The sequence below is a fragment of the Trichosurus vulpecula genome, chromosome 3 (genome assembly GCF_011100635.1).
Source record: "Trichosurus vulpecula isolate mTriVul1 chromosome 3, mTriVul1.pri, whole genome shotgun sequence".
In the NCBI taxonomy this organism is placed as follows: Eukaryota; Metazoa; Chordata; class Mammalia; order Diprotodontia; family Phalangeridae; genus Trichosurus; species Trichosurus vulpecula.
The window spans coordinates 147,531,960-147,810,067 of NC_050575.1; the positions used below are offsets into that span (position 1 = coordinate 147,531,960).

At 40.5% G+C, this 278,108-nt stretch overlaps 3 protein-coding genes and 1 pseudogene across 4 annotated transcripts; 3 read left to right on the forward strand and 1 right to left on the reverse strand.

Moving 5' to 3' along the window:
- The first annotated feature begins 13,435 nt into the window (after window positions 1-13,435).
- TENT4B (terminal nucleotidyltransferase 4B) lies at window positions 13,436-65,939 on the forward strand. Of its 2 annotated transcripts, none has more exons than XM_036749294.1 (12): window positions 13,436-14,189; window positions 41,503-41,626; window positions 44,855-44,901; window positions 53,271-53,391; window positions 54,804-54,911; window positions 56,799-56,927; window positions 58,214-58,427; window positions 59,408-59,534; window positions 59,620-59,723; window positions 59,822-60,009; window positions 62,058-62,222; window positions 64,120-65,939. In XM_036749294.1, the coding sequence occupies exons 1-12, from the start codon at window positions 13,441-13,443 to the stop codon at window positions 64,294-64,296; spliced, it is 2,253 nt and encodes a 750-aa protein (XP_036605189.1). In that variant the 5' UTR covers window positions 13,436-13,440; the 3' UTR covers window positions 64,297-65,939. The 2 variants fall into 2 exon arrangements, with proteins under 2 accessions (XP_036605189.1, XP_036605190.1); XM_036749295.1 differs by having other exon boundaries at window positions 13,759-14,189; window positions 59,963-60,009.
- A 31,942-nt stretch (window positions 65,940-97,881) lies between these two features.
- Window positions 97,882-191,717, forward strand: ADCY7 (adenylate cyclase 7). Its single transcript, XM_036752594.1, has 26 exons — window positions 97,882-97,952; window positions 134,073-134,605; window positions 137,738-137,941; window positions 139,800-139,964; window positions 142,720-142,869; window positions 144,279-144,427; window positions 149,564-149,675; window positions 149,869-149,996; window positions 151,033-151,191; window positions 152,053-152,185; window positions 171,059-171,247; window positions 172,655-172,689; window positions 173,993-174,076; window positions 176,174-176,249; window positions 177,152-177,249; window positions 177,951-178,035; window positions 178,896-179,030; window positions 179,992-180,078; window positions 182,969-183,192; window positions 183,826-183,919; window positions 184,324-184,479; window positions 185,809-185,955; window positions 187,347-187,454; window positions 188,930-189,044; window positions 189,608-189,732; window positions 190,690-191,717. Exons 2-26 carry the CDS (start codon window positions 134,435-134,437, stop codon window positions 190,834-190,836), a joined length of 3,276 nt encoding a protein of 1,091 aa, XP_036608489.1. The 5' UTR covers window positions 97,882-97,952; window positions 134,073-134,434; the 3' UTR covers window positions 190,837-191,717.
- A 5,722-nt stretch (window positions 191,718-197,439) lies between these two features.
- BRD7 (bromodomain containing 7) lies at window positions 197,440-242,860 on the reverse strand. The gene is made up of 17 exons (XM_036751570.1): window positions 242,652-242,860; window positions 241,190-241,398; window positions 225,374-225,503; window positions 224,927-224,984; window positions 222,882-223,026; window positions 219,432-219,542; window positions 214,146-214,330; window positions 213,117-213,240; window positions 212,466-212,541; window positions 206,050-206,157; window positions 205,582-205,717; window positions 201,896-202,007; window positions 200,030-200,086; window positions 199,246-199,360; window positions 198,597-198,740; window positions 198,246-198,389; window positions 197,440-197,681 (listed from the first exon to the last, which is right to left on the reverse strand). The coding sequence occupies exons 1-17, from the start codon at window positions 242,698-242,700 to the stop codon at window positions 197,626-197,628; spliced, it is 1,959 nt and encodes a 652-aa protein (XP_036607465.1). The 5' UTR covers window positions 242,701-242,860; the 3' UTR covers window positions 197,440-197,625.
- Window positions 208,104-208,652, forward strand: LOC118841193 (annotated as a pseudogene).
- Window positions 242,861-278,108: the final 35,248 nt, after the last annotated feature.

Consider the following 278,108-nt stretch of genomic DNA (forward strand, 5'->3'; position numbering starts at 1 on the left):
TAGTCTGATTGCTTTCCAATGTAAAGAACTGAATTATCTCCAGGACTCCAGAATAACTCTATCACATCATATTCTTCTCATACAAAATGCCTGTTTCTGCTTGAAAAAATAAGGAAATTACATGAGTAACTCATTTGCTCTACTTCACTTTACCTTTGAAAAACTTGGGCTTTGGCTGACTTGACTTATCTAGACCAATTTAAATTAGCCCACTATGCCAGTTTCTTTAACAGAGAGTGACAGCTTGGATTTCAAGTTCAAACCATGTTCAGATTGTTTTGTGGGAATTTTCTTGGTGAAGATGTGAAGAATCTCAGGGGGTAGATGTTTCTTAAAGGTCTTGGAAGAGGGGATGATGAATATGGAGGGAGAAGAGATTCAAATTTAATAGTCTTTGGAATGCAAATTCATGATTTAATCAGATATTCCACCCCCTGTGTCTTTTAAAGAGGAGAGAAAAAAATACAGATAAGTTGTGGATCAAGAGTCATAATATTTTTAGAGTTGGCAGAGAGCATAGAGATCACCTAGTTCAACTTTCACATTCCATGGGAGGAAATGTAGGCTCAATGACTTGCCCAAGGTCATACAGTGATTTAGTGGTATAAAATTGAGACAAGAAAGCAGGTTTCTGCCTAATTCCATTTTCTTTCTTTCTTTGGCCTTAACATGCTTTTTGGCTTTATGTGTCACAAATTAAATTAGATTTAACTCCTCCTTGAAAAATTGGCTTCAGCTGTAGGTATATTGAATGAATAAGCTGTATGAATTTTGAAATTGTTTCCATATTTCTAGGTGCCATGGGTTGCCATGGCCAAAGAATTTGCCACCAAGTATCTTTCTGAATTGTTCAGGAAAGAAGAGAACAAAACAATGCCATGAAAGAAATGTACAGTCAAAAAAGTTGGTCAAATGGTGAGTAAGAGATATAACCAATGACTGACACATGTACACCTTTTGTATCTAAGCCATATTTAAGGGAAATGGAGGAAAGGCCTCAGGACATTGGATCCCTTTCCCTGTACCATGGCGAACTTATTAAAGAACATGGATAAGAGTTACATAGGATAGGAAGATATGGATGGATTGAGATATGCATTATTGTTGGAAATATCTGCATTGATAAGATCACAGATCCATTTGATTATGTATTAGAGAAAAGAGAGGCAAATGAGCCAGATCAAGTATTTGTTTCCCTGTACAACTTGTAAAAGATTTCATGACATTAAAAGATAAATTGGATTTAGTAATAAGGTCTCAGGACTGTTTAGTTTCTCTTCCCCCTTTTCACCTCATTTTTGAGTACATTTCTCTTTTTAAAGTTACATTTTTTAAAAATTGCCAAGCATTTATTTTTTCCTCCCTCCCATCTCCCCCTCTGTTGGAAAAAGAAAACTCTTGTAATAAATAAGTATAATCAAGCACAATGAATTAATTCCTATCTTTACCCTGCCCCAAAATATTTCTCTTATTCTACATAGGATGAGACCTCTCTGTCAGGAGAATGGGTAGCATTCTTTATTACTGGTCCTCTGGAATTACAGTTGATCTTTATATTTAACTAAGCTTTTAAGTCTTTCAAAATTATTCATTTTTACATTGTGGATATTATAGTATAAATTGTTCTCCTGGTTCTACCCACTTTACTTTGTATCAGCCTAGTTTTTTTTTTTAATTTTCTCTTTGATCATTTCTTATAGCACAAGTATTCTGTTAAATTCATATACTGTAACTTGTTCAACCACTTCCAAATTGTTTGGCACCCCGTGATTTTCAGGTCTTTGCCACTACAAAAAGGGCTGCCTATCTTTTGTACCTAGAAGCCCTTTTCTTCTTTCTTTGATTTCGTTGATGTATACATCTAGTAATAGTATTGCTGAACCAAAGGGCATACATAGTTTAGTAACTTTTTAGGCATTTCTCTTTTTCTTTCATCGATGGTATCCATGAGGTCAGGAGCATAACACTGGCTCCTAAAAGTCAAACAAAAATAATGCTATCAGGGAGATCTTATCACAGACTACATTAATTCAGATTTTATAACACAAGATACTGTATAAGCAGAGAATATTACATTTCTCAGTAGATACATAGTGGCAGAACAACTTCACAGAGTAAGAATAGAGGAATAGAATGCTTAGGTTTTCGAAGTTTCTGTGACATTTGTGTATGAGGGATAGACAGGGTTTTATGTCTCATCCGTAGGATACAAGACTGGATGCTTAGGTAAAAATTGGATAAAATGTTCAGGCTCATTAGGTTCGTGAACCTCCAGGTTTTGTACATTTTTGCTGACACCAATTAATCAAAATTGCCTGCTTTTAACATGCTTAAAAAAAAAAAAGGGCCATCTTGAATCTTGGAGGGCTCAAGCCAGGTTGACATTTGATTTCCATTGGTGATTCCCTAATTTAGAGTAAGCCCTAGGATTGGGACTATCTGCTAAACGGTAAGAAATCTGTGGCATCATGTTAGCCATGTCTACTCTGCAGATAGGTAAGTTTGGTAATTCTTTGGAAGTTTTAACTATTATCGATGCCCATTAAAACCAGAAACAAGTTGAAGTAGTTGTCAATCTTGAAAACCACCGCATGAAACCACCATGTGAAACCAGTATAGTACTATATGTAACACAATCAGATATCCAAACTTGCCCAAAGGATGACAGAAGAGTTCAATGAGAGATTTTCCCAAGTGAGTTCGAAAGAAATAATAACTCTTTGGATCAGGAAATAGGTTTCCACAACACTTCTAATAAGCTTTCTTGATAATATTTGAGAATTTAATTCAGTTCTACAACTATGGGCCTATGGGCCAGACACTGCTAGGTGCTTGGAATGCAGGGACAAAATTAAAGTCACAGCCCTCAAAGAGTCTAAATTCTATTGTGAGGAGGGAGGGGGAGCAGGTAGGAAACAACATGTATACAGATAAATACAAAATATGTACAAAACAAATACAAAGCAATTCGGAGGGTTGGAGCAGCAACTGAGAGGTAAGAGGTGGTACTTGACTGAGTCCTGAGCTAAGGGTTCTAAGATGTGGAGGTGAGGAGGGAACATTCCATGTGTCAGGGGCATCTTTTGCAAAGGCACAGAGGCAAGAGATGGGATGTTACATATGAAGAACATTAAGTAGTCCAGTTTAGCTGAAAAATAGAGCCCATAAGAGGGAAGTAATATGTAACCAGTCTGGACAGATTGGCTGGAGCCAGATTGTGAAGGACTTTAAATGCCAAACAGAGAAGTTTGCAGTTATCCTAGGGGTAACTAAGAGTCTTTGAAGCTTTCCCTAGCTACCCAAGATCCACATTCCATGCATGAGGAAATAAAACAATGTAATTTATCCTTTAATAGGAAATGGGGAAATGTTACAAATAGAGCACAAGACCAAAATTATTGATAACTTGAGTGGACGCAGCACAAACTAAAACGCTTATTGTACCATTATAAATTATTTCTATTGTTTATTCATTATCAGGATGTGATTTAATAAAATATTCTCAAAGATTGATTGAATAACAATAATATAAAATATTTGCAGGCAATTTCTTTTCTGTTTTCTTCAAGTTAATTGATCATTGTAAATATATTTAAACTTGACTCACTGTTGTGTAACTTGCCTTCTTTACATTCCGATATTGAATTATCCTGCAGAATCTATTTCTGTATAAATCATTCCAGCTAAGAGACTGTCAGCTTTACATTTTTACCATGAGTACTCGAATACTGTACTCAGAATGAATAGGACCATATATTATGGAAGAAAATGCCCAAGTACTATGATATCTTTGTTTTTTGGCTCACCGACTTGTACATTTAATTCAGATGAGATTTAAGAACATAATAAATGTCAGTTCTTTGCAGCAGCAAAATGAAAATGCTGAGCAATCCCTAAAAGTGATCATTTTAGTCAGAGCTGTATATCTCTTTGGACACCGAAGCAGACTTCTTTCTGAATCAAAATTGTTTTATTTGGGGGTAGTTATGGAAATTGTTTATGACATTTCTAAATGGTGATAGAATACTTATGGAATACTTTGACAGTTAACCACAAAAAGCTATATATCGGTGAGAGAATATAATGAGTGAAAACAAAGACTGGGGAAGAGGAAAGGAAGGGAATGAGGAAAGTAAGTCTTTTAGGCCCTGTATAATTCAGATTTTTAGGTTTTGCCCTTTTCTCCCCAACTAGACTGTGAGTTTATGGAGTACAGGAAAGTCTGTCCTGTAGTCTATATATCCTTTAGAAATAAGATGTACCCTAAGTTGGAAGGTTTAGAATAATATTTCTTGAATGAATTAAAAAGTAGTTGTAAGCACTTAATACGGTTTAAGCACAGTGTTAAGTTCTGGAGATGCAAATATGAAACAGATATAGTACTTGCCTTTAAGGAACTTACATTCTAATTCATGGAATATCTATTAAGCTCCTATTATGTGCCAGGAATTGAGCTAAATGCTGGGGATACAAATAAAAGGAAGCTATATATTCTCTACCCTCAAGAAACTTACATTCTAATGGGGGGATACACCACCTATAGGAGTGCTTGAAGAGGGGAAAGGATTAAGGGAAGTCAGTTGGTGGGAGGAATAAGTGGAAGTAGAGGGGAAGGAGGAAAGTACCAAACCTGGGGTGAGGACGAGGATTCTGGAGAGAATTCAGGTGAGAATGAGAGAAAGTATGGCTGGAGTTATTTGTAAAATGGTGGTCCTGGGGAAGAAGCATTAGTGAGAAGCGGCAAGGGGCCTAGGGTGGAGTATGTGGCAATGTGGCAAGGAAGGAGAAGGAGGAGTCTGCAGAGAGTGTAGATCTGCATGGTTATGGACAGGGAAGGGTGTTTTGTTTTGTAATGTCACAGGTATGTTAGTTTAGGAAGGAAAGAAGGAAGGAAACAAGCATTTATTAAATGCCTACCAAGTACCAGACAGGGGCGGGGGTGGGGGGTTGGGGGACTGGGGGTTGGGGGTGGGGAACTCGAGCCTCGAGGCTGAAGGTTCCCTACCCCTGTGCTAAGCACTGTGCTAATCCCTTTATAAATATCATCTCATTTGATCTCGGCAACAACACTGTGACGTACTTACTATTATCACTCCCATTTTATAGGTGAGGAAACTGAATCAGACAGAGATTAAGTGACTTGCCCAGTATCACACAGCTACTAAGTGTCTAAGGCTGGACTTTCCTGACACAAAGTCCAGCTCTCCATCCATTTCACCAACTCGCTGCCTTAGGAGAGTTGATTGACAAACTCCTTCCAGGGGCAGCTAGGTGGTACAGTAGATAGAATGCTAGACTTGGAATCAGGAATCTTCATGAGGTCAAATCCAGCCTCAGACACTTACTAGTTGTGTAACCCTGGGCAAGCTACTTAACCCTATTTACCCAGTTCCTCATCTGTAAAATGAGCTGGAGAAGGAAGGAATTGGCAAACCACTCCAGTATCCTTGCCAAGAAAACCCCAAATGGGGTCATGAAGAGTTGGACACAACTGAAATAATATCTGAATAACAATTCTAAGAGCAAGGTCAAAAATTTATTTGATTATGGTTCCAGAGGGGTGGCAAGGATAGAGAGGTAGCCTGGGAACAAAGAGAACTGCAGCTCAAGTCCCACCTCTGACACACACTTGCTGAGTGACTCCAGACAAATCATTTTATCCCTCAATGCTCTAGACAACTTTCCAAAACTATAAATTGCAGAGAAGGTGCCAATCTGCATTGTTAGAGGAAGTTTCCTTATCTGGAAATTCCCTTTCCCTATGAAATCATAGGTCTAGTTCCAATCCCTAGTCTGCCCAGAACCAGAAGGGGGTGAAGGAAGGTATACTTGCAGCAAGTCAGATGGCTAGGGGATGGCATGGCAGGGATTTCAACTGAAGCATGGTAGACATGGGCTAAAGAATTGTGGGCCAAATGAGACATTCACCCTGGACAGCCTAGATTAAGTCAGGAGTTCCAGATGTGAAAGAATGAATTAAACAATTAATTAATAAACATTTATTAAATTTATTAAATGCAATAGGCACTGTACTAAGCCAGGTATACAAAAGTAGGCAGAAGATAGTTCCTGACGTCATGGAACTTACAATCTAATGGGGAATATGACATGTAAACATATACAAAGCAAGCTTTATATGGGATAAATAGGAAATAATTAACAAAGGGAAGATACTAGAATTAAGAAGGGTTGGTTGTGGGGTAGGTAGGTGGTTAAGCAAACAGAGCACTGGCCCTGGAGTCAGGAGGACCTGAGTTCAAATCTAACCTTGGACACTTGACCCTCACTAACTGTGTGGTGTGTGGCCCTGGGCAAGTCACTTAACCCCAATTAATTAGTTGCCTCAAAAAAAAAAGAGGGGTTGGTTGGGAAAGACTTCCTGCAGAAGATGGATTTTAGTTGGGTCTAAAAGGAGTCAGGGAGGTCAGTAGACCGAGCAGAGGAGGGAGAGCATTCCAGGCATAAGGGACAGCTAGTGAAAATTGCTGGAGCCTAGAGATAAGTGTGTTGTTCCTGGAACAGCCAGGGGCCAGTGTCACTGGACTGAAAAGTATGTGCTAGAGAACAAGACTGGAAAGGTAGGAGAGGGATAGAAGGGCTTTGGAATGCCAAACCAAGCATTTTGTATTTATCTGGTCCAGAAGACAATAGGAAGCTACTGGAGTTTATTGGGGGTGGGGGTGGGGGTGGGGGTGGGAGTGATATGATCAGACCTGCACTTTAGGTCTGGCTGAATGGAGAATGAATTGGAGTGGGGAGAGATTTGAAGCAGGCAGACCCACCAGCAGGCTAATGCAATAATCCAGATGTGAGGAGATGAGGGCCTCCACCAGAATGGTGGCAGTGTCTGAGGAGAGAAAGGGGCATATTTGAGGGATGTTGCAAAGGTAAGATTAACAGACCTTAGCAATGGATTGGATATGGAGGGTGGAGGAGGTGAGAGACAATGAGGAATCCAGGATAACTCCTAGATTGCAAGCTTAAGGGTTTGGCAGGAGGGTTCGACCCTCTACAGTAATAGAGAAAGTAGGAGTAGGAGAAGGTTGGGGAAAAGATAATGAATTCCATTTTGGACATATTAAGTTTAAGAGGACTACAGGACATCCAGTTCAAGATGTCTGAAAAGCAGTTAGAGATTCAAGATTGGAAGGCAACAGAGAGATTGGGACAGGAAAGATATATTTGAGAATCATCAGCATAGAGGTGGTTATTGAATCCATGGGAGCTAATGATATCACCAAGTGAAGTAGTAAGGAGGGAAAAGAGAAAGGAAAATAGGACAGAACCCTGAAGGATATTAAGGTTAGGGGAGTATGATCTGGGGAAGGATCCAGCAAAGGAAACTGAGAAGGAGAGAGTAGTATCTGGAAAACCTACAGAGAACAGATAATCAAGGAGGAGAGAGCGATCAACTGTTTCAAAGGCTGCAGAGAAGTCAAGGAGAATAAGGATTGAGAAAAGGCCATTAGACTGACAACTAAGAGATCATTAGTAACTTTGGAGAGAGCAATTTTGGCAGAATGATAAGATGGGAAGCCAGACTGTAAGGAGTTAAGAAGAGAGTGAAGAGAAAAAGTGGAGGCGCCTATTGTAGTCTTCTAAAATAAGTTCAAAATCCTATGTCGATTTAAAAAAAAATCACACAGCTTCTTGATCTAGTTGAGGCAGATTTTATGAGAGGAAAACAAATTATCATCCAGTAATAAATAATCAGAGTGATTCATGTTCAAGACAGCTCAAATTTTACCTTGTGTAAGAGGCATTTCCTAGTTAACCCTGTTGTTTCTGCCTTCCCTCTAGGATTTTTATATCTTATGTACATAGTTGATTGTCTGTTTTCCCCATTAGAAGGTGAACTCCATGAGGACAGGGACTGTCATTGCCTTTTTCTGTATCCCCAGCTCTTAGCACAGTGCCTGACAATAAATGTTTGTCGATTGATTGGTTCAATATTGCCCTCTCTGCAAAAAAGCTCTTAGCTGTCCTTTGTGAGAGCAAGTCAGCAGACTCCAATTATAGCCACGGGTACTTACTGCAGGGTACTGAAGGTACCTTGAAGGAAATACTGTGTAGGACTGGAAGATAGTCTCATTGTATGCTGTCCCAGTAAAACCATGTGTGAAGTATTATATTCAGGTCTAGATGCCACATTTTAAGAATGACATTGATAAGCTGATGTGTCCAGAAGAAGGTGACCTTGGGGTGTGGGTGGGGAAAGGGACACAGATGTGATAGCTCTACAAGTATTTGAAGAATTGTCATGTGGAAGAGGTTGACTTTGTTGTGCCTGGCTCCTTAGGACTGAATTAGGAGCCGACAGTGGAAGTTACAGAGAGGCATATTTAGGCTCAATATTAAAGGAAAACTTCCTAACAATTAAAGCCATCTAAAAGCAGGACAGCACTGCCTTTGGAATTAGTGGGCTTTCCGCCACTCAAGGATCCCAAGTGAATGACCATTTTGGTGGAGAGGGATCATGTTGTAGGGTTATGTGAGTTAGGAAAGTTAGAGTTGTTTAGGGATATTTACTTGATTTGAACCAGTAGAATTATAGAATGATTCAAATGATGAATGAATGAAAAACATTTATTAAGAATTTACTATAGTGCTAAGCACAATGGGAGCTCTAGGGATAGGGATACAAATACCTGCCCTCAAGGAACTTCCAAACTACTGGGATAAACAACAACCCACATTAGGGGATTAGCTGGAAAGTTAGGGAGATGGTGAAAGTTATTGAGAGGGTGATGATTGTCACACCCCATCCAGGAATAATGGCAGAATTTATCTGATTATAGTTTTTGGTTCTAGAACTGGAGAAGGCAGTGACTAGTGGAGGGGGGCTGTCAACAATGGCCCTCGGGTTGAAGTTTCTGCAGTATATGGACTCTGGTAGGGGTGGTAGTACAGTGTACAGTAGTGCAGGAAGGCTGTCTAAAAATCTAAAGAGATACATATTCCAAAAGGCAAGTAATAGAGAAGCCTAGGAGCCTAGCAAATTGTTCTTAGACGAAATGTTTCCTTCTAGTTTGTATGAACAAATGGATATTTTAATGTGGCAATCTATATTGCCATTATAGGACCCGTACTTTTTGGTCTAGAGTTTCAATAGTTTATCAGAGGCAAAAACATAAACATACACACATACGAAACAAATATGAAATGCATTTGCAGGGTGGGGTAGAGGAAGGGAATCATCAGCTAGAGCAGGAATTATTAACCTTTTTTGGAAAAGTCTTGGACCTCTTTGACAGTCTCTTGAAGTAGATGGAACCCTTCTCAGAATAATGTTTTTAAATCCATACAATATATAAGATTATAAAGGAAACAGATTATATTGAGTTATCAAAATTTAGAAAAAAAACCAATTTCATGAACCTTGCCAAGTTAAGAACCCCTGAGCTAGAGGCATGAGGACAAGTTTCACGTAGAAAGGAAACAAAGGATCGATTCTAAGGGATAGAGTTGAAAAGGCAGTGCATTCCCGGTAGGAGAAAGGCAGCAGTGCAAAGTTATGGAGACCAAAGATGGAGAGTCCTGCGTGAGGAACAGCAGAAAAACCACTTTGGCTGGGAAATGGATTGAAGAGGACTAGTGCATAAAGCATGTGGGAAAGGTAAGTTTCATTCAGGGCTTTAAGAGGCTGAGAAACTTATGATTGGATCACAGAGGCAATACTGAGCCATTGGAATTATTTGAGTAGAAAAGTGACATCAGGCCTGAACTTTAGGAAAATCACTTTGGTATAATACCTATATGTTATATTTCAAAATTTCACCGGTTTTTCAGGAAGAAAATTATAAAAAATTACTAATTAGTTTTATTTCTGTATTTCTAGCAATTTTATAAATTTCATTTTATAGCAATTTTCACCACAGGAAAATGTTTGAAAGTATTTATTTGTGTGAACACTCCACTGTTTCCAAAATGAAACAACATTCTGGGTTTTCATATTTTCCCTATTTCTTGCAGTGTTATGCTTTTGATAAGAAAGAAATAGCAGCAACTGTCTGGTTGATAAGTAAAGGAGATTTTCATTATTTGCCAAAAAACTTTCCAGGATATTTGGTTCCCAAAATAGAAGTTAAAAGTCAGTTTTCAGTGACTTGGTTTGGACTTTGAACCTGCCTAGTATTTTTTTGAACCTGCCCACATTTTCTCATTCACTCCCTCTTTTTTTCCTTGATGATTTTTTAACACTTTTTAACACTTAGTCTTTGTTACTACTAGTAGGAGGCACAGAAAGAAATGTAATAATTGCTTTAGGAAACCACTGATGCCAACATTATTTCCTGATTTTCTGATCTTTGTGGTTCAGAGGTTTTTATGAGTGTTTGTTTAAAGTTGACAGAGTGCTACAGCTGCCACCTCTGCTTTCCTTTCCTCAATTGACTTTTAAATAACAGTAAGTCGGACATCATCCAGAAAACAGCTCTGGCTCTGCCTGCATGGACAAGAACTCCCGTCTAAAGATATTCTGAAGGGCAGTGTTTTACTTGTGCACTGCCTCTGTTTTCTTTTAAGGACAGGAGTAGTTAGCCGGGGCAATAGAATGAACATGGAACATCCCTGAAATGATAAGTCTTTGGTAAACTGATGATACTTTGCCCCCTGGTTAACTGGGCAGGACAGAGCACGTGGTGTCGAAGGCAGTGCAGCTGGTACAGGGATGAACACCCTTGCTCTTGGTTTGCTTTACCTTCTACACCACTGATCCTCCCAGAGTCCAAGCTTTTTCATTTGGTTTACTAAACTTTACTTTGTACATTTAAGAAGTACAAAAAGCTTGTCACAGTTGAGTCTGTGGGTAAGCCATCTTGATCTTAGAAAAACAGTTCAGAGTATGTTGGGCCAGATTGGTTTGCAAATACAAAGCTTATTCTCCGTTTGTCTAGGAATGCAACACAATAGCCAAGCCTGACATTTTTTTTTTCTTGTACTAATAAGCATAGAAGAAGAAAAAGTGAAAGGAAAATTTTTGTTTTTGTTTTTGCTTAAAAGTTATCAGATATTTCTAGTTGCCTTCACAAATAAAGTGTGGTTTTCAAGCATGAAAAAAAAAGTTAACAGAGAAAAATTCTGATCTAGCAAGAGCCATTCTGGTAACATAAATAGCCACATAGTAAGGCAAAAGGTTCCATTACCATTAGATTTATACTTTGGCTTTCTTTATATGAAGGATGGTTTAGGAATGCTTGAAAAGGCTTTCAATGTCTGGTACGATTTGGGCCCAAGACTTATATTATGGGATTTAAAGCTGAGAAAGCCCTTTAGAGACCCAACCTCTTAATTTTATAGGTGAAGTGATACCCAGAATGGTAAAATGATTTGCCCAAGGATCTGCAGGTAGAAACCCCCAAAGCTGAGTTTTAACTCTAGGTCTTCTGACTCAAATGCCTGAGGTCTTTTCACTGGTTGTGTCCATGATTGAACTGGCCTATGAAATAGACACATTTTCTTGATATTTTCTGTTAGGAATTTGGAGGTACCTGGAGGTTTATTAGTAGTAAGAGGGCACTGGAAGTCTTTTCATAATGGTTGCTCCTCTTTGTGGGAACATAGGGTAGGGTATAATTGCTATTTTGGATGAGGAAGATCTAGGTAAAAATTCTGCCTCTGATACTTACCAGCAAGGTGACCACAGGCAAATCAACTAAACTCTGTGAGCCCCAATTTCCTCAACCATAAAATGGGACTGATGATGCTCATAATATCTACCTTACAGGGCTGCTCTGATGCTCAAGTGAGATAGTGTGAAGTCCTATGTCAACTTTAAAGTGCTGCATCCCTCCAAACTGAATTCTTAACTTTTGGCTGGAAAGGGGCAATATAGATCCACATCCGTGTGCTGTGTGTGAAAGAGAAGGGAGGTGACGGATATAGTAGAGAGGACTAGATAGAAGGTAAAGAGGAAGGTCATTGAATTTTAAGATTTAGGGCTGGAAGGGACCTTAGAGTATCAATTATTCCAATCCCTTAATTTTACAGATGAGGAAATAGATGATCAGACAGACAGTAGCAAGTTGGGAGCTGCACGGGGATCCTTGTATCTTCCAGTCCCAAACGCCTCCACGCCTTTTTTTTTTTCATAACGAGGCTGATTAATTTTAGAAAGGGCACCAGGGCTGCAACACTGAGATGTCACGATCCTGAAGGACCTGGGGTAAATCCGGATGAGTGAGGCTAAGAGGAATCCAGGCGGAGGTAAGGAGGATGGTGGGGAAAGGTGTAATTAGTGTGAAATTAGTGTGGAGGGTGCGTGTGCCTGTGTGTGTGCGTGCGTGTAAAGGATGAGGTCGAAACCGTGCCCCTGCCTGAGGGGTGGGGACCACACACTTAGAGGAGCCCGATTTAGAGTTGGAAGTGCTTAGACATCATTCTGGTACAATCCCTTTCATTTTGCAGATGAGGAAACTACGACTTATGATGATCCCGTTTCCACAGGAGGATCTGGCCTGGGTGTGTGGGGTAAAAGTGACCGGCCATCCTACCAGGGCCCCCCCAAACTCCAAGATCCCAGGTGGCAGGATCGAGGGGCGGTTGTGGGGGTGTGGGAAGAGAATGGACGGGGCAGTTGGCGGCCAGCCCACGCGCTAGGATCTGAACCCTCTCCCTTCCTCTCTCTCCGCCCCACTCCTTTCGCTCTGTGACGCAGGGAGCGGCCTCCCCCGCGGGAGGGGCTGGGGGGAGGGTAAGAAGGGGAGGAGGGAGGCGGGACCCAGCGAGGGGAGGGGGGAGGGGGGTGTGAAGGAGGGAGGAAGGGGAGGGAGGGGGCGGGGAGGAGCGACTAGGGGGGCGGAGCCAGGGGCGGCTGAGGCCCCGCCCCGGGCCGAGCGAGGACGCTACGGAGCAGGCGCGTTGCTGCCCCTCGCCTTCTCCAGAGCTACTGCCGCCGCGGCCGCCGCCATTTGCACTGGGACCCCGGTGACAGGGGGTTGGCGGAGGGGAGGGAGGGGGGGGTGGGTCGGCGGCCACAGAAGAAGAGGAAGCGGCGGCAGAGGAGGAGGGGACAGAGGAAGGAGAGGCGGCGAAGGGGACGACGAAGACGGCTCAGGAAACGAAACCAACGCCGCCAGTGCCGCCGTCACCACCGCCGCCACCGCCACCGCCACCAGCAGCAGCAGCAGTAGCAGCAGCACCGGCACCAGCAGCAGGGGCGGCGGCGGCACCACAGCGATTGCTGCCGCCCGGGAAAACGCCGGGAGGAGCGGCGGTGAGGAGAGGCCGGGGCGGCTCGCAGGCCCCCGTGGGCGTCTCGCCGGCCAGAGTGTGCGCCTGAGGAGGAGGAGGAGGAGGAGAGGAGGGAGAAGGGGGCGGGGGGGTCTCGGCGAGGGGCCGGAGCCGCCAGGGGCGGCGGCGGCGGCGGCTGCTGCTGCTGCTGGGGGGCAGGGGGCGGCGGCGGCGGCTGCGGGCGGGGCGGGGGAGAGTGGCCGCCGTTTGATGGATCCGAGGATCGCCTGGTTTCAGCCAGAGCAGCTCGGACCCTCCAACAGTTTGTGGATGCAGATTTGGGAGACGACCCAGGGGCTCAGGAACCTCTACTTCAACCACCACTGTCACAGCAGCGCCACGAGCAGTAGCAGCAGCAGCAGCAGCAGCGGCAGCGGGAGCAGCAGCAGCAGCGGGAGCAGCAGCAGCAGCGGCAGCAGCAGCGGGAGCGGCACCAGCAGCAGCAGCGGCAGCAGCAGCCACACGGGCAGCCCCAGCGGCCCCGCCGCCGCCTCCGCCGCCGCCACCGCCGCCGCCCCAGCCGGCCCCGCCACGGCCCCCGCCGGCGGTAGCAGCAGCAGCAGCGGCGGCTCCCCAGCCGAGGGCATGTACCGCCCCGGGGAGCGGCTCCTGGGCGGCCACGCGCTGGCCCCCGAACAGCGGGACTTCCTGCCCTTAGAGACGACCAACAACAACAACAACCACCACCAGCCCGGGGCCTGGAGCCGGAGGGCCGGAGCCTCCGCCGCGGAGACCGCCGACCCCGGCGCGGGCAACAGCAACAAGCGGAAAAGGGACAACAAGGCCAGCACTTACGGACTCAACTACAGCCTGCTGAGCCCCAGCACGGCCCCGGCCTCCACCGCCGGGGTCGGGGCAGGCGGAGGGGGCGGTGGTAGGTTGGCTGGAACAGCGGGAACTGGAGGGTTGTACAGTGGTACCCCTTGGAAGAGGAGGAACTACAACCAGGGAGTCGTGGGGTGAGTGTTTGCACTTCGCTACGGGGGCTTCACGTCATGGCACTCACACGGAGAGGGGGGTGGGGTGGGCGCTGGGACAGCAGCGGAGGCTTCACACCGCCTTTGCTGGGTGCACTTGGTTTCCACGGGATATTGGACGGAGGTGGTTCCCCTCCCCACCCACCTCCTCACCCCCTCCACAATTGTCCAGTTGCCTCTGCCATCACACAGGAAGATGAGGTCACCTGTCACGGACATCTCAACCCTTATTTTGTCATTTGATAACCAAGTGCCTTGGGGGGAGTAGTTCCTTCACAAAAGTTTTTAAAATGGAAGATTATCCCCTGTCTCCCCATTGGAAACATGACAGGCTATTCAGGCAGTGGCCTGTGACTCACCCTTGTCGGTTCTCTCTTCTCTTCCTGCTTTTCTTTTCTTTTCTTTTTAAATACCTACCTGTATCTGGCCTCCTTGTTCTACACGAAGGAATACAAGGCAAAAAGTCTGTACGGTTCTGCTTTGCAGAAGCTCCAGGCCCTAAAGAACTTTCCAGGAGTTCGATGTGTAGCACCGTCTTCCTAGGCTAGGTGCCATAATAATGTGATCTGTACCATGATGGCTGTGAAGATAGTGTAGGCTCCGCTAATGCTTTCCTTTCCAGAGGGGATTAACTTTATGCTAATTAGTTCAATGTTGCACCACCAGTGACTCTGTTTAAAGTTCAGCTGTTACAAAATGGAATCTTACCTGACCCCTAGTGAATTATGTACATAAGCACAGATTCATTCCAGCCAGAGGTGTCTTTTTGGATGTGCTTCTGTGCTGGAATGTCACAGGATTTTCTTTCTTCCAAGGTAGCTTTTGGACTATTTCCATTGTTTAGTTAAAGGTGTTTCAAACTGTTTCTCCGTCTGCAAATTCTCTGTTTTGTATGTATATGCTAGAATGAGCAGCTGGAACAGAATAAGTTACTGAGTATGGAATCTTCCCTTTTGATCACACATTAAATTTTAGTCCTTAATAGTGATCATGGAAAGGATGGCCTCTGTGACTTCTTGGAGTCTCTGTAAAATGATTTGGTGGCTTCCATCTGGTTCTGCTAGGCAGGTGTCTCCTTTATGCCACTATTTTATCATTAATACTCTTTTGAGAAGGGCTGTTGAACATTTTATATTTTGAATAGGTATACACTTCAAACTTACCCTTTGATTTTGTGAGAGGAGTCTTTTAAGGTTAGAGACTAGGCCTAATGATAAGCATGTGTTATTAAAAGTTACTAGGGCGCTATCCATGGTGATCTTAACGTCTAGGTTAATAGGTCCAGGCTGAAATGGACACTTGGAGCATTTTCAAATGTGAGAATAACTCCCTGACTTAACAAGAAAATTGGTTAGTAAGGGCTTCTGGTAATTTAAGCGATCCAACTGAAATAATCATTGTCAACCAAACTTAAAAATAAATACTATAATTTTAATTTTTGGAAACCTCTGTGTGTTTATGTGACTTAGAAAATAAAGCAAGTTGTAAACATTGGCAGCTTGCTAATGATACATTATGAATGATGAATTGTTATTTTACTATTAAAACTATAAGATTTATTGATTTTTTTAATCTGTATTTAGCAAATATAATGGTGACAAATCTCAAACTTTAATCTTTCCACATGTAAAGGTCTTATAGAAAAAAGAAAAAAAATCCTGGCTTAAATAATTTGCCCTTTCAAGCATGACGTATGGATATGAGAGATTTCCATTTCTTCTTGGAATAGTTTATTTAAAAATAAATGCAGGTTGAGATTTAATACCTATCTTTCCAAATTTCGGTTTACTTCTGAGGGTGCCAGCAGTTAAGCAGATTTTTAAAATTTGAGTTTTGTATGGGTCTTCCAGCTTTTACAGAGTCTTTTGAGCAGTTCCTACAGTGTTATTGTAAGAACATTTGTAGGGATGAAAACCCTTGTTTCATTTGATTTGTGGATCATATTTCTTTTCTCTTTGGGATAGGTTATCATTTCATATACTTAAAAAACTCAACTCAAGTAACTGGAGTTTTATCACTTTCATTGCAAATTTATATATATATGATTCTTAGATTAAATGCAATGAAACTCATAAGCAGCAAATGTTTATTGTATGGCACTATTAGGTGATAGGGATACAAAGAAGAGGGCAGCTAAGTGGTGCAGTGGGTAGAGTGCTGGGCTTGGAATCAGGAGAACCTGAGTTCAATCCAGCCTAAGATACTTACTAATTGTGTGACCCTGGTCACAAGTCACTTAACCCGGTTTGCCACAGTTCCTCATCTGTAAAATGAGCTGGAGAAGGAAATGGCAAAACCATTCCAAATGTCTTTTCCAAGAAAATCCCAAATGGGGTCATGAAGGGTCAGATATGACTGAAATGACTCAACAACAAAAATACAAAGGTGTATAACATGAGTCTGTCTCCATGAATTTACAGTTTAGTTAGGTAGAGAAGACAAATAAAAGTTAAACAACATAAGATAATGCTATATGTCTTGTACTATGGAGGCATTGTGGTATGGAAACTCATCATACTAAAGCAATGAATCTTAGAATTGTAAAGGGACTTCAGAGGTCATCTAGTTCAGTCGCTTGACTCATTAAGGAATCTCTTCTTCAAGATTTATAATCCATGGTCATCTGGGCAAAATCACTTTTACCATTATGGGTCTAGTCTTTAAAATATTATCTCCAAGGACTCCTCTATGATTGTGTCTTTCATCTGTTTTTTTTCTTTCTGATGTAGCCTAATTATTTTTTTCATTGCTCCTACAATAGGACCTGCATTTTCCTGTCTCCAAGCCTTTGCTCTTATGACCAATGTCTGAAGTACCTCCTTGCCTTTTTTTTGTCTAAGTCCTATGTTTTCAAGCCACAACTCGAGTTCTACTTCTAAAAAGGCAATGTTTACTTGATTGCTCCTTCCTCTGAATTTCTGTAATACTTGTCTGCACCCCTCATTTCATTCTTAGTCATTAAAGGCTTTTGAGGAGCTGGGCAACTGACATGTAGCAAAACTGTTTTAGGAAGATCAATCTATCAGCAAGAGGATGAGAGACTACTGACTGGAGCAAGGTCAGTTTGGAGACTATTGGGTGTGAGGCAATAAGGGCTTGAATTTGGGGTGATGGTAGTAGGAATGAAAATGAAAAGGCAAATGTCATATTGGTAAGATCTAATGATTGGATGTTGAAGGAAGGGGGACTCTAAAAGTTCCGAGCCTTTGATGGGGGAGTGACATTGGTAGAGATGAAGGAGTCAAAGGTGGAAGTAGGAGTTGAAGAGGCACAGAGACAGCTAGCATTTTGGATTTTTTTTTTTCTATATTATGATAAAAGACAGACTATGTAAATGGGGGACACAATCTGATCTGTAGTATGTGTTTTCCAATATAATCTTCGCCTTGAATCCCCAGTACCTTCTCAACAACTCCATCTGATAGGTGGATAGAACATCCAGGTGGCATTGTTGAGAAGGCACTGGGAATTCAAGGCTTAGCCATATCACAGAGCACACTACAGATCAGACTACACACCTTGTTTACATAGTATCGTTTTACCATGATATAGAATACTTAAGATACATCTCTTTTTTTATTCTATGATACCAGTCTCATGATGGGGTTTTTACCATAATGACAGAACCCTATAATTAGGATTGGTGCAATAGGCTGTTTTATCTCAAAAATGACCAGGCAAATAAATGCATAGGTTTATACTAAAAGTCTGAAAAAATTCAGAAGCCTGAATTTAAAGTTTTCACTTACCTCTGGTATGTAAGGCTGAAAATAGATTGCATTCCTAGCACTTCTTCATAGTCTGCTGTGTTCAGATTATTGACTCTCATTGCATGTGTACATTATTATATCGTAATGTGCCAAAGCCTTGTGAAAATTTTGTGAACCAATAGAGTTTTGGGTTTGTTTTTTTTTAGCTCATCATCAAGTCTTCACTAAACAATTTGATTCTTGGATTCTTTAAAATTAATAATTAATATTTCAGTACCAAAATATGCTAGGTACTAAATTAAGCAAAATGATTTATGTCATAACTTCCTTCTTTAATCTAAGAGCTGTTTTATTATTGAGCATACGTAATTTCCCCATTAGAGCCACAAAGCTATTTCGGTGTGTGAATCGCACACACATTTTTCAAGTTTTAGTTGGTGAAAAGTGAAAGGGAACAGTGAGCCAGAAGAGTAATAGGCTCAGCACTGGGATGACCCTGAAAAGCTTTGGTGTGTAGTTCAGGGAGATGAATATGGAGAAGAGGTACTGGAAAATAGACTGGTTGTGGATAAATTGTGGCCTGTCTGCTTTGAGATGTCGTAGATCTTTCCATTATCCATTTCTGTACAGTGTGGTGTTCTTGGGTGTCTGGTCTCTTAACTTTTATCATTAAAACTGTTACCAAAGTAAATATTAGGATTAGGACCCCAGAAGTTTATGCCATACATGCCAATTTGTATCTACTGTGCTGAGACACTACAGGAAGAGTTCTCTCAAATTTGATTGTCTCTGACTAGCAAACGTTAGGATATTTGATTGAATGGAGAATTTAGATTAGTAGGAATGCTAGACTATTGAGGGATTTTTTAAAATATGCAAATACAATTCAAATTTGTTATATAAGGCAAATTTAATTTACTGTGAAGTGCTGTTGAGTATGTTGTTATCAGGCCATATATAGCATTTGGGTAAGAGAATGTTTCAGGGTCAGCTTGTCAGGGACAAGTAACATTGATCACTTTTGTATATAATTTTTGAAGTGGTAGATTGCCCATAAATATAGGTTGGTGGGCATTTTGGGGTAAGAGTAACTGGCAGTGCAAAGAACACTTGCTAGCAATTCTGGTCATCTTATTACTTACTGGCTTAATGTTTCTTTCTTTACCCATTTTTCCTGAGCCAGCTGGAAAGCTAAACCAGCTTCAGAAAGACATAGCTGCGCAGAGAAGATTCTCCTTACCCACAGAGACATTTATTAGTTGCACATAGCTCCTGTACTGCATCAGAATGTCATTAAATCTATCACACTATGATAAGGTACACTGAACCACATTATCAATGAAACATATGACAGTTGAGGGTAACCTTGAGATAGACTATTCAGTAACTCAGGACCAATCCTAGCAAAAGACATATTTTTAAAAAAAAATAGGTTATGTATGGACTTTAGACAATTTTGGGGGGTCTAAAATGAATATATTATACTAAGGATTTTGTCTACATGTCAGAAAAAAATTTTACAAATACTTGGGGATACTTACATTGGCTACTGGTTCCTATCTAGGCCTTATCAGGGGCTTCAAATCTGTATAGGAAACTTCTTTTTTTTTTCCATGAAGGTGTTATTTGCCTTGGTGTAGGGAGAATCTGTCTACAGCGATGAACTCAAAGATCCACCTGATTACTAGAGATTTCGTGGCCCTCTGATTTTACCTTTTTCAATTATGCCTTGTTCTTCTAAAGAAGACCTATTTATTAGAGGAGGCATGTCTTTATCAGCTTCCTAATGATGTAGAAATCCCCGTATTTTGGGCATCAGGATTGCTTATGGACATACTAAAATTTAAAAATCTTAGCAGGAACATTGAGAACAAAGTTATAACAACTTTAAATTTTAAATTATTTTTGAATTATTTGTGCTGTTTTGAGGCATTATTTTTTATTTTTATATTTTCATTACTGATTTTGCTTTTAAAATAAAGCCAGGTGTACTTTTTTCATTTACATACTGCTTATTTTTTAAACAAGATGTAATTTAAAAAAAATTTTGTTTATTTTCAGTTTACAACATTCAGTTCCACAAGTTTTTGAGTTTTAAATTTTTCCCCCTCCCTCCCCTTCCCCCTTCCCCAAGACAGCATGTAATCTGATATGGCTGTACATATACATTCATATTAAACATATTTTCATATTAATCATGTTGTAAAGAAGAATTATAACCAATGAAATGAACCACTAAAAAGAAGAAACAAAACAAAACAAAGAAAAGAGAGCAAATAGTAGCTTCGATCTGCATTCAGATTCTGTAATTCTTTCTCTGCATGTGGATAGCATTTTCCATCATGAGCCTTTTGGATTTGTCTTAGAACCTCATATTGCTGAAAAGAGCCAAAAAGCTTAATTTTTAAAGCTTTGTTTAATCCTAAGAATAAGTAATTTCTGGATAGATAACTTCATTGTAAAATTGAGTGATTTCTATTTTTTTATTTTAAATTTATTTATTTAACATATTTAGTTTTCAGCATTGATTTTCACAAGAGTTTGAATTACAAATTTTCTCCCCATTTCTACCCTCCCCCCCCACTCCAAGATGACATATATTCTGGTTGCCCTGTTCCCCAGTCAGCCCTCCCTTCTGTCACCCCACTCCCCTCCCATCCCCTTTTCCCTTCCTTTCTTGTACGGAAAGATAAATTTCTACGCCCCATTGCCTGTGTATCTTATTTTCTAATTGTATGCAAAAACTTTTTTTTTGTTTTTGAACATCTGTTTTTAAAACTTTGAGTTCCAAATTCTCTCCCCTCTTCCCTCCCCCCCCCCCAAGAAGTCAAGCAATTCAACATAGGCCACATGTGTATCATTATGTGTAACCCTTCCACAATACTCATGTTGTGAAAGACTAACTATATTTTGCTCCTTCCCAACCCATTCCCCTTTATTGAATTTTCTCCCTTGACCCTGTCCCCCCTTCCAAAGTGTTTGTTTTTGATTACCTCCACCCCCATCTGCCCTCCCCTCCATCATCCCCCCCTTTTTTTTATCTTCTTCCCTCTTCTTTCCTGTGGGGTAAGATACCCAATTGAGTATGTATGGTATTCCCTCCTCAGGCCAAATCTGATGAGAGCAAGATTCACTCATTCCCCCCTCACCTGCCCTCTCCCCTCCTCCCACAGAACTGCTTCCTCTTGCCACCTTTATGCAAGATAATCCACCCCATTCTATCTCTCCCTATCTCCCTCTCTCAATATATTCCTCTCTCATCCATTAATTTGATTTTATTTCTTTTAGATATCTTCCCTTCATCTTCAACTCACCCTGTGTCCTCTCTCTCTCTCTCTCTCTCTCTCTTTCTCTCTTTATATATATATATACACATACATATATACATACATAAACATTCACTTACATATATATATAAAAATATATATATATACATAAACATATATATATATGCATATTCCCTTCAGCTACCCTAATACTGAGGTCTCATGAATCATACACGTCATCTTTCTATGTAGGAATGTAAACAAAACAGTTCAACTTTAGTAAGTTCCTTGCAATTTCTTTTTCTTGTTCTTTTTCTTGATTACCTTTTCATGCTTCTCTTGATTCTTGTGTTTGAAAGTCAAATTTTCTATTTAGCTCTGGTCTTTTCACTGAGAAAGCTTGAAAGTCCTCTATTTTATTGAAAGTCCATATTTTGCCTTGGAGCATGATACTCAGTTTTGCTGGGTAGGTGATTCTAGGTTTTAATCCTAGCTCCATTGACCTCCGGAATATCGTATTCCAAGCCCTTCGATCTCTTAATGTAGAAGCTGCCCGATCTTGGATTATTCTGATTGTGTTTCCAGAATACTCAAATTGTTTCTTTCTGGCTGCTTGCAATGTTTCCTCCTTGATCTGGGAGCTCTGGAATTTGGTGACAGTATTCCTAGGAGATTTCTTTTTGGGATCTATTTGAGGAGGCGATTGATGGATTCTTTCAATTTCTATTTTGCCCTGTGGCTCTAGAATATCAGGGCAGTTTTCCTTGAAAATTTCTTGAAAGATGATGTCTAGGCTCTTTTTTTCATCATGGCTTTCAGGTAGTCCAATAATTTTTAAATTATCTCTCCTGGATCTATTTTCCAGGTCAGTGGTTTTTCCAATGAGATATTTCACATTGTCTTCCATTCTGTTTTATAATATCTTGATTTCTCATCAAGTCACTAGCTTCCACTTGCTCCAATCTAATTTTTAAGGTAGTATTTTCTGCAGTAGTCCGTTGGACCTCCTTTTCCATTTGGCTACTTCTGCCTTTCAAGGCATTCTTCTCCTCATTGGCTTTTTGGAGCTCTTTTGCCATTTGAGTTAGTCTATTTTTTAAGGTGTTGTTTTCTTCAGTGTATTTTTCAGTATTTTTTTGGGTCTCCTTTAGCAAGTCATTGACTTGTTTTTCATGGTTTTCTTGCATCCTTCTCATTTCTCTTTCCAATTTTTCCTCTACTTTTCTAACTTGCTTTTCCAAATCCTTTTTGAGCTCTTCCATGGCCTGGGACCAGTTCATGTTTTTCTTGGAGGCTTTTGGTGTAGGCTCTTGCACTTTGTTGACTTCTTTAGGCTGTATGTTTTGGCCTTCTTTGTCACCAAAGAAAGAATCCAAAGTCTGAGACTGAATCTGGGTACGTTTTCTCTGTCTGGCCATATTCCCGACGAACTAACTTGACCCTTGAGTTTTTCAGCGGGGTATGACTGCTTGTAGACTAAAGAGTTCTATGTTCCACATTTGGGGGGGATGTGCCAGCTCTGCCATACCAGCACTCCTCCTTCCCCAAGAACCCCCAACCCGGACTGGGCTTAGCTCTTCAGCAGGCTGTGCACTCCTGCTCTGATCTGCCACTTAATTCCTCCCACCAGGTGGGCCTGGGGCCAGAAGCAACTGCCCCGAGGGCAGTGGCCGAACTGGGAACTCCTGCCACTCCCACAGCTTTTCCCACTAACCTTCTCCGCTGTCTTTGGTGTTTGTGGGTTGAGAAGTCCGGTAACTGCCACAGCTCACTGATTCAGGGCGCTAGGGCCCGCCCCGCCCGGCTCCTGGTCTGGTTGGTCCTCGCTGCTCACTCTGGGCTCTGCTCTGCTCCATTCCCAGTTCCCAGCTCCGTGTGGGATAGACCTCACCCAGAGACCATCCAGGCTCTCCTGGGCTGGAGCCCTGCTTCTCTCTGCTGTTTTGTGGATTCTGCAGTTCTAGAATTGGTTCAGAGCCATTTTTTATAGGTTTTTGGAGGGACTCTGCAGGGAGCTCAGGCTAGTCCCTGCTTTCCAGCCGCCATCTTGGCTCTGCCCCCCCAAGTGATTTCTATTTTGGGGAGGTATGTTGAAAGCATTTTGTTTGCTCCTGACCAAATTATAGTTAAGAAGTCTTAGAGCTGAATGATGCCTTTAGAATGTGTATTCTTCTTACCTATCCCAGAATAAAATGTATAATGTAGTTAGATTTGTTGAATGACAGAGAATTAGGGCTTATTTTTATTTGTTTAAAAACTTGTGGTATGTTTGGCTCTCCCAAATATACTTATTTATTAGCATTATGAAAAATTATCAGGTTCCACCAAAACACATTTAGTAATTCCTAATGACATAGTTTGTGTGTTTTTTAAATAAATTACTTCCTTATAACTTGGTCTTATTAGTGTCAATTGAATTTGAGTGTCCACCACCCCTGAGTTTATTAGTTACCTAATAACTGCACTTTCCCTGTGCTTGTTCTGCATTTCTTATTCTCTATATCTTCTGGTCTGTTTGTATTAAAATCAGCACTTTTTTGGATGCCTGCTATTCCCAAAATGTTGCGCTTGGTGCTGTGGGAGATAGAATAAACATAACATTCCCAGACTTAAAGAGTAATGTAATCTCGTTGGAGTGGTCAAAGATGTGAACAGTTAAATAGCAATAAAAGATTTAAATAGTAGTTAAGGACAATAAATAGTAGAGCTATCACAAGATATTATTAAATGCCAGATAAATTGCATTGCAATCGTGATGCCTGTCTTCTACTCAAAAAACTTATTAGTGCTCTGTTGTCTATTGGTACTGACATTCAAGCCTCTCCACAGGTTGCCTCAAACCTACCTGTTCAACCTTTTCTCATACTGTTCCCACTTCATGTGGTGTTTCCCTCCTCTCCCCAAAATTATTGTCCTATCCTCTCCTATCCTCCAGATTTCGCTTACACAACATCCCCATATCTGGAATGTATTCCAGTCTCCTTTCCCTTTACCCCTTGTCCCTTTCTGTCAGAACTAGTTGATTTCTTGGCTGAATCAAGTACTGCTTTGTCTGTGAAGACTTCTCTAACTTGCCCCTTTTCTCTCCTGAAACTTCTCGTAGATGACCCCTTTGCACTTATCTCATTCTTAGTTGAATCATAGTTACTTGTGTACTTGTTCTTTCCCCATTAGATTATAAGCTCCTTGAGAGCAGGGCCTAAGTCATATTTGTCTTTGTTTGTAATAGGTATTAATTTTCTCTTTTGTGGTAAATTTAGAGGAGAAATGATAATTTCTGCCTGGATAATCTAGACTGGGCAAGAAAGGGGAGAGTTTGAGCTTGGTATTATTCAGTATAAGATTTGATTAGGTGGAAAGGAGGTGCTATTCTTGTTTGTGATTTTTATTTGGTCCTATATAGTACTAGCATAGAATCTTCTGTAAAAACCCAGGCAGGAAGAAGTGGAAACAGAGAGGATCAAATACTGTGCTGCAACTAGTAACATATTTTACAAAGCCCCTTAAGAGCGTTTTCTTTCTGTCAACCTTTTGGAACAGGTAGTATCAGAGCCTAGATTCAACCCCATGCTGAATGCAAGTTCAGTACTCTTTCTATTACACCAGTGCTTGGCATAGTGCCTGGTACACAGTAAGTGCTTAATAGATGTCTGACTGGTACATATGATTTCCGTATTATTTGAATCATCTCAAAGGAATTTTGAGATTTCTGAAATACTTTAAGTCCTAGAAGGAAAAGAATGTCATATAATTTTTGGTTAATGTCATCATCAAACTATCCTTAGTCTGGGAGAAAGGTGGGAATTCTTTCATTTTTGGGGTTTAAATATCAGGAAATAGGCTCAGAATTCTTTTGGGAACAGTTATTTCTACTTTCTTGGGGGTACTTTTTCAGTTTTGGATTTGGAAAATTTCATTGATAGGTTGTGATTACCCATTGTAATTACCATGTTTGGGTTTCATAGTGGCAAATAGATCCTTGCTCACTTCTGTCATTTTTTCTGTTTCTGAACCCTTTTCACCAGGTTAAGATTACCTTTCCCTATTATGTTTATCCAGGGGGTTATCTCTGCTTTGAAAATTAAAGCCTTTCAAAATAAAGAGAAAATGTAAAAATTACTTCAGTTCAAATAGTCAGAAAGGCAGTGTATTTGCTTTTGTGAAATAAAACTGAGATTATATATCTCCTAATCTTATCTCCTCCATTTGAATTCTAAATCATAATTATTACTACCCTTAGGCTAATTAACCTGTATACCCCTAAAAGGGCCATTCATTCCTCCAGTTTGTCTACTGTAAGTAAATAACTTGCTTCAGAGGTGGGAAATGCATTATCATTTTATTTTGGGTTTTTCAGTTTTTTTTTCCTTTAAGATAATTGCTTTTTAGCTAATAGTATAGTGTAGAGGTGTCAAATATATGGCCCTGCAATACTCCTGAGTACAGCTGGAACCAGTTTAAAAAGGTAATTGGGAAATTTTAACAATAAAAATACAATAGAACATAGATAATGTTAATATGGGATTTTTTAAGTGAATACATGGACCACAGGGATCCTTATGTACCATTTGTATTTGAGTTTGACAACACTGCTGTAATGTCTATAAATATGTGTGTGAATATATATTAGAATTAGATGAAGTTCTTTCATATACGTTGTGGTCCTAAAAGTGTATGGCTTTGATCATAATAGTGCTGGCAAGGGAAGAGGGCAATATGTGAAAAAAAAAAGATAATTTTTATAAAATTAATTACTTAGGATCATATGATATAGAGCTAGAAGGACCCCCATAATTCATTTATTCCCATCTAACTCCTTTTACAAATAAGGAAACTGAAGCCCGTAGAGGTGGGCCCACTTACTGCCTCTGCCAGACTAATAGTAGAGCTAAGATTCAAACCTAAGTCTTTTGACTGACTCCAGTGCCCTTTTCAATATACGTTTTCTCTGTCTTTTAAGGAGTTGGACAACTGATTAAGTTTTTACTTGTTTTTAACTCTGATAGAATTGAATATTATGTAGAATTTGGAGTTATATGAAAAGATTTCAGTGATTTACTTTAAATCACAATATAAAACTACAGACATAATGAACCTTATGCTTGCAAAATTGCTGGGTATTTATAACCATTAGTTTTACTGTCAAAGGCCATTTTGTGTGAGTAATATTAATGAGTTACATTATAAAATCATAGAATTTTAGAGTTAGAGTGGCCTTAGGACATTTTATCTATCTCCATTCCTCTCCTTTTAGAGTTGAATCAAACAACTTATCTAAAGTCACATTCCTACTTAGTGGCAGAACTTGGGGCTAGAACCTGGCTGGGTCTTCTGACTCTTGAGTTCAGAATTCTTTCCTCTGTTAGGCTTCTTTCTCTTTGATAATTTAAATAATTAAATTGTTGCTATTTTATAAATTTTACATTATGCCTACTTAGTCAAAAAGCATTTATTATATGCCTACTGTGTTCTGGGCACAGGGGATACAAAGTAAAAAAATCTAACAATTCCTACCGTCAGTGCTTTCGTTCTTTCCTGAGACAGACAGCCTATATGAATATAAGTAGATAATTTTTGGGTGGCAGCACTAGCACCTGGCAGGTTAGGAAAAGATCTCATATAGGAGGTGATGCTTCAGCATTTAAAGGGAATTAGATAATCTAAGAAGTGGAGGTGGAAGACTTAGTGCATTGCAGGCTCTATAAAGTTCTGGAGACTGGAGTGTTATGTGTAAGAAATAGCAAGAAAGGAAGTGACTGAATCATAGAGTGTGTGAAGAAGGGAGTAATGTGTAATAAGATTAGAAAGGTAGGTTGGAATCAGGTTGTGAAAGGCTTTTAATGTCAGAGGAATTTATATTTGATCTTAGAAGTAATGTAACAAGGAACCACTGGATTTTATTGAGAAGGAGAATACCATGGTTAGATTAGGATTTTAAGAATATTACTTTGGCAGCTATATGAAGGGAAGAGAGGCATTGCAGAGGAGAGAGATTTGAGGTGGGGAAAGTGGTATAGATCTGTGGTGTCAAATTCAACTAGAAATGGATTCCTTTGGGACAGCATATTGACTTAGAAAATCACAAATTAACTATCTGCTTTGGTGTTATATTTTTGTTTATTTGTTAAACATTTCCCAATTATATTTTAATCTGTTTGGGGCCTCATTTGGGAGTGTTGCTGGCCACAAGGGCCTGCAGGCCATGAATTTGACATTTGTGATATAGATAATAGGATCATAGATTTACATCTGGAAAGGACCTTAGAGATAACCTGGTCCAACTCCTTAATTTTAAAGATGAGGAAACTGAAATTCAAAGAGATTAAGTACACTGGGGTCACCCACCTACAAAGTGTTGAGGTAGGACTTGAACCACTGTTCTGGGTACCTTTGTCCATGAGTCTGGGTGGAACCACTCTGTACATATACCCGTGGATGTTTTCTTTTAAGTGCAGTTTCTTGCCCCTAGGAGTACAGCTTTTATCTGCCCAATGGTATGGAAAGCAGGGGGGAGATATTTAGCTTGATGAAATGGTACATAGAATTAAATAAAATAGTGTGTCTGGAAGTCCTTTTCTCTTTTCACTTGGACACAAGCTCAGTCATTCATTTTAAATAAACTTGTTTTCTTTTATGATTTAAATTAGTTATGGTTTAAATTAGTTTAATCTGTGTTTTTACAGTGAAAAAATGTAGATATCTTTTGCAGGGATTAGGGAGGAATTTTTGAGATTTGCCTGGCTTCATTGAACTGAATAGCCTAGCTACTCAGTGTAAGTAAAAAAAATAGAGTAGTGTAACTTAAGCCAAAATTTTTTTAATGCCAAAAGAATTTTGAAAAGGCTTTTGAGAAAAACACAACACCGCCCCCCCCCCCACTTCCCTATCCCCCCAAAACCCAACCCAAGCCAGAAAATTATTGATGAAAAATTGTAATAGGTAATGGTAAACATATTTAAAAGGTTATAATATCTTTCTAGTGAAGAGGAAGCCTATGTTTTAGGGGTATCTCTTTGTTTTTTGGCACTATAAAGTTTCAGCAAAAGATTTTAATTCTGTGGGTGTTTTTATAATGGAAGATTTGCTTTGTAATTTCAATTTGAAGTTTTATCAGTGTATTTGAGTTATCCTATTGACCACTTGCTTTATACTTATGACATATGGAAGGTGTATCATTGTAATGGTTAGAAGGTTTTAAGTTTCGTGTTTTGCTTTCATGAGAACATACACTGGGTGTTTCATGAGAACACACAATTAGATTCTAGAGTCGAGTGCCAGAATTTTAACATTAATTAAGATAAACTTTTTTTTTCCTGACATCAGCTTAATTTCACTAGACTAGACTTGTCTCACGAATTGAAGATGACAGAATCCCCAAAATACTTTTTATGGTTATAGATCTTTAGTGAAAAACATGCTTCTTGAACATTCCATTAAATAATAAAAAAATGTCCAAAAGGAAAACTTAAGGATGAATAACATCTGTTCTTGGTCATGGGAGTTTATAGGAAAAATTGCCTTTTTCAGTGTTCTCTGGCTGTTTTGAAGACCATCCCAAGAAACTAATAGTGTCCTAAAGGCAGCAGTGCAAACTACAGATTCTGTTGTAAGATATGCAGGAGGCATTTCTGGCTCCAAGATTGGATTGTTCTCACATTAAAAAGAGTCATCAATGTCTTAGAATCAATGATCAGTCTATTCGTTTACTTTGGAGCACAGTGAGCAAGGCTCTAATTTCTCATTATGTAAGCATGTCATTTTGATCTTTGTTTAATTCACAAAGGTTAAGGGAATCATTTTTATTTAGACCCAGGGAATCCTTTTACCTCTTGGTAATATAGTGAACCTAAATCTGTACCCAAAGTTAAGAAATAAGAAAGTATTTGGTAACAGCTTTTTAAAAAATGAATTTTATTGATGCCTTTTTATATTTATATCATAGTAATTTCTGGAAATATCTCCCTTCTCTTCAAAATTTAAAAAAAAAATTTCCCTGAACTCCAAATCAAGCACTTACAGTTAAACAGTTAAGCCAAAACAATTTACATAGTGATCATAACAGTGTACATAAAATGTTACATGATTTCGTCTCCTACTTTAGTTAGAGTAGTATGGCATCTTCCATTCACTAGGAGTTCCTTATATCAAGCACTTGTACTTGCTCCCTTTGCTGTCTCTACCATTTCTATAATACATATTTTTGGGACACTTAACTATTGTTTTAGTAGACTAACTAATTAACTTTATGAATAGCTCTACTTCCCTTGGAAATGTAGGCATGATTCTCTACCTAGTGTAGCATCTCATTTTTTAAGACTGAAGGTTTTGGACACCTGAAAAGTATTTTTCTACTTTCTGATAGTCAGTGCTTATTTTTAGCTCCTATTTCCTCACCCCCTTTTCCAATGAACTCAACCAAAACAAAAGCTGGTATTCTTAATCTTAGATAGTGGAAAATGTGTTCAAAAACAATTATACTGCCAAAAATCTCTCAAATTGGCTTTTACTTTGGTTTTGTTTACATAGCACATATGACCTGGAGCAATTTGTCTTCTTATTGAGAAGTTCCTGAGTGTCCCTATTTAAGTATGATTAAATTCTTCTGCCTCTGCCAGTAAATTCCAAAAACATTGAAAAAGAGTTGTATTAGGAGAGGTAGACAGTATGAAAAATGAACTCTGTTCCTTTTCATTGTAAAGTTATAAAAATATTTTAATGGCATTTATAAACTTTATTTTGCACAGACTTAACAAATATGAACACATGAAACAGTAAAATCCCAAATAAAACTATAACATCAAACACTTTCTATTTTGATAAAAGTAAAAAATGCACTTAAAAAAATAACTCATTTGCTCTGGATTTTCTTCTGATTACTTTTCCATCTGTGAACTTGGAGAGAGTTTTCTTGCTGATATTTTTTATGTGGTTGTAGCCACATGTATGTTCTGATTCTGCATTCTATGCCCAGTATCACTTTGCCCTTTCATATTTCTTCACATTAAGTTTGTCTCCTGCTGTTCCTCCCTACTCCACACAACAAAAAGCCATTACGTTGATATACCACAATTTACGTGGTCATTTGTCAACTGTTGTATGAATAGGTTGCTTCCATTTCTCCTCCTCTTAAAAATAAAGCAGCTGTGAATATTGTGTACAGATAGGTTTATTTTTCCCTTTAACAATATGGAGTAATCTACTTATTATCTCAGTGACCTAGGTAACTAAGTTGCAAAGCAGTTGCTGATCTGCTACCCTTACCCCTTAAAAACATGTACCCCTCAGATTTTTTCTGTCTAAAGTTGGATTTTACTGTAATGTACCTGGATCTGTCTGTAGAGATACTTTGTTTAAACATTATTAATTTACAGATACTGGAGATCTAGACTAGTCTTATGACATTTCTGGTTTGAAAAAAATCCTAAGCAGTGTTAATGTTGTATCTTAAATGAAGTCGAAACTGCTTTTCAATTTAAAAACAAGCCAATAAATGCTTATTAAAGGCCTATGCAGTGCAGAGACTATAATATAGGTGCTTTAACACGGGATGTTTTTCTTAATAATCTAGTAGTGTTCTGAATTTGAGCTGTTTGAAAAATGAACCATGTTTCATTTAAGCAAAAGTTCCATTCATTGTTTTCAGACTAATAGTTTTTATGTCTGGCTTTCTCGTCCCCAAATGCTACTGTAATTGTATATTTGAAGCCTATTGATGACTTCAGCATTTGATGATATTGACTAAACATTCTTTCATGAAACTCCTCTCTTTTCCTTTGGCTTTCATGATTAGAGTCTTTAGAAAATTTAAAAGGGACCTTAAAGTGTCATCTAGTTCAAACTCCTCATCATAAGGAAGAAGAAAGCTGAGACCCAGAAGAGTTAAGAAGCAACTTGCTCAGTGTTACATAGGGCCATCAGGATTAAACCCAGGTCTTCTGACTCCAAATCAAATACTCTTTCTGCTGTACTTCTCTTTTTATCTATTTTATTGTTTCCTTTAATGCCTCTTCTTCCTTCTCCTGTCTCTTAAATAGACAGTTTCTATTGCTTATTCTCTGGCCGTCTTCTCCTTTTCTCTCCCCTAGTTATCATTGAGGTAGTATGGCATAGTGGATAAAGGGCATCAGAAAAACCTGGGTTCAAATTCTGACTGCAACATACTTTTAGATGCATGGCCATGATGTCCTAGGCAACTGTGGACAGATGAGTTGCTAAACTGAATTGGTAGAAAGGAGTTCACTATACTGCAGAAATCATGGATCCAGGTGCCACCATTCCACCTACCCCCTCCCCCCCAGCAAAAAAAAAAAAGAGTAATAATATAGTCATGCTCTTTTAGAACTGGAAGGGTCCTAAAAGGTCATCTAGCACTATCTCACATTTTAGAGTGAGGAAATTGAGGCCCCAAGTGCTGGAAACACTCTGGCCCAAGGTTTTGAGAGACAGTGTGTTGTGGTGAATTGAGCCCAGAATTTGGAGCCAGGAAAACCTGGATTTGATCCTACCTGAGATATTTAGCAGCTTTGTTATCCTGGGCAAGTTACTTAACTCTATGGGCCTGTTTCCTCTTTATAATAAGGATAGAGATAGTGCCTGTCTCATAGGATTGTTGTGAGGAGTGATATTGATATTTATCTATCTCATTTCTCATACACACATTTGAACGTGTATGTGTGTGTATATGCATATATATATATGTATATATAAAAATGGTGTTTTGCAAACTTTAAAGTGATATATAAATTTTAGGTATCACCAAATTACGTTCTAATTTATTTTTATTTCATTTTTTTAATGAATATTCATTTGTTTTTAAGTTGTATAAAACCTAAACTTAACTATCAACAGAGCAATAAATATGCAAAAACGAGGGATAAAATTTTGTCCTAAACCCTTCACTTTAAAAAAATTTATTTATCTTTAGTTTACAGTATTCAGTTCCACAAGCTTTTTGAGTTTTAAATTTTCTCCCCCCCACCCCAAGATGGCTTGCAATCTGATATAGGCTCTACATATACATTCACATTAAACATTTTCACATTAGTCATGTTGGAAAGAAGAATTATAAACAATGGAATGAACCACGAGAAAGAAAAAACAAAACAAAAAAGAGAGAGCAAATAGTATGCTTCAATCTGCATTCAGACTCTGATTCTTTCTGTGGATGTGGATAGCATTTTCCATCATGAGCCTTTTGGAGTTGTCTTAGAACTTTGCATTGCTGAGAAGAGTGAAGTCTTATCAAATTAGTGTGGCTGTAACTGTACAGTGTTCTCCTAGTTCTGCTCCCCTAACTCAGCATCAGTTCGTTTAAGTCTTTCCAGGTTTTTCTGAAGTCTGCCTGCTCATCTTTTTTTTTTTTTTTTTTTATAGCACAATAGTATTCCATTATATTCATATACCACAACTTGTTCAGCCATTCCCCAGTTGATGGACATCCCCTCAATTTCCAGTTCTTGGCCACCACAAAAAGAGCTGCTATAAATATTTTTAAAGTACATGTGGGTTCTTTTCCCATTTGTATCATCTCTTTGGTATATGGCCCTAGAAGTGTAAACCCTTCACTTTTAACAAGGTGTAAATGAATGATCCAACAAATAAGCAGAGGTTGTGTCATATAGTGGAAAGAAGCACCGGCCCTGGCAGAGGATCTGTGTTGAAATTCCACATCAAACACTTCCTGAATGACTTTGGAACAGTCATTTTAGCTCCCTGAGCCTCATCTGTAAAATGAGAGAATTGGACTAGATGGCCCCTAAGGCTTCTGTTTTCATTCTTGAGCAGCACTTCATCTCCACCTGCTTATTTAGATCTTTTCACCTGAATGAGCCTTTTGTTTGTCTCAACTTGTCTAAAACATAGCTCATTATTCTCACTACCCTCTTCAAACAGAACAACTCATGAGCTCACTTTTTTCTTTTAGTCACATCTTTCTCCCAGTCTTCCAAGCTCAAAACTTGGAATCCTTGAGTAGCCTTCTCTTCTTCCGCAGTCAACTAAATTATTGCAGTAGTCTCTGAAAATTTTTCCAATCTTGTTTCACTCTACCCCCATAGGAACCCTCTCTCTCCAGCCAGATTTGGTGGTGTGGGAGATACTATTTCTGTTCTTAGGTTTGTAGCTTAGCTGGAGAATTACAAGTAACACACATAATATAATTATGAAGTGTTTAACTATATACCTTCTCTGTTACAGAGTAGAAACAACAAATTAGAAAAGAGTAGTAACCAGAGCTTGAGAGTTAGACTCAAAAACTAAAAGTTGACAGTTGCATGTTACCTTCTTCCATCAGAAAAAAAATCAAGTTGTGCTCAGTACTCTCTGTATAAGAAGACATAGCAGTATAGAATAAGTTTTAGCAAGATTTCATTAAAATGGTTAAAGGAAAAGTTTGATAGTTGGAAGGGGAGCATACTGAAGCACCAATGATTTGAAAATTTTATTTTAGAACATCTTATTTCCCCTTGATGTTGGATAAATGGCTATTACTATTACATATTTCTTAACAGTTTTAAAGTAACCTATAGTCTTTCCCAGTTTTAAAAAATTCATTCAGCTAAATGTATTGTCAGAGAACTTTGGTTTGTCTAGTTTGTACTTGAGTGTGTTTATATTAGAATTAGAGGATCATAGAGTTTAGGGTTGAGAGGACTATTTTTGATGATTAACATTCTGTCTATTTTTTAAGGGAAGAGTATATGTAAGCACCCTAAGTATTTCTGCTATCTATGCTACTAATAAGTAAATTTCTATTGATGAAATAAAGTTAAATAAAAGAAGCTTGGATTTATATTGATAAAGTGTTTAGACACATTATATAAAAACTTGAGTTTGCAAGCCACCCAGAGGTTATTTCTGAATAGAAGAATTTTTTAAAAGAAGTCTCCTTTGATCCTCTGAATCATGTCAGGTAAGTGCTATAGCTGTTATTCCCATTTTCCTGATGAGTACATTGAGGCTGAGGGAGAGTTAAATGACTGATACAACTAGTAAAGGCTGGATTTGAACCTAGGTCTTCTTGACTCCCAAGTTCAGTACTCTGTCAATAATGTCAAATATATGTGTGTGCCTGTGTACATATACACATGTTTGTACCAGTACTCACATAGACATATGTACACATACATGTACATACATATATAGACATTATATATATATGTTAATAGACTGAAAGACTTACTGTTGTAATTAATTGTTTAGTTGTGGCCTTCCTACTAATTTAAATAGTTGTCAACATGTGACTAATTCCACTACTATCATCCCAAACTGTACCCTTCTCCCTCAACCCTTGGATATATAACAAAACAGAAGGAGGCAGCCTGGTATTGGAGACAGACTCTTGGGCTTGGAGTCAGACAGGACCTGGGTTCAAATACTGCCCTGACATTTACCACCTTTTTTTTTAACCCTCTGATCATAACCTTTTTAAGTTTCAGGCAACTCACTAAGGCTTAGTTGTAGACAAGCATTAAAGGTACATATAAATGATAAATAATTGACTCAAAACAAACCTGAAGGAATGACCAGATTATAGGTCTAAATGAATATTTTAAATCCTTAGTGGAAAAATTATAGTATAGGAGCCAAAGTACTTTTCTCATGTCAGTCTTCAAATGAATAAAACCCCTTTAGTGTTATACATTTTATATGTGTCCCAATGTGACTCTGTTCATATACTTTATTACAATTTTTCATTTCCATCTTGGTAGAAAAGACTTTTTTTTTTTAACCATATTTAGTTTGACAAAAACTATGTGAATATTGGGTAGGGGATTTATCATCAGATAAAGCTTTACATGAAATTTCTCTATTAAAAAATAACTCATGTTCCCAAGGTGTGTTGAAGAAAGGGGGTAGAAAAGCAAGGTGTGCAGTATTTATTGTTTTATCTCTTCTAGAAATTTTGCTTTGGGGTGATGGCCAGGTGAAGAAAGGGAGAGTTGAAGAAAAGAAATGGGATGGGGAGAGAATTTAGAAAGTTTTTTTTTAAAAAACAAAAAGCAAAAAAATCTTCCTAAAACCAGAATTCCAATTAGCAAACTTTGTGCTTACAAAGCTATAGCCTAAAAACTGAGCTGTTATAGGTGGACAACTGTCAAGTGGATAAAAAAACAAGTATAACTTTGCTTTTCCAGAACAGAACGTAATGGAATGGAAAACAAAACTTTCAGAATGGATATTCTAAAACAAGCATCTATTCATTGTATTTATTTACTCTTCCCCACAAATTTCCAATAAAGAGACAAAATGTCCTACTCTAAAATTCCAAATTGTTAATGAAAGTTTGAAAAATTTTCAAAAATGTTTACAAAAGGCACTTTTTTTCATTTACATGATTCTACTGTAACTCTTATTTTTCCTTTCAAGTTAATTTAGATTTAGGAGCTACCATCTAATATCTCTTTTCCTTCTCAGAAGCTGATCGAACATTTTTGGAAAAGCCACAAAACCAAGCTGCCTGGGTTCACTACTTATTTATGTTCTCTAATCTCAGCTGAGCCCTCATGGTTGCTACATGGCAATCCTTTTGTTTTTTTTCTAATTGGCTCTTCTAAACCTCTCTCTTCAGGCTTCCTAAACCACCTCCTTTCTTCCCCTTCACTTCTCCCCCTTCACTGAGAAAAGAAAATGTCCATCTCAAAAACCCTTTAATCATTGCCCATCTTCTTTGCCTTTGCGCCAGTCTCTGATGGAAGAATTGACCCTTTTCCTTGAGGTCAACCAACCTCTACAGATAGGCTTTTGATCTCATTTTCTCCTGTCTTTTCTGGGAATTTGACCCCCTGTATCATTCCTGTTTTTCACTTTCAGTCTTTCCTTATCCACTGGCCCTGTTTCCTGTGCCCTGCAAATATGTCCTAGGTCTCCCTTATTTAAAAATTTTTCATCTGACTGTGTCATTTCCTTAAGCTATCATCTTATATCTCTTCTTCTTATATGTATTTGTATGTATAGACTTAACCAGAACCAAAAAAGAGAACACAGAGCCACTTACTGATACAACTGAGTCTATAATAGCTCTCCCAAGTGAATTATGTAAAAAGTAGATATACGACCGATTTTAAGTTCTAATTTAGTATTACTTTAGACTCCTACAACTTGTTCATAGTACATATATGTGTGTATGTATGATGTACACATTTTTTTTATGGTCTGCATAGCATTTTTATACTTTTCTGTAATATTAAAATACATTATATAAGATGGCCAAATTTCAAAAATTCTTTAACTTATAAGTTTACTATGTGTGTGTGTATATGTATATGTGTGTGCTCCGCTCGAGAGAGAGAGAGAGAGAAAGAGAGAGGAAAAAGGGTGGGGTGGGGGGAAAAAGAGGGGGAAGAGAAAGAGATCCATATTCCTAGCCAACTTCTAGAAAGAGTTGTCTGTGCTTCTTGCTTCCATTTCTTCACCTCCTACTCTTTTCTCAGTTCCTTGTGGTTCCTTTTTACTCCATCATTTGACTGAGATTGCTCTTTCCAAGGTCATTGCTGCTCTCTTAGCTGTTAAATGTGGTGGATTTTTCTTAATCTTCCTCTCCAAACACCTCAGTCCCCACATCCAGTTATTTGACATATCTTATATTCCTTCCACAATATTTTTTGCAAGCGTCCATCCCTATCCACTCACATGGACTCCACCCTAGTTCATAACTTCTTTACTTCCTTCCTAGAATATTGCAAAAGCTCCATAATTTGTCTTCCTACCTCTGATCTCTCTTCTCCAGTCCATGCTCTATACAGATGCCAAACTGGTATTCCCAAAATAGAGATCTGAACATGCCACTTCTCCTCCCCCAACACACTTAATGGCTGTCTTTGCCTCTGTAGAATAAGACTAGAAAAATCGATGGGAGTCAGGTTGCAGATGGCTTTAAATACCAGGCTAGAGATGATCACAGGATGTTGCCTTTCACATGATCTCTATCCCAATCAGATTGGTGTGCCAGCTGTGCCATCTACTCTGGGTCTCATCACCTGCTTCCATGCCTTTTTACAAGTGGTCCCCCATGTCTGGATAGACTCTCTTTTCATCTGTTTTGTAGAATTCCTAGCTTCCTTCAAAACAAAGCTCAGGTGCAAAAAGGCCATTCCATGCTCTGTAGTTATTAACATTTTTACTGCCCAGAAATGACTTTCTGTTTCTTTGAATATATGTCGTTATTTCTTGTGGCCTTATTTTATCTTATAGATAAAACAAAGTCCTTGGGATAGCTAGGTGGCACAGTGAATAGGGTACCAGGCTTGGTGTCAGGAAGATTTGAGTTAAAAATCCAGCCTCAGACACTTACTAGCTATGTGACCCTGGGCAAGTCACTTAACCCTGTTTGCTTCAGTTTCCTCATCTGTAAAATGAGCTAGAAGGAAATGTCAGACCACACAAGAAAGGCAAACCACTCCAGTGTCTTTGCCAAAAAAAACCCAAATGGGTTTGTGAAGGGTCAGACATGACTAAAAAGACTGAAGAACAACAAAGGTCACATTTTTGGATCTATGTCTACAGTGCCTTGCACAAAACAGGCACTTTATTGCTTGTTGAATTCAGTTACATTGAATTTAATTTGAATAATTCCTTTTTACCTACAATTTGACATTTTTAAATGAATGCCTCTCTGAATTTGGATGATAACATATATACATAGTAACTTGTTATATGGAAATTTTGAGATTTGTTCCTGTATAATCAATCTTAGAGCTATAGAAAAATATAGAAATCTTATGCAGAACATAAAAATAGATGTGTGTTATTATACACAATATACTATTAGTAGATTAAGTCTAAAATAATACAACTAGGACCTAAAAGCTCTAATTGCACCTGTTATATATGGAATTCATTTTAGGAGAGGGCTTTTATAGATTTATTTATATTGATTATTTTGATCCACTAAGTGGAATCCATGTATTATTCTTTGTTGGTGGTGTGGTCGAGATATGTATATACACACAGAAGCACATGTGTGCACATGTAGGCATGTATGTGTAAATAGATTTTTATTGTTCAGTCATTCAGTCACATCCAACTCTTCATGACCCCATGGACCATGGCACTCCAGGCCCTTCTAACATTCACTATTTCTCGAAGTCTGTCCAAGTTCATGTTCATTGTTTCTTTGACACTGTCTATCCATCTCATCATCTGCTATCCCCTTTTCCTTTGGCCCTGAATCTTTCCCAACATCAGGGTCTTTTCCAGTGAGTCATATCTTCTTACTATATGGCCAAAATATTTAAGCTTCAGCTTCAGTATTTGACCTTCCATTGAGTAGCCTTAATTCTTTAAGTATTGACTGATTTGATCTCCTTGCTGTCCAAGGCACTCTCAGAAGTCTTCTCCAGCACCACAGTTCTACATGTGTTATTTACGTATAAAAGCTTTTTATGTATAAAACAACTTAATCCATTACTGACAGAATTTTCCACTGATGTTGTACTAAAACTGCCACTTAGATGGAACTGCCTTTCACTGTTGCCACTCACTTCCTGTGAATATAGTGTTCTTCAAGTTACTGAATTATGGTTTGGCATTTTACATACGCATGGAGGGCATTTTAATCATTGATTCCCTTAATTGAAGGGCAGATGTTACATGCCTTCAGGCTTATCTTGAGAAAGTCTTTGTAGCCCCAGTAAGAGGATCTTTGCATCACCTTCTTGCATATCCAATAGAATTCTTTGTATTACAGAGATAGCTGCAGAAATTTATTTGGGGGATTGCTATCTTCCAATCACAAAGTATGTATAACCTTGACAAATGGCTGCTCTTATGTGCTATTTGACTGGTACTACATTTCTGGAGCACTGCTGCATGTCTAAGTTTATCTTTACTCTTTGGTGTATTGTTTTGTGTGGGCAAGTTACGTGAAACTCATGCATCTCCAGAGTGTGCAAAAAGTAGGAAAATGCTATTCTTCCTTCTCTCCAGGTAGAGAAAGTATGGCTGTTGAGAGCCATTTCTATAGGTTTTTTTTTTTTTAAATAATTAACCTTGGGACAACTTGCTGAATGTACTATATGTGAACTTTAACTTTTTCTTGCTGGCCATAGTAAAATTATCCTGAGCAGAATTGCTTATTCTCTTACTGCTTATCAATTGTAGCAATGTGAGGCTTAATAGTTTTCTGATTTTTTTCATACAAATGTTTCTTTGTTGATATATCTCCCTTTAATGTAGTTTCCCTTCTCAAGTATGTTCATTTTCTATTTTAGAATTCTCTTTTGTCCATTGGCTGTATTATTTAGGTATCAGTAATCCCATGTCCAACTGCTTCTGCCATATTTAGCTATTAAAAAGGATGTATGTGTTTTTGTGTACAATCTGAAAAAAAGTATACTAATAAAAAGACTATATTTTGGTTACTTTTACATAACTTAGAACAAACTACTAAAGTATTATTTTAAATGTCTAAAATTTTAGTGAGGAAATACTCAGATATTTGTTTATTGGTTAGAATCAGATTTAGGACATAGAAAATTAAGGTCTCTTCGATAATTGAATAATTTCGGATGTTTCCAATTAAATTCCTTTAATTATCCAAAATAAGCTTACTGTGAAAATTCTTTGGTCGTGGGGAGCTTCCATTAGAACATAATTGCTGTTTGTCAAATACTCTTTATGCTAATTCATTGTATGCTCTCAGTAGATACTTGTTTATTTGATTGGGGTAGAAAGTAACTTTGTGCTAGCAAAACTTCAGTTTCCATAGAGAAAACTCAACCCTTGGACAGAAAAAAAGTATTAATCATGCCATTGGCAGGGGCCTTAGAAGTTATTTGGTTCAACTCAGACCAGCCACATTATTTCCATCTACGTATTACATTTCCAACAAATCCACCCTTTATTTAAATGTCTTTAGTGGCAGGGAATTCCCATTTCATGTTTAGACAGCTCTGTTAGGAACTTCTTCCATATATTGAACTAAAATTTGCCTTCTTATAACTTCTCCATATTCAATTCTGGAGTTCCTAGGGATAAATTTATCTCTTTTACATGATAGTCCTTCAGAATTTGAAGACATTAATTATGATCACACTAAATTTTTTCTTTTACCAGTTTCTTCAACCAAGCTGGCCAACACAAAGTAGAACACAACTAAGATGTGTTTTGGTCTAGATGTTATTAATGTAGCCCAAGGTCATGTTAATGTTTTGGCAACCAGGTTATAGTGATGAGTCCTGGTGAGTGTATAGGTATAGGTATTACTATGCATTTAAAAAAATCTACCCAGAATCTACCTGATATTTTCTAGAAATACTAGTGTTTCTTTAACTACTCTTAAGATAGACTTTCATCTATACTCTGATGAGAAACCTAATGATTTAATGGCTAGTATCGGTGGGTAAATTAATGACTGAGACAAGATGAGGATGAGCTCCATTTTATTTTACTGTGCTGTTTTATATCTCCAAATCATCTTATTTTTCCTTGCCTTTTTTAATTGTATGTTCTTTTAGTTTCCTTGTAAGCTCTTCTTCTTTCTGCCTCCTCTCCCTGTCCCCCAAATAAATTAAAGAGAGACCAGACTGTAAATAAAATATTTAGAGAGGATAATATGTATCATAAGACAACATGTCTTACCGATTTCATCTTTTTTCCTAAAAAAGAAATCTTTGTCCAATCTCTTCATTATTGTCTACCTTTTCCCTACTAGTCATGCAATATTGGAATCATTTTTGACAATTTCTCCTTTTTACTCCACATGCTTATCACCAAATTTTGCCATTTTTTTTTTCAATGCTATGATCATTCTCAGTTACTCAGGCTCAGAATCTTAGGGTTATCCTTATCTCTTCCTTCTCCTGTCATATCATTATACACTGAACATTGTATACCTGTTTTTCTATTCCCTCTTTCAGTTCACACTCCTCTTCCTCTGTCCACTCATTCATTTATTCCTTCAGAGTTTATTGATCATCTCTTGTATTTAAGGCATTATCTTGTCAACAAAGAATAATACAGAGATGAATATAATAAGTCATTTTGTCTTGCCCTGTAGGAACTTAAAATATAGTACATGCTACCACATGTATGTGTGTGTGTGACATGTATTCAGTATTTCTCTTGATGATAATACATTGCCATTAAGACTTAAGACTTCGTGGTAATTATTTAAAGAAACAAAATTTTCATTTTGACAGGTTTGATTTTAGTTTCTTAATTCTTGTCCCTTAGTTTGGGTATTAAAGTTAAGATAAAAATCTATCATGAGCTTTTGTTGTCAGCAAAGTTAGTTAATAAGATTGAATATGGGCATCATTCACTTAAAATAGCAATTTCTTGGTAAGACAACTCTGTTAATTTTTCTTTTTTTTCCCTCAGTCTTCATGAAGAAATCAGTGATTTTTATGAGTACATGTCTCCTAGACCTGAGGAAGAGAAAATGCGAATGGAAGTGGTGAATAGGATAGAAAATGTTATTAAGGAGCTTTGGCCCAGTGCTGATGTGAGTAATAGTCTAGAATTCTGTAGTACCTGTAAACAAAATTTCTGTTCTCTTTGTTTTTAAAGATAAATAATATCTCTGTCCATCGCTATTTTAGAATAGATATTTTATAACTTATATGGAAATCCACATACAGAAATGTGTGCTCATTTAGCTTTGTTTGCTTGTTAACATTTAATCAGTCTAACAGTTTCCTACTGTCTTTAGAATTTTAATTTTAAAATAATTTTCATTGAGAAACTTGTCTGTCATTTATTTTTATCTTCAAGCTGTTAAACAGTAACTTCCAAGAGGAAAACTGTATTTAAGAAGTCATTAATAGAAAAAAAGCATTTTATACTTGAATATAATTTCTTTTTGCAGTACTTTATTAAATTATTTCTATAATTCTGAATACATATAGACAGTGAACAAATGTAATTGATATTGGGAATTCATCTGAATTAAAGTGTTCCTTAAAAGCTCTCTATCTTGTGCTGTTTGAGGATAGTTCTAGTTCTTTCTCTAGGAAGATTTTAGTTTTTTCCTCCAAAAATACAAAACTATTTTCTTCTCCCCCAGATTTTGACCATTTTTACTTCTTGATAGTATTTTTGGTTAGTAAAAATGTTAACTCTTCTCTTTCATTAAATACCTTTCAAGGCTATATTCCTTAGTTAAGTGCATGTGAAAAAGTAATTTACTGAATGACTGCAGAGATTTCACATCAATGGTTTTTTTCTCCTTTCACCATGTAATATCAACTCCACATCTTTAAACCCTCAAATTCCGACCTCCCATCTACAAAAAAAAGCAAAAACTATGGAAACTTTTTCTCAGGCTATAATAGAAATAATAAAACTGAACATGTAAAAACAAGAAAGCATCACTTTACTTGAATTTGCATTTTTGTGCTAGTTAAGGATTTTAAAAAAGAACTTTGCTTCTTTTTTTTTTCTCCCCTGGTTTTTAAGAAAAAAAGGAACATTTTATTATATTACCCTTCTTACTTTATTATATTACCTTGCTGACCAATTTGAAAATTCCACCAACTCTGTGTCTGTTTTCCAACATTCTATCAAGTCCTAATCTCAGTGTTTAGAATTAAGTTTTGTTTACTCTTCATGATGATGACTATGATACATTGCACAACTCTATAGTGTCTCCTAAATTAAAAAAGACAATTAGGAGACTAGGCTCTTAGGAATGGAAGGGAACTTAGAGCTGAAATTGGCATGGTACGTAGAAATAGCAGTAGATTCTCAAGCCAAAGGAGATATGGATTCAGATCCTACCTCTCTGACATTTACTACTTCTGTGACCTCAGTGAGAAAAGTAAAGTGAGAAAGTGCACTAGAAGGCCTCTGAGGTCTATTCTATCTCTTGATCTCACAATGGTGTCAGTGGATGGAGCACCGGGCCTAGAGTCAGGAAATTCTGAATTCAAATCTGGCCTCAGACACTTATTAGCTGTGTGAACTTGGGTAAGTCACTTAATCTCTATTTGCCTCAGTTTCCTCAAATGTAAAATGAGGATAATAATAGCACCTATCTCCCAGGATTGTTGTGAGAATCAAATAAGAATATTTGTAAAAAGTGCTTGTAAAAAGTGCCTGGTAGGTGCTATATAAATGTGTACTCCTTTTCTCTTCCCCCATCTGCTCATTTTGTATATAAGGAAACAGAGACCCAGCGAGGCAAAGTCAATTTTTCTGAGGTAGCAATTAATATCAAAGCCAGGACTAGAATCCAAGGCTCTTGGCTTCTGTCTCTGGGATCTTTCTACCACCGTAAATTGTTTTTGATGTTATGTATTATGTTATAGTCTAATTCTTTTAAAAATTATGATCTGTGTATGATAAATCTCTATTAGCTAGGGCATTCAATTAACTAAAACATCTTAATCCCCAACAATGCCAATAATGGAGAGATCAATAATAACAAAATAAGGGTTATTTTATGTCTTTATATAATCTAGGAATTCTTATAAGGGAACAGTTTGAAGTTGTAAGAATTGTTTAGCCAGATGCTTAGTGTTCATTTCTCTCTGTAGTTGTGGAATGTTGCTTAATTTGGACACCTTTTCATAATTCAATGGATGACATTTTAATCAGGAAATAAGAAAATGCATTTTTAACAGGTAGCAGCTAGTATTCTAATTCTTTAGTATATTCATCTTATGCTTCTCTTCTGAGCTTGGGGCAACTCTCAGTGAAGCTGAAAGCTCCCGAGGTCTCAGTTGCACAGGTTCTAACACTAATAGTAGCTGCAAGTTGTGTGGCTGAGAATTGGGTCAGTATATTCAAGTTGTAGTCTGGGCTATTTCAGCCAGTTGGGCAGGAGTATAGTAATAATATAATTATAATGCAGAAATTTTTTTTATCACATCTCTACTTAAACATAATGTGCTTACCCTTTTTTTATTACTTCTCCATCTTATTTAATTCATTAAAAAAAATCTATTTTATTGTTTGTTTTTTTCTAACCTCTTTCCTACCCCTATTCACAAATATCGATCCCTTTGTAATGAAGAGAAACAGTTTAAGCAAAAAGAACCCAAAAAAGTGCCTATGTCTAACAATAAATTTAATACCAGAGTAGTAACTACTTGATTTTTGGAAGAGAAAAAGTAACATTTTGAAGACTAATGTATTCTCCTATTAAGCTTTTCTATTCATGTCATATGAATGAAACTTACATGCTAAATCCAATTTCCTTGGATTATAATGGGAACTTTGAAAAAGTTAAATGTCATTAACAGGATTTATAAAATATCCTGGTGACTCACTTAAATCTTATTTTATGTAGGTACATAATAATAGTTGACATTTACATAGTGCTTTAAGGTATGCAAAGAGCTTTATATACATAATTTCATCCTTTCAACAACCCCATGAGATAAATAGGTACTATTATACCTATCTTATAAATGAGGAAGATGAGATCCAGTATGTTTGTGATATGCCTAAGATTGTATAGGTAGTAAGCATCAGAGGTAGGATTTGAACATGTCTTCTGATTTTAGAATTAGTTCTCTTTTTGATATATCCTGCTGCCTCCCTAATTAAGATCCAAAACCAGATTTCTTCTGACAACATATATGCTATAAGATATATCTAGGTATGGTATTTAAAGCAGCTTTTACATGCTAAGATGTACCAGTTGAATAGTGAAAATCATTATTTTACATCAACTTTAGTAGGCTTCCAATGATACTTTATAATTAATCAATTAATTTCTATTTTTCAGGTCCAGATATTTGGAAGTTTTAAAACTGGATTATATTTACCTACCAGGTTTGTAAATGTTCTGAGTATTATAATATAAAATATTTTACAAGTGATTGCCCTTTTTGTTTTTTTCTCTGTACAAATTCATGTATCAAAAAGTAAATAAATGTTTTTGGTGATGACTCCCAAATACATACATATATATCTCACCCTAATCTTTTAAAATTTTCTTTTTTATCATGAAATGAAAATAGTTAGCAAATACAAACATTTCAATATACAAAGAACAAAAGAATTCTTGAATATTGAATTTAACAACGCAACAGCCAAATTGCCCCATTTTTCCCCTTCTGAACTTTTATCTGTTTTGTGTGTTTTAAAAATGTTTATTAATTCTTTTTATGGCATCTGTTTCACTAATACCTATTAACTTCTTGTCTTCTCTTAAATAGAAATCATCCTCTATTGCAACAAATAAGTATAATAAATTAAAACACATCAACTCATTGGCCATGTCTGAAAATTTATGTTTCATTTTAGTCCTCTGCTAACACATGAGAGGCATACCTCATCATCAGTGTTCTGAAGTCATGATTGGTTACTTTAATCAAAATTTCTGAAGCCTTTAAAAGTTGTTTTCCTTTAGTACTCTTGGGGTTATCCTGTAAGTTGTCCTGATGCCACTGCCACTCTGTATCAGTTTATACAAATCTTCTTAGTTTCTTTGAACCTTTCATATTTGCTTTTGGCAGCACATAAATTATCCATCAGATTCATGTACCATAGTTTGTTCAACATTTCCTAATTAATGTATACTCCTTTTGTTTCAAGTTCTTTGTTATATCAGAAAGTATTTCTTTTTAATATATAAGTCCTTTCCTTCTGTCTTTGACTTCTCTGTAACCTCAGTCTCTCCTGAACTATAGTCCCACGTGCCAAGATCAATGAATTTCAAAGTTGCCTATTAGACATCTAAAACTGGATATCCTGTAGACATCTAAACTCAACATGACTAAAACTGAATTCCTTATCTTTCTTCCTAAACCCTCCTCTCCCCAAACTTCCCAATTATTGTTGAGAATATTGCCATCCTTTCAGTCCACCAGTCTCAAAACCTAGGTGTCATCCTTGATTATTAACACTTTCTCACCTCCCATATCCAGTGTGTTTCCAGGGCTTGTCAATTTTACCTTTGTAACATCTCTTGAATGTTCTCCCTTCTCTAACACTGCTGCCATGCTGGTGTAGGCCCTCATCTCCTCATTCCTGGACTATTGCAATAGCCTGCTGGCAGTTTGCCTGCCACATGTCTCTCCTCATTCTAGTCTATCCTTCACTCAGCTGTCAAAGTCATTTTCTTAAAGTTCAAGTCCAATTATATGACACATTCTTACTTCCCCCACGCCCCCTGAATAAACTCCAATGGCTCTTTTTCACCTCCAGGATCAAATAGAAAGTCCTCTACTGTATTTGGTTTTCAAAGCCCTTCATAACTTACCCTGCCCTTACCTTTCCAGTCTTCTTACTCCTTATACTCCGCTTCCCCACATATCTTTTGACCCAGTGACACTGGCCTCTCTACTGTTCCTCACACAAGATATTCCGTCTCCCAACACCAGGCATTTTCTGTGGCTGTCCCAATGCATGGAATGCTGTCTTTCCTCATCTTCTGGCTTCTCTGGCTTTCTTCAAGTCCAAGTTAAAGTCCCACCATCTATAGGAAGTCTTTCTCAATCCCTCTTAATTCTTGTGCTTTCTTTATGTTGACTTTATTTCCTATTGTGTATGTAGCTTTTTTGCACACAATTATTTGGTTATTGTCTCCTTTATTAGGCTGTGAGCTCCTTGAAAACAGACTATCTTTTGCTTTTCTTTGTCTCTCTAGCACTTAGTACAGTGTCTGATACATAGTAGGTGCTTACTAAATGTTTATTGATTGACTGACCGCAGCAGCTAATGAGTCAAATCTGTACCTGAAAAAGAGCATTACTACAACAAGTGGTCACCCAAACTGCTCCCTTTTGAGCCAATCCAGTCTACTTTCAGAATGTAATTCTTAAGAAGTTTTTCCTGATATCAAGCCTGTAGCCAGAATGGCCTTTGTTCCGAACGGTTCCGAACCTTTCAGACATGTTTATGATCCTCTTTGAGATTATAAACTCTGCCCTCCTATTACAAAGCCTAAATTTGGTTTTCTGTAACTTCTGCCCATTGCTACTCATTCTGTCCTGTGGGGCCAAATAGAATGAATATAATTTCTCTTCAACATGAGTGCTCTTCAGATATTTAAAGGCAGATATTATATGTCCCCTGAATCTTCTCTAGGCTGAACATTCCCATTTCATTCAAATGATTGTCATATGTCAGGATTCAAGGCCTTCATCATCCTGGTTGCCCTCCTTTGAATGCCTGGAAAAATACCTCTAAGTATAGACTAAAATCACATTAGCTTTTTTGACTGCCATGTCCCATTCCAGACTAATATTGAAGTTGCATTCCAGCAGAACTTCCAGATAATTTTTAAGACAAAGTGCTGTTTAAACATTCTTCCCCAGTATTATTCTTGTGGAGTTGATTTTTTGAATCCAAGTGTAAGACTCTACATTCATCCCTAGTAAGTTTCATTTTTACTAGATTCAGTCCAATGTTCTAAACTGTCAAGTTTTTTTATTTATCTTGACTTTGCCACTGTATTACTTTAGCTATCCCTCCCAGTGTCATAGCATGTATACATTTGATAAGCATGCCATGTATGTCCTTATTTAAGTCATGGTAAAAGTGCTGAATAGCACAAAGCCAAGAACAGAACCCTGGAGCAGTGGAGACTTCCTTCTGTTGACATTAAACCAATTAACAACTATACTTGGATTCACAACTGGTTGAGTGGCTAGTTCTTCTGTCATCTAACCCAGCGGTGTCAAACTCAAGTAAAAAGGCTTCTGAATCATGCTTAAGGATCCCTGTGGGCCACATAGTGACTTAGAAAACCACATTAACATTATATGAATGTTCTATTGTATTTTTGTTTATTTGTTAAATATTTCTCAGTTACATTTTAATTTGGTTCTGTCCCACTCTGGAGGGTTGTGCATATTTGATATCTCTGATCTAACCCACATTTCCCAATTTTTTTTAACAATAATAGTATGAGTTACTTTATCCAATTCTGTTCTTGATGAAATCATTCTGGTTCTTTGTGATCACTACTTCCTTTTCTAGATGTTCAGTAACTATATCCTTAATACCACTTTGTAGAATTTTGCCAGGAATCAAAGTTAAGCTTACCTACCATATATTTTCCACTGTTTCCCCACCTTTTTCAGATATTGAGATACTCTTTTCCAGTCCCTTCAGTCCCTTAGTATCTCTCCTATTCTCTGCTATCTTTCAGATATTACTGATAGTGGCTCAGCAGTCACATCTACCAGTTTTTCCAGTACCAAGAGTGAAATTCATTTTGGCCAGGTGATTTGAATTCATTAAGGGCAGCTAGGTGCTATTTTATTATCTATTTGTATTAAATATCGATTTCCTATTAGCCATTTTAGTTTTCTCCTTTACAGTCCAAAGACCTTTCTTCTTGGCAGACAAAACAGAAAGCTCTGCTTTCTCTCTGTTGTAAGTCACTGTCCTATTTACCCTGAGCAGTGGTCTTATCCCTTCTTTGATCTTCCTCTTCCCCCCTCCCAAAGTAACTACCAACAAAGCAACAACTCCCCCCCCACCCCCCGTTTTTTTTTTTTTGGTTGTTCTTGTTGTTGTCGTCCTTAGCTTTCCCTATCAGCCTCATCTAATATTGTGCTTTAGGATTCCAGACAGTGTTTTTGTAGTACTGTGTCACATTTTTATATTCGTCCTTTGTGTTACTCTAGCTTCTGTGTTCTAGGTGTATTTTTTTAAATTTTAAAGTTTGAAATTAGTTGAAAAATTCTCTATGCATCTGAAGTTGTCTCTTTAAGACATAGGTGCCAAACCCACGATTGCTGCCCCAGGCCAGAAGCAGATTAAAATATAATTGGGAAATATTTAACAAAATAAATAAAAGTACAGTAGAATATAGCCAATGTTAATATGTACAGGGATTCATATGTATGTTTAATGGCCCTGTTTATGTTTGAGTTTGACACCACTATCTTAAGACAACTCCAGTTTTTCCTCCTAGTTCAAGTTGTTTCCTTTATATTTTGAGAATTTTATTCTTGAGATATTCCCGTCCCCCCTGAGCTAACTTCCTCAGTTTGTGGTATCCTGTCCATCTTTCCTTTGAATCCTTTGGAATCTGCTTTCTAGAAATTTAGGAAGCATGTCAAACGATGCCTGCATTTTTCTTTCTTTCAAACTCTATGAGGTCACTTTTTCATTTTTCATTATTTTAACCCAAGAAATCAGTCAACAAACAAGTCCACCATCATTTATTGAGTGCTTACTATGTCTAGCACTGTACTAAGAGCTGGAAGTATAAATACAAGAAGGAAGGACCATCCTTGTCCTCAAGGAGCTTACATTCTAATGGGGGTGGGGTGGGGAGAAAACACTTAAAAAACAGGGCATAGAGGGTAAAGAGGGGAAGAGGTACCTGGTACCTGAAGTTATTAAATAAAATGAGGAAGTTATTAGCTGCTCAGCTTTTAGAAGCATGAGAGCTCTAGCAGATGTCTGCATAATTGGAATTCCCCTTCAGAACTACATAAATCTTCTGTACCTTGTTTTCCAAATTTGTCATACATTTCCTTCTTCTAGGTGTACTGCAGTATATACCAATGACAAAATACTTGTTTCTCCCCCTTCTAATCTTTAGCCCAGTGCACTCTGCCATGCTTCTACTCTCTGGTTATTCATTGCTACTCTACTCCATCTTCTACTCTCCCCAACACACTTATCCTCCTCGTTCCTATCCTATTTCTTTTGTATAAGGTATACCCATCCAGCACAGGTAACTAGGTGGCACAGTGGATAGAGAGTGATGGGTATGGAGTCAGGAAGACTCATCTTTCTCAGTTCAAATCTGACCTCATACACTCACTCACTAGCTGTTGACCCTGGGTAAGTCATTTAACCCTGTTTGCCTCAGTGTCCTCATCTGAAAAATGAAGTGGAGAAGGAAATGGCAAATCACCCCAGGATCTTTGCCAGGAAAACCCCAAATGCTGGCATGAGGAGTCAGACACAACTGAAGAAACAACTGAGTAACAGCTGAATCCAGAGCCATATTCCAGCCACAGGTTTCAGTCTGAACCTCAGCAACACTTACGGGATCAAATTTGCCTGCTTCTATTAGGACCACTGGTTAACTTTGCTTGGCGCCTTAATGTCATGCATTTTTGCATATAGACTTTTGAGGCCTTATGTTTTGGATGTGGCTTCTGTGATCTTCTGCTCTCTCAACTGCTCTTCTTCCTCCTTTGTAGATACTTTCTATTATCTAGTTTGGTGAGTAGGGAGTTCTTTCCCTCCTACCTCCTATTCCTAATGCAGCCTTTTCAATCTAAAGTCCTTTTGATTAGATTTACAAGACACAAGGCAAGTCCATCTTTACTTTAGTTTTCTCTGTACTTCATCACAGGCCAGTAGTCTTTCATTTCTGTATTTTAAACTTGGATCCAGCTATCCAAATCTTATTCTCATTTACTGTATTTTTAGTCAGCTGTTCACTTCCCAAATCATTTTTTCTAGTTCGCATTCCTGATTTTCAGTGGGTACTAGTGATGAAAAATTCTCCCTGTGCTCCTATATTCTTCAGATTCTTGCCTGAGATTTTCTAACCTTTGGCAGTGCTGTCTATGTTTCTTTTAGCAGTATCACTGTGCCCATATGAACCACTAGAAATGGATAATAGTCATCCATTTTAACAAATCTTAGGAGATTCTTTTACACTTTTCCTCTGTGCCCTGAGGAAAGTGCCAGACATTATCAAATTGCTGCTTCAGCATTCAGGAGCAGGTGACTCACCAACCACCACTATTCTTTTCTTCTTATTCTTAATGGATGACTTCCCACCTGATTTCCATCATATTCCTTGGAGCAGAGCTGCTGCTTCTTTCTCAGAGCATCCAGTTCTAGAAGGAGCCTCAAATTTACTTTTAGCTACAAGTGTATGGTGGCCTTTTTTTAAAATGTAACTTTTATTTCACTTTTAAAAATTTTGTTGTTGTTCAGTCATTTCAGTCATGTCTAACTCTTTGTGACCCCATTTGGGGTTTTCTTGGGAAAGCTACTGGAGTGGTTTATCATTTCCTTCTCCAGCTCATTTCCCAGATGAACTGAGGCAAACAGTATTAAATGTCTTGCCCAGGAGCGTACAGCTAGTTAGAGTCTGAGGCCTGATTTGAGCTCAGGAAGATTAGTCTCCCTGACTCCAGGCCTGATACCCTACCCATTGTGCCACCTAGTGGCCCCGTTTTTAAATTTACAAGCATTCATTTTTGCCTCTTCTCACTTCACTGTCCCTACATTTTTAAAAAGAAAACCAGAACCTTAGTCAGCTTTAGTCAAGCAAAACAAATTCCTTCATTGGCCATGTCTGGAATGTTTTATTCTGCATCTTGAGTTCATCTCATCTCTGACAGGAAGTGAGTAGGTAGCATTCTTCATCATTGGTCCTCTGGAATACTGCTTGGTCATTACATTTGATTGGAGTTACTCCCTATTGTCTGTAAAATAACATACAAATTTCTTACCCCAGCATAGAAAGTTTTTTGCTATATGGTTCAAATCTACCTTTTTGGTTATATGTCATATGTATTTACCTTTATGTAGTTAATATTCCATCCAGACTAGCTGTTTCCCATGTATTTGTACAAATGCCTCCATGCTATGAATTCACTTTTCCTCATCTTTACTTCTCAGATGCCTAGGGGAATTAACTAAGGTGGCACTGCCTCTGTGAAGTCTTGCCTGACCACCTGCCTCAGTTGTTAATGTTTTCTTCCTTCTCCAATTAGTTTTTGTTTTCCTATCTGTATTCATGTTGAATCTCTAGTAGAATGTAAGCTTCTTAAGTGAAGAAACTTGGGTTTTGTTTGTTTCTTTTTGTCTTTGAATTTTATTCCCAATGTTTAGCATAATGTCTAACATATATAGTAAGGTGCATGATAAATATTGTTAAATTTATGTGGAGAAGGAAGTATTTCACATTCGTCTTTTAGCTTGTGTCTTAGATTATATCCCAGTCCATTGCTCATAGTAGATGTTTAATAAGAATTGGTCAGATTGAGTTAAATTATATTAAAGTAGAAAATAATTTCATTATCATCTTTCTAAAAACTAATGAGATAGTTATTGTATAAGAAAATTTTGAATAAGAAGAGAATGAAAACGTAAATAGCATTAATTTTTAGCAACTGGCATGCCAACTGGAAAGTACTAAAGTGAATAACTTCCTATAAAATTCAAAAAAATGATAATAGATTTGTTGAGAAGCTAGTGGAATTAAAAAATAATATTCTTGCTTATACTGCAGAACTAAATATTCTTTGGGGTAAGTGATCTTGTGTGTTACTAGGGCTCTACTCCAGCAGCTACTATTTCTAGGACTGAGGAATTCCCTGCTCCCATGCTTTAAAACCTTACTCTTCCAGGGAGCATGAGTGACTTCAATTTCACAATCTTTTATCATGTGTACAAAGCACTTTGTTAGGCACTAGGAATATAAAGAGAAAAAGGAAGCTGTCCCAGGCTTCCATGAGTTTCCTCGATCCTTTCTTTGATGCGATAGTTTTCCCAGGGCCCTGATTTATATTTGCAGTCTCCTAAACAAAGACCACAGCAGTTCATAGGCTGTTAGCATAAAGGTGTTAGTCAGGATTGTTGTCTTGAGATGGGAGTACTTGCTGCTACTGTACCTGGAAAGGAGGGAGTAGAAGACAGACTGCTCAGTCCTTCCAATTTTCCTACCTGACACTAACTTTTTTACCCCTAAAGGGTGAGAGTGAAGGACAAAGCCACTTCATCTCACTTTTCTTTTTTCTTGGTTTTTTTTTCCTATGGTAGTATGCAATGTGAAATACTGTCTGTGTTCTGCAAAATTGGACCTTTGCTAATTTTTTTTTTTGTGTAGAATCTAAGTGAGATCTTTGCTAAACTAACTTTAAAAGGAAGTTTATGAGACTAGGCTTTTTGAAAGGCTAATGTTATTGTCCCTTTCTACCTTAATTCTTTAAAGAACATCCCAGTCAGTCTCAATTTCTGTAAAAATGGTTTTGAGAAAAAAAGCATTAAAGTCAACTCATAGTCCCCTAAAAACAAACAAACATACAAACAAAAAACCTGGTTCTTACCAAATAGTTGACTGGACTTAATTTTGAGTATGGTTTTATTAGTTTTCTGTGTCTTCTTGGAATTTTAAATTATTTAAATTGGGATAATTTATAGTCTGAACGCTTGAATGTGAATTAAAACAGATTTCTTTCCTTCAATATTTTATCTCACCTGTTTAGTGACATTGATCTTGTGGTATTTGGGAAATGGGAGAATTTACCCCTGTGGACCCTAGAAGAAGCTCTTCGAAAACATAAGGTTGCAGATGAGGATTCTGTGAAAGTACTCGACAAAGCAACTGTGAGTCCTCCCTCAATGGCTCTACTTCTCTGGACCCTCTGAGGCTTGACAGCACTCCTGATCCTCAGAGTATAGGCCCTCAAGGCAACAATTCCCGTAGCAATACTAAAGCGTTTTAATAGTGAATACAGTAAATGTCTGTAGTTACTAACTATTAATAGTCCTTTGAGGTTCTCAGTAATTTTTAGGTATATACAAGGATCTTGAGACCAAAACTTTTGAGAACTGCTCAAATTAATTCAAGATGCTAGTATATAAACTAATGTATTTCACATTGTTTTTGAAAAGTTGTATATAAATTGAAGTTTTATAAACCAAATTGTATTGTAAATGCACTTCTGTGTTTACTTAAAGCAAAAACCTCAAATGACAATTTTATAATTCTATATAAATATAATGATATAAATACAAAATACGTTATCTCCATTAGAAAGTTGGGTTTTCTTAAAGCAAGACACTTGTAATTTTTCTTTTGGGGGAGATCAGTAGAGATTAGTAAGTGGCTCTAGACAAATTTTCTGCCCTAAATGTTGTATAGCTGATGGGACAAAAAAGAGTCAGTTTAAAGATTCCCACAAAGTGGGAATCTTTAAACTATATAATATTTGGAAATAAGCTTTCATTCTCAGATTTTTTTTTTCATCTTCCACTTTTCATTAGTGAAATTCTCATTTATTTTCGTAGACTTCTTGCTCTAGGTTGTCTTTTAAGTTGTTACTTTGATATAGTATTCAGTTTCCCACGTGGTAGAAATGAGCTTTTAAAAATGGTTTCGATATGACCCTTCTGATTCCAATGAAAATGTCCAACATGTTTTCTTACAGGAATCATCTCAGTAATATGAAAAATAAAAAAGTTCCTTGCCCATACTGGGCACATAAAAATATTTGACAATGAATCAGAAACATAATGGTCTCAAGATGGGAATTTTATCAAAGGCTCCTATCATGTATCTATGTTTTAAGGGATGAATTACTGTAAGAATTAAAATTCCATCTTCTATGGGAAGCCTTTTCCAACTCCTCTAATTTCTGTTTACTTCCTATTTATCCTGTATATGGCTTATTTTTCCATATTTGTTTGTTTGCTGTCTCCCTCCTTAAACTGTGAGTTCCATGAGGGCAAGGGCACAGTCTTTTTGCCTTTTTGTGTCTTTGGTGCTTAACATGGTACCTGGCACATAGCAGGTGCTTAGTGTTTATTGACTAACAAAGGATTGAAATATAAGTTTGAGGAAAAAGTATTACTTGGGTTAAGTACCTAGTATATATAATCTGTAAACTATGAAATAAGATAACTTTTAACTAGAAATTTTGTCCGTGTGTTCAATCTTCTAACTTTTAACTCCACCCTCCTGTTTTTCTTCTCTACTACAAGTTCAACTATTTAATTACATATTTATGTCTCTCCAGGTACCAATTATTAAGCTAACAGATTCTTTCACTGAAGTAAAAGTTGATATCAGCTTTAATGTACAGAACGGAGTGAAAGCCGCCCAACTTATCAAAGATTTTACCAAGGTTAGAGAACATCATTGGTAATATGTGTTCAGAAAATTACTTTTGATTTGAATGTAGCTTATAGTAAAAATGTGTCAAATGTAATTTTTTAAAGGGATTCCATTATGGTATTCATCAGAAATAATTTTGTTACCTATTTATGTTAAATGCTGAAATTGTTAAGGAGATCTTGGTGCCAAACTGTCCTAGTTTCATAGTTTATTCTCCAGAATAGTTTTTTTCTTTGACATTAAAGTTCTTATCATCTCTCCTGTGGACAATTGCAATAAATTCCAACGTCTTTCTTCTCTGGTCAGTCCTTTTATGGCTCCACAGGTCTGGGTATGCCATTCCCCTTCTCAAGGAGTTTCATTGGCTCCCTATTACTTCTATGATAAAAGCCCTAAACAATTTATTTTCAACTATCTTTTCAAACTTATTTCACATTACTTCTCCTCATACCCTCTACATTCTTTGCAAAGGAGCCTACTTGCTTGTTCCTCTTATAAGAGATTCCATCTCCTGTATTCTGTGCTTCTGCACAAGCTGTTCATCCTTGGAGACCTTCTGTGACAGTCCCTGTCCCCAGACAATGCTATCTTTTCACTAAAATTAACTTATGTTTATTTTGTTTATATTTTATATTTACTTTTGTATAAGTTGATGCTCCCTGAGGAATAGACAAATGTTTTTCAAGGGCAGACTTTTGTTTTTCCTTTGCATTTCATTATTTAACAAATAATAAGTGCCTAAATAGATGCTTGTTAAATGAATGAATAAATTACTAATTAATTCCTCCACCTTGATTCTTTTTTGATTTGGAAAATGAGTTGGAAGGGGCCTCAAAGGAGTTATGTGCTCTGTTCCCTTCAGGAAAGCAGATGCTTACACCATTCCTTTTGGATGGTATCCATTTATTATATATGACTTTTTATAATTTACAAAGGGGTGTATTTATTGGGTATTTCCATTTTACAAACAAAGACAATGAATGACAGAGAAATCGATTTTTGCCTACAGTAACAATATGTCATATCTAGTACTGGAACCCAGGACTTATCACACTAAATTCCATGTCCTTTCTTATCTAGTAACTTATTCCAGAATTTAATTCCCAAGCCATAAGACATTTATTCATATATTTCAACTTTTTTTTTTCTTGTGATAGTCTTGAGCCCATTTTTTTGGAGAAGAATTTATCAGTTTCCTCTTCTTAGCTTCTGTGTATTTTATGTGCTTCATGACATTTAAGTTAAACCTTTGGGCTTTTCTTCTTTATTAGACTTCAACAGTTCTTTTTTTAAAAAAATTCTTTCTATTTATCTTTTATGTTTCTGCAGCTTGTTTCTGCAGTTCAGGGTGGCTAAAATCTGGATTTGCCTGTACAACAGGATTGTTTTAAAGTTTTACTATATCATAATTTTAAAAATCACCTCTTTGCATTTGGGATTATGTGATTGACTGTAGCTGAAGTGAAGCAGTTACTTGAAATCCTCCCAATTCAGAGTTTTAGAATGCTTGGAAATTTACTCTTCTTGTGTTGTTTATGTTTTACTAAAAGTATATCATCAAGTAGTGATGTTGTCAAATAAAGAGTTACCAAATAGAAAGCACTTAACTTGTCTTCTCTATAGTATATATTGAAATATCTCCATCTTTTAAAACTGTGACTAAAGAGAAAATCTTGGTTATACCTAATTTTATTTGAAGATGTAAAGTAAAATTCTTTGCACACATCATTTCACCAAATTTTGTCATGGGTAGTGCTGAGCACGGTGCATTCCTACAGTAGGCACTGTTACAGGTAACTATTTGAGTGATTGAGCCTACTTTGTTCTAGGTAATTCTCAGAGTTCTTAAGGTTTTTATAGGAATTAATCAAAATATAACTTTGTTTCTTTTTTTCAGAAATATCCTGTATTACCTTACCTGGTTTTAGTATTGAAACAGTTCTTATTACAGAGAGATCTTAATGAAGTGTTCACAGGTGGAATTGGTTCTTATAGTCTCTTTTTAATGGCAGTCAGTTTTCTTCAGGTAAGTGATATGGAACATACTATATCAATATACATTATAATTTCATAGATACATTGAAAAAAAATTAAGCTCTAGTTATTGTTAAGCCACTTCAGATGGCATAAGACTTATCTTTAAGAAGAACATTAAAATGTACAGATATTTTAATAAATCATAGGTACCAGGTAATACTTAGAAAGATTCTCTTATAAGTTTTCTGTTTTTGGTCCTATATCAATTTCTATGTATTTGATAATTTTCATTGGACCGTTTTGCCACCCATAAAGATGGTCTGATTTTTATAAATTTAGTAATATGTACATGCCAATTATATGAATCTCCATAAAATTTAGGTTCTTTTTTTATGGTTACATAATTTTTTACTACTATTGGAGCATATTCTAGCCACAAAGTAATGTACAAGTCTTTCTAATTATATAAGACTTAGGTATTTGAGCTAGGACACTCCAGCCAATAAGAATAAATATTGGAAAACTTTTTTTGTGTTTAGGATATGAACTAATATGATCCTAGTTCTGTGTTTCTAGTAACACCACTAGTACATGACAACTGCACACCATTAATGTACTATTGTAATCTGACTTTGTTGTATTTATGGTTCCAGCTCTTTTAGAATAAGTTCCTTGCCCTCATGGCTGCCATAACACTCAGCAGCCAAATCTCCGCTCCTACAGTATGACACCTGTGGTTACTGCAGTGCTTAGTGTAACCTTAGTGTGCAGTGTTGTCTTTGTAGTTAATGTATGGACTCTGTTTAGAGATTCTATCAAATTCAAATTATCTTAATACTTCTTGAGTTTGAGCCTCAACCCAAATTGGACTCAGCCTGCAGAATATGGCTTGTACACTTGTGTCTCCATGCCTCTGCTTATGCAGTTTCTGAAATATCTTGCATCCTTCTCTTTGCTTTTAAAGCCCAAATTAAATATCATTTCTTATGTGAAGAATTCTCTGATTCCCCTTGTTGGTAACAAATAGCATCATCCCCCGATTTCATATAGCATTTTGTTCTACATTTTTTATTGTGTACTTATCATGGCATATTATTCTATCTGTGTGTATATGTTATATTCCCATTAGACTATAAACTCTATGAGGACAGGGTCCTTTATGAGGGTATGAGACTGTGTCTTACATAATTTTTGTATCTTCCTCAACAACTAATACAGTACCTTGTGGTACTTAATAAGTATTCTTTTAAAATTCCATAAATAGAGGTAGTATTTCTTGTTTCTTAGACTCCAAGGAAGAATCAATAAAATTTGTTCTTTTTCCTCTCTATCCAGTTGCATCCCAGGGAAGATGCTTGCATACCCAATACCAACTATGGTGTTCTCTTAATAGAATTTTTTGAGTTGTATGGACGTCACTTCAATTATCTCAAGACTGGCATCCGGATAAAGGATGGTGGTTCATATGTGGCCAAAGATGAAGTGCAGAAAAATATGTTGGATGGCTACCGGCCATCAATGCTATATATTGAAGACCCCTTACAGCCAGGTATTAAAGTTAGTTTAGATCTATGGGAACCCATAAAAAATGGGTTGTCCAGTCAGTTCATTGTAACTTGAAATAGCTTACCTTTTGAGGCAGACCAAGAGAATAACTTCCATGTGAGTTTGGAGAATATCCTAAATTCACCTTTGTCAGTCAAAAAAAAAGCATTCATTATGTGATCATGTTCCTTATGTGGTACATTTGGTAATCTTTTTTGTGAGCCTTACATGTCTTCTGTTGCATCTAACAAGATAGTTTGAAGATAGTTAATGACGATGAGGATTTCAGGTATATAGCCGAATTAACTGTAATTAATGGATTGAGGGAGTTAATTTTGTTCTCTCATACCATTGTTTTTGTTTGATCTGTTTTTGCATTTTTTAATTTAGCATTATCTTGAAAAGTACCAACAAAATACCTTTTCCCTTAGATTTTCAGTATTATATTTGTTTATATCCAGTTTTTTTATTGGTCATCATTTGAAAAGTTTACAGTCATTCTTTCTTAGATACTTTGACAATGAGTGAGGGGGAGTACTCCTCCCTAGTAAAGTTTAAAAGAGGTAGATACAGTTCAGGAAACTTCACTAATCATCTAGAATTCTATTAAGGCTACATACCTGTAGACATTTCTCTTTTTGATTTAGTTCTGTTTCCCTTTGGGAAAATGGGGAAGAAACTTAGAAACTAGAAATTCTAACAGTGTTAGAACTTTGAGGGAAGCTGTGGCTCAGCTCCTTTTGGCTTGTGTTTGTTTTTTACATATGATATAATCTTTTTTGGCAAAGCTACCTTTGAGTCAGCTGAAGATACTTTAAAAATAAGTACTAGATGTATGATAGATGTATTCAGAGATTTGGTATGGAATCATTTGTAGATGGGGGTAGCCAAAATTTTGTATGAGGTTCTTGCACTGGTGAAATATAATTTCAAATCAAATAGATGGTACACTTTGTTACATTTGTGTATGCATTTATTTTTAAGGTAATGATGTTGGAAGGAGTTCATATGGTGCCATGCAAGTGAAACAGGCTTTTGATTATGCATATGTTGTTTTGAGTCATGCAGTATCACCAATAGCGAAGTACTATCCCAACAACGAAACCGAAAGGTAAAAGTGTCATTAAGATCAGTGGTTCAAATTGAGTCATTAGTTCTGTGTTTTTATACTCTTTTTCTTTTTTAAACATTTGCAGCATATTAGGCAGAATAATTAGAGTGACAGATGAAGTGGCTACCTATAGAGATTGGATATCAAAGCAGTGGGGTTTGCAGAATAGACCTGAACCTTCATGCAATGGTAAGATTTTCCTGTGTCTATTTACTCTTACATGGACTCTTATACATTGTGCATTTTTATGGGAAGAAACGTTTTCCAATTTCTTACCACTCTTTCAGGAAACGGTGTTACCTTGATAGTAGATAATCAGCAGTTAGATAAGTGTAACAATAATCTATCTGAAGAGAATGAATCCCTGGGAAAATGTAGAAGTAAAACTTCGGAATCTCTTAGTAAACACTCTTCAAACTCTTCATCAGGTCCAGTGTCTTCCTCTTCTGCCACGCAGTCCAGTTCTAGTGATGTTGTAAGTATTTAAAAATAAATCTGTTTTGCTATTAGAAGCTCTGTTGAACTAACTGTATCTGAAAATCTAAAGTTAATTTGTCTTTTGATTACTGAATAATATCTAGGTAATTATTAAATTACTTTGTTGATTAGTTATTGGTGTTCCACTTATTTAATGGTTTTCTTTACGACCATTAAGTTTGAACTCATTTAAGTGAGCTATAAACTTTTACCAGTTAACGTGTATTTGAACTTTACAAATGATATAAAAACACTACCAATAAGTAATGCAAAATGAATGAAATTTCCATTGATTAAAAAATTAGCAAGTCAGCAAATGATACAGTTTATGTATATATAAATCTGCATACTCAAGATCCCTTTGAAATTCTGTGAAACACAGAAGTCTCAGGGTGAAGTCAGAGATGCTTTTGAGAGAAAGTAGAGCAACCACAAAACAGAAGAATTAGGGATTGTGTAAACCTGTGACTGCCAACAGGGGTGAGAGTTGTAGGGCTTAAAGGGAAGACAGGAAGGAAAAAGAAGGAAAAAAGAGTAGAACTGAGCTGCACAGAAATCAGGTGCATACATTGAGACAGTAGTATGGGGCCCATATACATACACACTAATAAGTCTGAATAACTGAGATTTTTTTCTAATTATAAAAACAATTTTTAACATTTGTTTTTAAAAATTCTGAGTTCCAAATTCTTTTCCCCCTCACCTCCCCTTCATCCTCATTGAGAAGACAAGCAATTTGATATAGATTATATATGTGCAGTCATGCAAAATGTGTTTCATTTTAGTCATGTTGTGAAAGAAAACAGATTAAAAAAAAACCATGAAAAAAAGAAAGTAAAAAATACTATGCTTTGAACAGCGTTCAGACTCCATCAGTTCCTATTCGGGAGGTGGATAGTATTTTTCATCAGAAGTTCTTTGGAATTGTCTTTGATCTTTGTATTGCTGAGAATAGATAAAGTCATTCACAGTTGATCATCATACGATATTGCGGTTACTGTGTATAGTGTTCTCGTTCTTCTCACTTCACTTTGTATCAGTTCATGTAAGTCTTTGCAGGTTTTTCTGAAAGCATCCTGCTCATCATTTCTTATAGCACAATAGTATTTGATCACAATCATCACAACTTGTTCGGCCGTTCCCCAGTTGATGGACATCCCCTCAAGTTCCAATTCTTTGCCACCACAAAATGAGCTGCTATTAATATTTTTGTACATATAGGTCTCTTTTCTTTTTCTTTGATCTCTTTGGGATAGAAACCTAGTAGTAGTATTGCTGGGCCAAAGGGTGTGCACAGTTTTATAGCTGTTTGGGCATCAACTGAAAATTTTTAATCATTTAAGGAGCCTTAGCAATTATCTAATTCAACCCCATTATTTTATATATAATAAATCTAGGTCCAAAGATAAGAAACTCATCTTAAGTCATACTGATTGTTAGTGATAGAGCCAGAAATAGAACTCAAGTCTTCTGAGAGGCAGGCAGCATGGTATAATGACTGTACTTTGAGTCAGGAACACTGGATTTAAATCCTGCCTCTGATGCTAACCCTATGACCATATATGAGTCACTTAGCCTTGATAAGCTTTAGTTTTCCAATGTTAAATGAGGAGGCTGGATTAGATAAATAGCCTGTAAGGTTTCTTCTAGCTTTAAATCTTTGATGCTGTCATCCTAATTTTTAGTCCAGTAAACAACATACTGTTGTTACTATAAATGAAAATACTGACTTTTGAAGCTCCACTTGAGAGAAGCAATAGAAGCTAAGTATTGAATAGGGTTTTAATCGTATTTGAAAATGAATAGGAGCCCCTTTAGTTACTTACTAAGTAGTTAAATTTAGAGGCAAAAATTAATTCTTTAAAAAAAAAAAAACCACAACCAAAACCTTATCAGTTCTAGGAATTTTTTAGATCTCTTTAACTTCTAAAAGGATTAATTTAGTCAAAAGGACATTTGTTGTTGAGGTAATTATTTTATTATTTTCTCTTGATACTGAACGTTTTAACTATTGCCTATTCTGACCAGTGTGTGATCTGTGTTAAGGATTCTGATGCAACGCCTTGCAAAACATCTAAGCAGCTGATTTGTCGTCAGTCTGCTGTGAACAGAGTGGGATCACAAGAAGTATCTTTGGAATCCTCCCAGTCAGGAGGGAAAATACAAAACAACCAAGCTCCTAATTCAGCCAATAGCACTAACAAATCTCAGGTGTGTGAAAGTTCTATTCTAGTCATTATTCATCTTTAATGCAGAATATTTTGAAGAAGTAGTTTAATGTTAAATATGAAAAGTATGAATTATTTAAATAGCCTATTTAGAGAAAATTATTAGCCAGGGAATACATTTATTTTGTCAATATAGAAAATTCCATAGTACCTTAATAAGGGTCATTTCTGTAGAAAGGCTAACATAATGCTTCAGAGTAATGCTAATGACCATAAGCATTTTCTGCATGGTTCTGTAACATGGTTTATATAAAACCTCTTGGATACTTTGGAGTTTTATGTGTTGTTGATATGAAGCACTCTATTTGAGTGCTGAGCTCTGAATTGAACAAACTATTGTTAGCCAAGAGTGGTTGAGTAATGTTACCTTTGATTTTATATACATACATATATATATATATATATATATATATACACACACACACACACACACATACATACACATATATGTATACATATAATATGTGCATTCATAGCTTAGCTATACAGTTGTACTTCAGTCAAGTCTTTTAGTTGTCTAAAAATTGCTGTGTGTCCATGAATAGTGAATCAAAATAAAAAAAAAGTCGTTTTCTATAGAGAGTAACATGACAACAAGGAGAGACTATTGTCAGCAAGAAACAACAGCTGACAAATGAAATAGCAAACTATAAAAGAAGTAAAAGCACAGAAGTGCTTTTTTCAACATCTAAAAGTATCACTGTGTTACAGTACAATAAAAGTTATTCTTAATTTCCCAGATTCATTTAAAAAATGAATATTATTCAAAGTCTACTTTGTCAAAGAAGACAGGGATCATATTTTAGAAAGTGTCATAAAAATTATTTAAAAGAATTCTGGCCAGGCTGGGTGGCATCTGTAATCCCTGCTGCTGGGGAAGGCTGAGGCTGGTGAGTTGACTGAGCTTGAGAGTTCTGAGATAACTTAGCTAAGTCTGATGCCAATATGGTGAACTGTTGGGAGTGGTCAGAAGGCTGCCTAAGGATGTACCCACCCAGGTCAAAAATGAAACAGGTGAAAGGTCTGATGCTTATCTGCTGTGGGATTGAGTCTGTGTGTGCTATACTAGGTGAAATAGGGAGCATAATCTCCAAAAATGTGTGTGTGTGTGTGTGTGTGTGTGTGTGTGTGTGTGTGTGTGTGTAAAATAACTTAATTTTGGACATTGTCAGATAAATGAGATATGATAGAAAATTTTTAAAGTTTGGTCAACTCTTAACTTTTTGTTTTTGTTGATGCTTTTTATTTTTACCTAATATTCATTTCTGAATGCAATCCTTCCTCAGCATCCTCCCAACTAGAGAATGTTTCCTTGTGTAACTATATCTTAAAAGATAGAAGAGAAAAAAGCAGTTCAGCAGAATTAGTCAAAACATTGGCCCTATGTGACAGGACAAGTATATGCAGTATTCTATATTCCATTCTCTGTTGCTTCCCTGCCCTGCACCTTACATACTCACACGCAATGAAGGGTACACAATATAATTTAAATCCCATATTTGTTTTCTTCTGCTGTTGTCTTGTGGTCCTCTAGTGTTAACATGTGGTCAGAGAGGAATTTTAATATAAGTGTAAGTGGAACATTATTAGGAAGGTACATCTGTGTCTATAGGCCTTGAATTAATTTGTTATTTGCCTGAAGTGCTTCTCTAGTGAAGGTTGGATATTAAAATTTTAAATACATCAAATTAATGTAATATTAAGTGATCACTATTATGGCATCTTATGATCAGGTTTAACTCTTTCTGAAGACTTATCAGCTCTTAAGATTTTTTTTTATATTGATGACAATCATTACTATTATTTAAACATGGATTGCTGTTTAGGACTATTTTCTGTTTAATGTATAATATTGATGATTTTTTTTCTCCTTTCTGCAGCATGGATCAGCAAGGTTATTTCGTTCTTCCAGCAAAGGCTTCCAAGGTACAACTCAAACAAGCCATGGCACCTTGATGACAAACAAACAGCATCAAGGCAAATCAAATAATCAGTATTACCATGGCAAAAAGAGGAAACACAAGAGGGACGCAGCCTTTTCAGACCTTTGTAGATAGTTACCAATTTTATGATTGACTGTTCTTCTGTGTGCAATGATCTCATGCTACAGGATAGTTTGATAGCAACTCCTGGGATTCATTCAGGAGCTTCAGACTGTTCAGACGTTGATTAGCAACTGCATTTTTTTCCCAGCTCGCCACGGAATGGATCATGAAGACTGACAACTACAAAAACAAAAAGCAAACTAAAAGGAAAAAAAAAGGCTGCTCATTTGATAAGTCATATGCTATACAACAGGGTCATTTTAAGATTTAAAAGCTTGAATGTAAAATAAATATATATCCCATCAGCTTTATGCTGAATTGTAGGGGTAGTATTCAGTGTGTGTAGGGGGTGGTATAAACAAAAACTAAAAGTTTAAAAGGAGGGGGGAAGGAGAAAAAATGTATTTTGTGGGAAAACCAGATTTAAAAGGTGAAAGTGATTTGTGCATGATTTTTTTTATTATTTTTGCATATATTTACCATTTTATTGTGTGTATATATAGAAGACCATATTATAGGAAATTGACATTTGTAATAGTGGATTTGTTAATACTTTTTACATAACATTACTGTTTAAATTGTAAACAGAATTTTCTCAGGATTAGTTTGAAAAATAATCTGAATTGTCATCTTAACATCCATATGTAGGAATGTGATTAGTTCTGTTACTCAGAATTTGTTTTCCTCAGCATTGAAATGAATTAATAGAACACTTGTGACCTGCTGCAAAAGTTTTTCCTCTAAAAAGAAAAGATTTATGGTGGCAAATGAAGTTTATTTTATTTTGTAAAATGTGTACTATGTATTTTTGTGTAAAACACTGAAAAAACTATAGTCATCTCTGATAATTAACTCACAACTGTTTTCTATAGTGCCATTGTCTTTGGCAATGGGCAACTACACTACTTTGTTTTTCTTTGCAGTCTTTTTTTTCTTCCTAAAAAGGAAAAAAAAAGCCACCTGAATGTTGTCCATTCTTGTTGCAGTAAAAAGAAAAAAAAAAAAACCTCAGCTCGAGTTCTACAAACATTTGCATGCCAGCTTCTTTAACCTTCGTGCTCGCGTGTACTTGTTTTTCTCATTCTTCTTTTTTAAATTCATGCTAAACTTCTGTGGGAGAGAATAACTGTTTAAGCTTTAATGAAATCATACTTATAAAACTATTTTCTTATACTCCACTTTATGCTTTTGGTATTGTTAATCTTTAAAAATTAAATGGTCTTTGATAAAGGACATATTTCGTATTGCTTTATTAAGACCAAACACTTCTTGTCATCCCATTCTTTATCCTGCCCTTTCACTGAATTGTTACCTTTAATTAAAACTTTTTTAAACATTGGCTTGTTTTAATCATACTGTAAATTTAGGTTGTGGTCAGTTGAATGCCTTAGGTGCAAATGAGATGTAAAATTCTGTTATTCACCACATGTTGAATTTGAAACTGAGCTGGGGAAAATTGAACATAATAGAATGTTAAATGGCATTTGTGCAAATGCTTCTTTGGAAGGAAAAAGCGCTTCTGTGTTCATCATCATTGTGTATGGCTCTATTAAATGAAGCCATTCCTGAGATGAGGAGCTTTTATATGCATATATATGTATATGTATTCATATTACATGTGTGTATATATATATACATATATACACACACATATATATATATACACATATATACATATATATATATATATAGGCTTTTAAAATTTTCTTTTATATACAGTTACAAAATACCAGACCAACCAGACAGTAATGGACGTTATTAGTGCAACAACTTTTTAAATAAAATAATGCTAAAATATGACCAAAACCAATGTCATCACTGAAATCAATATTTCAATATGTTAGTCTTTTACTTCAAAAAGGAAAAATATGTTCCAAAAGATGGAAACTCATAACACTTACCTTGTATAAATAATATAAGCATTTTAAATATGATGTTAATTTGACAATGTTTTAAATTTTAGATTCACATTTTGTTCAGATCAACTAATTTTTATCAACAAGATGTTGAGCTTTTGTTTATAGAAACTAGTTCAAGTCATACCACATTATGCATAATCACAGTATTTATTTTGTTTTTTTAGATTATCGTGAATGTGTAGACTTTTGTTTACTGCTTAGGGAGAAATTATTTATAAAATTATATAATCCAGTATTAGCTGCTATTAGCAAACTGTTTCAGATATATAAAACTTGCAAAGATCTGTGTTGCATTGGCCACACTGACTTGTTTTGTTGTTGTTGTTTTGTTTTTGTGTTTTAAAGAATCACCCTCATTGTTGAAAGCAAATGTACTCTTAGGGTGCAGGTATTAGTGTTTCAATAAGCATGTGATTATTTTAAGGTGGTGGTAGCGGGAAGATAATCTTGATTCCATTGGGAATCTTAGGTTTGCCTCAATTTATGGTTTTCATAAATTTATTGGAAAAATCGCTTTTCCTGGACTGCTCAAGTTTCTTTTTGGTAAACAGTATCTTTCTAAAAGACAAAAAAAAAAAGCATGAAGGAAAATTGAGGTGTGTGTTACATTTCCTCAAATGACCAGCATTGTATTCATAAATACTGTATATCTTGCAAATCTTTATTTAAATAGGACAGTTGAACTGTTCATTTTTCAATCTGAAGTAAAATACTTTCAAGAACTTTTAGTTTGCCTGCTCATTTGTCTTGTACATTTCATCTCTGTATTTGACTCCCGTCTAATTCCTTTTGAGTTTCAATATTTTGTGACTGAAAAAATAAATGTTTCATCTAAATATTGTAGTTCATCAGCATCCTTGAAACATTTTCCTTTGCAGTATTGTAGAACTGAATATTTACAAATTATTCCTGTTTATGTCAAAGTTTATTTTTGTTGGTTGTGTTTGTGCTTCATATGTGTCTAGCTGCTTTTAAAATTTTAATAGAAATGAGATAATGGTTCTTTGAAGTGCTGAAGCATCAAGAATTATAAATATAGATTCTGAATGATTATATTTTGATATTACTTAAAGGCTGTTTATACACTTTTTAAAAATCAGTAAAAGTGTCAATATTTGCAAAGGATGAAGAGACCAGGTGTTCTGCTTTGGAGAAATATATATCGCATTTGGTTTCTGTCATAGTGTTGGAGCTGTGAAACCTACCGGTTTTATGTCTAGCTGTCTTCGAACCCTTCCAAAGGGCTGAATGTCTATTTGTGCCTCTTTGATTTGCTTTCTATTTGCTTGCCCCCTTTGAGCTTCCCCCTGAGATTTAGGCTGTCGTTTGCTCGGGCTCTACTTTTACTTAACTGAGTCTTCACAGTTCATAAAACAAAGCATGGGCAAGGAAGGTTTTCTTTTTTTCTCTTTCCTCTGGGGTTTTGTAGCACAATGGGTTTTCTTCCCACCTCTACCCCAAACCCTCCCCCCAGCCCCACTAATGGTAAGTGTTTATACTTCCCTAACCTATGAACTAGCATTTGGGTTATCAAATTAATGTGACCTGTAAATAGCAGAACCATAGTGCTGTGATTTGTTCTTTGCAAGAGCCTTTATAACTAGGATGACCAGGGTAATTTTATTGAGGTTGTGTTGAAATGTTCAGAAACCACCATTAATAGGTTTCTGTAAGTTTTGTTGGAATTTTTGTTATTTATGATGATATCCTGTTAATTGCTTTAAATTTGATTCACAGTTGGAAACTTATGGTTGCCTTCAATTATAGCATCTATTGGTTTTTTAATCACTTTGATATTAACAAATAAGGGGGGAAATTCAGTTATTAACTAGGGAGTATTCCTAGGGAAATGGATATTTCGGAACTAAATTTTAGAAAATTAGTGGCAGACTTTTTCTTTTAATAATTTCAGATTTCCAAACTGATAAATAATAAAAATGTTAAAGCAACAACCAGAAAAACTTGCCATTTCCTCTCATTGACCAGATCTGTAAACTGTGTATGAGTGGAAAGCGCTGTTTTCCTGATTGATTTATATAATAAATACAGTGTTAGGATTTTATGAATGGCTGGTGCAAGTTTAATTGAGTAGGAAGAAGTCAAATTAAATTTTTGCTTTGCACTTTTTGTCAAGTGAAGTAATTGATTTAATGAAACATTTCAGTAATAATGTAGCATAAATATTGAAACAAGTATTTGTATGATAAGTGTTTCGTTGAAAATACTGTGTTTGCTTTTCCTCAGGTTCTAAACCTTTACTTTGAGATTTAGATCACTCTTCAGTCTGACAGAAATGGAAGTTTTGTGGAAAATAAATGTTAAAAATTGTAATATGCCGTTTGATTTAACATATAACCAAGGAACAAGCCAGATTTCACTGTGAAAGTTACTTACATGGTTAACAAACTTTGTTTCTCTATGATGTCTTTTTTTCTTATTAATAGTATTAAATGTCTTTAATACTGTTGTCTGAGCTAGGTCTTAGAAGCTTTCAACTTACCTTCAAACCTCAAACAACAGATTAACTGAATTTTTCTTCCATCAGAGAGAGTGATCCAAGTATAGGTCAAAACTGTTATTAGCTAGAAAGCCTTATTTTTATAGGCTGGTCTGGATAAAAGACCTATGGCCTAATATCAAATACTAAAAATTCTTTTAGTGATGTCTGATACTTTGTTTCCCTTGCTCTCCTTTTTAAAGCATTTTGGCTTTTAAGGTTTGTACTTTAAAGTGCGTGCCTTAGTATTGCTTAAAACGGCCCGTGGTCCAATACCTCTGACCTAGAGCTATAGGAAGAACTAAAATGCTAGTGACAGTCTTCTTGCTGTTGTTGTTTCAGCAAGCGTGGGCTTGTCTGTAATTGCTAAGAGAAGTTGTAGCTGTATGAATGAGTCCCAAACAGGTACTTTACTGGGGGTAGTGTGAAAACTAGGTGTCCTTTTAATTTGTGTATCCAAGTCAAAGTTTCTATTTCAAGTGATTATCTGTGTATCTGTATTCATCTCAAGACCTAAAATGTCAAATAAAATCCTTGCAGATCCATAGCCTTTGCTACTTTTTGTTGAATCCGTTTCCATGTGGTATGACATAAGGGGTTGGGGGGAGGCGATTACTAGATGGCTGGATGAAATTTTTAAAGAGTAGTTCTATTCATGTTTGCTTTATTCCTTTATCCTAAACATACTATAAGTCTTTGTGGATAGTTACAAATAATAAAGTATAGGGGGTGGTAGTATAAGGCAAAGTTGCTCACAAAATGGAAAGAGAGGACTTCACTAGGAGAAAATACCCCTGAAGATAGCAGTTTTATTAAATTTTTACTATTTAGGAATGAGTCTTACATGAAATTTAGGAATTAGGTAAGCATTTTGGTACCCTTGGGGAGAGCTAATGACGTGACAGTCTTAGTCTAGTACCTTTAAAGGAGAGGGAGCTTATTATCTCCCAAATTCTTTAGGTTGAAAATTAAGTTCACCTTATTTTGGAATTTCCATGTAACGGTAAGGGTTCAATTACTTTTAGATCTTTGTCATAGTTTCCCTCTTCACTTAGTTGCCTTAAATCACTTTGTCTTTAACTTCTGACCTTGGGATTTAAAATTCAGAACTGCTTTTTCATTTATAATTTTTGTATACATTAAGTTTGGAGGCCCTTTAAAATTGTAAGTCTTACGCTCCTGACGCTGAGAATATCGGCTACAAAATTCGGCCTTGTTTGAGATGAAATGCCAGAGGTACAAGAACAAAGTGTTCAAATTCATAGCTGTCTTCTGGGGTCAGAATTGGTGAAGGAACATCCAGAGAATCCTATCATAGTTGAATATTTCATTGAATGTACACAAACTTGGCAAGTTTGGATTTTAATCAGTACTTTTTGCTTCTTCTCTGATTAGTGTTGCCTTCAGTTATAAGAAATGCAGACTCCTGTGAAGTGTTGGAGGTTTGAATCATCCTGAAAGCTTCGAAGTTTTATCTAGTTACAACTGCAGCGAGACACTGAGGAATCCACCGCAGCAAGAGATTTAATACAAATGATTTACTAAAGTTCAACATTTCCTGAGGTCATTTAATTGGGCAGCAATTATGAATATTATGAAAGAATTACACATCTTGTCTGGAAACTTTTTAAAGCTAACTACAGTTTCTTCAAAGATGCAAATTGTTTACCTTGAGAATTTTATAAATTGCATTTCTATGCAAATTTGTCCTCAGTGATACCACCCATTTTCTTATTTATAATCTGTGATCCAATAAAGGCTCTGTGCTTTCATTCAGTTTTCAAGCATCTGTTATGAACCTTCGTGTAACATTTGATAGCTTTTCCCCCCTAATTTTCCCCTTGTCTATTCTACAAATCGCAGTATTCTGTAATGATTATACTTATGTGAAGAAAGATTATGATTTGCTTGGGATTTATAAGTTAACATCATCTCTATAACATTTTCAGCCTTTTTTTAAAAAATAGAACTTTAGGATACTAGTAGTCTGCTCTCACCGCTGTTTAAGTCTACAGAAATTGGGATTTGTATATGCAATAAGCTACCAGCGCTTTGCGCAGAATCAGTAGTAACTAAGAACCATAGCCAATGCCCCCAAATTAGTTATTAATGAGCTAACAACTTGATCTCTGCTTTAAAATACAGGATTATGATAACTTTCAATATTGACTTTGAATGTTCATAAAAAAACTAACACTTTTAACACAGAAGTAGCTAAATCAAGCTGACCAAGATGATTTTCCTCAATGGCATGTATAAGTTCCAAATGAGCAGTTATGAATGATAAAATCCTTGATTATTCAACCTAATGGACAGGAACAGTAAATATACCCCAAGTTAAACTACATGCCGACTTTAATATGCTACTTGTTGAGGGTGGAGCAGACCAGATTCTTTTTCAGGACTAAGATAAACTTTGAGACCCCTTCCAACTATGAGATTTTGTGAACATATATATAAAACTTTATGCTTAAATCTGGTCTCTTTGGCTTTGATTGATTTGGCAGACCAAGAGACCTTAACTAGATAGTGAAGAGAAAATGGATCAAAACAAGATATTCACATATGACCAAAAGTTAAGTATAAAGTATTGTTCCAATGCATTTATCTACTGGAGGTCAGAGTTCAACAAGTTTAAGGCTTTTTTTTTTTCCTGAGTCTTTCTTGGTGGTTTTTTTTTTTTATTATTATTTAGACAAACTTGTTTGAACTAATAGGCTACTTTTAAAAGTTGTTGGATTTGCTTTTGTATCATTTGATGTTGGGTTATAGGTATAATACACTGCTAACGCTAGCAATATTTCTAAAACTTTCTGAAACTCATATTCCCTATAAAGTTGTTAATACTTTTATTACCACTATTGATTTCTAGGGACTCTGTGTGTGTGTGTGTGTGTATGTGTGTATAAATCAGAAGAAAGGGTACTCTAAATGATGGAGAAGTCACTTGGTTTATTTTGCATTTCATGGTGCCTGTACATTCCTTTTGCATGATTGTAATGAAATCATTACTGTCATTACTGAGATATCCCAGAAGTATATCACACTGAACCTCCCCAAAATAGAGTGCCTAATCTTCTCCTTGAAATTGCCCCTCTTCCTGATTTCTCGACTTTTGTTGAAAAGGTCACCAGTTCAGTCAACCAGTATTAAAACCTCAGTCATCCTCAACTCTTTATATCCAGTTAGTTGCCTAGTCTTTTGTCAGTTCTCTCTACAAAATCTCTTCTTTCTAACTCATCTTGCCAATACCTTAGTTCAAAGGCCACATAATTGTGCTCCCTGCTTTCATTCTCCTTTCTTTAATCTGTCACAGAGCTACCAAAACCATCTGTCTAAAGTATGGGTCTGACATCGCAACTGCCATGTTGAGAAACCTTCCATATTTCCCTTTAGCTACCAGGATAAAATACCAACGTCCCACCCTGGCATTTGAAATCTTCAGTCCTGCTTCATTTCACATTGCTCCCTTTCCTGCACTCTATGTACCAGCCATTCTGGACTATTTGCTGCTCCTAAGCATTCCATCTCTTGTTTCTATGCCTTTGCATAGGGTGGAAGCAATTCCTCCTCCTGTCTCTTTGAAACCTTAGATCCTCTCAAGGCTTAGCTCAGGTATCACTTACATGAAGCCTTTCCTGATTTGCCTAGTACTTAGGGCTCTCTCGTTTCTCAAATTATCTTGTATTTATTTATCTCTTTGCAAGTTGTATCCCTCCAGAAGAATGTGAGCTCGAAAGTAGGGACTAGTTTTCATTTTTGTATTTTGTACTCTCAGTGCCTTGCACTTTCAGTGGATCCGTGATGTCATTAATATGGGTATTTTCTCCAGTGACACAGATGGCAACCTACTCACGTCTGCCCATGCTATTACTCTTGTCCATATCCTCCCATAAGTTTGTTTTAGGGGATCCATCCTGCAAGCTCTGGGCCTTCCTTGAACTCTTGAAATCATAAGAATACCAATGATACATGCAGGTTGTCATAGAATTATATAATTTTGGAATTGAAAGGGATCCTAGGAGCTATCTAGTCCCAATATTGAAAAAAGAATTTCACTGCAACATACTCAACAGGTGGTCATCCAGTATTTGCTTGAAGACCTCCAATGAGGGGGAGAGGGAGTGGAGATTCACTTACTCGAAAAGTGGTCCAGACCATATTTGCATAGCTCTAATTCTTAAGAACATGTTCCTCACACCAAACCTAATTGCTTCTGCAACATTCATTGTTGCTCCTGTTTTTGCCATCTGGAGATGAACAGAGCAAGTCTAATCCTACATGACAGCTCTTCAGATTATTAAGGATGGTTATCATTCAAATGAGTTACATGCATTCTAGTTCCAAACAAAAAAAAATCGTAATAGTCTTTGAGAATTGACAGATAGCTTCTTTAACAGAAACTTTCTAAAACTTTGCTATAAATCTTAAAAACATCGCTATTTAGGAAAAGTTTAAAAAACTGACCCTTATCATCTGAAAAATCCTTCATGACATGAGTGAAATAATTCAGCTTTAAAACGTAATTGGCTTCAGTTTGCCTACATCTCTTTAATATATTGTGCAGAATGGTGATTACTTCTTTTGTTAGTATTCTACATAGATCCATATTCCAAATCCCTATATTGCTTTTACAATTTCAAAGAATCAGAGTGGTGTAGTGGGAAAGTCCATTGGACTGGTTTATAATCAAGGACAATCACTAAAATAGCTGTGTGACCATAAGCAATTATATAACTTCTCTGAACTCTTTTATCCATCTGTAAAGTGAGAATTATAATATTAGCATTAACTACCTCACAGGGTCATTGTGATGAAAATCTTTTGTAAACCCTGAAGCTTTCTAGAAATGTGAGTTTATTATCAGTCAAGAAACAGTCATTAAATGCTACTTTGTGCTAAAGTCATCACTGGGAATATCCCTACAAGGATGAACTTAAAGGTCCAATTTAAAAAAATGTCAGGGACCTTGCTAGGCACATTCAATGCAAAACCAAAAGTCTCTGTCCTCAAAGAGCCTCCATTCTTTTTTTGGTGGGGGTGGGAATTACATACACACAAAATAAATACAAAGCAATTTTGGATTTGTTTAAAAAAATATATTGTTTTAAAAAAAATTTATATCCAGTTTTGTATTCTTTCCCTCCAGCCTCTCCCTGACTCATTGAGAAGGCAAGCAATGTGACACCCATTATACATGTACAGTCATTCAAAACTTATTTCCATATTAACCATGTTGCAAAAAAAGCAAGAAAAATAAGACTTAAAAATATCCTTCAAACTGCATTCATGGTTTATCAGTTCTCTCTCTGAAGCTGGATAGCATTTTTCATCATGGGATTGTTGTGGGCCATTTTATTGATCAGACTAGCTAAGTCTTTCATAGTAGATCATTACAATATTGCTGTTATTATGTACAATGTTCTACTTCTGTTCACTTTGCATCAGCTTATGTAAGTCCTTCCAAGGCTTTACAAAACCCCTTCATCAATTCTTACAGCAACACAATAGTATTCCATCATAATCACATACCATAACAAAGTAATTTTGGAGAGTTGGCATCAGCATCCAGGGGGATCAAGAGAGGCCTCATGGAGGAGAAAGCACTGAAACTGAGTTTTGAAGGAAGCTAGAGATTTTCAAGAAGCAAAAATGAGAGAATGAATTCCAGGGATGTGACAAAGGGATAAGGCATGAAAAAGATTGAGGATAAGTGGCAACAAATAGGCTAGGTTGGTTGGAACATAGCTTAAAGGGGGGAAACATGTAATAAGCCTTGGAAAGCCTGGCGCCAGATTGTGATGGGTTTTAAATGCTAAACAGAAGGAGTCTACATTTCGTTCTATAGGCAAGAAGGTGCCACTGGAGCTTTTTGTATAAGTGAGTGAAATATACCTCTTCTTAAGAAATATCCCCATTTTAAAAAAATAGTATTTTATTTTTTCCAATTATGTATAAAGATAGTTTTCACCATTCATTTTTTGCAAGATTTTGAGTTCCAAACTTTTCTCCCTTCCTCTCTCTTTACTCCCTCCTCCCCAAGACAGCAAGCAATCTGATATAGGTTATACATACACAATCCTGTTAAACATATTTCCACGTTAGTCAGATTGTGAAAGAAGAATCAGAACAAAAGGGGAAAATCACAAGAAAGAAAAAACAACAAAAAAAGAAAATGTATGCTTCTATCTGCATTCAGATTCCATAGTTCTTTCTCTATATGTGGGTAGCATTTTTCATCATGAGTCTTTGGGAGTTGTCTTAGAACCTTGCATTGCTGAGAAGAGCTAAGTCTATCATAGCTGATCACACAATGTTGCTGTTACCATGCACCATGTTCTCCTGGTTCTGCTCACTTCACTCAGAATCATGTAAGTCTTTCCAGGTTTTCCCGAAGTCTGCCTGCTCATCATTTCTTATAGCACAATAGTATTCCATTCCATTCATATACCACAACTTGTTTAGCCATTCCCCAAATGATGGGCATCCCCTCAATTTCCAATTCTTTGCCTCCGCAAAAAAGCTGCAATGAATATTTTTGTACAGGTGGGTCCTTTCCCATTTTTTATGATCTCTAGTAGTGGTATTACTGGGTCCAAGGGTATGCATAGTTTTATAGCCCTTTTGGCATAGTTCCAAATTGCTCTCCAGAATGGTTGGATCAGTTCACAACCCCACCAACAATGCATTAGTGTCCCAATTTTCCCACAGCTTCTCCAGTATTTATCATTAGGAATATCCCTTTAGCAACCATGTAGAGGAAAGAGACTGAGTACTTTGAAAACATTCAGGAGGTAGTTCTTAGAAGAGAATAGACAAAATAATCAGCAAAATATCTTCTTTCCTCTGTGTTAAAATCTCAAGTGGGTTTATGAGACCATAGATTTAGCGTGTAGGCCTCTTAAAGGTCATCTAGTCCCAACTCATTTTAAAGAGGAGGAAACTGAGGCCTAGAAAAAAACGTTTTGTCCAAGATCTTATAGGTAGTGTTGACAAACAGAATTTAAACCCAAGTCCTCAAACTCCTGAACTAGTGTTCTTTCCACTTGTGTTTATAAGAAATCCATTTTGAAAGGTCCAATAAGTAGTGATATGTAATGGAAGCTCAGGAGAGAGATTCTATTGCTCAGGTTGTCATCTGTCTAAATGTGCATCTAGAATGCATGGAAGCTAATGAGATCACAGAGAAAGGAAAAAGAAAAGAGGGCCCAGGATAAAGCTTAGGAGTTAAGGGGCATGGATGAGGACCAGCCAAGAGACTACATGACTAGGCAAATAGAAGGGAAACTAAGAGAAAGCACTGTCACAAAATCCAAGAAAGAATATTTTGGAGTACAAGATGATGACCGGTGTCAAATAATGAATAGAGGAAAATGATAACTGAGAAGAAGCCATTAGATTTGGCAACTAAGAGATCACGGCTAACCTTGGAAAGAGAAGTCTCAGTTAAGTGAAGAAGCTAGATGCCAGGCAGCAAAGGATTGGGACTCAACTGAGAAGAGTAAATGGAGGGAAGGAGTAGGACAACTTTTTCTTGGAGGTTACCTTGGAAACAGAGGGAAAATATAGACAAGATTATTGCAATTATTATCATTCTAAATAAAAATTGAGTTATTCTAATATTCCAGAGGCTCTTATAGTGAATATTTTTCAGCTGAAACATCCATAAAAGGAATAAAATCTTGCTAGGTTGAAGACTCCTTTGCCCTATTCCCTCTCCCAGCCCTGATGTAAGGGTTAATGCAAAAGTAATAATTTGATCTGTAATTAACAACATTATGCTTAGACATGACATATGCTTATAAAATCTGTCATTTATCATGCCATTTTATGAGGCGTGTCATTTAGAAACTAGTGAAAGGCTGTTCAGTCATAGTATTGCTTTCCTTCATCAAGGGATTCCTTTAGTTTTTAACATGCCTTCTAGAGTCCTACTTTTCCAATGGTCTACTTGATGATGTGGGAAAAAAGCTGAAATGATGGAAGCATAGTGACCACACCCCACAGAAGCAATAATAGGCATGTTATTTCCTTTGCCCTCTCTCACCCTACCTTGTTCTCCCTAGATCGGATGAAGGGGTGTTTACAAACTGTCTTCAGGTTTGCCTTGCTATTTTCTACTCTGGACAGCAGAGGTCAGCAGAGCAATCCTTATAATCCAAATGACACTCTAAACAAAGTAGCGCAGGACAGAAACCTCCAACCTGAGTGACGTTTCCAGTGTTCTGTGGCGTTTTTCATTGAACTTGTTGGACTCAATAAACAGAGTCACCAGGTACCAGTCACTTACCAGAGTCTATAATATTGCTATATGCTTCAAGATGGTGAATTGGACAGAGTCTCTTTGCTTTTTCTGAATCCTGAAAGAGGTTAGGCATCCCACCAGTGTCTAGGTCTAGCATTAATAATAACCCTATTTTACAGTTGTGGCCTCATCTCGTCTTTAGACTAGACTAAAATAATCTGTGATATCCTTTTAAAGTATTTTTCAATGATCATAGATAGGGAGGGTCTCCCTGCCTCCTCTCCCCACTCATTCACCTCCAATTCATCAGTAAAGCAAATCTGATTTTTAATCTCCAGGAACTGATCATCCCTCAACATTATTCTGAAGTAGATCTTTGCACCTATGCTTTCAGAACATAAGTGTATTGCTTAAGAAGTGAGGAGAGGCAGGTTTCTTTTTGCAGTTTCTCCCCTGACTCCTGGGACAGCTAGGTGGCACTGTGGGCAGAGTGGCAGCCCTGGAGTCAGGAGGACCTGAATTCAAATGTGACCTCAGACACTTCCTAGCTGTGTGACCCTAGGCAAGTCACTTAACCCTGTTCACCTCAGTTTCTTCATCTGTAAAATGAGCTGGAGAAGGAAATGGCAAAGCACTCCAGTATCTTTGTCAAGAAAACCCCAAATGGGGTCCCGGAAGAGTTGAATACGACTGAACAATAACATATTTTCCAGTAAGGGATGGAAGTTTCCTCGATTCATGGGATTGGGATAGGGACATGGATTGTACCTGTTATTTCACTGGTATGAGGAAGTCCCAGGTGAGGAAAACTCCTTCTACCAATGCTGGTCATCACCTTCTCTGCAAATTATATAGTCTTAGAGAGTTGACTAATGCTACCCACCTTCAGTGAGAGAGGAGATGAATTCAGAATGTAGATATCTATCTATCTATCTATTGGAACATGGCTGTTGCACATTTTTTACTTGATTATTAATATTTTAATGGGTTTTGTTATTCTTGTTACTCAGTAGGTATAAGGGAGGAGGTGAGAGGAAGAGAATGAGGATCTGAAAATAAAATGAAATTGAATTTTACAGAAGAGTTCCTTTGAGCTCTGAGAGGTCGAATCACTTGCCTAGGACCGCACAACCAGTACATATGCTGAAGCAGAACCAAAACCCTGGTTTTGAGGCTAGTTCTTTACTATCATGCTCCCTCTCATGTCCTCCTGCTCCCTGATTTCTCTTGCAGTAGTGTAGAAGCTCAAATGAGATAATTTATGACATATTAAAGTGGATACATGAAATAGCTACATAAATTGAGATGCAGATACATAGTGCCTTTTTAGATTCACCATATGAATGAATATTGTTTATATATTGTACATATGTATATGTGTGTATATTTATCTAAAGATGTATTAGGTGGTACAGAGGATAGTGTGCTAGGCTTAGAGTCAAGAAAACTTGAATTCAAATCCTGAATTAGATGCTTACTATGTTACCCTGAGTTAGTCACTTAGCATCTCTGCTCCATTTCTCCAGCTGTAAATGGAGAGGTTTGGACTCTGTTAGCTCTAAGGGTCCCTTCCAGCTCGAAATCCACTATGAGTACATATACATGCAATTTTCCCAAGAGTTTTTTTTTTTTTTTGGTGTTCTGACAAGGTTTTAAGAGTTGTGACTCAACGACTTCCTTTCTCACCTGGCTAGAGTTGCCCCAAGAAAGAAAGGACTAAATTGTCAGATTTATGGAGAATGGAAGAATTTATGACCAAACAAGAGAGAGAGAACATTATGAAATGCAAAATGGATAATTTTGATTACATTAAATTAAAAAGTTTTTGCACAAACAAAGCTAGTGCAACCAAGATTAGGAGGGAAACAGAAAACTGGGAAAGAATTTTTACAACTAGTATCTCTGATAAAGGCCTCATTTCTAAAATATAGAGAGAGCTGAGTCAAATTTATAAGAATACAGGTCATTCCCCAATTGATAAGTGGTCAAAGCATATGAACAGGCAGTTTTCAGACGAAGAAATTAAAGCTATCTATAGATATATGAAAAAATGCTCTAAATCGCTTTGGATTAGAGAAATGCAAATCAAACAACTTTGAGGTACCACATCACACCTATCAGATTGGCTAACACAACAAAACAGGGAAATGATAAATGCTAGAGAAGATGCACTAATGCATTGTTGGTGGATTTGTGAACTGATGGAACCATTCTGGAGAGCAATTTGGAACTATGCCCAAAGGGCATACCCTTTGAGCCAGCAATACCACTTCTATGTCTGTATCCCAAAGAGATTGTGCAAATGGGAAAAGGACCCACACACACAAAAATATTTATGGCAACTCTTTTTGTGGTGGCAAAGAATTGGAAATTGAGGGGATGCCCATCATTTGGAGAATGGCTGAACAAGATGTGGTATATGAATGTAATGGAATACTGTTGTGCTATAAGAAATGATGAGCAGGCAGACTTCGAGAAAACCTGGAAAGACATATATGAACTGATGCTGAATGAAATGAGCAGAACCAGAACATTATATGCAGTAACAGCCACATTGTGTGATTGACTAACTTTGATAGACTTGGCTCTTCTCAGCAATGCTAGGATCTATGATGACTCCAAAAGACTCATGATGGAAAATGCTGTCCACATCCAAAAAAAGAACCTATGAAGTCTGAATGCAGATCGAAGCATATTATTTGCTCTCTCTTTTTGTGTTGCTTGTTTGTTTCTGCTTTCTTGTGATTTCTCCCATTGGTTCTAATTCTTCTTCACAACATGACTAATGTGAAAATAGGTTTAATGTGAATGTATATATAGAGCCTGTATCAAATTGCATGCCGTCTTGGGGTGGGGAAAGGGGAGAGATGGGGAGAAAATTTGGAACTCAAAATGTTGTAGAAGTAATTGCTGAAAACTATATACATACATACATATATATATATATATATATATATATATATATATATATATATTTTAAGGAAAGCACTAAATTTCTAAAGTCAAGTCTGGCTGGAGGCTTTGCCTTAGTATTCTGTTCCCAAAGAAATTACATCTCCTTTAAGAGTCAGTTTAGTTCTTCCCAGATACCACACATATATCAGAGACACCCCATGAATAATGGTGAGATGAAAGAGGGCATTGCTATGTTTTTTGGGTTTGTTTTCAAACTGTTTAATTCACCAAGCTAAGTTGCCAAGTGTTTTGTGGGGCACGTTGTGTAGACCAAAGTTATCCATTTTATCATCTATATTTTTGTCAAGGGAGAGTTTTGCTGGACTTTCAAATCTGATCATTCCTTTTATGAAGCCAACACTTTGATGGATCTGTGATTTTCATGGGTTTCAGGTGCTCGAAATCCTCCTCCTCCCCATCACCAAAGATAGAAGCTTTCACTTATCTTCTCCACTTGTCATTTTTATCCACGACTTTTTGTACTTCCTCCTGATCCACCCAAGTTTATGAAGTTGCCATGTAAGATACATTCACATTTCATTTTTAGTGGCCCTAGACCAAAGGATTTTATTTTCTGTATCTCTTAAATTTAATCGAGCTTTTGAAACAAAACGTTGGACTTTATTAGTAAGTCATTATCTTGGTGGGAGGGGGACGGGTGAGGAAAGCTCACCAGGCGGACGTCTCACCTGGTGAAAGACTCCCAGTCCAAATCTGAGGGCGTGGTTGTAGGGGAGATTGTGTTGGGAATCAGGCACACTTTGGTGCCCTGGGAAGAGGTAACACTGTTCTCTCCGCATTGTACTTTTTAGTGAGTATAGTTCCGACGTTCTATACACTACTTGTTTTCTGCTATGCCCCAAAGTACTTAAGACATGTACTTTCTCCTCTCTTACAACGTGTGTGAACGCGTGTGTGTATGAGTGTGTGCGCGCGCCCGCGCGCTCCAGTGCACTCTCTACAATCTTTGGGAACCCCCAAGATTCCGGACCGCGGAGGTTTCTAAGCCGCCACTAGCGAGGAGCCGCCTAGGGCCGACCGCCCACGAGTCTTCCCCGCCCCACTCGCGTTCAGAGGAGGGGATGGGCCACGCCATCCCGCAGCAGCCGGTTTTGTGGCTCGAGACCTTTTGGCCTCCACCCCTCTGGCCCCACAGCTTGGCGTGAGCTGGGATAGCCCAGGCAGAAGGGTTTCCGCCCCCGCGTCCCCCCGCAGTAGCTCTGGGGAGAAAGCGCTCCCTCCCGCCGCGCGCTTTCCTCCCCGCGGCTCCCGTCCGACTGAGACCGAAGCAGCTCCTCGGCGCCGAACCGAGCCAGGGTGAACCCGGGACGCGGTGGCTGCGACAGGTGAGTTCGGCGAGCCCCGCTGGGGCCCCGGGAGGGAGCGGGCAACTTTGGGATCCGGAGCTGAGCCTAGCCTAGGATCTGATAGCAGGCAGGACAGACCAGCTGTCTCTCTCGCCCCTTCAGCCCTGCTGTGATATCAGTCTCCATTCCAACTGTGATACCCCCTTACCTACTTCCTTCCGTATTCTTTGGTTCCTCTGTTGCCTCTCAGTCCTCCCGTAGCACCCAGATCCTTCTGCCCTCGAGCTCTCTTCTTCCTACAGTCCTCAGGGCGACCGGGGGCAGGAAGCGAATATATGGTGCGTATATATGTGAATATATGGACCCAGGCTGAGGTAGCATTGTATCCTTCCTATCCAGGAAAATGGATGGAATTGGTGCGTGGGTTGCCGGGGGAAGGTTAAGTTCATCACTTTTGGGGAACTTCCAAGGAGGGAAGCTCCCCAAGGTCGGCCAAAAGGGCGGGAAAGGAATGAGGTCCCTGGTTTGGAATCCGAGGATAGACCGTGAAATGAGAAGTAATCGAGGAAGGAGGAGACAAAATGAGACACGCGGTCTAGCTTTCCCTCTTTCTTGGGCTCCATCCCAGGGACCCTTTTCCCTTCGCAAAATGAGGAAAGCTCACCAGCTGGACTTCTCACCTGGTGAAAGCGCCCAGCCCAAGTCTGAGGGCGGGGTTTTAGGGGAGATTGTGAATTGTGAATCAGGCACAGCCCGGTGCCCTGGGAAGAGAAGCTGGCTGCAGGTTCAGGGGAACTCAGTTTCAATCGCAGTTCCTGCTGCAAAATTGCTCTATGACTGCGCAAATCCATTCTCCTCCAGTTTCTTCATGAACGGAATGAGAAATTTGGCTTAACTGATTTCCAAGGGCCTTTTCAGTTCTGAAAAACGGCATTGACCTGAGGTGTGGTGTTAAGAGGAGTGGAGGAACTAAAAGGAAATGTCCTGGATAGGAGTCAAGAGACTTGGCTTTTGGGGGACTTTTTTGAGGGGATTTGTTCTGTGAAGTTTGGATTCCGTCAAAAGGCTGCACTTGAGGGCCACATGTGTGCTGGAGGCTGCAGGTTCCCCACCCCTGCACCTACACCTTGAATGAATCTAATCAATAAAGACCTCTGATAAGAGCTTTCTTATTGTCTTGGCCTTATGCCTAGTCTGACCATGATTCACTCTTTGTTTCACTGCTGTTTCACTTGCTAATGTGCACATGACTTCGTATGTCACTTGCACAGCATCATCGATCCAGAGAAGGCCCCTTACATCTTACTCCTTTTAACTCCTGAGCCATCTAGCCTAGTCTGAGGGGAGGAACTGTAACTAGTTCAGAACTCTACCAAGAGGATGGGCTCAGCAAAGAGTGGTTGACTGATTAGAGGTAACCTCTAGTGACTGCCTTTTTGGAGATGAGCCAGCATTTCAGGTTGGAATTTCCTCAGAGATGGCTCGAGTTTTTATTTATTAAGCACTTATTATGTGCCAGACCCTGTGTTAAGCAGTGGGATAAAATACAAGCAAACCAGATGGTTCCTATCCATAAGAAGCTTGCGTTCCAATGGAGGGGAGAGCACACGTAAAGAGGAGTTGGAAATGGTGGGGAGGAGACCAGAAACAGGGCAAGACAGTCGGTATGAGAAGGAGAAGCCTACCCTGTGAGCTGGGGAAGAATAGCTGGGGCCCTTCCTGAAGGGTCTGGTTGAGGGGGTCATTAATCAGGAGAACAAGGCCTCAGCAAGGTGGGAAAGTGGATGGCTCAGAGGGGTGTCTATGGGACTTAGACTCTAGGACTTAAATTCTGGTCACTTCGAACCATCAAAGGGGAAGCAGGGGCTTGAACTTTGTAAACTTGGCCTAGTGGTTTTAAGCCCTAGAGATCTCCTGGATGTACGGAGGCACAGATCTTTTTTTTTTTCCTTCATCTTTTCCTGTCCTGGACCATCTCCATTGTAGTCCTGAAAGGCAAGGGAAAAACTAGAATTTTGTTTTTCAGTTGTGTCTGACTCTTCTGTGACCCCATTTGGGGTTTTCTTGGCAAAGATACTGTGGTGGTTTGCTGTTTCCTTCTCCAGCTCATTTAACAGATGAGGAGCTGAAGCAAACAGGGTTAAGTGACTTGTCCAGGGTCACACAGCTAGTAAATGTCTGAGGTTGGATTTGAACTCAGGTTCTTTTAACTCCAAGGCCATCGGTCTCCATCAGGAGGAAAATGAGTCTCAGGGAAGTTTAGTTCAATAAAACAATAGTTTATTAAGCCTCCAATATATATTCTAGGCACTGTGCTAGGTGCTGGGGATACAAATTTCTTTTTAAAAGCTCTGCCCTCAAGGAGCTTACATTCTGTAAATAATTTACCCCAGATCACATAGATAACAAATAATGGCTGAGCCCAGATTTGAATGAGCCCAGCTCAGTTCCCTGACTCCAAATCCAGGGCTCTTTCTGTGGTGCCATCCATTTCTTTCAAGACTCAACTCAAGTCTGACCTTCTACAGGAAGCCTTTCCCAATGCCTCTGAAGAGGTTTGGGGTGGAGGGGTGCTCAACACCCCAAAGTACCGACGCACCGGGTCCTGCCGAAAGAATTTGACTCAAGCTTTCTCAGCCAAGGGAAAAGACAAAGTTTATTAAGAGTTAGCCAAATAGGCCTGCCCCAAGAGATCCCACCCCTTGTGACACCTGTAATGAAAGCGGGCCAGATCAATCTGAGCTAGATTGGATCTGACCACCTTCATGGAGGCAAGGTGGAGATTATGTACACAAAGATTGTGGGAGGGATTGAGGGGTGGTCTGGGGTGACCAGAGGAGGGGTTTAGGGAGGGACTTGAGGAGGAGTCTAAGGAGGAGCTTGATGGGACTGAGATGAGGTCAGACTCCAGGGTGGGAAATAGCTGAAGGCTACGTGGAGACATATAGACAACCGAGGGCTGGGGTGACAGAGCTAGGGTATAGATATTTTGATCAGGATTAAGTGTGGGGAAACAGCTGGACAATAGAGGGCTAGGCTAGGCTAGGCAGAGACTTGGGCCCAATGATAATGCAAGGCCCATGGCCTTAGGGGAAGGCCAGATCTAGTTGGAAGACTCAAGGAGAGTTCAATGGGGCTCCTAGAGACTGTATTCCAGGTTCGAGGGGGTTCCCAGAGATTGTGCCCTCATCACCTCTGCTACCCAGTTGCTAGTGAACTCCCTCTCAATAACAGCAAACATCAGTTAAGCAGCTATTCGCAGCACACAAGTTAATGGAGGACTCTGGTAAGACTTTTCTTCCCAGTCTATGTTTCTCTTCTCTGAACTCCCACAGCATCAGGCAGCCTATGAGTTATAGATGTCTTGTTATTTCGAGGACATCTTGTCTCCCCAGCCAGATGGTGAGCCCCAGTAGGGACAGGATCTAGCCCTTATTCATCTTTGCTGACTTTCAATGCACCTGGCACAGGCCTGAGCACAACAGACCTTTCACAGAATTACTGGATATTAAGTCAATAATCAACATCAGTAGTAATAAATCCAGTTCTTGGGAGCAGAGACTCACGTCTGCCATCTTGTATAACCTGGATGCTCCAGACTTTGAATGAGTGACCAAAGTCAAGTTCAAACTGTTAGATTCTTGAACAAAAATAAACTTTTTTCCTTCCCTAGATGTAAATTTCCTTGCCTCAGACCACACAAAAATTCATTTCTGAAGGAGATTCACATCATCAAATTTTGATATAACAGTTTTGTTTAGCCAGAGAGTGGTCGTATCTGTCTTTATCTGAGGCTGAGAGGGAGGTGAGCATGATATCTGATCTCAGAGAGAGTATCCTTGGCTTCTGGTGCAGAGAGCCCTAGGCAGGGTTGGTAACTGAGATGGGCTTAAGTAAATTTTTTTTCTCTTGGCTCCAGGCCAGGAAATATTGGCAATAAAAATATCAGAAGTCTCCAGTCACTCGTCTAGCTTCTGTTCAGAAGCCAAAGATAATTCCCAACCCCGCCCCCAAGCTGAGATTATTGGGCTGATTTCAAAATGGGAGGAGTTGAACTTGTGGGCTCAGGATGAAGGTGGTGGGATTTCCTTCTCTGAAGACCTTTATGGTAACAATAACTACTCAGATTTCTACAGGTACTTCAGAGTTTTTAAAGGGCTCCCCACATTGGATGGCTATTACAAGTATTTACAGCCTCATTTTACAAATAAGGAACATAACTCGAGAACGTGAAGAACTTGCTAAAGACCTTAGAAGTAGTATGAGAGCCAAGTCTCCTGCCTCCCAAATCCTATACTCTTCCTACTATATCAATATGGCTCTTTGGGGCAAAAGTCAATACGCTATCTTTTATTAAACGCTTAGCATGTGCTAAGCACTGGATGGGGCTAGATTTAAACCACTGAGGTGAAGGGGAGTAGGAGATAGTATTTTCCCAATTTAGCATTATGGTAGACTCAATCAGTCCGGAACCTCCCCAGCCTAGCAGAGTTCCTCCTCACTTATGTATAGCTCTCAGGCCAAAGCTTTCTCTGGTTTTATTTTAAATCAAATTTCACTTGAGCATAAGGGGAAATGACTAGCCAATGGGAGTACAGTCCTTGGAGCGTGCCCAGTATACTGGTATCAACCCACCAGAAGCCTCCTGTACCTCCTCCCACCCCTTACTTGGGTAAAGATGGTTATATCAGTAGTTGGGTACAGCACATGGTAGGATGGCCCTGAGCAGGAATGATCCTAATTGAATGCAGAAGAAAGTAAAGTTGTTTTTTGCTTTTCTGAGGCATCTGGAGAACACAGGCCCTCTTTTGGAGATGTAGAAACATTCCTCAGTCCTTGAAAAAAAGTTACATTGATTTCCCACTTTGCTCAAGGCTCTCCCTGGGTAGACTTCAACTTGGTAGAAACATGTGTCAGTTTTCTGATTGTGACTCTTTCTTTTGACTCAAACTTGTCATTGTGTTTGTCCTTCGTTTTCGAAGAGGACCATGACATCAGGGAAATGATGACATGACTTGCAGTTGACTTGGATTTGAGCAGGGAAGGGCTGTGCAGAGTCTTTGTCTTTGGGACTAGGGGATCAGGCACCTTTTCACATCCCAGGCCACAACCACAGTTTGATTAAGTGAACGTTTACTGAGTACCTGGTGAGTACAAAGTCCAGTGCTTTACCCTTGGGGGACACAGGATACATTAACGCTCCTACCCTCTGCCTTCTAGTAGATGATAAAATGATAGAGATAGAAAGGACCCTAGAGGTCAACTAGCTCTGTCTCGTTTTCTTACTTTACAGAAGGTGAGACCCAGAGAGGGAAATGATCTGTTCACGTGGCTAGTGAGTAAAACAGCTGGCTCTAGAACCTAGCTAGCAGTCCTGTGTACCAGGAGATGTTCATTAGTGTTCCTGCTCGCCTTTTAAAAATCCATCCTGTTTCTTTTTAATGAAATGACAGTCATTCATTCTCTTGTTATAGAAGGTTTTCACTGAGAAGACAGCATGGTATAAACTAGATAGCCTCTGTTCAGCCATTTTCAGTTGTGTCCGACTTTTTATGACCTTTGGGGAAGATACTGGAGAATTTGTCATTTCCTTCTCCAGCTCATTTTACAGATGAGGAAACTGAGGCAAACTGGGATTAAAAAGTGACTTGTACAGGGTCATCATATAGCTAGTATATGTCTGAGGCTGGATTTAAACTCAGATCTTCTTGACTCCAGGCGGGGGGTGGGGGGGGGGAGGAGGACGGGGGAGGCTCTATCCACAGTGCCACCTAACAGCCCATGCTTTAAATCTACATTCCTATAATTATTATTTCTGATTGCTTTAAGTCTGAACTTCTGTACTTGGCATTCAATGCATTCCACAACCTAGCTCCTCTGGTCTCTCCAACATTATTTCTCCCTCCAGCCAGACCAGTTTCCTAACTTTCCAAAATCACAAGCTCAGTCCTGACTTGGTTTTTTCTCACATTGTTTCTTTAAAAACAAAAAAAAAAGATTGAGGGGATGATCTGGATTTCCCCAAGTTGTTTAAGGTGTTGTCTTATGACAGAGTAACTGATTTTAGCTTGTTTGTACCTGGAAGGAGGGTGATTGGGTTGCTTGGTTCTCTTTTGGCAACTAAAAGTGTCTTTAGATGTATTTGTGAGTAGCCAATGAGAGAGTCACTACTTCCCAGCTTTTGCCCACAGTGCCCAGTGGCATCCAAGAACCAGAATTCACCATGGAAAGTGTTAGTAATATTCTCCATGGGTTCTTCGGAGAAACAGCCAATTAAAGAAAAATAAGCAGGTGAGAGTGGTTCCTGTGTGTTTACTTTGGAACTGACGACAAGAATAGGAAGACCTCTTCATTTAAGTTCTTTTCCTAGAAATGCTCAGCTATATAGGCTGACCTAGAAATACAGCTACTGGGCACTGGTCTCCCTTCTGAGGGAGGTGGGCAGGGTAAGGAAATACACATTTACGTAAAATTTACATATGTATTTTGAGACAGTGAAATTTATTTTGGGGGGAATAGTGCCTTAAAAGTAGTTAGTTATCTCCTGGAGTTGTGGTTTCTTGGCTTGCTTTCTCTTCTCCTGCTTCATCCAATTCTTGCACATCATCTGTGTCCCCTTCCCCTCTTTGGCAAATATGTTACCTGCCTAGCATTGTGGAGGAAGTAGAAGGAGAAGTGGTCTTCCAGTCCTGGAGAAACTCATGGGCTGGCTGGCTTGGGACACAGTTGGCTGGCTGGCTTGGGACACAGTTGTGTGTCTCCCCTCCCTAATCCACCCTTCTCATAGCAGCCAAATGGATACTCCTAAAGCATATATCTGACTATGCATGCCTCTTCCCTGCTCAAGAAGTTTCAGTGGCTCCCAGGCACCTCTAGGACAAAATACAAAGTCCTCTGACATTTAAAACACTTTACAGTCTGGTTGCAATCTATCTTTTCCAGATTTATTTCTCATTACTCCCCCTCACAAACTTTTTTATGTTCTAGCCAAACTGGCCAGCTTAATGTTTTCCACACATGAAATTCCACCTCTCATCTCCATGCCTTTGCATAAGTTCTCTCCCATCCTGAGAATGTGTTCCCTTTTTCCTCTTTACCCCTTAAAATCCTGAGCCTTGGTGCAGCTAGGGATTCCTAGCTCAGTTTCTTCATCCCTAAAATGAGAACAATCATTTTTTCAAGTGCTAGTTTCTCCCAGGGACCTTTCCTGAAGGCCCCACCCCCTGAAATCATCTAGCATTTATCTTGTTTATTTTATCATTTAGTTAATGTACACGCTGTTCTCTTCGATTCTCTGCCTTGACTTTTATTAAGTGTTATTCTCACACTCTTTATATCACACATAGCACTTCATTCATAGTAGATACTCAGTGATGAATGAATGACCAAAAAGGTCGTTGAGAAATTGGATACGGTGCCCACCGGAGGAATATGGAATTTATTTTAGCGGCAATTTGGAGCCCCTGGACCTTTTTGAGTAAGAGAGTGACCTGGTCGCCTGTGTCTTAAGAATATCAATATGGCAGGTGTGGGGAGAATGTGTTAATAATAATAATAATGATAATAGCTATCATTTTTGCAGTGCTTTTAAGGTTTGCAAAGCAATCACGTGGTATTTCCTCAGAGAGGGAAATTCTGTATTCCTGTGATCAAAGGGAGCCTTTAGGAGTCATCTTATCCATCCCCCTGCCTTCCGTCGGGGCTTCAGCTGTCTCAGCCTTTGACCGGGAGTATACAGGCTCTTAGAACAGAGCGATCAGACAGCAAGCCTCCAGCCAGGGAAATTTTGGATGAAGGCAAAGGGCCTGGAGGTGAGTCGACACATTGGAATGCCCCCTTTGTGCATTGCCTGTGTGCAAGTTGATCTTAGAGGAAGTTGACTGAGTTAACCCCAGTGTTATGCCTGGCTTAGCCTGCCATGGTGACAAGTGTCCCACATTTAGAGAACTTGCCCCCGAATGCTCCCGTCAGGGAACTGGGTGTGAGGAGAAAAGGGGGCATGGGGCGAGGAGGCCAGAGGCCAGAGCAGCAGATGGAAAAGTGGTGAAGAGTCTGAGACACGGTCCCAGCTTCTGGAGCTGAGTCATCCCTTGGAGTTGAGGGAATTCACCATCTGTCCAGCTGCAGGAGTCTTCAGTCTTACATTTCTACAAAAAGTATCTGTTCAGAGATTTGAGGAAGGGGTAGTGGTGGTGGTGGTGATGATGCAATTCCCTTTTTCTAGATGGTCATGGGGTTTTAGAGTTGGAAGGGATTCCTATTATCATTTAGTCCAGCCTTCTTCATTTTAGAATTGAGGAAACCGAGGCCCAGCCAAGAGAAATGGCTGCTCAAGTCTTGTAGTTTTGTAACGTAGTCTTGGTCCAGGCCCTTCAATTGTAGTTCATCTCTCTTTGGGTAAAGTACAGCATTCTGTATTACACTGGCTTGGCCTCTCTGACTTATGGTGTGGCAGAATCACAGAAGAGGGGAAGGTGGGTCAGATAGATTTAGGAGGGGAAATAGCCCAAAGGGTCTCCTCGGCCTTCCCCAACTTGACACAAATGCCCCTCCCCAACCCCAGTTTAAAAATTAGCCCTGATACTTTGCCTCATTTTACGCCTTGTGGAAAGTGGGACCACAGCTGGGTTTGTATCCTGGTGCCAAAGCTGTGTGCCCAGTACTCTCAGCCATTTGTCCCTTGGCTGGCTGGCAATTGGAGCTTTTGAGTTTTCCCCCCCTTCTTGGCTGTATTTGGTTCTTTTTCTATCAGACATTTAGTGAAGTCCTTCTGTTCCCTTACCAGAACCTCCTGCTTCAGGCATATTGCTAGGGGAAGCCTTGTGCTTCTTTGTTCCTACTATTTCCTTCCTTCACCAGCAATGCTTTTCTTCTTCATCTGTTCATCCTTGTCTTTTAAGGACCAGCTGCGATACCATTTCGTTGACAATGGTTTCCTGTTATCCCCTTACTCTCCTCTGAAGTCCTGTACCATTTTCAGACTGCACAGCTCCTATAGATCTCCTGATATCATAATGCATTCATGGATTTATTTTATCTGCCTCCTAGACAAGAAGGGGCAGTGAGGTGGCACGGCAGATAGAGCACCAGGCTTAGAATCAGGAAGACTCCTCTTCCTGAGTTCAAATCTGTCCTCAGACACTGATGTGTGACCCTGGGCAAGTCACTTTACCCTGTTTGCCTCAGTTTCCTCCATCTGTAAAATGAGTTGGAGAAGGAGATGGCAAACCCCTCCAATATGCCAAGAAAACCCCAGATGGGGACAGGACTGAAAATGACCCAACAACAGCAGACAAGGAGTGGTATCCTGGCACAGGAGATAGACTGGACTCCGAAGTCAGTAAGACCTGGGTTCAAATCCCCTCTCTGACACTTAGGGGTTGTGGAATCATGGGCAAGCCAGTGACTTCTCTGAGCCTTAGACAACTCTGTTAAGACTTACTTACTAAGTTACAGGTGGGTACTAAGTGAAGATGGGGTCACACATCTGTGACTCATTGCTGTACTAGACTGTGAGCTTTAGGACGACAGGAATTCTTATCATCTCATTTCAAAGCTGAGTGATATAGTAAAAAGATCAGCAAATTGAAGTGAGGAGAACAGTTCACAACCCTGGCTTCAGTAATTATTGTGTTACCTCTCTAAGTCTCAGTTTTGTTATCTGTAAATGGGGAATAATAATGCCTATTTTTCCCATCTTGTGGAGTTGTAAGAAAATTACTTTGTAAACCTTAAAGTCCTGTGTAAATGATGGTGTATTATTAACAACAACAATATTATATTGTAGGGTCATGGGGTTTTATATTGCTCATGATATCTTAGACATAGTAGATGCTTCATAAATGATGAATCAATGAGCAAAGGGTCATTAGGAAACAAGAGACATTGACAGGGGAGGGGAGAGGCTATGACTTTCTTTAACTAAGTGGAAAGGAATTCAGTCTAAGCCATTGTGGTGCAGCTGAATGAATGCTAAATTTGGAGTCAGAGAATTTGGATTTAGATCTGGCCTCTTGGACGTGTTGGTTATTACAGTTTTAAATCTGTAATCCCTTTCTGGGAGTGTCTCAGAGTCATCATTTGTAAACTAAGAGTAATATAGTGGAAAAAGTCCTGGACTTGAAGTCAGAGGACTTGGGTTCAAATTAGCTTTGAGCTGCTGCTGTGTGAACATGGGCAAATCACTTAGCTTTTCTGAGCTCCAGCTTTGAGCCTCAGAAAGAGAACATGGTCTCTAAGGCCCCTTCTAGTTTGAAAGTCTGGAAATCCTATCTTATTGGGGTGAGGAGGCAGTGGAAACAAAAAACAGAATTTATTTTTAGAAATTTCGTTGGTTCTGTTTTCTGTGTACCTGTAATGCAGATACATATGTTGCTGTAATGTTTAGCAGAGCATCGGCAGGAACTCACAAAGGTGGGCATAGGTGGGCTGCTTGCCATTCCCTAGATCATAGCGATCATGGGTTTAGAGCCAGGAGGATCTTAGGAATCATCTGTCCAATCGCTTCATTTTACAGATGAGGAAACCAAGGCCCAGAGATGTTAAGTAACCAACCCAGGGTTACACAGGTAGTAGGATTTGAACTCAGTTCCTCTAACTCCAACCCTAGTGTTCTTTATGCTGTACTGTGGTAGCACTCCTCCTTTGAAATTGTGTATTTGTTGCGTGAGGGAGGCCCTCCGGGGCAAGACCTCTGAGGTGTCTTTTCTGAAGGAAGGATTTCAAGCTGGGTTCTCCAAGGCACCACTGGGTATATGTACAGTTAGAACTTGGAGAGGAAACCTGTCCCATGGATGCCTTTGGGAGGAGTAGGAAGTAATTCATTCCATCAGGTATTTATGTAGTGTCTAGGCCTGAGCTAGGTGTAGTAGGGAAAATAGAAACAAAAGTCATAGTGGCTTCCCTTGAGGAGTTCACAGTCATGACCTTAAGAAATATGGGCAAACACAAAACAACTGTTTCAGAGGATGTGGTATTCTGCTTTGCAGTGTTTGGGGTCTGGGAGCCCCTGGGAACCTCTCCCCAGGGCCCAACTGCAGAGGTTGTCACTTGTTTTTAGTAGCATTAATAGTAGTATTATCAACAACTGCCATTTATGTAGAAGGTAAAGTTTAAAGAGTGCTTAACTCACAATAAGCCTCTGAAGCAGATATATGGGCAGATATATGTATATGAATATATGATATCATTCCCGTTTTGCCAGAAGAAAACAATGGAACTCAAATTACTTGTTTGCAGTTGTAGCACCAGTAATTGTTAGAGCTGGCTCACCACTAGTTAGTGGGAGAGCAAAGGCTTGAACGTGGGTCTTTTGGTTCTAAACTTCGTGTTCTGTTCATTACACAAATTGGCTTTTTAAGAAGTCATTTCACTGTGACTCAGAATGTTTCACAATCATATTTTTCACAAAGCTGTCATTACTTTTTTGTGAGGGTGAGAAGTACCAGGGGTGGGGAACCTGAAGCTTTGAGGCCACATATGGCCCTCTAGGTCTTCAAGTGGGGCCCTTTAACTGAATCCAAGGAAACACACTTGAAGACCTAGAGGGCCACATCTGGCTTCGAGGCTGCAGGTTCTCCAACCCTGGGTAAGGCTTTTCTCTAAGTAGTGAGCTCTCTCTGGGGTTACTGTTCTAGAGCCAAGTCAGCTATATCTCCCTCTCAGGGTTGTACCCCTAAGGGGTTGAGAGTCTCTTCTCTAATGCTGTCTAATGTCTAATGTCAACATAAACTCTTATTTTGGTCTGGTCTCTCCGCTGTTAGCCACCAGTGGTAGCGCCCCATTTCTATTTAACCAGTTAACATCCATTAACTTTTAAAAGGGAATATTGATTCAAAGATACAGCATAAATAGTAATACAAACATCCCTTCCCCTTCCCCTCAACACCGTCCCCGCACCCATTTCAGGGACTCACTCATATCACATTGGCTTTTGAGGAAAGTTGGCTTAGAGGTAACAGTTTTTTCATAAGATTGGTTCTACCAATTTACATCCAAATGCAGCATAGCTGCTGGATGAATCTTTGTCTCCACTACCAAAGGATTGGGTCCTGAAGGTCACTCCTCAAATTTTATGGCCTCAGTGCAGGGCCAGCTGGTTGAAACTATGGCAAGGACTCAACTACCAGACCTTGGGTGGCTTGCCCTCCTGACCTTTAGGAACATACAAGGTCACAACCTCCAATTTCCTTCTCCTAAAATACAAGAACAAACGCCAAGACCGACCACTGAGGCCTGTACTCACGGGCTCCATGTTGGCCTTGGATGGGAAGGGCCTGAAACCTTTCCTCTTACAACATCGTCTCTTCTCATTGGAGAAGTAGGCAGACTAAGAGAAGGAAGAGGTCCTGGTTGTTGGGTGCCTTTTGAATGCATTTTGAGTTATAGCTATGCAGACACAGCTACATAGAGGCTCCTACTCACATGTAGTTAGCAGACCAGGACCACTTACAGAACATCTGTGCATGCTCCAAGTCTTTCTGTTATACATCATGACTCTCCCAGGAGCAGACTGTCCAGCCTCTTCCATGTGGAGAATTGTCATCAGTGGCTTGCTCTATGCTCATAAGCACTGGGATCAGTGGCCAGTCCCCTGTTAACATTCAGATGGAGAAACTGAGGTCCAATGAAGTAGAGGGAAAGCTGGAATTGGAACCTGAGCCTCATATCTCCCAGGGTCCTTGTTTGTCTCTTTAGAGAGGCAGCCTGATATAGTGAGTGGAAAGGAGGTTAATGTGGGAATCAGAAGACTGAATTTGAATCTGGGCTTAGCCTTTTACCAGCTGTGAGACTAAGGCCATGTCATTTAATTTCTCTGAGTTTCATGAAGTTTCCTCTCTGTAAAATGGAAATAATATTTTTGCTTCCTGTTTCATAGTGTCGTTATGGAAGAATGCTTTCTAAATCTTAAAGCCTTATATGAACTTGAGCTGCTACTCCAAGAAGATCTGTGATCTTCGTAGGAGCATATATTCGGAGCTGGAAGTGACCTTAGAAGGACAACTTCAAGTCCAACCTCCTCATCTTACAGATGGGGAAATTGAGACCCAGAGAAATTAAGTGACTTTCACAGCTAGAGTCTGAGGCAGGATTTCAACCCTGACTTCCTGACCCCAAGTCCAGTGCTCTATCCACCAGGGTAGTCCATCTACTAGTAGAGACCTCAGCCCTTCTTTTTTTTTTTTTTTTTAGATTATACATGTACTATCATGTAAAACACATTTCCCTATTAGTCAAAATGGTGAAAAAAGAAACAGATCAAAAAGAAAAAAAGCACGAAAAAGAATGAAGTGGAAAAAATATGTTTCTATCTGTATTTGGAATCCATCAGTTCTTGATCCAGATGCAGTTAGCACTTTCCCTTGTGAGTCCTTTGCACTTGTCTTGGATCATTGTGTTACTGAGAAGAGCTGAGTCATTCCTAGTTCGTCATTGAATAATGTTGCTCTTGCTGTGTACAGTGTTCTGGTTCTGCTCGTTTCACTTTGTGTCAGTTCGTATAAGTCTTTCCAGGTTTTCCTGAAATCTGCCTGTTCATCCTTTCTTTTTGCACAATAGTATTCCATTACATTCATATATCACAGCTTGTTCAGCCATTCCCCAATTGATGGGCATGCCCTCAATTTCCAAAATTTTGCCACCATGAAAAGAGCTGCTATAAATATTTTTGCACATGTGGGTCCTTTCTCCTTTTTTGTGGGATACAGACCTAGTAGTAGTATTTCTGGATCAAAGGGTATGCACAGTTTTATAGTCCTTTGGGCATAGTTCCAAATTGCTCTACAGAATGGTTGCATCAATTCACAACTCCACCTACAATGTATTATTGTCCTAATTTTCCCACATCCTCTCCAACATTATAATTTTCTTTTTGTGTCATATTAGCCAGTCTGATAGGTGTGTTGTGGTACCTCAGAGTTGTTTTAATTTGCATTTCTCTAATCAAAAGCATTTTAGAGCACTTCTTCATATACCTATAGATAGCTTAGATTTCTTCATCTGAAAACTGCCTGTTCCTGTCCTCCAACCATTTATCAATTGGGGAATGTCTGCTTTTTCATTCTCTGTGATTCTTGTTTATGTCCTTCTATAAATCCTCCAGGGCTTGGGATTCATTGGTGCAATTCTTGGGAAATGACAGTTATCTGTGAACCCACTACGAAGAGTCAAAAGAAGGTGTTAGTAGGGAGATATCTGACTAAAAGTAAATTGTAAAGCATGGATGCTTTATGTAGCTGTCTGCAGCCTGTTAAAGGTAATGTGCTGTACCCAGTCATGTTTCCACAGTGGAAACTGCCTCTACTAATGCATTTGAGCAACTCTTCTATAACTTAGACTTAGAGGATTATCTGGGAGCCCTGGGAGGTTAAGTGACTTGCCCGCAGTCACACAGTCAGTAAGCACTTATTAAGTGCTTACTATGTGCTGGGTACTGTAGTGATCATTGGAGTACAAATGTAAGTAGAATGTTTGGAGACCCTGCCCTCAAGGGCATTATATTCTAATGGACATTCTAATGGACAGCACATCAGAGGAAGCTGAAAGCAGAGGAAGGCAGACCAAAGGTATCTGGCACAGGGCTATAGAAAGTCCAGAGAATGGACCAGAGTCCAGAAGATGGACCAAAGTCCAGAGTGCAGCCTGGAGAGGAATGAGAAGATATGTAGATAGAATATATGAAGATCAGAACTTGAACCTAGATATTTCTTATTCTGAGGTTGTCCCATTATCCATTGTACCACACTCCCTCCAAAGAATATTATTTTTATTGTTTTTTTTTAATTGGATCTTTGTTTCAGGAAGAAGCTTGGGGTCATAAAAAGCCCTAGGCAGTTTCCCAAATGCAGGCCAGCTTACTTTCTTCCTCTTTGATTCTGGGCCCAGCTCATTTTTCTTGCATAGTGTCTGTCTAAGATATGTATAGGGAAGGACCAGCTCCAAGGGCCGTCCACCCAGCTGTATATCATAGCCTGGACAATAGGTGGTTTTTTTTTCTTCCACTGGTTTTTCCAGTGTAAGTAACTATCCTGAACTATTTTGAATGATTATGGATCTCTCTTAGGAGGATCTATAATATTCTTGGACTTGATATAATCAGCACAATAATAATTGATATTTTTGTGAAATTTTATTGAAACCTTTTGTTTTTATATCAGTTTCCCAATATATCTCTTTCCCTCCCCCATGCAGAAAGCCGTCCTTTATATCAGAGAAGAAAAAAGAAAGAAAAAGGAACTTGGCAAAATTAACCAAGGTCTGATAGTCAGGTCTGATAGTATATGCAGTGGTCCATATCTATAGTTCCCTGCTGCTACAAAGGGAGGGAAGTGTATTCTTTTTTAAATTAAAATTTTATTTTTTTCAATCAACAAAAATCTACCTTCTCTCCCTTCTGCCTCCCACCACCTCCTCCTTTCCATTGAGAAAGAGAAAAAAACAAACTAATTCGCCATTGATCACCACCAGGGAGCTCCATTCTTATATCTCGAATTTGTTCAGAGCCATTTTTATAGGTGTTTGGAGGGACCTGGGTGGGGGAGCTCACACAAGTCCCTCCTTTCCAGCCGCCATCTTGGCTCCCATTCTTATATGTCTTAACTGGGGCCAAACTTGGTCATTATACAACTGATAGTTACTTTAAAACATTTTCTCTTGATAAATTTTGCTTCAACACATTCTGAATTCCTTTAACATCCTCCCAATCAAATCCTCCATGGCTGTATAATCTCTGAAAACAATCCAGGAAAACTATATAAAAATGCCATTGTGACTGATAGACTATATATGCGTGTTGTTTAGCTGATCTAGTTGTGTTTGACTTTTGGCGACCCCACGTGGAGTTTTCTTGGCAAAGATACTGGAGTGGTTTGCCATCTTCTCCAGCTCATTTTATAGATGAATAACTGAGGCAAACAGGGTTAAGTAACTTGCTCAGGGTCACACAGCTAGTGTCTGAGGCCTGATTTGAATTTAGGAAAATGAGCAAATCTTCCTAATTCCAGCCCCGGGGCTCTTTCCACTGAGCGCCCAGCTGCCCCATGTATATGTGAGACATCTGTAATAAAGATGATTCTGGCATTCATGTGAAGAGTGGATTGGAGAGGGACGACTGAAAGGCCATTTCATTAGCCCAGGTATGTGGTAATATGGTAATTGGGATGGGGGCAGTCAGAACAGAGAGGAAAGAAATGATGGAGATATGAAAGTGAAATCAACAGAACATGGAACATTCAGTGCTTCTTACTACCCAGTGATTTTGAAGTAGCCAGAATTTATTGCATTTATGAGTTTGCTCTTTATTTCAGCTCTCTTTCTCTAAAGTACCTTATTTTTCTGGAGGACTTTAAGACTGGAGCCTGGCCACAGCATTGAGGGGCTCCACTTCCTTCTGAATGTGGCCTTCATGGGGCCTCCTTGGTCTGAAGGCTCCATGAACTCTTGAGAGAGGGGAGGGCCCCCCACCCCCCTTTTGTTAAACCACCAGGGCTGCAGTATGCATCCTAAGAGGCAGCTCAGAGTTGATGTAGAGAGCATTAGCAGGAAGTTGTGGGTTCCAGACGTGACTCACTCTTAAGCAGCCCAGAGAAAGGGAGATTTCTGCATGTGTGGACCGAGTGATTTAGACCTTATTGAGAAAGGAGGCTTGGACTGAAGAAGGCCGAAGTCCTGTTGTTTCCTTGGGAGATAGCAGTTAGGTAGAGGAGGAAGGGGAAGAGTAGGAAGAGGATGAAAATGGGGTATAAAAGGTAAAGTCTGATTTTTTTTTATTTTTTTTCCCTAAAGGGAACCGGAAGTTTGAGTAATATGTCTGTTCAAAACAGGCCGAAGGAAGTCACAGAGACAGACTGGACTCGGTCTTACTAGGGGAGTACAACTGATGAAATTAAGTAGGTGAGGGTGAGTCAGAATTATTTCTCATAAAAGGTCATAACTAGTTTGGGTTTTTAACCTGAGTTTAATCTGCCGTAATAGGCAGTGAGGGATGGGGGTAAATACTGAGTGCTGGAAGAGGCCGACAGGCTTCTGTTTTGAAGCAGCAACTAAACCATTCCTTTTCTCCAGCCAGGTTGGGTGTGGGGTGGTACAAGTGGTCAGGTGGGCAGGGATAGTTCAGTACATGGCTGTTGCAGAGGCTGTATTGAAGCTGAGCTCAGGAGAACTGTCCAGTGCCGGCTTTGGCCCTAGTAAGTCACATGACCATAGGCAGGCCATCTCCCTCTCTCTCCACCCTCAGTGGACGACAAGATCTAGCTCTTAATCATTTTACAATTCTGAGACTTGCTAAAAGCTTAACTTTAGAACCTCTCTGCCTTCGAGGATCTTATCATCCTCCTCTGTGCCTCCTCCCCTTTACTTGCTCTCGCCTTGTATATACTCATAGGGCTGCTGTTTCTTTGACTCCCCTGGTTAGTTTTATTTCTGGAAATGTGGAAGGTTGGGTTTTAGAAAGAAAAACTGTCTCTTGGGATTTTCCTTATTTTTTATTTTATTTTCCCTGGAAAATAAATATTATTTTATTTTTACATGTTAAGATAGTTTTAAACATTCATTTTTGTAAAATTTTGAGTTCCAAATTTTTTTCCTCCCCCTCCCCAAGACAGCAAGCAATCTGATATAGGTTATACACGTACAATCATGTTAAACATATTTCCACATTAGTCATGTTGTGGAAGGAGAATCAGAACAAAAGGGAAAAACCAGAAAGAAAAACCAAAAAAAAAAAATCCCCAAACCAAAAAAAAGGTGAAAATAGTATGTTTCAATCTGCGTTCCAACTCCACTTCTTTCTCTGGATGTGGATGGCATTTTCTACCACGAGTCTTTTGGAATTGCCTTGGATCACTACATTGCTGAAAAGAGCTAAGTCTGTGATAGTTGATCATCACACAATGTTGCTGTTACTGTATACAGTGTTCTCCTGGTTCTGCTCACTTCACTCAGCATCAGTTCATGTAAGTCTTTCCAGGTTTTTCTGAAATCACCTGCTCATCATTTCTTACAACACAAACAGTATTCCATTATATTCGTATACCACAACTTGTTCAGCTATTCTCTAATTGATGGGTATCCCCTCAATTTCCTATTCTTTGCCATCACAAAAAGAGCTTCTACATAGATTTTTGTACATCTGGGTCCTTTTCTCCCTTTTTATGATCTCTTTGGGAAACAGATCTAAAAGTGGTATTGCTGGATTAAAGGATATGCATAGTTTTATAGCCCTTTGGGCAAAGTTCCAAATTGCTCTCCAGAATGGTTGGATCAGTTCACAACTCCACCAACAATGCATTAGTGTTCCAATTTTCCCACATCTTTTCCAACATTTATCATTTTCTTTTTTTTGTCATGTTAGCTAGTCTTATAGGTGTGATATGGTACCTCCGAGTTGTTTTAATTTGCATTTCTCTAATCAGTAGTGACTTACAGCATTTTTTCATATGATAGCTTTAATTTCTTCATCTGAAAACTGTACGTTTATATCTTTTGACCATTTATCAATTGGGGAATGACTTTATAAATTTGACTCAGTTCTCTATTTTTTTTAAATAAAGCCTTTATCAAAAGTGGGAGGGCTCTTAGAATATATAATGTCAAGATACCCTGGAAACCCCCTCCTTTTGCAGATGAGGAAAATTAGGGCCCAGAAAAGTAAAGGGACTAGCTTGGCATCACATAGTGAGTTAGGGGTAGAAGGGCTGGGATGAGGACCCAGACCTCCTGACTCATCTTTTCTAATGTTCTTTCTTTCTGCAGTCTGACAGTATTTCACTTGGGCAATAGGAATGTTTTGGCCCCGGGGGGGCAGAGAGGACAGGAAATTGTATATTCTTGAGATAGCCCCTGGGGGTGGGGCTTGTAGAGGAGATCTACACGAAGTTATTGTCTAAAGATGATTTTCCAGGTTTTAATGTTGATTTCTTTGTGCAAGTCTGAGGGTCTTGTGTAATTTTTTTTCTTGGAGCAGGCTGGTCTGTGGGGCTTAAGAAAAAGAAAAACCAAAATATGAAGACTTTGCTTCTATCTCTTTCTCTGTGTAGTCCTGGTCCAGGTTTTCTTCAAGCTCTTTATTTATATAGTTGCATGTTGTCTAGTCTGATAGATTTTGAGCTCCTTAAGGGCAGGGACTTTCTTTTGCCTTTTTTTTTTTTTGCAGGGGCAGGAAGTCAGGGCATTGGGGTTAAGTGACTTGCCCAAGGTCACACAGCTAGTAAGTGTGTCAAAGTGTCTGAGGCCGAATTTGAACTCAGGTTCTCCTGAATCCAGGGCTGGTGCTCTGCTCACTGCACCACCTAGCTGCCCCTTTTCTTTTGCTTTTTAAAATATCTCTAGTGCTTAGTGCAGTGCCTGGCAAAACAAGTGTTTATGATTGACTGACTTATGGAGTGAACTTGATCCCCACATACCTTGCCTCACCCCATCCCCCCATTCCCCTTTGTTCTTGTAAACTACACTGGAGGCCAAAATGAAATGCTCCCACCTTTATGCCTTCACTATAGTTGCTCTCATGGGGTGTATGGAATGTTCATGCAGGACTAGCACCTCTGGTGTGAGGGCCGCTCAGCCACCTTTGATGTCCACCTTTACTCAACTCTCACCTGCATCTCCAGCTCATTTTACAGATGAGGAAATTGAGGCAAACAGGTCGAAGTGATTTGCTCAGGGTCACACAGCTAAATAAAAAGTGTCTGAGGCCAGATTTCAACTCAGGAAAATGAGTGTTCCTGAGGTACTGTATCCACTGGGCCACCTAGCTGCCTCTTTTAAGTAATGGAGCTGGGATTTGAATGCAGATCATCCAACTTAGATAAAATCTGAGGCTCTTTTCATTATTGCATACTCAGCGGCCACATCCTGGTAAAACTGTCTCAGCAGACAAACTAAACTAGGCCCCAAACCTATGGGTGAGTTGGGGGAATGTCTACCCCAAGCCCCCGAGCATGTTAAAACTTCCCCCGGGGGAAGGAGTGGATGAGAACAATTCGTTCCAGTGGCCATTGAAGGCAGCTGGAGCAGGCACCGAGCAGAGCCTACGGCTTGGTCAGACATCGAAGATGCCAAGGTCATCCACCGCATCCTGCGTCATCGCCACTCATTCTGCCTTTTGTCCTGCCGCTGGACTTTGATGACTTTGTAAGAGGAACTCAGGCGGATGACTTTGTGCAACTTCGCCTCGCTTAAATCCAGTTCGTGAGCAAGCCAAGACATCATCCCGTGATGTCATTGGTCCTCTTCAGAAATGAAGGACAAACAACAACCATTTGGGATAATGATAACAGACGGGAATAATAGTTGTGATGAAAATGTTTCACAAGCTTTAAAATACTCTATAAAGGTGAATTTTAAAGTAATTTTTCTTGTTCAGTCATTTCAGATTCTTTGTGACCCCACTTAGGGTTTTCTTGGCAAAGACATTGAAGTGGTTTGTCATTTCCTTCTCCAGCTCATTTTACAGATGAGGAAACTGAGGCAAACAGGTTGAAATGACTTGCCCAGGGTCACACAGATAATAAGTGTCTGAGGCCAGATTTGAACTCAGGAAGATGAGCCTTCCTGAGGCACTCTATCCACTGGGACACCTAGCTGCCCCTTTCAAGTAACAGAGCTGGGATTCGAATGCAGATCAGCCACCTTGAAATCTGAGGCTCCTTTCATTACACCTTTGGTACCTTAGGAAGTATAGGTATGCTACAAAAATATAGTCTGATGTACTTTAGAGCTAGATAGAACTGCAGTTTGAATTAGCTAATGTCTTGGATTTTTCTAGGTCACAGCTTCCCTCTTTGGAGGGGCAGATAGATCTGAGAGATGACTAAGATCACTGAGAGCATAGCTCTGGCGGCTCACAAGGGAGCCGGGACCCCACCCCACCCTGTTCTGAGTTAGAGATCATCAAAACTTCCTAGTTGTTCATCTTCCCTTTGGAAATCCCCATGCTGCTAGGGTCCCTCCAGATAAAGGGTGACAGGGCTTGACCCTTCAAAGAAGAGAGCTCTGATGCCAGCATTTCAGGCATATGTGGAAGAAAGTGTTTTGAGAGGGCAAAGAAACTTTCAGGTATTCCTTTATTCTTAGCCTGCTCCAGCTAATCGTACTTGAAAGACGATGAGAATGGATTGCTTGGGCCCTTAGTTTTCTGTGAAAATATTGTTTAAAGAGTTTTAAAAAATGCATATGACAGTGGTCTGTTTTTGATGGGATATGTTGAAATTGTGGAATTTAAAGCTTGAAATACCCTTTGAGGTCATTCAGTAATGACCTCTCATTTTCCCCTTGTTTATTGAGGGGAAATTGGGCCCAGAGGAAGAAGGGCACCTTGTACACACTCCGACAGTGGTTAGCTGTAGAGCTGGGATTAGAACCCTGGTCTTCTGACTCCCCACTTGGGGGCTTTCTGCAACACGAGGAGGTCTCAGAAAGTGAAGCAGACAATGAATCCTTGAGCCTTCATGAGGTCATGTTGCTGGGCTTCCTGCCTTCAGACAGATGATGACTGTATGGAAAACCATCCGAGCCAAGTGGTTTAAAAGGATCCTCAGGGAGATAGATTCCACAACCTAGTTTGACAGTTTGCTCTCAGTTTAATTCTTGAGCTCACCAGGAAGTTCTTCTCTGAGATCTTCTGGTCTCATACAGAACTCCCCGGGGGAAGCTCCCTTTCCTTAAATGCATGGGTGTGTAGCTGTTGTGTTGTTCTTCCTCATCCTAGACTGGTACAGGCCTGCTTGGGTGGTGGGGTAGGGGTGGGCCTGGAGGGGGTGTGCGGGGTTGTTGTTGCTATGTTTTGGGAAAGGCCTGGAGACTGTGGGTTTGGCAGGGGAGCAGTGAGAGATGGCGTGACCTTAGTAGCTACAGCTGCTGCTGGGCTGAGCAGAGATGGCAGCCCCTCTCAGGACCTAGTTTGTATCAAGTGAAGTTTAGTCTCTTCAACTTGGCAGGTAGCAAAAACCGCTGGGCAGCATTATGGCAGCTAGATGGAGCTTTAGACCTGGAGTTGGCATGCTGTTGTTCAGTTGTTTCAGTTGTGTCCTACTTGGGGTTTTCTTGGCAAAGACACTGGAGTGGTTTGACATTTCCTTCTCCAGCTCATTTTGCAAATGAGGAAACTGAGACAAACAGGGTGAAGTGAGTTGCCCAGGGTCACACAGCTAGCACGTGTCTGAGGCTACATTTGAACTCGGGTCCTCCTGACTCCAGGCCCAGCACTCTATCCATTTCACCACCTAGCTGCCCTAGTCAGGAAGACTTGAGTTCAAATCCAGCCTCAGACATTCACTGGCTCTGACCCCTGGACTGATTACTCAACCTTTCTAAGCTGCAGTTTTCTCATCTGTAAAATGTGGATTATAACAGCACCCACTTCACAGGATTGTTGTGAGGATCAAATGAGATAGTAATTGTAAAATGCTTTGCAAACTCTTTTACATTATATAAATACTAATTAACATCATCATCATCATCTTCAGAGATGGAAAAATGCTTCCCTATTGACTCTAGCTTAAAATGCAAACTCCCCTTTTTTTCAGAGCGGGGAGGGCAGGACAATTGAGGTTAAGTAACTTGCCCAAGGTCAGTAAGTGTGTCAAGTGTCTGAGGTCGAATTTGAACTTGAGTCTTCTTACTCCAGGGCTGCCACTCTACTCACTGGGCTACCTAGCTGCCCCTGTAAACTCCTTTGACATTTAAAGCACTTGACCATCACAGTCTGTGTTTCCAGCCTTACTGCGCATTCTTCTCCTGTACTCTTCCAACTGAACTTGGCTTCTTCTCCTTCCCCAAACGTGCCTTTGTGCAGACTGTCCCCTGCCCCACCATTGCCTTGAATAGATTCTCTCCTCACATCCACCTCATAGAATCCCTGGCTAGCTTTCCTCAAGGCTCAGCTCATGGGCTACCTTCTACTTACAGCCTGTTCTCATCCTCACTCCCCCAAGTATCTATTGCCCTGAACCATAGAAAATATTTTTAATTTACTTTGTATATTTTTTGTATTTACCCATCTATCCGTGTTGCTGCCCCTAATGGAAAATAAGCTTCTTATGGATGAGGACGGTTTGATTATTTTCTCTGTGTTCATAGACATAAAATGCTTAACAGAACCCTGTCTGGTGCATAGCTGATGCCTAGTGAAAGCTCATTGGATAAATGAGTGAATGCATGAAAGCAAGCTAGCTGTCTGCCTGTTTATCTGTAATTTTCATTGTACAGCACCTTTTGGTTCACAGATCCTTTTCACACATACTTCATACGTATGAAATCATCCCACTTGATTCAACACTCACAATGAATAGCAGGTGATTCTTGATATCGTCCCAGTTTTACACATGAGGGACCTAAAGCTCAGACATTAAGTAGTGACTTGCCCAAGGTCACATAGTGAGTGGATTGGTCAGGATTTGGACTTGGGCCTTCTGTTAGGATGGCATCATGTTGAAGTGGAAAGAATGATGGATTTGGGGTCACAGAACCTGGAGTCCATGCCACTTACCTGCGTGACGTTGGGAACAACACTTGACTTATCAGGGTCTCATTTCCATGTCTGCACAATGAGGTACTTCAACAAGATGACCTCTACGTTCCCTTCTAGCCCAGACCTGTCATCCTATGACAATTGATTTCTAAGTGCAGTGTTCTTTCCATTTTACTGGCTCTCTATGCATTCTCGTACGCATCTCTTCATTTTGCTCTCTAGTCACACATGCTTTGCTTTGGAGGCAGCATCCTGCTGGACTCATCATGGCCATGCTGTATTTTGGAACCAAGTTTCTTCATAGTGCTGTTTCCAGACTGTCCACACCTTACCTTGCAAGGGTCCAGCATCCCAGAATCCTAGAATGTCAGAGCTGTAAGGGTCCTTAGAGCGTAGAACGTACAGTGGCACAGCTGGGAGGAACCTTAGCCCATATGCTTGTCTATTCTTGGCAGTGGATCTTTCTAAAAATTGTATTTATGTGTTTTTGGTTTTTGTATTACATACATTTCCACATCACCCTCCACTCCATGAGAGGTCTCTTGTAACAAAGTAAATTAATTAAGAAAAACTAATAATACAGTGACCTTATCTGAAAGTACATGCAGCATTCCACATCTGTTGGCACCCCCAACTTCTTTAAAAAACATAATTAACAAAAATCCATATTTCCTCCCTCCTATCAATCACCACACTGAAAAAAGAAAAGGAAAAACACAGTTTTTTTGTAACAAATATATGAAGTCAAACAAAACAAATTCCCTCATTCATTGTGTGTACATGTACACAACGTCTCATTCTGTTCCTTCTCTGACAGGAGGGAGATAGCATATACTGTTTCATCATCAATTTTTTGGAAATATGGATAGTTATTGTATTGATCATAATTCTTACAGCTTTCAAAGCAGTTTGTCTTTGCAGTGTTGCTCTTGTATAAATTGTTCTGGTTCTGTTCATTCCATTTGTCAAGTTTATAAAAGGTTTCAAATTTCTGGTTTTTATAATATTGACATTAATAATGTAAATTGTTCTTCTGTTTCTGCTTATTTCACTCTGCATCAGTTCATAATAAATCTTTCCATGGGACTTTGCAATCATGTTTCTTCATGTCTTAGAGGACAAATTTCAAATTCATATGTCACAACTTATTCAATCTTTCCTCAATTGATGGGTGTCACCTTAGTTTCTAGTTTTTGCCACCACAAAGAGAGCTGCTATAAATATTTTAACATATATAGGACCTTTTCCTGTTTCTTTGATCACTTTTGGGTATAAGCCTAGTAGTGTAAGCTGTGTCAAAGGGTACATACTGTTTAGTAACATGTATGATTCTAAATTGCTTTCCAAAATGATTGCACCTATTGGTAGGTTCACCAATACTACATACATCATTGTGTCTTTTTTACCACATCCCTTCCAACATTTATCATTTTATTTCAGTTTTGTTCATTTTTGCCAATCTGATGAGTGTGAGGTAGAATCTCAGAATTGTTTATTTTACACTTCCCCAATTAATAGTGATTGAAGCATTTTAAAAAATATCTTGGCAATAAGACCTTTGTTAGAAAAGCTTCTTGTAAAGACTTTTTTCCCAGTTGTGTCTCTTTTCATCTTAGCTTTATTGGATTTTTTGCAAAAACTTTTAAATGTTATGTAATAAAAATTATCCATTTTATCTTCTGCAATCTTCTCTATCCCTTGCTGTGTCGTAAACTTTTCTCCTATCCAGAGATCTCATAGGCATCCCCTCCATATTTCTCTGATCTGTTTATGATGTGACATTTTATTGTCTAGCTAGGTCTTGGTATAAAATGTGAGGTTTGGTCTAAATATAATTTCTCCCATAATGCTGTTCAGTTTTCCCAGAAGTTTTTGTCATATAATAAGTCCTTATGCCAGTAGTTTAGATCTTTGTGTTTATCAAATACTAGGATATCAGATACATTTGCTTCTGTATCTTGTGTAGGTAATCTCTTCCAATGTTTGATTTCTCTGTATTTTACCAAATTGTTTTGAAAATTGTTGCTTTATAGTATACTTTGAGATTTGAGATTTTGTATAGTCTACTTTGAGATTGATAGGTCCCCTTTGTCCCTACTTCTTTTCATTTATTTCCCTTGATGTTCTTTTTTGCCACCCTATGAAATTTATTATTATTTTCTCTAGATCTATAAAGTAACCCTTTGGTAATTTGGTAAATTAATTTAGGTAGTATTGGCCATTTTTAATATATTGACTTGTCCAACCCATGAGCAGTTAATGCTTTTTTTTTCCAATTAAAGGTCTTTATTTCTATAAATAGTGATTTGTAGTCATATTTATATAGTTTTTATCTTGGTAGGTGGATTCCCAAGTATTTTATACATTCCAAGGTAATTTTAAGTGACTCTATCTCTTCCTGCTGGGTTTTATTGGTATTATATAGAAATGCTGATAATTTTTGTTTATTTTGTATACTTCAAATTTGCTGAAGTCATTAACTGTTTTAATTATTTTTTTCATTGATTCTTTAGGAATCTTTAAGATTCTCTAGTGATCTTGTAGGTTAAATGGGATGTCAGATGTGGAAGTAGGAGAAGAGTATAGCTCATACCAGTTCTGGAGGCCAAACTGCCAAAGTTGTTTGGAGCACTGTGGGTCAGATTTCTATGACCTTACCTCTTATTATTTGCCTCCCTCCCCTCCCTTCACCTGGAAAATAAGTTTAGAATGGAGTGTATGTGTAAGAGTGAAAGGTGAAAGACAGACAGGCAGAGATACACACACACACACACATCGATCCCCAGAGACAGCCACTGAGTCAGTTAGTCAACAAGTATTTATTAAGCTAAGTTTTACTTTTTCCAGGCATGGTGCTAAGTGCTGGCAATACAAATAGGTAAAAAGAAAGAGAATTTCTGCCCTCAAGGAACTTACATATTAATGGAGGAAGGTGAGGAGATACCTAAGTGAGGGCAAGGTGGAAAAATCTGGAGAGTCAGGAGTGTAGCCCAGTGAGAAGTGAGCTGTGGCTGGCTTTAGAACTTACTATCAGTGACAGCAGGGAGTGTCTTCAAGGAGTGTAAGCATCTGTAGGGTGAGAAGGCCATTGGTGAGTTGAGAGGAGATGGGCAAGGTGATAAAGTCTGAAGGGTAACCGGGCTGAAAAGAAGAGAGGCCTCTCCCTTCCTCATAGAGAGAGACTGCTGAGAGGCAGAGCTAGATGCAAAGCCACTTAGAGAAACTGGGACAGAGAGAGAACAGAGACCCTCACAGAAAGACAGAGACTCAGAGACAGAAAGAGAGATACAGAATAACAGAGACATAGACACAGACATAGTCAGGCATATAGAGACATATGGGTCAGGAAAAGTTGAACCAGGACAGATGAAAATGTCAGCCTCCTTTTAAGGCAGGAAAGAGATCTGGGGTTGATTTGGAGGAGAGGAAGGGGGAGTAGAGTTAGTAGAATGCCATTACATTAATCTAGGAACAGTTGAGAACTCTCTTTTCTTCATGTGACAACACTTTGTCTAGATACAGAGGGATGATGCTGTTTGCACCACTTGTTTCACAGTGTGGTTGTTTGAGAAAACAACCTTTATAAGCCTTAAAGCACTGTAATAAATGTGAATAGTTGATGATTGTGGTGGGCGGGGGGGGGGGTGGGGGGTGGGGGGTGGATGGGAGTCGTGTGTGTGTGTGTGTGTGTGTGTGTGTGTGTGTGTGTGTGTGTGTGTCTGTGGTTCTCCCCAAGGCTGTAATGGGGCCTTATTGACTTTAGGGAAAGCATCTCGCTCTGCTCAAGGGACAGTTAAAATGTCATGAACTGAGGGCAGCCAGTTTCTTTTGAAGATGGGTTGGAAGGAACTAGAGATGTTACACCTGGAGAAAAGAACGTTTTGGGAAGGATGTGATAGTTGACTTGAAGTACCCAGAGGGCTATCACTTGAAGGATTAGACTTCCTGTTTGGCTTCAGAGGGCAGAAGTCGGAACAAAGAATGGAAATTGGTGGAGGACAATTTAGGCTGGATGTTAGGTGTTCAAAAGTGGAATGGATGCCAGGAAAGGTAGGTCAGTCAATCAACAAGCATTTATTAAGTGTCTACTGATGAAGTGCTAATGATGGATCCCTGAAAGGAAAAGACCATGTCTTTGGGATCTGGACCCTAAAACCCCTGAACCCAGATCTCTGGCATCTGCCTGATGCACCCACCTATCCCAGTCAATAATCCTTTTAACTGCTGTGACTCTCTGGCCACTTAAGTCCTCCATCTTCTGCACCTGGCCCCACCCCAGGCTACTTGCCACTCCTTAATCCCATTCAGATCTTCCCACAGTCTTTCTCTGTATAAAAATATCAGTCCCATTCTCATCAAACACACAAACGCACTAGGAGTTTGTTCCTCCTCTATTGGCAACACAATAAACCTTGTTTCTGACTGAAAGAAGGTTTGATTAGTTGAATTCTTTCGAGGCAGAACCTCACTCTGTACCCTTGGATTTCAGGGTTCCTAGCACACCTAGACCACAACACCTACGATGTTCCAGCCATGATGCTAAGTGCTGGGGACACAAAACCAGCCTGTCCTCAAGGTTTTACACTCTTATTCAGGAGACAACATGTGAATAACTAGGTTAAGCCTCTTTTCAGCCCTTTAAACAAAGGTTGGAGAACTCCTTGTTGAGTATCTGATAGTAGAGCATTCTTTCTTGTGTGGGTTGGATCATTGGATGGCCAATGAGGTCACTTCTAGCTTTCAAATTCTGTGATTTTTGTGGTCAGTAATAAGCCCCTATCAGGGTGGGTGGGATGGTGAGCAGGGTTAATACCTAAATGATCAGAGATCAGCTGTTGAGACGATAATCCACTTGTTTGGAAGTGAATCCTACCTTGGTGGGGGGGGGTTGGTACTGAACTTTTCTGTCCATAAGAGAGGGACTCCTTCTGACCTCTGGACTAGTTCTTTTCTGAAACGTTGTGTTCTATACCTATTGCATGACCTTGGATAAGCTATTCTTTCAATGCTTTACTCAGGTACTATTTCCTTCATAAAACTTTCTTTGATTCTCCTGGTTTTGGTGGTCTCTCCCTTTTCAGATTTCCTCGTATTTGCTTATCTGTTTACATTCGGTGCTCTTTTTTCCCCACAAAAGAATACAAATTCTTTATAGGCAGGAACTGTTTCCTTTTTAGGTCTTTGTATCCCCAGTACCTAATGTCCTAGCAAAGATTTAATAAATATTGACTGAAGTTCTTCCTCTGGAGAAAATTGTGGATGGATGAGAGTGTATCTAAGATCTCTTAACAATCTCTTAACAATCTGCCTTCTTTGATTTTAACCACCAACTTGACTCTGAGGACACTGTGGGTGAAAATGGCTTTGGGATGATTTGGGGGTTGTCCCAGCAGTGACCTGGACAGTGTCAGGAGCACAAAGTTATTTTAGCCTGGCTAAGCATCTAACTGATTGTATGTGTGTGTGTGTGTGTGTGTGTGTGTGTGTTTATCTCCATCCATCTTTCAGTTTCTTTAGCCTCCTACACCTGGGTGTTAGTGAGGATAGGCTGGGCTGGTTTTAGAGTATAGCTTTGAAGTTTTGGGACTGCCCCAGGGGGTGCTTTAATATGGGAAGCCTCTTTTTGAAGCACCCAGACTTCGTGGAGCCAGAGTTCTTGCCTCAGAATCACTCTTTTTTTGTCCTGGGATGAGTGATAAGTAGAGGGGAGGTTTAGCTCTTTCTGGAGGAGAGGGGAGAGAGGTTTGAAATGTGGTATTCTTAGGTCTGAACTCTTTGTTAGACATTGAAGGGTTAACATCTAAATTTGGGACCTTGGATCCCTCTCCTTTTCTGTCTCCTCTCCTCTTCTGTCTCCTCTCCTCTTTCCTGTCAAAAGGAAGGGTTACGAGTGGGTTGTTGGGATGGTAAAGGGGGTGAAGAAGGGTCTTATGAGGTCAGGCTCACACAGAGCTTCCAGGGCATGTACCCAGTCCTCAGGGTTGACCCTGATTCCTCATAAGGAGAGAGCTGTGATGCTCTGAACCATTTATCATTCTTTCTTTATGGCTTGGTTTTTGGGGATGGGTGCTCTTCCCTGGCCTTCAAGTTATTTTCCCCTTTAATGCCCAGAAAACTGGAGGCTGCCCTGGGACTTGGCAGAATGTAATTTCTGCCTTGTGTTTGTCTAGGCTCAATCTTGGCATCGTCATCTTGGTCCAGACTGCCACCTGAAAACCAGTCCAGAGGTAATCCAGAGAAAGAGTGAGTCCTGAATTCTGTCTCTGACACTTACGAGAGGGTTCAAGTCACTTAACCTTTCTGAGTCTGTTTCCGTATCATTGATAATTCTTGTACTACTCCCTGTCCACTCCCAGAAAAAGCACTTTTTTTTTCTTTAGCCAACAAGCATTTATTTCTCCCTCCCCTCCGTCAACTTTCCTATTAGGAAAAAAAAAGAAAGAAAAAAAGAAAGAAAAACAAAACCACTGTAACAAATATGCACAGTCAAGCAAAACAAAATCTCAGTTGGCAACGTCCAAAAATATTTGTCTCATTCTGTATCTTGAATCCATCGTCTCTCTGTCAGGAAGCGATTCCCATGGAATGCTGATTTGTCATGGCATCGATCAGAGTTCTTTCAAAGCTTCTATTTACAATATCATTGTTATGGTATAGACTATTATCTTGGTGTTCTACTCGGCCTCACTCTTCATCAGTTCATGAAAACTTTGTTTCTCTGAAATCATCCCCTTCATTTCTGACAATGCAACAATGTAGTGTCACATTGCATTCATATTTGTTTGGCCGTTCTCCAATTGATGAGCACCCCTGTCATTGACAATTCTTTGACGCTACTGCTGGAGTTGCTATGGTTGGGATATAGGCATACCAGTAGTATCTGAGCAGCTCAGTGCCAAGAACACTGGCCCTGGAGTCAGGAAGACTCATCTTTATGAGTTCAAATCTGGCCTCAGATGCTGTGTGACCCTGGGTAAGTCACTTAACCCTGTTTGCCTCAGTTTCCTCATCTATAAAATGAGCTGAAGAAGGAAATGGTGAACATTCCAGTATCTTTGTTAAGAGAACCCCAAATGGGGCCATGGAGAGTCAGACATGACTGAACAACAACAGTAGTAGTATCTTGGTCTGACCAATTCTTTTTGTGGGCCCCCTTGAGACTAGTTTGACTAATTCTACTTGAGGAAGGGAAAATGCAGTAAGGTGGGATGGAGTAAGCAGGTCTCAGAATCTGCCACCCTAGTGTCCTTTTTGAAGAAGAGCTAAGGGATACACAGTGTATTCTAATGGGCAGTCTTTTGACGGTGAAGGGAGTAATTTGTTTTATGATCAGAAATCTTTCTTTTAAAATCTCAAGAGTAAGTTTATAAGGTCATAGACTTAGGGCTGGTAGGGATCTTAGAAATCATTATTCCTCATTTTACAGAAGAGGACACTGAGTCCCAGAAGAGTCAAGCATACTTGTCCAAGGTCACAGAGATAACAAGTGGAAGAACTAACATTTGAACCTAGGTGTTCTGGATTCCTAAATCCAGTTTTTGTACTACTATTTTGTACTACACCCGGACCCTGTTTTAAGCAAACCCAACGCATGAACATACAAATTTATACAAAGTACCATTTAGGGGTGATTGATATTTTGTGTTACATAAGGATTCATCTGATAAGATTTAAGCTGGAAGAGACCTTAGGAAGCATCAGCCACCTGTTATCTTAAAGATGAGGGTACTGGGGGCCTAGAGAAATAAAAGGCACTTGCCCAAGATGATACAGGGAGTCCACAGTAGAGGTGGGATTCAAATCCAGTTTATTCAGCTCCAACTCTTCCTACCATGCCATACCTTGTCACAGAATTTCATTTTATACATTGTTCTCCGGGAACATGAGAAAAAATGAAATGACAAAAAAAATTGAAAAGACAAGATGTCAGGCAACCTGGTTTCTAGGCCTGGAGTCTGCTGGCATCCTTTGGTGTGACCTCAGGCAAGGAAACTGTGCCTCAGTTTCCTGTCAAGTAAATACAATAACCCATGTCCTTTTTATTTCACAGGGATACTGTGAAGATCAGATGATATAGGAAACTACACTGGGAAATGAAAATGCTAAGGGGAGAGGTTAATGAAACTTTTTTGGCCTCCCTCTCTCCTTCCCTGTAGTCTCCACTGGCAAAAACGTTCAGTCTTGTGTTTTTGCCAGGGTATATGGGCATACAAGGAGATTAGTTCCGTAGTCTCAATTCTGGAAGACCTGGAGAGGTAATTATAGAGACGGGTCAATTGATGATTCATGGTCGAAAAGGACTTTTTTTAACTTTATGGATTTTTAACTTTATAGATGAGGAGACGGACCCAGAAGGCTCAAGGGACTTCCCCCAGGTGACCCAGGTAGAAAATAGCAAAGCCAGGAATTTGAACCCATGAAGACTGGACCCTTAGCAGTGGACTTCGCGTTAGCAGCCCCGGGGCCTCCTCACTGCTTCAACAGAAATAGAAGCCTGTGGTTTTTGCTGCCATCAGAACTGGGGTTGGGGCCACTTCCGCATGTGAAAAGGGTTTCTCTGGGTTGCTGTTGCCGATTTCTTCTGAATTTCCTTTGTTGGTTTCTCCCCCGGTGCTTTTTTATTGCTTAGTCCAGATAAAACTGGGCACAGGCATGGCCACAGGCACATTGCCTGCACAGCTTTCACCCATGGCTTCGCTTTAGGGCCAAGCAAAAGTAAATGTAATCACTCTGCTACTCAGAAAGTCCTTCGTATGCCCGGAGGCAGCTATCACCTTCTCTTTCAGTATTGTCTCCTCTAGCACCCTTGATTCTCTTGTCCCATCTCTCTAGTCCCCGATCATCCTGGCTGCCTTCCTTTTATCAGTGTTCTTCCTAAAATGTGTCCTGCAGAACTGAACACAGTCCACAAAGGTGTTTGACTAGGGCAGATCAGACGGGACTGTCCACCTCCCTAGTCCTGCATGCTATGCTGCTCTTGATGTATGTAGCACAAGATTTCATCAGGTTTGGGGGCATTCTCATTACGTTATTAATTCATTGTGAGCTTCCACTTTACTAGTGAGCTAATAGCTAACATTTACATAGCATTTACCATGTGCCAAGTACTGTGCTAAGTTGCTTTACAATTGTCATCTCATTTCATCTTCACAACAACCCTGGGTGGTAATTGGTATTATTATCATCCTCATTTTACAGAAGAGGATACCGAGGCAAATGGAGGTCAAGTGACTTGCCCAGGGTCATGCAGCTAATAAGTGTCTGAGGCTGGATTGGAACTCAGGTCTTTCTGACTACAGGCCCAGCACTCTATCTACTGTGCTACCTAGCTGCCTCTGAAGATACAAGGCTTTCTAGCTTTGTGTCCCCTATCTTGTCCCTGGGAAGTTGATTCTTGATCTCAGTTTTAAGACTTTACATTTGTCCCCATTAAGCAGTAGAAACTGTCTTTTAAAATATTTTTGTCTGTCTCCTATAACCTAGCATACTATTTTATGTATAGTAGGTGTCTAACCAATGTTTGCTGACTCAGCTGGCATGTTTCTGGTCATCAACGTCTTAAAACAGCTATGCTGACTCGGTACATTGTAAATTCATGTCACCAAACTTTGACTTGGGCCCTCACTGCAGCATGGCAATTCTTTTATTCCTCCATACTTTGTTTCCTCTCTCACTCTCCATAGGAGTTATTAAAAAATCTCTTCCCTCCACAAACATTCCATGACCTCACTCCCTCTCAGCTGAGGATCTTGTCTGTTTACTAAAAATATTGAGTCTATTTAACCTAAGCTGTCTCTTCTTAAAATTCCTTATCATCATTGCTCACTCTCTCATCCTGTCTCCCAGTTGCTGACAGTGAGGTTCTTTTTTTTTTTTTAAATTAACGAGCATTTATTTGCTTACCCTCTTACTTCCCCTCCTTTATCCACTGAAAAAGAAAAATGAAACCTTTGTAACAAATATGCATAGTAAAGCAAAACAAATTCTCAAATTGACCATGTCCAAAAATGTGTATCTTATTCTGTGTATTTAGTCCATTGCCTCTGTCAGAAAGATGGGTAACATTCTTCATCTTTGGTTCTCAGTAGCTCTTCTTGTCAAGGCCAACCCCTGCACATGTGGACCTGATCTCATCCTCTTTTGTCTTCATATTGCAGCTTTAGTCATCCACCTTCTATGTCTTACCATCTTCTATGTACTGGTCCCTTCTCTATTGCCTTTACTCTGACCCAAGTCTTCCCTGTCCTTAACTTTGACTATTCCCTACCATTCCCTCAGGCTATATCTTACTCCAACCCTATATCTCTCTTCCTTTTCTTAGCCAGACTCTTGAAAAAGCTGTCTTTATTAATCTTTTCTCACTCATTCCTGATCCTTTTGCAGTCTGGCTTTTGACTCCATCATTCCACTGAAACTGCTTTTCTCTAAGTTCTCTTAAATGCCAGATCATTTGGCAATGGTAATTTGTCAATTCTTGTCCTTTTTAAAAAATGTGAACATTTTAATATTTTAATTCCAGTACTTCTTGAGCTATCTACTGCATTTGATATTGCTACCCACCCGTTATTTCTGAATTCCCTTTCTAATCTGGGTTTTCATGACACTATTCTCTCCTGGTTCTTCATTTCCTGTCTGCATGCTCCTCCATCATCCTTATCCCATCCCCTGGCTGTGGGTTTTCCCCAGGGTTCTGTACTAAGTCCTCTTCCCTTCTTTCTCTACACTCTCTCTTAGAAAACTCCACAGTTCCTAAGGGTTGAATTACAATCTCTGTGCAGATGACTCAGATCTATACACCCAGACTTACTTTGTCTCTTTGCAGTTGCCTATTGGTAATTTCAAATTAGTGTTCTAGAGTCATCTCAAACTCCGCGTGTCCAAAATAGACTCATTATTTTTCTTAACAACCCAGCCCTTTCCCAAACTTCCTTATTTTTGTGAAAGCCACCATGGTCCTTCCAGTCTCCTGGAGATGGTAACCTTGATGTCATCCTGGATATCTCCCTCACTCCATATCTCCTAGTCAGTTGTTAAATATCGCCATTTCTTCCTTCACAACATCTCTCATACCCAGCCCTTTCTCTTTCTGCTCACACAGCTGACATGTTAGTTTAGGTCCTCATTACCTCTCACTTAGATTGTTGCGATGGCATCTGATTGGTCTCAAGTCTCTCCCGGCTCCAGTTTATCCTTCAGACTACTGCAAAAGTGATTTTTCTTCAGTTCAGATATAACCATGTCCTTCCTCTGATCAATCAACTCCAGTAACTCCCTATTGCCTCTGGAGTAAAATATAAACTGCTCTGTTTAGCATTTAAAGCCCATCATATCCTGTCCCCAGTTTTTCTTTCCATCCTCTTTGGACACTTCTTGCACACTGCAGTCTAGCCAAGCTGGTTTTGTCTCTGTTCCTCACACATAGCACTATCTTTGTGTCCTTGCGTGGGCCAGCCTCCCTGCCTGGAATGCACTCCTGTAGCTCTGCCTCATATAGTCCCTCCTTTTCTTTTTTTTTTTTTAAGATGCCATTCTTTTTTTTTCCTTAATAGTATTTTATTTTTTCCAATTATATGTAAAGATAATTTTCAACATTCACTTTTATAAGGTTTTGAGTCCCAAATATTTTCTCTCTCCCTTCCTGTCCCCTTCCCCAAAATGACTTGCAAACTGATATTGGCTATACATGTACAATCATATTAAGCATATTTCCACGAGTCATTTTGTGAAAGAAAAATCAGAACAAAAGGAAAAAACCACAAGAAAGAAAAAAAAACCTGAAAATAGTGTGCTTTGATCTGCATTCAGACTCCATAATTTTTTCTCTGGATGTGGATAGCATATTCCATAAGATGCCATCGTTAAAAAAAAAAGCAATTTATGTGATAGCTATTATGTATTTAAAAGGAATAGCAAGTTATACATAATGGATTTGCAGTTTCATGTATGATTATCTTTTTTATAAACTTATGGAAATGCTTGTTTTATTTCATAAATTAAAAATGAAATAAATAAAATTAAAAAAATAATTACCTATTAAAGTTGTTAGCTTTGCAAAAAATAAAAATAGAAGATGCAACTCAGATGCCATTTTCTATATGAAACATTTCCTGAGCTCTGCAACTGCTCATGCCCTCACTTCTTAATTATTTGGTATTTAACTACTTAGCATTTATTCTGTAATGCATTCTTGTGGATATACTTAGATATACTCTTATTTCCTCCATTAGAATAAAAGATCCTTTAGAGGAGAAATTATTTTGTTCTTTATATCTGTCTCTTTGGTGTCTAACACATAGATGGAACTTAATGAATATTGGTGAATTGATATTATTGAGGTAAGGGATAGGGGAGAAGGAGGAATTGGAGAAGGTTGGAGAAAGAAGCTCTAGGGAAGCTCTGTCAAATTAATTGAATTCAGTAAGCATTTATTGTGCATAAAATACTGGGCTGTTTCTTAGGGGAACATAATGTTTAAATAAGGCATAATCCCTGGACTCTGAGAGCTAATCTAGGGAGGGGTGGGAATGACATGGAGAGCCATAATACACAATATTTTATGATAAATGCTATTAGAAAGATGCGGAGATAATTATGTATTATGTGGAGATAAGTAGGGAGGGAGGGCTTCTTGGAGTAGAGTGGCATGTGATTTGGGCTTTATATTGTGAGCAGTGATTCATCAGGTTTAAAGGGATAGGGAGGATGTTCTAGGCCAGGGGTGGGGAACCTGCGGCCCCAAGGCCACATGTGGCCCTTTTGACAGAATCCAAACTTCACGGAACAAATCGTCACCCCTGTTCTAGGCATTAGAGGCAGTTTGGATGTGGTGAAGGGAAGTCAAACTGGAGGTGATGAAAATCTTGTATTCTCTTCAAGGTCTACCCAACTGGAGTTATATCTTCTGTATGTAGCCTTCCCACTCCACAGAGAAGTTGTCTTCCTTGAAACTTGCTGCTTTGACCACTCTTTGGACAGTCACATAATAACCTGCATCAAAAACTCTTTTGGCCTTTTGGCAGAGATTAAGTATAATCTTGTATCTCTTGCATTGTCTTGTCTTGTTATTTCAAAGAGTCTTGGAACCTCAGAGCTACAACGGACTATGTAGGCTCATCTGGTCCAATAACTTTACTAAAATTGTTTTTTCCCCAGTTAATTAGCATTTATTTTCTCTTACTTCCACCCCCTCATTGGGAGAAAGCAAAACAAATTCCTGTATTAGCTATGTCCAAAAATATATGTCTTCTTTCTGCGTCTTGAATCCATGACCTCTCTGTCAGGAGGTGGTAGCCTGCTTCCTCATCTGCCCTTTAGAGTTATTGGCCATTGTGTGGTTCAGAGTTCTGAAATCGTTCAGATTTATTTGCAGTTACATTTTTTTCCCCTAAAATATTCTTCTGATTCTGCTCACTTCACTCTGCATCTGCTCAGGATCACTTCATTATACAGAGGAGAGAATGAAGACTGAGAGAAAAGGAAGGGACACATAAGGTCATAGGGCTAGCTAGGGGCAGATCTGGGACAAGAATCTGTGTCTCTATTCCCTATGAAGTGCTTTGCCGGTTACCCCAAGTATGGGATTTGCCCAGAGGAAGCTAAGGAGAAGTTAACAAAAAGTCTTCAAAGATCATTTGAAATGCTGCTGTTTGGAAGATCAGGTTCAGTGGGGGAACCAGAGGAAGCCTGAGCTTCCAGTCCTAGCTAAGAGCTAGCAATGATAGCTAACACTGATACAGCCCCTACTATGTGCCAGGCACCATGCTAACTGCTTTACAGATATTCTGTACACAAATAGAAATAAATACTGTGACCATCTCCTTTGAACCTTACAGCATCCCTGGGAGGTAGGTGCTATTATTATTCACATTTTACAGTTGAGGAAAACTGAGGCAAAGAGCTATTAAGTGTTTTTTCCAGGGTCACAAAGTATTTGAGGCTGGATTTGAACTCAGGTTTTTCTCACTCCAGGCCTGGTGCTCTATGCACTGTGCCATCTAGCTGGGACCCATTTGTTGGAAAAGCTTCATCATGGAAGAAATACTAGAATTGCCACCCTCCCAGCTTTCAAATGGTCCTAATTGCTAGAATTCAGAGTAGATAAGGTTTGTCCTTGGAATAGTTGCGTTTCTCTGAGGTTGGGAAGCAACCTCTGATGTTACTACTTTGCTTGGTTTGTAAATGTTTTCCTTTTCTCTTTCTAAGAAAAAACAATGATTAATGTAAATGACCTTTTCCGTGCTTCCTCTGCTCCCTCTTGCACCACCCCGTGGAAATTCAGAACTTTCTTTAAGGGGGGAAGGCAGGGCAATTGGGGTTAAGCGACTTGCCCAAGGTCACACAGCTAGTAAGTGTGGGAAATTCAGAACTTTCAAAAGCTGTTCTGCTGCAATTCTGTTTCCTCTTGTGTTCAGCAAGATTGAGGACACCCATGGAATGGAGTCTGCAGAGTGGACTCACAGCCCCATCAGGGAGGCGCTAACCATTCTATCTCTCAGCCTGAGGCTCTTCATTCTGCAGATAAACTAAGACTCAGAGAAAAGTGATTTGTCTTAGGGCAGCTTTCAAAGAGACAGCTTGCTTCTAATTATCAGGTTCATCTTTCTCACAAGAGAAACTTTCTCCTCTCCCCTCAAGTCTAACCCCACTTCTATTGTCTTCACCCGGTATTTCTAGGATCCTAGATTTATAGCTGGCAAGCACCTCAGGGGATATCTAGTACAACCCCCTCATTTGTGAGATGACTAAAAGGAAGCACAGAAAGATTCAGTAATTTGCCCAAGGTCATCCAGGTGGTAAGTGGCAGAGGAGAGATTAGAAGCCAGGTCCTCGGGCTCCAAAACCCAATGTTCTTTCTACTGAACCACCTGTAGCCTGCACTAAAGTACACCATTTTCCACCCCTCGGGGAGGGAGCATTTCGACTTCTGTCCTCATCTCCATTTTGAAGAAAGCAGAAGTTTAACAGACTAACTGAGAAGAATTAAAAAACAAACCAAGCAGGCTGGACGTGCTCACTTCTTTAGGGCAGCTGATCTTCCTGTTTCACAAGCCTTGGATGAGCCACAGCCTTGAGGAGATACTCAGCTCTTGGCTACGTGGGCCCTGAGTAAAGGCCGAGCAGGTGGAGATGATCTTTGGTTCCAGCTGAGAACCTTCTCTGGCTCCTGTGGCTCTCACAGTCTGACCCCTGATTTATGCTCCCTCTTCCATTATCTTACCATTCCTATTGTCCTGAAGCTCTTATTCTCTGGGCCAGGGGTGAGGAACCTGCAGCCTTGAGGCCACATGTAGCCTTCTAGCTCCTCAAGTGCAACCCTTTGACTGAGTCTAAACTTTACAGGATTCTGTCAAAGGGCCGCACTTGAGGACCAAGAGGGCCACATGGGGCCTCGAGGCCGCAGGTTCCTCACCCCTGCTCTGGGCCACCCACTTTGGCATTGAGTCACATGTTGCTTTATCCTCCACATAGCATCGTTGTCTCAGAGCTTAGAAGAGATCCCAGGAGCCATTGAGCCTAACCCATACACAAATGAGACTCACCTCCTTCACCAGACCTGACAAGGGACCACCCTTCCTCTGCTTTTGGACGGAACTTTTGGATGCTTCTAGGTAGTTCCCTCTTCCTCCCTCTGTAAATCCAGTCTAAATCTACTCCTCTGTAACTTCACCCCTTCTTCCTAGTTTTGCCGCCTTGGGCCAGTCACTGTAAACTTAGTCTCCAAGAAGCCAGGCATGCAGTACAGTATCCAGGAGCACAGGCTTTTATTACTCCTTTTCTCCGGGGAAAATACATCCAGGGAAGGTTCCTTCTACCCTTCCACCCCTTTTGCCTCCACACATACAATTTGGCTTATCCTTAATGACACATACATATGGGAATACATATATTCTGGGAAGCCTGGCACGGCTGAAGGGGCCAGTGTGTTATGAGTGAAGGCATGTAGGGTAGGTTAGAGGGAACAGTTTCTCTTCTGCCTAGCACTTCATTCACAAGGCTGTTGTCTCTCACTGGACCTCATTTGAAGAGATTAGGGTGAAGTACCAGGGAGTTGTGCTCGGGCAGGACTTTTGGATCTGTGAACCACACACCAGTCCCTGGTACATCTTAGCCATGCATGGACGTATTTCCCTGCCTCAGTGACCTTTCACAGGCTGACTCCTGCTGCTTTTCCAAGGTAGAGGGAAGAAGACATTTCAGAGAGTCGATCCTGGAGTGAATGAACACAGACATAGTGGAGATGATATAACTAAAGAATTAAAAAGGAGGCCAGAGGGAAAGCTGCTTGGAGTAATTTATGTCTATGAAGTTGGATACGTGGTTACATGGCTTGAAATGGTGACCAAAGTTTTGACTTACTGACTTTCTTGGAATGGTCCTGTGTGACCATAAATTAGGTTAATACTCATTGTCCAGTCTCTTGTATTTTAGAAAGGGTGTTTAGATACAGAAGACCTGGGTTTGAATCCTGCCTTTGCTGTTTACTATCATTACGACTTTGGGTGGGTAATTTCATCTCATTTGTAAAATGAGGGGCCAGAATAGATGACTGCTAAGGTCCTTTTGTCTCTAATGATCCTGTGATCCCCCTTTGGAAGTAGGAGCCAGGTGCCAATTGAGGCAAGACACTTTCTTTAAAATCTCTTTTCTTTTCATTTTACAACATAGTGCTTCTCTTATTCTGGCCCAAGTCTGCCTGCCATATTCTCCCCTTGTCCTCCTTCCCTGAGGTTCTGAAGCTTTGACTCCCTGGACCATTCACTTTGGCATGGAATCACATTTTGCCTTGTGTTGGGGTCACAACATCAGATTTCAGCTCATGGAAACTATCCCCGAGGCCTTAGCTTTGAGGGTGCTTCTCCTCTTCCTCACGCATTCATCTCTACCACAGGGGGATTTTCCCATGCTGCCTGGCCCAGGCCTGGAGGTGAAGGGGGGGTGGCAGAAGGAGAAGGGAAGACAAGGATTTGAAAAGAGTGGGATTCAACTGAAAACAGGAACTGAAAGGAGCTCTGGGTAAGTTGTTCCCTTTTAGTGCCTGCCACAAATCAGTCCCCTAATTTCTCTTTAACTTCTATCACTGTCTAATGTTATTTTGGGAAAGTCACTTCCTGTCTCAGTTTCCTCCTTTGTAAAATGAGACTTGACTCTGTTGCCTCTATGATCCCTTCCAGGTCTCATAGTTTATATGTCTGCTGTGATAGGTTAAGCCTTTAAAAACAAATAGCCTTATTAATGTGAGAGACAGCATGATAGAGTGGCTGGAGGGCTGGCCTTGGAGTCAGAAAGTCCTGGGTTCAAGTATTGTCTCTAACACATACTGGCTATGGGGCCGTGGGTAAATCTCTTAACCTATCAGTTCCCCAAATAACTCTTTGAAAACTGTCATGCACAGTTAACTTGTGCTCTTTCTAAGCCCTTTCCTATTCATTCTCATTCGGACCTTACAGTGGCCCAGGAATCCAGCCTGGGCTTAGCACTGTGGATAATAAAGCAGGATAATAGAGAGTAGCTGCCCTTTCTTTCAGGCCAGCCTGACTACAGTGGGACCCCTTCCCAGTTGGGAGACTGTGTATCCTAGTGACCAGCACTTTTGTTTTTTTTCTCATGCAAAGGACCCCACTTCCCTTTTCTCTGGACTAAAAAGATGAACTCCAGGGTGTATATGGCCTTGGAAAAGCTTGCTGGGGTTTTGAAAAGAGAAACCTGAATTTTCCTCCCCAAACAAGCTTTAGGAGAGCCACTTACAGTTAGGGTCCGCCAGGCTTGCGTGCCTGTGTTGCCATGGTTTCCTTCTCCATCTAAACAGGGCTCAGAACCCTGGAAAAAGTATTCCCAGTTGGCTTCTTTGCTGAGAAAGCTTCTTTGTTGGTGGAGGGAGTGGCCAGGTTGAATTCGACTTAGCTCAGCAAATTTTCGAGAGCTTTCTATGTGCCCAGCCCAGGACTAGGGATTATCATTTTGCTGGGGAGATAAGATGAATACATAAAGGGACTCTTGGAGAGCAAACAGTACAAGACAGGATATGATTCAGAATCCGTGTTGGAGGAGATCACAGATGGAGAGTTAGAAGCCATCTAGTCTAACCTGCTCATGTCACAGATGAGGAAGCTTAGATCCGGAGGGATCATGGGATCATACTTGTCCATGGCTGCACAGGTGATATGGAGGAGTCGATATGCAAGTCCAGGACCTCTGATTCCAAATCCAGATCAGACAAGAGAAGACATTGTGCCAGAGGGATCAGAGAAACCTTCATGGAGGCAGTCAGCTTTGACCTGGGCTCCAAAGATTTTGCATCAATTAAGAAGAGAGTTCCCAGAATTTTCTTGAATTCCTGGGTTTAATTGAAATTCTGCCTATCCTTCAAGGCCCAGCTTAAATATGACTGTCTCCATGAAGCCTTTTCTGATCTGATCCCCTCTTTGACCTTTACAGTCTGTGTACTGAGATCATAGATTCAGATACAGAAGAGGACTTATGGGCCACTGAGTGGCCTTTAACCAATAAATTCACTTATTTTTCACCCTTTATTTTACAGATAAGGCAACTGAGGCTCAGAGAGGATAAGTGACTTATCTAGGGTGACACAGGTAGCATCAGAGATTTGAACACAGATTCTCTAACTTCAGAGCCAGTGCTCTTTCTGCTTTAACACAATTCCTCTGCTGTATTTTGTTCTTCTTGAAACTATATTGTAGTTAAGAGGTGTATAGGGTGTTCAGGGAGGACTAGCACCTCTGGTGTGAGGGCTGCTGAGCCATTTTCAGAGCTGATCATCCACCTTTGGTGTCCACCCAGCTCTCACTTGTGGCTCCAAGAGACCTAGCATGTGCAGCGGCCACCCCCTGGGAAACTGTCTTGGCAGACGGGCTAAACCAGGTTGAGGGTCATAGACGGGCCAAAACCCCTCAGTGAGCTAAGGGGATCTCTGCCCCAAGCACGTGAAGGCGGTCCCGGGTGGAATGGGCGGGTAAGAACAATCTGTTCCAAAGGCCACGAAGGCAGCTGAAGCGGGTCCTGTGGAGGGCTTAGAGCTTGGTGAGATGTCGAAGAGTCCAAGGTCATCCGCTGCATCCTGAGCTGTCTCCGGTCCTGACTTTTGTCTTGCCACCGGACTTCAATGACTCTGTAAGAGAGAGTGAGGCTCATGGCTTTGTGCAGCGCTGCTTCACTTGAGACCAATTGGAGTAAGATGAGACACGGCTCATTTGTGATGGCGTTGGTCTTCTCCAAATGATGAATGGCAACGATACTGTAGTTATCTCTGTGCTCTGTGAGCTGCCGTGATGGCAGGGGATGGGCTTCGGTGTATCTTGGCAGTCTCTGCAGTACAGGCCTGCCACACTCTAGGCGTATGGCAAGAATGCTTGTCGTGTGAAGTAGAATGCAGAAGCAATTCTGTCCGGTGCTCAGGTTGCCGATCCTGCCCTTACCATCTTCTTCCTTCTCCCCACTTTGGGCTGCGACCTTCCTTCTCTAGAGACAAAGACACGAGGGTTTTGTTTTGTTTCCCCTTCACAGATACCCAGGTTTGGGGAGTAGGAAGGGAGGGGAAGAAGTGGAATTTATTGGTTAAAAAAGGTCTGGTGAGAGAATTACAATCTGGGAACCCTTTAAAATGTTTGTTTAAAAAAGTTCTCTAATGTCTGTATGTGGCTGTTAAAAAGTTGTCGTATAAGTTCAATTCAAAAAATGTTTATTAAACTCTTGCTGTGTTCTAGGCACTATGCTAGGTGACAGGGACATAAAGACACAAATTAAACATTCCCTGCCCTTGAGGAGCTTCCTGTCATGTTGTTGTTCCGTCATGTCTGGCTCTTCATGGCCCTGTGGACTATAGTGTGCCACTCCTGTCTGTGCGGTTTTCTTGGCAAAGGTGCTGGAGTGGTTCGCCATTTCCTTCTCCAGTGGATTAAGGCAAAGAGAGGTTAAGTGACTTATCCAGGATGACACAGCTAGTAAGTATCTGAGATCACATTTGAACTCAGGTCTTCCTGACTCTAGGGAAGCTAGGAGGTGGGCTTGGAATCAGGGAGACTCATCTTCCTGAGTTCAAATCTGGTCTCAGACACTTATTAATGTGACAGGTTAATTATCCCTGTTTGCCTCAGTTTCCTCATCTGTAAAATGGGCTGGAGAAGGATCTTGAAACAGGATCTTAAAGAGTCGGACTAAAAATGATGGAACAACAGCAAAACTTCCTGACTCCAAACTCCGTGCTCTATCCACCGTGCTGCCTCGCTGCCTCTGCCGTTCTTTTTGGTAGTCGTTTGTGGTTCACTGGCTTTTTTTTTTAATTAAGTTACTAATCCACCAAGACATTTAAAGATAACCATAGCTCTTATATGTATATATTTTGAAGAGGTTTTTTTTTTTAGTTTTCAGCATTCACTTTTATAAGATTCTGAGTTCTAATTTTTTTTGTCCCTCCCCTCCCTCTTCCCCAAGATGTCCTTCAATCTAATATTACCTCTGCTATTCTACTGGATGACAGGTATTATAGGAGTGTGCTGGTAAATGTTTAATAACTGGCTCTCTTGGGGACAAAATGTACCCAAGACACACTAAGTTTAAGTTGCATTAACATTTCCTCCATCACTTTATTAAGACTTGACAATTAACAGAATGGTAAATCAAGCCCTGATTTGTGGTGGTGTCCTTTTCCAAGGTGTGAATGCTCCTCTTGCAAATTTAACAATGGACTGGTACAGCACACACCTAACCCTGAAAGGTTTGTTTTAAGTGCTGTGTTTTTATGGAAATGTGAGGCCATGTGTGTTTAAAATGGTTTGTATCAGATGGCTGGGTTTCACTCAGTCACTTTTACTCAGCCAATTCTATGATCCAATAAATGTTTATTAAGGGCTTACTATGTGCCAGACCCTGTGTGTTAAGCACCGGGGATACAGTTTATGAAAAGAAAGACAGTCCTTGCCCTCAAGAAGTTTATAGTGTAATGGGGTGGGGAGGAGGGGAACAAGGTGCAAAAGGAGGGTATGGGGTGTGTGTGTGTGTGTGTGTGTGTGTGTGTGAGAGAGAGAGAGAGAGAGAGATACACATACAGAGAGAGACACAGACAGAGACAGACACTCAAAGAGATAGAGACAGAGAGACACATGAAGAGAGAGAGAGAGAGACAGAACTGATACCAAGGGGATATCTTGTTAATGGAGTAGAAGCCAAGAAGGGCAGTTCTCTGCTGTGGAGTGAGCCAACAGTCCAGTTCTGCCCTCTCCAAAGGAAGGCGTTGGGAGGAGTTTAGTACTCTATCCTCCAGCCTTCCAGTCAGAGGGGAAGGAAGGCTGAGGGAGGTGATGTCAGTCAAGACTTGAGTTAGCAGTGGTGATGAGATCAGAGGTAATGAGCTTTAACCTGGGGAAAGCATCCTGTTCCACGGAGTTGAAAGCAGTCAGGCAGCAGGTGCAGAGTGGAGATGACAGCCAACCCAGAGTTAAGCATGTTTGCTTTCTAGAGAAATCCTGCTGATTCCTTACCAGCTGACTTCTGACAGGTGATTATGTTTTGCTTGCTTGAGTTCCTTACCCTGGTGGGAGGATGTTCTGTGGGACAAATGTCTTATAAATCTACTTGAATTTTTTCCTACTACATCCATATTCTCCTCCCTGACCCTGGTTCTGTTTCTTCTGTCCACCTGTATCTGTTGCATTTTCTGTGTCCAGGACCCTTCCCTCCAAAGTCTTGTGATGATGGGTGATGGTAGCATTTGCAAACCTAGCAAGACTGTCACTTTGGGGTTTCCCTGGTGACCTTCCTGGGACAGGACCCTCTAATCCTACTGAGTCATTAAAGTAGTTTGTTCCATAGTGAGTAGGTGGGGCCTGTTGCATGGCATGGAGGGAAAGAGAGAACAACTAGCATTGTTAGGGAGGAATAGGTTGTCTGCTTGCAACGACTTAGCTGCACAACTTAGTTGTATCTTTCAGGCTGAAGAACTTCTGGCTTGTACAGGGCCCTGGGGCTTCATAGGCAAAGGGTGGTTTGATTGAGAATCCAGAAGTAGTTGGTTCAAATCCAGCTGTCTCAACTCTATCCAGAACATGGCATCAGCCATCTGGAGAAACCCGAGAGGATAATTTCCATAAGGACTGACTGTGACTATGGAGCATAATGGAAAGAATTCTTGACTCAGAGTCATTGGAGACTTGGGTTTGAATTCTACGTCCATCACTTACTAGGGGTAGGACTACAGGTAAGTCACTCCATTTAGGCTGAATTTCTTCCCATGTAAAATGGGGAGGATACAACCCAGAGATGAAGGGAGACTCATCTGAGATAATGAGTGTGAATGCTTTCATACGCCTTAAAGTTATGTGAATGTCAGTTCTTGTTCCCACAGAGGCAAATTAGAGTTTCAGAGCTGGTGTTGCAATCTGCTGGTATATAGTATGCTCAGAGAGGAGGCTGGTAGAGAGAGGGCTAAAGACTACAAGTCAAAAGGTCCAGGTACTAGTCTGGGTTCTATCACTAACTATCTATGAGACCCTGGATAAGTCATAATCTTTCTCTGGACCTCAGAAAATGAGGAGTAGAATAAATGAGCTCTAAACTCCCTCCCAACTCTGACAGTCTGTGATTCTGTGACCACTTAATCTTCATGCCTCAGTTTCTCCATTGGCCAAAATCTGGCTACTATACCCCTTGCACTACTACTTGTCTTACAGAATAGTTGTGAGTCTCTAGTGAGATCATAGATGGGAAAACTCCCTGAGAAGTTAAAAGTGCTGTACAAATGAATCCCACGGGCTCTAAGCTTTTGAGGGACACTGACCAACTAGAGAGTGGGGCCAGGGTAGTGAGGTTTCATTGAAGGAACCTGGGCATGATTAGTACAGAGAAAGGAAGACCTTGGGGGTGGGCGGAAAGGGGACTACAGTGATTGTCCTCAAATATGAGAGGTGCTATCCTATTGTGTGGAAGGAGGAATTGAATTTATTCTGTGTGACTGTGGATGACAGAGCTAAGAGCAGTGGGTATGTATGTGGGCTGGGGGAGATTACAGTTTAAACCAGAACTTCCTAACAACCAGAGCTGTGATATAGACTTCCTCCTTTGGCAGTGAGCTCCCTGTCGCTGGAAGAGTTTAGGCTGACACCAGATGATATCAGGGGAATTCTTTGGGGTGGGAGGCTAGTCCAGATCACCTTTAAAGCCCCTTCTGACTCTAATGTTTGGTGGTCTTCATGATTGTTTCTGGACAGTGGCACCACTGTTAGCCAGGTACACTCACAGGGGAGTTAAATGCCCCTTCTCAGCAATAAAAATGTTTTCTACTTTCTGATCTGACTTTGCTGCCAGCTCTCTGAAGGTGGGGTGTAGTGGGGACTCTTCCTGGGAGAAGAGCCAAGGGCAACCATGGAGATGGTAATTGAGGAGTGAAGAAGCTACACTCATGTTATCAAATCTTAATCAAACCTTACACTGTCCCCTCCGCTTCCCTACTCACTCCCAGGCCATAGACTGGGAGGAGGACCTGGCTTTCTACTGAGCTGGCCCTTCGCAGACTTCATTTTGAGAGTGCCTGTTGTTTGGGGGAACGGTGTCACTCATCTCTTATTGCAGTTTTTCTCCCCCTATCCTTGTTGCTGTGGAAGCCCTTTTCATTAATGTTGAAGGATGAGTGTTTGACCAGAAGCTGAACGGTTAGCCCCAGCAGCACTTGCAAACACTCTGAATATCATGCCTTTGAATCTGTGGTTTTTTTCCTATTTGGAATTTTATTTTGGGGGGTGGAGGGAAATCGAGGCAAGAGGGGAAGAAGAAGAAAGGGAACTTAGTTTTGTTTTCCTTGAGTATTGATGGCAGGAGGTCAGGAGAGGAAAGGGAAACACAGTTTTGAGGTAGGACTTTGCGTGTGTGGCCTGAGTTAAATTGCTTAATTTTTCTGGGCCTCAGTTTCCTCTTCCATAAAATGATGGGATTGGATCAGATGGTATCTAAGGTTGCTTCCAACTCTAACACTCTGTGATTCTGAGTTCTGGGAAGGTGCTGTGTTGTGGCAGTGGGCTCTCTGATGCCCCATCCCAGCTTTGAAATTCTTGGCTTATAGCTGTGCATACACAGTGAATGAACCGAAGCACAGAGCTCAGGCTGAGAATGGTGTTTTCTGTGATGACCCACATTCTTGAGATGCTTAGCCAGTTAGCCCAGATCATCAGACAGCTATGTTTGAGGCTTTGCTGGGTTAGATTTTGAGCAGATGTCTATGGAGAGTTACTTTTTTTCCCCAACTAATAGTTTCTTACCGCTATCAGCTCTTTAGGTGATTAGTCTGTTTTAGGCATGTGTTACGACAGCTGTACATCTGAATACATTCTGTGTTAAATTTAATTAGTGTGAACAGGAGTATTAGGTTTGGAGGGTGGCTGTGTGATCCTGGGCAGTCATTTAACTTCACTGAGCCTCGGTTTCCCCATCTGTTAACTAAGGATAAATTTTTTGGGAGGCTTGGTTTTGTTTTCCTTTAGAGTATTGATGGCAGGAGGTCAAGAGAGGAAAGGGAAGAACAATTATGAGGTAGGACTTTGGATTGAATTACTTAGCTCGTCTCTAAGTGTCTGAGGTTAGATTTGAACTCATGTCCTCCTGACACCACAACCAGTGCTTTATCCACTGTGTGCCTCAGCTGCCCCTCATTAATCCTGTGAGGATCAAATGCACTGTCTGTAAAGTTCTTTGCAAATCTTAAAAGTGCTATTTAAATACCATTTCATCATCATTATTATTTGAAATGACCCCATGGTGACTCCTATTGCAAAGTCCTCTTACAATATGCATAACTGTTACTCAGTACTTCTAAATTATGAGCTCCCCCCAACAATAACCAAGTATTTATTAATCACCTACAGTATGCTGGCACTACTAGATTCTGGGGATACAAAGACAAAAATGAAATGGTCCCTCCCTCAGGGAGCTTACTTACCTTCTACAGGAAATCCATACGTGCATGTGTAAGTATCTACAGGATAAACAATAGCGTTTATATGGGGCTTTGAGATTTGCAAAGCACTTTATGTATGTTAACTCATTTTAGCCAGAAGGTAGGTGCTATTATCACCATTTTACAGAAGAAGAAACTGAGGCAGACAGAGGTTAAATGACTTGCCTGGGTTTACATAGGTAGTAAGTAACTGAGGCAGGATTTGAACTCAGGTTTTTCTCATTCCACGTTTGGGAAGGCACTAGCAGATGGGGAGATCAGACAAAGCTTCATTCAGAATAGCTGTTCTTAACGGTTTTTATATCACGAACTGCTTTGGCAGACTGGCAAAGCCTTATGGACCCTTTCTCAGAATGTTTTTAAATGCACAAAATAAAACATCTAGAATTACAAGGGAAATGATGAATAGTTATCAAATTTTTTTAAAAAGAGGGTTGTAGATCCCAGCTTAATAGCCCCTGATGTAGAAGATGATATTTGAGCTGAGTTGTGAAGGAAATGGGGGCTTCTAAGCGTTGGAGATGAGGAAGGACTGTATTCCAGGCATGGGAGACGGTCGGTACCAAGTTAGAGTGTTGTGTGTGAAGAACAGGAAGAAGGCTGATGTGGCTGGACTCCAGTGTCTGAATGTATACCAGGAGGATTGAAGGATAGGTAGGGTGTGGTGGGAAGGGCTTTAAAAGGTAGACAAGTTTATATTTGGTCCTAAAGGCAACGGGGGGCATTGGAGTTTATAGAAGGAAAATGGTCTGGTCAGATCTGCTTTTTAGGAAAGTTACTTCAGCAGCTGCGTGGAGTATGGATTAGAGAGGGGAAGTACTTGAGGAAGGGGGGGGGACCATTTAGGAGGTTATCATAGTTCAGAGGTGGAGAGACCCAAAGAGCAGCTAGGTGGCACAGTGGATAGAGTGCTGGGCCTGTAGTCAGGAAGACTCAGCTTCCTGAGTTCTAATCTGACCTCAGACACTTACTAGCTGTGTGACCCTGGGCAAGTCACTTAACCCTGTTTGCCTCAGTTTCCTCATCTGTAAAATGAGCTGGAGAAGGAAGTGGCAAACTATGTCAGCGTCTTTGCCAAGAAAACCCCAAATGGGGTGACAGAAATTAAATGACTTGCCCAAGATCACAAGATTTGAATTTAGGTCCTCTGATATCAGAGCCTGTGCCCTTTTCAGTGTATCAGAAGATCATAGGTTGGTCAGGGTCTGAAACAGGGTGCTGGATGTGTGAGAAGAGAGGAAAGGACAGGTGAAAAAGATGTCCTGGAGATAGAAATGACAAGACTTTGAAGATAAATGAATATGTAAGGTGAGAGTTGGGGAGTTGAAGATGACGTTCAGGTTTTGAATCTGGGTGATTCAAGTGGTTCCTTTGACAGAGGCATGGGTTGGAGGGATCAGGAAAGGGAATGACCCCTGTTCCATTAGTGTGAGGGCAGGAGCTATGGAAGAGAGGCAGACTGTGAGCCAGGTAGTCCTTGAGAGCAGATGTGGCTTCTTGTACTTGTATCTCTCCTTGGCCTGAGCACAACTGTTTGCTCAATAAAGACAACCTCAAGTGAATGGAAGTTGGCCTCTTCTTTTCGATTTGCCTCTCTTGGGCTTCCTAGTGTGATGGGATGATAGGTGTCTAAATAACACTAAGAATTGGCTTAGACTGACCTACTTTTCAGAGTAACAGCATTATAGTAATGGAACTGATTAAAAAGATGTTGGACTTGGGAGTTTCCCAATTAGCCAAATCAATAATAACCCCTTGAACTACTCTCTCTATGCCCAGTCTATCTCTGTGCTAGATTCAGTGAAAAGAATACTGGCTCTGGAGTAAGAGGACCTGGATTCAAATTTAGCCTTTTCCAGTGACTGTCTCTGTGACCATGGGCAAATCACTAACCCTCCTGGAATTTAGTTTCCTCATCTGGTTAATGAAGGTATTGGATCAGAAAGCCTCTGAGATTCCTTCCAGGCCTGATGTATAGATGGTATATGGCACATTAAGACCATGATTCCTGCCTTCAAGGAGCTCACAGTTGAACTGGAGAGAAAAAGATACCTAGATGTGGCAGAATAATAACGAAAAGAGAAAAATTGAGGGAATTGAGGGGATAAGGGCAGCAAATGGTTAATTTGGGAATTGAGCGAACTACACTTATAACTCAATTCTGGAGCTAGCTTAGTTCCTTTTCTATTCAATTTTGGGTCTAGTTCAACTTCTGTCTTGTGAGAAAAGTTTATTCAATTATGGGAATTGTGAGAAAACCTTGTTGCGTTGTTTGAACTTAGCCTTGTGTGGCTGGGAAGCTAAACCATCTCTACCTGCTGCTTACGACCCTTAGCTAAGGACCTGGGTTATTCTGACCAGAAATCCATTCGTATCCAAAGATTGATGCATAGAGTTTTCTCACAGTTATACATCTTAAGCAACCCATATGTCTTATCTGCAAACTGGCCCCATACTGGTCAATCAGTTTTTGTTTCCATGGTCCTTTGATTGTTTACAGGCACTTGGGACAGTGGGACACCTCCTTTTCTGATTTCAGGGAATTGTACCTGTTTAATCTCCGCGCCCCGCCCCCACCCTGCTTTTGACTTGGAAAGTCCCTAATCTTTCACCCTATTAGAAATCAGATTACCTGATGTTGTATCATTTTCTTTTAATTAATAGGGCCTATTTGATTGTTTTAGTATATAAAAGGCTTGTCTCCCCCATATTCAGTGAGGTCTAAGCCTAAGCTGACAAGGTCTGTTCCCGGTTTGTTGAGTAATTGGCATTAATTGCTTAATAAATCGATATGCTTGGAAGCTCAGACTTTTGTTTCCTGAGTCACTTCCTCTTTCACCTACCACATAGATATAGAACCTAGAGACAGAACAGTGTGTAATTAGATACTAAACCGTGCATATGCACTGTGAGGGCTGAGGGAGTTTAGGAAAGAATTCTAGTTCACTGTGGATAAAATTAGTCAGAGAAATCTACACTGGAAGAACCTTTAAGGATGAATAGGTTTAGGAGAATCAAGAAATGACATTTTGACTGTGAGTTCAGTTAAGATTCCACAGCCAGACCTAGGAGTACGATGGCCACCTTTGGTCAGTTTCTGTTTTTTTGGAGGGGGGAAGACAGGGCAATTGGGGTTAAGTGATTTGCCCAAGGTCACACAGCTAGTAAGTGTGTCAAGTGTCTGAGGCTGGATTTGAACTCTGGTCCTCCTGACTCCAGGGCCGGTGCTGTACTCACTGTGCCATCTAGCTTTCCCTTTGGGTCAGTTTCTTAGGGGGTTGTTGCAACAATTCGGCTCGCAGCTGCTGTGGGGGTGAAAGGCCAACACAAGCCCAACAACAAGGACGCTGCCAGCACAGGTTCTTTTGATCTGCTTTACTAAGGAAAGCAATGTTAAGGGGTTGACAATCGTATTTCAATCCAACATACAAATATCATTCAGTTAGTTCAGGGGAAAAAGTCAGCACCCTGAACTTCAGAATAAATACAAATTACAAACATACATTATAAACAGACCAAATACAATTCATAGTTACCAAGAAACCATCAATATCTGAGTTCAGGAGCTGGGGAGCTCATAACAATAGCTGGCCCAGAGTCACGAGCCATTCCTCCAGGAGTGAGAGCCCTAAGCACATAGCTCTGTTCTCTCTTTTTATACACTCTTTAGCTGTTGTCAGACATCATCCGAGCAACCAGAACTCAGGCTCCTACTATTGGCTCTGGTCTTAGCAACTCCCCTTAGGACCCTGAGGGCTTCAGGCCTACATAGGCTTAGCATCTAGTAGATAGGGGTTTGGGCCTGGGGCTTTGCACCTACTAAGACACTTAATTAATTTATCATTCTAAAACAGTAAAAAAGTCCCAACTTAATTGATATTACAGAGGTGAGGTATGACCGTGGGGAAGAGAGAATAGTAGCTCTTGGTGTGGTAGAACAGTGCCCGAGGAGTTAGAAGACCCTGGTTTTGGTCGTGCCTCTGCCACTATCTTGCTTTGTGACCTTGAAGCAAGTCACTTCTCTTTTTTAGACATCAGTTTCCCAATTTGTCCAAGGAGGTTGGACTTCCTAGCTAAGGTCCTCTACCTGGAGGTGTCAACCTCATGAGCCACTAGCCTAGCACAAAACTAGCTGGGAACCAGATTAAAATGAATTGTTTAACAAGATAAATAAAAATACAGTACAACATAGATAATGTTAATTTGGGGTTTTTCTAAGTCATTTTGTGGCCTGGAGAGTTTCTAATTGAGTTTGATACCACTGCCATCTACATCTCCGAATACATTTACATGTATTCCATGGTTTTTGGGTACCCAGGAACCATGACTTCACTACTATAGATGCCCAAATCCTGTGTCTGACCTCAGAATTAAGAAGGGGTATGGGAGACTCATCCTTCTACCCCCTCACATTGTAATTAAAGCTCTTTTTTGCCTTTACAGTTGTTAACATCTATCAGGGGACATCTGCAGCTTCACTTGGATCAGCAGGAGCCTACTGGGGAGATGGTTAGAAGTACCTGAGACCAATTAAAGATGTGCCAGTCTGTAGCAGGGCGTGAGGTCTGTGTTGGCACATAGAGCCGCTGGAGAGTGGATGTCTTCCCAGCCCTTCTCTCCAAGCTCAAATAAGCACCAGACTTGAGACACCCCTCCCTTCTCCCTAACCTACTTGCCCTTGGTCCCCAAGAACTGCTGCGGGCAAGTTGAGACTGACCGATGCGCCTGGGGCACCACGCCTTCTCTTTTCTTCCTGGAAGCCACCTTTTGAACCGAGGAAGAAGCAGACACCTGACCAAGAAAGGATGCCCACCAAGGGGAAATACTTTCTCAATGAGGACGAGGAGTGGAAGAGCAAAGGTTCTCGCTATGAGCAGTTCCACCGCATGAGCCAACACTACCCTCTCCTGCTCATCTTCCTGTCAGTTGCCATCATTTTCTCAGTCATCCTCATCATCCTTGCCTTCATCCATGAGGTGAGTGGATTGGCTAGGGTGGCTGGAGAGAGACTGGGCTAGGAATTGGGAGTCTTCTGTTCCAGTTCTGGATCCACTGGCAAACTAGCTCTGCGGCCATGGGCCGGTCACCTTCTATCTGTTGGCCTTAGTTTCCTCCCCTGTGAAATGAGGAAGGGAAGGGGGTAGAAGGGAACAAGCATTTATTAAGCTCCTATTGTATACCCTGGGAGGTAGGTGCCATTGTTATCTTCATAATACAGTTGAATTAATTGATGCAGGCAAAAGTTAATTGACTGGCCCAGGATCACGTACCCAGCATCTGAGGCTAGGTTTGAGCTGTGGTCTTCCCTACTCCAGGCCTAGTGCTTGCTCGGTCTACTTTGGGTTTGGAGTCAGAAGATAGACCTGAGTTCAAATCCCAGTTCTGCCACTTAGACCTGTGTGACCCTGGTGAAGTCACTTAACTCCATTGACCTCAGTTTCCTCACCTATAAGATGTCAAGAGGGTTGGATTAGATCATCCCTAAGGTTCCTTTCATCTCTAAATCGGTAATCCTAGGATGAGAATTCCTGCCCCAACTATTTCACAGAATTTTTGTGCGGGCCAAATGAGTTAATTGATGGGGGAGCTTTGAAAAATTCCAAAGTGTCCTGGGACTGGGAGGTCCTGGTTTAGTGGGAGCAGCCTCATTTCCTCACCTCTGTCTTTGTTCTCTTGCTTTTGCTCTTCTCTCTGTTAAGGAGGAAGCAACAGTCTGGGGGTCAGGATGATTAGGCTTTGATTTTCACTCTGTCGATGACTTGCTTTTTCATTTTTGAGAAAATTCCCTTTACAGTGGAAAGAGCTTTGTGTGCAGAGTGAGAGGAATCGGGGCAGGTGGTTCAGATCCCATTCTTGCCGCTTCTGCTTCCCTGGGCAAATAGCTTACGCTCTCTGGTCCTTGGTTTCCTTTTCTGTAACTTTGGGGGAGCGGAGTGGGCTAGATAACCTCTAAAGCCCCTTCCATTCTGAGTCTTACGTTATGAATTATAAATGCATGAATTTATGAATTATAAATGTTAGGAATTTCCATCTCCCTTCCTCCTTCCTCTCACCTTCCACCTGTATACCTTATTTGCTTCTTCTCACCCTTAGAGGGAAGTAAGGTTGGGTGGCATTTCTAACAGATCTGGTGCAGCATGGAGCGTTCTGGTTGAGGCTGAGGGTGAGGGTGAAGAGTCACTTCGGTCAGCGAAAACAGCAGTAATACATAATAATACTTCATTGGCTGTAATTTCATTAATGCACACACTTTTTTTTTTGAGGCGGCCAGCGTTAAGTGACTTGCCAAGGGTCACACAGCCAGTAAATGTCAAATGTCTGAAGTCAGATTTGAACACAAGTCCTCCTGACTCCAGGGCCGGTGCTCAATCTACTGCACCATCTAGCTGCCCTGGTGCACACACTTGTAACAGTGCAGTAGATTGCAACCCATATATCCATGTCTTCTTGTGCTGTGCGTTAATAATAATCATCTCCACAATGACCCCTATGACTTGGTAGTTCAATTAATAACACCCCCATTTTATGGACAAGGAAACTGAGGCCTCAAGGGTTTGAATGACTTGCCCAAGGTCATATATCTAGTAAGGGACAGAGCTGGAAGTGGCACCAGAAGGGTCATTGGGAGATGCCCTACAAAGAGATAACAGCATCTTAGAAGAAAGACCCTCAGCAAAAGAGAAGTAGTGCTGGTGATTATTACAGGAGGAAGTATAGACCTTGCTTGGGCAGCCTGGGTTCTACTCTCTGTTGGTCCCCTTTACAGCCACTATCTGAGAGATGTTGTAGATTAAGACGGCTTCTTTTTGACACACACCCCCTCCAGTCTCTTCTCACTTGGTCCTCACAACATTATCTGGGATTAGTAGGATGAGATGGTAGAGTGAAAATCGCCACTTTCATTTGGTACGAATCAGTCACCAGACTAGAAGTGGGCCCCCTCCCCACCTCTGAGGCAGAGAGGCTGGGGTGGCTTTCAGGGCCTCACCAGGGAGCCCTGTAGGTTACTCAGGGGCTTCCTGGGGAGTTGTTGGCTGCTACCATTTCTGCTGGGCCAGCTCCGAAAATCACATCAGCCTCCACTCTAGACAGGCTTTGGGCCTTGTCAGAGAAAAATCCCCAATGTTAATAAGATGTGTGACCCTTAGAAGGAATTTAGAAGAGCAGTCCACAAAGTGTTTTCTTCAGAGCAGCCCTGTGAGATCGGTAGTAGGAGGATTTCTTTTGTCTGTAAAACTTCCAGTTTCTTTAAAGAAGTAGGAGTGATAATAATATACTGCTTACTTCACAGGGTAGTTGCAAACAGTGATACAGCAATGTGAGTAGTTCTGAAAGGGAAGTGACTTGACCATCGTCACAAAGATGGTGAATGGCCCTGCCAGGATTTAAACCTTACTCCTTCTAATCCACGGCACTGTGTCTCCAAACTGAGCAAAGGTGGAAAATGGGGTCGGTGTGTGAAGAAGTGTCCTTTCAGATGGGGTGGGGAACCTGCAGCCTCGAGGCCACATGTGACCCTCTAGGTCCTCAAGCGTGGCCCTTTGACAAATCCATTGATTTGTTCTGTGAAGTTTGGATTCAGTCAAAGAGCGGCACTTGAGGACCACATGTGGCCTCAGGGCTGCGGGTTCCCCACCCCTGGTTAGGCCATCTATCTCATCCTACTAATCCCAGATAATGTTGTGGGTTCCAAGATCTCTAGTCCATTTGACTAAAAGTGGAGTATTCATACTTATCCCTCAAGAGAAGTACCTCTAGTAATTTCTACAAGCTCTAGAGATACGGAGGGAAACTGAAGTTGAGAAATGAAGTATCATTTTGACCAATTTCCTCTTCTTGAATGTATGGAAACCTGGTCCATCCTCCTGAAGCAGCTGATTATTTCATAGTGTAAACCTCCCTTCCCCCTAACTCCCCCCACCCCCTGACCCCTTCCTAGATACATCAGAAGAAATGTAGCCTATACAAGTTGAAGGAGTTGGGAAGATCATCAGTAGTGTTAATGGGCTGGGCTGACACAGGAGGGCTTCGTGGAGGAGGTAGACCTAGAGAGAAGACAAACATGAAAAATGAATTCTGACTGTAATTTATGTTTGGCTGGCTCCCAGAATCGCAATGAACACCTACCCTTCCTGGTGACCGCGTTCACGATTCTTATCCTGTTTGCAATCATTTATGCGCTGGTGTACATCGAGTGCCTCTTTCAGAAATGGCTCAAATTCTTTGCTGTGATCATCTGGATTTGCTTCTTGACCCTGGGTTTCGTCTTAATCTTCGACCGGAAGGATGTTGAAACTCATATGTGGGAGCAGGTAATTGTGGGGCCCGAGTGCCCCGGGTCTCTTGTCGCTGCCAGATGGAGAGAGGCAGGACGGTGCTTTGGACTGACTTGTTGGACTGGGAAACAGAACATTGAGTTCTGTCCCTGGCCCTGCCATTAGTTTCCCGAAAGGCCTTGTGTAAACCAGCTTCCTTCTGTACACCTTCTGCTTCCCCCTCTGTAAAACAAGGGGGTTGGACCAGATGACCTCTGAGACCCCTTTCAACTCAAACATTCTATAGTTATGGGACTTTGCTAACTTATGCTGAATTGATTAATTCCTTGAGAGACCTGGGGCCTATAAAAAACCCTCTCTTCCCAGTTAAGCACTCTGACAGAGGGAAGCCGTAAGAGAGAGAATCTGCAAATTGTTTGGTAGTTTTTGTTTTTTTTGTGAGGTGTACAAGGTGGAGGGATTGATTTACTTTCTCATTCAGGTTGGCTGAGGCTAATATTATATTAAAATAAGACCCCCCTCCTTATGGCACCAGTTCAGACTGGGTGCAGGGAGGTACTTAGCCTGGGATGGACCGCTCAGGATTCACGCTTGGTTGCTGAATCTAGAAGGCCCCTTAGAGGTCATCTGGTCTACCTCTCTCATTTTACAGATGGGAAAAGAGGCTGAGATAAATTGATTTGTCCGTGGGCAAAGAGGTAATAAGTGACAAAGACGGGATTCAAACCCAGGAGCTTGGAAGCCAAATCCTACAATGTTCTCACCACCCCATGCAAACTGTACCCCAGAGGGTGTGGTTGTTCCCTTGTGCCCTGTCATTGGGCCAGGTGAACAAGCCCTAGCCCAGCTTCCTTCAGAGTGTTAATTATCCTTTCCCAGGGGAACTCACTGGGATGGAAGCTGCCCTGTCGCGGAGGAGGCTATTTTAACCATTCTCTCTTATAGCCCAGGGTGTTAGTGTGTCAGCTGTATGTCTCCCCGCTCATGGGTTTATTAGGGGTTTGAAACTTCACTATGGGTGAAACTTGGCAGGCCCAAATCTTGGCCTCCAACTGCATTTTAATGTGTGGGAAATGATGAATAAACTTGGCTTTCCCTTGAGTAAAAAAAAAAACCCAACAAATTTTAGATTTTTTTTTCTTTTGGCTCTGTGTTCTTATAAACTCTGTTCTTGGTCACTGCTCATTTGATAAGGGAAGCGGCACGATGAAGACATCTTGGGGACTGAGTGACCATATTTGGAGGCTGGTTGGGGAGCTGGACAATTTTTACCCGTCTGCTCCAGAGTTTAATGTCCATCCCCAAATCTGCTGGCTCTGTGCTCCCAAGGGACAGATAGAACTTGGGTAATGTCTCAAATTTGGTTAATGACTTTACCCTCTTGTCCCCAAGAGCTCCCTTCTCTCACCCACGCTTTTTCCTAGAATGATGATGAAGTGCCAGATTGGCTTGATTTCAGGTCCAGGGGCTTGGTATCATTTTTTTGTCTCTCCCTGTTCTCTTCAATGATGGTAATGGGCAATTTCATAGCAAGGAGGAGGAGGGTGATGCCTGCCTATAATTGACGTCAAAGGTGGCTTGGTGGAAAGAAGCCAGAAGATTGGGATTTAAATCCTGGCTCTGACCCTTAGTACCTGTGTGACCTTGGACAAGTCACCAATGAGTTGGTGCCATTTTCTATAAAAATAAGGGGTTGGTCTAGATGGTCTCTGATATCCCTTCCAACCCTTAGTTCCATAATAGATGTACTGGATAACTGGCCCCTGGAGGTAATGATCATGATTTATTCTGATGCCCATTTGTCTGTGGTCTTACTTGGCCTAGGGAGCCCCACTCCCTCCTCCCCTTTTCCAGTTTTGAGGTTGCTGGTGTTCACTATGTCTTATTTCTCCAGGTACCCTTCTTTCTGTTCATCATCTTCACGGTGTATACCATGTTGCCTTTTGAGATGAAGGAGGCCATTGTGGTGAATATCCTGTCTACACTGTCTCACCTGTTAGTACTAGGTGTCCGGACTGAAGTGTTCACATCAGCATATGGCTTGCCAGTGGTGTTCCAGGTAAGAAGCAGCTATAAATACAGCACACACGTCTCAAGAGCTTAGAGTGAGCAGAGCTCTCTGCTAGGTGCCAGGGCAGATGTAAGTGCGAATAAGCTCCAGTTCCTGGCCTTGAGAAGCTCACAGCCCAGAAGACACCAGTGCAAAGTATTTGATGGCCCATCAGGCTTCAGTGAACCAGGTCTGTGGGAAACCAGCCCTAAAGAAACTGCTAAATAGAGGGAATTGTAATATTGGCCAGAGGGTTGTTCTCATGGTCCTTTTCAGATTTTCACTTATTGCTTGGAGGTCTGATCTGAGTCTTTGGATATTCCATAGAGGTCTGGCCTCTGGATAGGTAGACAGAACATTTATTAAGCACTTACTGTATTCCAGGAATCATGCTAAGGGCTGAGAATACAAAAACGAGAAAACACTGTCAGGGAATTGATCTTCTAATGGGGGAAGAACACACATCAGGAGTTAGAAAGCAAGAGTGGGAGGTTTGGAGGAGGGTACCCATGCATGGGATGAGGCAGCCAGAGTGGCAGTAGAGCAGATAGGACAGTGAGCTGGATGCTAAGGAGCGATGTGGTAGGGGCTTCTTAGGATATGGCAGTTCCCAGCAGGGACTCAACAGTGATTGAGCCGGCCTTCACTGCCTTCAAGTGGAGTCGTCTTCAGGGCAGTAGGCAGGTTTCATTGATGTGGAGCATACCAGACAGAGAATCTCATCTAGGGGAGGCATTTGTCTGGTGCACCTAGGGGAGAGAATCCAGCCTAGCTTCTCCCTTTGGTCAAAATTCGCCATTATGACTTGTGCTTGCATGTCTTTGGGGTCTGAAAAGGACATGGAAGTGCATTGAGTGGGAAGGTAGGGCTTGCATGTAGGGATGGAGCCATTGCTCTCTTATTGCCTATCCTAGGAGAGTCCTCAGTGTGGCTAAGATCACCGAGAAGGGGCAAGGGAACTTTAGAAAAAATTAGGCATGGCTTTGTGGCTCAGTTAGGCATGGCTTCCCCTGGGGGTTTGAGCCACAGACTTCCTTCTAGCTTTTAGCACATGTGGCATTTGTCACCCACATACCTACCCTTTCCTCAGCACTGGTCGGGGGTGGGTGGGGAGAAGTGGTGGTGAAAAGGTGGCCCTTGGAAGGAGGTTGGTTGTGCCCAACCGGTCTTAGCTGTTTTCTGGATGTGTTGTGTGTCTGTAGAGGGAGATAACCTGCAATGATCTTATTTCCTTCCCCCAAAGAACTATGTAGTAGAGGGAAGTTCTAACTTGGCAAGACTACGGGGGCGTCGGCTCCTTTATCACAAGATTCTACCCTCCCCCACCCCAATTCCAACAGCAGTGAGGATGGAATAAAGGCAATGCTCATGTTCTCTGTTCCCTGGGTATATGCCGTGTCAGGCTGTGCTCATAGAAAACCTGGAATTATTCTAGCTGATGCTAGTATTTCCAAAGGACTTTCTTAATTATCATCTCATTGTATCTTCGTGACTATAAGATAAATAGGGTTAGCAATCTTTTGATATAACACACATTGACACAGTGCCTACTGTATGCACAAGGTCTTGTGCTACAGTCTGGACTTGTAAAGAAGAATCCCCATAATTCTTTGTCGCATAGAGAAGTGACTTCCCCCAAGGTCACCAGTAAGTAAGTGTTAGAATGGGGACCCCAGTTCCTGTTCTCTCATTCCTAGTCTATGCTATTTCTGTGTCCCTGTGTGCCTCTGTCTTCTGCCTCAGAGTGTGCATGTGTGTGTGTGTATACACACATGCACTTGTACACACTCTATTATCTCACGCTGTGGTACCTTGTGAGAAACTAGCTGTGGTAGCCATAGGCAAGTAAGTAGAAGATGATTGTCTTGTAGGGAGCCTGTCCCTGTTCTCTAAACCTTTAAAAAAAAACAACCCTAGGATAAAGCAGATAATTGTATCTTAGAGCTGAGACATCTCTCCCAGGCTGCTTTTTAGTCATTTGTAGATAAAAGGAAACTCAAGGCCAAGAGAAATGTTTTCCTTCCTGGGGCTTGGACCAAAAGCCAGCTCTGCCCAGGGAGGTGGAGTGTGGGTTGGGTCTGAGACCCCTCGGTTGCCAGCCGGTCATGCACTGTGCTTTTGGATTGTAGCCCTCCTGCCAAGGCCTTGCTTGATGGCCCTTCAGCCTTCAGTACACTCCAGACATTCTATGCACACCATGCTTGTCTCTGGGCTTCCATTACAGGCTATGGCCCTTGCAGGAAAGGTTGCCTCTTCCTTGTCCCTGACATGGGGTCCTGCACTTCTTTTCCTGACCAGGACTTAGACAAAATTGGGAGGGTTCACTGGAAAGAATAGCAGACTAAGAGGCGAGAGGCTTGGTGGCTAGTTTGGTTCTTCTAGGAATTATCCACATGATCTCAAGGGAATTGCTTCCCTTCCCTGGGCCTTGGTCTCCATCAGATGAGAGACTGGACTCCAAAGCCTCTTCCTGAACAAGGGGAATGTCCAAAGAGTGTGGGAAATGGCTTCTTCCCACCCTTGTTCAGAAAGGATAGCTGGAATGGAGGGCCTGGACTTGGTCTGGGATTCAGGATTGGGGTATGCAATTTATGTTTTAGACAGGTTGGGATGACCATCTACACCCCTCGTGTGTCCAGGGGCTCAGGCCACTGCTATGTCTCTCTGCCAGTGGGGCGGTTTTTCCCTGTGCCTTGAACATTCAGGTTCTGGGTTACAGCTGCTGAGCTCTCTGTCTTTCCCCCTGGACGCCCCATCCTGGCAGTTCCTGGCAAACACTACTATCTTCCTTTGTGGGAACTTGATGGGTGCCTTTCACAAGTCCCAGATGCAAGATGCATCCCAAGACCTCTACATCTACACTCTTAAGTACATCCAGATCCGAAGGAAACTGAAGATCAAGAAGCGTCAGCAGGTAAGCAATTCTGGGAGCAGCTGCCCAGCTTGAGATGGCCTCCAGATTGTATCTGGGAGATCCCACCTCCCTCCCTGTTCTTCTTCTTTGAGACCCTCAACTTCTCTTACTTTGACTCCTTCCAGCCTGTCTCGTCTTCTTCCCAGATACTTTATGGGCGTTCCTGCCTTCACTTACCCTTTTCTCCCTGCTTGGACACCCTTTCCGTTCCCCAAATACTAACTATTCTTTGAGGACCACCCCAAACTTCACCTCCTCTAGAAGCCTTCTTCAACTGCCTCCTGCTGTATCTCTTACTATAGGCACCACATCCACATGGGAGTACTGGTTATGTTCAGAAATGGTTTATTACATATTGTTCTTTACTTACTGCATAAAATTTTCATTTTCCAAATTAGAGTGTAATTCACTGAGCTGATCCCTGGACAAATCTCTTAACCTCTTTGGGCTTTATTATCCCATATAAGGTGAGGGGCTTGGACTAGATGATCACTAAAAATTGGTGACATAAAGTGAGACCATACCTTCTCCCCTTATGCATAAGGGTGCTTTATAAGCCCTTGTGGAGTTGCCTTGGCAATGATACTAACTAAGCCTTTGGTCCAAGGAATTTGGGTCATTTATTTTGGAGAAGAAAGACCTTGGGGGAATTTGATGGTCATGTAGAAGAACGCTTACATGTATTACTATTTTTTAAAAAAAAATTTTATTTTGTTAAAAATTTTCCCATTTATATGCAAAAAATTATAACAACCATTTAAAAAATTTTAAGTTCCAAATTCTCTCTCTCCCTTCCTCCTCCCCCCCGTTTCTTGAGAAGGCAAGCAATTCGATATCGATTATACATGTAAAACACATTTCCATATTAGCCATGTTGCAGAAGACAACAGAGACAAAATAAAACAATAAAGATAAAACAAAAAAAGCACACTTCAGTCAGTACTCAGAGTTTATCAGTTTTGTCTCTCTGGAGGTGGATAATATTTTTCATCATGGGTCCTTTGTGATCGTAGCAGATTTAGAGCAGAGGATGTCAGAGCTAGAAGGGATCTGACGGTTCCAGTCTCTTCATGTTCTATTTGGCCCAAGAGTGTAGCACGAGGACCAAAGGGTGGAATTTACTGAGAGGCAGATGTTCAGATCAATATGAGGAAGAACCTCCTAGATAGAGTCTTCCAGTGATAGAATGAGCAGGCTGCCTTGGGAGGTAGTGAGTTTCCCCATTACTGGAGCTTTTTAATCAGAGGCTAGATGGCTTCATGTTAGGTAGGCTGTAGAAGTGATGCTGGTTCTGCTTCTGGGGTGTGTGTGTGTGTGTGTGTGTGTGTGTGTGTGTGTGTGTGTGTAAAACACAAGATGCCCCTGGGGTCCCTTTCATCTTTGAAATTCTGTAATTCCCTGCCCCTCAGGAGAACCTGCTGCTCTCAGTATTACCTGCTCACATCTCCATGGGAATGAAGTTGGCCATCATCGAGCGGCTCAAGGAGAACAATGACACACGAAGCATGCCTGACAACAACTTCCATAGTCTCTATGTCAAGCGGCACCAGAATGTGAGGTGAGGATCTGTGTGGCTACAAGTATGGAGTCACACTTGGGGTGTGAGAGCCATGGGAGAGAAGGTTGGGCAGGTGGGTTGAAACCATACTGTAGAGGTCCACGAATGCCAGAGTCCAATTTATATTTTATTCAGAAGGCAAGGGGCCTTTGGAGTAGAGGTGTGACCTCATCAGAACAGTACCTTAGGACTGTCAGTTGGGCAATAGTGTGGATAATGGATTGGAGTGGGCAGGAGAGGGACTTTAATCAGGAAGACCAAGTAGGAGGCCGATATAACAGTGTTGTAGATGAAAAGAAGTGAGGACCTAAACTGTAGTAGTCACAATGAGAATAGAAAGACAGGAATGGATGCTTGAGATATCATGAAGGTAGACATAACAAGACTGGTCAACTGAGTCGATATGAGGGAGAATTGAAGGAGACCACTCCAAACTTACCATCAACAGAAATAGAGAAATTGTGGGAGAATCAACTTTAAGAGAGGAGATGTTGAGTTTAGTTTCCTTTGTGTTGGGTTTGGGCTGCCAGCATAACATCTAGGTGTAGGTATCTGGTAGGTAGTGTAGCTAAGCTTTGGGGAGAGATTGATGGCGGAAATATAGATAGATTTTGGAGACATCTTTATGGAAGTGATAATTGAAGTCATGTTAATGGATGAAATTGCCAAGGGGGAGAGAAAAGAGGCATGATGGGGCAGTATAAGATAAAGCACTCGAGTGATACAGCCAGTTTTATAAGAATTCTGTGAAGGGACATCACAGAGGGCTGGAGCAGTGAGAGAGGGCTTTGTGGAGGAGGTGGACCTAGCTTTGACTTTGAAACACCAGTAAGATTTTTGTAAATGAAGAGGGCATTTAAGAGATCAGGGTCAGGGAAAGAGTCAAGGAGAGGGAGGACAAAGGAGCAGTGATGCACAAACAGGAATGGGCCTGATATGTTCTGGGGAATAGTCAATAGGCCACTGTGGCTGGAGCGGAAGGTCTGAGTTTTTAGAGATGTTGGATTTATTGGTGGACTTATTTTATTTATTGATTGGATTTATTGTAGTGGAAGGGTGACAAACTCTAGTAGAAATGGATCCCTTGCAGCTGCATATTGACCTAGGAAACCACAAATTAGCATTATCTGTGTTGTGTTTTATTTTCATTTATTCTATTAAATGTTTCCCAATTACGTTTTAATGTGGTTCCCTTGCTTTTGGTCAGGAGTTTGAGACCTCACTCACATTTTACTGAGAGAGGCTACTTCCCTTGGCTTCAGAGACACCACAGTCTTGGCTTTCCTACCTTTCTAAACATTGCTGTCTTTGTCATCTTTCTGACCCACGAATGTAGGTGTTTTCTTAGGGGCTTGTCTATACTCTCTCCCCTGACCATCTCAGACCAACTCTCATAGCTTTAATTACTGCTTTTATGCAGGTGATTGCTCCATCTCTGTCTGTAGTCCTGACCCCTTTCCTGAGCTTCAGACCCCTTCTCCCATTGCCTTTAGGATGTCTCTACCTCTCTGTCTTATCAGCATCTTAAGCCCAAAAAGTTCAAAAGTGATCATATTGTCTTGCCCCCTAAACCTGCTCCTGACTTCACTATTTCTGTCTATGGCACCCCTAGCTACCTGTCAGTCAACTACCATTTATTAAGTGCTGGGGATGCTGAGAAAGCTAAAAAGCAAAACAAAACACCAAAACCCTTGGTCTCTTATATCTGTGACTGTAGGGTTATCTTTGACTTTTTCCTTTCTCTCAGTTCTCATATAGTCAGTTACCAAGTCCCATCAAGTCCGTCTCTGCACCACCTCTTGTTTTGGACCCTTCTCCCTCTTCTCACCGCCACCAGCAATGGGTTCTCATTGCCAGTTGTTTAGACTGTTACAAGAACCTCCTTGCAGGTCTTCTGACCCGCATTCTTCATTCTCCCCTCCCTCTAATCCATGATTCATATCATTGCCAGACTGATCCTTTTTTGTGCATAGAACTGGCCCTGTCCATGCTCAGTGACCTTCACTAGCTCTCTGCTGGCTCCTGAGTAGATTTCAGACTCATATCTCACGGTGATCCTTTCCCCACACTCTTGGGCTTTAGCTTGTCTGGACATCATCATATTCCCCCCTAGCCTCAGGAAGGGAGCTAAAGCGTGACTGGAGGCCTAGGATGACTTCTCTGCGCATCTTTACCTATTGAATTCTTACCTGTCCTTTAAAGCTCACCTTACAGGCCCCTTTGATTGAGAAGCCTTCCCTCATCTCCTTGGCTGCTAACAACCTCCCCTCTCGGAGGATAGGAATGGGCTGTGTCTTAGCTAAACTTTGGCTCTGCTGGGGATACACCAAGTGCTTAATAAATGTTTGTCACTGTCACTGCCTGAGGATAGTAGGGGCTGAGACTCACACTCAGGTCTTCTGACTTCAGAATACAGTGCTTTTGCTGAATGAGGAGGCCAAGACTTGCCTGACTTCCTATTTCCTGATCTCTTCACTCACTTTTTCTCTTTTCATCCGTATCTGTCTCCATTTTTGCACTGAAGGTGTACCAGCGTTGCCTGTCACGTGGGGGAGCCTCTTTCCCTTTGTCTCCCAGTCCCAGCAGTGCATGGGGTCTTCAGGGTTCATTGTATAAGGGGATGATTGAGTCTTGGAGACCATCTAGCTCTTCCCCAGATGCTTTCTCACAGAACCTGTCCTGAGTCTCCCTGACTCCCTAAAGGAGGCTGTTGGCTCCCAGACAGCTCTGATTGAGAGGCAAGCCTGGGGAGTGGGGCAGTGGCAGGGAAGGGATGGGGCAGGGCCCAATCCAGCATAGATGCTTGTTATTAAGCACACTCTACCTTCATAGTGGGTGCTTTGAGCCAGGCAGACATGATCTCATTCCCCTCACAACAGTCCAGGCAAAGCAGAACAGGTCACACCTCTCCGAGGTGGCCTAGCATTGTTGAGTGGGAAGGCAGAGGGTACTTATTACTGTTAAAGCCATGGGGGAGGCCCTGCCTGCTTCTGAAGCTTCTGTAGCCCAGAGGTACTTACTCAGTTTGCTCCAACTTCTGGGCTCTTGTCCTCGCTTCATAGATTGGGGGGCTCCAAATGGCTTATGGCCTTCAGGGGCCTAATTGCTAATCCAGGGTCCCCTTCTTTGGTTCTTGCTGCCTCTCCTTCCTGATGATTGGGCCATATAGTCAGGGCACATTTCTTAGGGATTTTATTCTTCCCTCCACAAGGGTATAAGTATCTTCAATCAATCATGTTCCTAAAAACTGCTTTCTCCTCTGACCTTCAGGCCCAGCATTTGTGCCCTCCTATAATCTGACTCCCGTTTACCTCATCCTCACCTTCTGTCCTTCAGGTACTTTCCATCGTAGCCAAGGTGGATGTTTTTCAGACGCTCCTGCCCTCTCCCCTCTCTGCTCCAGAGCTGCCCCCCCCCCCCCCCGTCCTCCTCCTGCCCACTCAGATCTTTGAGCCTTTGCTCACACTTTCCCACTGGATGGACTTCTCCGCTCACCTCCCTCAGTTGTGGTCTCTCACTTCCTTCAAGGCCTAGCTCAGATGCTGACTCCTCTGTGAAGTCTTCCTTGAAGCTGAAAGTGATTGCTTCCTTCTCAGATGTCTCATGGCACTTTGCTTCAGTCTGACCTTTGTGCTTGTTGCATTCTCCCTTGTATCATAGTTATTTTTTGTGTTTCTGTCCTTTCATTAGCTTAAAAGTTTTTTCGAGGCAACTAGGTAGCATAGTGGAAATGAGGGGGAGGGGACTTAGGGTGAGGAAGTCCTGAATTCAAATGCTGGCCCAGACATCTACTAGATGTGTGACCCTGGGCGAGTCACTTAAGTTCTCTAAGACTCACTTCCTCATCTCTAAAATGGGGATGATGTAAAAGTATTTACTTCCCAGGGTTGCTGTAAAGTTGACATATGCAAAGTGCTTTATAAACCTTAAAGTACTATATAGATGTTAGTTATTAATGATAATGATAATTACTATTATTAGGAGTATTTTTACTATTAGAGAAAAAAGGACTCTGTCTTTTCTATCATTGTATGCCTAATACCAAACACGGTGCCTCAAACACAGTACAATAGATGTTCAGTAAATGTTTGTTGTATTGGATTTGTCAGGGACCCCAAGAAGGTAAAGACTGCTTCTACCAAGCTTGGAGCAGTTCATCTGGCTGTCAGGAGAAGCAGGGGCAGCAGAGCCCAGATCCATAGGGGAAAACAGCTTCTGATGTTCAGGGGAGGCCATTTGGGTGGGTGGGGGGACAAGAGGGGTGAGGTGGTAGGACTGGGAAGTAATTACAGCAAATCGAGTCACTTATTCCCTCACTGTTTGTTCTGGGCATTGTTCCAGCAGTCTCTCGATATTCCCATTAGGCTTGGGAGATACAAATTAATTTTAGCATTATCCTCACCAAAGCATATGAGAAGCAGTGTAGCATAGTGAATAGATGGGGATTTGCAGTCAGAAAGACAGGGGCAGCTCTCTCTGGTGATGCCCGGCTGCATCAGTGGGGTCTCTTCACAGGGAGTTACCCATACCCCTGAAATCACGGGCTCAGACAAAAAAACCCAAAGGCTGAAGGTTGATTCTAACAGCCTCCTATACAAAATTGTGCATCTTATATGCTCCAGAGCCACATGGAAATGAGGCACTGTGTAATAGGGTGGGTGATGGATTTCAGGTTATCGGGCCTCAGTTAGAATGTCTGTTCTGTTATGAGTTGTGTGACTTTGGACAACGCCTGATTTTTCTGGACCTCCCTGTTCTCATCTAGAAAATGACAGGGATGGACTTTGATGACCTCTAAAAGCTCCTTTTCACTCTAACGCTGAGCATAAGATTTCTAGATGACCTGGCCCTTGCTGCCCTTCATAAATAGAGAATTCAGAGTCAAGTACGTTTGATACTTGGGAACAGGTTTGGAGATCCTTACATTTTCTTTGGTGGAACTGAGTGCCCGTATTGGAGCCATGTTTGCTGACATATATTTGCACCCATCATCTGTGTGTCCATGCCTGTCAGTCCCTGTGTGTGCATGGACTGTCACGCGAAGTACTGACAGTGTGACTGTTGAACGTGTCATGTGGAGGATTTGGGGCTGTGTTAGTGGCTACCTGGTCATAAGCCTGCTTTGTGGTTGTGCAGCATCCTGTATGCAGACATCGTGGGCTTTACCCGTCTGGCCAGTGACTGTTCTCCTAAGGAGCTTGTGGTGATGCTGAATGAGCTCTTTGGGAAGTTCGACCAGATAGCCAAGGTAAGTCACCCTCCCGGGTGTGCTGGGTAGGGCACGGATTGAGCTTTATGCTTTACTGATGCTGAGGTTTAAGGAGAGGCTATTCTGGGGTGGTGCGAAGAAGCTTTGGAGTAGGGCTCAGGAAGGCTGGGTTCTATTCCCATTTGGGCCCCCTAATTAGCTGCATAGCTTCAGTAAGTCACTTACTTTTCAGGAAAATGAGTGTATGAGGATCAAGATTTTGGGGGACTGCTATTATTGTGTTTCTGGCTTGCCAGTGTCCTTGCCAACTCATGCCAGGAACTGTGTGAAGATGGGACTCGATATGTGTGAAGCCATCAAGTAGGTACTTGGGGTACACAGGGTGGAGGGAGGGTGCTGTGACAGCAAAGACATCTGTCATCTGGGAGTCTCTGGCTCCAAAGTCTCAGGCAGAGTCAATAGGCTTGTGCAGACTAGATGTGAGATTCCACGTGCGATATGAGAAAGCGCAAAGGCAGAGAACAGAAATAATAACTCGAGGCCATGCATTGTTCCCTTTAAGGATGCCACTTTAACTATAGCAGAAGGGATGGAGGTCAGGCAGCAGGAAGAACTTTGTGATGTTCAAGTTGGGGAGCCTGTATCAAAATTGGTACTTTTAACTATAACAATCATAATTCTTCTCCCAGCTTCAGTTTTCTGTGAGCCTGTTCCAGTTCTGTTCCTACTTCATGATGTAGCCCCAATCCCACCTCTTCTGGGGAGCTTTCCTTGACGATCCCTGTTCCTGTTTCTCTTGTAGCACTTGTTCTGTGTAGCCAGACATTTAACATTTTGTTACATTTGGTCCAGAAGATATAGCCCAGTGGGCTCGGCTGTCTCTATCCTATTAATGTCTCATTGAATAGGGAGCTAGCTTTGATGTCACAGAGACCCAAGTTCGAGTTTACATTCTTTTTTTGACACTATCTGCATGACCATGGGTGGGTGAATTATTTCATATCTCAATGTTCTTGGCAATTCTCAAACACTCTTAAGTTGCAGAGAAGTTGACCCTTAATGATAGAGGGAGTTGCCACAATCACTTTGTTTCTACTGTCTTCTGTTCTTGCTAAGTTAAATTGCGTATCAATTCTGTCTAATCTACAAGTCCATGAGCTCCTAAAGGGTACAGACTGTATCTTCGCTTTTCTCTGTGATACTTCCTATCCCTGGGTGGGCAGCACAGGAGTTTCTAAAAAAAAATAAAGCTTATTCATGGGGTAGCTGAATTCCTTAGTTGGGTAGCATCTAGGATGAAAGAAGATCCTGAGTGATTTGAAGCTAAGGGAGCCCTGAGATTGTTTGGGGCCTTGCTGTTTCCCAGGAGGCTCTGACATTTCTCTGCTGTCCACAGGCAAGTGAGGGAAGCCACAGGTGTAGACATCAACATGAGAGTGGGCATTCACTCTGGAAATGTGCTCTGTGGGGTCATTGGCCTTCGAAAGTGGCAGTATGATGTATGGTCCCATGATGTTTCCTTGGCCAACCGGATGGAGTCAGCTGGGGTCCCTGGGTAAGAATCATCCATAGGATAAAGGGGGTGAGGGGTTTAGGCTTCACTTCCCCCTCATTCTCATAGTCTTGGTATCTGTGCCCTCAGCTTGGCCACGAGCACATTTGTCTTTTGCCCTGGATTTGAAGATACAGTTCAATGATGAGAGCTCTGACTTTTTGCTATTGGTCCATATCAACCTTTTCCTCTTCCGTCTTTAAAATGGGAGGTTTGGATTAAGAGATCTCTGATGTCCTTTCCAGTGCTGACATGCTATGTGCCTGATTCCATGATTCTAAATCTGCCCACTAAGAGGACTCCTATTGCTAGGAGTATGGACAGCGGATGAATAATTTACCTCTTTGGTGGCAGTGGAGATCTTTTCACAACCTGACCTCAGTTTTCCCCATTTGTAAAATGAAAGGATTGGACTAAATGATTTCTAAGGTCCTTTCCAGCTTTTGGCAGTCTGTGATCTTACAGCCATCAAATTAGGATGGCACAGGGTGTGGTCCTTTCTAGAAGCAGGAGAATGAATAAGACCTTGTGATAGTCTAGCTCTCTGCCCCACCCACCCCCTCCTCTCTCTTCTCTTCTCTTTCTCTCCTCCTTCCCTCCCTTTCTCCCTTCCTCCCTTCCTTCCATTCTTTCATTCTTCCATCCTCTCCCCAATTCTCACCACAGTCCATCAAGGCCTGTCTTTTCCTTCCAAACAAGGCATGTGTGTGGTAGGGGCAGAGAGATGGGCTCATGGATCTGAACACCTGTAGCTTCCCTGGCACCAGAGAAGCTCAGATGACTAAATTAGGATGAGAGACCCTCCTTGCAGAATTCTGAGCACATGTGGTTTGAATTCCTTTTTCTCCACATTCTTCTCTGCAGCCGGGTGCATATCACTGAAGCCACGTTAAACCATCTGGACAAAGCATATGAAGTGGAGGAGGGGAATGGACAGCAGAGAGACCCCTACCTGAAGGAGATGAACATTCAGACCTACCTGGTCATAGACCCTCGGGTATGTTCAGTGCCTTTTTTGGCTCTTAGGGAGTCTGTGGTGTATGTGTGTGGGAGAACGTATGGGTCCATCAGGACCATATTGATGTGTGTGTGTGTGTGTGTGTGTGGGTGTCCTGCTCTTGTGCAGCAGCATCTGCCTCAAAGTGCTTCTGGCTATTTCTGGAGCCTGGGGTATCTCCCATCTCACTTCCCTGCTTCTTTTATTGGCTTGCCTGGCCTTGGAAATTTGTGAATCACATCCGTACAGTTCATCAGACTCACCATTTATTAAATACCTGCTTTGGGCAGAGCTCCAGGCTGGGTGCTGGTGGTGATCCAGAACTCAAAAGAGAGAGTCTGTAACTGGTTGGAGTTTAGTAGGAGGATAAAACCCAACCATGGATAACTGTGAATATACATCACGTGAAAAGTGCATAAGAGAGACACAGAAGGAAGTGCCAATAGAAGGAAAGGGGGTGGAATGTAAGGGGGAGCAGAGGGGAAGGTTCCTGCCTTTGGGGCTCTTTGAAAAGGCCAGTGCGGGGGAAGGAATCAGAGTAGCAAAAAATGCTGGTAGGTTTGGAAGGAGTATGTGTGTGTATGTGTGTATGAGAGAGAGAGGAAGGGGGGAGAGAATGAGAGAGAGAACGTATACGTGAGAGTGTGTATGTGTATTGAATATGAGAGAGTATGAATGTGTGTATGAGGTAGAGTCTGAGTGTGTGCATGCGTGTGTGCGTGTGCATGTGCGTGTGTGTGTGAGAGAGAGAGAGGGAGAGAGAGAGAGAGAGAGAGAGAGAGAGAGAGAGAAGGGGGGCAGTATAGGAGGGAGAGTTTGTCTATTTGTCTTGGGCTGCAGAGAACTGCCTGTTCTACTAGGCTTTTGACGACCAAGGATACACCTCTCTTAGATAGCAAGGGGAGATGTGTTCCAGCAATTGGTGGGCAGACAGATCTCTTCACCACCCGCCTTGGCCTGTCTTGGTTTTCCCTCCTGTTCCTCCCCTTCTCTTTTTTCCCTTTCTCTTGTGTAGTCAGCTGAACCTCAGATTCCTCAGTGGAGTCTTTTCTTTTAAGCAAGTCTCTGCCAGACTTATAAATGAGCAGGAAATGAAGTTTCCAGCCCAACTCCTATTTCATCTGTTGTTTTCCAGTTCTGATTTCTCATGCAACTTATAGGAGCCACAGATCTGGCACTGGGTGGGACTCTAGCAACTGATGAGTCCAGCTCCCTCATTTTACTCATTTACCGAGCATGGGTCATATAGGTAGTAGGGATCAGAGCTGGGATTTGAACCTAGGTTCTCCGAATTCAACCCCAGCACTTCTTTTTGAGAAGCATAGATCTCAGCACAATTAAGAATTTTTTTTAGAAGTTTACCCACTCCAATCCATTATCTATGCATTAAATATTTTTTTAGCCAGTAAAAAACCATTGATGAATGCTTGCTCGAGGGTCTTTTATGCTTTTAGAGTTGAGCGAGGCCATAGAGATGAAGTCTCCTGCATTTTATAAATGAGAAGGCCAAAGATCTAAGGAAAGTGACTTGTCACAGAGTCCCACAGGTCAGGATTTGAATCCAAGTCTCTTAACTCCAGATTCAGTGTTCTTTTCATTATGCCATCCAATAGCTACTGTATATGTACCATGTTTGGTATTGTGGGGGAGGCAGTGCTGTATAAGGCACAGACCCTGCCCAAAGTGTGACTAAGGAGGTAAAGTGGATATACATAGAAGAGCCACATGAAATATAAGATATAGTATGTAATTTAGGGCTGAGTTATGTAGTGTGGGTTCTATAGGAGTGTTAGAGGGGTTGAGTGTATGCTGGAGTAAATGAGACTTAAGCTGGGCATGTAGGAGATTGTCAGTTCCGGGGCTCAGTCTACATCTCAGCATGCCTCCAGTCATCTCAGGTTATTCTCCCCAGCCCCCTAATTCCCTATACAAAATCATTTTAATTAAATATATAGGGACTCTTGAAACAGTGGAAAGATCGCTTAATTTGGAGTTAGAGGAACTGGGTTCAAATTCCTCTGCTACTTTATTGCTTGTGTGACCTTAGGCAAGTCACTTAAATTCTCTGAGCCTCAGTTTCTCACCAGTAAAATAGGGGGTTGGACTCCGAGGATCCCTTCTAGTTCTAAATATGTAATCCTATTGTGCCTATCTGTGGTGGATTCTCTCCAGCACCAGAAGTGCTGGCTGGGTGGAGAGTATGCACTGAGAGACACAGAGCTGTCCCAGGGGCTGAGGTTCTGAAGATGATTGACTGACCTGGCTCGTTAGTGTTGGCTTCCTTCATGACCATAGTTCCTCCTTTGTTCTGGGGAATCATGGGGCTGGCAGTGGTTTCGACTCTGAGCCATATTTTTTGGCTGTTGCTCTTAAATTTCCGTTTGAGACAGTTCCTCCTTCAAATTATCTGTCCCCACATCTTTATGCAAGTGCCATTTGTCCCAAAGACTTTGCTCTTGCAAAGGGCTAAGGTAAAGATGTCACATTTTTACTAGGGAGTCTCCATAGTCAGGTGAAGAAAGATTATCTCCTCAGACACTGAGGTCAGGCATGTGACCTGATACCATGGTGTGGAGGGCAGAGTTTGGGAAAGAACCTAGATTTTTTCTGTTTTCAAGCCCTATTGTTATCTTTCTTCTTCTTGTAACAGCCCTGCTCTGTGTCCTTCTCACATGGTTTGGGGTTGAGGGCTTTTCCCCTACCCCACCACACGCCTGGACAAACAGAATTATTTTCCACACAGGAGGCCAGCAAGTCTGTATGTGGCTTTGGTGAATCATTCTTGGGACTCTGACAAGAATGTCGTCAATCTGTTTTCAAGCTCTCTCTCTCTCTCTCTTTCTCTCTTTCTGTGCCCCAGCGGCACATCAAGGTCTACTTTAAAGACCCAGCCGTTAAGTGTTTAAATGAATTGGGTGCATCAAAACAAGACAGTCCAGTTTCTCATTTCTAGATGGCTGGGACTATAGCCAAAGATCTGTGGGCTCAGCTGGTCTTAGTTACCACTACTGAGAAATGGGGATACAGACCTCTGTGTCTTATCCTGAAGGCGCTGTCTACTTCCTTCTCCTCCAACTAGTGATGGAAATCTCTGAATGTCAGAGCTGGAAGGACCCTTAGAGATTGTTTAGATGAATCCTCTCATTTTTAGTGAGAGGAGAGAACTGAGGCCTGGAGAGGGGAAATTATGTGCCTAATGTTATAGTCAGTGAATGGAAGAACAAAGACTAAAACCCAGGTGCTCTGACTCCCAAGCCTTTGTTCTTCCCATCATCAGGCTATTACCCTAAGCAGTTACTGTCTTGAGCTTTATTTTATCACATTTTAAAGGTTTTATTGATGCTTTTTTGCCATAGTAATTTTTGGATGTACCTCTACTCCGTCACAAAGCAAATGGAGTTAAGCAACAGAGACTGACAAAACGATATTGTTTGACAGCGTATTCACTGTTCTACACCTTTACTCTCCCACATCTCTGTTAAGAGGAGGGAAATGTGTTTCATTGTCTTTTTCCAGTGCCAAGATTGTTTATTACAATTAATCAGTTTGGTTGCCTTTCTGTATTGTGTGTGTGTATACATATATAAATTGTATGATATGTGTATAATATATATAATTGTGGTGTTTAGTCCTTTTTCAGTCACATCCAACTCCTTGCGACCCCATTTGGGGTTTTCTTGGCAAAGATACTAGAGTGGTTTGTCATTTCCTTCTCCAGCTCCTTTATAGATGAGGAAACTGAGGCAAACAGGGTTAAATGACTTCTCCAGGGTCACACAGCTAGTATGTGAAGCTAGATTAGAATTCAGGGAGATGAGTCTTCCTGACCCCAGGTATGGCAGTCTCTCTATCCACTGGGCCACCTATTTGTCCTTATGTAATTGTATAATAATATATATTAAATGTACATATAATTCCACATATGAAAATAACATGGAATGTATTATATGTGTGTGTATATTTGTGTGTGGGCATGCACATGCACACACACATACACACTATTCTCCAGGTCCTCATTACTACCTCCTGCATCAGTTCATGCAGGTCTTCCAAATTTGTGTGAATGTCTCATATTTGTTTCTTATGGAGCATTAATATTCTATTATGCTCTTGTGCCGCAATTTGTTGAGCCATTCTTCAGTCAGTAAGCGATTACATTGTTTCCAACTTTTTGCTACCATAAAGAATGGGGCTTGATTTGATACAGTGATATCCAATTAGTTGAGACTGATTTGACCTATTGTGTTGTGATGGAGTATTGTCGAATCAGGAAGTGTGGGGTTGAGTCACTTCCCCTGTATGAACATTAGCTTCCTTATCTGTAAAATGGAACCAAGAACCTTTTTCCAACCTCTCCTCCACTCAGTTGTCAAAGTGACTTTCCTAAAGCACAGGTCTGACCCTGCCACTCCCTACTTAGTAAATGCCAATGGCTCCCTGTTACCTCCAAGATCAAATATAAAATGCTCTTGGCATTTAAAGCCTTTCACAGTTTGGCCCTTTCCACTTATCTAGTTCACATTACTTCCTTCCATGTACCGTATGATCCAGCCTCTAGCCTACTTTCTGTCCCTCAAACAGGACATGCCATATCCTGCTTCCCCACCTTTTTCTGACCATTTCCCAGGCCTAGAATGCTTTTCCTCCTCACTTCTCCCTCATGGCTCCTGTGGCTTCATTCTCACATTCCACCTTCTGAAGGAAGAAGCCCTTCCAGGACCTCCCTACAGCTAGCTCCTTCCCTTTGAGATTAGCCTTCCATTTCCTTTGTATGTATCTTGTATGTACATAGTTACTTGCATGTTGCTTCCCCCATCCCCGTTTGAATGTGAGCTTCTTGAGGGCAAGAACCCTAGTTTTACCTTTCTTTGAATCCCTAGCCTTGGCTCACAGTAAGTGATTAATAAGTGCTGATTTACTGATTAAGAATATTTGTACGATCTATGACTCAGAAAATAGTGAGGAGCAGAGACAAAAAAGCCCCTCTGCAATAAATTATTTTTTCCCATCAGTGACAGTAGAACCATCACATTTGGAGTCTAATATCATAGTCCTTCATGTGAGGAAATAGAAATGTGAATAAAGAAAATAAGGATCGAAAGAACAACTGGAACAGACCGAGAATATCCAGAGAAGACCCATGCTGGGGGAAATTTTGATATTGCTCGGAGGTTGGTTCTAAAACTGTCTGGAAAAACAGATATCAAATGTTTTTGAAAAATCATGGCTGTTATCTTCTCAAAAAGATGATTGATAAGATTGTCAGTAACTGCCAACCCATATGCCTTCTTATTCCTTACAAAAATATCTTTATGAGAACCATTTCCAATATGAATTAAGAGTATATTTGATGAAAATATCAGAAGGGGCAGGCACGTTTTTATAAAGAATATTCTATAGCCAGTCACTTCTTTACGGTCACACAATTGACTGAACAATGTGGTGCAGAGAATACAAGACTGCTTGTATTGTCTTGTATTCTTGTGGTGCTTATTGTTTCACTTAACCTCAGAGTTGGAAGAGATTTCAAAGGCCATTTGGTCTTTATTCATGAACACAGGTCCCTTTTACAATGTACTCAGAAAGTGGCCATCCAGCCTTTGCTTTAAGTCCTCTGCTGGCAGGGAAAACACCATCTCCCAAGGCAAGTCCCACTGATTTCGGATGGCTCTGCTTGTTAGGAAGTTCCTAATTACCTTAAGCCTAAATTTGCCTCTTTTCAACTTTGCTCTAAGTTCTGGCCTCTGGTGCCAAACTGAACCATTCTCATCCCTCTTTGAATGGCAACTCTTCAAATACTTGAAGACAGCTCTCGTGGCCTCCCCCTCATCTCCACCCTCAAGTGTTCTCTAGGTTAAATATTCCTTTTTCCTTCATCTGATCTTCTGATGGTCTGATCTTCAGTCCTCTCACCCTAATGGTTACACTCCATGTTGTCAATCTCCTTCCTAAAACTTGCCAACATTGAGTATAATTCCTCGTGTATTTTCTGATCACAACAGAGTACAGAAGAACTATCACCTTCCAGGTGATGGTCACTGTGTTTCTTTTAATGCAATCTAAGATCATCTTAGTTTTCCTGGCAGCGATATTATACTGTTGACTCATACTAAGCTTGCAATCCACTAAAACTTTCAGTATTTTTTTTCAGACAAATTTCTGCCCAGCCCTACTTCTCTTATTTTGTACTTGTGAAGCTGTTTATTTGAACTTAAGCATAAAACTTTACATTCATCCCAGTTCAATTTACTCTTACTAGATTTGGCCCAAATTTAGTTATCCCTTCAAGCTTTGTGTCATCTATATGTGATGAACATGCTATCTGTGCTCTTATCCAAGTCATTAATAAAAAGGCTAAATAGTACAAATCCAAGTATAGATTGCTGGCACTCCACTAGGACTGTCCTTCTTTGTTGACATCGAATTATCAATGATTATTCTTTGAGTCTGTTTAACCAGTTTTAAATTGATCTAACTATATTACTGTGTTAAATTTATCTAGGTCTGAGAGGGACAAATTGAAGTTTTCCGCTATTATAATTTCACTTACTATTTCTCTCTGTAATTCATTTAATTTTTCCTTTAAGAATTTGAAATGCTATATGCCATTTGGTACATATATGTTTAGTATTGATGTTAATTTGTTGTCTGTGGTACCTTTTACCAAAATATTGTTTCCTTGTTTATCTCTTTTAATTAGGACTATTTTTGCTTTTGCTTTATCTGAGATCATGATTTCTACTCCTTTTTTTTTTTTACTTCAGCTGAAGGATAGTAGATTGTGCTCCAGTCCCCTCCCCTTTTTTATTTTAACTCTGTGTGTGTCTTTCTGTTTCAAGTATGTTTCTTGTTAACAGCATACTGTTGGATTCTGGTTTCTTGTCCATTTTGTTCTCCTCTTCCATTTTATGGGTGAGTTCATTCTATTCATATTCAAAGTTATGATTGCTGTATATTTCCCTTCATGCTATTTTCATATACCTTTCCTTTTTTTCTTTCACCTCTTCTTTAAGAGTCTGTTTGGCTTTTGACTAATGCCTCCATTATTTTATTCTACATCATTTCCTCCTTTTTCTTAACCCCTTTTTTCTTCTATTTCCCAGTAGGGTAAAATATGTTTCTGTTCCCCACTGTGTGTGTATGTGTATTTTCCCCTCCTTTAACCAGTTAATAGTGGTAGTGAGATTCAAGTGTTGCCTGTTCCTCTCCCATCGTTGCCTCCTTATATAAACTTTACCTTGTGCGCCTCGTTTATGTGAAATAATTTTTCCCATTCTTCTTCCTTTCTCCTCTCCCACTGTGTTCCTCTTCTTCACCCCTTCCATTCTCCTTTTCAGATCATCAAAACATAACAGAATCACTTCTAGGTTTTCTGTCTAACTAGACTCCCTCTATGACCCCTGATAATGATAGAAATCTGAGGGGTTACATGTATCATTTCCCCATATAAGAATGTAAACAATTTAACCTTGTTTAATTCCTTATGATTGCTTGCTTATGTTTACTTTCTTATGCTTCTCTTGATTCCCATGTCAGATGGTCTACTCAGCTCTGGTCTTTTCATCAGGAATGCTTGAAAGTCCTCTTTCATTAAAGGCTCATTTTTTCTCCTGCAGGATTATACTCAGTTTGTTAGGTAGTTTATTCTCCATTGTAATCCTAGGTCCTTTGCTTTCTAGAACATTATATTTAAAGCTCTTTGCTCCTTATAGTAGTGGCTGCTAAATCTTGCATGATCCTGATTGTTGTTCATTGGTACTTGAACTCCTTCTTTCTCTCTGCTTGCAGTATGTTTTCTTTGATTTAGGGGCTCTGGATTTTGCCTATAAGATTCCTGGGAATTTTTATTTTGGGGTTTCAGGAGGTAACTTGATTCTTTCAGTTTCTGCTTTGATCTTTGGTTAAAAGATATCTGGGCAGTTTCCTTTCATGATTTCTTAAAGTATGATGTCAAGGCTCTTTTTTTGTCCATGTTGTTTAGGTAGTTCAATGATTCTTAAATTATCTATCTTTGATCCATTTTCTAGGTCAATTTTTTTTCTATGAGATATTTTACATTTTCTTCCATTTTTTCAGACTTTCGACTTTATTTTATTATTTTTTGACATCTCATGGAATCATTATCTTCCATTTGGCCAATTTTAATTTTCAAGGAGTAATTTTCCTCAGTAAGGTTTTGTATTCCCTTTTCCAAGCTGTTAATTCTTTTTTTTTCATATATGTCTTCTCTAGTTCTCACTTTCTTTCCTATTTTTCCTCTACCACTCTTATTTAGTTTTTAAAATAATAATAATAAAGACCAAACTCTTTAACTCTTCTAGGCATTGTAGGAACTGTGTCTAAACTGCATTTATCTTTGGGACTTTGCTTGTAGATGTTTTCAAGTTATTGTCTTCTATCTGTATCTTGAGCTTCCTTGTGACCATAGTTGCTCTTTATGGTTAATTTGCTTCTTTTTGTTTGCTCATTCTTCCAGCCTATTTCTTGATTTTGGACTTGATGTTAGTCCGCATTTCTTAGGGGGATTGTCTGTCCTGAGCCTTTTATCGTCTTATGTCCTCCTGCTGCTTTCACAGGTCAAGTTAGGTGCCTGCAAGCTTTCACTGCTTTGGAAGTGGTATGATCTGGGTTGAAGTCTGCTCACTGCCCTCTTGGTCTTACCCTCTGCAGGTTCCTAAAAACAGGTTTGGTTCTGTTGGCTTGTTGATGAGAGTTTTAGTAGATAGCTGCTGGACTTGGTCACTGTTAGCCTGATGGGAGGTTCAGAGTAACTGAACTGCTAACTCCTCTTTGGTTTAGGATTCCTGCCTTGGTTATTTTGTCATAGGCTTAGATGCTAGGCTAAAGGCTGGAAATGAGTCACCTCTCTGCTTGTGGGATCACAGCCACACAGTTACATTTCAGGAACTCATTCTTTGCTCAATATACAGGTAAGGCCAACACTCAAAATTGTTTCTCTCTGCCCTGAATCTGTGACCCAGAAGTGGGTGGTGGGTGACAAAGCTGCCAGGTGGCACCCACCCCCTGTACCCAGCAGTATTTTAGGGATTCTCTGAGGGCTCTTTTGTCCTGGTGCTTCCTATCTGGTACTGTGTCCATCCTCTTTCAGTCCCTGGGCACTGGAATGCCCAGGAGCACACTGTGTGCTCCTGTCTGGAGCTGATCCTCGTTGTCCACAGACCTCTCTGTCTTTCTCCCTGAGCTGCCCTTGGCTGGATGAATGATGTACCCTCACTTTCCCTTGACTTTCCTGATCAGAATTGATGTATTTTCTAGATCATAGTGAGGAACTAGGCTATATGGTTTCCTATCACTCTGCCACCTTGATTTTGCTTTAATTACATTACCACAGCTCACATTTCTGTTGTGTCCAAAAATGGCATGTGAGATTCTGTAAAATGCTTTGCTGAAATCTAGGTAAACTTTAGAGTATGCTTCTGATCTATTGGTTTGGTAACCCTGTCAGAAAAGTAAATCAGGTTCTTCTGAAATTACCTCTTTGCTGAAGCCATGCTTGCCTTGTAATCCCTGATTTCTCTGCCCCCCCCCCCCAATATATTCAGTAACCAATCTTTTTAATAATATATCCTAGCATTTTGTCAGGAATCAGGCAAGCTCACTGGCCTAAAGCCTGCAGATACCACTCTATTCCTTTTCCTCCTTTCATTCCTACCTTTCCCCCTTCACAAATTAGACTAGCATTTGATCTTCCCCAAGCTTGTGGCTCTTCTCCCATTCTCTAGAATCTTTTTTTCTTCTTTGTTATTTATTTTCAAAATCATTATTTATTTATTTTGGACATTCTTTTAAAATTTTGAGTTCTGAATTCTCTCCTTCCCTTCCAGCCCTCCCCCAGCCACTGAGAAGGAAAGCAAGATGATATCAGTTATACAAGTGAAATCATGCAATGCATATTTCCATATTAACCATATTGCAACCCCCCCCCACCAAAAAAAGGAAGAACAATTATATTTCAATTTGCACTCTCAGTTGGATAGCATTTTTTCCCCACCATGAGTCTTTTGGAATTGTCTTGCATCGTCGTATTGGATCAGTGTAGCCAAATCTTTCTTAGTTGATCGTCATTACAACATTGCTGTTATTGTGCACAGTAATCTCCTGGTTCTTCTCATTTTACTTTGCATCAGTTAATGTAGATTTTGCCATGTTTTTCTGAAACCACCCCTTTTGTCATTTCTTATAGTACAGTAGTACTCTATCACAATGGTATGCCACAACTTGTTCAGCTCATCCCTAGCTAAAGAGCATCCTCTCAATTTCCAATTCTTTGCCACCACAAAAAGAGCTGTTATAGATATTTTTGTACATTTAAGTCCTTTTCCTTTGATCTCTTTGGGGTACAGACCTAGTCATGGTATTGCTGGGTCAAAGGGTATGCACAGTTTTATAGCCCTTTGGGCATAGTTCCAATTATTCTCCGGAATGGTTGGACCAATTCACTACTCAACCAACAGTTTATTAGTATACGTGTTTCCCATCATCTCCTCCAGCATTGTCATTTCTGATAGATGTGAGGTGGTACCTCAGAGTTGTTTTAATTTGAACTTCTCTAATCAATAGTGATTTAGAACATTTTTTTAATATAACTATAGATAGGTTTGGTTTCTTCTTCTGAAAACTACCTGTTTATATCCCTTGGCAATTTATCATTTGGGGAATGGCTCTCATTTTTATAAAGTTGACTCAGTTCCTACGTATTTGAGAAAAAAGGCCTTATCAGGGAAACATCCTATAATTTTTTTTATATTTTTATTCTCTGTTGTACCTTTTAGTAAAATGTAGTTTCCCTGATTATCTCTTTTAATTAGGTGCATTTTTGCTTTTGCTTTGTCTGAAATCATGATTGTTACACCTGCGTTTTTCACTTTAGTCGAAGCATAATATATTCTGCTCTAACCCCTTGTTTTAATGCTTTGTGTGTGCATCTTTCTGTTTCAAGTGTATCTTTTGTAAACAGCATATTGTTGGATTCTGGTTTCTAATACATTTTGCTATCTGTTTCCATTTTATGGGTGAGCTCATCTCATTCATTTTCACAGTTGTAATTTCTGAGTATTTTTCTTCATTCTGTTTTCTATTTATCTTTCTCTCTATTTTTATTCTGAACCTTCTCAAAAGTCTGTTTTGCCAACTCTGAGGTACTACTTCACACCTGTCAGATTGGCCAATATGACAGAAAAGGAAAATGATAAACGTTAGAGGGGATATGGGAAAATTGGGTCACTAATGCATTGTTAATGAAGTTGTGAACTGATCCAGCCATTTTGGAGGGCAATTTGGAACTATGCCCAAAAGGCAATCAAACTGTGCATATCCTTTGATCCAGCAATACCACTACTAGGTCTGTATCCCAAAGAGATTTCTGAAAAAAGGTGGTGGGAGGAGAGAGACCTCCTTGTACAAAAATAGCATCTCTCTTTGTGGTGCCAAAGAATTGGAATTTGAGGAGATGTCCATCAATTGGGGATTGGCTGAATAAGTTGTGGCATGTGATTATAATGGAATACTATTGTACTATAAGAAATGATGAACAGTATGATTTCAAAAAAACCTGGAAAGATTTACATGAACTGATGCAAAGTGAAGTGAGTAGAACCAGGAGAACCTTGTACACAGTAACAGGAACATTGTACATTGATGAATTATGATGAATCACTTAGCTATTCCCAGTCATACAATGATCTGAGATGATTCCAAAGGTCTCTGAAGGAAAATTGCTATTCACATTGAGAACTGATGGAGACTAAATGTAGATCAGAGCATACTCTTTTTACTTTCTTTATTTTTTTCATGTTTTTTTTCTTTTTGTTGTTTCTTCTTTTACAACATAAGTAATATGGAAATATGTTTTACACGATTGCACATACATAACCTATATCAGATTGCTTAGTGTCTTAGTGGGGGGGAAGAGAAGGAGGGAGAAAATTTGGAATTCAGAATTTTCAAGTGAATGTTAAAATTTGTCTTTACATGTAATTAGAAAAAATATACCATTTAAAAAAATTCTTTTTTGGGTCTGACCACTGTCTCCCTTAATCCATCCTCCCTTTTATCATTCTTATACTTACCCCTCCCCTGCCACCCTACATATTTTATCCCCTTCTCTTCCGATTTCACTATTGGTCAAGTTTCTATACCCAGCTGAGTATGTGTATATGTATTCTTCCCTCTTTGAAACAATTCCAATGAGAGTGAAGTTCAAGCATTGCCTATTAACCACTCTCCCATTTCCCCTTCCACTATAAAAACTCTCCCTTACATATCTTGTGTGAAAAAAGTTTTCCATCTTCCTCTCCCTTCTCCCTTTTCTCAGTACATCCCCCTTTCTCACTCTTTCATCCATCTGTCTATCTATCTATCTATCTATCTTTGGAGATGATCCCAACATAATCAACTCATACTCATGCCCTCTGTCTGCATAGTAGACTCCTTCTAACTGCCCTAATAATTATAAAATTCTTTCCCCCAACTTATTTATTTTTCCACTATTTATTTTTTCCAATTACATGTAAATATAGTTTTCAACATTCACTTTTATAAGATTTTGAGTTCCAATTTTTTTCTCTCTCCCTCCTTCCCCTCCCCCTTCCCCAAGACAGCAAGCAATCTCATATAGGCTATATATGTACAATCATTTTAAACATATTTCCACATTAGTCATGTTGTAAAAAAAGAATCAGAACAAAAGGGTAAAACCATGAGAAATAGAAAACACAAAAAAGAGAAGAAATAGTCTGCTTCCATCTGCATTCAGACTCCGTAGTTCTTTCTCTGGATGTGGATAGCATTTTTCATCATGAGTCTTTTGGAACTGTGTTAGATCATTGTATTCCTGAGAAGAGCTAAATCTATAATAGTTGGTCATCTTATAATGTTGTTGTTACTGTGTACAACATTCTCCTGGTTCTGTTCACTTCATTCAGTATCAATTCATGTTAAGTCTTTCCAGGTTTTTCTGAAGTCTGCCTGCTCTTATAATGATAAAATTCTTAGGAGTTATATGTATCATCCTCCCATGTAGAAATATAAACAGTTTCACTTTACTGAGTTCCTTATAGTTAATCTTTCATATTTACCTTATTATACTTCTCTTGAGTCTTGTGTTTGAATGTCACATTTTCTGTCCAGCTCTAGTTTTTTCATCAGGAAGGCTTGAAAGTCCTCTATTTCATTAAATGTCTATTTTCCCCCTGAAGGATTATACTCAGTTTTGCTGGGTAGGTAATTCTTGGTTGTAATCCTAGCTCTTTTGCCTTCCTTTTAATGTGGAAGCCACTAAATCTTGTGCGATCCTGACTGCGGTTCTATGATATTTGAATTGTTTCTTTCTGGCTGCTTGCAATAGTTTCTCCTTGATGTAGGAGCTCTGGAATTTGGCTATAATAGTCCTAGGAGTTTTCATTTGGGAACTCTTTCAGGAGGTGATTGGTGCCTTCTTTCAATTTCTATTTTACCCTCTGATATTGGGGGCAGTTTTCCTTTATAATTCTTGAAATATCATGGTTAGGCTTTTTTTTTTTTAAATCATGGCTTTCAGGTAGTTCAATAATTCATAAATTATTTCTCCTTGATCTATTTTCCAGGTCAGTTTTTTTTCTGATAAGATATTTTCTTCTATTTTTTTCATTCTTTTGGCTTTGTTTTATTTTTTCTTGATATCTCATGGAGTTATTAACTTCCACTTGTAATTTTTATGGAATTATTTTCTTCAATGAGATTTTGTACCTCTTTTTCCATTTGGCCAATTTTGCTTTTTAAGGAATTCTTTTCTTTAGTGAAACTTTGTGCCTATTTTACTATTAAGCCAATTCTGTTTATTAAGGTGGTGTTTTATTCAGTATATTTTTATGCCTCTTTTACCAAGCTATTAATTCTCTTTTCATAGTTTTCTCACATCATTCTCATGTCTTTTTCCAATTTTCCCCCTACTGCTCTTATCTTTTTCTTTAACTTTCCAGGAATTCTAGTTGGGTTTGGGTCCAGTTTTTCTTTGAGGCTTTGCTTGTAGCTGTTTTCACAATGTTGTTTTTTCCTGAGTTTGGGTTGGTCTTCTTGCCAGCATAGTAACTTTTTATGAGCAAGTTCTTTTTCATTGTTTGCTCATTTTCTAGCCTGTTTCTTTAAACTTAATGTTAAAGTTGGGCTCTGCTCACCACAGTTGGGGAGGCACATGCTTTTTTATGCTACTGTTTTCAGAGCTAGTTCTGGGGGTCTAGAAGTTTTTGGTGCTTCCAAGGTGGTATGGTCCTAGGAGAGGTATGGTCACTACTCTCCTGGTCTGCTCTATAAGGAAGGGCCCTTGCTTCCCTGTAGCCACAAATGCCAATTCTCTTGTCTACGTTGTACTTGTGACCAAATTTCCTGTTCCCTTGTGATTGACCACAAGCACTCTGCTCCACCTTGGAACTGGGACCCAGAACTGTGTATCGGCAGTGTAGTTACCAGTCAGTGCCACAAAGGGTCCCCTGTAATCTCTTTCTGACAGTTGTCTGATCTCCTTACCATCTCTGGGCTGAGAGATCCTGATGCTGCCATTGTCACAGCCACCTCCAAGGCCTGTCTGGGCCAGCCCCGACTCCAGTGTCACAGTCCTGTCCTGCTGACCTCCTAAGTTGTCTTAGGCTAGAAAAAGGTTTCACTCTGACCTTTTGTTGGCTCTTTTGCTCCCAAATTTGATTTGAGGAGTAATTTTCACATTTTTGAAGGGGAATGTTGGGACAGTTCAGCTAGGTGGCTGTCTATACTCTTCCATCTCTCCAGAAGCTTTCAAAGATCAATAGTTGGCCCAGCAATCACATCTGCCAGTTGTTTCTTGACCATAACAAGAGAGAGAGCCTATATAATCCTTTGCTTTTTAATATGAGGTATGGGGGGGAGATATGTTTGTTAGAGGTATTTGCCACTAAATGGAGCTAAAAGTCTAAATGGAAAAGAATTCATTACAAATGGTGCCGTCGTTCAAGGCATCATACAGTGTTTGTAGATGATACTGTGCTAAATTACATCAAGCCCAGATCATGTCAGACCCTTCAGAGCCTCCTAAATGATATCCTGATCCACTGAAGGCTTAAGACCTCTGCCTCACTGTCCACATGCGGAAAAAACAAATGTATGAAGAATACCTCTTGTCGAGCTATGATAGTTGTATAGGTGAGACTCCTAGAGTGGTCCATCATGGCATCCTCCCCTATACACTGTATTGGTACCTGCCTGATGTTAGGAGACAGAGGTGGGTAGAGGACCCCATCCCCCAAGAAAGGATTTATAGGAGGAAGTGAACAGTAATCATGATGGTTGAGAAGGATTGGACAGACCCCCACTGAAGAGATCATAGATACCTTAGAGCGTATAGAAGTACTACCTTTCTGCTTGGGTTGTTCTGGGAAAAGCATTTTGTAAACAGTTCACTTACCTAGAAATGTGAGCTATGATTGACTGCCACTAACTAGTCTACGTCTGATAGAGTTAGCTAACCCAGTAGATGGGTTTCTCTATCAGTGAAATAAAGGGTTTATACCAAAGGATTTCTTAGGTTCCTTCCTGTTCCCTCCTTGCTGCCCTCATGTTCTGTGAGCTATAGATCCACGATTATAAACTTTGCCCCTCCATAATTCAACAGCAAGCATGGACTTCATCTCACGAGGGGTGGAGTAGCCTGTGCAGGAACCTTCTTACCTTCTCCGTCCATTAGTATGGCCTTCTGTATATTCTGAAAGGAAGTGGTATTGTTAGATACGTCATGGAGGCAAGGTAATGTGGTAGCAAGAGTGCAGGAGGCCTGGAGTCTGACACTCATCAGCTTTGTAACTGTGGGCAGATCATCTCCTCTGAGTGGCCTTGGTGTTCGTCCACAAAATGGACGTGATAATCCTTTCATTGTCTCCCTTGCAGGATTGTTCTGGAGAAGCCCTTAGTAAACCCTAAAGTGCTAAGGGCATGGGAATTATTGCTTGTATTATTATTATTACCTCTGTGACCTTGGGCAAGTCACTTCATCTTTCTGGGTCTCGGTTTCCTCGCCTGTAAAAAATGACCTCTAGGGGTCTTTTCTTCTCTAAATCCCCTGACATGGGTTTTGAGGTTATCTCAGCCATTTACTAGTAATGTGACTTTAGGTAAATTACAGGATCGTAAATTTAGATCCGGGAGGGACCTTGGAGGCCATCTAAAGCCCTTCACATTTTCCCCATCTGTATTAGAATTTGTTCCCCTTCTCATGTTCTGCAGTCTGGCCAGACTGGCCCTGCTATTCCTCACACATACTGTGGTCTCTCCTGCCTCAGTGACTTTGCATAGGTCATCTTCTCCCCCACCCCTCCCCGCCCATTCCTGGAATATACTTCCTTCCCACCTCTGCTTCTTAGGCCTTTCCTGATTCCCTAAAATTCCCTCATATTTATTTTACATATATTCATTTACATGTTGGCTGCCCTTAATAGAATGTAAGATTCTTGTTGTCAGGGACCATTTCATTTTTGTCTTCATATCGCTGCTGGTGAGTACAGTGTCTAGCAACTAGGAGGCACTTAGTAAGTAAGACAGGTATTGATTGGTTGATCTAAGGCAGCGCTTCTTAAACCTATGGGGTCACAACGCCCAGTTTAAGAAGCACTGACTAGGCTGACCCCCTAATTTTACGGCTAAAGAATCCAAAGGCTAGACAATTAATTAAGTGATTTGCTCAGGTTTTGAACCTATGGGGCTCCTCAACCTTCCTAAGCCTCAGTATCTTTATTAGTAAAATAGGGATATTAGTCCCTGCTTTGCCTTTTTTTGAGGATCAAATGTGTTATTGTATGTGAAAGTACTCTCTAAACTGAAAAGTGTTCTACAGATATTTGCTGTTAACAATATTACTATTGCAGGCACTTTATAATTATCCAGTGTCTCCTTCTCTTCACTCACACAGCCACTGCCCTCATGTAGGCTCTGGTCACCTCATGCCTGGACTATTGAGTGCCGTAGTATCCCAATGGCCTCTTGGTTTCAAGCCCCTCCTCACTCTAATCCATTCTCCACTCAGCTGCCAAATGGATTTTCCTAAAGTTCAAGTCTGTCCATGTCAGTGTGCTGGTTCAGTAAACTCTTTTTCTGTCACCGCTAGGATCCAATATAAAGTCTTCTGCTTGGCGTTTCAAGCCTTTTTACAACGGGCCTCTTCTTGTCTTTCTGGCCTTGTCCCTCTTCCCTCCCTGTACTACGCCATCCATGACATCGGTCTGCTTGCTGTTCCATGAACCTTTTTGGGTTCTCTACTCTCCACCCCGCCCCGCCCCCCCGCCAATTAGTGCCTTCACCTCTCAGATTCCCTTCTATCTACTCTGTATGTATCTCGTATGTGCCTAAGTATTCACATGGTGTCTCTCCAATTAGAAAGCATGACATTTGAGGGGAGAGACCTTGTTGCCTTTCTTTGTATCCCCCTTTACTGTCACCCATTTTCCTGTCCGGGTCTTGGACCTCTCTCACTTCTCATCTCTGCCTCCGGGCTTCCTTCAGGTCTCCACTAAAGTCTTGCCTTCTAGAAGAAGCCTTTCTTAGTCTTCCTTATTCTTCGTGCCTTCGCGCTTACATTATCTTCAAGTTCTCCCGTCTGTATCTTGCTGGTGCATATTGTTTACCTGTCATCTCCCCATTAGACCATGAGCTCCTTGGGAGCAGGGACTAGTTTTTGCCTTCTTTTTTTTGGTGATCCCTATGCTTAGCACAGTGCCTGGCACATACTAGGTGCTTAGTAAATGCTTGTTCGCTTGACTTGAGTTCACTGGCTTTCTCCAATGCCTGAAATGCTCTGCTACATTCTGGCTTCCTTTCAGACTCAATTCAGAGCCTACCTTCTGCAGGAGGCCTTTCCTGAGTCTCTCCTCCCCCTCCCCCAGCAAGTGCCTCCCCCAGAGATTATTTTCATTTGCATGTTTTCATTTACATACATATATGTACAAAACATATATATATATATATATACACACACATATATATAGCTACAGCTTATATGTAGCTATTTGCATTCTGTTCTCCCCATTAGCTATGAGCTCCCTGAAGGCAGGAACATCGCATTTGTCTTTTGTCATATCTCCAGCCTTTAGTAGTACTCGGTACCCAGTAAGTGCTCAATAAATAAATGTTTGTTGATTGGCTGACTAATAATGAAAGTCATGATGAGCTTTTTGCTGCGATTATTGTGTATAGCAAATGGTATAAAACAACCCCCCTTACATGTGAAACTGAAAGGTAAATCTTGTGTTTGCAGGTTATTCTGCCTGCTGGGTCCCAGCCAGTCACTCCATGGCACAGTTGGTTGAATATAGCTGTCTGCTTTCCTCTTTTCTTCTTGTGACCCTTCTCCCTCCCAGCTCCCTCCCTGTTCTCTGTGGAAGGGAAGAGCTTTATGGAATCCGGGTCCTGAGATGCCCCATTCCAACAGCTATGCAGGGAAAATGTTGAAAGGTGCAGTGAATCTTGACCTCTTTGAGCGCCGTTCCTTCCTCTGGATTCACCTTCTTCTACATGTGGTTTTGAGTATGTCCAGGGTTGAGGTAGGGGGGAGGAGGCAGTTATTTATTCATAGGCTGCAGAGGTCATTGTCCAGGCTCAGGGAGGATACTGCAGATTTATAGCATCTGCAAATAAATTCCTCACGTCAGCCTCTGTCTCCTGGATTGGAGAGAATGTGGCCTGCTGCTGGTGCTCAAAGGAGGGGCTGAACTTGGCCTTCTGTGAGCTCTCCAGGGCATCCCAGATCCCTGTGAGGGTCATAATTGAACACTGTGAGAATCTTTATTCATTTTTCTTTGTCAGTGACCTCTCCAGTCAAACTTCCTCAGTAGCGTGGTTTTGTGCTTGCATTTGCAGTCCCGGCAACAGCAACCCCCCAGCCAGCACCTCCCGAAGCCAAGAGCCAACGATGCCCTGAAAATGAGAGCCTCTGTCCGAATGACCCGATACCTGGAGTCCTGGGGAGCGGCCCGGCCCTTTGCATCTCTCAATCACAGGGAGAGTCTAAGCACTGACATCCTCATCCCCAGAGTGAAGCGAACAAAGGTGAGACCTGCGCAGACTTTCATCTCCTCTCTCCTGTTCTCTGACATCCCCTTTTCACCAGAACCCGAAGGTTTGGCATCTGTGCAGCTAGTGGCTCGCCATCAGACTTCCGGGGAGAGGCTGTGGTGTGCTGTGCTGGGACGAGGAGCAGGAGCCCTGAGTTCTAATTCAGATGCTACCCAGTGATGTTATCTTGGCCAGTGCTAGCAGACATTTATTAAGTGCTGACTATGTGCTGTATGTTGGGGATACAAAGAAAGGCAACAAGGATTTTACCCTCAAATGCCGTGCTTTCTGATTGGAGAGACACCATGTGAATACTTAGGCACATACGAGATATATGCAGAGTAGATAGAAGGGAATCTGAGAGGCGAAGGCACTGGTGGGGGTAGGGAGAGTCGGAAACCCAAAAAGGTCTCCTGCAGAAGGTGAGACTTGAGCTTTGAACTCCAGGTTTCCCACCTTTAGCATGAAGAGAATAATTCCTGCCTTCACTACTTCATGGATGTAACACGAAGGTCGAATGAAATAATTCACTTCAAGCATTTATTAAGCCCCTGTCAGCAAGGCACTAGGCACTGTACTGGGTCCTGGGAATCCAAACATGAAAAACCAGTCCCTGCTGCCCCGGAGGTTACCTTGCAGTGGAGATCACGCAAGGAAGTGCACAGTTGGCCGTGTCCACACGTTAATAACTTTCAGTGATTTGCTTGAAACATTTATCTGGACACTTCATTTTACATTCTAGTAGTATTGCTAACACTGCCCCATGCTTTTTCTGGGCCCAGGGTGCAATGCTAACCCAATGTGTGGGACGTGGAGGGTTTTGGGGGCCGACGCCTGGTCATCCTCAGAGGGTTTCCTTATTCCACATTTCTTTGGTGCTTTTCCATTGATGGTGTTACTGTACCTGAGATCTTGTTAGATCCTCACAACAGTGCTGGGATTGTGGGAGGGCAGATATATATATATATATATCATCTTCTCTTACAGGTGAGTAAACTGAGGCTCTGAGGTTGTCCAAGTAAGTCACAGAGCCCAAACACGAACGTCTGCAGACATCACAATCTAGCACTGTTCATACTAGTTGGGGTAGGAGTAGGTTGGCTTATCTAGGGAGGTTGGTCTTAACTGAGGCTGAGCCCCTATCACGTAGTGCCAGTCTTGCTGTCTTGTGCCCCTGTGGTTTTTGGATGTCTCCCCTCTTGTACAATAGGAGGTACAGGGTCTGTTTGAAGACTTTGTTTCTTCTATCTTGCCTTGGGCGATTTTCGGTTTCCCTGTTAAGTTCTTGGTTCGTGGGAATGGGGGATGCTGTCTGGGTTTCACAGGGCAACCCAAATCAGGATGTGGCATATTATGACCATGTGAAATCATTTTCAGTTTCAATTTCTTGCCTCCTTTTAGGCAATCCCCTTACGGCGTCACAGGGATGCGGACAGGTATGTTTACTTCTTGCTTCTCTCTTCTATCAGGCTGGCAGAGCTTTTGAGAGTTCAGGGTTACCTCCATGCCACAATGAGGCCCCAAAAGAGGAATTTGGTGGAGGATGCCCATTTTGTAGATTGGGAAAACTGAGCCTCAGGGTCACTAGAGTATTTATTCCTTTGGGTAGCTAGATCACAGGATCAGAAGTTTAGAGCCGGAAGGGACTTCAAATGCTACATAGCTCAACACCTTCATTTATACCGGTGAGGAAACAGGCTCAGAGAAGATTAAGGGGCTGCCCAAGATGACACAGAGAATAAACATCAAAGGCAGTATTGGAACCCAAGTCCCTTGGCTTTGGAGTCAGTGTACCTGGGTTCAAATCCTGCCACAACTCAATCATATGGGAGGTAGGGCTTAAACTTGGGGCTTTTAACCCCTGACTCCAGTATTCTTTGTCTTTTCCCGTGTGGCTTTTCAGCTCACTCTCTCTGGGAAGTTTTCCCTAATTCCCCAAGGCCCTGGGCATTCTAGAGTACGCCCAGCCTTGTGAGTGTGTGTGCGTGTGTGCGCACACACACACTCACACTCACACTGCTCATTACTAATACAGAGCCCTCATATAATTGTCTCTTGGCAAATGTTGACTGAGTTTGTTGTTGAACATATGGCTGTAATTAACACCATACTTTTCTGCATGTGGGGATTTTTCCACTATGTTTTCAGCCTTTCCCATTAGCTCTGAGGGCAGGGATTATATCGCCCATTTCCTCTCTCCTGTTCCAGGTGTTCAGGACTGGGGCCACTCCATCCCTGGTGGTGATCCAATGGCCATCTAACATTTATTCCTCCCATCAGGCGTCGCATATCATTTAACCAATAAGTGTTTGCTTATTAAGTGCCTGCTATATGCCAGACACTGTGCTGAGGCACTAAGGTTACAAAGACAGAAAAATGACACATTCCATGCCCTCAAATCCAGGAGAATTAATTGAGCGCTTGCTGTGTGCTTATTCCTATGCCCCAGGGATTTGTGGCAGAGAGGAAAAGTAGGTATAGTCTCTGCCTTCTAAGGAAGTCTTGGGTTGTTTCATTCTCTCCTTGCTCTTTGTTCAACCCAGGGAAGCCTTACTGACTTCAAAACAAACCCAAGCAACAAGGCAAATGAGACACAGACCTGCCAGGTCATCTCATTCATCCCTCTACAGCTGGGCAAGGCTGCCTGACTTGGTGGTGGGAGGTATGGGAGGTCCTTGTGGACGCTCACTTGTGCCTTCAGCCAGGGGAGGACCAGGAGCAGAATGGGTCTCATTTCAGAAGTACGTCTCCAAGGGGGAAGGCTGAGGAGGACACCTATGACGAAGAGCTCATGTTGGCCATTGAAGGGCTCAGCTTGGCCAGGTAAGTCAATTATGGATTTCCCCCTCCCCAAAAAGGAGCAAACTCAATAGTTGGGCCACCAAAATCAAATCTTTTTGAAAGTGAATCCCAACTTTAATGCACAAATATCATAGACTCATAGATCAAGAGCTGGAAGGGGCCTTAGAGGCCATCCAGTCCCACTTCCTCATTTGACAGGTGAGGAAACTGAGGCACAGAGCGACTTGCCCAGGATCATATAGTTAGTAAGTGTCTGAAGTGGGAATTGAACTCCAGTCTTCCTGATTCCAAATTGAGTGTTGTCTACTATACCAAACTGTCTCAATGAGCTGGAGACATTCTCTCCTCTGTAATTTTAGGGCTGGGACTAGTGCCCTAAGCTCTTGTTGCTAGGGAAAATAGTTCTCACCTTTCAGTCTTGGGGGTGGTTTCTTCTCATCTTCCTTCTGTGTCCTTCCTTTGTGACGTCTTTTTTCCTCTTTTCTCCCTTTTCTCTTGGGCTCATTTTATCTCCCTCTTTTGGATCTAAGGATGGATTCTAGCTCAACAGGTGCCCGGCAGTTCTGTCCTAGCTAGGAACGGATGGGCACAGGGAGGAGGCTGCATCTACCTCAGGGAGGGGGGAGATACAGCACCTTTCTTAGTATGGGAGGATTTGGACTTGCCTTCCACTTTTCCCATCTCTTCTTCCAAGGCTGTTTTAGGTCCTGTGGATCTGGGCATGTTGAGAGCCTGTGCTTCTGTCTCTGATACTAACTTTCTGTGATATTTTGAGACTGATGGGGCAGAGCAGGGAAGAGATGAAATTAACTTATCTTAGAGTCCTGACCACACTCGATAGAGTGCTGGACCTAGAGTCCGGAAGACCTGAGTTCAGGTCCAGCTTTATACGCTTACTAGGTGTGTGACCTTCAGCAAGTCACTTAACATCTAGTTGTTTCACTTTCCTCAGCCGTAAGGAAAGAAAGGGTAATAAATAGCACCCATCTCCCAGGGTTGTTGCAAGGATGGGGTGAGATAACATTCGTAAAGATAATATTTGCAAAATGCTTAGCACCGTGCCCAGCCCAGAGTAGGCTCTGTATAAATGCTGTCATCATCGTCGTCTCGATCATCGTCACTTATGAAAGCATGATCCTGGCTCTTGGGGAATCGCAGGTTGGTGCCATTCAGTCCAGGAGAAGCCAAGCCCAGATCCTTGAGAGCAGGGGTAGTGAACCTTTGGCCTCGAGGCCGTGTGTGGCCCTCTACGTCCTCAAATGTGGCCCTTTGACTAAATCCAAACACGTGTGGCCTCAAGGCCCCAGGTTCCCTGCTCTAGAGACTGTGGAGAGTAGGTTTTCTAATTCTTTTTCCTTCCACTCTGCTAATTTCTGTTTTCCAGCCTCCACCTAATCCACTCTGACACATGATTCTTGAACCTGTCATGAGTGTGGTCTTACAGCTCTCAGATTCATATCCACAGAGAATATCAAACCTGCCAGAAACCACCAGAGGTTATCAAGATGACCCCCTTATTTTTTGGGGGTAGGAAATCGAAGTTAGATAGAGGCAGTGAATTCATAGGATCACAGATCTCAGGCTGGAAGGAACCCTAAAGGCTTTGTGGTTGAACCCTCCTGTTTACAGATGAGGAAACTGAGGGTGGGGAATTGAGTTGCCTAAGGTTATATAAAAGGGCAGCTAGGTGACCCAGTGGATAGAGAGCCATGCCTGGAGTCAGGAAGACCCGAGTTCAAATCTGACCTCGGACACTAGTTATATGACCCTGGGCAAGTCATTTAACCCTGTTTGTCTCGTTTCTTTGTCTGTAAAATGAGCTGGAGAAGGAAATGGCAAACCACTCCAGTGTATCTGCTAAGAAAACCCCAAATGGGGTCACAGAGTCAGACACGACTGAAACGACCAAACAACAACACAATACAGGTTATATGAGAAGTTAATGGCAGAGCCAAAACTAAAACTCTTCCTGACCCTCACCCCACCCCCGTCCAGTGGTCTTTCTGCCTCCCCCAGAACCCAGCCTCTAGACAGGTCCCCAGAAACCTCCCCCAGCCTGAGGCATCCTGCCTGTGTCATCCTGAGTATTCTGTGTGCCCACATCTTGTGCTTACACAGACCTTGCTGCTGTGGTAATTCTGAGGACTTCTACACCATTGGGACGTTCTTTGTGGAGAAGAACTTTGAGAAGGAGGTAAGCAGGGATGGTGTAGCCTAGAAGCCCTGATTTGACAGGGCCTGCTGCAGTTGCATTGTGTTGTGTGGTCATAGTGTCTAAACTTTCACCCTTAGGGAACTTTCTTTAGTTTTACAGGCTCTTCCCCTTCCTCTCCCACCTAAACTTCCACCATTAGGGAACTTTCTTTAGTTTTTATAGGTTCCCTCCTGCCCCTTTCCCCTTCCTCCAGCCTCAATTCCATTATTAAGAGGGTAGCACCCCACCTGATACATGTTCACACCTTAAGCAGTGGAACTAGAGCACGGGACAGGTGTGGGGAGGCAGAATAGAGGAGTGGGACGGGACCCCAGAGGCAAGAGAAAGACTGCAGAAACTAGCCATGTTCTCCACTGCCAATGGCCACAGCCTGCATCCAGCCCTCATTGGGATCCACCAGAACACCTCAGAGATCATCCCTCATTTTACAGATAAAGAAACTAAGAAAGCAAAGAAAGGTTCAGTGACTTGTGTTAGGTCACAGACAGAGTAAGTGGCAGAATCTGGATCTGAACCTACGTCCTCTGCACATTGTGTACCTTTTCTCTAATGGTATACTATGTGCCTACAGCACACAGAATCCAGAGTCCTCCAGAGGTGGCTTGTGGATTACTTCTGTTACTGTTTCAGTCATTCCCTTTTCACATAGTAGCTGCTGTTTTTAGTCTTATAGAGTTCTGAATCCTTTACTGTTTGGGTGGGATGGCCCCCCTCTGGCTTCTTTCCCCAGGAGTTAGTAGGGATGACTAGAAGGGTTACTTCATACAAAGGGACCCCAGCAGGTGGCCTTATTTGTTTGCTCCTCAATGTTTATTGACTGACCACACTGCGGGGTAGTCTGCTGTTCTCATCTGTCTCCTGTCATCGGCCTTCTCTTTCAGTACCGAACTATGCCCATCCCCAGGGTCCGTAATTACTTTGCCTGTGCTGGCTTTGTCTTCTTCTGTCTCTTGCTCATCCACGCCTTAGTGATACCCAAGTAAGTTCGGGTGATTTGAGGGTCCTGGGACCTTATTAGAATGGGGAGAGCTGGAAGAGATCTTAGAAGTCACCAAATCAAATCACCTAGTTTTATAGAGGAAGAAACCAAGACGCTATAAGAAAGAGGAAAGGATTTGGCCAGAGTCCCAGTGGGTGGTGGGGCTTGGGCTAGAACTTGGGTCTGCTGACTGCAGGCCATTACTCCAAACTCATCTCTGGCTATGCCTGTCTGAGACTCCCAGGGGGAATAGCACATACTCATAGGGCCTGGTATTAGGTGTGAAATCCCATGGGGAATCCAAAATAAAAGCTAAAATCAGGTTATTTGGGGCCCAGCGACAGTTCCTCCAAGGGCCAGAACTCTCTGGCCATGCCTTGTGAGAAGGCTGTGGGGTGGAGGGGCAGGAGTTGGGATGTTTTGTGGACTTGGCCAAAAGGAAAAGTGTGATGGACACAGAGTCATCCATATGTTTTGGAGGAATAATGTGTATTATTTGCACGTCTCATGTCTCAGTTGTAAATACTTCTTGTTGCTTGGGCTTGGGGAGGGGGAGAGACCAGACTGAGAGAGCAGATGGAAATGGCCTTGTGTCTCTCAGTACCAGCCTCAGGGTTCAGGCTGTCTCCGGTCACCGAGGGATGGCCCGCTGACTAGCCCTGAGTCGGTTGCTCTATGTATGTTTGTGTCTTTGGCTTTAGGACTGCAAAAATGGGGCTCTCCTTTGGAATTACAGCCTGTGTGATGCTGCTGGCCTTGGGGGCGTGTTTTGCTGATGATTTCCTGGTGAGTGTCTGAACCTTTCCTGCTTTATTCTTTCTGTACGGTTACTCCTTCCCGGTGCTGATGGACTGGCTCTGGGTGACACGATCTAGCACTGGCGCCATGGTTGTCCATATGTTGAGGGCTTGTGCTGACGTGTTCTGGGGCTCAGAGGAAAGAAGGGGGCGCCATTCAGTGCCCCTTACTGTAGGCTGGTACTGTGTGTGGGTTAGACAGTCCTCCTGCTCTTTCTTCTGGCCTGGATGCACTGCTCCCTCAGGAGGCTCTCCTGTCCTGAGGCTTCACCAGGTAGCTCTGACCTTCCTTCCCTCCAAGAAGCTTTCTCTGATTAACTCCCCTCTGTGCTACTCAGGTTGGATGGAGTGCTGGACTTGGAGTCAGGAAGCCCTGAGTTCATATCCTCACTCTGCACTTCATAGCTGTGTTGACACTGGTCCAGGTCATTCAATTTCTCCCTGCCTTAGTTTCCTCACCTGTAAAATGCAGAGGGTAGCCTTGACCTCTAGGGCCCTTCCAGCTCCAAATCCGTGACTCTTTATATAGCCCTGTCTTTCATGTGCATACAGCCTTTCTCTTAGCCCGTGGCCTGGCACGCAGTAAGTGCTTAATAAATGCTTGTGGAGCTGACTCTTCAGAAAAACTAAGACTAGGGTGGGAAGGTACAGATCTTCTTTTCCTACAAGGGCCCCCTGAGGAACCTGGAGGTTCCCCAAGGGCAGAAAGTCCTCCTTCCTCTGTCTCTCTTCCATTCTCCTACCTAATACAGACTTCTCTGCCCAGCACCTCCCCCCCACCCTTTCCCCCACTGGGGGTGTTCCGCGTTTGATGGCTTCACCGTGACTCCCCCTCTGCTTATGTCCCAGAGGTGCTGCCCAGAGCGGTCGTTCCTGCGTGCCCTCAGGACCGTCTCTGAGAAGGTGGAGACGGAGCCGCTGTTGAGACTGTCCTTGGCTATCCTGACCATTGGCGGCCTGCTGACTGTGGCCATTGTGAATCTGGTAGGTGTTGTGTGCTCTGTCCGTGTGTGGAGGCATCTAGAGTCTGTCCAGAGCCTCGCTCCCATGCCTGATGCCCAGAGCTTCCCCTCCCAGTGACAGCAATGTCTCCATGTCCGTTTCCCAGGAAGGTAGCAGTCCAGGGACCAGCTGATGGCCAGATGACCCTAAATTCAGCAGCCAGAGTCTCCTTCTCTAGAGGACATACTACCCTTGCTGGGGCTGTGGGCTGAGGTTTCCAGGGGCTCGGGCTGCTTATGTTCCCCAGGAAAGGGCCAGCAGGGGCGCAAAGGCAGGTTTCCTGCCTTCTGTGCTGCCCCTGGACACATGCTCTGGGCCAGGGGTGTGCCAGAGTCAGCTCAGACTGGCTTCTGATTCAGTCTGAGCATTCCCATTTACACCTACAAATCAGGGCTTTATTTATTGTTTTGTTGATTTTCTAGACTTAAGAAATTGATGGGGAAAATGTTAATAATGCACATTAAACTTAAAAGTATATCCTGTGTACATTTCTCTCCCCCCACCCCATCAGTTGTTAAACATCCCCCAAGACACCCCTGCTACTGTAGCTCATAGGGACATATTCTTAGACTCGTAGACTCAGAACAGAAAGTAGAATGTCGAGTTTCGAGGGACCTCAGAATATAGGATGAGACAAGCTTGTTCAATCTCATTATTTTAAAGAGGAAACAGACCCAGAGAAAGGGGGTGACTCGTTCTAGGTGATGTGAAAAAAATGGGAAACCCCAGGCTAGAATGTAGGGATCTGGAGTCCACGGTCCAGAAAGGTGCCTTTGTGCTCTGCCTGTCTGATTTTAAGGTCACAGTGAGAGTTGAGGAAGGAACAATAATGGGTTAGGACCTTCATAGTCCTGGCCTTCGTGGTATGAGCAGGAGCCAGAAGTAGGTACCAGCAGAAGGCCCTGCAGGGGATTCCATCTTGAAGCATTGCTGTCTTCCACAGTTGGTGACGCTGCCTGAGGAGCTTTGTGTGAACTTCACTGAGCCGAGCCGGGGGAACAGCATCAGTAGCCAGTGTCCTGCCCTTCTGGTGAGTAGGGATTGGGTCATGGACCCTGAATGGGGTTCTGGACCCCACATGCTCCAGCTGAACACCCCATGGCTCAGTCTTCTGGCTCTGCCAGCTGGCTTTCAATACTTTTGGCAAAATACAATCAGCTCTCACTCGTGGGACAACAGCAGAACCCACAGAAGTGGATAATTAAAGACAGTATTGATAATACCAAAATTGATCAACAGTCCCTAGAACATGAAACACCGGAGCTGTACAGGACCCTAGAGATTATGTAGGCCAGCCTCCTCATTTTATAAAGGCCGGGGGAGAGGAATCATTTTGTCTTTGGTCATGCAGATGCTTGCAGACAAAACTAGGCTTAGTCATAGAGAATACCTTGCTTCCCTTCCACAGCTAGACTTCTAGAACAAGCTGACTAGATTCATTGCTTACATTTCCTCACTATTTGCTTCTCTGCCCCCTTGCAATCTTGTCTGAAACTGGTATCTCCAGGGTGACTGATCCCTTCAGTTGCTAAGTCCAGTAGGCAGCTGGATGACATGGTGCATGGAGTGCTGTACCTCGGAATCAGGAAGGCCTAAGTTCACGTCTAGCCTCAGACACTAGCTGTGGCCTGGTATGCTAGGCAAGTCGCCTAACTGTTGTCTGCCTCAGACTTCTCAGCTGTGAAATGGGGATGATAATTGCTCTATGAGCTTGTTGTGAAAATCCACTGAGATATCTGTAAAGCATTTAGCAGGGTGCCTGGTACCTAGACGGCATTTAATAACTGCTCATTCCCTTCCCCTCCCCTTTTCTCAGTCCCTTCCCTTCTTGAGTTCTCTTTAACTTTTGTCAGTACTGACCATCACTCTGTCCTCCGGGATGCTCTCCTCTGCCAGCTTTCATGATGCTGCTCTCTCCTGAATTTCATCTCCTGCCTATGTGACCATCCCTTCTCATTCTCCTTTGCTGGATTACATCATCTCCCACCCCCTACCTGTGGTAGGTGGCCCCTAAGGCTCTGTCCAGGCCCCCAGTGATGGGGGGAGCATGCTTCCCAACCTGTGGCCCCTTCCAATGTCTGTCATGTATCTAAGCCATTCCCTCTCCTAGCCCTGAATTTCTACCCTTATCTGCCCCCACCTCATGCCACTGTTCAAAATAAACTGCTTGATCTGAGTGTTTAGGCATCCTGTGGGGTGCTGGATTAGTGTAGGCTTAGCTATGATGGGAGCAGCAGCCACTGTCTTACTCCTCTAGGCCACCCCCTGCCCCTGTAGTAAACAGCCCTGGGCTTCCAGTCACTCCCTTCCTCTGCTCTCAGTCTTCACTGTGTTCTCTGAGAACCTTCCTTCTTTGTGTTGTAGTGGAAAGAGGGGCTCAGGGTCTGAGTTCAAATTCACTTGCCCTCTCTGGCTCTCGGCTTCCTCAGCCGTACATGAGTGGGTTGGACCAGACACCCTCCAGAGGTCCCTTCCAGCTTTTAGATTGATGATCCTATGATGTCAGTGGAAGGTTTCTTCCATCTTCTGGTGCATCTCCAAAGCAGCCCATTCCTCCTAAAAGCTGGTGGCTTCTTCTCTCACACAGGGTGGGGAGAGGGCTCGGCGTCCTCCATGCTCCTGAGGCTGCTTCCAGATCCTTTCTTGGCTCCCATCACTCAACAGTCTCCTCTCCTCCTCTTACGTTCACTCTATTCTGTCCTGATTTTCATTTCCTTACCACTGTTGTCTGTGGATCAATTCTCCCTCCTCCCCCAGTAAGTTCAGTCCCTCAGTCACTGTCTTCTTTTCCAACGTCCCTGGCCTCCCAGTTCCTCCACATTCTCAACTCCCATGACCCCCACTTCCAGTCTATCACAACCAGGCCCTGGAACAGATGATGCCTGTGGCTTCTTCCTGCTCCTTGTGTCTTGTGAGATGGATCAGCAGAGGGAAGAAGCCAGCCCTGGTCCTGAGGTCTTGGTGCTTAGACATCCTCGCCCCACCCTGCCTCAGGCTCAGCTGAAGTGGTCTTGGTGCTGGGATTTTAAGTCCTGCATCAGTCATCCTCCTCCACCCTCCCCTCCTCCTATATTCACTTCTTGTAGATTGGGCCTCTATACCATCTCTGGCATCTCTCCTTTTCCCCACACATAGCCCTTCCCTCTTTATTCTCTGCCTGCATCACTTCTCACCTGGCCTCTTGCAGCAGCCTCCTAGCTGAATTCCCACTTACCAGTCTCTCCTCTCCCCAGCCCATCCTCCACCAGTTGGTCAAAGTAACCTTGCTATGGCACAAGCATAATCTTGCCTCTCCTCAGCTCAAGAACGTTCATTGGCTCTCTTAACTCTAGGATAAAATATTAACTCTTCTGCTTGGTGTTTAAAGACCTTTGCAGCATGGCCCTGGTCTAGGCCTGACAGTAGATCACACTGCCTCACTTTACACAGTCTGCTTTCCGGTCAGTCTCCTTGGACTTGGCCTTCCATCATTTGTTCTGTGGTTTGTCCATGCCTGGCATGCTTTGCACCTCTTGGAATCCTTCTTCAAGGCTAAGCTCAGGTCCTTCCTGCAGGCAGCCTTTCTCGATTTTCCCCTTTTGTTTGTGCTCTGCCCCTCCCTAAATTATCTTTATTTACCTGTCGCTTTTTGCATCCCTCCCCTCTCTGCATTTCCAGTTAATACAGTTCCTTACACATAGTAGGCATTTAAGGAATGCTTGCTGAATTGAAATCACAGGTCCTCTAGAAGTGACCACATTCCCTATCTGGACAATTGAAGAGAGATAGACTTCAGGACTGACCCTGATAATCTGGGGGGAGGTGGGGGAGGGTGTGTCCTAAGGTGGTAGAGAGCTCAAAACACCTTGGATTTGAGAGCTTCCCTGTGCTGCTGGTGGCCTCTGTCCGCCCAGACCCTGAGCCCTCCTTTCCCCTCCCAGTACTATGCCTACAGTTGTATCCTGGCCTTCATCGCGTGCTCCATGTTCCTCCGGATGAGCCTGGAGCTGAAGGTGGTGATGCTGACTGCCTCCGTCATCACCTATCTCATCATCTTCAACACGGACTCATTTCTGGATTGGAGCCAACTCCCAGGCACAGATCAGGCCGGCCTCAGTAACCTCACTGGGAGCAACAGGTCACACTCACCCCTAAACTTCTCCAGGTTTGAAAAAGTTCCTTTTCTTGGCTTCTATTGATCTAGGAGTGGGCACACATGGTGTGCCTAAGACCCGAAGGCGGCTTCTACCTGAGGTGCTTTGTTTTTTCAGTGTGTGCCTAGGTCTCTTTTAAGGGAGCTTTCATTTTTAAAAGGTATAACCTATATTTGGGGATAGCCTAGTTTGGGACCAGTATAGTGATTAATAACAAAAATTGCCATCCTTACATTTGTACAATCGTTTCTGCTTTTAAAAGCACAGTCTCATTTGGGTGTGAAATTCTCTAAGGTGGTAGGTAGGTGGCATTTTCCTCATTTTATGCATGAGGGAACTGAGGCCTAAGGAGGTTAGGAATTTACCCCAAATTATTCAAATCACAAAGTTTAACACTTGAGAGGACCTTAGGGAACATCTAGTCCAACCTCTTATTTTAAAGATGAGGCAATTGGAGCCCAGAGAGGGGAGGTGACTCTAAATCCCAGCTGTGTGACTCTGGGCAAATCTAAGTTAAGTACTACTTTATGCCTCAGTTTCTTTAACTGTAAAATGGAGTTGTGAGGATTATATGAAATAATAGTGCCTACTGTGTGGCAGGCACTTAATGAATATTTGTTTCCTTCTTTCTGTCCTGTGTCTAGTGGTTCAACTTCACGATTCATGGAAGATCCGAAAATAATGATCAATTTTTACCTGATCCTGTTTTATTTTACACTTATCCTGCTGTCAAAACAGGTACAGTTTGCAAAGCTCCAAGATGGCTCAATGTCCCTTATCCCATCCTTCCGCCTCCCTCCCTCTCCCCCACCCCGGAATTGATGGGGCTTGCAGGTTGTTGCCTCAGATTTGGAATAAAAAAGGGAGCCTCTGGTAATGAAACTGTACCAGTTTCTCATGTGACCGTGACCCGTCTGTGGCCTTCATCCCCCATCATATGGGTGGTGGGGACATCTTTTAGGGAAGGGACACTGTGCCTTCTCAGACTGGGAACTCTGTGTGCGCAGGGACTGTCACTTCTCACCCTGACTCAGAGTGGGGGCTCTCTGGGTTTCCTGAAGGCAGAACAGTCTTCTCTCCCTCTGACCCCTGGGGTGGAGCACATCGAACCAAATGGTGATGTTTCCTGGGCCTTTCTGCAGATTGATTATTACTACCGCCTGGACTACCTGTGGAAGAACAAATTTAAGAAGGAACAGGAAGAATTTGAAACCATGAAGAATGTGAATCATCTGCTGCTGGAGAACGTCCTCCCTACCCACGTGGCCGAGCACTTCATTGGGGACAAGCTCACCGAGGTTTGGGCAAAGCCAGGGAGAGGCAGGTGGCAGTCGCCCTGCTGGAAAATTACAGATTCGTTCATTGTTGGGTGTTTTCTGAGGCAGGCTCTGACGCCGGTGGTCCCCAAGCTCCAGGACCAGGCTGGAGCCACTCACTTTCTCAGGCCTGCCCACCCAAATCCCCCTTCTATCAGGCAGAGGAGCCTTTTGTCCAGTGTGAGGGAGCCTTGTGGCCCTGTCTTCCTTCCTGAGCCCCAGTGACACCTGAGAGGCTGAGAAGTGGAGGGAGGGGGCTGCTGGCTTCTGTGTTTCTCAGTGATGATCTTTCTGGGAAGCCTGGCTGGAAGGGCCACATTTCAGATGTCCTGGGTTACAGGCCATAGGAGGGCTTTGACATGGGATAGAGAGATAGGGAGTGGACCTGGGATCTCACTGGCATAATCAACCCTTCAAAGTGAGGAGACTCCTTCTGTGGGTGCAGGGAGCCACCTTCTCTGAAACTTTTAGTCAGAAAGGATTGCGTGGAGCGCTGAGGGCTTCAGTAATGTGCCCAAGATCACCCAGCTAGTGCGCGTCAGAAGCAGGGCTGGCTTCAAGGCCTGCCCCCTCTCCTCCCCTACAAAGAGAGGAAAGATGCAAGCTCTCCTTACCATTTCCACTAAAAATAGCTGCCATTTCTGCAGTACCTTAAGGTTGACAAAAGTACTTTCCTCACCAAAAAGTGTTGCTAGAGCAGCTGTTACCTTCATTTATCCATGAGGATCCCCGGCTCACAAAGATGAGCTAACAAATGGGTTTAACTGCAGGCTTTGGGCTCCAGGAGCAGAGCTCTTCCTCCTGTGTCCCAGGATGCCCACCTAGAGGTCCCCCCCACCCCAAACAGCTGCCTCCCCTGCTAATGTTACCTTTGGGGTTCCTCTGTGCCCCACCGCAGGGGGGCATTTCACTTTGTGCTTAATAATCACAATACCAATGAGAACAAACGGACCTGAGGCTTGTCATGGTGCCTTATGCTTTACATATCTTCTTTGATCCTTTCTGCAACCCTACGGGGTAAGGAGAGCCAGTGTTCCCATTTTACAGATGAGGAAACAGAGGCACAGGGAGCTTTGTGACCATCACTTAAGATTAGAAAAGAACTGGGTCCAATTCTTGGGCCAGAGCTCCTTCCACTGCATCTCCTTGTCTTCCAAAGAAGGCTCCTGATGGTCTGACGTATACAAACCTGGAGGGGTTTCCTGTGTCCAGGTGACCTCCTGTGTTTGGGCTTGGGCAGGAATTAGAGGCTCGGTGGGTGGGTGGGGGGCAGGAAGTAAAGTCCCCCTCTTGCCTCCCTGCTGACCTCAGGACTGGTACCATCAATCTTACGACTGCGTTTGCGTCATGTTTGCATCTGTGCCTGATTTCAAAGTGTTCTACACCGAGTGTGACGTCAACAAAGAGGGGCTGGAGTGCTTGAGGCTCCTGAATGAGATCATCGCCGACTTTGATGAGGTATCACTGAGGCCGAGAGAGCGGAGGGACTGGGCTCATGGGGGGAGGTAGAGGCACAGATCGTCCTCCACGGGGTATCACCAAACAGATTCGTGCTTTGGGACATTTAGGTTCCTTTCCTCAGATTCCTATTAGAAGACACCCTGCCAGGATACACATTGACAGTGGAGAGAGGGGGCCAAGACAAATGCTTGCGTGCTTAAGCGGGGTAGGGGTGGGGATCAGCTTGGTGTTAAGTGTCTGCCGAAGATAAGAGCCATACACGTTTCTTTAGCCTGTTTATTGTTGTTGTCGAATCATGTCCTACTCTGTGACCCCATTTGGGGTTTTCTTGGCAGAGATACCAGACTGGTTTGCCATTTCCTTCTCCAGCTCACTTGACAGATGAGGAAACTGAGGCAGACAGGGGTTAAGTGACTTGCCCAGGGTCACGCAGTGAGTGTCTGAGTTCAGATTTGAATTCAGGTAGAGGAGTCTGACTCCAGGCCTGGCGCTCTATGCACTATGGCGCCACCTAGCGTCCTTAGCCCAATGCTAACCACAGCTCCATGAGGTAGGAAAGTGGAGCAAGTATTTTTGTGCTCCTGCTACAAAAGAGGAAATTGTAGAAAAGTGGTAGCTGTGTTATAGAGGAAAGCACACGGTCTGCCAATCAGAAGACCTGGGTTGGAATGCCGGCGCTACCGCTAATTCGCCGATTTAGACAAATACCAGCCTTCATTAAGTCTCCGTTTCCTCATTTGTCAAAAGAGTGGAGTTGCCTAGATGATCTCTAAAGTCATTTCCAGGCTGTACGTGCTATAATTCTGTAATGAGGTTATTATCGAGCACTCCAGTAATGCGGTCACATTCCTGTGGAATATTTTATAAATGAGAAAGGCAAGACCCAGGCAGGGGAAATCACTTGCCCCAAATCCTAACACTAGTGTCTCGAGGGCAGAGCGCACAGCTTCACGCTTAGTGCCTGGGAAGTGTTGTCATGGTAATACACATCTTTCCTTCTCTTTTCAGAGCCTCAAAAGTTTCACAGATAGTAATATTTTCTTTAGGGAGTAGGGAGCAGCAGGGGTGGTCTTCCCCATTGGTGAGACTGAGTTCCAGAGTGGGGAGAGGACTGAGTGAGGCCAGGGTTCCCTGTGCTGTGTCTTTTTCCTTAAGCTGTATTTTTTCATTAAAACTCAAATAGGGTGGTAGGGATGGGGGGGATGGGGTCCCAAATTGCTTTCTCATAAGGGAAGGATCTGAGTTATTTATTGGGATTTCACCTGGAAAGCCATGAGCCTCAATGATGCCCATGGGTGGCCTTCTGTTCCTCTGAAGATGGAGCACGGATAGGACCAGGTTTCCCACTAGGGTGAGTCTTTGACGTTTGTCTTTCCTTCTTCCTACAGCTCCTGCTAAAGCCAAAATTCAGTGGGGTGGAGAAGATCAAGACTATTGGTAGCACTTACATGGCAGCTGCCGGGCTCAGCCTCACTCCTGGGCAGGAGAATAACCAGGTACAGCCCCAATATCAAAAGCGTAATCACTTAAAATAGGTCATTTGAATTATGAACAATGAAAACGAGCGAGATCAATTATAGAACTGCAATCCCCAAACTGTACCTTTAGTAAAAGGAAGCTATGTGTAAGAATTCCAGCAAAACTGCAATAGCGTGTGATTCACATCTCTTTTTCTTTCTGGCCTTTGCCTTTTATGTCAGTCCTTCCTTCCTTTCCATCCTTCCTTCTCTCCTCTTTCTTTTTCTCTCTTTCTCTTCCTTCCTTGACCATCTTTCCATGCTTCCTTCCATCCTTTCTTTCCATCCATCCTTCCTTTCCATCCTTCCATCCTTCCTTCCGTCTTTCCTTCCATCCTTCCTTGACCATCCTTCCATACTTCCTTCCATCCTTCCTTTCCATCCATCCTTCCTTTCCATCCTTCCGTCCTTCCTTCCTTCCATCCTTCTTTCTGTCCTTCCTTCCTTCCTTCCTCTTAGTATGCTAACTCCCATTCCTCAAGGCTTACAAAACCACTTCCTTACAATATCACTGTGAAGGAATATAGGTATAATGATTCCCATTTTACAGATGAGGAAATGGGAGCTCAGAGACAATGCGATTGCATATGATCATATAAATAGTTCATTGGTAGGTGCTATTGTTGTTTTTTAAATAATTCTGTGACCTTAGATAAGTCGCTCGACTTTTTTGGGTCTCCGTTTCTTCACATGTAGAATGAAGGGGTTGGACTAGCTGGCCTCTCTTGTCCCTGTCAACTCTGATATTCTGTGTCATTGATGCTAAAGCAGGTATTTGAAGTTAGGTTTCCTGACTCCAGTCCAGTGCTCGTTAGAGCCCCAGGCTGCCTTTCTGTGCTGCTGTTCTGATTGTACTTTCTTCATTCTGGAGCATTTCTTTGTATTTTTAATATTTGTGATTTTTAAACGGTTCAGTAACATTCCAGTGTGTTGATACATCACGATCCATTCACCCATTCTCTGGTCCTTGAACCTTTGTGGAGAGTGAGCAGGGCAGGGAGTGGGGACCCTTGCCCTGTTGGCCCTCTTCCAGCAAGGAGACTGGCTACAGTCTGAGTCCTTATCTTTTGGGGAAGGGCCTAATGGGCATCATCCTACCTGGCTAGAAGACCTCAAAGTGGGGAGCCTTTTCCCATCTCCATCTGTTTTCTGGGGCAGCATGGACCGGGGCAGAATCAGGGGACAAAGCTCCCCACACTGCTTCAGGACCACACATGGCACCCTAATCCTCTTCTCCTATTCCTACTTGACACCTCTCCCAGAAAACTCACCTGCCGCAGCTATACTGTGTCTCTGGCTCCACTTGGTTTCCAGGAAAGGCTTCATTTGAGGCATTAGGTGGATGTGCATGGGAGCAAAGAAGGCAGGGCTGTGGGTAGTGAGCAATGATAAGGACCATTTGCAAAGCACTTTTCCAGGGTCACATAAGCTCTAGAAGTATATGCCTTTGTCAGGATCAGGAGCGCCAGCATGCCCACATAGGCATCATGGTGGAGTACAGCATTGCTCTGATGAATAAGCTGGATGGCATCAACAGACACTCCTTCAACACCTTTCGCCTCCGGGTTGGTGAGTTCACCTAAGAAGAGTCAAGGAATCCTGATGGACAGAGGTAGAGGGAAGCAGAGGGGATAACCTTAAATGGCTTGCTTCCAGGAAGAGACCCACTTTGAAGGCTTACTGGAGGTAGAAAGCCACCTCTTAATTTTTTTCTCCAAAATTCCCAGGTGGTTTTCCTTGGTGATAATATTCCAAGTGCTGGGTGGTTCTTCTGAATGTCTAAATGAAGCCATATTTTTATTTCATCTGGGATTTTAGTTAATTCTAAAAAATTAATTTTAATACTTTATAGGTCTGCATTTCCCTCCCTTGACTTGTATAAAACTTGACTTTGAACTACTGTTGGTATTATTTTTTAGATTAAACTTCTCTCCCCCACCCCCCCAAAGAGATCTCATTATTTTAGGAATGCAGCCTGTAATCAGACCAGTCCAGTACTTCTTGGTTTTGGGAAGTAGATTTTTCTGGTTTCCATCAAGGCTTCCTTTCAGTGAAAGCTTGGCCAATATGGCTCTGTCCAGAAGACCTAAAGCCGGTCTCTACACTGAACTCGCTATAAATACTTTCTTTAGGCATCAACCATGGGCCTGTCATAGCTGGGGTGATTGGTGCACGCAAACCTCAGTATGACATCTGGGGAAACACCGTCAACGTTGCCAGCCGAATGGAGAGTACTGGAGAACTCGGAAAAATCCAGGTAAAAGAAAGAAAGAAAGAAGGCAGGCTTCTAATGAAATTGCAGGTAGCTGTGCTAGAAAGAAACCCAGAGGGGGAGTTTGGAGTCCTGGCTTTGTTACTGCATGACTCCTCATCCCGGACTTAGGCTAGGAAGGCCCTTAGGGAGCATCTCATCCTGTCCCTTCATTTTTATAGAGGAAATTGAGGTCTTGTGGGGCTTTTCGTCATCTGCAGATTTTGTGGGTTAGACTAGATGACTTCTGATTTAGGATTCTATCCCCTGCCTTCTGATTTATGCCTACACTGTCTCCTATGCCCAATCAACAAGCATTTGGTTGTGCCAGACACCGTACTAGGCTCTGGGGATAGACAACAGTGAGATGATCCCTGCCCTCAAGGAATTTATGTTTTGTCAGGAGAGAAAACACGTATGAATGTAAGTATATACAAAATAAATACAAGGTTATGTCAGGGAAGGAAGGGAATTCCCCCTGCTGATGAAATTACAGGTGTGTACCCTCTTCTCCCATTCCCACCAAACAAATCAAGTCCCTAGGGCTTGGCACAGTGCCTCACACATAATAGGTGCTTAATATATTCTTATTCGATGGATAAATTGGGTGTCTAACATTCATTGGGTCTACGTGTATGTCCACCAAAGGTCCTGCCCTAGTAGTACAGAGGAGCCCTGGATTCTCAGGAGCTCCACTAGCAAGGAGCAGGATCTGGACCCCTGTAAGCTGCAGAAGCTGGGCATGAATTAGGCTGTTTGCTGTCTGAGGAACAGTCCAGAGAGGCTCATCGCCTAAATGTCGACCACTGGGTGATAGATTTTTCTCTCTACAGCAGCTCATAGATACCTTCTGTTAAATGTTGTGAGTTGCACTGGTAGAAGCTAATTATGCATGCAATCTCTACTCTGAGATTTATTTTCTCTTTCACAAAGGCAAAGACTCAGGCTTGTTTTCCTTTGCAGGTTACTGAGGAGACCTGTACCATCCTCCAAAAGCTGGGCTATTCTTGTGAATGCCGGGGACTGATCAATGTCAAAGGCAAAGGAGAGCTAAGAACTTACTTTGTCTGTACTGATACCACCAAGTTCCAAGGGATGGGGCTGAACTGAGGAATTTCACTGGATTGTGAGGTTTAATTATTTTGTCCTTCTTATGCAAGCAAAGGAGAGGATTGATGGGCCCAGCACTTCAAACTTTCTGGACAGGCAGAAGAAGCTACTCTCCTTGGCTTGGAATTGCTTTAAAGAATCCGCCATCTCTTGGACACGAGACTCTGCTTTTGGCCTAAAACAACTAAAGTACTGAGACTTTTAGAAAACACTCCTAAAGAGTTAGGCATCACGGGGCCAACGGTGTGGGAGATACTGAGCTCTGGAACAGTCTTGCTGCAGATCTTGTAGAGCTGTTCCTGGGACAGAAGGCAGCAGTTTGGATTCTAACTGTACCTGCAAGTTGTTGCACCATAGAGTGCCATCTAGTGACTTCATAGCAACAAAAAGACACTTTGACATAGTCAGTTCCTATATCTAATGTTGCTTTAAAATGAATTTTCTGTCGGACTTTGGATGGGCCCCTGACTCTGCTCTGATTACCTACTGGAGGAATCACTCCTGTGAAGGGACTATGGGAATGAACATCAGTTGACTTTCTTAGTAAGTTAACAACAGAGCCAAGCCTCGATGGTTTGAGATCCCTATTAGTTCTGTACATCCCAGATAAAATGTTTGTTCAGTAGGGAAAAAAACAAAAACAAACCCAAACCAAAAACCCTAAAGGCATTTTTTTTTCATTTCTGCATTTCAAATAATGGATTGTAAGGGTTTAAAAGGAAACAATACTGCAGATAATTACTAACTGTTCCTACTTGCTGTTCTTCTGTTTCCCCTTGTTCCCATGGGTTTGTTCTAAATGGATGCATTATTATTAATGGGACATCTTAAAAGGACTTCTCAGTGCTGGAAAAATTAACCTTTAAGTCTGTCATCTGTCTTTTTAAACTGACTTAAAAGCCCAAAAAGTGAATGTCATAATTTTGTATTTAGTTTTTGTACTGGGTATTGAAGAGGGCCACCTTGGCTCTAAAACCACATTTTCTCTCCAAGCGTTTTCAGCTGGGTTCTCTCACAAGGTAGAGGTATAGGGGACAAAAGCCTTTGTTTAGGTGCTAAGTTAGGCCTAACCTCCTATCCCTCTTCTGCCTATTATATCATACATCATTAATCCTACATTATAAGTGAGAAACCACTTGCTTTTTAGCTATGCTGTTACTTTTCAGACCAGAGGAAAAAAGTATTTATGTAGCATAGAGAAAGGCATCCAGCATGAAGCTACCTGCAGGAATGTCTTCCCTTACCACTTTGGTTTGCAACTGGAAACCAGGCTGTCCAGCACCTAGAAAGACCCCAGAAGGCTTAAAGTAACCCAGGCAGGGGAATCCTCCAAGAAGAAATCCTCTCTCATCTTTGTGCAGGTGTGACATGCCACCTAACGTGCAGGTGTGACACGCCACCTAACGTTCTCATTCACAGAAATGCAGATGTACTCTTGTTCTAACTCTGACTCCCTTTGGAAACAAGCCAAGTTTATGAAATGTTCTTTTGTGTCTTGACCGTCAAGAACAGCAGTGTGCTTCTGTAGGATTGTGGGTTTAGAGTTGAAGGTACTTTGCCAAACAGCCTCACAGAGGTGAGGTGTACTGCGCAAGGTCCAACACACTAAGTGCCAGGGCTAGGATTTGAACACAGATCCTCTGACTTTCAATCCTTTTGGAGGGTGGGGGGATGACAACCAATTTCATTTGCTTACAAGCAGAACTAAACCAGTAACATAATTTTAGGGAAAGTTTTCTAATCTAAGTCTAGAGGTATTAAAAATGCTGAATTTCACTTCACATAGTGTGAACATTTTTGAGACAAATTACCACTCGATTTGTCACATCCAAATTCAGTTTTCCACGTAGTTTCCATGTGGGGTTCACGAATGCCAGAAACACTTTCAAAGGCATCTAGTAAATCAGCACCTTAGGTGAACAGAAAAGGCCTGTTGTGATCCAGAGGTGACAAGTTCTCTCCTGGGATATATATGAGACTCTCAGGAACAGTCTTGTTTTAATACTTGGTCCTGGTCGGTCCAAATCTGGAGTATAGTTAGGTCCTAATTAGTACAAATGATGAATTGCAAGAAGTGCTTGCACTATTTGAATTTGCACTGCGTATTTCCATTGTGCTAGAACCAACCACTGTATTTACAGAATTATAATTTTGAATGGTGTGAATCCTTATTTACATATGGTCACTTCATGTAATTCATTATTGGAGCTAATTAGTACTTAGTCGTACTTGTATTAAGTTCTGCATTCTACATTTTAAGGAGGATGATGATAAGCTGGAGTGTCCAGAGGAAGGCAATCAGGATGGTGAAGGGCCTCAGGTGTACAATATATAAACATTTATTGAAAGAACTGGAGCAATTTGACCTGGAAAAGGCTCGAGGTGTCGGGGAAGATAAAATAGCTATCTTTAAATAAGAAGGAAGCATTAGATTTGTTTCTTGGGGCCAAACAAGGCACAACAGGTAGAAGTTGCAAAGAGGCCAATTTAGGCTTGATTTAAGGAACTATTTCTATCAATTAGAAGTATGCAAAGATGGAATGGAACCCTGGCCCCTGGGGTGGGCTGGGTCCCTCAGCACTGGAAGTCTTCACAAAAAGCTGGAGACAGGCTTGTTAGGTGTGTTGTAGGCCTTCTCACTTAGGCATGGGTTAGACTATACAGGCTCTGAAGTCTCTTCCAATACTTTTGGAATACAAATGTTTTCTACCACAAATGGCTGGTATCTGAAATTCTATGAAGCACCTGATTTAACTGCATGAAAAATGAAGCAATATTTCTCTCCAGCAGATGAAATAGAACTATGCTTTTATTAGTGTGCGCACTCCTTTCGCAGACACACATCACAACCCTTCCATGACTTAGTAGATGGTGCTAATATGTTGATGTGGCTCAAAAAACCTCATCACCTTGTGGCCTAGTCTTGTATTAAGCTCTCCATCGTGACTTGCTGGGGAGCATGTGTTGGTAGTGTGGGCATGTCATTTGTTGGCACAAATAAAGAATGGCTCAGGACCAGGATGAGTTTGTGTTAAAAGCTGCCACGGCCTCAAATACCAGGATCTTTTCCATCCCTCACCCAAGCAAGCATCAGCACAGCTTGACGTTATGTCATCAAGCAAAATCTGTCCAGGAAGGAAAACAGGTTTGTACCGGTTTGGATATCTGGCCACATAATGGATGTCTTTACTTCCACTTACAGTACTCTGCTCAGATGAGAATGTCTAGCAAGTTTTTCTAGCCTGAAGCTGCTCGAAGACGTAAAAATTTATTTGGAAGTGTCAGTGTTCACCTTTTTTACAACAAACACATTTAAACAAAACTGGTTTTTCCTATGACCTAAGAATATCTGCCAAAGTGGCCACCTGAAAGAACTTGTTCAACTGACTAGTGGGGAAGAGTCTGAAGTTCTTTAGTTTATGTGTTACAACTATTTCCTAAGAGAAATAGAAGATCATTAGTATAATGATCAGAATAATGCCACAGATGTATTTTTTAAGAAGGTGCACATAAATAACTGGGACGTACACTGACGATGGATCTTTTACATTTGTATCAAAGCAATATTGTTTCATTTTTACTAATACTTTAACAGGGATATTTCTATATAGCAGCAATATTTCATAAGATAAATTTGCAATTTGGAAATGTTAAGTGCCTTGATTTTTGTACTTTATTGAATCTGGATAAGGACAATGATGAACTTTTGTTTACACGGCAGTATTTAACGCAAAAACTCTTGGTCTAAAATAGATTCCTCAATGTTTATTACCTCAAATGATTTTTTTGGTTGTTTTCTGGAATGAAATTTAAAGACTTTTATGCCTGCATAAACCACTTTGTCTATAAAGATTCAAAAACTGATAGCTCCAAGAGATGCCTTTAACAAAAGTATCAAGTTGCAACTTAAACAGGTAATATACAGGGGTTTTTTTTTTTAAGGGAAAGCTGTTGCTTTATTTTAGAAAATGAACAAATTTTTTTTTTTTTACAAAAGGTTCTCATCAAACCATAAAATATTGCAGCTTCCTAAAACTTCCTTGCTGTGTTATTAAGTAAAATGTCTAAAATAAATTTTTCAGGAAATTTCATGGGATCATAGGTTGAGTTGCTGGGGCTCATAAAAGGATAGTCTAACCCTTTCATTATAGTGATGGGGAAATGGAGAAGTTGAGTGATTTACCCAAGTTACAAGGCTGGGTAATACAGTGAACTGAGTGCTGGATGTGGAGTCAGGAAGACCCAAGTTCAAATGCAGCCTCAGACACTCATTAGCTGTAAAACTCAAAGTCACCTAATGACTCTCAGCCTCAGTTTCCCTTACCTATAAAATGTAGATCATAATAGTACCTTCTCCCAGGGTGTTTTTGAGGGTCAAATGAAATAGTATGTTTGCTTTGCAGGCAATAGTAATAGCTAGCATTTATACAATGCCTGCTGGGAGGTCAGTTCTATTACCATCATCTCCATTTTACAGTTTGAAGCAAACAGAGGTTAACTGACTTGCCAATAAATACATAGTGAGAATTGGAGCCAGGATTTGAATCCAGGTCCCCCGACTCCACATCCAATGCTCTTTGCACTCCACCATACAGACTTTAAATAAACTTTGCTGGGTCTTCAGCACCTTCCTTTAGCCAGTAGATTTGAAAGTTGAGAATGGAATGGTGAGGATACAATATTTCTGATTTGAATGGCTTCACTGGTGCTGGCTTGTGTCCAACTGTGTCCTTTTTAGTTCTTTTAGCCTTTCCCGCCTCAGATGATTTACTGATGGATCTGTGATTTCACTGGTGTGGGTGCGCTTTCCCTAAATGCTAACTGTAATTTTTCTAGGCCATTTTGCAGATTTTCACTAACAAATCTTTCCATAAATTCTCCACAAAAGGCCTTATTTAGAACACTTCTATTTTAAAAGGTAACTTTCTTTTTCCTACAACCTAGTTATTTTGGATAGTATTTAAGTCAGCATTACAACAAATGTTGGATTTTTCTAAAGTCAACAAGTATGTTTGTAGAGTGAGAGAAAATTACAACTAAATTATTCCTTGCAAAGTACCTTACAATCTTGGGACTTATTACTATGATTTGGTTGCTTTTTATGGATAGGTTGCAGTTTCAGAAAAAAGATTTTTCATAGTTTTTATTCTAAATTCATTGCACGTTTAATCAAAGCTTCTGAGAAATTCCACTATATTCTCAAATGTCGTAATGTAATGAACCACCACATGCCTACGGCCTCTGCTTTACCAAAATAGCTGAATTCTATTGTAGTTGCTCTTTGTATTTCAGATAAAAATAGATCAGTTATCTGTTAGTTCAGTGTAATTAAGTCTCTGGCGTGGCAGACGTGACCTTTAAGAAACTAAGCAGAAATGTATACTTTATGACTTGTTGAAGGATGTATTTCCTGTTGTTATCTACTTTATTGATTACCCCCATGTCCCATATTGTTCTAGGGCAGGGGAATGCCTGAAACACAGAGTGTGTGTGTTTGTGTGTTGGAAACCTAGTCATAGCTGATGGGTTACCATCATATATAACAGGCCTAGGCTGGCTAAGAACACAGAAAACATGTTACTGAAGATTTAAGGGGGTAAGTATGCTCTTGAGAGTAAGTGTGGAATGGTGATAGAAAAGACCTGATTCAAGTCTTGCCTGTGTGAGTCAAGGCAAGTCACTTGACCTGTCACTGCCTTTAGGGCATCATCTAAGACATATTTCAGAGCAGCTGCTGATCTGCTTTGGTAGAAGGAATCCTTTATGGCTGTCCTCCTCAGCCCTGCCTCCCTCCCCTCCAAAAAAGTTCAGTATAGTATAATAGTGAAAAAACCTCAGTTTAAAAAATTTCTTTCAGTTAAGAAAGAGACCCTAAGTGCTATTCAGAAATGTACACCCAATTCTGCCGCCAGGGACAATGTTAGACCACCTCCCTCTCTAGGATAATAAAATAGGAGCTAACATTTATATGGTGCTTGTTCTATGCCAGGCACTGCGCTAATTGCTTATCTCATTTGATCCTCACAACCACCCCGGGAGGTAGGTGCTATTATGATCCCCATTTTACAGATGAGGAAACTGAGGCAGGCAGTTTAAGTGACTTGCCCAGGGTCACATAGGTAGTCAGTGACTGAGATCAAATCTGAACCTGGGTGTTCCTGACTTGAGGCTCCAGGCTCTATCTACTGTGCCACCAGCTGCCTCAGGGTACTCAGCAAGAACCTGAAGCAACTTTTTCTTAGCAACAGTGATCAAGTCTTTTTTTCTCATGCTTCATATTTTTAAGTTGGGAGCTAATTTGGTCCAATTTCTCTAAGAGAAATTAGGGGCTATGGTAAATATGAATAACCCAACTGTTTTAACTAATTTTTTATTTTTGGAGTAGCTTGACCCTACCTGTCTTATCAAGGTCATATGTTAAATAAATGACTTTCTGATGCTGAATTGCTTTATTTTTAATACCATGAACTTTGGTGAGATTTTTTTTGTACTAAAAACTTCACATTCAACCCCAAGCAGAGACGTTTTGGTTGAGGTGCTCAAACAAAATTGACTTAAAATAAAGTGTTAAGTTGTTACTGACATGATTAATAACACACTTGATAATTCAAGGTTCAGATTTATTACTTTAACACATGTTCTATCTCTGGAACACTGAAATTGATTGTTCCAAAGTTTAACTCATTAAAAACACAATTTACAAATATTTAACGTGCCCTGAAAAATTTCTAAGTTAAGAATGAAAAAAATTATATACACTATATATAATCCTATACCACTGTTATAACTTCAAATTCCATCAGATCCACATTCAGTGGTGCTGATTTTTTTTGGTTCTTCAAGATCTGAAAGAAAAAGAGATAAATGGACTCCCATTTTTATTCAGAATTTTCCTTTAAATAGAATATATATGTGTATATGTGTGTGTGTGTATGTGTGTGTATACACACATATATCAGACCACAAAAACTGTCAAAGAGCCATTCTTAGTGACGTAGGTTACATGTTAGAGAAAATGTAAAATTCTTCATTACAGTGGAAATGGAGAGTAAATTGCTAGGTTTTAAAAAGGTGCATGAGCACCACTGATTTAAAATCCCACTTCTGCAAAAATGTCAACTTTACTGGCAGGATTGTTCAGGATTGTTTATTCCTTTACAAAAAGCAAGAAAGTCAAAACTAGATTATATCTAACACTTGAAGTCCACAGTCCTTTTAAATGTTCAGAACTTCATAGAATTATACATTTGCAGCAAATAGAAGAGGACTGATAAAGATTTTGTTTTCCTATCAGTGCTCACTGGACAGACATGTAAGACAGAGAGGAGCAAAAATCTTGAGAAGTCATATAACCTTGCTCAAATCAAGGAAGCAGATTGCTCAGACCAGGGAAAAAACCAGGCACTCACCTTCTGTTAAATCTATGAAGCTGTTTTCTGTGACAGGGGAAGGAATGGAAATCCCCATTGCTTTCCGGATTCCATACATGCTCACTATGTCACCTGGCGTTACTTGCTGTGCAAGTTCTTTCAGATTATTGGTCACTTGTTCAGCTAGGGAAAAGAGAATGGAAATTAAGTTTGTGATGCTAAACATTGTTGTTTCTTAGGATAATTTCATTCAAATCCAAAAGAATACAAATCGTACCTCCCTCTGTTTGGCACTATGCACTAATTTGTTCATATCACTACTTGGCAAGTTCCTCAATAATAACAAAATCTCCCAATACTGCTATGTTTTTACTAAGGTGACTAACATACCCAGATGCATCTCTCTGTAAGATGGTCCCAAAAGACAAATCATATTAGGAGGAGGTCTGGTGCTGAGACGTTCATTCTGAGCCTCCTGAAGTTCTCTGAGTAATTTGGTGGTTTCATCAAGTTTTCTCTGGAATACTTCGGCCTCTGGGTTGTGAGAGAGAAACATGCTGAAAAAAAGGGGGCCTGCAGGGAAGATTCACCCAATGTTTGACACCATGACCTTGTGACTTGTCATTAAGTGCAAAAAGTTTATACCTTACTCTTCTTGCGTGAAGAACACAAGCGAATTTGGTCAAATAAGCTCAGCCTTCTTTATTCCTTGCCCAGACTTACCTATTACTTACTCAGGGTTAAAAACGAAGTAGTTCCTAACTTTTGAATATGGGTAACAATTATCATCAAAAAACTTAAGATTCCCTCCCCTTCGATAGCTGCATTTATTCTGTACAATGTTGGAGCTAAATAAAATTTAAAATGACAGTGTTCAGTATGCATGCAGAATTGTGGACCTCTTGCAAGAACTCCATGCCCTTTTTGGAGGGGCTTGTAGCACAAAGATTGGAAGCTGCTGCTTACTCTTACGTGACATTAGATCTTGGTGTGGTATCAGCGTTCCATGGTTAATTTCACCACTGCTATCAGGACTCACCTTCAGAGTCAAAAATCTCAATCTGGGCTCCAAAGTTTGTGACTGCCTTTAGTGCTGTAAGTCTGTCCTTGTTAGTACCAGAGTCCAAAGAGCCAGCTGAGTCTGTTTCTGTAACCTGTCAAAAAACAAAACAAAAACCAAAAACCCTGCTCCAATCGTTTGTCCATTAAGTTGGGAGATCGCAAACAGAAGATGAATAAGATGGTTTATGGATAAACTCTAACTAGACACATATTTTTACTCAGTAATCATAATTTTTGAGTCTGGAAAAATGGTTTCATAAGCATGATGCTTCAAGAGGTTAAGCTCAAATCTGAGCAAAAATACCTTTGTAAATCAACAGTATGTACAATGTGCTTTGTTTCTTAATGTAACCCACTCTAGATCAGGAGTCACCTACCATTTTGTTTGACTTGTAATTTTTAATATGAAAACAAGAGGATTTGCTAACTTATCCTCAGTGTTAAAAGATTTCTTTGCTATCGGTCTTTACTATGATCATGCTTGAGTTTTTAAGCGTAGATAGTTAACATGAGGTATTATAGCTCCTGAGGCAAGATATATCAGGACTGCCTGGGAGAATGAAATCTATTTTTAAAATACTGAGGTTTCAGTTTTAGAATCAAAGCACTTAAATTCAATTTCTTTTTAGGAACAGATCAACCTAGAAAATGTGCTTGTTACTAGGACAACAGTAGTCATTTTAATATACAGCGTTACCAACTAAGCCTTTTAGATGATTATTCTCCAGATAAATATATTTTAAAAAATGATACACAGTCACCTCCATGTCTTTTGCACTGTCAAGACTACCATTCTGGGTTTCACCTTCAGGTACTGGCTGCAAGGAAAAGAAAAAAAAGAATCTTCTATTGTTACATCAATAAAAAAGGAAAACTAGTACAACAGGAATACTTATATATGCTGTAAAATTAAGAGGCATTAGACATTTAGCAAAAGATAAGCTGCAAAATACTGTATTAAGACATTATAACAAATGCTTTGAAATGAAGTAGATACTTAAAACTGCTATGTAATTGCAACCTTTTAGTTTTAAGTCTGAAAACCAATGACAATGGAGGGAAGAGAATCTTAGGTCTGTTCTGTTAGCAGAAGTGATGAGTTCACCTGTCTTAAGCTTACCACAGAGGAAGAATTTTCTCTTCTTTAGACTCTTTTAGAAAGTGGCCTGGTGAGAGGGAATCTAGTAATGGGGTTGTATAAAAACAAAAGAAAAGGTCATACTATTTTTTGGGAAGCATTTTAAAAAATGCACAGACCAGTACAGAAGGTAGGCCAGAAAGAAATACAGACAACAAGAAGGGCCAGCTTTGCAAGTTATGTGTTCAATTTATTATACATTTGAAAGGAAAAGTAAGCTGCACGTAATAAGATTACATGACTTCATGCACAACTCTTCTGTGTTCTACGTTATATTTGAAAATGCTTATTTTATTTGATGTTAAGTTCAGAAAAAAAGGCCTGCAAAGTGTATCTTTGTTACCATAGGGCCCCATGCTTAAAAGCCAAATGATATTTATATAAACCATCCATTTGAAATTATATTAAATCTCTATTAATTCAAACTCATAGGAAAGGAAATATACCCTTGTGGAATGATGAAAAATTTTGTGGAAATATCACTTAAGTAGGGCAGACAAAGAGGTTTACCAGAACTTGAGTAGAGGGATATTTTCTTCCTCTGTCTAAACATAGCAATCGATTGGCCCTAAATACACTCCACACAGCAACGCTGAAGAGTTGTTAGTCTCCAAAGAACAGCAGCAGGCAGCAGCGATATACAGACAGAGGAAGCTGGTGAACATCAGCACCACTCTGAAAGTGTCCTTGGTACTCAGTGCATCTTTCTATGGCCTCTTGGGGCACAAGATGCTGCAGAGGTAGCAGTGAAAGCTTCACTAGTAAAAGCAACACAAACTTTGTGAAGAAAATTTTTCCCTACCTCACTAGTAACTGCTGCTGTCCAGTCATTTCAGTTGTGTCCAATCTTTGTGACCCCATTTGTAAAGATACTGGAGTGGTTTGCCATTTCCTTCTCCAGCTCATTTTACCGATGAGGAAACCGAAGCTAGCAGGGTTAAGGAACCTGCCCAGGGTCACACAGCTAGTAAGTGTCTGAGGCTGGATTTGAACTCAGGAAGAGGAGTCTTCCTGACTCCAGGCCCAGCACACTATCCACTAGCTGCCCCTACTAGTAACTGTAGCCACATGAAACTACTTCTTGGTTTGTGTCTGGGAGGCAGATTAAGTGTCCATTTACATGCAGAACTGTGTGTCTGATAAAGTAAAAAGTAGGCTCTACATAATTATAGACCAGTTTAATTTCAACAAAGTTAGTATACAAACTCTTTCACAATCCTATACTCCTAAGAAGGAGGAAAACTAATGTAGATTGAAGTTGAAGTTCAATACTTCAAAAACCTCTAGGCCAGAAATCCTGGCGTCTGAGTTATGAGTTTCCGCTCATTGTCCTCCACCCATGACCTCCACCTTCCTTGGGTGGGGCTGTTTTTTTAAGATGAGGGAATATGGTTTTGATATTGGTTACTACCATAGTTTCATAACACTGAGTGACTGATGCTTGGGCACCATGGTGTATTGTCTTATCTTTATTAATTAGAGTTCTTACCGTTTCAAGCTCTCTGAGGGATCGAGAATGTCCTCCCTTTGTTAGAACATCCAGTAAACTATCTGCCATGACATATGGATAATCTTGTGATGTGGCCAAAAACTCATGAATACTAGAAAAGAATTGTAAAAGCAACTTTTATATAAATTATCTCTATAGGCCTAATCTTCTCTACCATGGCTAATAATACAGGACACAGAGAAAACCAACATAACCTAAGGAGCACAATATCTAAAATTTTGTTCAATAAGACTAAAATTTTCTTATTTTCTAGTGATCTCTTTACTATAGTATGATGAGGGAGACAGAATATAATGAAAACACTGAAATGCTAATAGGAATGATATGGAAGATTTATACTACTTGCAAGTGAAATATACTTGTGTATCATTTAATTCAATAAATATTTCTTAAATGCCTGCTATGGGCCAGGTGCTGGAGAGAGAAAAAAATCTGAAATCCCTGGCCTCAAGGAGCTTCCATTATACTGGGGGAAGGAGGGGAGAAGACTGGTAAATAAATACAAGGAAACTTGAGGGGTGAGACAACTAGAGGGGACCAGGGAAGGTTTCACAGGGCAGGTGGCACCTGAGCCTTGAAAGAAGATAAGGACTGACGGTAGGAGACATCAGGCATGGCGAGTTATGGGGATGGAAGATGAAATTATGGTTTTGGGAAGCAGCTTGGATCCAGTTTTGCTAGAATAGAGAGCATGAAGGGAAATAATATAAATAAGCCTGGAAAGATAAGTTGTAGGCAGACGATGGAGTGCTTTAAAGGTCAGATTATTCTGGAAGCAAAAGCCTTTAAAGTCTTCAGGCAAGATAGTGACATGGCTAGACCACTGACTCTCAGAAATGATTCTGGCAGCTGTGTGGAGGCTGGACTGGAGAGAAGCAAGGAAAAGAAGTATTACTGTAATAGCCTCCTTGGCAAGGCGATTATTACAATAGTCCAGCAACGCGTGAACTAGAGTAGTGGATGTGAGAGACCTGGCAATTGTTCACTATGGGAGTGCGAGGGAAAGGGAAGAGTTAAAGATGACCTTGAGATTTTGAACGTGGGCATGCTGAAGGATGGTAGGGCCTTTCAGGAAAATAGGCAAGTCTGAAGTGCAGGCAGGGTGAGAGGAAGGATCATCAGTTCTATTTTGGACATGTAGCACCTGAGACGTACATCCGGGCTAAAATGTTCAGAAGCTGATTTGCAACTTGAGTACTGGAAAGGGAAAAGGGTTGGATATGTGGATTTGGGGGTCACCTGTATTACAGTAGTAGTGGCTGCAGTAGCAGTAGTTGTAATTGTAACTAATATTTATATAGTGACATATTTATGGTTGCTGATGAGATCATTAAAATGACTAAGTAGAGAAAGAAGGCAGGCTGGGACAGAGACTTGGAAGACATCAATACTTAGGGGATGGCCTATGTATGACAATCCAGTGATGGAGTTAAGAATGGTTAGACAGGTAGACCAGGTTAGACCAGGAGACAGCAGTGTCATGGAAAACCAGTGAGGAGGAAATGTTAAGGAGGAAGAGAAGGAGCTGGATAATATCAAAAACTCCATAAATATTATGCAGAATGAGGAGAGAGTAAAGGCTATTAAACCTGTCAGATAAGAGATCACCAGTAACCACTGAGAGGCAAGTTTCATTCCAGTGCTAGGGCTACAACCCAGATTTCAAACAGGAGGTAATAAATGTGGAGATGCTGAGTGTAGTTAAATCTTTTTGGATACTTAGCTGTGAAAGGAGTTAGATATAGGATAGTTGGAGGTGAAGACAAGATCAAGTGAAAGTTTTTAAAGTATGGGGGTGGTTTTAGTATTATAGGTAGTAGGGAAGGAGCCAATAGCTAAGGAGAGATTAAAGATGAGAGTGAGAAAGGCAGAAAGAGGAAGCTCCTGAAGGAAACTAAAGGGAATGAGATTAAAGGTACAAGTTGAAGGTTTAGCCTTGGCAAGCCCACCTCTTCTTCAAATACTGGAGCAAAGGAAAAGATGGATGACAACATATAAGAGTAATTTTGAGGCATGGGGCAGGGGAGTTGAGGGAGCTTACAATGCATAACCTCAGTTTTCTAGTAGAGGAGGGGTCCAAATTTTTTTGATGATAGAGAGAGGGGACGGGTTGTACAGAAGTCTGCAATATAGATGAGAAGGTCTGGAATAACTATTGTAAGGACCTGATAGACAATCAAGGAAGGATAAAAGGATTATTTTGCAGCAATAAGGGCTTAACTGGAATTAGAGGACATGAATTGGTTGTGAATTCAGTTGGCACATTAGTCTATCTTCCTCTGGTGGTGGTCAGAAGTAATGGAGTTGGAATAGAGAAGATGAAGAGTGGAAATGATTTGGGGTCAAGGATTAGAAGAGCATGTGGAAGGACAAAGGAATCGGAGGTGGAAGACAGGACATAGCTGAACTGGTCAACTATAAAGTCAAAGAAAGGTAAGACCAGAATAGGAGTGATAGCCTTGGGAGAAAAGAGAGATAAGGAGAGATTAGAGGATAGGGTAAGAAGAAAGAACAGGTCTGAGAGAAATGAAGCAGAGGGAGACCTATAAAAACAGGTAATCTGGAGGTCAAAATTATGGAGATGCCATTGTTATGGATTACAGTGAAACCTGAGGTATGATTGTCACTGTCCTGCTCTAGGTAACCACAACATGTATACATTAGTCCCCAAAGATGAGGTCAGAGATTGGGGTGGACAGGAAGACTCTGAAGCAGGTACTGAACCTGAGAAAGGAATTATAATTCTAGAGGCAGGTAGATTACAACAAGAAGAATCTAGTGAACATCAAAAGGAGGAGAGGTTGCAGAGTGGTAGCTGTAGGAAAGGGATCTAGATAGAAGTGAGAGCAGGAAGGAATATACCTCCCCCTGGTCCAGTATACAATGGGGCAAGGAGTTATAAAAAAGTGGAGCTTCCTGTTGGTATAAACCCCTGGGGATACTTCTTGGTTCTGACCAATCATCCCTTTTTTTCTTTTAAAGAAAAGTATTCACCCACTTCCTTTTCTTAATCCTACAATCTACAGCTTCTGGCCAGGGTTTCTCTCACCCAGCCTACTAAAAATAAATAACATTACCCTCATCCTTTTGACCCTAAAGGGAGTACACAACCCCCAGAAGATTTTCTAAGGGTAATAAAAGGAAATAAAAAAGGGGTTAAAAGACTTCATCACAACCATACTGTTCCCTTTCCTCCCACCCATAGAAAAAAATTGGTCCTGGTAGGGGAAGATACTTCATTGGGCACTGATTATACAAAAGACTGATGTCATATTACTGTACATTTCAGAGGAAAACAAACTTTTTCTGATGTAGGCATTTCATCATAGAATTTAGAGGGAAGCTGGGGTTGGACCAGCTGGATGGGGGTTGGGGGAAAAAAACCTGAGGTTCACCCACCCTTCCTCCTTCTCAGTCAGTTCTGCCACTTCATCTCTTAAAAGTGAGGAGCCAGATGGACAGACAAACTGGGGTGGGGGAAGGGAATAGAAATCCCAGGGGTAGCAACTCATATTTAAAGGGCCTAGTTAAGTTGGGCACTCTCTGCACATGGATAATTTTGTAATTCAAACAGAAGAATTTTAGGTACATAAACACAAATCTTATTGGCATGTAATTATTTTAGGGAAATGTAATGCCAGAATACTGATGAACTGGTAACTCACCTGAAACCACCTGGAAGATTAGAATCTTCCCCATAAGTTGTGTAGATTAAATCAGAATCATCCTTGCTGATATTTGCAAATGTGGAATCATAGTTTGGTGCATAAGAACTGTAGGGTCCATAATTCAAGTATAACACTGTTGAATAATAAAAAAACTCAACACTACTACTTTGTTTTTTTACAAGACGAACTAGCCCATTTCTATTGATTACTGCCTTGAAGATGTCTAATTTTTTCCCTCCTCCAAAGATAGACACAAAGTTACATCCTGTACATAAAAGTCAACACCCCAAGTATATCCTTAAAGGTGACATTCAATTTTTGACAATATGAGTAATATATTTAAAATAGATAAGGTTACACGATTTTGCCAAAACTGTTAGATATTATAGCGTTTTCTTTCTCAACTTCCTCCTCCCTTTAGCACCTAAAAGGAGAATGACAAAAACCACTACTGCCAGGTCTCACCTGGAGTAACTTTATTCCTTTTGTCCTCTTTGAATCCCTGCAGTGTATTAACTCCAGACTGAAGTCTTCCTGTTGTCATTCCCAATCTTACAGGGCAGTAGCCAGGCTCTGAAGAATAAATTCAAGCATGAGACAGGTGAGCAGGTAGCTGTTTGAAGAACAAAATTTAATGCTGTATCTAATATCAAGGGTCTCATTCTCAACAATAAGACTCAAAGGTTGAACAAATATTGTAGACTTTTTTTTTAAAAAAAGGTTTAACTTAAAACTTTTTTTATATTTTCTTTTTCTGAATTTGACAATTACCAACAAACCTGAACATTTCCAAAAATGAAGAATGTAAAAAATACCTTATATGAAACCGTGGATCTCATTAAATAGTACTTAAAAAATACACGCACACATGCCAAATTTACTAAGTTAGTTTTAAAACAGGGGTTAACTTGGGGTCACTTTTTTTGGAAAAAATGTTTTGATAACTATATTTCAATATAATTGGCTTCCTTTGTAATCCTATGTATTTTATTTGTGCATTCAAACACATTATTCTGACAAAGGGTCCATATTACAAAAAAGATTAATAATCTGTTCTAAAATTTATTCTGCTTCCTTCTAAAACTCCTCCTGTTCATTCAAAAAGTTTCATTGACACTTCTTCCTTCTTTCCTTCCCTGCTTCTTCTGCCCACCTGAAAACAAATAAACAAAAAACCCCTCCCTTGTAGTAAGTCAGTAAATTCCCACAGAACAAGTTATTGTGGACCTTTTTTAAAAGCTAGTTTGGCCTAATAGAGAGAGGGTCCCACCATCCTTCTAGTTATCCAGGTTCACAACATTAGTGTTATCTTCGACTCTTAGCACTCCCTCACCTTACAAATCCAATCAGCTGCCAAACGTCATTGTTTCTACCCCTACTTCTCTTGCATCTGTCCACTTCTCCAGAGTGCCGCTGCTACCCTAGGTTAGGCCTTCATCGTCTCTCACCTGGACAACTGAGCTAGCTATCTTCTAACTAGTCTCCCTGCCTCAAATCTCTCCTTTCTTCAATCTGTCTTGTAGAGAACTGCCAAGATGATTTCCTTTAAGTGCAGATGTCACCATATTCTTCCCTCATCTGGCCCCAATGCCGCTGCCTTTAGGACCAAAGATAAACTTCTGTTTGGCTCTGTGTTCCTCTGCTAGCTTTCTTGCTGCTTCTCCACCATTCTGTAAGACTGATAAAGCACCTACCTATTAACTGCATGCCAAAGCACTATGCTGAGAGTCAAGAAATAAACACCCTAAGTGACACCATCTTCACTCACAAGGGGCTTATCATTTCTTTAAACACACTTCATTTTTTTTCTTCCAGCCTTTACCCTGGCCTTTCCTCATGGCTGGAACGCACCACGCCCTACCCTTTGCCTTTCAGAGTCCCTTACTTCCTCTAAAAGTCTGCTCAAGCAACAGTTCCCATGTGAAGCCTTGCCTAGTGCTCCAGCTGCTAGTGTCTCACCTCTAAAACAGTTATCCTGGACATATATTCTGTAAATATTTATTACACGTCTCTTAATAGAATGTAAGCTCCTTGAGGGTAAGGACGATTTCATTTTTGTCTTTGTCTCCTTAGACTCTACCACATAGTAGATGCTTAGCAAAAGCCTGAGCTAGCTGGGGTGTCAGGAATAGCTGGTTTTAAGTCCATTCTTTGACACATGTTGTCAGTTGTCAGGGAGACCCTTTTAGAAATATAATCTATGTAAACGATGATAATAGCTAGCATTTATATAATGCTGCAAGGTTTGCAAAGCGCTTTATAAACTGTCTCATTTTACCACTGCAACAACGCTGGGAGGTAGAGGCTGCCATTGTTGCCATTTTACAGATGAAAAAACTGAGGCAGTTAAGCAACTTGCCGGGGGTCACACAGCTAGCTAAGTGTCTGCGGCCACATCTGAACTCAGTTCTTCTGGACTCCAGGTACAGCACTCTGTCCACTGTGCCACCTAGCTGCCTCTAACCAGGTATTTAAAACTAAGTTATGGACAGACGAGGCCCCTCCCCCGCAGTCCTGGCATGTTCCGGGCGGGGGAGGGGGCTGGCTCGGCGGCCTGGGCTTCCAGTGAGGGTCTCCGGGTTCCCCTGCCCTACCCCAACCTGGTGGTAGGAAGCCGCCCTTCCCACCCAGGCAGGGGGAGCCCTGGACCCCTGCCCTAGATCGTCTGAGTCTCTGACAGATGCAAAGAAGTGCAGCAGATCCGTGAGCAGCACCCCAGTAAGATCCCGGTGATCATCAAGCGATACAAAGGGGAAAAACAGCTGCCTGTCCTGGACAAGACCACATCAACATGAGAAAATTAGTGAAGATCATCCGCCGCAGACTCCAACTTAACCCCACTCAGGCCTTCTTCCTGCTGGTGAACCAGCACAGCATGGTGAGCATCTCCACACCCATCTCAGAGATCTATGAGCAGAAGGATGAAGATGGCTTCCTCTACATGGTTTATGCCTCCCAGGAGACCTTTGGCTACTGAGCAAAAAGGGGCAGGGAGTACCCTGGCCCTGGGAAGATAGCAGCTGGGGAGGAGGCAGCCCAGTCCCCTACTCCAGAACTATAAAGCTGCCTCTAACCACCCCCTCTCTGGGCCCCTTCCCCAGGACCCAAAGCAGGAGTGGTTGGCTTAGATCAATGCCAAACTAAGACTCTGCCCACCCAGGGCTGGAGCAGAACGGAAGACATCCTATGTCAACAAGGAATTTTCATCTACCCCAACTCTGGACACATATCAACTCTCAGTGCTACCCCCAGAAGCTAGAACTTTGGGGGCCACTCTGTCTGTCTGTGTGTCTGTAGGTGGGGGGATGAGAATATAGATATATAGCTATATATGGCTGCCCCCTCCCAGTTCTGAAGGTGACCTCTGTTGAAAGTGGGGAAGGGGTGGGGGAGAGGGGGTGGGCGCCTGTGGCCTTGGCCCTGCCTTGGCTCTGGTCTGTTTTTCTTTTAGGCACCCATCCCTCCTGTCTTTATTGCATGCAGTTTGGACCCATCCCGTGGTAGCAGCCACTCCAAGGGCTGAGCTTTCCCCTTTCAACCACAACCCTGCCTGCTGTTCCTTCCACGTTATGTACCACAGTGTCCTGGAGCACCAGCCTATTTGAGCTACCGTTACTCTGTATAAATTAAGAGAAATTCAAGTCCTACCCAGCTCTGGGCCAGTGTTCCCTCTCTGCCTCCCACAGCGGTACAGCCTGGTCCTTCTGGACACTAAATACAGATGAGATGCTGGTCCCCTTCCTCTCTGCAGAGCTACAGGCAGTAAGTGACTGACCCAGCCATCCTCCTGGGCTGAGATGCAGTAAATTTCACCTGGCCCCTCCATGTGTCCAGTATCCCTCAGGCTGGTATCCACATGTCTCTTCTGCAACCTAAATCAGGAAACTTGATTTTTTTTTTAGACAAATAAAGGACCATTTCCATGTCCAAATATGTGTCCTTTGCATGGGGTCCTAGTCACTGCTCCAAGACCATGCCACATGAGAAACCCTATCTCACTGCTGTCCAGCCAGCACTCATGGTTACCCCCAAACAGCAACTTCTCCAGTAGTCAGTCTTGGCTCTGATGGGCCTCTGGGTCCCAAAGCACCTTCCATAGTAAGACCAGCTAGTGTATAGAGCATGAACATCCTCCCTGGACTTGGGCCCCAGCAAGGCCTGTTCAAGAGAGATGTGCCTATGCATATAAACTTCTATGTTGTCAGTTTTTTTAGCAGTCTTACACACATAAGGGGCTGATTTTTAACCTCTAAAATTAAGGTATGGGGAATGGGTATGACGTAACCAGAAAAATTTGGAGTACTGAATAGGTAACCTTGGAGAAAAACTTGGCCCATGTAACTCCAACAACATTCCTCGGACCCTCCCTCATTTTACAAATGAGGAAACTTAGGTCTAGATAGGTCAAGAGACTGGCCCAAAGATCATAAAGCTAGAATAGAAGAGCTGGGAAATGAACTTAGGTCTCCATACTCCTCCTGGTCCAGGGTAAATTTTCTTTAAAAATAAATTAATTTTCTGGCCATGCTGGCTGCCTGAGTGATAGAATGACAGCCTGGCTCCATCAGATCTACTCTAGCAAAACGCTAAAGTTGACACTAGATTGAATAATGAATAAGAAAGCTAATGAAAAACTACAGGAAGCGTCTTCTTCTAACCCAGCACTGCACAAGAAGTGATCCATAAGCCTGAGGGCAAGAGGAAAGGTATGCTGGAAAAATCAATGCAGAATAACCCTCAGAATGACTAGAAATGGGTGAGAGACATACGTAGCTGGCAAAGCTCTGTCCAGAGGCAGGAAAGAGTGGGGAGCTCTCCTGTGGAAAGGGTAGAGGCCTTGGAAGTCTCAGGAGTGGCATTTTCTCTATTTAAAATGAATAATATCAGCTATTCTTTTTGAAGCATGATTTATTTTTTAGGGATAGAATTAGATAAAAACTTTATTTTGAACAATTCTTATCCAAAAGTAATCTAGAGTAAAAAAAATGAATTTTTGTATTGAAAAAGCATCATTTTTTCTTTTTTATACTTGCTGGTAATTTGTCTAAAATTCATAAAAGTTATGTCCTCGATTATTCTCTTGAGTATTGAAAGACTGAAATGAATTAAATTCCAGCATCATTTTAAGATAGTTCTGGAGCATTTCTTGTGTCAGCACTGCTTCACTAGCCTTAATAAATAAAAAGAGTACCTATGGCGCATATTTAGGTGAACTCACACATTTCCTTTACATTTCTAAATACAATGCAAGATCATTTGTTCAAAAGATATGTTTTAAAGTGACAAACCCTTATATCAAATTCTTTATATGATTTCCTATAGCTCTTTTCATTAAAATACAAATTTATCTCATGGGAACCAATTCAAAATACTCAAATCTATAGAGTTAGAAGGGGCCTCAGAGATCACCCCATCTGATCTCATCCGAAAGAGAACAACAGGTAGCATTTATATGGTACTTAAAAGTTTACAGGGTACTTTATTTTTCGTTTGAGGTTCACAACAAACTGAGGTAGGTGCTATTAATATCCCCATTTTAGGGATGAGGAAACTGAGGCTGAGAGATTCGAGTGAATTGGCCAGGGTCATATGGCTAGAGTCTGAGGCATATTCAAATTCAAGTCTTCTTGACTCCAAATTCAGAACTGTATTTACTATCCACTGTACGAGATGACTTCCACAGATGAGGAAACAGAGGCCCAGATGGGCTAACTGAATTGCTCAAGGTCACCTAGTCAGTTACCGGCAAATCTGGGATTAGAAAACTCACTCTAGTTTCTTCGCACTATACCACTGTATCCCATTCAAAGAATGTTGTCTATGTAGATATAAGACATACAATGAGAATAGCAAGCCTTGGGAAGAGATGAATTGGCCAGATGTCAAAGATGGGTTAGTTTCTCAAATGAGAGAGGATAAGAATTTACAGCCTAGTAAGGAAAGATTATTATTTAGTATAGGTCTTACCTGGAGCAATGAGTCATACTTTAGCAATGTAACATGAACCAGGACTTTGTAACTGCAAAAGTACTATGTTCTAGCATAGGTATCAATCCTACACATCTATTTTACTTGTCAGAGCGGTTGCTGAATAACAAACTTAAGGCCTCTAAAACAATGATTTAAAAGCTTTAAAAAATTTGATATTTGGTTTTTCATACCCTACATTAAAATATATGATGATATTAAAAAAGATTGTGATATCAGCTCCTTACAATAGCACTGCATGACTACACACACACACACACATACATAAAAAGATAGTGGTATATGGCACTATATGATGGTACTGACTGACAATAATGTATCCAGGATGCCATAACCACTGGTTTAACTTTTGATTTTGAGGGGGGAAGAAAACAAACAAACAACCCTCTGCTATGATGAATGCTTACCTAGAAGGGGTCTGGAGACAAAAAAAATGAACTTTTGATAGTTTAAAAAAGATACCACTTCTTCCTATCATTTTAAATTTTCTGATAATTTGTGTAAAATTCATAAAAGTGATACTTTTAGATTAATATAAATTAATTTGTTTTGAGAATTTAATGCTTTAGAGATACTTCTTGAAATAAATGGAAACACCCATGAGGTCACTTGAAACTAAGGTTGGGAATCATGACTAAGACATACACTAAATGTTCTAGGGGTTTCTTTACTTTCTAAGTGAAGGTCAATCTTTTATATCTACTTATTTTTAAGTTTAACTGGAAATTAAGTTAGTGATCAATGACAAATCTCTAGTATATAACACACTGGCTAGCTAAGTTTCTTAGGGATAAAATGTTGGTTTGAAAAACATGAACCTCTGTCAGTAACCTGCATGGATTTAAGAATAGAGCATCAGGTTTTTAGCTTGCTTTTCTGTTTGACAGACATACCTCCCGCGATAGGGTCCACAGGATTAAGAAGTCCTAATGTTGTGGTTCCATCCGGCTTTCTTCTTTCAAACTCACACTAAAATGAAATAAAACACTGAAATGAAGGATTAAACTGTCTTATAATATGCTCTGGGGATTTCAGACATATGACATAAAGCAGGAGAAAGCTTGGCTTTAGCTTTACTAAAAATAATGCCATGACAATTAGCTAACGTAACTATTAATTAAATTTTCATGTCCACACGTACAATGTTGCTCAGTATAAATTAAAGATGTTGTAAAAAGTCATATACATTTTCAGTATTTTACTTTTAAGTCCATTATCATCAAACAAGATGATTTACAAAGAAAAAAAGATTAGCAATAAGATCTAGTTACAAGAAATAAGTATTGTTTCATTTTAGAGTATATTAACAAAGCAATTCACTACATTTAACAAGAAAATAGGATATCTTATATACAAATGTACTGTTACTTTTTTGAGGTTTTTTTTTTTTTTGGTTAGTGACAAACTACATGACTGGAAAGGATGACTAAAACCATCTATGGAATCAAGATATTGTTAAGTCTAAAAATGGGACATAAAATAATAATGAGAATCAACAAGAATAGAGGAGCAAACAATAGAAAAGGCAAGAAAATACCAATCACCTGACTATTTATAAGCCTTCTGGTCAGCTTTCCTCCAGATTCTTTAACAATGCGGTCAATTTGCTCTTGTTCCCTTTCTAAGTTATTGCTTTTAAGTTTATCTTCAAGCATATCTTTATCTTTCCTGAAAACACATATTAATACCAAGTAAAAAAAGAGAAATGGAAAAAAGTATTCAAATGAATTCCAAATATGGGTACAATTATAGTGGTACAACAAATGTGCCCTACTGCCGCCAAATGAAAATTCCTTCGTGATTCGGTAAAAGGATCCTAACCACTCCATAAATATCAGAAATTCAAACTCAATATATAGCTTAGTTTTCTCTTCAGTGTCCTTAGTAATAAAATTAATGGTACAGCCCTCAAAATGAATTCAAACTCAAGCTTTAAAAAACAAAATGAGAAAAATAAAATCTTGATTCTTAAAAATTTACTAATCTTAGAAATACACTAAGGATGGAGTTTTTGTTGTGGTTTTTTTTGGCCAAAAGACTCAGAAAAATGTTTATTTTTGTCACAGCTGCATTTGGTAGTAACGTTCCTATGTGCAATGAAGTGAATCTTTTATATACTCCTTTCCCAAATAATCAAAGACAGCAAAATAGCAGATATATGATTGGGGTGGGGAGAGGAACAGTACCCACAAATATTTCACTGTTCTTCTGTTTACAAAGTGTTATAACAACACTTGGGCTTATTCATGATTCTATTTAAATCAACCATATACAGATAAAACTTAATGAAAAAAGCCCTGGTAATGTTTGGTTGCTGACATGTTTCTTAACTACCTTAATAAGAAAACCTATTTGAAATGGCTTTGCAAACTGAGTTTGGACAATCACATAATACTGAGGGGAAAAGAGGAGAAGGGATGAGAGTAAAATGTTATTAAGTCAGACTTTCTTGACATACATCATACATACTCTCCGTCTGATAGCTGAAACACAATGATCAGGCCTTAATTTCCCTTAGTTATAATCAATAAGGTCTGGTTATTTTCCTACAATAATTTAAGGAGGTGCTTTACTTTTTATTTTCCTTATTTGGACTTTTGAAAACTTTAATATCATTGTCCAAAGAATCATCTTTATCTTTTAGCAGATAGCCATTGTCTTCCCCGCTCTGCTGTACTTCCATTTTGTCTTTCTGCTTCCGGGTCTTCTGCAAGTCAGCCATGAAGTCTATACTCTGTTTCAGGCTCTGAATTCTTTCCTAAAAAAAACCAAAATTTTATGTGTATATATATCTTATATATATATATTTAAAAGAATATTGTTAGTGCCCTCTTGTTTTAATCCTCACTTGAGTAAACTTTTCCAAAGAGAGTCTATATATCAAACATTTTGCAGTTATTTAGAATGATGTCAACTAGGGAAGACAACACTAGCAATCAAAAAATTAAAAGTAGAACACAGTTATACCAAGAAGCATTATATTCAGAAACCCAGCTAGTAAGGTCTAGCTCTGGAAAAAAAAACCCCGAAACAATTAAACTATGAGTTTCTGTGTGTTCCTCTCTGAAAGATTCTTGAACACAGTAAATTGGCAAAAGAAAAACATTTAGGGCAATTAATCTTTATTTTCCTCTAACAAAGCCTCAAAATATTTATGTAAGAAAAAGCAGGAATTAAAAGTATAGTTTGCAGGCCTAAAAAAATCAATCAAATCTTACTTAATAGAATAAAATGTTGTATTTATTAACAAGAATTAAGTTCTGCTATTTAAGAATGTTAATTACATGCTAGTCCGAGCATACTGAGAGAATCATCACGTTCAGGCAACACAGGGAACTATGGAAGGCTTGGTACTTTTTCTTTGTAAGGAAATAACATAATTTCAGGTGTACAAGAGGCTGCTATTATATTTTCTGCCTCATAAGGTAGAGTCACATTTTGCCTAAACTGCCCAAAGAAGTTCTCTGATCCTATTTTATGAATTTTATTTTCAAATGTCAACTGTGGCAATATATTACAATTACTTGTGTCACATTCTCTGGGGCAAGTCCTAGAGAGAAAACTTAGCTCCTTCCAGGTACCCAGTCACATGTGTGCATAAAGCATGAACCAGGCAAGTGTGCTGGCATATGGAGCCTATGCTCCATACATGGCCATGCACCCTACACCTTTATTTCTAGTAGCAGCCACAAGTTAATATATGGTGCCCCAGTATGGAGGTGTTGGTATAGGGATTAGGTATTGAATGAAAAATACAGATCTTAGAGATTACTTTAAGGATGAGGATACTGAAGCCCTTAAGAAGTTGAAGAACCTGCTCAAGGTTTTGTGGTTAGTCACTGGCATATAGCCATGACTAGAACTCTAACTTCCTGATTCTGAGTCCAGTATCCTTTCTCCTATACCATGCTGAATGCCAATGTAAAATGATTAAAAGCTAATTCACAAAGCTTTTAGCTTAGAGGTAACCCCAATTTTTCTTGTTAAAAATCAGCAGAGCACACAAGATGATAATTTCCAGTATTTTTTGAACACACACATATAAAAACTTCTAAAGTTTAATTTTTAAATGTTTATATTTTAGACACAAGAGGCAACACAGTAGAACAGAAGACTGGATGTGGAGTAAGAAGAGCTCAGGTTAAGTTCCCACCTCTGACCCATACTGGTGTGCTCTGTACATTCTCTAGACAAACTGCAAAGTACGTGTTAACCTGCACTGGTAAAGGAGCTTTCTTTCCTTCCAGCAATGAAATCACAGGTCTAGTCACTAAAATGTATGTGTGTGTGTGTGTGTGTGTGTGTGTGTGTGCACCAATAGGTGTATTTTTTCTTGTTAATTAAAATTTCTCTTTAATTAACAAATCAATTACAAATTACACAACTTATCAAAACGAAAAGATTTAGTTCTGTCCAAAAAAAAAAATCATAGTAACCATGCTGACCACTGATCACATGTGTACACACACACACACACGTACACATGTGTACACATACCCTCTTATCCAGGCATTTGGTTAGGTGACAATTATTATTCTACATATACTCATAATTCAGATATGAAGGTGGTTCTAATAGCACCTGTGTGCAGATGTGTCTGAAAAGACAGATGGGTGACTGACAGACCTGTTCATAAAGCATACAAAAGAAAAGTTATCAATGTTCTGCAAAACACAATTTTCACAAAAATTTAGAGCTATAAAGGAATTAAAAGATCTTCTTGCCCAATCTCCTTACTTCACTGATTAGGAACTAATTAAGGGCTGAGACAGGGGTAAGTATTTTGTCTAACGTAGCAAATTAATGATAAAACTGGAACTAGAATTGACATCACCTGAATTCTGGTCTAAAATACTTTCATGAAAGGATATGCTATGTGCTGTCAGGGTTACTGCTATAAGAAGAGTTAACTGAGGAGAAGTAAAATAATAGTTTGAAAATCACTTGACATGATCCCTCCCATCTAGGGTGGAGGGAACAGGAAACTATAGCACAGGATGGGTAGGGCTCCTCAACAGGAAAAGATTTAGAGAAAAAAGATGACAAATAAGAAAGAGAGAAAATAGAATAGAAAAGGTTTTTTTCTTTGTATTTTGTCTTAGTAACACTTCATAAGCTCTAAAAGAATCTTCTTAAAAATTTAATTGTATTTTTAGAAATTGATAAAAAATAGAAAATTTATAATCAAAGTCATTTGAGAGTCTATATGCTTCATTTTATCTTTGTAAAGAAACAAAAGTCCTTTACTGTGATGAGTATAAATTATTTGATTTTACAAAGGAATGCCAAGGTCTCTTAACTGCTATGTTCATTTTGATTTCAGATTTTAAAATCAATGCCATAATTTTATATGACATTTATAGTTTTCCAATCTGGACTTTGGGGATTTTCCTTAGGATACTGAAATAAATATTTCTCATTCTCTCTTCCTAAGCAAATCATTTCAGAGAAGAAAAACTGGTTTACATTAGTTTTCCACACTTTTAGTAAAGGGCAGGACCTGATGCTGTCTAAATATTAGCAAGGCAAGAATAATTATCTGTCTAAATGTTTTCTTTTCCCAGTTCACTGAGTTCAAGAATTTTTCAGAGTAGAACATGCCGACACAAAGTTTGATCGTTGCATACTTTGGTATTCTTCCAGCTGCAGAACTGTAACAATAAATGATCACTATAGAATTTATGTAAATCAGAAGAGCGCAAGTTTTCTGTCTACATATGTCAAAGACTTACTGCTATTATCCTTTAAGTTCCTGAGTTTTAAAACTGAGAGGTAATTTTTGATTCCTTCTTATTCTGTGTTCACCATCTGCCTTCTCTCCATATCTACTCACTCTGATTTGATTTTTTTCCCCAAAAGTTGCTCATATTTCTTTCTTGGCAATGTGGGGGTAAAGAGTGTGGAAATATAAAATTTGTAAAAATAGTGTGGAAAATAACTGTGTTTGAAATCAGAGGAAGTTGAGTTTGAATGTCACCTCTGCTGTGTGACTTGAGTAAGTGACAACCCTTTTGGGGTTCATTTTCCCCCATCTGCAAAATGATAGGGTTGAATTAATCTCCAAAATCCCTTCTAGCTCTAAAATCTTAAGTCCTTTTTCCAAAATCTCCTGCTTTGGCTGTTATTTTCATGACCTCACATCTGAATTACCATAATAGCTTCCCTTCCTGACTGGTCTACTCATCTGAAGTCCCTAGTCCAAATTATTCTATATGCCAGAAAAATCTTCCTTAAACACTGTTTCCAATGTCACTCTTCTAAACCTCTTCTTGCTGACATGCAAAATACTATGCCTGCCTTATCAAAATCACATTCTCAAGACTACCATTCATGGTCCTTCTGACATTTCTAATTAAGTTAAATTCTGATGCCTTCTGCAGCCCTGGCTATTTCTTTTATGGATGCTTTTCCCATAATATTACTACTACCCAGAGCTTCCTTCCTGATAACAACCATTTATTAAACACCCTTTGTTTGTAAAACGCTGTTCTCAGCACTGAGGGATGGTGATTAGAAAGTTTATATCAGATGCGCTTTCTGGCCTCAACAAACCCAAAGTCAGATACGTGGACAAGATGCTAACAAAAATCTGTAATGCCCAATATTACATGATAAATGAATTAGCGAGTTACAAAATAAATTGTTCTCTGCTAATCCTTCCCCTTCAAGGCTAGCTCAAAATTCACCATCTTGGAAAATCTAGATTACCACCGATATAGTTTGAACAATCCCTTTTTCTTTGTCCTATTAAAATGCTAATTTTGATATTGTTGTTGAATACATCGTTTTCATTGCTGAATATAGTTATTCAATTTGTATTAGGAGTTTGCTCTTCTGGTCTAGTTTGCCTTATGATTACTTATCGGTTATTTCACATGTGCATATTCTGTTTCTTCTAACTATGCTATAAATCAGCCACTGTATATAATTCCTATATAACTTTCCCTTTGACTCTAGTAAATGTTATGCATGCAGGATTAATATTCTACTGAACACTTGGAATATTGTTATCATAAAGAAAAATACTTTATATTGCTAAAGGCCTCATAAATTATCAGATCAATCTCCTGGAATCTGGAATCTCCTGGAAATTTTTTTTATCATTTAATACAATTCTATTAAAAAGAAATAGAACATTTAGCATGTGGAGGTGGGCTCACCATGGAGTTGGTCTCCATGTCATAACTGGGAAGAGTTCTCTACTTCCTAGAGGGGATGGATGATTCAGGCATTCATATCACATCCCCGCCGCCCCGCACCCCCCGCCCCACTCCTGAGCCCCAGGAACTTTTGGGCATGACAGGTTGGACCCACAGGCAACCCAGGACTGGGATCCTCTTTCCAGTCCTCCAAGTTAGGGTTCTGCTTACACTCAGGAGAAGGAATCCCCTGGTTTCAACACAGGTCCCTGATTTCACCCCAGTCAGGACTGAACTTTCCATATTATTTCTTCTAGAACACTTCTGTCCAGAATAAACAAAAGTGTTTACCAGGTCTAGTCAAGTCAAGTGTCTTCAGGGAAGTAATAACCAAATAATATAAGCTCAGAACTGGAAGGAACCTCTGAGCATGTCTAGTCCTACCCTTCACAAGGTTTAAATGTATCAATTCCAAATGATAGTTACTCTACTTCTATCTATCTATCTATCTATCTATCTATCTATCTATCTATCTATCTATCTATCTATCACTTTAGCATCATACCTTTTAAAAAGAACACATCTTTCCTTTTAATGTTTTCTATTCCAAAAATGATTAACTCTGAAGTAAATTCAGAACCTTTCTAGGAATATTCATTTTGGTTTAAGCACAGAGATAAAATTTCATTTCCATCATTTCTAACAGGGGCTTTCCTTTACCTGGCTAAGGATTTTCATTCCTGAGTGCAACAGCTTCTTTGCAGCTTTGTAATAAATGGTTTCCGGTTTATTGTAAATCATGGCATTGCTACACATCAGTTTGAAATTATCCTGCAGAGAGAAGTTTAAGGAGGAAAACTCACAAAGAATACTTTTAAATTATACAATCTGCTCAAACATCAACTCATTTAAAAACATTTCAATCCCTTCTCCTTGGCACCATGAAAAAAATAATCCTCTCATTTCTCTCACTGTTTGTTTACCAAGGGTAATCTCACACAGGCAATTAAAGTACTGAAGTCTTGACTGACGAATTAAAAGAGATGCAATTTGAAAAGTAGTTTAAACATGCTACAACCTTTTTTTTCCACAGAGGAATAGCTACATGTAAAATCTAGAACTTAATTTTTAGGAATCAAATGTCAAGAAGCAGATTCCTTCAAAGATTCCTTCCACTGCCCACTAAATAGTCTTAAGAGGTCAAAAGAGAATTTTTTGCTTATAAGAAACATCTTTGTTGAAAGGAAATTACATGTTATTTTGGAAAATGATTTTTTGACATAGACAATGAGAAACTTAATGTATAATTTGATTGCTATATTAGAAAACCTGGGTAGAACCTGGAGGGCAGAGCCAAAAAATTATAACATTCTTTACCACAACTATAGATAGTTACAAGGCTAATATTTTCAATATTCATATCTGGCTCTTTTAATTTTGGATACTACTGAGAGCAAAATATTGGCGGAATATTACAAAGAGCTTATCATTGTAAAATAAACCATACAATCATGATAAGTTACCGTAAGTAACATTACTATCTAGATTATTTATAATTTTTAAATTTTTGTTTCCAACATGCGTATACTGAAGAACTCCCTGCATTTTTGCACAGTCAGGTAATTTCACTTGTATGAATGTGAAGAAAATCATGTCAAGCTATAACTAAAATATCCCAAACACTTTGAGAGTTGATGATAACACAGAACAGATGAAAACTATGAACAGTTAAGAAGAATTATAGTTCCACTTTAAACCACAGTAAAAGCTGGAAATGAGACAGGAGTCTCAACACTGAGGGCTATATTGAAATTAAAAAAAAAATACATGTGGCATTCTCAAAATCTACTCAAGTTTAAAATGGATACATGTTACAGTTGGTTTTGGATACTCCTTGAAAAAGTCTACCATTTTGTTACAGATAGAAGTAAGCTTCAAAAAAGAGAATGCATGTATGCACGTATGTATATACATGTACACATACATACAGCTTATATTTAATTAGGCTTTAATAGCTTAAAATAACAGAAGACTTCTGAGACACACACATACACGGAGGAGGAAGAGAGGAAGGGCGAGCAGTGGAGGGACTTGCAGAAAACAGGATCATATGCAGACAAAAACTGACTATGCATTTACATAGTATGTATAAATTTTATTAGTAACAAAGTACTCAGCTAGATTATAGGTTTGACAAAGTATAATGATTCCCTTGTCTAAGGTATCTAGATGGTGCAATGGATAGAACTCTAGGCTTGGAGTTAGAAGACCTTAGTTCAAATTCTTTTTTTTGAGGGGGGAAGGCAAGAAAATTGGGGTTAGGTGACTTGCCCAAAGTCACACTGCTAGTAAGTGTGTCAAGTGGCTGGATTTGAACTCAGGTCCTCCTGACTCCAGGGCTGGTGCCATACTCACTATGCCACCTAGCTGCTCCTTAGTCAAGCTTAAAGATCTAAACACTGACATAAAACAGTTCATTATAGATTAACTCTTTGGCAGATAAGCTTATTTGTCACATTTCTCAGGGTAAAGGGTGATTATATCCATTCACCCATTCAGGGAGTATCTTGTGTATCATAATCTAGTTTTTAGTAACCCTTGAGCTGTATATTTCAGTAACCTCAATAAGTACCTCCTCTATTTCAGAGATTACTTTGTATTTATTTTGTATCAGAATGTGAGCTCCAGGAGGGCAGGGGCTATTTTGCCTTTTGTTCCAGCACTTAGCACAATGCATAGCAAGTGTTCAATGTTTACTGACTGATTACATATACCTATCCGTAGACATGTAGTCTTTCCCAAGAGAATGTAAGCTTCCTGGGGCCAGGCATTGTAATTTTATCTTTGTATCCCCTAGCCAGGAACATAGCAGGTGCTAAGCGCTTTACAAATTGACTGTATAATAAATTGATGTCAAATTAGAAATTAAATGCTGATAATCCATATAAGTCTTAGAATTTGTCAACGTCACTTTTTTGTGAAGCAAGTAAGAGGATTTTAAGGGAGAGAACATAGACTTGTATGACTGATATAGTACAACTTGGCAACTTAAATCAAGTAACTGCTGGTTATCAGGTAAACTGTTATTTAGCACATTTCCCAGGGTAGATGATGATTCTACACATTTAAGAAGTGTATCTCAAAACACACTGGAAGTTCCAGCTATAATTTTGCTTTCTCCTCAACTTACTCTTCCACTGTACATGTGGCTAGAAGAAAAGAAATGGGACACAATTCTTAAGGAATAAAGGCGAGATGTACAGATAAGCTTTTCTTCTAAAATTAGTTAGGACTTTATTCAAAAATTATTTCTAAAATATTAAAGAGTAAAAAGGGTAGAATCACTCCACTACTTCAGCTGCTAAGTATCTGTATAGGGCCTATACAAAGAAGTTTAAAGAGATGTGTTTTCTCCTCTCCAGAAGATGATAATATCAGAAGAATACATATCTTCCTTCCTTCTTTAGATACTATGACCATCTAAAAGTGAAATCAATTTCAGCTATAACTGTTAACAAATATATATATATTATCTTCATAGCTTTCTGTTTACTTATAAGGCTTTCCCTTAAAAATGGGGGGCAGGGAGGAGAGGGAAGGTATTTGACAAAGATAAAGTGGAATTTAAGAGCAATAAGAAAGAATGTAATCAAGTTACTTCCTTACACAATATTTGTGGTCAAACCAATTTATTTTCTGCTTTCTTACAGGGATATACATGTTTTCTTGAGTGGTCATAAAAGGGAAAGAATACTTGTTTTAGTTATATTTTTATCTGAACTACAATTTTATTTGTTTTGATCTGAAATTAAAATTTTAATATCTCTTTTTAATCTCAAATACATTTTAAAAACCATTTACTAAAGTCATGCAAAATTTTACTCTAAAAAAGCTACCATATGGTATATTTTATCTGGTTTTTTATCACAGAGCTTTGTAAGAGTTTTCTGAGACAGAAAATACAGTCTTGGAAATAAAAAAAAATTGCTCTTTGTACAATAAAAGGTCAATAGGAAATATTCTGAATACCAGACATGCAGATTTTTACCAAGCTTTGGTGTTTGGAGAATCCAAAAGTTTGGCTCTGGACTGAATAAAGATGTCAGTGTTTTGTTTTGTGTCATAGGTTAGTCTCTTTCCCCAAAGAAAATACAAATAAATTATAACTACCTTCAATTCTTCTATGGATTGGTAGTCATTGTTCTTGATCTTTTCTTTCATAGTACTAAAATCCATTGGGTGTTTAATGATCATAGAGTAGCCAGGAGCAATAAAATCAGTCACAGGAAATGAAAAGAAAGCACTTGGGTCCTTCCTGTGAAGATATGAAAGAGGCAATCTTATTTTTCATTTCTATGGCAAAAGGTTCTACTAGTCCAGGAGCTGAAACTAGAGAAAAAGCTCTCCCTAGTTGAAAGAAATCATAGTAAGGCAGGAACTGTTTCTCACTTAAAACTGAAGTAAAGTTGATGTAGGACTAGCAAACTCATTGCTTAATGACAGCATTCCAATACTTTACAAACAAGCTTCATTACAATACAGAGACTTTTTTTCTTAAGTATGCAGACTACTTAATTTATTATCCTTCTACTTGGGAAAAAAATAAAATAAAGGCAATAAATAAGACTAGCCACCCAGCTGATGACCAATATATATTATTCAAAGATGGAAAAAAGAGCAGAGGTAATAAACATAATAAACAATAATACACAAAACAATCTACCATCTAAGACCACCTCTATCAGATTCATCTGTCAAAATCAGTATATAGCCAGGAACAGTCTATGTAATACAAAGTAACAACCTTCATACAAAAAAGAATATTATCCTCTTCAACATAATCTACGTGGATTACAATTTTTTTTTCCAGTGATGCTTTTGTGGCTTCAGACATTTTAGAGCTCCCTTCAGAACCAGTTAATGAGTCATACAAGAAAACAAAACTCATCATTTTAGCATCATACTTCATTTGTAATCAAAAGATGAAGTTTTTACCACTGAGATTCAAAACAATGTGCTATATATAGACTCTGAAGGGAGTTCTAAAAAGGGGAAATTTCTAAGCATGTTTTAAACAATGGTATTGTGACTTTGAAAGGGACAATATTTTTCAATGTATAAATTTAGGTGTATTTGTTAAAACTAAGTTATCAGTCTATAGTAGCTATGAGGTATGGCATTTTTCTACTCTTTGGGGGCAGAAAATGCTTTATAAAGTAGTAAAAGATATTGGTTCTATTTAGTCTGTTATTGTATAGTAGGTGAGAAGATGTCAGACCAATATACTTTTTGCACTTCATGACAAGTTTGAATTATGTATGTTGAATATTTAGTACCAGGGATGTTCTCTGGGGAATTTCTTTGTGATGGACATTGGTGGTTCATGTATGACAATCACACAGAAAAGGTAGGTATTAAGTTAATTTAAAATTCATGCTTTAACCTAAATTTGACTATTATACTTTTACAAGTGGTCAAAACTTCAAAATATAATTTTGGAAGAAAGAATGAAACCAAATTTTGTGAGTACAAATTCTGAATAAGGCTATTGTTGTTTTCTTTAAACATAAGTAACAGAAATCAGTATTTGGATTAAAAATAAAAAATTCTGGGTTTATGCAATTCAACCTCTTTAAATAGGACAAACTATTCCTTTTCATACTGGGAAGATGTTGAAATTATTTCATGTGGACAACAATGAAAATGCTGGCCAAGGCTGAAACCTGAGACTTAGAAAGTTGCATTTAAAAGGAGGACTTTTATCTTATTTGTTATACAGTATTATTTACTTCTTCCACAGTTTAGTCTGTATGTAATTAATACTCACAAAACACTCGTGATGTGCTGGCATTATAAAAACATACAGAAGGCACCTCCTCTATTAATAATAAAAGCACAAATATATGTATTACTTATTCCTGGTTTTAAGTGTTAACATTATTAAAACACTTTAGATCACAGAATAAATTGCCATTAAAAAACATCATTTAACAGCTTCCAGGTTGCTAGTTAAAACAAACCAAATGGGGACATCTGACTACTGAGCATCTTGTAGTACTTTTATTGCCAGGCATAATATTTATCATCCACTTTAAAATTAACTGAATTTAGACCTAGGCCACATATTGTAGGCTTTAAAAAGTGGCTTCTACAAACTGTACCCTTTATGTTGTGCACGTGTAATTTCAATGCAAAGTGTTAAAATATACCTTTACCTTTGTAATTGTCTCATCAGTTGATTCAAAGCCTCTTGAAGGGGTGTTTGCTCTACTTCTAATGTACAAAGGAAAGAGAAAAAGTTTTACAAAAGAAAATTCAGATCAGAAGGTATAAGCTATTTCACGTGATACCTTTTATTTGTCAGACATTTCTTTTGATGTCCTCATAATCTATCTTTATCTTTCCTTTTTTTAACCTTAAAAACAGAAATTTCAATCATACTGCAAATAATTCCCTTTTGAAAATACAGTTTAAAAATTAAAATTAAATTGAAAATTTTCAATACATGATGTGATAGAAACAGAAAAGGTTTTTTTTTTAAATTAAGAAAATCTAAGCTCTGACTAACTGAAACTGAATCATCTCCCCAAGCCTTAACTCTTCAAACAATTTTTTACTTTTTGGTACTTTGTTCATAACAGTGAATTCTTAGCTATTCCCACCTTCTTGCTTGGACAATGTACTTGTCAGAGGCTTCTCAGGAGGCAATTCTAGTCTTATAGGAGTTTGACATTGAAGTTCTTTTTCTGCCTCACTCTCAGCCCGATCCCGATCTCGCCTTTTTCTATCCTCCTAGAAAAGAAATTATATATTTTAGAAAGGTTTCAGGATCTGTACCATTAACCACACGTGATTCACATTAGTTTCAAAATAAAAAAAGAGATACCTAAGAAAAGTAAACTGATTTTCTTAAGTAGGAAAAATCTAAATGGGTTCTGTTGCCATCTACTGGAAAAAGAAGAGTAGAACAACAGATGTCTATAGAGACAGACTGGAAAACTAGAATTCAAACAGAGAATTAAACACTACTTAACTAATATAACTCCTCTTTCAGTGGGACAAGCTCTATTTTTTTGGACCAGTTTTTGAAATGGAAGTCATCAAGCATGCATTTTATATAGCCCTGTTCTTTGTAGTCAAACAAACTGCTTTTCTTAGACCATCAAAATGAAAAAAATACTCTTCTCTCAGGCTACATCTTATTCTGGTATCAAGAGTGGCTTTACTAGCTCAATCTTATTCTTTTTAATAATTTTACCATAGACATACACTAGCAACCACAACCAAAAAAATACAAAACTCCATATAACTGGAACTATTCACATTAACAATAACATTGATGTGGTACTTTAAGGCTTATAGAATGTATTATTGATTCTCACAACAATCCTGTGAGATATGCACTACTATTATTATAATCTTAATTTTATAGATGGGGAGACTAAGGTTCAGGTAGGTTAAATGATTTGCCTACATGGTAACACAGCTAGTAAATGTCAGAGGTGGAACGTGAACCAAGTTTTCCTGACTGCAAGTCCAGCATTCTATATTTCATGATGCCTCTCTTACAATAAAAAAGGATTAATAAACTTCTCAGCATCCCATTCTATATCCATTTGTATCTGTATACATATAAGGTTAAAAAAAAGTTAAAGTCGATATTTAGGAAATGTGTTAATACAGCATTTCATTATCAGAGATGGAAATTTTTTTATCAGATAATTATTAAAATTTGTGTTTCTTCATGTATCTGTGTATCCTTTGTTCATTTCTCCATTACAGAATGATTTTTAACCTTATAAATTTCTATGAGTTTCCTACAGTTGGAACTGGAAGAATGCAGATGTCAACTTCTTCCTCAGCCATTACCATTAAAGTATCTTAATTTGCTTTTAATTTTTTTAATATAATCAAATCTATCTGCATTGACAGAGCAACTTAACATTAACAAAGTACCTTACATACATAATTTCATTAGATCCTCAGAATAACCTGGGAAGGTAGGCACTATACCTATTTGTACCCCTATTTTAAAGATGAGGAAATATAACTCATATAGGAAAAGTGATTTGCCTGTGGTCACATAGCTCATAAATGCCAGAGAGAAAATGTGAACTTGGTCTCTTCTGATTCCAAGTCCAGTGCTCTCTTCAATACTATCATGTTACTTTGCAATTTCCCAATAATTTCTTATTTTTGTTTTACCGTTTCAAAAAAATGTTTCTCAAGTGATTACTTCATACAGCATACTGAAGATAAAAACAAAAGTCTCTGTCTTTAAGAAGCTTAAGTTCTACTGGGAGGATTCAACACATACACAGCTAAATATAACCAAGTAGGGAGTGAAAGATTAAAACGTTCTGCTAATATTTGAGAAGGGAGAACGCTGACAGTGGCAGGGGGAGGGGACTATAGGGAGCAGAAGCCATAAGAATCAGAGATTACAGACCATCTATAAACACGAACTGCTGGTACTCTAAATGTGAGATCCTTGTCTATTGTCCAACGACATACTACTGGAAGAAGTGAATCATATCAGTCTTGACATTATCATTACAAATGAAACTAGAAGAAAAAGTTGAAGCTAAATAGAAGGAAGGCTCACAAGTTGTCCTTGGAGAAACATATAAGTGAATTAGTGGAGATAAAACTGTGGTGCAAAAAGAAACGTGATTTAATGAGATGCTTGGCCACTTTGCCTTACAGTCCTTATGATGAAGCGTTTGCAAACAGACCACCATGAAAATAATTGCTCCTTATGTGCTAACTTATATTGCAAAGGATGAGGAGGTAGAGAAATTCTATAAAGAAAGTGAAAAGGTCTACAAATTCAATCAATATATACTTTAAGACTTGATTTCTTCAATGCAAAGGTGAGCAGATGAGAGGACAGAGAGAAATATAATGGAAACCATGGTTGGAAATAAGTTTGAGAGATTAAGGCTCACAGATTATACTGGCACAGGAGCTGGAACACAGAAGGTACTAAATAAATACTTGTAGATTCAACTATGTATAATCAGACCATTAACATGTTAGAGCAAATAATAATAACTAACATTTACATAATACTTTAAGATTTACAAAATACTTGACATAGATATGTTTTTTTAAAGCATGTAGACTTTTTTTCAGTTTTAAATTATCTCCCTCCCCACCCAAGGAGAAGGCAAGAAAAATAAAACCCATCACAAATATGTATAGTCATGCAAAACAAATTTCTGTATCTCCCGCCAAAAGAAAAAACAAAAACAACCAAACAACCTCCCCCCACCAAAAAAAAAGCAAGAAAGAGAAAAAAATATATTTCAGTTTCTACTTTGAGTCCATTAGTTCTTTATATGGAGGTGGGCAACATATTTCATCTTGAGTCCTTTGGAATTGTGGTATACTGATATGAACTACTAAATCTTTCAAAATTGATTCTCTTTTTTAAAAAAATAAATTCATTTTTAGTTTTCAACATTCACCTTTGTAAGATTTTGAGTTCTAAAATTTCCCCCCTCTTTCCCCTTTCCTCTCCCCAAGATGGCATGCAATCTGATATAGGCTCTACATATACATTCATATTAAACCTATTTTCACATTAGTCATGTTGTAAAGAAGAATTAGAACCAATGGGAGAAACCACGATCAAGAAGAAACAAACCAAAAAAAAAGGGAGCAAATAATATGCTTTGATCTGCATTCAGAATCCATAGTTCTTTTTCTGGATGTGGACAGCACTTTTCATCAGGAGTCTTTTGGAGTTGTCTTATATCCTTGCATTGCTGAGAAGAGATAAGTCTATCAAAGTTAGTCATCACACAATGTGGCTGTTACTGTGTACAAAATGTTCTCCTGGTTCTGCTCATTTCAGTCAGCATCAGTTCATATGAGCCTTTCCAGGTTTTTCTGAAGTCTGCCTGCTCATCTTTTCTTACAGCACAATAGTATTCCATTACATTCACATACCACAACTTGTACAGCCATTCCCCAATTGATAGATATCCCCTCAATTTCCAATTCTTTGCCACTACAAAAAGAGCTGCTATAAATATTTTTGCATATGTGGGTCCTTTTCCCTTTTTAATGATCTCTTTGGGATATAGACCTAGGGTAGTATTGCTGGATCAAAAAGTATGCAGTTTTATAACCCCTTTGGGCATAGTTCCAAATTGCTCTCCAGAATGGTTGGATCAGTTCACAACTCTACCATCAGTGAATGCATTAGTGTTCCAATTTTCCCATATCTTCTCCCACATTTACCATTTTCCTGTTTTGTCATGTTAGCCAATCTGATAGGTATGAGGTGGTAACTCATCGTTGTTTTAATTTGCGTTTCTCTAATCAATAGTGATTTAGAGCATTTTTTTCATATGCCTATAGACAGCTTTAATTTCTTCATCTGAAAACTGCCTGTTCATATCCTTTGACCATTTATCAAATGGGGAATGACTTGTATCCTTATAAATTTGACTCAGTTCTCTGAGTCAAATTTTGAAATGAAGCCTTATCAGAGACCCTGGCTGTAAAAATTGTTTCCCAGCTTTCTGCTTCCCTTCTAATCTTGGGTGCATTGGCTTTGTTTGTGCAAATCCTTCTTAATTTAATACAATCAAAATTATCTATTTTGCACAAAATTGATTATCTTTACAATGTTGCTGTAACTGTGTACATTGTTCTGGGTCTGCTCATTTCATTTTGCATCAGTTCACATAAGTCTTCCCAGGTTTTTCTGAAAACACCTGCTTCATCATTTCTTCACATTCATGTGCCATACCTAGTTCAGTCATTCCATAATTGAGGGTATCCCCTCAGTTTTCAATTCTTTGCCACCATAAAAAGATCTGTAAATATTTTGTACATATAGTCAAGTCCTTTTCTACTTTCATCTCTAAGGGGTATGATCTTATAGTGCTATTACTGAGTCAAAAGATATGCAGCACAAGTAGTTTTGGGGGCATAGTTCCAAATTGTTTTCAGAATAGTTGGACTAGTACACAGCTCCCTCAACAATGTATTAGGGTACCTGTTTTCCATATCTACTCAAATGTTTGCAATTTTCCATTTTTGTCATCTTAGCCAATTTGATGAGTGTAACGTGGCACGTCAGAGATGTTTTTAGTTGCATTTTTCTATTAGTGACTTAGAGCATTTTAAAAATATAGCTAATGCTAGCTCTGATTTCTTCCTCTGAAAAGTGTCTACTCACATCTTTTGACCACTATTAATTAGAGAATGGCTCTAATTCTTATAAATTTGACTCAGTTACCTACAATATTAGAGATGAGGCCTTTGTCAGAGAAACTTGCTGCAAAGATTTCCTCCAGCTTCGTGTTTTCTTCTCAATTTAGCTGCTCTCGTTTTGTTCGTGCAAAAATTTTTAAATTTATATAATCAAAATTATCCATTTTACCTACCATGAACCTCTCTATCTCTTGTTTGGTCATGAACTCTTCACCTATCTATAGATCTGACAGGTAATTTCTTCCCTGCTCCACTAATTTGCTAATGATTTGCTTGATGTTATAAACAAATGAATAAATCATGTACCCATTTTGAGCTTATCTTGGTATACGGTGTGAATGTTGGTCAATGCCTAGTTTCTGCCAGATTACTTTTCAGTTTTCCCAATAGTTTTTGTCAACTAGTGAGTTTTTACCCCAATAGCTTCACTGGGTTTATCAAACATTATGTTATTGTGTTCATCTGCTTCTCTATATTACTGTATACCAAATCTGTTCCACTGATCAACCTCTCTATTTCTTATCCAGTATCAATTGTTTTGATGATTTCAGCTTTGTAGTATAGTTTGAGCATAGTACTGCTTGGCCCTCTTCCCTCCCAATTTTTATTTTCTATTGATTATTTGACCTTTTCATTGATGTTTGTGACTTTTTGTTTTGCTAGATGAATTGTTATTTTTTCTTGCTCTGATTGGTATGTCACTGTACCAGTAAGTTAATTTAGGTACTATTGTCATTTTTGTTATACTGGGTTGGTCTATCCATGAATAATTTGTATTTATTCAATTACTTAGATCTGGCTTTATTTCTGTGAAGAATGTTTTGTAATTATATTCATGTAGTTCTTATGGGTATCTGGATAGGTAGTATTTGATTCTGTCATGGAATTTCTCTAACTCTTTTAGCTGGATTTTGTTGGTAATACATAGAAATGCTGATGATTTGTACATGAGTAATCCTGACTCCTTACATGGAACATGAATTTTTTCTTTCTTTCTTTCTACTTATATTATTTGCTTCTGGACCTTGGAGTTCAGGATTTTGGCTATAATATTCCTGGGAGCTTTCATTTTGGGGTTTCTTTCAGGAGGTGACTGGCGGATTTTTTGATTCCTGCTTTGTCCTCTGGACTTAAGATATCCAGGCAGTTTTCCTTTAAAATTTCTTGAAATATGATGTATAGGTTCTTTTTGTTGTTGTTGTTCATGGCTTCCAGGTAATCCAATGATTCTTAAATTATCTCACCTCAATTTATTTTCTAGGTCAACTGTTTCTCCTATGAAAGATATTTCAGTATCTTCTATTTTTTTTTCCAGCCTTTTGACTTTAGTGTTTCCTGATGTCTCCTGGAATGATTAGCTTCTGTCTGTTCAATTCTAAATTTTAAGGAACGATTTTTTTAAAGCAATATTTTGGCCAAAGCTTCTCTCTTTTTAATGTCTTTTTGGGGTTCTCATACCTCAGACTAGTAGGCTTCAAGTTTTCAGTACTTCCCAAGGTGATGTGATCTGGGGAGAGTTTAGTTCACTGCCTTCCTAGTTAGTTCCTGACCCAGGTTTGGGTTTGTTGGATAGTGTGCAGTTGAGTTTCCAGAGACTGCTACTACAAACAGTTACTGTTAGCCCACTAGGAAGTTCTTCAGGTTCAGAGTAACTAAATTGCTTGACTCCCCTTCGGTATTGGTTTCCTGCCCTGGTATTTCCACTGGGGCTAAAAGGTAGAGCCGAGTCTCCCTTCTGCTCTTGAGCTCAGAGCCACAAAGCTAAGCATTTGGAACTTGTTCCATTTCCATGCTCTGTACATAGCTAAGGTCTCTTTTGTTTATAATTCTTCCTCCTCTCTGCCCTGGAACTAGATGAGAAGCAACAAAGTTGCCTATGCACAGGTCCCTGATTCAGGGGTCCCCTATGATCTTCTTCTTCCCTGGTGCTTTCTGTGCTGCTATTCAATCTTAGCCCCTTTACTGTCCTTAACGCTAGAATACTTCTCGCAACTGCCACTGCTGCATTCCTGGCCAGCCTCTGTCCCAGTGTCCTTAGACCTCTTTATTTTCCTAAGCTGCTCTGAGTGGGAAAAATTACTGTGACTTTTTCCTGGCTTTCCCATTTGGTGTGTTTCCTTTTTTTTTTAATTAAGATTTTTTATTTTTACTTTACAACACTCAGTTCTGCATGATTTTGAGTTCCAGACTCCCCCCCACCTTCCACCCAAGAGGCATGGAATCCGATATATCTTCTACATATAACTTTGCATTGAACTTATTTACACAATAGTCAAGTTGTAAAGAAGAATTATATCCAATGGAATGAATCATGAGAAAGAAGAAATAAAACCAAAAAAAAAAAAAAACCAAAAAACAAAAAAACAACCAAAAACAAAAGAGAAAAAAAAGAAAAAAAAGGAGAGCAAACAGTTTGCCTCAATCTGCATTCAGTCTCCACAGTTCTTTCTCTGGATGTAGATAGCTCTCTCCCTCATGGGTCCTTTGGAGTTGTCTTTGAACCTTGTATTGCTGAGAAAAGCCAGGTCTATCAAGGTTAGTCGTCACAGAACCCATACATCTGTGGTTGTGTATAATGTTCTCCTAGTTCTGCTCTGCTCACTCAGCATTATATTGTGTAGGTTTTTCCAGGTTATTATGAAGTCCATATCTTCCCCATTTCTTACAGCACAATAGTATTCCATTACATTCATATACCACAACTTGTTCAGCCATTCTCCACTTGATGGGCATCCCCTTGATTTCCAATTCTTTGCTACTACAAAAAGAGCCGCTATAAATATTTTTGTACATATGGGTCCTTTTCCCACTTGTGTGATCTCTTTGGGATACAGCCCTAGAAGTGGTATTGCTGGGTCACAGGGTATAAACATTTTTATAGCCCTTTGGGCATAGTTCCAAATTGCTCTCCAGAATGGCTGGATCAGTTCACAACTCCACCAGCAATGTAACAGTGTTCATTTGGTGTGTTTTCTAGGTGGTTGTGGAGGTGTGCTGGGTGAGCTAGAAAAAAATATTGACTCTCACTTTGCCATCTTGACTCCCCCTTTTGACATACATTATCTTATTTGATCCTCACAAAAACCCTATGAAATAGATATTAATATCCCCATATTACAGATGAGCAAGTTGAAGCAGAGAGAAGATGACTTGGTCAGGGTCACCCAGCTAATAACTGTCTGAGGTAGAGTTTGAACTCAGGTCTTCCTAATTCCAAGTCCAAAGCTCAATTCACTGTGCCTCCTAGCTAACATAAAGATCCAAATCAACACTAAAATAAAAGAAAAAAATTTGAAAATGATACGGAATTCACATGATACAGTAAAAAGAGCATTTGCTCTAGGGACAGAAGACTTGGGCTCACATACCACTTTTGACACTTCCTGTCTTAATCGGTTAACCTCTGAGGCCTCAGTTTCCTTATTTTTAAAATGAAGCTGCTGGACTAGATGTCATCTGAGGTCCATTACAGTTCTGCATCTATGAAATGGCCTGTAATTAAGCCAACTACAATCTGACCTATTTAAATAAGCTGGTGACACCAAAAAAATGGGCAGGAGGCTATCAAATAGTTGGAAAAAGTCACAGACCTAAAAATGTAGCCGAGTAAAGAGCAATAATTATTGTTAATTTACTATTTCTATGAATCTTTATGAACATAATTTATACCTGGGCAATTTGAATCAAAGGCATTCTCGATTCTTGTTCAAGAAGGGAACAGCCACTTTTTCACTAACATTCTACTGAATTCCATATCTTTACAGTCACGCAATAAACTAAAGTATATGGAGAATACAAGATACTAATCTGATTATTTGCTAAATATAAGAAAGCTTCTGATTGGGTGCAATAAAACACTGCCTTAAAGTTCTCTAACGAGGTCTATCGCTCATGCACATATAACTTTATAAGATTTCTTGAAATTTCTAACAGAAATAACTTTGATAATCATGATGATCATAGCAAAAGTATATCAAGCAAAGCATAAATTAAAGAGACGTACACTTGCCAAATGTATTTAACACTGACATTGTGCATATTGAGCATACAGAAATTGCCTAGAAATAGTGAAGTTCCTCTAAATCCTCCTGTTTGAGGATGACATTATACTGGTTTCATCAAGTCCTAGAACATTTCAAAGAATACTTAAGAGTCACAATCACTTCAATAGGCTTAAGTATCCAGACTATGAAACTGGGAAAAACCAAATGTATGAATTATGCTTGTTGTATAGACCAGAGGCACAAAACTTGTGGTCTCCCCCAACACCTCTGCAATATTCTCTAGCATATCTTGTACTGAAATGTAACTGGGAAAATGTTAAACAAAATAAATAAAAATACAACATAGATAATGTAAATTTTTGGTTTTCTAATTAATATGCAGCCCACAGGGATCCTTTCTATTTGAGTTTGACATCGTTGATCTCGACTATGATATGCAGTTGGATAAACAACCCACAGATCTTGTCCATCAAATGTGTGTGTGTGTGTGTATACGTATACACACATATATTTCACACACACACACACACACACACAAACCTAGACGAAAACATGTGGATAGACAATGACCTGGGCCCTGAATTGAACAGGATAATGGCAGTGGGTTAAGATTACTTATGAGAAATTAGGAAATGCTTTTAATGAGCTTGAGTCTTTCACTGAAACACAGGCCTATTAGATATTACATGTCTGCTGGTCAAGGAAGACTGCTAAAGATTTAGAGTTACAAGTAACTCAATAGGCAAAGTAAAACTGAGTGGTGAATATAAATAGGCTGCAATATATTAAGAACTGCTCAACAATTTGAAAACATGTCCTACACGTTACTAAATTGTGTACACTCTTTGACCCAGGTACACCACTACTATTTCTACACCCTAAAGAAATCAATGCAAGAGGAAAAGGACCTATATGTACACAAATATTTAGAGCAGTTATTTAGTAATAGCCCAAAATTGGGAACTAAGGGTGTACCCTTCTATTGAAGCTGGCTAAACAAACAGCGGTATATAAATGTAATAGAACTTATATTCCCATAAGAAATGACAAAATGGACAGTTTTGGGGGAAATTGGGAAGATCTCTATGAACTAATACAGAGCAAAGTGAGTAGAATTAGTACAACCATCTGTACAAGGATAACAATACCACCTAGAAAAACGATGTTGAAAGAATCTAGAATTTTCATTAACTCAATGATGAACCACAAAACCACAAAAAACCTCCTGCCAGAGAGGTGATGAACTTAAAATGCATAAAGAGACATACATTTTTAGACATGGCTGATGTGTGAATTTGTTTAGACAGATTATGTAGTTATGTACTGAGGGCTTCATTTATTATTTCCTCAATGGGGGAAGAGAGTAATGGGAGGGTCAGATTAATAAAAGAAAAAAAAGAGACAAGTGATTGAAAAAGAATTATGAGTAGCAGCATCATCAAAGATACCACATTTTGAGAAGCTCTGCACCAAAAAACAAGCCCACCCAACATATTAATACTATTATAATGCTTATTTTATTACAAATATCTACACATATTGCATTATTTTTATCTATAAAATTGGTTTACATATTAATAAAATTGTAATGAATTTTATTAAAATGGAAAAAAAATGCTCAAAGAAAGCAGCTTAAAGGGAGTCATCAGATGAATGACTGAAAAGGAAAAGATCTGGTCAAGTAACAAGAGGAAAAAGATAACTGATGGTCAGCCTTTCTGTTTTGTTGGCATCTGTATAACACAAGACAGTCCCCCAGAAATTAGGCACACTCTATGTGGAAGGCTCATGAGAAGATATGGACCTGAGTGACATAGAATGTGACACTGATGAAGGCTATCACCATTTAATAAAGAAGCTTAATTGATGTAAGAAGACAAAAATATGTGGAATGATAGAAACTGTGATCTGTATGGCTGGAGAAAGTACCCATATTAATGAGGGCATAGTTCCATCCAAGTATTAAAATATAAAATTGTCCATCTTTGTGTGCAAATCAGTAGCAAAGCCCCAAAATTGTATATTAACAAATTTTTTATACTTTGTTTATATTATAAAAATAAAATATAATTAAGGGCAAAAAATTAAAATGTGGTAAGACAAAAGAGACCAAATAGAGAAGACAACCCACTAAAAAAAGAGGAGAAAAATGATAAACAGAAATTTTAGAAGGTTACAATAGCCTTGTTTATACTCTGCATTTGTCAGGAGTACTGAGGAACAAAATATGTAATTTATTACATTATTCCTCCAAAATGATTGTCAACAGATTATTAACCTTACCATTCAAAACGCCCATTATGTAGAGCATGTTGTTCTCTGGTATAAATTCTTACTCATAAGTCAAATGTTGCCTTCCTCAAAGTGTGTACTGTAAACATAAGTCATGTCCTAAAAATGTACATTTTAGGTCAACTCTTAAGTCTAGATTCTCAAATGAGTTATGCTAGAATTACTGTGAGGGTAAAATAATATACAAAAATGTTTTGAAAAGTTACAGGTGTTATCTATAAGAGTGAAGGCAACTTATAAAAAAGACAAAATATGATCTGTATCCCTAGTTTTGTTTAACTCAATACAAATAAATGAAGCACTTTTGTCACATTTGCAAAAGGAACAGTTAAACTACAGTAAGGTTAACATAAATATGAATGCAGTTGGTGACATGACAACACTGAATTTAGTGTGGCTACTACAATTCAGTTCAACGAGCCTTTATTAAGTACCTGCTATGTGCTAGGCACCTCCATCCTAGCAAAAAAACAAATAAATCAAACAGTTCCTGATCTCAAGAAGTTTGCACTCTAATGGAAGAAGGGAAAGACCATGAGCACAGATAAATAAATACCAAATATACACAAAGTAAATACAAGGTAATTAGGAACCATAGGAAGAGAGGATTTAACAAGTAGAGGGACCAGGAAAGGCCTTCTGTGGGAAGTGGCATTTGAACCTAGCTTTAAAGAGAATGAGGCATTCCAAGCAGCAAAGGTTAAAGAGGAAGAACATTTTAAGCATAGGCAAGAGTCTGTGCCAAGGATGGGGAACCTGTGGCCTTGAAGCCACATGTGGCCCTCTAGCTCCTCAAGTGGGGCCCTTTGGCTGAATCCAAACTTTGTTCTGTGAAGTTTAGCTTCAGCCAAAGGGCTACACTTGAAGAGCTAGAGGGTCACATGAGGCCGCAGGTTCCCTGCCCCTGGTCTGTGCAAAGGAATTCAGGTAGGAAATGGAATATTATATAAAGGAAACTTAACATCAGCCAGTTCAGCTGGAACAGAGAGTATGAGGAATGATGTAAAATCAGTCTAGAACAGTCTAGAACTTTTTTGTGTTACGGACCTCTCTGGCAGTCTGGTGAAACTCACAGAATATTTTTAAATGCATAAAATGAAATACTCATGATTATAAAAGAAGATGAAATAGTTATCAAAATATTTTTAAAAAACCCAAGTTCATGGACCCCTAGATTAAGACTATCTGGTCTAGAAAGATAGGCTGGAACCAAACTGTGAAGGGCTTAAAATACTGAACAGAGGAGATTGTCTTTTAACCTAGCAGTAACCGAGACGCACTGAAGCTTTTGAGTAGGAGTGACCTAATGAGAGTTGTGCTTGGGAAATATCATTTTAATAACTGGGTACAAGATGGATTAGAGAAGGAAGGGACTAGAGATAGGGAGATTAATTAGGAGCCTGTATGTGTCAAGAAGGGATGGATGTGAAAGACATTCAAGTAGAATTATTAAGTCTTGGCCATTGATTAGATGTGAGAAGGGTAGGGGTGAGAGGTTTTTCCATCTAGATAGATTAAAACAATAAAAAACAATAGTAAAAGTTCTAAGAAAAGGATAGAATTAAGAATGTTACAATTCAGTTTTTTAGCTTGAGAAGAACTCTTTGAAACATATTTGAAGTTTTCGTATCCAGGATTTCTAAGAAGCAAGTCACTTCTTCCAGTTCTAATGTGCAATAGTATGGTAGACATTTGTCTACTTTTACTCAAGATTTATTATATCTCAGTGGACCCATAATCATCACTGTCAGTACTCCCCTCTTACAATGCATATCTTAGTCCTCTCATGTCTCCTCATCTTGCATGAGTCCTGTCCAGATTCTGCCATAAATCCTTCATAGAGGATCTATCCAAAATGCTAGAGACCTTCTGGCATTCCAGGAATAGTTAAGTATAGCACTTGGGCTGTCGATCTGTTATCCTTCACTCTATCCTGAATTCTTCCACAAAAGTCCAATTTTGATTTCTCTTTATGGCATGGAGGCTACCCTGAGTTCTTGAAGGCTATGCCAGTTGAGCGCTATATCTGGAAGCTTTTACAAAGCTGAAAAGGTTTCTAGAATGGTTCTGGTGACACACCATATCTGTTAAGGACCAGCCCTGCTATGTGTGGAGAATCATCACCAGTAGGTTAGCCACTGGATGACGAAATATTCAGCTACAACAACCCATTAAAACAAAGTAAAAAGTACAAAAAGTACTTAGTACTATATGCTCCCTTTTCACTTCATCAGTGATTAAAAAGGAACAGAAGGTGCTAAGTTTTAAGAAGACTGTGCTAAGTTGTAAGAAGACCATCTAGAAATCTTAATTTGACTGTGTATATTCTAAATGGGAGACTCTCATCCAATGACATCTACTGTGGATATACTAGAACTAAACTACAACGATACTGACATTCTTGCCATAAAGGAAATCAGAAAACATAAAGAACATGTAGCCAAATGGAAAATGGTTCAAAAGTTCTTTTTTGTTTTTTCTTCAGTTTTTTTTCAGCCACGTCCAACTGTTCATGACCGAATTTGGGGATTTCTTGGCCAAAATACCAGAGTGGTTGCCACTTCCTTCCCCAGTGTGTCCCCATTTTACAGATGAGGAACTGAGGCAAATAGAGGTTAAGTGACTTGCCTAGGGTCACACAGCAAGTAAGTGTCTGAGGATGGATTCAAATTCAGGGATGAGTCTTCCTGATTCCTAGCTCAGTGCTCGATCCACTTTGACACCTAGCTGACTCAAAAGTTCTTAGGCAAATAAAGGAGTCACAGGATCATAGATACAGAATTAAAAGGTACCTCAAAGGTCATCTAGTTCAATGACTTTGAGTTATAGATAAAGAGATAAGATATAGGGGCAGCTAGATGGGGCAGTGGATACAGCACTGGGCCTGGAGTCAGGAAGATCTAAGTTTAAATCCCGCCTCAGACACCTACAAGCTGTGTGACTCTGGGCAAGTCACCCAACCCCTATTTGCCTCAGTTCCTCATTTGTAAAATGGGGACAACCTGAAGAAGGAAATGGCAAACCACTCTGTAACTTTGTCAAGAAAGAGTCAGATACAAGTGAACAAGAATAAGATAAGACACAAATAAGGAGGCTCAGAGAAGTTAAGTGACTTACCAAAGGTCACAAAGATCCTAAGTGTCCTAGGTGAGATTTGAACATAGGCCCTTTAAATCTAGAATAAAGTGCTCTTTCTCTTGAACCAGAATTAGATCCATTATTCAACCAAAGGCAACAACAACTTCATTTCCTAGAATGTGTGGTTGTCTTGTTTTGCAGTGCTCATGACAAAGAGCTGTGCACACCCTTTGATTCAGCAGTACTCATGATGAAGGATAACTAGAAAGGACACTATGAAGATACCTGCGTGAAGATAACTTTGCAGTACACATCCCAAGATATACCCTAGTGTGTTATAGAAGATGAAGTAATGGAGAGCTTTTACAAAGAGCACAAAAAGATCCTTCAAACCAAGTCAACATATAGACTGATAATTTAAGGCAAAAGTAGGTGCAGGGCAGTACAATGAAAAGCACACTGGAAAATGAGTTACTGTTAAGGATAAAAATGCTCAAACTACTTAGAAGCCTCACAGCTACATTTGTGACAACTTACTAAATGCAAGAGGCAGCTAGTTGGTACAGAGGACAGCGTTGGGCTTGGAGTTAGGAAAACCTGAGTTCCAATCCAACCTCAGAAACTTGCTGTGTGACCTTGGGTAAGTCACTTAACATCTGCCTGCCACCTGAGAAAGAAGTGGCAAACCACTCTAGTATCTTTGCTAAGAAAACTCCATGGACAGAGGTCCTCAGAAGCACAAAGAGTATGACACAACTAAAATGACTGAACAACATTAAATGCAAAAAGTAAAGTAAGTTGTTTTTTTTTTTTTTGCTGGAGCTATCAAGTAAAAGTTCTAATTCGTCCTCAAACTAGTAACAACCTAATGCTTCCAAATAGGGATATGAAATAACCAACATATGATATGTTACACTGACAAACTACCACATAGCTGTTAAAAAGGAAAACTATGTAGATTTTGTCTATATGTGGAAATGTGTATGTGAAATAATTTAAAATGGAAGACAAGACTGACAACACAATGGGAATATGTTTTATAACAGAAAAACCCTGAACTAGTAATCTAGTGAACTAGATTCTAATGCTAGTGCTATCACTAATTAGTTATGTCACCTTGGGCAAACTACTTTACCCCTCTGAGCATCAGTTTCTTCAGCTTTAAAATGAAGGGATTTAACTGATCTCAAAGGTTATTTTCAGTTCTATGATTTCTGTCATTGTGGCATTACAAAGAAATATTAAACACATAATCTAACTATGTAAAAACATGGTGTGAGGTAGAGTCGTGGAAAGAGTGGTGAGTTTCACGTTCAGAGAATGTGGGTTTAAACTTCAACTCTGCTTACTATATTCATGACCCTGAGCAAAATTACTTAAACTCTCTGGACCAGTTTCTTCATGTGTAAATGACAGGGCTGGACCAGTATAAGACTTAGGTCTCTTTCATTCTAAATCTAAGATCCTATGTAAATACGTTAACAAATATTTGAAAAAAATTTGAAGGTTTGTGAAGTCTATCAATTAGAGTTTTTTGATTTTTTTAGGAGGGGTATAACACTGCTTCAGCTCATAATGAAAAAGCATATTTAAGATTTTCCTTCAGTTATACAAATTAAAACATTTTTTAGAAACAAAAATGGACTGAAATATTGAAGGTCACATTTTTAAAGGGGTTTCAATTGATCAAGACCTGTAATTTTCTGAATGAAGACATTAAACAGCTGAAGCATCTGCAGAAAATCAGGAAACTTTAACTAGTTAACGTATTTGTGAAGCTGTGGACACAAAGAAAATGAAATTAGGCTAGTGCCTAAAGATTTGCAATTTGCAAGCTACAAGTTTTCTACCTTGCAAGCTTTTAGAGACACTTACCTTTACTCTTCTCCTTTTCTTTTCCTTTTCTTCCCCTGGGACCTGCTTTTCTCCTTTCTTTCTCTTTTTTCTCTTTCTGTCTTTATGTTTCTCATGATCCGTTTTGTCATCAAAGAGGCTTGAATCATGTCCTGAGCTGCCTGTGGAGAGCTCTGTGACTTCGTTTCCTCCTACTTTCAGTACTAACTTCAAAGGTTTTTCCACATACTCTTAAAAGAAAAAAAAGGAATGAAACAAGATTAAAACTCCAAGCCTCTAAAGAATTAAACCAGATGCATTAAAAAATATCATTTGGGGGCACTGCTGACATTCTTCTAGGCAGCAGTTTGATGGAGTTTAAGGCTTATGCAGTTTGACATAAATGTTGGGCTAATTTCTATGTCTATATACATCACAGGATACAGAGACTTGATTAAAATTATTTTATTAATAACATCAAAATGATCACTGAATCGAGGTTCATGGCAATGAAATGAACAAGTCTTTCTCAAACCTAAGTCTTGAACTATTTACTAAGGAAAAAAAAATTCAGCACCAATTTACTATCCCCAATAAAACCTGGCTATCATTTTTGAGATTATTCTACTAAATTCAAAAATATTCACTGAACTTCAGTAGTTACAGTAGCATGATGAGAAAGGCAAAGGGTTTAGAGTGAGAAGACCCGGGCTGCAGGCCCTGCTCTACTGGCTGTATGAACATGGATGGGCAAGGTACTGCACCTCTCAACGGCCTCAGTTTTCTCTTCTGTAAAACAGGGATAACCCTACTTCCGAGACCTGCCTTGCTAGGTTACAAAGCATTACAGACACAGGACGTGTAATTATTAGGATTACCCCAGCCACATTCAGAACCAGAACCCAGAAACCAAAACCCACTCTTCTGGTTTCATGCCACCCCTTCTCCCTCGGCTCAGTCCCTCCTGGTCAGACTCATCCCCATGTCCCATCTCCTTCCCCAAGGCTCATCTATATCCTTTCAGATCTGAACTCCATTCAGTTCAACGTTTATTAAGTAACTTGTACAAGTTTGCTAGGAACTGGAGGGGGGCAGGGTGGGGGCGGTGGTTACAAAGACAAGGGGTGTACTGGGGGTGGGGCAGCCCCCTGCCCGGTCATGACCTGCCCTCTTGGCCCTCGGTGAGCCCCCTCCCCCCGGGCCCGTCCCGTCGGATCCCCCGGCTCCTAAGTAGACGCTTCCTTAGCACCTACGAGGTGCCGGGCGCTGGGGACCCCCAAACAAAAGGGCCCAGTCCTGCCCTCAGGGAGCTTCCAGTCCTTTTTCGCCGGCGTCTCCTCAGCCCCTCCGACGCCTCGGTCCCCGGCTCCCGCCCTCGGGCTCTAGTCCCCGCAGCCCTGGGGGTCTCCTCAGCCTCTTGGGGAGCCTCGGGTCCCCCACCCCTGCCCTCCTCGGTTTCCCGCCCGGCCCCTTCTGGGCCCGCGGCCGCGGCCGGGCCGCTCACCCTCATAGAGGTGCTTGTCTGACTTGTGCTTCTTGTGCTTCTTGCCCATGTCGGCCCGGGCCCCGGTGCCCGCCCCCCGCGCCAGGCCCAGGCCGCACCGCTTCCGGCCCGGGGAGCGAAGCCCCGGAGCCGGAGGGAACGAGGGAGGGACGGAGGGAGAGCGAGCGAAAGAGCGAGCGAGGGCGAGGCCGGACACCCGGCGGAGCCAGCGAGACGACGAGCGGGGAGAGCCGGCGAGCTGAGGCAGGGAGAGGGCCCGACCGGAGCGCTGGGACTCGGAGCGTCGCGTCACATCTCCCTCTCGCGGCCGGAGGTCGCGCTGCAGCCTGCCTATCTGCACGTCAGACGAGCGGGCGCAGCTGGGTATGTATGGGCAGAGAAACAGAAGGAGATGCTTCCTTGGAAGGGGCAACCCCAGCAGGCGGGAAAAACTAAGGGAAAAAGAGGAGACTAGAGCAAGATGGAAAGGGAAGTGAGGGACTGAGAGAAAAGAGCCCGGGAGGGAGAAGGACACCTACAGGGATTGTTTTCTTTGTAGCTTGGGCAAGTCATTTAACTTTGGGTGGCTTCAATTTCCTCTTCTAAAAATGAAGAAGGTGAATTAGATTATCTCTAAGGTAACTTGCAGCTCTAAATGGATAACAGGAAGCTTGGCATGATGGCGAGAGAGCTTGCAAAGGAGTCAGGAAAACTGAGGCTTAGGCCTTGTCCCTGATGTATGCAGGCTGTGTGATCCCGGGCAAGTCACTTGACCTCTAGTGCCCCAAGCCACTCTCTGAGACTAAAAGTTTCAGGATGGTTGCATATCTGCATTGGTAGAGTGAGCTGCCTTAGTGGGAATTCCATACACAGAAGGTATCATTCAGTCAATACACTTTTATCAAGCACCTACTATGTGCCAGGCACTGTGCTACGCATTGGAGATTCAAAGAAAAGCAAAAGACAGACCCTTCTCTCAAGGATCTCACAGTGTAATGGGAGATACAACATGAAAACAGCTATGTACAGACAAGATATATACAGGATAAACTGGAGGTAATCAATGGAGGGAAGAATCTGGTCCAAAACAAACAAAATCCTTTAAGGAAGAGGAAATAAGCCCTGGAAAAGAATTGTTCTCTTTCTAGGTGCAATTTCCTCGTGGGGTTTGTATTGCAGCCAAATCGACTTGGTTTCTGGACATTATCATTATCGCTTGATGGACTATTAGATCTGGAAGTGGCCTTAGAGATCTTCTAGTCTGATCCCCTTATTTTATTGAAGAGTGCCCTGAGGCCCAGGGAAGAAAAATGATTTGTAAGCTACTTCCGGTCAAGGCTTGGCCAGAATCCAGGTATCCCGAATGCTTCCCCTATGCTCCGTCATTCGAACCTAACACTGGTTCTGTGAGGAAGGCAAGGCACTTACTATTATTTCTGTACAATCCAGGCTAAGCTCTTTATGATACTTGACTGTTTTATCCCTAAGCCTCCCTATTCCATCTTGGCTTTGAAGATGGGGGGACCGATACAAGAGAAATGAAGAGAGTCGCTCAGGATTATACAGTAAAATAGGCAACTAGATGGCACGGTGGATAGAATGCTGGATTTGGGGTCGAGAAGACCTGGATTCAAATTCTGTTCTGGACACTTATTAGCCGTGTGATACTGGGCATGACATTTAGATTCACTTTCCTTACCTGTAACATGGGAATAATAGCGCTCCCTGCTTCACAGGATCGGATGAGATGACGTATGTAAAGGACTTTGCAAACTTTAAAGTGCTTTCTAAGTGCTTGCCATTAGAGGTAGAATTAAGATTTGAACTCAGCTCTTCTGACACTCAGACCTCACAACCTGCAGAATGCCCTGATCTTTACCTTTTCCGTATTCATATTGTTCTGCTTCTCATGGCTGCTGCTGCTGCTGCGGCTGCTCCTCCTTCTGCTGCTACTGATTAATTACATGTATATGGCACTTCCCAGTCCAGCTTATATCTATTATCACATTTGATCTTTACGATAACCCCATGGAGCAGGCAAGGCAGGAATGATTGCTCTCATTTTTCAGCTACGGAAGCTCAGGCATAGACAAGTGAAATGACTTGTGTGAGATTATATAGCAAGTTAACAGTAATGCTCTCATTAGTGTCTGGGGTGACTAAATTGTGGAGTTGTTTTTTTTGATCTTTAGGTTTCAGAGAGACTCACCAAGGGGCTGGGGTCTGTTGAGCTGGCATTAAGGAGTTGTCACCAATATTACCACCCTGTCCTTGCCTCTGGTAAAAGAGGATGCAGAGGAAGATTGTTATGGGGTAGCATGTCCTTCAGCTACGTTTCCATAGCAACCTAGAGATGTAACCCAGGAGGAGCATTTGGGTTCAGGAAAAGAGGCCTCTGTTTGTTGGCTTTTATAGAAAGAAAGGGAAAAATGAAGATGAAATCTTTTTTTCTTTTTTTTTTTCATTAATTACTCATTGAAGAAACACATGGGGGAAAATATTTCCCAGAAGGTTTCTATTTGGTTATGAGTATTTCTCAGGCTTATGTACATGTTTCTTGGGATTCCATGGGTAGGGAGGAGAAGACTGTGAGGGAGGAGAAGCCCCAGGCAGTTGCAAACCAGAACTTGGGGGTGGAAGGGGCAGGGGGAATACTAGGTGAAGAGCAGGTTGGGAATGGTCACCCCAAAGGAAGGTATAGCTACTCCCCAGAGAGGAATATAAGGTAGGTTCCAGTAACTGTCTTTCTGTACTTTACCACACTTCACTAAAATGAGTTCTAGTCACATACCAAGATATTTTTCTGGGACCAAAGATATCTGCAGGGGCTAGGCTATCTTTTTTGATTTGTGGAGAAGATCCAAAGCCATAACTGTTCTTCACACCTCTTAAGGGAGTAGTCCAATAGCAAGAGAGGATACTGGAGTCTGGAATGGCCCCAGTTTATAACTATAAAGTTGGCAAAGTTTGTCCTTGGCATTTATCCCAGAGGGGTACCTTCCCTTTCCCCCATGCCTCAGGGCTGTCATGGTATCAAGGAACTTCCTGGTGTGAATTTAAATGATCTCACTAATTGATTTACACTGAGGGCTTAAGGATTTAATGTATAACCCTTCCTAGGGGTACTTGTATTTCATAGGATCATAGACCTAGAGCTATAAGGGACCTTAGAGATTATCTAGTCCAGCACTCTGATTTTACAAATGAGGGAACTGAGGCCCAGAAAGGTGAAGCAACTTGCTTAAGATCACCCAGGACCTTTGGTTCTGTGACTTCAAGAAAGACTTTAGCACTCTTTCTACTGTACCACACTGCCTCCCCAGGAGGGCAATGCCAAAAGAATGATTTTTGAGTATCAGAACTTCAGGTCCTATGGTACCTGAAATTGGGGAGAGGGGTAGGATGTATGGAGTCAGAAATAATCCTCCCAGAACTCCTCAAATGCCTTGTTTGATGGCTGTTTAATGTGCATATTGTCCTGGATATGGGGATGATTAATTTTTTTTTGCTTGGCTAATGGTTTTTTCCCCTAAAATTCAATTTTATTTTCAGTTCCAAATTCTCTCTTCTCTCCCCCACCCCTAGCCATGGAGAAGGTGAGAATAACAAAGCCATTACAAGTATGTGTAGTCATGTAAACCAAATTCCCTTTATTAGCCATGTTGAAAGAAAGAAAAAGGAAGGAAAGATGTAAAGAAGGTGGGAGGGAAGGAAGGAAAGGAAGAAGGAAGGAAGGAGGGAAGGAAGGAAAGGAAGAAGGAAGGAAGGAGGGAAGGAAGGAAAGGAAGAAGGAAGGAAGGAGGGAAGGAAGGAAAGGAAGAAGGAAGGAAGGAGGGAAGGAAGGGAAAGAAGGTAGAAAGGGAAAAGGAAGAAAGGAGGGAAGGAAGGCAGTGGAAAAGGAAAAAAAGAGGGAAGGAAGAAAGTAAAAAAAGGCAGAAAATATACTTCAGTCTGCACTCTTAGTGCACACTTCTCTATTTGGAAGTAGATAGTGTGTTTCATCCTGAGTCCTTTGGAACTGTGTTAGGTCATTGTGTTGATTAGAGTTACTAAGTAGATTCAGAGTAGATTGTCCTTAAGATGTTGTTATTGTACAAATTGTTACTGCTTACTCCACTCTGTATCCATTTATACAAGTCTTCTCAGGTTTTTCTGAAACTATCTATCACCTTTATCATTTCTTCTAGCACAACAGCATCCCATCATTCATGTTCCACAACTTGATCAGCCATTCATGTGGGGATAATTGAGAGAGAAGGAGCCAGCGACATTTTTCTTGTGTGGAGCCTCTTCTGGTATTCATCACAGGGAAAACTATAATCCATCCTTCACACGGTTGCTAAACCAATTTTCATAAAGCACAGATCTGACCATGTCCCTCTTCCTAATTCAATAAACTCCAGTGGCTCCCTAATGCCTCAAGTATAAAATCGAGATTCCTCTGTATGGCATTTAAAGCCTTTCATAATCTGTCTCCAACCTACCATTCCAGGTTTATTGTATATTACACTCCTTCATGCTCTCCACCTTCCAGACAACCTGGCCTGCTTTCTGTTCCTCATACAAAGGGACAGGCTGGCAATTGTTTAACAGTTGGCATTCTGGAAAAAAAAAATGTGCATGACACACTTTTAAGTTTAATCTGAGCCATTAACATTTCCTCCATCACTTTCTTAAGTCTGGACAATCAACAAAATAATAAATCAAGTCCCGATTTGTAGTGATTTCTGATATATAAATACTTGCGTTGAAAATGTAATAATCACTCACAAGCAGGCTCAAGCACACCACTGTAAGAAATTTCATCTCCCTCTTGTGTCCCTGTATAGATTATCACCCATGTCTGGAATGTACTCCTTCCTCACCTCTATCTCTTAGAATTCCTAGGGTCCTTCAAAGTTTAGCTGAAGTGCCACCTCTTCCACAAGACCTTTGTTAATCCCCTAGCTACCAGTATTTCATAAAAAAAAATACAACAAAAAGCCTTGTATTTATTTTGTATGTACTTACATATGTATATGTTCTCTCTCCAGATTGCATTTAAGTTCCTTGGTGCAAGGATGATTTCATTGGACCATTGTATCTCAGTGCCTAGTTGAATAATAAGTACTTGTTGCTTGCTGGGTTGATGAGAGCAGGGGTTCTTGTTTTTGTGTGTCAGAGTCCTCTTAATGGCAGTCTGGTGAAGCCTATGGACCCTTCCTCTGAATAATGTTTTTAAAAGCATAAGATAAAATATATAAGATTACAAAAGAAACCAATTATACTGAAATGCAGTTATCAAAATATTTTAAGGTATTTAATATCAAAATATTTTAAAAGTCCAAGGACCCAAGGTTAAGAAACCTTAAGCTAGATAGAACAAGTAAATTTGGTTCTGGTCATTAGTCAGTGCTTCCCTGGCACTACTACGTACTCCAGAGGTCTGGATCCCTCTAACCACTTTAGAGAGATCACAAGATCTTTTGGTTTCATGGCTCTAGAGCTGGGAAAGACCTCAGGGACTGATCCCTTCATTTTAAAATGTGTAAACTGAGTCACATGGAGGTTAAATGACTTGCCTAAAGTTACACAGGTAGTGTTAGAAGTGAGATTTGAACCCAGGTCTAGAATGGATTCAATTCTTGCACTGTGGTCAGGAGGTAGTAGGAAGATCTGATGCTTTTTAGAGCTGTAAAAGAGGATGGATTGGTGGGTAGGAGCCCTGGGTTCTAGTATCTGCTTTGCCATTAATTTACAGTGTAACTTGGGGAGAGACACCTTGTGTCTCATTGTATGTAAGAGAAGGCATTTGGACAGAATGATTTCTAAGGACCCTTTGAATGCTAAACTCCAGTGGTGTAAACTCAAATAGAAACAAATCCCTGTGGGCCACAGATTGACAAAGAAAACCACAAATTAACATTATCTATATTGTGTTGTATTTTTATTTATTTTGTTAAATATTACTCAATTCCACTTTAATTTGGTTCAGCTGCACTTGAGAGTTTGGTGAACAATGATGAGTTTGACACTTCTGCTCTAAACTCTAGTGATTCTGTGAGGTTTTTTCCCTTTCCTGTGTTGCAGGATGTTGGTGACTGGCTCTGTGTCAAGGAGATATGCAAGTGCTAAAGTAGAGAGAGCACAAAAAAAGATTAGGCCACTTGGTGGTGTGATATACCCAGAGAAAGTCTCTGTGACATACTCAACATACAGTGATATTTAAATGGAAAGCCAAGACACCTCCTCTTCACACTAAGTCGGTCTGACAAGACGGTAAAGAGAGTCTCTAACCTTATCGTATTGTGAGGTTTGTTTTTTGTTTGAACAAAGGGAGCAGAATGCAAAGGAAGGCAACTACCGTGTCCTTTCTTGTCTTAGACTAGGGTACCATGTCTTTCTCTGTCTAAAGGGGCTGTGTCTTCCTGCATCAGAAATGCTGCTGCCCATGATGTTTGGACATCCATCCCACTAAGCTAGTTCCTCTGATTCTCTGACCTGGAGCACAATATACAGATGCTCCTGGAGAGGGAAAAGAGGGAGGATTAGTAACCAAAGTTTCTTGAGTCATGGTCCATGTCAGTCATTTAACAAAAGTACATTGTGTTTATTGTATGCTTTTATTGTTTAGCCATGTCCAACTCTTTGTGACCCCATTTGGGGTTTTCTTGGCAGATATACCTGAGTGATTTGCTGTTTCTTTCTCCAGCTCATTTTACAGATGAGAAAACTGAGGCAAATGGGCTTAAGTGACTTGTCCAGGTGTATTTGAATTCATGAAGATGAGTCTTCCTGACTCCAGGCCCAGCACTCTATCCACTTCACCACCTGTGTGTTAGGGGCTATGCTAATCACTTGGGTAGACAACAAAAGATAAAAACAGTCCCTGCCCTCAAGCAGTATGCATTCTAAGAGGGGAACCTAACTAGGTACATACAAGACATATAGAAAATAGATGGAAAGTAAGCTGTGAGGGGAATGCACTAGTAGTTCAGGGGACTGAGAAAGAACTGTGATAGAAGGTTAGATTTGAGCTGAGTCATGAAGGACCAGGGGAGTCAGGAGGTGGAGGTGAGGGAGCAGCCAGTGCAAATCTCAGAGACTGGAGATGAAGTATCATTGTTTGAGGTATGGCAAAGAGGCCAGTGTGGAGGGTATGCGATGGGAGGTGAAGGGGAAAGGGAAGAAAATGAGCATTTGTATAGCTCTTATCATGTGCCAGGCACCATGCTAAGTGCTTTACAATCATGATCTCATGTGATCTTCATAACGACCCTTCGAGGTAATTGCTGTTATTATTCCTCATTTTACAATTGAGGAAACTGAGACAAACAGAGGTTAAGTGACTTGCCTGTGGTCACATAGTATCTGATACTGGATTTGAACTCATTCTAGGCCCAGCCTCTATCTACTGTACCTTCTAGTTACCAGGGGAGTAAACTTTAATACAATTAGAATGGTCAGAAAGGATCAGGTTATAAAGAAGTTAAATTCCAAATAGATGACTTTATATTTGTGGGGTAATATGGTCATTCTAATACTTTAGAAAAGTCACAGAGAGGAGAGACTATCTAGGAAGAGGTGAGGAGCGATGTCAAATGTGGCAGAAAGGTATAAAAGATGAAGTTTGAGAAAATGAAGACTGTCAATTAAGATGCCATTGTAAACTTTGGAAAGGGTGATTTCAGTTAAATGATGAGGTTGGAAGCCAGATTGTGGAGGGTTTAGAAGAGGCCAAGGGCAGAGGAAGTGGAGTCACTGAGTGTGGATAGATTTCTGAAGGAGTTTAGCCACAAAGGGGAGGAGAGACATAGAATGATAGCTGTGGGAAAGGTAGGATCAAAGTGTTTTGTTTTGTTTTGAGGTTTGGGGAGATAGACATGTTTGTAGCCAGCAAGGAAGGAGCCAGTAAAGATAAGAAAAAGAGAATGCTAGTGGGGGCAATCTTTGATTGGGAGAGGATGAGGAGAAGGAAGGGCCACCTCTTCATTGGAGTCCAAATGAAGGAGGAGATATTGGGGGAAAGGGTCTGTCTGAAAGATGCCAGATAAGGAAAGAAAGGTCATCTCTTGGCCAATGGCCACAATTTTCCTTTCCCCAAAGCTTCATTTGAATGGCAGGAGCTTATTTGTGGTATTCCCCTCTGCAGAAGGCCACACCCGAAGTACTTAATCTAGACACAAAGGGTAGAGGTATAGTGGAAAGAGCCCTTATTATGGAGTCAGTCACATCTGTGTGACCAAAGGAAAATTCTTTACTTCTCTTAGCTTTGGTTTTTTCATTTTTAAAATTCATTTATTTATTTAATATTTTTAGTTTTTAGCATTGATTTCCACAAGAGTTTGAATTACAAATTTTCTCCCCATTTCGACCCTCCCCCCAACTCCAAGATGGCATATATTCTGATTGTCCCTTTCCCCAGTCAGCCCTCCCTTCTGTCACCCCACTCCCCACCCCCCATCCCCTTTTCCCTTACTTTCTTGTAGGACTTGATAGATTTCTATGCCTCATTGCCTTGGTTTTCTCATTTTAAAGACAAAATAGTTGGACTTGATTATCTCTAAGGGGCCTTTCAACTCTAAATTTTCTGAAATTCAACTTTCATGGTTTTCATTAGTGACATGGGTAGAGTGGGAAAACAAAACATGTGTAAGGAAATGTTTTACTCTTCTGCCCTCCTAGTGGTTCTTCTTGAGGGGTCATTGTGTAAAGATTATTTCCCTAAAGCCTTGTACTTAGGTTCAAAAGATCAATGTCATAAGTATGATATTGGCAGACTATTGTGGAGGACAGTTCCTATGAAGATTTGATGATTTTAGTGGATTGCAAGCTCAATATTGGGGCAGCTAGGTAGTGTAGTTGGTAGAGTAACAGCCCTAGAATCAGGAGCACTTGAGTTCAAATTCAACCTCTAACACTTACTAGCTATGTGACCCTGGAAAAATCACTTAACCCCTGTTTGCCTCAGTTTTCTCATCAGTAAAATGAGCTAGAGAAGGAAATGGCAAACCACTCCAGTATCTCTGCCAAGAAAACCCCATATGGGGTGATGAAGAGTCACACATGACTGATTGACTAAACATATCTCAATATGAGTCAACAGTGTCACATGGGAGACAAAAAAACCACTAACACTAGGTTACACTAAAAGAGGCAGAGTGTCCAGAGCAAGGGGAGTGGGATCTTTGGCATACCTCATATCACACTGTAACCTGCCACCCACCGAGTCTATGTTTAAACCGGAGTGCATAGTTAAAGCTCCAAAGTCTTGCAAAAACCACAGAATATTTCCCCATTAAAACTAATAAATATGCCTTCTAGTGCTGGGGGGTTTGTTCTGTAGAGCTGAGAGGGCCAGATACTAAGTGGAAAGCATACTTTTTCAATGTCTGCAGAGGACCAGAGAAGAGAAGGTAAAAAGTGCTGCTTTGGAAAGTTTGGTGTCTAGCAGATATAATGGAGCTGCTGGAGATTTCTTTGATTCTGGAATCATAGAACTCTAAAACCTTTGAATCTTGGAATCGAGTCTTAGAGTCATAGATATTCAGAGTAGGAAGGGCCTTCAAGGTCATCTAGTTTAACTTTCCATCCAGGACAGAAAATCCCCTCTTCAACATCTCTGACAGTATTCCCCACTCCTTCTCAAAAACATCCTCTGATGGGTACCCCATGATCTAACCAAACAACCTATTCCATTATTGTAAACTCAAGTTACAGGGAAACTACGTGGTGCAGTGGATAGAATGCTAAGCCTCAAGTCAGGAAGACCTGAGTTCAAACTAATCCTAGAGACTAGCTGTGTGATTCTAGGATGTCACTTAACCCTGATTGCCTCAGTTTCCTCCTCTGTCAAATGAACTGAAGAAGGAAATGGTACCACTCCAGTATCTTTGCCAAGAAAACCTCAAATGGGGTCACAAAGAGCTGGACATGACTGAAATGACTGAACAACAGCAAAACTCAAATTTCTCCTGAGTCCTTCTTTACCTCCACCTGAAACAGGCTTCCTTATCATTACTATCCATTAGTCCTTAGTTTTGACAGACAGGCCATGCCCTTTGCATTCCTTTCTAAAATACAGTTATCCCTTCCATGTCGCAGGATTTGGGGCACAGCATCCCCACAATCTGGAAAATTCGTGTAAAATGTTTTGGCCCTCCATTTGTATCAGAGAAGAAGTTTGAATTTTTTTCTTTTTCTTTTATGGAGTGTTTCCAGTAGCTTATTGTAAGATTTGGGTTAAGTATTTGGCCAATAGGCTATATGTAGGTCAATGTTAAATAAAAATGCTGTATGAAAAAGAAACAAAAATACGAAATACTACAGCAATTTCTTATGCCAACCTGTGATATATTGAAACTGTGATGAGGAAATTCACGATGTGGAAGGGAATAACCGTATAGCATTCTGAATGTCCTGTGGCCCGGCCCATGAGAAGCCCAACAAGCAGGAGCAAAGAAGTTCTGAAAGAGTCTCATCTATATTCTATGGAAGTAGATGAGCCCCTTTTCCCTGTTCTAGATCTCTGGCCAGGGAGATGGTGGTGGGCCATTGCTTTGGCTTATTATGTATTTCTGAAATCTGTTTACTTAGATGCACATTCCTTGTGTCACTTGTGGTTAGCATTGGCACAAGGAGTCCGTGCATAAGAGGATTGGGGTGGGGGGGGGAATTCCAAAAGAACAAATCATCAGAGTGAGGACCCAGCGGGACAGGATGAGGTGTACAAGCATGCTAGGCTTTTGTGATCAGCTCTGACCAATTGTTGACATTGCTTCTCCCCTCCCCCTCCGATTATTCACTGTTCACTTACAGTTCTTGGCTCCGTAAACATTCATTTTCAACTGCCTCTTTCTCCCTCCCTTTCCTGAAAAAGGATGAAATAACCTGCAGGAGGTTAAATGAACAATGCAAATGTATCAAATGTAGCTGTTCAGAAAACCCTCTGTTGGGCAGGTGTGTTACACTGTTACCCTCATCCCATGTGGTTATCAGCCTTTTGAATTATTGTGCTTAATATACATGGGCATTTCCTTCAGGCTGTTTTTAACTCTTAAGTTTATGATATGCTGTGTTGAAAAAACCTCCCAGGAATTTACCAGACTTTCCCCTAGGATGCTAGAAAATAGGGCTAAGCATCTGGGGGCTCAAGCCTCTGTTGCTTCCTCCTCTGAAATTTCCAATAGGACAGGGCCCATCCTAAGCACTTCAGTACATAGCCATTGTTCTCTTGGAGAGTCCCTTGCTGGTGCGAGGGATGCCATTCTCTTTTGAATACCTTCCTCTTAGTGAGTTGTTGTCAGTTCCCTTCTAGCTCTCTTAATTCTCTTTTTCTAATAAGATTGGTTATTCTTTCTTTATGACCCAGCTCAGGTGAAACCTTCTTCATGAGGCCTGTCATTATTCCCCTGGCTAAAAATGATCTCTACTCAATTTCTTAGAGCACCTCTCCTTTATCACATTCTACCCTCCATCACATGGATCATTAGTGTGCATGCCATACAATTTTTAAAAATATTATTTTATATTTTTATGCTATATTTTTATATTATAAGCAATTTGAAGCACAGGGGCAGTGTTATTTTTCCTCTTTGTCTCCCCATCCCCTACCAGTGCTTTGGATATAGTAGGCTCTTTATGTTTGTTGAATTGAACTTTAATATGTTCCTTTAATAGTATCTAGTACTTTAACATTACTCAGACCTAGTTTCAAATCCTTGCTAGCTCTTCCTACTAACTTGATGTGTGACCTTGGGAAAGTAACTTTACCTCCTTGGCTTTTGTTTTCTCATCTATAAAATTAGGGAGTTGGGAGATCTCCAAAATCCTGTGGTTTATGATTCAGTTACTAGAGAAAATGCTATAAGTCTAAATGTGTTTGAAAAATTTTTTTGTCAGTTTTTATTAATGGACCACAAAACATCATAAATTAGATATATTTGAAATAGAATTGCTAGTTCCCTTGGGTAATTTCGTGTGAAATGAGTATGAATCTATTTTCATCTTTCTCTTAGTGAATAGAGCATAATAGAACCTTGCTACACAAATATGTATTGATGGACAAATGTAGCATTTAATTTGGGTGTACATTTGGCAAAAATCTCATGCTTATGTAGTGCCTAGGCTCTGGATTGATGCTCCCAAACTACACGGATTAGCAGGTCAGGTTGCTGGAATGTGACCGACTACCACACTGTTATGGGCTGTCTTCTAATACTATCATTCACAAGCTATCATCTGATATGGTCCCCCAATATTAATCTACTAATATCTTCCCTAAATCATTTAACTAGTAAACATCAAATAGCCTTTACAAAGGGATATTTACTGAGAAACTACAGCAGAAGCTCAAGTGCAACAATATTCCAAATTGGAAACACACGCCAGCTTGGCAACCAATTAAAAGACTTTTCATCACCACAAAGTCAGCCGGGAGGAAATAGAGAATATCTAAACATGTTTTGAAGTTGGGAGGGAAAGGGCCCATCCCTATCATGCATTTCTGGAAGCAGGCTCACTAAGCCTCCATATATGTTGGCAGATCAAACATGTATTGCACATGGTATAAGGTGTTGGCCTACATTGGCCTATCTACCCATTACGCTCATGTCACTTTTGGCCTAGCTAGCATTAACCCCCTCATAGATTTGTGTTTATGTTTGTAGGGGGTTCACACCACCATTAAAGTATGAAACATGGTTATTTGAAATCCACTGTGATCTAGGTATGCAGTTATTAATTTCTTTGTTAACAGAAACCTAGATAAACAATAGCATGGAATAAGCAGCTGGAACAGAAGAAAAAAAAATGAATCAACCTCAGAAATATTTTCAGTAACTATTCCTCAAATAAGTGAAAGCCCTATCTCCTCTTCTTTAATAGAATGCAGAGAGGAAGACTTCCCCCTCCAGGCAAAGCCTTGGTAGCTTTGATCAACTGGTGTGTGCAATTCTTGGTCATTACTCCATCCCCTGGGCTGTGGCTTCTGTACAGCACTGGCCAGAGCTGATAGTTTCTTTGGATCCCCTGCCTACAGTTTGGTCCTCAGTTTTGTCCCTGGATAACCCCATGACTTGGGACATTTTGCCATCTTTGCCATATGGGCTGCCTTCTACATTCTCCTCTTAGATGTCTGCATCCCCTCACTACTGGTATATATCTTCTGGCAATTTAAAGTCTGAACCATGCCTTCGGGCCCTATTCTTGGGATCTATGGCCTTACAAGAAATATAGGTCCATTAAGTAGTTATATGCTTCTTACCCTGGAAGTTTAAGCTATTTCTTGTCTAACTCCTATTGGGCTTAATAAAGTTTCAATGTTTTTCCTACGACCTTGACCACTAATAGATAGATGGCACACAAAGATACTTCTTAGAGATCAAATTCCTATTGGCTTAATTCCTGCTGATCACTGTCATCACTGCGGAAAATGTTTTCCATTCATGCAGTAAATACGCAAGGCCAGCAAAGATTTTTTTTTTTCTGCTGGGCTCTTCATTACCCTGTCATTCAGAGGGATGTGGGATTAGTTTTTAAATTGCTTAGATTCTCAGTCATAGGAAAAGCCTTAGCATGGATTATCCAAATCTGTTTGTACTGAATTTTACATGAACACTGAACAATCATTTGGACTTAAACTGATGAAGGGGTTTTTTTTTAAACCACACACAAAGGTGTTTTTGGAAGACTCTGATGCATTGGCATTTTTTTTTTACTTTCTGAGGCAGAAATGGACCACACAGAATTGCCTATTATTTGGGAAGAAGAGGCTTGCACTGGAAAATGTGAAATCTGGGTATCCTCCATCCCCCCTGCTCTGGGGCCTGCTTTTCCCGTAGGTGGAGTATATGGCCATTTATATGATTTGAGGGATGCCAGACTGGGCCCCCTGCCCAAACTGTCTCCCCTGCTGATTTGCCTGCCATTGTGCATGAAATTCTATTATTAGAGATTTATTATAGGCTATTTTAAAATGCAAATACCCTTGGAAGAGGTAACAGGTTAAGCTATCTGTTATTTATTTCCTTAATACTTCAAAGGACCTGTGATTTCATCAGCGTGGGTTTCATATGCTTATTCTTTCCACCTTCTCAGAATGTAACCCTTCCATCCCTTAGTAGATGGTCTTCAGAAATTGCTGTGGCCAAAACAACTAATTCTCAGACAACCCAATCTTCCTAGTATGAACATCCTTTCTCTCCACTCAACCTCTGCTCTATTTCAGGTTCTCATCACCTTTTGCCTGGACTATTGCAATAATCTACTTCTTGGTTTCCCTGCCTTCAGTCTCTTCCCTCTCCGCTCTATGCTCCACACAGCTGTCAAATTTATATTCTTAAAACAAAGTCTGATTGTGCCAACTTCCCTCTCCTCCCCATTCAGAAGTCTTCCAGGGCTCCCTATTATCTCTAGAAGGGAAATAAAAGTCCTCAACTGGTTTAAAGCCTCCCATAATCAAGGTTCCACCTATCTTTCCAATCTTATTTCACACACACCCTTGTTCAAAACTAGCCTATGAAGCACAGATATTCTATCTGCTGCCTCAGTGCCTTTCTTTGTATCTCCAGAACCTGGCATAGTGCCTGGCACTTAGTAGATGCTTAAATGCGACTGGGACCCCATGTCTGGAATGCCCTTGGTTCTCATTTCCTCCTCTTCCTTAAATCTCTAGTTTCCTTCAAAACATGGCCCCAGGAGCCACCTCCTACATGAAGACTTCTGATGCTCCCAGTTATTAGCACTCACTCCCTCTTGAAATTACTTTGTATTATTCTATATTTATTTGTTTGAGTACATGTTGCATCTATCTTGTAGGATGTAAGTCCCTTGGGGGTAGGGACTGTTTCATTTTTTTTTGTATCCCCTTACTTAGCACAATATCTAGCATATGGTAGGTATTTATACATGTGTATGTGTATATCTGTATATGTATATGTGTACATATATGTCTTTAAAAATAGAATTTAATTGAATCACCTATTGATTAAATGTCCAATGATGAGTTTCTCTGAATTTAGTGGGTAGGAGACAGTCTCATATATTGGCCAGAACTCTGTACTAGACTTGGAGTCAAGAGATCTGGCTTTTGAATCCTACCTCAAATTTTTTTTCTGAGTTGTCACTTAACCTTAGTTTCCTCATCTGTAAAAATGGAATGGTAATAGTGATACTACTTACTTCCAAGGATTGTTTTAAGGAAAGTGCTTGACAAATCTTGAAGTGCTATATGAATGTGAGTTGCTATTGTCAGCTAGCCAACTCATGCCAGGTCTGTATTACTAAAAAAAAAACAATTCCGTGGTTGGTGGTAGGATTACTAATGCTATCAACAGTTGATATTCATCTTGCATTTTATATATATGCTCATTCGTGTTCACAGAAACCGTGGAAGGAGATTTTTTTATCCCCATTTTATAGATTAGAGAACTGAAGCACAGAGAAATTTAAATGATTCCCCCATGGACACAAAGCTAGGAAGTGTTTGGAACCTAGTTAAATTTGTATCTGGTTTTCTCCTTCCCCAAGTCACGTTCAAAGCTCTTTATACCATGCCATACTGCCTCTTAACATAAGCTCCATGTGGGCAGGGACCTAATCTTATTTAATCTTTTTATCTCTCCGCAGGGTCTGCTTTGTTTATCATAGACTTTTAATAAATAGTTGTTGAACCCAGAAGAGTCAGTAGCCAGTTAGCTTAATCTTGAAGAACCTTGGATCATCTTCACACCAGGATGAGGCCTCAGAATATGGTCATTGATTTATTTATCTACAGATTAGGTGATCATTTCTAGTTTCTGAGGCCCCTTAGAGAATGAGAATTTTGTAGGTAAATGGAAGGTAGGAAGGTACATTTCTCTGTCTCTCTTTTCCTATCTGTGAAATGGAGGTCACAGAATAACAGAATTTGAGGAAGGGATGTTAGTGGCCATTCAATCCAATCCATGTGCAAAAAGAATTCCCACTAGAACAGGACCTGATGGGGATCATACAACCTTTACTTGAAGACCTCCAAGGAGGGGGAACCTACCAATTTTTGGACAGTCCATTCCACTTTTGTGCATATCTAATTGCTAAGAAAATTTTCCTGACATCTAGCCTACATTTGCCCCTTTGCAACTCCTACCTGTTGCTTCTGGTTCTTCATTATTGCAGATAAAACTATTGCCCACAATAACTTGGAGGCAATTGATCCATAAAAATATAAGAACAATGTTTTCAGTAGATGTTACTATATGAAATACTAATAATCTCTAAGCTATGTGGAAAGAAAGACTTTTAAAATATAGGGACCTAATAGAAAAAAAAAAAACCCAAACCACTCATGAACAGGATATGGTACATATACTTCCTACCTTCCTGTCTGTTACTGAATTTGTCCTGAAGATGCTTTCAGTGGGCCTACAGAACCTGGGTGCAGCATCTCAATGCTTTTATTCATAAAAACAGTCAACCAATCAATAAGCATTTATTAAGTGCTTATTATGTGCTAGGCAGGAATACAAAGAAAGGCAAAACACATCCCCTTTCCTCAAGGAGCCGACATTCTAAAGCAGGAGACAGCAGGTATATAAGTAGGTACATACAGAGATACAAACAGAAGATGGAAGGTAGCCTTTGAAGAGAAGGCATTATCATGGAGGACAAGGGAAAGGCCTCTTGTAGGAGGGGGTGTTTGGGCAGAGTGTGTAGGGAAGCCAGGGATTCTAAGAAATGGAAACGAGGAGGGAGGGCATGATGGGCCTGGGGAACAGCCAATGCAAAGGCACAGAGCCTTTGGAATGTGGAATGTCATCTTTGAAAAACAATAAGTAAGACAGTTATTTTAACCCCCTGTGCAATAGTTGGAAGGAAGAAAGGAAGGAAACAAGCATTTATTAAGCACCGACTCTATGACAGGCACCATGCTAAATGCTTTACAAATATTATCTCATTTGATACTCCCAGCAACCCTGTGAAGTAGGTGCTAATGTTATTCCTGTTTTACAGTTGAAGAAACTGAGGCAGACAGAGGTTAAATGATTTGTTTGGGGTCACACAGCTAGGAAGTATCTTAGGCCACGTTTGAACTCAGATCTTCTTGAGTCTGAAGAGTTTGAAGAACATTAACTGCCCTTAGCATAGTGTCTGGTACGTAGTACATAGAGGGAAAATCCACACATTTCCTCAATCATGTCTCTCACAAACTTGGTTAAATGCTTGCATTGGTGCCGATGTCTTCATTCGGTCATGGGCTTGGTCATTTTGCAGTCTTTCAGCCATGAGGTAGTGGATGGTCAGGCCTGCATGCACCAATTACAGCAACAGCAGAAGAGCCGAAAAAAAAATTTATTAAGCGCTTATGATGTGCCAGCCCTATGCTAAAAATTGAGATACAAATTCAAAAAGCAAAACACTTACTGCCCTTGTGGAGCTTATATTATGATGGCGGAAAACAGCATAAAGGACAATGGTGGCCAGTGTTGGGTGTTTTGCTCAGGGAAGTTGAAGGGAGAGTAGGTGGAGTCATAGGGTAATTGATAGTTCTTTCTAGAACCGGTTATATTGATTGGTTACTGTTCTAAGAGCTAGAGATGGAAAAATGGGGACAAGGAATAGTATACTTATAGCAGCATGGCATGAATTTAGTTTTGTGATCAACATGGTTGGTCTGAGTTAGGCTTCATGCAATGAACTTTCACTAATCAGAAGCCTAGGGCTCTAGGCGGGGAGCTGGAATTCCAATATGGAGGTAGAGTCTGGAGCACCCAAGAGTAGCATGAGTTTGACTGAAGAGCGCATCTCAAACTCAATGTATACAAAACAGAATGTATAATCTTCCCCCTAAATATAATCCATCCTCCAACTTTGCCCTGTTCTTAGTGAGGATAACACCATCTTTCCAGCTGCAACTTAATTCATTGTCTAGGAGTCATTCTCAGTTCACTCTTACCACTTAAGCCACATGTGGCCTCGAGGCGACAGGTTCCCCACCCCTGGACTAATCAGTTGCCAAAAATTTGTTGGATTTTACCTTATAGCATCTCTTGTTCCTGTTCCCTTCTCTCCATAGCTACTGCACTAATTCAGGCCCCCATCCTAATTCAGGCCCTCATGACCTCTTGTCTGGACTATCTTTGCTGTTGTTGTGTTTGTCCATCATTTTCAAAGAGGACCATGACATCGGGAAATGATGACATGACTTGCAGTTGATTTTGATTTGAGTGAGGGAGGGCTGTGCAAGGTTACCAGCCTCACTTTCTCCTCCAGAACCACCTGGGTCCAGTAGCCTGATATTCACTAGGAGGACTGGAGATGACCCATGATGCATTTCTTAGGCTAAGGTATTTTCAGGTTCTCACTTCGAGTGAGGTAACACCCATTTAGTGAATAGGCCTCTTTAAGAAGTTTATCAAGGGATGGCCCCTTTAATCACAACTCAAAAAAAAAAAAACCTGTGAGTAGCCTCTGCCTCTCTCTGGACTATCTAGTTAGCCTCTTAATTCGTCTCTGAGTATCCTGCCTTCTCCCTTTCAATCCATCCTCAGTAAAGCTACCAAATTAAAACCAGTAAAGCCCAAATCTCAATGTGTCTGACCTCTGCTTGAGAATAATGATAGCCAGCATATTTATAGTGCTTTACATATTTTATCACATTTGATCATCTCAGCAACACTGGAAGAAAGGCGCTATTATTATCCTCATCTTAACAAATGACGTTGAGAGAGGTCCAGTGACTTGCTCAGGGTCCCACTGCCATTAAATGTCTGTGGCAGGGTTTTGGTGTCTCTCTGTTGTCTCTAGCATCAAATTTAAATGCTTCTGTTTGGCATTTTTGAGTTGTGTCCAACTCTTTGTGACCCCATTTGGAGTTTTCTTGGCAAAGATACTGAAGTGGTTTGCCATTTCCTTCTCCAACTCATTTGACACATGAGGAAACTGAGACAAACAGGGTTAAGTGACTTGACCAGGGTCATACAGCTAATAAATGTTGGTGTCCAGATTTGAACCCACAAATATGAGTCCTGTCACTGCACCATCTATCCCCTTTATAATCTGACTCCAGCCTTTTTTCCCCCCTAGGCTGATTGCATACTATTCCTACTCACCAGTGATCTCTTAATTAGTAAATCTAATGGCCTTTTCTCAATCCTTATCCTTCTTGACCTCTTGGTAGTGTTGACACTATTAATCACTCCTTTCCTTGATACTCTTTCCTCTCTAGGTTTTTATGACGCAGCTCTGACCCTGTTCTCCTATCTGTCTGATTGTTCCTTTGCTGGATTTTCATCCAGGTCACGCCTGCCAACCATGGATGTTCCCCAAGGCTCTGACTTGTGCCCTCTTCTCCCACTATGTTATTTTGCTTGGTTACTCATTAGTTCCCATAAATCAAACAGTCTCTTTGCAGATGAGTCTCAGGTCTATTTATCTAGCCCTAACCTTTCTGCTGACCTCCAGGCTTGCATGTCTAATTGCCTATGTACATCTCAAATTGGATGTCCTAAAGACAACTTAAACTCAACATGTCCAAAACTGAAGCCATAACCTTTACCACTAAATAGTTCCCTTTGCCAACTTTTCTATTACTGTTGAGAGTACCAATATCCTCATTCTCTCACATCTCTCAATCAGTTGCCAAGTCTTCTCAATTCTGCTTTTGTAACCTCTGTTGCATACACCTCCTTTTGTCCTTTGATACTGCCACCACCCTGATTCAGGCAAGTGCAAGTCTGACCATTTTATTACCCTCCCAATCCCATCAATTCCAGCAGCTCCCTCTTACCTCTAGGATCAAATCTTTAGTTATCAGTCTTATTATTATAATAGCCTTTGGGTTCTTCTCTCTGCCTCAAGTATCTTCCTGTTCCAACTTATCCTCCATTCATCTGTCAAATTGGTGTTCTTAAAATGCAAGTCTGACCATGTCACTCCTCGAGGGACTCCTGTCACCTCTAGGATCAAATATAAAATTCTCTGTCTTTTAAAACCCTTTAAAACCTTGCTTGCTCCTACCTTTCTGCCTTATTCTTCTCTGTATAATCTTCGATCCAATGACACTGGTTTTGTTCCTTACATATAATGCTCCATTTCCTGATTCCACTGGCTGTCTCCCCATGCCTGGAATTCTCTTTCTTTTCATCTCCCTTTCCTGGTTTTCCTGACTTCCTTCAGGGCCCAGCTAAAACCCCATTTTCTGTAAGAAGTCTGTCCCAGTTCCTCTTAATGCTAGTGCCTTCCACCAACAGTATCTACAATTTATCCTAGATTTATAACTTGTTTGTATATAGCTATTTGCATGTTGAGTTTCTTGAAAGCAGAGTCTGTCTTTTTGCCTTTCTTTATATCCTCAGCATCTAACATAGTGTCTGGCACATAGCAGTTACTAAAAAATGCTTGTTGACTCAACAGTTTCTGGCCAGACTGGCCTGCTTGCAATAGCTTACACATGACATTCTATCTCTCGCCCCCATGCCTTGGTATAGGCCATCTCCCAAACCTGGAATGCACTCCCTCTTTACCTTTACCTCTTAGAACCTCTAGGATCTTTCAAAATTCAGTCAAATGCTAGCTCCTTCAAGAAAGCTTTTCTGATCCCCCTCTAATACTTCCCTCACAAAATTACCTTGCATTTGTTTTGAAAATATCGTGTATGTGTGCACCTGTTGTCTCTCCTGAGACAATATGAATTCCTTGAGGTGAGGGGCTATTTCATTTATGTCTTTGTATCACCAGAACCTTGCAGAGTGCATGACACATAGCGGACACTTGATAGAAACTTGATTAATTGATTGTCTACCTCTCCTCCCAGGGATTTATTGACTGTTTTTAGATACTTTTGGCAAGAGCAGAGAAAAGGAAATATGTGGTAATAATGTCGAAGGTAGGGACTGCAAGCGTTGTTAGCAAACTAAGGAAAGTAAATGGATTCCCTTGGGCAGCACAGAGGAGAGGAGCCCAGTCGTGCCCATTCTCATTACTGGCTCATCTATTTCCAGCTCCTTTAGCTGGGGCTCCCTGGGGATTGCTGTACCATCTCTGTGACTTTGATCAGGGTCATTTCTATGCCCAGTGACTTTGGATTTTCCCTTTGAATGCCTTTGTCTTGATGTTGACTTGCTGACCCTGGCATTTCCCTCTCCTGCTGGACCCATCAGTTTCTGGGCAGGGGGAGGAGGGAGAGGAAAGCGACTGTGGCTTTTGAAATGAGTTTAGGGTCTGGGGAAAGGCCAAGCTCCTGGTGTTTCTTCCTCTTTGCATTGGAATTGCTCCAATTCTCTGTTTCCAAGCTCCTAGAGGCTTCTTGGGGGTCAGGTTGGCCCGAGAATGTCTGTTCCCTGCTCTAGACTCTGGCTTCCTTTAGGAACCTGCTTTTGACAAAGATAGAATGTCACAGAGTCTCTGTCTGTGAGGGACAGAAACAGAGCAAGGGATGAGGGCTCCAGGCCAGCACTTTGGGCACCAACCTTCCTTTCTGACTGTTCAGGCTTTCTCTCTTAAGAAAAGTCATGGAAAATACCTCCGAGCCATTTCTGGAGCAAGGTTAAGCCAAGCAACAGGGGGAAGGAAAGTAGCAACATGAATCTTCTCTAACAGTGAAAACAGTATGGTACAATGGAGAGCACTCTGGTCTGGGAATCAGGACGCTTGGGTTTAGTTCTGATTCTATCTTGCCTGTGTAACTTTGGGGTAGTTCAACCAATCAGTTGGCAGACATTTATTAAACATTGTGTACCAAGCACTATGCTAGATATATGCTGGAGATAAAATAGCAAAAAAGTTCCTTCCTTTAAGGAATTTATATTCTATTGGAGGAAACAGAACACCTAGGTAAAAAAAAAAATACCTATCCAAAGCAAGGTAAATTTTTTGATGGGCAAGGGCTTACCGGGGCCAGATTAGGGGGCAGGAAAGTCCTCACGTTGGAGGTGACCCTTCAGCTGAGCCTTGAAGGAGACAAAGGGATTCTAAGAGCTAGTGGTGAAAGAAGTATATTCCATATGGGAGGAGGGCAGAGTGTGCCATGTGAAGGATAATAAGTAGGGTAGTTTGATAACAACACAGAGTGCATGAAGGGGAGTAATGTGTTGTAAGTCTGGAAAGGTAGGTCAGAGCCAGATTATGAAGGGTTTTAAATGCCAGAGTTTGTATTTTCTCCTAGAAACTATAGAGAGCCAACAGAATTTCTTGTGTAGTTACATTGTCAGACCTCTTTTAGGAATACAATCTTGAGGAGCATGGATTGGAGAAGGGAGAAACTGGAGGCGAGGAGCCCAAAAAGGAGGCTATTACAATAGTTCAGGTAAGATGTAACAAGGGCAGCTAGGTAGCGAAGTGGATAGAGCACTGGCCTTGGAGTCAGAAGGACCTGTGTTTGAATTTGACCTCAGACACTTGACACTTACTATCTGTGTGACCTTAGGCAAGTAGCTTAACTGATTACCTTGAGCCCTTCCCCCCCCCAAAAAAAAGAAAGAAAAGAAAGTAGTGAACCTGTCCCTACTTGCAAGGAGCTTATATTTTCATAGAGGACATAACAATTATAGCTAGGTGGTGCAGTGTATAGACCTCTGGACTTAGAGACCAGAAGACCTGAGTTCAAATTTTGCCTCAGACATTTTCTAGCTATATGACCCTGAATAAGTCATTTAGCATTTGTCTGTCTCAGTTTCCTTATCTGTAAAATGGGGATAATAATAACACCTTTTGGAAAGGATCAAATGAGACAACATATTTAAAGTACTTTGTAAATTTTAAAGTGCTATACGAGGTGTTTCTTTGGAACACCTTGTATAAAAGCTAGCTGTTATTATTAATATGTTATATTTATTTAATTTATATTAATATATCAAATCATGAAGAAAAGCTAGTGCAAAGTCATGGAGATAGGACATCAAATGTGAACAAAGAGAAGGCTGATTTGGCGGGATGATCAGGTGGGGGTGGGGTGGGGGAGATAATGTCAAATAAGCCAGGAAACATAGGTTGAGGTCAGGTTGTGTAGGGCTTAAAAAGCTAGACAGAGGGCCAGAATAGAACCTTGGGAAATGCTCACAGTTAGGGGATGTGACTGTGGAGCCAACAAAGGAGAATGAAAAGGACTAGTCAGATGGGGGGAGGAGAACCAAGAGAGAGTGGTGTCATGAAACTCCAGAGGAGAGAGTGTCCAGGAGGAAAGGATGGTGAGCAGTGTCACATTCAGCAGATAGGTTGAGAAAGATGAAGACTGAGAAAAAACCATCACATTTAGTATTTGAGAGATCACAGATGACTTTAGAGAAGTAGTTTCAGTTGAATGATGAGGTCACAAGCCAGGTTGCAAAGGGTTTAGGTCAAGTAAGAGGAGGGAAAGTGAACAGAAAAGTATAGATAGCCTTTTCTTTTTTAATTAAAATTTTTTTTCTTTTTCAATCAACAAAAATATGTCTTTTCTTCCTCACTCCTCCCCATTGAGAATGAAAGAAAAACAAAACTCCTGTTTCAAGCATGTATAGTTAAGCAAAATGAATTTCTGCATTGGCTATGTCTAAGAGGAAAATACACACATATACATACATACACGCATATACATATATACACATATAGATATATACACACATATATATGTCTCATTCTGTACTCTGAGTCTTTCATCTCTCCATCGTAAGTATAATATCTCATCATTGGTCCTCTGGAATTGTGGTTGGTCATGAGGCTGATCAGAGCTCCTAAGTTATTCAAAATTGTTTGTCTTTATAATACTGGCGTTGTATTAATTTTCCCTCTGCATTGGTCCATGTAAATCTTCCTAGGTTTCTCTGAAATCTTTTTCTGAAAGATTTCTCTGAAATCCCCTTCATCATTTCTTACTGCACAACATTATTCTATCATATTTATATACCATAACTTGTTCAGTCATTCTCCAGTTGATAGACACTCCAGATTCCCATTCTTTGACACCTCAAAAAGAGCTATAAATATTTTTGTACATAATTAGATTTTGTTTTGTTTAGGACTAATTCCCTCCCTTTACTTATCCTCCCTCTAATTCCTCCTTCTCCACTTCCCCTCCTATTTCTCTGTTGAGTAAAATGTGTTTCTATTCCCTTCTGTGTATTCTTTACTCCTTTGAGAGAGGTTCGAGTGTCAACTACTGGCCCTGCCTCCATCTCATCTTCCTTCTTTGTAAAGACTTCTACTTATGCATCCAGATTATGTGAGATTATTTTCCCTAACCATCATTTTAGTTTTCCTACTAATATCCTCCTTTCCCCCTTTCTTTCCATTCTTAACAACATCAAGGCATAACAGGACTTCTGCCAGGTCTTCTGTCTAATTAGACTCCCTCTATGACCTCTGATTAAGATAGAGTTCAGAGGAGACAAATGCTTCAATCTCCTCAAATTAGAATGTAAGCAATTTTTCCTTGTTTACTTTATGATTATTTGTTTACATTTATGTTTTTAGGTTTCTCTTAACTTTTATGTTTAAATTTCAGATTTTCTTTGCTTCTATAATTTTTTTCAGCAGGAATGCTGGAAAATTCTCTATTTCAGTAAAAGCTTATTTCTCCTGTGAATGACCATACGCAATTTTTGCTGAGTAAGTTGTTTTTGACTGTAACCCCATGTTCTTAACCTTCTGGAATACTGTATTGAATAATTCAAGTAAAAGTAATGAGGGCCTGGACTGGGTGGTTGTAGCATGAGTAGAGAGAAAGAGATGTCATGAGAGATATTGAGGAAGTGCCATTTTCTAACTGATGCCCCCAATTCAGTCTTCCCTTTACCCAATTCCATGCAGCTACCAAATTGATATTCTTAAAGTGCAGATCTGACCATACCATTTCACTGATTGTGAAGTTTCAGGGGCTTCCCATTGCCCTTAGGACAAAATATAAACTCTTCTGTTTGGCAGTGAAAGCCCTTCACAGTCTGGCTCCACCTTATCTTTTCTAGGCTTATTATATATTACCCTCACTTCACCCTTACCCCCTTCACAGTACTTCTGACAAAACTGGCCTAATTGCAATAAATAGCATCCTGTTCCCCACCGCCTTTATGTAGCCTGTCCCCTATACATTGGATGCTCTCTTACTTCATCTCTGGCTCTAGGAACCCCTGGCTCAGTCCAAGTGCTACCTCCTTCAAGATTTCTTTGCTGCTTCCTCAGTTAGTGTCTCTTCCATCACAGTATATTATTTTGTGTATATTCTGTATATAATTATCTGTGGACATGTTATATTTCCCAGTAGTAGAATATAACCCCCTTGAGGGGCTTGTGCTTTTGTATCTTTGTCCCTAGGGCAGGGATCTTCATGCCAGTTGATTGATCGATTGATAAGTACCTAATCATCTGTTAGTTATCCTTGGCTGGGGGAGCTTAATCACGTGAACACCATCACTACTCAACTGGTGGCAGCTAGAGAAATTGAAGGTGTAGGATCTAAGAACAATTTACTTTGTTACAGAGCTCATGACTTGCACATTTGTACCTTTTTTTCCTCCAGTGAATTACCTGGAGAAGTCATTGCGAGTAGCTGAGTAGAGTTACGAATCTGATGACCTCAAGTATAAGTTTGACGGTGAATCTGATGACCTCTTAAATACTCTATAGACTTCCCATTGGATAGCTTCTAAGATACTTCTCCCCTCTTTCAGTAGCCAACCACCAACCATCCCCCCACTCCTTCCAGCCGTAGGATCTTCCTTCCTGTTCTTTTTGGTCACATGAACTAGCTGTAGTCAGTGTGTGGAAACCCTTGGGCTAGCCTTATAAAATGCAGATGGTGTTTCCACTGTATGGCTCGCTGTGCTGTGCATGTGAGTAGGTCCCTGTCTCTAGGAGACCGGCGCAGATGTCCTGGATCGTGAGACTCTCTGCTGCGGTAAAAAGGGGACACTAAGCTGGTATTCTGAATGCCAGTGACAAGAGTCCTCTGACTCTGGTTTCAATTCCGTGATGTTGGGAACTTGGCTGGCTTCTTGTGAAGCCGCATTATTTTGTGTCATTCCTGTCCAGCACTGGGGATTAGGATGGTCTGTCTTTGAAATAAGTCCCTCAAAGCTGGAATTGATGCAGGGATATTGCTTCTGATGGTCAGACTGATGTGGAAATTGCAGGGCCAGTTTTTCAAAGGGACTGTTTGCGTCATCTTTTAGCTGCATTCATCTCTAGGTCTGTTGAGGTGCACTGTCCGTCTCCCCCACCGTACAGGGAGTTCCTTGAAGGGAGGGTTTCCCTTGTTCCTGTGGTGCAGTGGATTGGGAGTCCAGAGGCCCAGGGTCCAGTCTGTTACTGATGCAGTGTGTGATCTTGATCAAATCACTTCCCATCTCTGGGGTTCAGTTTCCAAATATATAAAATGAGGTAGTTTCTGAGGTTCCTTCTAATCAGACTTTAAGGAATGGGAATTCCCTAAAGGCAAGGGGCATATTTTTCTGGTTCTTAAGTGTATCCTTAGTTATGAATTTATTCATTTAATAAACATTTATTAATCATCTACTATATGTAGAGCATTGTACTAGGTCCTGGGAGAGGAACAAAATTTAGATAGGACCCAGGGAGCTTACAGCCATTCTTCCCATCTCTCTCCACTGGTCCAGGAGAAGGGTCTAGACACAGGGACACTAACAGCAAAGATGCACTAACTGGCTTGGGAAATGTGTTGCTCTCTTTGCACCACAGATATGCTATTTGACAAAACTTTGTTGTCTCTAGCACCGTGGTTGTGAAGGCAGCAGCCAAAACAGTAACAAGACCTTGGCTGTGAAGGCCAGAGGTTGCTCCCATCTCTTTCTTGGTTGTATTTTCTCAGCTTCTTACATTCTCTCTAGGTCCCTCAGGGTCTGTGACCAGCCCCAGGCACATGGATGGCTGCCAGTCCTCCTATCACATAAGCATTTTTAGTTATCTGAGTATGGATTATCCACATTGTGGATTATCTGTGGCAGATGTTTCAACCAGTCCAACTTCCACCTCCCTGCCAACCCCACCTTCCCCAGCACGCATCTGGACTGTTCCAGCCTACCGGCAGTGGGTGTGCCCAGGGGAAACAAACTCATTTGAGTAATTGCCTAAGCAAACAGGTAGTTAAGTCTACTGTATGTTATCACAATACTCTCCAAAGCCAAGCAGAAATGAGTTTTCAATTATCTGCTGTTTTAAATTATCTGTCCAGCCCACAGTGGAGACAGTTAAGTATTGACTAAAATACCTATTGGATTCTCATGGAAAGAATAGGTCACTAGGTTGTAGTGTACAGTAAGTCTGTCCTAGGAGAGTAGGTAGCAAACAGCTAGCAGGAAGGGTTCTATACAGGAAAGGAAGGGATAGGCAGCTCTTCCTCCAAGCTGCCCCCACCCATGGCTTTCATTTTTCTCTCTGGAAATGTTTTCTTTTCAGAGTATCTGTAAGAAGAAACAGCTGGGATCCCCATGTGAGGCTGGCACCATTTATTCTATTATACTAGGAAATCTCAGTCTGTCTCATTCCCTTGTGCCAATGCCGGCTCTTTATTGCGGAGGAAGGAAAGAAGGCAGGAGCCAGCTGTGCCAGGGTGTTTCCTGAAGGTGATCTTCTTGCAAGGGGCTGGGGAGGAAGAGAATCCAGAGTAGCTGAAGTGTGTGAGGAGGCTTGCAACCTTGACACGAAGGTAGAAGAATACTTCAGCCTGGCATAGTCCTATCTCCTCTTCCCTGTTGCCCATAGAGGAAGATCGTCAGGGCAGAGAAGGGAAATGAATGAATGAATGAAAAATCGTTTATTAAGTGCTTGCCACGTGCCCAACATGGCAAGGGGAGGACCTCAAGCAGAGTGAGGAGGAAATCCTCCCAGAGCCATGCCTAGTAGGTTCTTAATAAATGCTAGTTGAATTGAATTAGGGAAAAAGGCACAATATTCCATGTTATTCCATAGGCCACAGGGCAAAATTCCTTATATCTTTTGGGGGATGATAGAATTAAAGAGGAAGCTTGCTATGTTTGGCAATGGTATCTTGGTATGATAAGAAGGTAAATTGAATTGAATTAAATTCAATTATATTTATTGAATGTTAACTATGTTCAAGGCATTGGATAATACCTTAGATTTGTGTCCTAGTGCTTTCACAAACATTCTGTGAAATTCAATCTTCACCACAACCCTGTGGGGGCAAATATGGCAGGGATTTTTAATCTCCATACATGGCTACTAGCCCAGGCCTTCATCATCTGCATTGTTGCAAGAGCCTCTTACTGCCTTCAGTTTCTCAGTCTCCCAAGCTTAGAGACCTCCATCCATCCTCCTCCACTTAGCTGACAAAGCAGCGTTCCTTAAAGCATTGAGTAAGTGAAAGGAAAAAAAATATTATGCACTTACCTTGTACAAATCACTGTGCTAAGTACTGGGGACACAAATAGAAAACTAAGAAAGCCCTGTCTCTCAAGGAGCTCACATTCTAATTGGGGGAGATAACACATGTAGAAGATTTCAATTCCAAGCTCTTTAGGGAGCACTCAAAGTGGATGGCATTTCATGCTATTTCCATTGATAAAATCACATCAATTTCTGATATTTCTGATAAACCATTTGACAGAGCCAAAGACTTTGGTGGTAAGAACTTTCTTTTCTGGGTCTTCAGTAGCTATAGCACCCACAGAAGTAGTTTCCGGGGCACATCTCCACTGGGGTTACTTCTCAGGATGATAACAGAATTGGTAGTTTGTGGGATAAAGCGGGGCATGCTGTAACTTCCAGAGCTCTTAGGGCTACCTGCCCATGGATGGCAGTTGGTTAGCAGTTGTTGGTGACAGCAAGGAAGTAAGTTCTTTCTCTATAATGATTTCTCCCTTCGGTGATGTCTGTAGGGTCCAGACTGGAAGAGCTAGTGGTTTTGGAGGTGAGCACCATCATTCCAAAGACTCTTGGGCTTAGTGTTCTAGACTAGGGGCATGAGGGGAAGTCGTGGTCAAGATGGTGGTGGTTTGACTCGCCTGCCACATCCCCCCTCCTGTCCCTTCCTCAGGGTGCTATGCTTCTCCAGCGAGCCTGGTTTGCTTGTCCTATAGATAGCAGTTGGTGAGGATGGTTGGCCTCAGAGTTGTTTCTTGGGATGATAGCTATAGGAAATAGACTGGAAGCAAAATTGGAAGTCTGGAGGACACTGCTTTTGACCAAGGCTCTTGGGCTCAGAGCAGAGGTTGCCCACATCTGGGTCTCAGGGGAGGTGGGGGTCTGGGTGGTAGTGGTGGTGGTAGTTTGACTCATCTGGTGCAAGCTGCTTCCTGTCTCTCCCTCACTGACTTGGCCCTTTCAATCTTTGTTCAAAAAGTCGAAGGGGCTCCCTAAAGCTTTTAAAATAAAACACAAACTCTTCTTTCTGGCATTTAAAGTTCTTCACAATTTGGTTTCAACCTACCTTTCTCTACTTATATACATATTACTCCCCTTCATTCACCAATCCTTCCAGTCACCCAGGCTCAAAACTTAGATGTCATCCTCAACTCCTCCTCACTCTCTCATACCCTTTATCCAATCAGTAGGCAAGTCCTGTCATTTCTACCTACTCATTACATCTCTCATACTCCCACTTCTCTCCTCTGATACTGCCCCCACTCTGGTGCAGCCCTTATTACCTCCACCCTTGACTACTGCAATAGTCTGCTGGCACGTTGTCCTGCCTCAAGTCTCTCCCCACTCCAATCCATCCTCTGCTAAACCGTCAAATTAATCTTTCTAAAGTGCGAGAATATATTACCGTATCATCCCCTATTCAATAAACTCTAGTGACTCCCTATCACCTCCAGGTTCAAATATAAAATCCTCTGGTTTTCAAAGCCTTTCATAACCTGCCCCCTTTCAACCTTTCCAGTCTTCTTACCCTTCACTACAAGAATTTTCACTGACTGTTTCCATACCTGCAATATTTTCCTTCCTTGTCTCCATATACTGGCTTCCTTCGATCTCAGTTAAAGTCCTATCTTCTACAAGAAACCTTTTTCAGTCCTCCTTCACCATAGGACTTTCCCTCTGAAATCACCTCCAATATTTCCTTTCTGTTTCTCATTTGTACTTAGTTTTTTGCATGTTGTCACCCCACTGGACTGTGAGCTCTTTGAGATCACAGCGCTTGACACACAGTAGTAGGCACTTAGCAAATGCTAGTTGATTGACTGACTTCATTCACTTTATTTTCCCACCAAACCGACCTATTTGCTTTTCCTCATACAAAAGAACCCGTATCCTGTCTCTTTGCTTTTGCTCAGTGTGCCCTGCTGCCTGGAATGCTCTCCTTCCTTAAAATCTTTATTGCCCTTCAGGTAACACCTCCTGAATGAGGTCTTTCGGGATTCTTCTTCATGAAATTATTTCGTATTTACTTTGTATATGTTTGAGTTTACATACGTACATATATATGTGTATATACATACATATATATGTATACAGACAGACAGATACAGAGAGAGAGAGAGAGAGAGGGCAGGGACTATTCCAATTTTTGTCTCTGTATTCCTAGCAACTAGCACAGTGTCTAACACATATTCATTGCTTAATAAATGCTTGTTGACTGACCTGTGAAGAAAGTGAGGCCTGGAAAGAGTAAGTGATTTGGTGAAGTTTATGCAGCTTGTAAAGATTAGTTAGGATTCACTGGCCTATTTCCTTTATCTTTATGCCTGGAAGTAGGACCAGCCATTAGCAAAACTCAGCCAAGCTTGTCTTTGGCGCCTGCCCCTTTTAGGGCTTCTGCCCCAAAGTACCCAACCCCCTCGTGCTGTCCTCTTGCTTTCTGTGCTTCCTGTTATGGTGCTGCCCCCCTTAGCTATGTCTAGTTTACCTGTTCCATGTCCTGTTTCCTAGGACAATACCTGATACTAGTATGATACTAGTGGAAGCAATCCTTTTCAGATAGAGGAAGTGGTCCTTTTCAGATAACAGATCTGTATTTTGTCAGAGGCCTTTTGGAGGTAGTATCTTAATCCCAAAGGAATCACACTAATGCTGGAATTTCAGGCATTGTGTCAGGCTAGGGTTTGAAGTCCCTTACTAAAAGCTGAACTGCCCTGGCTAGGATCCCCTTCTTTGACTCTTTTACCCTCCCTTCACCCAGGATTTCAGGTAAAGCCCTATTTACAGGTTTCTAAGCATGCAATGGACTGGGCCTAGGAACATTTCAAACTTTACGTAGAGTGACTAACACCCATTTTGAAAGCCTGCTCAAGCGCCAGGACTAGCCTAGCCCCACACATTTGTCTTCACATGGTAGCTATATCAGCCACATCTCCATTCTTAGGGCATGCTTGGTTGTGTGAGACTATCTAACTGCCAGGGGCTGTAAGTACTGGCTGCAGCTTAATCTCCAGACTCCTCTTAGGGGTAAGGGGCTGTTGACAAGGAACATGAGTTCCTAATTGCCTTGTTACAGGTCGAGGGGATAGCTTCTGCTTTACTTTGGCGGCCACACAGTGGACTAGCTGACTGGTTTCCTACTGTCTAGCATCGCCCAGTGATGTTGCTGCCACTTCAATAAAAGAGTGGAGTGTGAAGGTACTTACTTCCCACTTCTTCCATGAAGTCTTCACTGATGACTGGAGAGGAAGGAAATTCCCTTTGGCTCCACCTTATCCAAACATACAACTCTTCCATTGAACTATATCCCCCACTGCGCCCAATGATTCCTTCTTGCCCTTCTGCTTATCTGATATGAAAATCTTAAACAACAAAAAAACCACAACCTTATACTTACCCAACACTTTATAGTTTATAAAGTATTGTCCTCCAAAGCACCCCATGTGAGGTAGGCAGTGAGAGTTTTATTATATCTATTTTACAGATAAGAACAATGAGGCTGAGAGAGATAAAGAGTGGTAGTGTAAATGTCTAAATTGGGACCTGAACTCAGTTTTTCCAGTATTCTTTTCATCATACGAGGTTTCCTAAATGCACGTATTTATTTACTTATTTGCTCAAAGGTTGCCCTGTGCTCTGTGTCTGTGGGTCCATCTTTTAGTTTGGTAACCAGCCAAGGACCGGGCTCAGACCCATGTGACTGACCCTGGATAGTACTCAGCAAATACCATGACTGATGTATTGATTGCCAAGATGATGATAAGACAGTGTTTATATTTACTTGACTTTCACAGAATCACAACGTTGGGAGGGATAGCAAAGGATATGTACTCCAACCTTTATTTTATAGAAAATCTTTCTATTGTATTATTAGGTGGTGATCTAGCCTCTGATTGAAAACCACCATCAAAGGGGAATCTGTTCCCTTCTTAGTCATAGAATCAGAGATCTAGAGCTGTGAGGCATCCCAGAGGTCATCTATTCCAACCCTCTCATTTTGTAGAGGAGGAAACTGAGTCCCTGGGCGGTGAAGGGACTGGACTAAAGTTAGTGAGCGTCAGAGGAAGGGATTGACTCGAGGTCCTCTGGCTCCTTAGCCAGTGCTCTTTCTACTGTACCTCCCTGCCCACATGATTTTTGAACAGAGCAAAGTGTCACAAGGGGAAGCTAGATGGTTCCATGGTTAGAGTGCAGGGCTTGAAATCAGGAAGACTCACCTTTCTGAATTCAAATCTGGCCTGAGACACTTATTAGCTGTGTGACCCTGGGTAAGTCACTTCACACTAATTACCTTAGTTTCCTCATCTATCAAATGAGTTGGAGGAAGAATTGGCAGACCATTCCAGCATCTGCCAAAAAACCCAAACCAATAACAAAAAAACCCCAAAACCCAAATGGGGTCACAAAGAGTTGGATATGACTGAAATGACTGAACAACAACAACAAAATTGTTACAAAAATGTTCCTTTACGTTGAACTGAAATGGGCATCTCTACAATTTCCATTCCTTCCTCATGGTTCTTTCTGCCTTCTGGGGCCAAGCAGAACTCTAATCTCTCTTCCTTGTGAAAGCCTTTCAAATAACCGGAGACTGTTATCGTGTCTTCTTTCTTTCCTCCAAGTCTTCTCTTCAAACTAAAACTTCCCAGTTCCTTCAAACAATCCTAGAAGGATATGATCAGCAGCCCCCTAACCATCCTGATTGATCTTCTGGGCATATGCTCCAGCTCCCTAAAAAGTAGTATCCTGAACATTTAGATGGTCTGACCAGACAGCACCTAGAGGAGCAATCCCTTCTTTGACTTCCTTTAATGCAACCTCATCTCCATATACTGGCTTCCCTGGCTTCCTTCAAGCATCAGCCAAAGTCTATCTTCTACAAGAAACCTTTTCCAGTCCTCCTTAATCTTAATGCTTTCTCCCTGAAATCACCCCCAATATATCCTTTCTCTTTCTTGTTCTTTGTTTTTGGCATGTTGTCACCCCCATTGGACTGTGAGCTCCTTGAGAGCATAGTGCCTGATGCACAGTAAGCATTTACTAAGAGCTAGTTGACTGACTAACTTGGAGAGGGTAGCATTAGCTTTTTCTGATTACCACGGCACATTGTTGACTCATTCTGAGCTTGCGGTCTACTAAAACCTCCAGATTTTTATCACTTAACCTTTGGCCTCACTCAGCTTACCCATCCTGCCTGCCTTTGATCATATTGTTCCCTATTCCCTTCCCATTCTTATCTGAGTCCAATACTACCTCTTCCATAAAGTCTTTTCTGACTGCTCTAGTTCTAAATAACCTTCAGGGAGATGATGCCATGACTTGCACTGAATTGGATTTGAGTGAAGGAGGGATGGGCAAGGTCCCCAGCCTCTCTCCTCCAGAGCCATCTAGGTCCAGTGGCCAGAAATTCATCAGGACAGCTGGAGAAGGCCCAGGATGCAATGGGAGACCTTGACCTTTTTAAGCTAAGGTCTTTTCAGGTTCTCACCTTGAGTGAAGCAATGCCCATCAGTGAATAGGCCTCTTTAAGAAGTGAGTCAAGGAATGGCCCTTTTAATTAAAAAAACCCAATTTATTAAATATCTACTGTATGCAAAGCACAGTACTAGGCTCTGTGAATACAAAGACAAAAACCCCAGAGTCCCTGCTCTCAAACAGCTTACATTCTCCTGGCAAGATACAATATGTACACAGTATGTACACAATATATAAATACAGAAGCTACTAGGTTGTACAGGGGATAGAACTCTGAACCTAGAATCAAGAAGATCTGAGTTTAAATTCTGCCTCACCAACTATATGACCCTGGGCAAGTCATTTAACCTATTTCAACCTCAGTTTCCTCATCAGTAAAATGTAGATGATAATGATAGAGTGGTTGTAGGGACTGAATAAAATAATCTACATAGAGCGCTTTGCAAACCTTAAAATGCTATCTAAATGGTAGCTATTATTAATATTATAGAAAAAGCAATACAAGGTAATTTTAAACACTACGACTGGGAGGTTTCAGTAAGGCCTCATGTAGAAAGTGTTGCTTGAGCTTCCTTTGAAGGAGGTGAAGAGCTAGAGAATTTCAGATGGGGTGGGAGCAGGGGTCAACTCATGCAGAGGCATGGAGGCAGAAAGTGTGTGAATGAATAAATGAGTGAATGAAAAGGCATTTATCAAGTGCTTCTAATGTGCCAGGCAATGTGCTAAGTACTAGGGATACAAATAGAAAAAGCCAGATAGTCTCTGCTCTCAAAAAACTCAGACTCTAATTGGGGGAAATGACACATAAAAGAATGTTCAGTTGCAGATGGAAATGATGGAAAGATCTGGAAGTCTCAAAGGTACAGCAGTAACTTAGATGGCAAGGCCCAAAAGTCCTTAGGTGACACAAATAGATAAAATAGATAAAATACAGTAGAAAGAATAGAGGCAAGGAAGATGGTAAAGTCTGGAGAATCTTAGGCAAGGCAGATGGTAAAGCTTGGTGAATGAATGAATGAAAAAGCACTTATTAAGCACTTACTATGTGCCAAACACTGTTATACAAAGAGAAAAATAGAGACAGTCCCTGCTTTCAAGGAACTCATGCTACAATCGGGAGTGACAACATATAAAAGAAAAATCATCTACAAGACCTATGAAAGGCCTATAAATCCTGAGAGTGCAGTGGTGAGTCCTACAGCAAGACCCAGAGACCCTTTGGTATCATAAGGAGATTAGGTGACAGTCCCTGCATCAGAAGGAATAGAGTTATTGACTCCAATCTTACCAAGCAGTCAAGCAGTGAGGGTACCATTCTAGGATTTGGGGATGGCCCACAGAGAAGTAGGTGAGGGAGGAAAAGGGGAAGGAAGTAGGGTGCAAAGAGGAGTAATAGGAAGTAAGATTAGAAAATGAAGTAGGAGCCAGTTTGTGGAGAGCTTTGTCAGGATGAGGATTGTTTGTTTCATCCTAGGGATGGTTTTATCCTTGAGACAGCTAGGTGGCTCAGTAGATAGAGCACTTGGCCTGAAGTCAGGAAGATCTGAGTTCAGATCTGGATTCAGATACTTACTAGCTGTGTGATCCTGGGCAAGTCACTTAACTCTGCCTCAGTTTCCTCATCTGTAAAAATGAACTGGAGAAGGAAATGGCAAATCACTCCAGTATCTTTGCCAAGAAAACCCCATGGACAGTATTGGTGTGGTAGGGGTCACAAAGAGTCAGACATGACTGAAC

What these genes read in the sequence shown, in the direction of transcription:
- TENT4B (XM_036749294.1), top strand. Translation starts at nt 13,441, where the DNA reads ATGGATCCGAGGATCGCCTGGTTTCAGCCAGAGCAGCTCGGACCCTCC. An exon ending in TGAAGACCCCTTACAGCCAG is followed by an intron (nt 58,428 to 59,407) that starts GTATTAAAGTTA and finishes TTTATTTTTAAG; the next exon opens with GTAATGATGTTGGAAGGAGT. An exon ending in AGTCCAGTTCTAGTGATGTT is followed by an intron (nt 60,010 to 62,057) that starts GTAAGTATTTAA and finishes ATCTGTGTTAAG; the next exon opens with GATTCTGATGCAACGCCTTG.
- ADCY7 (XM_036752594.1), top strand. Translation starts at nt 134,435, where the DNA reads ATGCCCACCAAGGGGAAATACTTTCTCAATGAGGACGAGGAGTGGAAG. An exon ending in AAGCGGCACCAGAATGTGAG is followed by an intron (nt 144,428 to 149,563) that starts GTGAGGATCTGT and finishes GTGGTTGTGCAG; the next exon opens with CATCCTGTATGCAGACATCG. An exon ending in CACGCCTTAGTGATACCCAA is followed by an intron (nt 177,250 to 177,950) that starts GTAAGTTCGGGT and finishes CTTTGGCTTTAG; the next exon opens with GACTGCAAAAATGGGGCTCT.
- BRD7 (XM_036751570.1), bottom strand. Translation starts at nt 242,700, where the DNA reads ATGGGCAAGAAGCACAAGAAGCACAAGTCAGACAAGCACCTCTATGAG. An exon ending in TACATTGTCCAAGCAAGAAG is followed by an intron (nt 224,985 to 225,373) that starts GTGGGAATAGCT and finishes TTTGTACATTAG; the next exon opens with AAGTAGAGCAAACACCCCTT. An exon ending in CCAAATAAGGAAAATAAAAA is followed by an intron (nt 213,241 to 214,145) that starts GTAAAGCACCTC and finishes ATGTGTTTTCAG; the next exon opens with GAAAGATAAAGATATGCTTG.